Source organism: Chelonia mydas, chromosome 1 (genome assembly GCF_015237465.2).
Source record: "Chelonia mydas isolate rCheMyd1 chromosome 1, rCheMyd1.pri.v2, whole genome shotgun sequence".
NCBI lineage: Eukaryota > Metazoa > Chordata > Testudines > Cheloniidae > Chelonia > Chelonia mydas.
In genome coordinates, this window is record NC_057849.1 from 12,040,709 (window position 1) to 12,296,564 (window position 255,856).

The following is a 255,856-nucleotide window of genomic DNA, read 5'->3' on the forward strand; positions in this document are numbered from 1 at the left end:
GAACCAGAAAGTACCAAGTCACAACGTAGGTTTGTGCTGAATTTCTGCCGAGCACAGCACAATCATCTGGCTGGCCTGGAGACGGAAGCTGTCTAGTCCCCGAATGGATGTGGCATATGGAGTAATGAAAGCGCAAGTTTCCCCCCTGCCCTTGAGCTATCTTTAGGAGGCGAGAGGGTAGGTCATTCTGCAATGCCTCAGTTCAAGTCTTAGCCCAGTACTGACACATTATCAACAAGGGAGCCAACTTGATATGTGATACAGAGAAGTCTTCTAAGAACAGGTGCAAGACCACAAACGTTTCACAGCCAGCAGATAGGAACTTTGTCACCACTACCATTGGCTCCATTGGGCAACTGAGTAGGGTTTGTGCTCCCACCACTGAGCTATCCACTTCTTCCCCTGCTTTTTACCCAGCTGGCGTATTCTGATAAACACGACTAGCTTCAGGGATTCTACTCCTCAATTCTAATGACAGGTCACAACCTTAATGTAATGCTGTAGGGTTTGGGATTTTTACTGGAGGGATCTTATTATTCAGAACAGTTGCTTCCATTTAGGGTGGACAAAATATTTAGTTGGCTTTGGTCTAATCTCCAGCCCACTGTGGTTTTGAAAGTGTGTGAGACAAGGCCAGGTTGAGAGGAAAAGGAAAAGAGACAAGCCTTAAAAGAAAATCCAGCTCCAGACAGAAGCCCAAGTCAGCAAGCGTGTTAATGTAAAGAGACAGCCCTTTGATTTTCAGCTGCGCACACTCCTCCTCCAGACTACAGTGTTTCCAAACACCAGACTAGTGTAACTTCCATTAAGATAGAAGTATGTGTAAATGAGCAGCATGCAGCTCTATTCCCAGGAACAAAGCAGGGCTGCACATTCCTGGAATACCAGAGAGGTTTGGGTTTTTAACAAACAAACCTTCTGTGGTCCTCAAGGCTCCTATATTTGGTTCAGATAACCCTGGGCGTTTAGCAAGACTGAATTAAGTCTGATTTAAAAAAACCCCAACCTTAAATAAACCAGACTCTCAAACAAATTGTATCTTGTGTTAGTTAAGACACGAGATTTTTTCCAAAAAAGAAAAGGAGGACTTGTGGCACCTTAGAGACTAACCAATTTATTTGAGCATGAGCTTTCGTGAGCTACAGCTCACTTCATCGGATGCATGCTGATTTCCACAGCATGCATGGCGATTTCCACAGCATGCATCCGATGAAGTGAGCTGTAGCTCACGAAAGCTCATGCTCAAATAAATTGGTTCGTCTCTAAGGTGCCACAAGTCCTCCTTTTCTTTTTGCGAATACAGACTAACACGGCTGTTACTCTGAAACCTGAGATTTTTTCCATGGTTAAAGGCTCCATTGATCCTTAATCTAATGCAACCTGAACAGAGGCAAGAGAGATCTCTAAATAGTTAAGGATGCAATATAGAAATGGTACCCCTTTTCATTAATGTCCCCTTCCTCCCCCATATGTTTGCCTTTTACACAGGGGCATTAAAAAATGTCACTAAGAAAATGCTGCAGGTGTGTTAGACTCACAAAGGTTGATGTAGTTCAACCAAAGTAGTCACCCCTGCACACAATTTTCTCCCCTGCCCTTTGAATCTGCTTTCCACAAACCTAAAGCTAGTTGGATCCTCGCAAAGAACATCCATTCTCTGCTACAAGTCAGGACTTGGAGAGCTTGGCGTAAAACATAGCCACACCAGAAGAGGTTGTGAAATATTTATTTTTCATAAAACAAGGTCATAATTGCCAAGGTGTAACAATCAAAAAACATTTCCAGGGAGCCAATGGCACAGTGCATGGAAATGTAGCCCCTCACCCCCCTTGTGGTGTGATAGTAAAGGCTGAAATAGAAGGTATTTTACTCTTTGTGGGGCCATCTGATAAACCAGTTCCCTTCTCTAGAAAGGGAGAGGACAGCACAAGAGGTGAACACGGGGTGTTATCTAATGTAGTAACCCACAAGAGATTTAAGCACATGACAGAATTTGACTCTAAGGAGACTATTCACATGCTTGAAATTAAACAACGAGGGCCTTGGTTAACGCTGCAATACCACTGCTTTGGTTCCCACCCCTACAAACAGTTTGACAACCAGAGTAATCTGAAAAGGGTCAAGAACCTTGCAAGACTGCCAAGATATGCAGTGGGGGAAATGGAGTTTTTTGTTGGGTTTTCCAATTATAAACTGACTTTTCAATTATTGGAAGCCATGAAACTAATCAGCAGACAAACTGGAATGGACTTAGTCCAGGGTCCGTATTGGTCAGTGAGCAGAATCACATGGTGAAGCAATGCCAGGTTGTGACTGATAGGGAGGGCTATCAAGGAGCCAAAAATCGCTTGTTTAGTACCTCAGCATCAGTTGCCTAAGTGTTGCATTGGACGCAGAACTCACCTGGAATTGCAAATTCTCGTTTCTAATCCAGCGGTTTCAGGCTCTGGTGGTGGTGGGGGTGAAATACGCAGCCAGGCCACAGCTGAAAAGTCCACCACTGAGGGCTTGTCTACACAACCGCGCCGTGTCGATCTAAGATACACAACTTCAGCTACGGGAATAACGTCACTGAAGTTGACGCACTTAAATCTACTTCCTGCGATGTCTTCACTGCGGTAAGTGGATGGCTGACGCTCTCCCGTCAACTCCGCTTGCACTTTTCGTTCTGGTAGAGTACCAGAGTTGACGGGAGAGTGCTCAGCCGTTGATTTATCACGTCTAGACTAGACGCAATAAATCGACCCTCGCTGGATCGATCGCAGTCCGCCAATCCGGTGGGTAGCGTAGACAAGCCCTTAGTGCGTGTGTGAATCAGACAGAAGAGAACAATAGTTCTCCCTCATGGTAAACATTATGCTTGACTGGGCTTTACTTACTATTTGTGCCATTTCCCCCTCATCCCTACCAGCACAGCACAAACGTAAAGCATTGACCAGGACTGTCACAGGATACACCCGCCACCATTACATCTCCAAGACCAGGCGAGTAACAGAGCTATGCTTCAACTAGCAGAGTCACTTCATCACTTGGCATGAAACGGTCAAAGAATAAAGCCTCATTTTTATTAGTTCAAGAACATCAGGATATCGTTGCAAATAGCTCCAAGTGCAACTGTTCTATTGCTCCCGTGGGGGATTTCATAGGAGGTGAAAAGGATCTAACAAATTATCCCGGGCTGGCCTGTGCCCTGAAGAAACTCTCTCATAGTAACTGCATTAATAAAAGACCTGAACCTGATCAGTGCTAAACATCAAATACAGAACAGTGACTTTCCCACAATACACTGAGCAGGGCCTCACATGGCAAGCAACTGCTTGGGCCAGGGTCAGACTGCTGGTGGGATTTCCCCCCCCCAAGTCCCTATCTCTCCCTACTGCTGGCTAGCTCAGCATTCCATCCACTGCCCGGTCTGTCTACTTGCCTCCTAAAAACTGCCCGAGGTGCCAATCTCCACTCACTTGTGTGCGGTGACAAGAGGTGCAGAACCAGGTAGGCAGAAACTCCACAAGCAGAGAATGGCCACTGGCCTGTTTCTGACAGATCATGATGTTACTGGTGATACTGTGGCTTTCCCTTTAAATGTAGAGCCCCAGGCCACTGAATGCCTGCCATAGAGTGAAGTGCTGGGGCCGGAGACCCCAGGAGTGAACTTGTCAAGGAAGCAGCAGGACCCCTCAAAGGAGCTCATGGTCCCATTTTCCCAGTCCTGCCATTAGTGGAACTGGAAGGGAAGGTAATTCATAGTGCAGTCGGTTCTCTCCCCCACAATTTACAGGCCCTAAAAATCATGCAGCCGGCCCTGGGGAGATGAAAAACTCAAAAGACGCCGGTTCCTCAGGCTTAAAAAAAAAAAAAAAAAAAAGCAAAAGCAAAAGCTCTTGAGGGGCCTTTCCCATATAGTTCCACGAAGAAATCCTGACGCCTTCAGATTTGCTGCAATGCCCCTCGGGAAATCCGATCTGCCTGAAGTCCCTTAGTGATTGTGTCCAACAAAGCCTGAGGATTCGCAGAGATAAGAGAGATGTTCTACTACTCGGGGTTTCAGGTTGTCTTTCCTTGTGGCAGCGGAGAGGAGCCCATGTCCAAGAGACCGACGAGCTTCACAAGGACTCCGATACGAGCTGCCTGCCGGCAAGGGAATTCCTAGAAACCAGCTCTATGGGACTGATCTCCTGCCAATTTCTTGTCATTGCTGAACTGGATAGATGAGAAGGATATGGATACATCACAGTGGCCTCTGGTGCAGTTTATTTACAATGGAACTCAGTGCTGGAGAACATCAGGATATTAACAAGCAGGAAACACACTGGCAGGGGAGAGAAGAATATCACTGCGCATTAAATCTCAATGATCCTCTGTAAAATTCAAATCCACACCACCCAAGGTAACTCGCTAATGCTAATAAAGCTGAAACTTAAAGGATCTAAAATGTAGGTTAAGTCTTCATGGGCAATATCCCAGTTAGGTGCATGCAGGCAGAACAGCAATTATAGATACACAGCTCTCACTATTACTAGTTTTATCCTGCTCTCTATGGCTTAAAGCAGCAGACCGCAGTAGGTATAACAAACTGCCCGTCCCTCAGATGCACCTCTCTCGAAGCTGCTGTCAAGTACAACCATGACAGCAGCAGCAGCAAGCTAATGCCTTATAATCCTCAGCAATAACTTGCCAAAGCCTGCTACAGACTTAGACGCAGCATAATGTTGCCCTGGCGACTTCTCCCGCTTCCATTGCTTTAAAACATATCCACATCCTGTACCCTTTCCTCAGGCTTCCGATTCATATTGTTAATCGTTCTACATTCCTCCCGCCTTTCACCCTGAAGAGCATGGGATGGGTTCACCCACTCATCGATACCACTTCCCCTAAAAACACAGTCACCTCAGGGGTGGAACACGATAACTTTTGTGGCCTAGTAACTCTGAACCAACGTTTTTCTTCCTTAAATCTTCAGGCGGAATTTTGGGACAGAGGAATTATTGCCCATGACATGTGGGTTAACCCGCCTTTTCTCACAGATCTGTAATGACAGGTGGCCAGAACAACACTGTTTCACACCTCATCTGAATGTTGTCCCTCCGGCAGCTCAATGCCCCCTCCCAACAGGTCAGTATTGCCTGTTGTAAATATGATTAGGAGATACTGGGAGTCGACATGCAGCAGCCTGCAGAGTTCATTCACCTTCAGTGTTTCTTCTACATTATCTCAGCTCATCCACCGCACTGCCAGGAGAGGAGCTTTGGCTCCTGAAGTTCATTATGATGGGAGACTACTTTAGACTATTGTGGGTGACACAGCCGTGAGATTTGAGAAGCAAAGGATGCAGCTTTAAGCTTTAAATGTATGTTCTTGCTAATGTTTCTTAGCAGGAGGAAACATGCTGGAAATTGCATTTTTCCATGACAGAGATCCAGATTACAAGAACAGCCATAGCGATGCTTAGAAATTGGAAGATCTTCTCCACCACATTACGCAGGTCATTCTTGGGTCCTAAACTATTTGCAGTGACTGGGTCTGTTTAACAAAATTCAATGCAATTGCTAGTTTTGCCCCATCAGGGATAAGGATTTCCATCACAAAGAAATAAATCAGCTAGGTCAGGCCCACATCTTCTCCTCCCTCCAAGTCTGAGTGTTTTATTATCACAATTAGTAAGTTCAAATATGAGACGTTTAGAGACGGTGACAGCTTTACACACTGAACATGAAACACAATACTGCCTGTGATCTAGGCTGCATACTGACATGCTGCTTTTAATGTTACATTAAAGCTCCAAGTTGATCCTTACTTCCCTTTCCACCCAACCACTTGTTATACTCATCTCTCCCCACCCTGGATGCACACAAGGAATGCAAGGCTTCCTGCAGGAGTCAGGAAGAGAATCATGCAACCTGAGGACTCAGAGATCCTTACCACTGAAATCCACCAATTGGTTCTGTAAACCGGTGACGGATCAAGAAAGTTGCAACAGCTTCAGCAACCTGAAGGGAGGTAGGGGGGAAGGAATCAGAGTTTAAAGGGACATAGTCAACTTGAAGCCTGGTCAGTTTCAAAATTTAAAGTAATTCAAAGTACTACATCTTCCTCCCATTATTTTAAACTGTTCCCCCGCCCCCCCACCTCTGTGTGAAACATCTCACAAAGGGGATAAATGTCTATATAATACCAAGGACCCAGTGAAACCGACCATGCATCAAGTGCACAATTGAAAAAAAAATGTTTTTTTCACCATCTTCTTCAGTTACAGTAATTTAGGCATGTACTATAGTAGGTAAAAAAAAGACAATTGTGATTTAAGTTGGTGTCGCTTTAAGGATTAGCTCAGAGCAGCAAATTACTTGTATCACGCTTTACAAATAACTTTTCTTCCAAACATCTCATGGAGATAGGTAAAAATATCTTCATTTTACAAGGGTGAGGCACAGAGTGGGTAAGTGACTCAAAGCCACACAAACAGTTAATAATAGAGCCGAGATAAGAACTCGGCCGTTCATTTCCAGACGTGCTCAGTCCACACCACCATTCTATTTACTGGCACACTAGCTTGAGTGAAATACTAAAGTGTCACTGTTTGTCAGTACATAAACTGCTACAATAATGTTTATACGACGTTTTCTAAATTTTAAACTTAGTTTTAATAAGACATTATCCCTCTACGAAAGCAGCCACCTGCACTGAAGGCTGGAGGGGGAAGGGAAAAGCTGAGGTAACCCAAGAGAAGTTAAGGATGGAAAATCCCATGCCACATTATAACTACTGTATCATTGAGTCAGTTATATACCACCACTGGCCCCCGACGCAGGTAAAGCTGTAACGCAGGTGGGACCTGTCTCCCCACAAGCAGACTAAAGTCTTGGCCAGTCCAGGCTCTCAAGGCAGCTTCAGGGATATGATTTAGTCCCATCTGCTCCATCAGTAACCAGGTCCCCTTATAGGTGTGGTGCACGTAAGGCCTATGAGGTTTGCCCTCGGTTTTGTATTAGTGATGGACCCGTTTTGCATGTAACTCGTAAACGGACTGCTACCAAAGCTTTGCGGCTCACCTTGTCTGGAGCATCTTCGTGGACTGCATGGCCACACTGAGGGAGGACTTGCATCTGGAACTTTCCTGCAGACCAAACAGTCACTGCAGCTACTTTTAGAGTGAACGTATCCCTCCCTGGCAATGACTCAGGCATGTGTTACATGCGACCGCAGAAGCCAACCCCTATAAACGCTAAAGGCAGGGACCGAACTTGTTAAGGTGCAAAAATATTCTGCACTTTTATGGGCATTTCTACTAGAGATCTCAAACTCTTTACAAGTTAGCCCCACTGTCGTATCTAGCAGATGAGGACTCAAGAAGCTATGTTTGACACCAGATGTCAAACAGCAGCATATGGAGAACACAAAGCTTCTGCAGGAGGCAAGAACTTGCCTTCTTACTTGTGCAGGAGTCTGAATTAACTACAGCCATGTTCACTCACTATCTTCCTAATCCTTAATTCCCGAGAGCTCTGTATTAAATGCCATCCCATCTTCCTGACGTGAATGTAGCTGTCAAACCTACCACACCAGGACCTTTATCCAATCATCCATTTTCCCTTCCAATATCCAACTACCAAAGAAAACAGTGATGGGGATAGGACGGGGAAAGATGCTAATGTAACTGTCAAGCATTATTAGAGGTGGTTGTTGTAGCCGTGCTGGTCCCAGGACATTATACAGACAAGGGGCGAGGGAATATTGTTTATTGGACCAACTTCTGTTGCAGAGAGACAAGCTTTTGTGCTTACACAGAACTCCTCTTCAGGTCATAAGCTCGAAAGCTGGTCCAGTAAAAGATATTACCTCCCCTGCCATGTCTCTCAAGCATTAGTAGAAGTCTGCCAGCACCAGAAAGAGAGATTGTTTCAGGTGGCACCAGGTGGTGCAACTAGGCACAGTGGGATGGAATTAAAAGAAAACAGACTGAAAATCAGGAAAAGCTTCCTAACGGCAAAACTGAAAATCACAGAATGATCCCCACGAGACATGACAAGGCCCCATCACTTGAATATTTAATACCAGACTGAACAAAAGCAATATGACAGCCCTGCATTAGCACCAGGGTGATTGGCAAGATCTAATAACTCCTCTAGCTTCCATTAGAGAGAATCACAGACAAGGGATCACACTGTTACGCCGGGGATTAACTACATTCTTTAATGCTGGTTTGTCTCAATACAGATTGCCCTGGCCAGGACCATTTCAGCCTTCTTCTCCAGCTCTCTTTCACTCTCTGCAACATAAACTATCCCCTGAAAGAGCATTATAGCTAGCAGTATTAAATATTTACCTTGCATCTGTCCAATTGTTAGATCTTTATCCAGCCTGTCAACACCTGGAATAAAGCAAACGGATGTGTTGGGGAGAAGCCAGGGAGAGAGCGTCTAGTCAGGTCCTGCTAAGACTTTGCAAAAGATGTTTGGTGTGAAAAAATGGAATAGAAACAGCATCTCGACACTCACTAGACTGTTTCCCTGCTGCACATCAGGAGCATACAGCGACAGGAGAGGATCGCTGCCAAAAACTTGAAGGAACATTCATCCATCCATCTTCCCAGACATCTTTAAATGGCACTCAACTATGGGAGACTCAGTGTTCCCTATCACAGGGGACTGGAGGGCAATAGGGATTGGTCTTGGAATACTGATCCTTTCACCTTCAGGTCACGAGTTCAAATCCAGCCCAGGTCTGCAGTAACTAAGTAATTACTCCCATGGGTTGGCTTGGGTCTCAGTCCTGTTCCTAGCAGAACATTAGCTCAATTCTACAACTGCAACACCTGCCAGACAGCTGAGGCATAGTATCACAATACGCATATCTAATCCCACAATTCCCATGTGCATGTTGCAGAGAGACAAAATGACTTGCCCAGTCTCTCAAAGTACATAGAAGGGCCAGGATAGAATCCAGACCAGTATCTTAGCACAGTTTTGCCCTTCCCTCCTCTAAAACACAGGCTGAATGTAATCAAAGTGAACGACAGCTCGAACTAAGGAGAAAAAGGAAACACCTACCCGCTAAAAGCAGCAGCTTTGGAGTAGAACAACTGAGGAAGAGGTTCGATAAGCCCCTGAACCACCCTTCCCAGTACTTTTCGGTTTTCGACAGTTCGATTCGCCATGTATACAGATGTTCTTTCTTTGTCTACAGGGGGGACAAAGAGCTCAGCATTAGTATTCAACCGAAATGAGCGTAGAATAAACTCAGCAAAGCGCCACTTGGAAGACAAAGTAAAAGCACAGAGTCAAATGCAGACGTGACTCTAACGTCAGTTTGCCCCCCATGTGTGGCCCTAACTAGGCAACCTTGCTCACAAAAACTGGATCACCCTCTTAACCCTGAACGTGCTTGCTCCATGTCACAGTAAGTTAACGGGGCTGCACATGCTGTATCTGGGGTGTTGAGCAAGAGAGGCCTTCCATTTCCAGACTGTCAGTCTGCCCTCTTTCACCGGAACTAAAAATTCACACAGAAAGACACCTGGACCTGTCCTTCCACGAAGCCTGGGCAAGACTCAGTTTTGCAGCACCATGCACGAATAGCTTTACATGTGGGAATAAGCCTGTTAGGTCACGTGGTCTACACCACCGAGCTGAAACTGATGAGCCTTTATAATACGATGAAATAGAGTCAGGACCCAGCACATAGTGACTTACTGGACAAGAGAGTAGTTCCTTTCTAGACCATGTACAATGGCCACGTTCATGAACATCTAGAAACACTTTCAAGTGGTAACTCACAATGTAGCCAGCAGTCCGAGACCAAGGCCCAAACTCAGACCTGGGGCAAGCAATGAGGTCGCAGGAGTTACTCCTGTTTACACTGAGGCCCTGAATGAGAGCTGAACAATTGCTCACTGTTCCTTCTTTGGAGAACTTTTACATGTCCCATAGGCACCTAGCTCCATGGAAGCATCTCCTTTGCTGGCTGCATGGTTGCCTTCTTGCTCCCTATAGATTGCCAGATACCCTAGAGAGGAAGAGGCTAGTGAAGACATTAGTTCCAGCAGAACACAGTGAAAACTCCCCACCTCTGTATCATCTTCCTTCTTCCTTTTGTTAACAGATCCTCTTCCTTCATAGTCTTCTTCCTCTTCCTCCTCCTCCTCCTCAATAATCCCTTCTACTATAGCTTTAGGGACCTCAGGACTAGCAGCATCTTCACACCTGGTAAAATAGGACTGGAAATTGATTCCTTTTCCATTGTGAAAAGCAACATCTTAACGATTCTAGGAGAGACCACCTGCACCTAAAGGATAGAATTGGCTCTCTCAGAGAGACTGGCTGATCTGAGGCTCTACCACATCAAGGAGAAAGAAAGGAAGTGTCCAGGTCAAATGAGCAAAATTAGGTTTTTTTATGACAATACTGGAATATAAACAATAGAAACACCTGATGCTGCTGGCAAGCATCATGTGTTGTATAGGATTACAGTGCAATACACAGATTACTTTCATCACCACTCAACTCCACCACCTTTGGAGTGCAATGGACAGCTATTTAACAATGCACAGCAGCAGGAGGACAGCAAGTGAAAAGTACTATATTCAGTTGAATTGTCAGGAGGAATTTTGGGGCCAAATTTCTGAAGGGGCATCCAGCTCGTCTACTGGTGTGAGCACATCTTTGCATGGGCCACTGCACACCCATTGTTTTGCGCTCTATCATTTGCATGTACAAATGGCTTTTGCACAGTAAAAAAAAAAAAAAAAGTATCCTTGATGGGTAATTACATTCTACCCTAGTGAAATTTTGACTGACATTCCTAACCATAGGAACGTGGATGGTTGTAAATGGTTTAGTACTACTTTCCTCACCCTCTGTGGTCAGTCTTGGCAGGTAAGTTCAAGGAGGACCGGATATCTGCTAGAAGATGGATTTGATTTTTTTTTTAAAGTACACTTATGCTCTGTTACCGATTTGGGATCTTAAAACATTTAAGAAGGTTTTAGAAAACAAAACCTACTGTTTGATTTGGCCAACCATAGAAACTCTGGCCGATTCGAGATTTCTTATCTGTCCACTTTTTACACTAGAAAAAGAAAAAGGGAAAAGGGGGAAACAAAATGGTCAAACATCAAGGGTCAATTGCATACGTTAATCTAGTATAATTCAATATTTAATAGGTCCAGTAATAATAGGAGCACTCCCAAGTTCACCCTGCGAGCACTCATCTCGAATACAGAGATGTGGCATACAAACACTGGAGTTCCCAGCATGCTATGATTATCAAGATCTTTATATGGCTCTCACATCACTGTGATCGAGCATCTCATAAACATTAATGACTATCTTCAGCAGTGAAGTATAATGCCCACTCTGAAGATGGGGGAATTGCATTGGTAGTCAGGAACAGAACTCAGGCCTCTGGTGCGCCAATCCAATGCCTTAACCACAAGACCACCCTTCTTCCAAGATCAACTGCAGAATTAACAATACAATGAAGATTTTTGAAGAGTATACAAACTTGCACATTACCTCCACTCAATTGCATTCTCAATTGACTTGAACGTTTTGGGACGACCTCGTAAGAAATTCTGCATGCTGTTCAACGCATCCATGGCTGTGCCTAAAAACAAACATTTTGACTTAAATGAACCCAACATCTGACAACATCCTTGCAACAGTTCTCAAAGATCTTGGCGTATGACAGTGTGAACTATGTGAGGGAGAGAACTGAGGAAAATTTCATGATTTAAGATAAGTTGATTAACAGAGTTATAGTCGTGAACTATACACAGCTGCTCCAAACCAGCTTTCACACAGTTTTTCCAAACAACTGGTTTCCAGGTCAGCAACTCTAAGTTCTTTGCTTCCCGCATCCACGTTAACAGCTCTTACAGGTATTCTATCATTACAATAAATCTATCAGCAAAACCTCCGTTAGCTGTAACAGTATCAGGGCTTGTATAGTTTTGTACACTGCTGCCATTAGAGGGTGAACAGGTCTGATATTTTAGGCAGAGAGCAGTGGTGACACTATATGGTTCAGTAAGACACTCCCCAGCAATCGTGGTCCTGGTTATAAGAATGGGTGTTGCACAGCAATCATGATAAACAAAATCAAATGGAAAAGTCCAGCTGGGAAAACCAAAACAAAAGGCTAAGGTGATGCTAACTATACCATACAATAGCTGGCATAAGAGAAGAGAAAGCTTCATACGGTTAACACAACTGAGAAAGACCTCCCAGGCCCAACAAAGTTAATAGGGAAGGAGAGAGGAAGACAGAACATAATAGATGATACTGTCCAAGGAGATAACAAAAAAAAAAAAAAAAAACACTTACCTTCCACGACATCAATCATGCAAAGACCCAATAAACTGGGTACCAAATTGGATGCTGCTGTGTGCACTGCAATGGCCCCACCCATACTGTGCCCAATCAGCATGATTGGAGGTGGGAGGTCCCCGTACATAGCTTCAACCACGTTTCCAACATCTCTGGCAAAGGAAGAGAGACAGAAGGTTGGCATTCTTTCCCAATGTGTTTCTGAAGCAGATTTGTAAAAACACACCAGCAGGGGAATTGAAAAATTCAATATGAAAGACTTACGCTGAACCCTCTGCTTTTATTTCCTACTCTTCCCTAATACGGAGTTTCTTTGCACATTTGCCTTTTAAGTTAGATCATCTGCCCCAATAGTAATAGATATGGAAGTCTAGTCTCTTATCAGTGGCCAGGGATTCATGAAAGCCCTCAAAGCACATGCTTAACATTAAACAAGTGCTTTCCTGAATCAGGGATATAAGGATGTAATTCCCATTTCTGTTAACAGGAGATGCTGTCTAAAGTGGGAGACTAGACCACCCTGCCCCAGGTCTGTGGAGCACAAAATAAACTACAGGTGAGGTGAGGGAACTAACCAATTCTCCTGCTTTCTCAGCCCTAATCATTGAGAACCTAAACAAACACCAGCCACCAGGATTGCAAGAGGTTGGGGATATATAACAGAAGCAAAACGTTCTCTCTCTCTCTCTCTGGAAGATAAGCTCTTTGGGGCAGGGACACTATGAACCAGTATGAAGCCAAAGAACCAAGCATATTGTTATATTCAGGTTCTTATAACACTTGTCACTGCAGTATCTGAGCACCTTTTGGAAAGAGTATAGTAAGTAGTTTAAGGGACACAAATAAAAAAATGCATACAGGCTTTCTTGGCTGTAACAAAAATTTTGAAGGAGAAGGTAGTTAAGGACATTGAGGTCAATGGTAAATGGGACAAAATACAACATGGTTTTACAAAAGGTAGATCGTGCCAAACCAACCTGATCTCCTTCTTTGAGAAAGTAACAGATTTTTTAGACAAAGGAAAAGCAGTGGATCTAATTTACCTAGATTTTAGTAAGGCATTTGATACCGTGCCACATGGGGAGTTATTAGTTAAATTAGATAAGATGGGGATCAATAGGAAAATTGAAAGGTGGATAAGGAATTGGTTAAACGGGAGACTACAACGGGTCCTACTGAAAGGTGAACTGTCAGGCTGGAGGGAGGTTACCAGTGGAGTTCCTCAAGGATCGGTTTTGAGACCAATTTTATTTAATCTTTTTATTACTGACCTTGGCACAAAAAGTGGGAGTGTGCTAATAAAGTCTGCGGATGATACAAAGCTGGGAGGTATTGCCAATTTAGAGAAGGACAGGGATACCCTACAGGAGGATCTGGATGACCTTGTAAACTGGAGTAATAGTAATAGGATGAAATTTAATAGTAAGGAGCGTAAGGTCATGCATTTAGGGATTAATAACAAGAATTTTAGTTATAAGCTAAGGACGTATCAATTAGAAGTAACGGAGGAGGAAAAGGACCTTGGAGTATTGGTTGATCATAGGATGACTATGAGCCGCCAATGTCATATGGCTGTGAAAAAAGCTAATGCAGTCTTGGGATGCATCAGGAGAGGTATTTCCAGTAGGGATAAGGAGGTTTTAGTACCGTTATACAAGGCACTGGTGAGACCTCACCTGGAATACTGTGTGCAGTTCTGGTCTCCCATGTTTAAGAAGGATGAATTCAAACTGGAACAGGTACAGAGAAGGGCTACTAGGATGATCCGAGGAATGGAAAACTTGTCTTATGAAAGGAGACTCAGGGAGCTTGGCTTGTTTAGCCTAACTAAAAGAAGGTTGAGGGGAGATATGATTGCTCTCTATAAATATATCAGAGGGATAAATACCAGAGAGGGAGAGGAATTATTTAAGCTCAGTACTAATGTGGACACAAGAACAAATGGATATAAACTGGCCACTAGGAAATTTAGATTAGAAATTAGACGAAGGTTTTTAACCATCAGAGGAGTGAAGTTTTGGAATAGCCATCCAAGGGAAGCAGTGGGGGCAAAAGATCTATCTGGCTTTAAGATTAAACTCGATAAGTTTATGGAGGAGATGGTATGATGGGATAACATGGTTTTGGTAATTAAATATTCATAAATAGGCCCAACGGCCTGTGATGGGCTTTTAGATGGGGTGAGATCCGAGTTACCCAGGAAAGAATTTTCTGTAGTACCTGGCTGATGAATCTTGCCCATATGCTCAGGGTTTAGCTGATTGCCATATTTGGGGTCAGGAAGGAATTTTCCTCCAGGGCAGATTGGAAGAGGCCCTGGAGGTTTTTCGCCTTCCTCTGTAGCATGGGGCACGGGTCACTTGCTGGAGGATTCTCTGCTCCTTGAAGTCTTTAAACTACGATTTGAAGACTTCAATAGCACAGATATAGGTGTGAGGTTTTTTTTGTAGGACTGGTGGGTGAAATTCTGTGGCCTGCGTTGTGCAGGAGGTCAGACTAGATGATCATAATGGTCCCTTCTGACCTAAATATCTATGAATTCAACATATGTATTGGGAATGGGTGACAGGGGATGATAATGATCTGTTCTGTTCATTTCCTTTGGGGCACCTGGGGGAAGACAGGATACTGGACTAGATGGACCTTTGGTCCGACCCAGTATGGCCATTCTTATGTTCTTATGTGTTAGGAACACAAAGAGCATTGTGCCTAGTGCATGACAGTCACAAAGCAAGTCTGACTAGCTTGTTTTCTCTGTCCAAGCTGAGAGATTAGAAAAGCAAGCACATATAGCATCAGTAATGAAGAATAATTTAAGGTATTAACAGGTAAAAAAATTACTTAAATATCTGATTTTTTTTTTAACCATTTCCTTTGAAAATGCAGGAGGATTTACAAATCTGAAAAGTTAGTGACAGTTTAAAACTCCAGTTTAAAGACAAATTGGAAATAGCTTTCAAATCTATCATTAGGAGGGTAGGAAGGTTTAAAATGAAGGCTGCCTATTTGTTTGGTCCCATATTAGAGCTGCTCGAGATCTGAAAAACGATCATTGCATATGGCAGCTCCTCAGGACACCAACACGCACATCAGGAGCTGACAGGATGTGAGAAACAGCAATAAGGTACACAGCAAGTCAAAATCTATTTCACAGATGGCCTCCCTGGAACAAACCAAGCAGGTCTGTTAGTATGAAGGACTGTAACCTTCAGGAGAATCTCTCTGCACTAAATGTGGGCATTATATAGTATTTCTAGTGGAAGGTAATTGCTTCTCTCACAGCTTGTCACAAAAGAAGGGTTTGCATTCAGAAGCAGGTCACCGCAATTTGATTAAGCAGCTCTCACCATGCCTGAAAGTCTCATTCTGTGCAGGACATGTTTTCTCGATGTAGTGGTTCCAAACTGGGCATGAGTCACACTTCACCTTCACCCAAGGGTGAAGGATAGGTATGGAAAAGGAATCTTTCAAGGGAAAGAAAGCTGACCCACATCAGGATGGATAAGAAGCGTTATTTGAAATACAGGCTGAAATAAAAATGGAAAGGGGTTTTCCCTGTATTTAAGCCATGCACGGTGCACCCAGATACTACAGTGAGTAGAGTAATACAAGAACCAGACCCTGAACTGGTGTAAATCAGTGTGGATTCAGTGGAACTACACCCATTTACACCAGTTTTCCATCTGACCCTAATGGTGTGTATTGTGACCTCTTCCAGGAACAATGAATAAAGGAGAATATGAATAACTGTCTCTTCCTGACAAAATTGGTAAGCTATTGGGCAGAGAGGAAAGTTGAGAAGACATGGTTGGAGGCAAAACAGAAGATCAGGAGAAGCAAGGGTGGAATGAAGAAAGTCTATATGCTTGCTGTTCTTTTCTCAGAGGCATTTAAAAGCAACGAAATGAGTCCACGGGAAGGTCAAGGCTGGGGGCTAGGGCTTAGAACAGACAGACAGTCATGGGAGTTGGAAGCACAGGCTGAAGTGCAGTGGAGAAGGTGGAGCTGGGGATGGAGACAGTCACAGGGGAGTAAGATTGGTGTGGGAGCTACTGTGCAAGTGGAGAAATCACGCTCACTTCTGTCTTTACAAACATCAAATACTAAGAAATAGTGTAAATGCCACATTTAGGATGAAAAATTAAATTATTCCCCCCCAAAAAACCATGACATTCCAGAAGATCAGTGCATTCCTGCAGTGTTAAATCTCTCACAGTGCAGAACATGACAGTACAGTAACAAATAGCTCTCCATCAAAATTTGCATTTAACAGAGAAAAATGTAAAGAATACCACACTACATGTAAACAAAAGTGGCTGAGTGAACACTGCAGTAAAAACTCAAATTCAACGGTTAGCTTTGATGTTACATTAATTTTTTTATGGAAAGAGTTGGAGAATTTTTTAAAAAGCTTAATTGCAGATGGCTTTTAACTGAGGGAGTTCTTTAAAAAAAAAAAAAAAGACTAAAAAGGGGAGAAAAATTCTGATGTGGGTCCACAGCATTACCAACTTTAAATGTTCATAACTTTTAAATCACAAAGGGGAATTTCCTCACCAGATTTACCTTTCACTGAGATCTACAGAACAAGTCAGGTCTGAAATATCTAGCATCGACTGTTGGAGTTATGATTTCAGCTTGCGCCTAACCTGGTGTTGCTCAAACTTTCCAAACAGGAAGGAAAGTTATGATGAACTAAGGGCAGGTCTTCAGTACCCGCCAGATAGTGATCGATCAATCGCGTCTAGACGAGACACGATAAATCGATCCCCGAACACGCTCCCCGTCAACTCCGGAACTCCAGCTCGCAAGAGGCGGAAGCGGAGTTGACGGGGGAGCGGCAGCGGTCGACTCGCCGCCATCTTCACAGCCAGGTAAGTCGACCTAAGATACACCAACTTCAACTACACTGAAAAGTGGAACTCAGCTTAAGTTCTAGTGCCCCCTTACATGACTGGCATGTATGATGTCTTCATAGAAGGAAAACTGAAGGTGGGTAAAAAGTTGATAAGAATGAAGGAACAAAGAATTGAGAAGATAAGGATTTGGGAAAGTCTGAAATGGCTAAAGAGATTGTAAACTTCCATACTTTGACATAGTTTCTGCGGACAGATCTTCAGGATTCCTAACTTTTGTTTCACCTGCGAAGCAAAAAACAGGACACATCAATTCAAAAAAGACACTATTAAAGCAGATGAAAAATCTTCAGAATCCTCAGGATTTAAATAGGAGCAACTATGAGCCCAGATAATAGTTTTTCTGTATATATTTACTCAGTAATCACAACTGTGTTTGCATCATCTCTTCACAGTCATCTTGGATAATTAAAACTACAAAGATTCATAAAAATGCTTGGCACTTTATTACGTTGTAGTTCAGAGGTGGGAAACTATGCCCAAATAAAAGTCATATATTGGCAATTTAAGACTGCGGATCATCCCTAGGTTCCTACGAAGTGGACTACCTACACAGTCATCTTTTACGTGGTCGTTGGGCTCACCAGGACTATTGATCCCAGTGTGTATGGGGAATCAAGGTGGAGCATCATATGCAGGCATGTGGAATCTCTACTTCTATATAACAGCAAACACTAGCTTTATTGTGGAATTACATGGGCCACATTCTTTTCATCCCTACCTTAGTTATAATGTAGCAATGCTTTGATTATTTCATAGGTAGTCTATAAACTCAGTTTTTTGATGGCGTAATTCAGTTAAATCTAATTTAAACACAAATGTAAAAAATAACTAGTAAATTGAAATATACTGGAACATGAATTTGATTGTAAGTCTAATTACTTACCATGACTTCTGAGATCTAAAGCCACAGTCCTACACTGAATCCTGTTAATGATTGCAGACTGCAAGAGGGGACAAAGATATACAGTTTGAAAACTGCCACACCTCATTTAAGAAAGGGGATCACAATATTAAATGAATCAATGCAACAGAAGCAAAAGCCAAGATGGTGTGTCAAAAAGAAACTCAATTGTCAGTGACCGTGCTGAAGCAAGATTGGACATGGGGCACAGAGTAGCCATGAAATCAAAGTTGAAGCAAGAATCTTTAGTATAAGTGATCTTTAAATTAGTAAATAAAAAAGCACCACCCTTTTCACCATCAGTCAACTGATTACCAAGGATATTCCCCCTACCCCCCACTACATTCCATATCTCAGACAAATGAGAAATCAAATTTCTTAGGATAAGAGTTTCAATCTCTACAACACCTCTGAAAACTGAAGTGCAGCAATACCATTATACACATGGAAGTGATACGTTCCCTTCCAAGCCCCCACATGTTCCAAAATTAGCACTGCCTCCACAGTAGGCAAGAAGATATAGCAGCTGCTTTACAGCACAGACTCGATTCGCTCTCAAAGAATGGAATTTTACAGTAACACTGAAATATACCAAACGGAGTGTTCTTGTCCTCCTCTGGGTTACTAACAAATTATGATGCTTTTTAAAGTAACACCAGGCTAGCAATAAGATCACGTCTCATTATTTGTTCCTGCCATCTAAATTTACATAAGTTATTTCACGCACCATGGTGATTAAGTGGCATTCTGTGCTGAATAAAAGGCTTCAAAAATAGGATTGTGTGTTGTGAAATCAATCGCTGAAATCGTGTCCCAGTGGTAGTGGTGAAATCTGTTAAAAGGCTCTTAAAAGAAGGAAGAGCAAGAGAGCACCATCTACCTGATAGGCACAGACTGACAGTTACACTGACCTGAAGTTTCAGAACTTACTATATTCAAGTCCAGGGAAAATACACTGCTGGACCAAGGGCCTAAAGACAGTATCTCATAACCAGTAGGGCTAGAAATGAATGCTTTATACCATTCAGATATGAGAATCCCTTTCTGTCATTGATGTAGAACATTCATTTCTGACCCAGCATGTCATGAGATATTGGCCATTAAAATGGTGTCTTTCCGATTACTTTTTCCAATGGGTTTCCTTTTCCCAATTCTAAAATAATTGTGGCAGCCACAATCTAGAGAACAACTACAGCCAGAAACGATTTTAGACCATTTAAAAATCAACTTTTAACCCCGGTTTGCCAATGGTAAAAAACGAAGCATTAATTTAACAAGCAGTTTGTAAGGTCATCTGCTAAAAAAATCACAATGTAAGAGAGTAATCTGAATGATGTGATAGTAAGGGAAGTTCTCTCATGACCTTGACTTACCAGAACAGAACTGCTTTGGTGAGACAAGAACAAATACATCCATGACCATTACATTTACCAATAAGTTGTTAGACCAATGAGCAGAGAGAGAAAGATAGGTAGATTCTGCTTGTAGTAATTTTATTTAGTCTTTACCCATACAATTATTTTTAAATCCCCCCCCCCGCCCCATCATCCTAAACAGTTAACATATGAGCAAACTTTCATTAAAAAAATATACACAGGGAACAAGTGGATACTGACAGCAGAATGGAATGGACTAACTGTCTTTGTAGTTTTCTCCAGGTACAGTTTTTGTGAGTCTAGGGCAAAGTCAAATGACATGCATGCTATACACTATTTAACTGCCAAGTCCAGAAACTGCATAGATAATTGTAATACTAGAAGTTACAATGGTATAACTCTGGAGTTTCTTCTACTGAATTTAGTGGGGTAACTCCAGATTTGCTGTGCATCATGGTGTAACAGATAGTATTTAAACCGATCAGAAGTAGAATTTTAGAAAGGATGGAAGGTTTCAGAGTAGCAGCCGTGTTAGTCTGTATTCGCAAAAAAAAAAAAAAAAAAAAAGTACTTGTGGCACCTTAGAGACTAACAAATTTATTTGGGCATAAGCTTTTGTGGGTAAAAACCCCCCATTTCTTCAGATGCATGGATTTCACTCCATGCACCTGAAGAAGTGGTGTTTTTTAATCCACGAAAGCTTATGCCCAAATAAATCTGTTAGTCTTTAAGGTGCCACCGGACTCCTCGTTGTTTTTATAAAATTCAATAAGAAAGTGCTGATTTGAAAAACACTTGCCCCACATTGGAGGTCAAACTTCAGTTGACAAGATGTGTGTCAACTCAGCCTATACATGCAAAAGAACTAACCTAGCCTGTCAAATCATCGTGAGGCACCTGACCCAATACCCCACATCTCTCAGAATTTTAACACCCCACCTCTTAGCTGATGACTATAACATGATTCATGGTGAGGTATACAACCTCTGTTTTATTCAGTGGTGATCATCTTGGGACTCCGAAATGCTTGCAAGCTGTTCATTCCCCTTAGTTGTGTGGACCTTTATTCATAGTGTCTAGAGTGTCACTTTGTACTGGCCTAACTGCACGAGGACCAATATCACAGTGAAAACTGCATGTGACTGGCGTGTACCTGATCTGTTTAAGGTTTTTATAAAGTTCACAGATACTTCACTAAAAGTTGCCCTAGAAAAACCTTAGACAGACTAGATCAAGAGATGGAGAGAGACCCACCTACCGGACCCAAGGTCTACAATTAGAGTTGCTGGGTTAAAGGTCAGGGTCCCAAGTACAGCCACACATGCTGCTATTGGTTGGGTTTATAACCTGTAGGCTTTATATATATATAAAAAATTTGTTGGAAGGGAAAGAGTTAAGCCATGAAACTTGCTCCCATTGACACAACATCAGGTTGGGTTTCAGTGTTTCTCAAGCATTGAGGCTTTCTGAATTACCATTCAACCTGGTCATAATGTGGCGTCATCAATGCCACACCAGTACTCTCAAGGTAAAAAGTCAGATAGCTTAAAACTTATTCCTCTCCATTAAAGGTTGTCAATATCATCTTCCGGTTATCTGTGGGAAGTCAATGTGGGGAAAAAAGGTTGGTATAATTGTGACGAGCAAGATCCTGGCATCTCAGATTAAAACAGGTCAGAGGCACGGAGACTGCTGTTGCTTTGATGAAGCTCCACATCCTAATTGTTGGCAGACGCTCGGCCTTTGATGCGTTTTGTTCATAAAATATATTTACTGCTTGTGATAAAGATTCCAAATGCATGAGTTAGGCAGATTAAAAGGACCTTTCTGAATGATCTATCCCATGCTTAGCAGGACTTCATATTTTCATGTCATTCATGGATGGAAGACGCAACATTTGTATATATCTACTTACATTGAACACAGCCCAGGAAAGAGCAGAATGGCCTCCACCATGCAACAGAAGTAAGACAGGGCCCTCCGATCCACTTTTATAAATTCGAAAAGTGTATGAACAGTTAAGGACAATGTTTCTTAATAAAATTACCTGAAACAAACTACTGAGTTAGACCGTTAACAGCACATACAAGGTTGCCACCACTTTATTATTACTCACGGACATAAGAAAGCCCCAATTCTGCCTTTGGTTCAACTTAAATAGGTTTGTACAGAATGATGGCCACTGATGAGGAGGAGGAAGGTGATGGTGATGAGGAAGATAATTGCTAACATTTCAGGTTGTTCAACAAGGGATGGTGTGAGTATATGGATGTTCAGATGTACATTCTGTGTTACTGTCATCTACCTGGCTGGGTTAGAATGTTTGCTAAATGTATTAATAAACTACTGTAAATACAGAAGGGTTCCTACAGTGCGAGTGTTGCAACTGTGCACATCAGGGTTCACAACTGAACAGTAATTTTAATACTGGGCCTGATCTTGGGACAAGAACCTGTCACATCTCAGAGTGATAACTGGGAATTCTTAAGTAATCATATTAATACATAATCTATAGATCAAGCTACAAGTAGGAGCAAAGTTTAGCCCATGCTATCCACCTACCTTCACTGCCTACCTCCCCATCATCCCATACTCTATTATATTCCTTACCTCCTCATCACACCCCCTCTTCTCCATGAAAATAGTAACTGTACGTAACGTGTATCAAAGAAAGCAAATCAACAGGAAAAAATGAAGTTAAAAGCTTGGAATGCTCAGGATACTGTTGGGGACCACAAACTGGCATTTTGTCTACTACACTCTCCCATCACTTGTCAGAGGAAACAGACAAACCTATACATGTCACTGTGGGCAATAAAATTACCCTTGTGAATCCATGAGTTAGTATAGTGCCTTCGTTAAGGTAGCTGATGTCTCCCTACAGCATATCTGCATATGCTGGAAAGCCAGCTAAAAAAGCAGCAATCACGAGAGCAGCGGTTTTCAACCTGTGGTCTGCGGATCCCAGAGGGTCCCACAGACTACGTCTAAGATTTCCAAAGGGATCCACACCTCCATTCAGAATTGTGTAGGGGTCCGCAAATGGAGAAAAAAAGATTAAAACCCACCGATCTCGAGGTAGTGTGCGCCAGGGATAGGACACTGGACTGGGAGTCAGGAGCTCTGGGCTCTAATACCCAGCTCTGCCCCAGATTGATTGGACAAGTCACTTCACTAGAGCTGGCTAAAATACAAAATTTCTGTTTCAAGAGAAATCCTGACATTTTGAAAAAGTTTTTTTTTTTTTTTTTGAGGGGGAGGGGAGAGGGGGCGGGGATTGGAACAAAAAGTAGAAATAAAAAATGAAATGGAGCAGCCAGCAGCACCTGACTCCCAGGGACCTGCCAGAGAGCAGGGAGCTAGAATCCGACAGCCCTGGCGCCTGGCTGCATGGCAGGGAGCCTGACAACCGTGAGAGTTCCAGTTTGAGAGGCTCCCAGACTCCCGGCTGCTGAGGAGCTGGGGAGATTACCACTGGAATGTTTCAATTTCAATGAATTGGCATATTCTGTCAAAAAATTTCCAGCCAGCTCTACATTTCACCTCTGCTCTTTTCCCTTCTACCCTTTGAATGTCTCATCTATTTAGAACGCCACCTGCAGGCCAGGGACTGCGTTTACTATGTTTTTGTGCACTGCCTAGCGTAACAGGGCTCCAATTTTGGTTAGAGGCTGTAGGTGCTACTGTAATACAAATAAGTCAGTAGGAACTCTGAAACCTGGGAGAGCTACCTAATCTATGCAGAACACGATTCAAGAGAAAACAATGGACAGTAGTGACAAGTGAAGTAAGTAAAGTCCTATGGAAGCAACCTGAGTAATATTCCTTAATCACCCTGGATTTGTGCTGGAGATGGCCCACCTTGATTATCATACACATTGTAAGGAGAGTGATCACTTTAGATAAGCTATTATCAGCAGGAGAGTGGGGTGGGGGGAAAGAAAACCTTTTGAAGTGATAAACACCCATTTTTTCATGATGTGTGTATAAAAACATCCTCACTGCATTTTCCACTTTTATGCACCCGATGAAGTGAGCTGTAGCTCACAAAAGCTTATGCTCAAATAAATTGGTTAGTCTCTAAGGTGCCACAAGTACTCCTTTTCTTTTAATCATCTAATGCACCACACACACTTCCGGACCTACAGAAATAATGGCTCTTGGCTTTGGATTGTAATTTGGTTTCCTATCAGCCTGGAAAGGATTTACTTTTCCTGTCTCACTTCGCAGTTGAGACCTGTTTAAGTTATACTAATTTGTACAAAGTTTAACCTATAGAAATGCTACTTTGCAGGTCTCCAGCACGTCTTATTCAAGGATCTCAAAGCACTTTATGAACAATAAGTAAGGTTCACAAGAACCCTGACCGGCAGGTGTTGTTCCCATTTTATAAATGGGGAACCTGAGGTAGAGAGAGAAATAGCTTGGCTAAGGTCATTCAGAGCATCTGTGGCAGAGCCAGGTAAAGAACTCAGAGCTCCTTATTCCTGTGCATTAGCCTTCTTTTTGTTCCCCTTGCTCCTGAAACTGAATGGTTCAAGGGATTTCCTTGGCAGTTGGACAGATTCATCACTTGGCTCCCAATGGACAACCAGAGTGGGCAGAGTAAGAGAAGGCACTCAGGAAATGTACTGTTTCAGAGCATCTCTCAGGCAGTCTCTACTGGCAAGGTTTTTCAGAATCCTGGGCAGAATTTAAAGGTGTCTTCGTTCCAGGAGAAGGATGAGGTAGCACCAGAGAAGCTCTCAACCTAGCTACGGATCTCCTCTCTCTATGGAAAGTGAGTTCCTCCCACATTCCCAATTAGCATGCAGCCAGTAGTACATTGCTAAAGGGCATCACTCATCCACAGGCTGAATGAACATGGTGAAGCGTAAGAGGAGTTAAGCGTCTTTTACGGAAGAGAGAGGTTTTCCCCTGGTGAATTTGGTGCTAGTGAAACAGTGTCTCCAGATGCCTGGCTCGCTCTCATCCCAGTACAGATACATAGTGTAAACCTCTCCCACACAGCTGTGCCAATGCACCTCAATCCTGACCTGCACCTAATCGTGTTATCCTTGTCATGGCCTGGACTCAACAGAATGATGATTGTACTAAAAACTGCAAGGTTCTTGTGCGATGTTGACAAACCCGCACTAGAAGAGTGGCCATCCTAGGAACTTGAACTAACCCGACAGTCAACTCATTGTGTGTGCGTGTATTAGAATTTGATCTCACATTTTCAGAGGAGAAAGGCTAGAGCATTAACACTATTACCTAGGTCCCATGGACACTGTTTTGAATGACCAAACATTAACTGAGGCGAGAAAGCAATACCAAGAAGCCAACTTTTCTAGATATTTTCCCTCTGCAACCTAATTGTTGGCACACAGATGTTGCCTGGGGCAGTAGCATTGATTAGCACAAAGGAAAAGATGGGTAATAGAGGGAACAATTAAAAAAAAAAAAAAGTAAAAGAATCCCTGAACCTCCAAGATACACAATCCCACCAGTCACTTGAGATCAGGAAGAATTCAGTCTGGGAACAAAATAAAAGGATATATCCTTGCCATTTTCGTTTTCAACCACAACATCTTCCATAGATTCAAAGTACTGGCTCCAAGGGACTGGGGAAAAGTCTCGTTTCCTTCCAGGACTGCAAAACAAAATTTTTTGCAAGAGTATAAGTATTTTATAATGCTTCACTTCGAAATTGCCATAAGCTGATGAAACAGCATGTTTTAACAATATACATGTCACAGCAACACTAGACAGAGGGTTAGGATAGAAAATGAAGGATACTTTGCCTGTAGTTCCCTCATACAGTATTAACAGTTTTATAGTCATTAGCCAATCACATTTACCTCCCATTAGGTTTCTTTGCGGCAAATCAGAGAGAAACAAAGGACAGAAATAGAGGAAGCTGTGAAGGTGAGAATGCTTTCCCACTAAGTGATACTGAACAAGACTTCTTAGGATAATGAAAAGGTTACTACAGACAGGTCAGAGTCTATCCTTAATCTTTGTGCAAAGTTCCACTAACATCAGGAGTTCCACTGTTGATCGAGAGTGGCATACAGTCCTAATTTTATGCTTCAGCCCAAGGACCATAATTAAAAATGGAATTTGGCCATCTACAAAAACCGTCTTGATGCTTTTGGCTTGAACAGTAAAGAGTCAGCCACTTAGCAAGGGTGATCTTTAATCTAGCATGGCATCTAAATCAGGGGTTCTCAAACTTTTGTACTGGTGACCCCTTTCAAATAACAAGCCTCTGAGTGCGACCCCCCCTTATAAATTAAAAACACTTTTTAATATATTTAACACCATTATAAATGCTGGATGCAAAGCAGGGTTTGGGGTGGTGGCTGACAGCTCGTGACCCTCCCATGTAATAACCTCTCAACCCCCTGAGGGGTCCCAACCCCCAACTTGAGAACCTCTGATCTAAATAAAAATATTCTACATCTGATAAATCAGCGTTTGTGATGGGATCAGAACTGTGCCAACAACAGTCTCCTCTTGTTATACAGTGTAGTTAGTACCAATGAAGATAATCTAGAAAGAGGATGCAAATTTCACTGTGACTGACAAGATAGTGCAGAAACTATGGAATGAAAAGTTAAATATAGTGAGGTATATGGGGATTTACCTATTTAATGCCTATTAACATTAATGGGAATAGAACAGCTAAATCCCAGGCTGGAAGTTTACACAAGACATAGGCGCTGACTCCGTGGGTGCTCTGGGGCTGAAGCACCCACAGGGAAAAATTTGTGGGTGCGCTGCATCCACTGGCAGCCAAGCTCCTCTTACCCCCCGGCTTGGCAGCATTAGCATGTTCGGGGGGGGGGGAGGGGAGGGGAAGGAGAGGGAACGTGGTGCGCTCAGGGGAGGAGGGCCGAGCGCTTACAAGAAAAAGAGGGAAAGTCGGGGCCTATGACACAAGAGAGAGTTTTAATAAAAAAAAGTTCTCTGGAATCTATTTTAATCACATAAAACAAACATGTACGTACACAGGTCGAATATCTAAATGCTGTATGTACTGCAGCATTACCAAAAGTTATACTGAAGTAAAATATGATTAACTCCACAAGAGCCAGCAAATTCAGAGTCTATGTTTCCACTTATATATTGTCCTGCTGAGCCTTTGGACTGTGAGAATTTGATCGGTGTGTTAGTAAGTACTCTCCCAACTGCTTCTTTGCCTGTTACTGGAGTGTTATCACAGGAGCAGCATAGATGAAACTAATAGTGAGATAAAAATCAAGCTGTCAACATCTTGCCTAGATTGTTTAGGCAAAGAGATATTACAGGGGCATTCTGTACTAATGGAAAATACCAAAACTTTATTTTTCAAATAATTGGTTTCCCCTGGTTGACAAATAGAACATTCCATAATACAACATACCATTAGGAAGGATATTACTCTAAAAGTGTTCCTCAACCTTTTCAGATTATTCGAAGTAAAAAAAAAAATCTTCTTGACTCACATAAAAGAATAAAAAAATATATGGAAGAGTATCAATGCTAAGCCAATATAATTAGTGTGTGTTTCGAGAGGCTGAAAGAATACTTGACATTGAAGGGCAAGGGAATGTCGAAGCAAGTTTTTGTTTTAGATTTTAATAGAGTTTTAAATGTCTTGCAAGCCCCTGGATTACCTTTTGTGAATCCCCTGGAGGTCAAGACCCACTGCTTGAGAAACACAGTTCTAGCTTCACCAAAAAATTCAATGGCCAATTGAGTGATCCAGTTGGCTGAATATTCCTAGGTATTTAATAGCACACATGGGAGAAATATAGCCCAGAAAACAGATGGTTTCACAATTAGATATCTGCAATCATTGTGAAAGTACTCCATGAAAGAGCATTGTACTGTGTAACCAGGACTACGTATACCTGAGAGATTCATAAGGGAGCGGTCATCGGTACAGAGAATAAGAAAGGGTCTCTTTTCATGCTAACACTACTGGCTTAGAAAGCTATTCTCTAACAGTGGACTAAGAACAGAAGCCCAGACATCAATGGCTGGATTGAACAGATTCAGATGATGTATACAGGAAATCGTCTGTTCCATCAGGTCCATAGAGACCTTACGTATTATTAAAGTGCCAGTGAACTTTGTATGTAAGTAACTGACTCCTTTGGTGGTTTTCTCTATGGTGAGGGAGATAAGGCATGTCAGCAAGGCAGTGTGTACTACTGATGCCTCTGTGGAATCCGCTCTGTCGCTAGAAAAGACTTGATCACTTGGGCTATTCAAAACATTAAATACGAAATGCTGCCATCTCTCTGGAGCATTCAGCACATAGCACTCAAGAGGCAAAGGTGTTGGGAGGCACTACAGCTCCCTTCTAATGTATGCATTTTCGTTCCTGTCCACCATGCACAGTCCCTTTTGCTGCCCACTCAATCATGGCTCTCAGTTGGTGCAACTTTATGTGGCCAGTTGGTGACTTCCTACCCAGCACTGAACAGCCCCAGAGACTGGAGCCTGAACACAGGCAATAAAGCAAAGCTTGCTCTTTTGCAGTACTGTACTTTTTCAAAATGTGAATATTGTCCTTTATTCCCTAGAGGGAATAACACAATATTAGAGCAAGCAGACTTACTTCCCCCCCTTATAACAAGGATCTAGCCTCCAGCCCTGCTTATTGACAGGTATATCACTAGGAATAGCAAGCAGCAAGAACTAGCAATTGCACTGAGTAAAACTACACTTTGTGACCTGAAATTGGTAACAATACACTCTGAGGTGCCGAGCTGCTACACAAAATGCAGCCTATTCTGAGTATGAAGCTGTAAAAGAGACACTGCGGGAATGTTACACAGCACAGTAATGCCCAGTTTACAAATCTGAAGAGGATTCCCCCCCCCCAACTGCCATAACAGAAAACTCAACCACGAAACTAGAAATCCAGCTGAGCTCAAGGTCTTTCTCGGTCTCTCTCACCCTTATATCACCACTACGAATAAGAGAACCTAGAAAGGAAACTTTGCTGACAATTCTGTTGATGATGCATAGGACAAAAATCTCTCTCTGTGTTAAACTCATTCAACAGGACCAACAAGGCTTTGCTTTTGCAAAGACAAAAGCAGCAGAGAGGATGAGTACCAGACGACCATTTTTAACTGTCTTTTTTCCCCCCCGCTTCTATTCTGGGAAGGGTAATCAGCAGAGAACATTAACAACAGGGCTCGAAACATCCACTTCCCACATTTAGAAGGAAATCTTCCCTGTTGAATGTGGGACATTTCTACAGAATTTTAACTTTTTGTTTTGTTTTGTTTTTTAAATGAAAAAGACCCGGAGAGGCAGCTTGAGGTTTTGTAAAAATAAAATCTATTTTCCATTCTATTTCTAGATGTATTTCTCTGGGTTTCCAGGCTTCAGTATTATTCGCTGTCAAGCGTCAATTAAGAGAGGATACAATCACACACCTATTTTTACGATAATGAGAAATCCTGTTATCTCAGCTTCCTCTCATTTTCTGAATGTGAAAAACGAGATTTGAACGCTGATGTTGAGGATCCAGCTGGCTGAATGAAGCAGAGAGGCGCACACCACACATCTGTGGATGACTGCTCAGCCCAACCTGTAAAAAAGTCAGGTGAGCCCATAAAGATCTCCATTCATCCAAGGAAGAAAGACTATCCTTTTTGGGGACTCTATGCCAAGGGCATGTCTAAATGATGAGTTAGTGCATGGCAAGGTGGGGTGCAAATCTACAGTTCATAGCATGTAGGAGCGCTAACTCAGCCTAGGTGTACCCTGCTGCTATGTGCTAACAGTTCCCTGGTGCTTTGAAAGAAAATTCTGCAAAAGCAATAAGCAGACAAGGACCCACTGGTCTCAGTGCATATCAGCACTAATGACATTGCTTTATGGGATACTTGACAGATGATAGATGACTTCAGGGAACTCTGAAGGAGAAGAATGGCTAAGTGATCGTCACAGAAACCCTTCTTGTCCCACAAGCGAAGATAACAGAAGGCAGAAGATTTTGGAAGTGAATTGCTGCCTAGGCAAGTGGCATAAGGTGGTGTGGATTTTGTGGAACATTGGTCTACTTTCTGTACAGTTTGTCTGGCTTCCATCTCAGTGGAAGGGGAACCAATCTTCTAGAGGGCTAGACCAGTCAGAGCTTTAAACCAAGAACAAAAGAGGGTGAAAAGAGGGAACAAATGAGCATTCATTTAACACAAAATCATTATGATGTGAACAAAAACAATCCAGATACAAAAGGATGTGAAGAAAATTAATTATTTACTTGCTTATACACCAATAATAGGAGCCTGGCTAACAAACAGAAGGAATTGGAAGTTCATAGTAAGGAGTATAAATCAAAAGCTAGGAACTGTAGAAAACTGATAAGGAAAGCAAAAAAGGACACAAGGAGAAATCTATGGTCACCAAGATTAAAGAGAATAAGAGTTTTTTTAAAGTATATTAGGAACAAAAGGAATCCTAACAATGATATTGGTCTGTTACTAGATGGAAATTACACCATTGTCAATAACGCAAAAAAGACAGAAGCGTTCAATAAAAGTGTCTGTTCTATATTTGGAAAAAAGTCCAATGATGTATTCATATGGTATGATTAGGAGGATGGAAAAACATTCAATTTCAACAGTAACTAAGAAAGACGTCAAACAGCAGCTACTAAAGCTAGTCATTTTTAAACCAGGAAGTCTGGATAACTTGCATTCAAGAGTTTTAAAAGAAATGGCCACGGAGCTCTCTGGACCATTAATGTTGATTTTCTGTAAGTCTTGGAACACTGGGGAAGTTCCAGAAGACTGGAAGAAAGGTAATGTTATGCCAATATTTCAAAAGGATAAACAAGGTGAGGTGGGTAATTATAAGTCTGCCAGCCAGCCATCAATCCAGGGCAAAATAATGGAACAGCCGTTATGGAACTCTTAATAAAGAATTACAGGAGGATAGTATAATGAATGTCAATCAACATGGGTTTATGGAAAATAAGTTAGCTTGACAAGATCTGATATCAAAGAGATGGTTAAGGGGTGATAGTCTATAAGTATCTACACAACATCAATTTGATAATAGAGGGTTCGGCTCGTCAATCTAGCAGACAATGGCATAAGAAGATTCAACGACTGGAAGTGGAAGCTAGATGAATTCAGACTAGAAACCTGGGGGGTTGTGAAATGTTACAGGGGGTTCTCAGGGAAAAATTCCCTAATGGTGGACAGAGCTGTCCCTAGGGTCCCCAGGCAGCACGGGGCCAGCAGCCTAGAGCCCCTGGACTTCCAAGAGCTACGCAGATCAAAGCAAGCATATCTATCATACTGGGGAGATTTAAACTTCAAGACTCCTCATAAGAAATGGAAAGGGAAGTGGATATTTTTTGCTGCTTTTAAAATTAAATAGGCAGCTAGTTTTGTTTTTAAAATTGTTACGAAGAACAAGTTTAAGCTTTGTTGTAACGTGCATTGTTTGCCTGGACTGTTCAAGACCTGAATGCTTGTGTAGGAGGAACTCTTGGAGCTGGCTTCTTAAATACCTATATGCTGTTTCACATCTGATACTCCTTGATGAAACATAAGAGCCTTGTCTTATAACAGGCTTATTCAAAGTGATACAAGCTACGAATGTGAGATCTTGGAAGAGTGTTGCTGTTTTCATAAGGTAATAAAAATACTGTAATGATCAAATTAGTAATAAATAGTATGTAATAAGCATGTCATAAAAACAAATTTTATATTTCCAAGATCACTGCTTTTATAATTTATACTCAGGTAAAGGAGAAACATCCCCAGAAATATTTATTTTTAGGAGGGGGTTTGCAAGACTTGACATTTTAGTGAAAGGGGTTCACAGGTTGCTAAAGTTTGGGAACCACTGGTCTAGCATTAAGGCACAAATGTTTAACAGTTCAGATAATTAACCACTGGAATAATTTACTAAAGGTTGTGGTGGATTCTCCATGACGGGAAATTTTTAACATCAGGACTGAATGTTTTTTCTAAAAGATCTGCTCTCGTTCAAATTAATTCACAGAAGTCCTCTGGTGTGCGTTATACTGCAGATCAGACTAGATGATCAGAATAGTCCCTTTTGGCCTTATATCTACAAATACATATTCCAGATAAATCACTGAATCTTGACTAGTAAGACGATTTTATGAAGTTGACTTTATATTTGTGGGGGTTTTTTACATGCCAAGAACTCCTAAATGGTTTTTGATAAATGTTAGTTAAAAAATGGTTGGTTGTTTTTTTTTTGCCCTGTCTCTATGGCATTTTCTACTGTGCACTTTCTTTGGCTGGATTGGATATTTTTGGTCAATAGAGAATCCTGTGTGTGACTGCTGCTATCAGTCCTTTTAAATAATATTTATAACTGTAGGATTTAATAAAATTTTAAAAAGAGACATCTCTAACAATTATGGTAGCAAAGAAAATCCTTCTGGAGTGACCTGATGCAATCCCATCTCCTGGAATCTGCAGATAAAAAGCACCACCCTCTGTCCAGCTACTATGAGCTTTCTCAAGCAGGGCCAGGTTGCAATTTACAAAAAACTCTAGTCAGTTTCATGCCTGCTATTTACAACCTATAAATAACACTGAAACAGCCCAATTTTCACAGTGTCTGCTTGGGAAAACTGGTGGTGGTGTCCCTAGCCTCTTCGCCAGAAGCTGAGAATGGGCGACAAGGGATGGATCACTTGATGATTATTACCCTGTTCTGTTCATTTCCTCTGAAGCACCTGGCATTGGCCACTGTTGGAGGACAGGATACTGGGCTAGATGGACCTTTGGTCTGACCCGATATGGCTGCTCTTATGTTCCGAACTATGAGCAGGGAGAACTGGAGCTTTTCATGAGGAAAAGAGGATCAAAGAAACCAAGGTCAGGAGGAAGGGATAGCAATACTTCCTTCCCGACCCCAAACCTGCTGTAGGCAGCGATCAGAAGACAGTGCAATTTAAGCTAGCAAAAGAGAAAGTTCCTTCTTCCTTCCTTCCAACAATCAAGGGAGGTGGGCCTTCAGATTTTTCCAGATGCCTATTAACCAGAGGCTAATATGAAAGACTGAACATCTGAGCAGGACCCAGGGAGAACAGTATGGTAGGAAACCTACTACTTTGACTTTAGTACTGGGCTCTTTGCCAGGAAGTTGCCCTGCATCTCACTGGAGGCGGACACTTCATCTTTTGCAACTGCCTCTGACTAGGTGAGCTTTTTAAAATGTTAACGTTTAGATAGAGAGTTTTCCAAGGGAAGTAGTGGAAGCCCCACCATTTGAGACATTTAAAATGTGATGGGACAACATATTCTAGCAATCCTCTATTAGCAGGGGGAATGGGACAGAAAAGAGTAGATGTCCTAGGAGTTAACAGGTCCTTCCATCTCTAACGAAGATATATATCTGCAGCTTACTTACTTTTATTAAAAAAAAAAGATTTGTTAAAACAATATTATAGCAGGATTAAGATCTGACACTGGGCTCTCTTACTAGGAGTGAGAAGTAGTATGAAATTTTTCACAAGATGGCTGGGGCCTGCAGAAGGCTGAAAAATATCTTATTTCAAGCGAACACTTGTGTATTACACAGGAGGAAGATGTATCGGCGAGATGGAGCAAACAAGCAAATATTTTACAAAATGGACTGCACAAAAGCAACGGAGAACATGAAGCAGAGAATTAATCTCCACAGGTCTCTGAAGGAATATACTAGATAGAATCCAATACATCTTTTCCTTCTCTATTTTCCTTGACATATCAAGCAGGCATCCAAAAATCAGATGCAAGCCCAACAACAGCTGTGATTTTGCACCTTTTCATGTTGAAACAGAATTTTTCTGGCCAAATAGTTAAACTGTGATGGAGAATAACTAATTACTGCTTTTTAACATGTCCAACAAACTAAAACAGTAAATAAAAATGGATCCAATGTAATAACATTTGTAGATTGATCTGAGAACTTAAACAATAAACCAAGCCAACTAACACACACTGTGAATTAAATCAGAATCAAAGAACTAGTTCTGGGCACTTTCGACAGCTAATTTTAACCTACTGTGTGGCTTATCCTCGCCATTGTATAATGAACATGTGCACGTACCACGAGTGAAGCAGCAGACATGACAGGAGTTACTTCTATTCCTATGCAATACTCCATTCCCCAGCAAGAAGCATCCACCTCCTTTTTGACAAATCCTAGGATACATGTTAAAAGGAACACACTGTGCTAGTCAAATATGCACCACCTACAGTCAAATCCTGTTGTGACAAAAGATGATAAAGGGTCCTGGAAATAGACTGATTCAGTTAATAAAAAGCATGTGACAAATCCTTGTTTTCAGTATTAAACTTGCTATCAAATAACGGATCTGAGTATTCAGTGAATACTTAAAATACAAATAGTGGGGGGGGAGGAGGTTAACTAGAACAAGGGGTCTGTCTCTGGAAGGAGCTAGTTAGCAGAAAGAGATGCAGCGCACTCTAAGATGTGAGAAAAATCAAATGTACATCTTGTAGCTCTGTTAAAGCCAGCCAGCACTATGCTGCAGCAGCCATTTTAACCTTTCAGTACTCATTTTAACCATTCATGCTTACACAGGGGGGTCAAACTTTTTGGCCTGAGTGCCACATTGGGTTTCAGAAATTGTATAGAGGGCCGGTTAGGGGAGGCTGTGCCCCTGCCCCTTATCCGCCACCCCCCCACCCCACTTCACGCCCCCCCCCCTCCCCGGGACTCCTGCCCCATCCAACCCCCCCTGTTCCCTGACAGTCCCCCCAGGACCCCTGCCCCATCCACCCCCCAGCTCCCTGTCCACTGACCGCCCCCACCACCCCATCCAAGTCCCCCTCCTTCCTGACTGCCCCCATACAACTCCCCCGCCCTCTGACAGCCCCGACCCCATCCACACCCCCACCCGCTGACCACCACCCCGAATGCCCCTGCCCTCTATCCAACCCCCACCCCCACCCCCTTACTGCGCAGCACAGAGGACCTGTGGCTGATGGCACTACAGCCTCGCTGCCCAGAGCATTGCGCCGGTGTAGTGTAGTAAATTGTTGCACATTCCTACACGGAGCAGTTTAATACACTACACCAGCAGCATGGCACAGAGGCTACGGGGGAGAGGGACAACGGGGGAGGGGATGGGGGCTAGCCTCCCGGGTCGGGCACTCAGGGGCCCGGCAGGAGGGTTCTGCGGGCCGGATGTGGCCCACGGGCCGTAGTTTGCCCACCTCTGTGCTAACATTTTAAGCTACTAAATCTAACCAGATTCCATTGGGCCTATTCCCAAATTTGAAAAAATTAAACCCAACTCTTCTCCAGGTGAACAGATGCATGAATATGATGGAAGAAGGTATCATATCAACTTAGAATTAAAAAAAAAAAAAAAAAAAAAAAAAATCACATTCCTGTCTATTTTTTGTTCCAAGTAATAGCTAAGATGATTATAAACAAAAGGTTAGAGAAAAATGTTTCTTTAGATTTACTTTGCACATCTGACAGCACTTTCTTTATGCAGTTTAGTTGTTGCCATGTCGGCCACAGGATATTAGAGAGACAAGATGGGTGAGGTAATATAACAGAATCATAGAAATATAGGGCTGGAAGGGACCTCAAGAGGTCATCAAATCCAGCCCCTTGCACTGACGCATATTTTTATTTATAGTCATTTTTACTATTTCCCTGTGTGGTCAGTCGTTTTCTCCTTGTTTGCGTGGGCCTTTCACACAGCAACAGGAGACAGAAAAACACAACAGCAAATTGTGACTGTGAAATCTTAAAAACTGGCAGGGGGTGTTGATAACTCTACACATTTTACAGCTTCAAAATGTTTACTGTTCCACTAGCCAGAGCATATACAGAGGAGATTTAAAAGCTCTTTGAAGATGGGAAGAAGTGCTAAGCAGTATTATTACTAAGAAGCACTCCATCTATATTATCTAACTGCAAAACTTAACCAGGAACAAACAGCAAGTATTTTCAATCCATGTGAAATTACTAGATATATTCATTGCAATTTTGATCTCTGTTAATCTGTGATGAATGAAGTGAAGCAAGAAACACTAACAAAGCCAACATGACATCAACTAGAGGATAAGAAGCGACCAGAACTTACTAGGCTTTCATTTTGTGTATTGTTCCAAGTCAAAAATTTTTAAAAAGGGTCAGTAAGTTGGGTATTTAGGAATCTGTTGTACTGATGTAAAAGATACATCACACAATGTACCAGTATTTTGCAAAAGAACTCAAGGAAATTGTTATCAAAAGAAATTGTAGCCACTTTAGTCTGTAGGCTGAAAGGTCCCATGACATCAAGCATATATCACTCCATGTATGAAGGAAAATGTTTCTGAATATTACGTTCATTAAAAAGAAACATTTTGGAGCCACCTATCTTCAGGAACCACATGACAGAAGTGAACACTGACAGCACAACAGACCAACATAGGATTGCAAATTGATTTCCATCCTGCTTTTAAGACAGGCTTAACTCCAGAAAAATATTGGTGTATAAATATTTTACTTAAATATTAAAGTAGGATAACAGCACTGACTACACACGTTTTTATGAGTATCTCAGAGCGACTACTTAACATTTGTTTATAGTGCCATAGGTGCGCACAGTGCTTTAACTGAAATAATTAAGACAGGTTCCCTGCCAAAGTGCTTACAGTACGTGGACCCAATACAAGGTCCTGTATAGGACGAGACTCCAAGTTATATTTAATGTAAATACAAGAAGAGATGATGGACAAGAAATGGGAAGGTTTACATAAAATAAGGCTGAAAGATCATTTTTGCAAATTGTGTATGTTAGGGTGGGTTTTTTTTAAAAAACAAATTACCATAATTAATCTAAATAAAAGGTTGATCGGGGAATGGGTTTAAGTGTATAAACATTAATCCTCAGAACATCCCTATGAAGTAGGTAAGCAGCTCTATTTGATACATGGGGAAATTGGTGGTTAAGGGACTTGCTCAAAAGTCTTACAACTCCGTGGAATGTCCGAGAATAGAACGCAGCAATCCTGACCACGAGCTAGGAGAGAGAGAGCTCTCAAAGCCAGGTGCACTCTCCAGACAGATATCCTCCTCTGATAAGTCACTCAGTTCTACTCATTTTATTAAAACCTCTTGTCAAAAAGATTTCACAGCAGATACATACAAACACTTCTCTAATAGGTTGACTGCATTTTCAGACTTTTGTTTAGTAAAGTTGTGGCAGTTTTTAATTTACTCCACAGTGTTTCTGTGCTGCAGTAGAACATTTGATACAAACACATATTGCTCAATGTCCTAAGACCTCCGCAGTAACTAAACAAAATGTACCACAGATTTTTTCATTATCTCATTTCTACTTCTGTGAAAAGTAGAAGGTAATTCTTAACTCTGATATTCCTTGCTTTAGGTCCAAAGCCATGTCATTAAACACTTCAACGCAATTCAGTTTTTAAAAGAATTATGAAAAAATATTAACAAGGAGTATAGCTTATTGTTTATTTGAAACTTTTAAAACAAAGTAATTAAGATCTAGAGTAAGTTTTATTGCACATCATTCATTTATATCGAATGGAATAAGTTGAAAGTTACTGAGCCATTTAGAACTATGTAAAAAGTTTCTGCAGAGGTAAAAATAAAAAAAAAAATACTAATTTTCAAGAAGTAACAAGCTATCCACTTAAACATTCCCTCCACCTGCAGATGCCAAAAGAATTTGGTTAATATCACAGAGGAGCAGCTTACAAAATTAAATTTTGTAAGTTATCTGATCTCATGCTTCAGGGTAAAGCTGATTTCCTGTACTCGTCTGATAAGATATTTCATCCAATAAATGGCATCGAACCTCACAGAATCAGGCCTTGGGCATTGTACCTGTGGCCTCAATGCACACTGAAGTCAACACAAGTTGATGATGCTAGCACAGAGGTGGGCAAACTATGGCGCGCAGGCCACATCCGGCCAGCGGCACTCTCCTGCCCGACCCCTGAACTTCTGGCCCAGGAGGCTAGCCCCCGGCCCCTCCCCTGCTGTTCCCCCTCCCCTGCAGCCTCAGCTCACTGTGCCGCCTGTGCCAGGAATGCCCCTTTGCCTTGTATATTGGTCAAACTGGACAGTCTCTACGTAAAAGAATAAATGGACACAAATCAGATGTCAAGAATTATAACATTCATAAACCAGTCGGAGAACACTTCAATCTCCCTGGTCACGCGATTACAGACATGAAAGTTGCGATATTACAACAGAAAAACTTGAGAAACAGACTCCAAAGAGAGATTGCTGAATTGGAATTAATTTACAAATTGGATACAATTAACTTGGGCTTGAATAGAGACTGGGAATGGTTGATTCATTATAAAAAGTAACCTATTTCCCCATGTTTATTCCTCCCCCCCACCACTGTTCCTCAGACATTCTTGTTAAACCCTGGATTTGTGCTGGAAATGGCCCACCTTGATCATCATACACATTGTAAGGAGAGTGATCACTTTAGATAAGCTATTACCAGCAGGAAAGTGGGGTGGGGGGAGAGAAAACCTTTTGTAGTGATAAACACCCATTTTTTCATGGTCTGTGTGTATAGAAACATCTTCTGTATTTTCCACAGTATGCATCCGATGAAGTGAGCTGTAGCTCACGAAAGCTTATGCTCAAATAAATTGGTTAGTCTCTAAGGTGCCACAAGTACTCCTGATCTCTTTCAGTGTGGCAAGTCTTACATTCCTAAAAACCAGTGGTTTGTTTTTCTCCAAATTTAACAATCTTGAGTTAGCAACAATTTTTTCCCCCTGAGATGATACATGCCAGCTCCTGCAGAGAGGACATTTTTATAGCATAATTTAAACTTCTAAAAATATACAAGACTTTGGCAGAACTTTATAGGAGTGGCAACAGACCTTCTAACAAGTTTCATTCAACAGTTATGCTGTTAAACTTTTTGAGACTAGTAAAAGTTGTTTCAATAGAAACAGCTAGTGCACATCAGGGTGAAGGATCTTTCTGTTCATCTGACTAGTGTATGAAAAGGGTAGAGAGTCTCACTATCTGTACTTTTGAACAGCCCATCACCACAATACCTAGGCTGCAGGATTAAGAATCACTACAAGTTACATCCAAAGTAGGATTAGATCCTTTGCACTCCCCTTGTCAACCACTATTTAACATCCTTTTAAAGGATGTAATGTTACCTTCAACATGGGACTAACAGCTAAATTCGAAAATATGGGTGCAGAAGCTGAAGTTATTGAGAGTGATCACTAAGAAACGGTTAGATCCAGGGTTGTCAGGACCTCTGTGTTATATTTATGACCGTCATTAACTCACTATAAGACTATGGGCCTACCATTTAACTACTCTCTGCTACGGTTTCCCCATATGCAAAACTTGGGATAATGGTACTTTCCATCTGCATAAAGCATTGCCAGTTTTTTTAGAGAAAAGATGGTAGAGAAGTACAAAACACTACTTCTCATACTCTGGGTTTCATTCTGTACCATCATTTTCTACCCGATTTTGTGCCATCATTTCAAATTCCAACTAAATTCATCCTTGGCCTAAGTGAAAGCAACATGCACCCTCTTTGGTTTGGAGGTGAATCTGAGCCAGTAATGTGCACACCCAAACATATTACCTTTCCATAAGCCCTCTACTTTTCCATTAGTCTGTCACTGTTACCAGCTCCGTCCTCCCCAGCGCCCAAACCTTGTCTCTGGCCCTTCATATCTGGGTCCTCACCAAATTCTGCTGCTTTACTTTACAACATCTCCACACACAGCCTGCGCAGTGGTGTGATTTCTGCTAACCTCCCCTTCTCTAAATCTGCACAGCTATAATCTCTCCCCTCCAGGTCATCTAGAACCCCGCTGCCAAGACCACGTTCCTCTGTGACCGCTATAATCATCTCCTTACCTTGGACGCCTCCTTTTCTACCATATAAAAATTCAAGCTGCTTCTCCTCATCTTCAAAACTGTCCTTAACTCCAGCCCATCGCCACCCCCTCTGTCACTATGCTCCTGCCAAGCTGCTTTCCTGGCCATTTCCTTTCTTTCATCCCTCCTCCTACACCTGGAACAGACTCACAATTAACATTGGCCAATCTTTCTCTCTCTCAGGGCACATCTACACTACAGCTGCATCTCCATAGTGTAGACACTTCTTGTGTCAACGGAAGGTTTTTCCATTGATGTAGGTAAACCACCTCCTTAAGGAGCAGCAGCTAAGTTGACAGAAGAATTCTTCTGTCAACCTAACTGTATCTACCCTGGGAATTAGGTCAGCTTAGCCATAGGGCTCAGGGGGTGAATTTTTCACACCCAGGAGTGAGGTAACCAGGATGCTCTAAATGTTAAGTGTTGACCAGGCCTTCGCTCTCAAATGATACACTTACACTGGTTTATAATGCTCACTACCTGTTTGCTCTGTGTTCTGCCATCCCAGACGGCACATTATCACTTCCCAGGAGCAAGGACTTACTCGCCTGGCAGAGTTCACCTACTGCTCAGTGTAGTAAGAGGAGGGCCTGAAACAAAAATTCTTGTATCAGAGGACCAGTCCAAGGCCTGAAGCCTGAACCAAAGTAAATCCTGAACCAAAGTACTTCCAGGTAGCGATAAGCAAAGCTGGGCTGTGAGCCAGAGGCAGGTCCCACTCACAGAAGTTGGCAAGAAAAGGTTGTTAGAGGCAAGTGCACACACACACATAAGTGCTAATGAGAGGAAATTGTGCCAGGACGGCGGCAAGACACTCCATAGACATAACAAGGAACAGGCAGGTGCATCTTAACGACAGGGTCAAAAGGACAACATGATGGATAGATTCGTTTGAACTATGATGAATTATCTGTCCTGCAACGGTATAAAAGTAGGTCCCGGAGCGTGTATCTTTGACCAGCCTAGGGGGCAGTGAAGTGTCCCGCCACTGACTGAGCTGTGTCCATTGCCAGGGAGCACAAATTCGTAGTATGCCCTGTCGAGTCTATAGGGAACTATTACTGTGCTTCGTTTGACAATAAACGTGGCTTGGGTTCCTTTGTACCTTACTAGAGTCTGTGGTTTTTGGGGGTTCTCTCGGGGTCTGCTGAGTTAGCTACCTGCGCAGAGCTGGGGCAGCACGCAGAGGGAACACGCATGCAGCCGACTGTTATCATCATCGAACAAGAGCAGAGCACCACACTGGTAGCTACCGACAACACCCAGCTTCACGTAGACTCCTGCTGGGTAATAATATTTTAAGCTAAACTTGCACAGAGTTTGCACCGGTTAAAAGAGCATTTCTTCATTCACAAATAAACACAGCTTCAGAGAAGAATCATAGTTGAAAATGAAGAGATGCCCTGAAATATTTATCTTCACCAGGCTCTGTCCATGAGAGAAGGATGTTGAGGGATCTTAATAATAAAGTCTATTCAATTAGACCAGTGAGTTAAAGGAAAAGGCAGCAGGTAGGCCCCAGTTTCAAACTATGACTATTTCAAGTCATCATTGTCAGTTGGGTAGAAGGAACACTACCTCCCACTTAGACAAGGTGCATTAATTAATAGAATCTCTTTGAGTAGGAGTCAAATCAGCTGTCTATGCCAAGCTAAGGAGATGCTCTTTACCGTAAATAGGCGTTCATCTGTCTAGTTCTCTTCATATAGACAGACAGATGGTCTGACAAGTTAAGTCCAGACACATCTCATAAGCATTTGTGAACGCCCTGGTTCGAAACTGAATTTGCAACAAAAACACACAAGAAAAACCAAAATTATTAGCGTAAAGTAACCCTCCAGAGAAACTATTCAATCTGCTGAAATACATCTCAAATTAACATGTTAGAATTCCCATCCCATGCCTGAGACCAGTGTCCCAGATGTCCCCTTGCCCACAACCGGCATCCTTGCCTCTCCTGCCAATCCCCACCCACCCTGCAATGGGCACCTTCACCTCCTCTGCCAATCCCTACCACCACCACACAACCAGCACCCACGCCTCCTCTGCCAATCCCCCCACAGGATAAGTATAAAATTAAAGAATTAAAGTTAGCTTCAGTTTGGTTAAGTGTTTGTGTGTTGTAAAGAAAGCCCCAGCCAGCAAATTAAAGAAGGCTGTGAGAATAATAAGTAGGATTACTTGTAGTGCAGGAAGGATGTATGGTTTCAAACCTAACTAATAAAATAAAGAGCTACAGTAACAAGACAAAGAAAAACTGTCTTAAAAGAAACAAGCTCAAACCTTCCCTCTGTTCTGCTGGGGAGGGGAGGGATGGCGGGGAAAGGAGAAGATAAGAAAGGCCTTGGGGAAAAAGGAGGCTGTAAATCTTAACTGGATTAAGATTGGAAATAAGGATGAATTGTCTTAAATTGGTTTTTAGCTGAAGTCAGTAATTGGTGATGATATCACTTGTTTGTTAAAGGGTATAAAAGTAAAGTCTTAAAAGGGTTCATTGGTCAGACAGGTTTTAGCACTTTGGAGCCGACCAATAGGTGTCTAAGCACCCCAGGGTTTAGCCCACTTGTAAATATCTCGATCAAATGCTTACAAATGTTTTGTTACTGTTTGGATGTAGTAACTTGCTTATTAGTTAGGCTTTTAAGGCATGTTTAGAGCAATGGTATAAATACCATTTGGCCTTTGGATTTAACAAAGAAATTTATGGTTAAATTAGCATTTCGTGTTTCCCATATCAATATTAATAATTTCAATTATTATTGCCACCACCAACACCCCCGCCCCGCAACGGGCGCCCTCGCCTCCCCTGTCGATCCCCGCCCCCCCCCCCCGCCCCGCCACGGGCGCCCTCGCCTCCCCTGTCGATCCCCCCCCCACCGGCCCCGCCACGGGCGCCCTCGCCTCCCCTGTCGATCCCCCCCCCACCGGCCCCGCCACGGGCGCCCTCGCCTCCCCTGTCGATCCCCCCCCCACCGGCCCCGCCACGGGCGCCCTCGCCTCCCCTGTCGATCCCCCCCCCACCGGCCCCGCCACGGGCGCCCTCGCCTCCCCTGTCGATCCACCCCCACCGGCCCCGCCACGGGCGCCCTCGCCTCCCCTGTCGATCCCCCCCCACCCCCCGGCCCCGCCACGGGCGCCCTCGCCTCCCCTGTCGATCCCCGCCCCCCCGGCCCCACCACGGGCGCCCTCGCCTCCCCTGTCGATCCCCCGCCCCCCCACGGGCGCCCTCGCCTCCCCTGTCGATCCCCCCCCCGCCCCGCAACGGGCGCCCTCGCCTCCCCTGTCGATCCCCCCCCCCCGCCCCGCCCCGCAACGGGCGCCCTCGCCTCCCCTGTCGATCCCCCGCCCCCCCCCCGGCCCCGCCACGGGCGCCCTCGCCTCCCCTGTCGATCCCCCGCCCCGCAACGGGCGCCCTCGCCTCCCCTGTCGATCCCCCGCCCCGCAACGGGCGCCCTCGCCTCCCCTGTCGATCCCCCGCCCCGCAACGGGCGCCCTCGCCTCCCCTGTCGATCCCCCGCCCCCCCCGCCCCGCAACGGGCGCCCTCGCCTCCCCTGTCGATCCCCCCCCCCCCGGCCCGCCACGGGCGCCCTCGCCTCCCCTGTCGATCCCCCCCCCCCGGCCCGCCACGGGCGCCCTCGCCTCCCCTGTCGATCCCCGCCCCCCCCCCCCCCCGCCCCGGGCGCCCTCCCCTCCCCTCTCGATCCCCGCCCCCCCCCCCCGCCCCGCCACGGGCGCCCTCGCCTCCCCTGTCGATCCCCGCCCCCCCCCCCGCCCCGCAACGGGCGCCCTCGCCTCCCCTGTCGATCCCCCCCCACCCCCCGGCCCCGCCACGGGCGCCCTCGCCTCCCTTGTCGATCCCCCCCCCCTCGGCCCCGCCACGGGCGCCCTCGCCTCCCCTGTCGATCCCCGCCCCCCCCGGCCCCACCACGGGCGCCCTCGCCTCCCCTGTCGATCCCCCGCACCCCCACGGGCGCCCTCGCCTCCCTTGTCGATCCCCCCCCCCCCCCCCCACGGCCCCGCCACGGGCGCCCTCGCCTCCCCTGTCGATCCCCCGCCCCGCCCCGCAACGGGCGCCCTCGCCTCCCCTGTCGATCCCCCCCCCCCGCCCCGCCCCGCAACGGGCGCCCTCGCCTCCCCTGTCGATCCCTTGCCCCCCCTCGGCCCCGCCACGGGCGCCCTCGCCTCCCCTGTCGATCCCCCGCCCCCCCCCGGCCCCGCCACGGGCGCCCTCGCCTCCCCTGTCGATCCCCCCCCACCCCCCGGCCCCGCCACGGGCGCCCTCGCCTCCCCTGTCGATCCCCCCCCCGCCCCGCCCCGCAACGGGCGCCCTCGCCTCCCCTGTCGATCCCCGCCCCCCCACGGGCGCCCTCGCCTCCCCTGTCGATCCCCCCCCCCGCCCCGCCCCGCCCCGCCCCGCAACGGGCGCCCTCGCCTCCCCTGTCGATCCCCCGCCCCCCCCCGGCCCCGCCACGGGCGCCCTGGCCCCCTCGGCCGATCCCCAACGTCCCCGCGGTAAAATGCCCGGCTCCCCTCCCCCACCTACCCCATGCGCATCTTGGAGCCGGACTGGCCGCCCCCGCCGGGCACGGCGGGCCTGGGGGGCAGGCGGCCCAGGTGCAGGTGCTTCTCCAGGGTCGACATGACGGGGAGAGGCCGAGACAGAACGGCAGGTACCGCCCCCGCCGAGCCAGCAGAACTGCACCCACCCCCCGCCGGAAGTACCCCCTGCCGCGCCGCGCTGCACCACGGGAAATAGAGTCCACCCCCACTCCGACTCACGGGCAGGGGAGCGCCTCCTCTGCCGGAAGCGTCTGCCCTCGCGCAGCCTCCCCTCGCCGGAAGCGGGGCCGCAGCGCCCCCTGGGAATTGTAGTTCATCTCGGCGGGCTGTGCGCGGCTCTCCCGGGGCTGGCTGACTCTCCCGCCGTGTCCCAGGGGGCCCCGCGGCGAGCTGAGGCGGCGGCGGCGGTTGCCGGGCAGCGGCGGTGGCTGAGAGCCGGGCCCGGCGCGGGGGAGCGGCGGAGGGATGAAACAGAAGAGGCCGAAAGGCCCCGCTCCCAAGGTGGGCGGCGGCGCCCGCAAAAGGCGAGGTGAGAGCCCCGGGGACCGCCCAGCGGTACCCCGGGGGACGGGGCAGATACCCTGGCTGCGGGCGGGGGCGGGAGTACCCGGGGGACGGGGCAGATACCCTGGCTGCGGGGGGGGGCGGGAGTACCGGGGGAGGGGGCAGATACCTTGGCTGCGGGGGGGAGGGCAGATACCCTGGCTGCGGGGGAGGGCAGGGCTTGGTACCCCGTAGATACCCGGGGCAGGGATCTGGTAGCAGTTGGTGGCAGTAGGGCGTGCAGTGGTGGGTGCTCTGGGGCCCAGAAGAGGCAGCAGATCCTGTGATGGGCATCTGAAGGGGTGGGGTGGTAGCACCCTCCATAGCATGATTCGCACCCTAAGCACTGTGTGGGATTGGGATAATGGGGTGGCAGTACCTTGGGCACCCTGTCGGGAGGTGGTAGTTGCCTGTGTTGGTGCTGTAGGTGTATGGTGGCTTTGGGGATTATAATGTGGTGTGTCGTGCCCTTGAGGTGCAACAGGGGGCTGGGAGCCCCGTATGGGTCTTGGTGATTACTTAAAGACACTTAGGGTATGTCTACACTACGATATTAGGTCAAATTTATAGAAGTCATTTTTTTAGAAATCGTTTTTATATATTCGAGTGTGTGTCCCCCCACAGAAAATGCTCTAAGTGCATTAAGTGCATTAACTCGGCGGAGTGCTTCCACAGTACCGAGGCAAGCGTCGACTTCTGGAGTGTTGCACTGTGGGTAGCTATCCCACAGTTCCCGCAGTCTCCGCCGCCCATTGGAATTCTGGGTTGAGATCCCAATGCCTGATGGGGCTAAAACATTGTCGCGGGTGGTTCTGGGTACGTATCGTCAGGCCCCCGTTCCCTCCCTCCCTCCGTGAAAGCAGCAGCAGACAATCGTTTCGTGCCTTTTTTCTTGAGTTACCTGTGGAGACGCCATACCACGGCAAGCATGGAGCCTGCTCAGGTAACCATCACCGTATGTCTCCTGGGTGCTGGCAGACATGGTACTGCATTGCTACACAGCAGCAGCAACCCCTTGCCTTGTGGCAGCAGACGGTACAATAGGACTGGCAGCCGTCATCGTCGTGTCCGAGGTGCTCCTGGCCGCGTCGGCCAGGAGTGCCTGGCCAGACATGGGTGCAGGGACTACATTAGAAGTGACTTGACCAGGTCATTCTCTTTAGTCCTGCAGTCAGTCCTATTGAACCATCTTATGGTGAGCAGGCAGGCAATGCGGATTGCTAGCAGTCCTATTGTACCATCTTCTGCCGAGCAGCCATGAGATGTGGATGGCTTGCAGTCCTTCTGCACCGTCTGCTGCCAGCCAAAGATGTAAAAGATAGAAGAAGTGGATCAAAACAAGAAATAGACCAGATTTGTTTTGTACTCATTTCTTCTTCTCCCCCCCCCCCCCCCGTCTAGAGGACTCATTCCTCTAAGTCACACTGCAGTCACTCACAGAGAAGGTGCAGCGAGGTAAATCTAGCCATCTATCAATCAGAGGCCAGACCAACCTGCTTGTTCCGATAAGAACAATTACTTAGGTGCACCTTTTCTTATTGGAACCCTCCGGGAAGTCCTGCCTGAAATACTCCTCAATGTAAAGCCACCCCCTTTGTTGATTTTAATTCCCTGTAAGCCAACCCTGTAAGCCATGTTGTCAGTCGCCCCTCCCTCCGTCAGAGCAACGGCAGACAATCGTTCCGCGCCTTTTTTCTGTGCAGACGCCATACCAAGGCAAGCATGGAGGCTGCTCAGCTCACTTTGGCAATTAGGAGCACATTAAACACCACACGCATTATCCAGCAGTATATCCAGCACCAGAACCTGGCAGAGCGATACCGGGCAAGGAGGCAACGTCAGCGCGGTCACGTGAGTGATCAGGACATGGACACAGATTTCTCTGAAAACATGGGCCCTGCCAATGCATGCATCATGGTGCTAATGGGGCAGGTTCATGCGGTGGAATGCTGATTCTGGGCTCGGGAAACAAGCACAGACTGGTGGGACCGCATAGTGTTGCAGGTCTGGGACGATTCCCAGTGGCTGCGAAACTTTTGCACGCGTAAGGGCACTTTCATGGAACTTTGTGACTTGCTTTCCCCTGCCCTGAAGCACATGAATACCAAGATGAGAGCAGCCCTCACAGTTGAGAAGCGAGTGGCGTTAGCCCTGTGGAAGCTTGCAACGCCAGACAGCTACCGGTCAGTTGGGAATCAATTTGGAGTGGGCAAATCTACTGTGGGGGCTGCTGTGATGCAAGTAGCCCACGCAATCAAAGATCTGCTGATACCAAGGGTAGTGACCCTGGGAAATGTGCAGGTCATAGTGGATGGCTTTGCTGCAATGGGATTCCCTAACTGCGGTGGGGCCATAGACGGAACCCATATCCCTGTCTTGGCACCGGAGCACCAAGCCGGCGAGTACATAAACCGCAAGGGGTACTTTTCAATAGTGCTGCAAGCTCTGGTGGATCACAAGGGACGTTTCACCGACATCAACGTGGGATGGCCGGGAAAGGTACATGACGCTCGCATCTTCAGGAATTCTGGTCTGTTTCAAAAGCTGCAGGAAGGGACTTTATTCCCAGACCAGAAAATAACTGTTGGGGATGTTGAAATGCCTATAGTTATCCTTGGGGACCCAGCCTACCCCTTAATGCCCTGGCTCATGAAGCCGTACACAGACAGCCTGGACGGTAGTCAGGAGCTCTTCAACTACAGGCTGAGCAAGTGCAGAATGGTGGTAGAATGTGCATTTGGATGTTTAAAGGCGCGCTGGTGCAGTTTACTGACTCGCTTAGACCTCAGCGAAACCAATATTCCCACTGTTATTACTGCTTGCTGTGCACTCCGCAATATCTGTGAGAGTAAGGGGGAGACGTTTATGGCGGGGTGGGAGGTTGAGGCAAATCGCCTGGCTGCTGGTTACGCGCAGCCAGACACCAGGGCAATTAGAAGAGCACAGGAGGGCACGATACACATCAGAGAAGCTTTGAAAACCAGTTTCATGACTGGACAAGCTACGGTGTGAAAGTTCTGTTTGTTTCTCCTTGATGAAACCTGCCACCCCTTGGTTCACTCTACTTCCCTGTAAGCTAACCACCCTCCCCTCTTCCCTTCGATCACCGCTTGCAGGGGCAATAAAGTCATTGTTGCTTCACATTCATGCATTCTTTATTTATTCATCACACAAATAGGGGGATGACTACCAAGGTAGCCCAGGAGGGGTGGTGGAGGAGGGAAGGAAAATGCCACACAGCACTTTAAAAGTTTACAACTTTAAAATTTATTGAATGCCAGCCTTCTGTTTTTTGGGCAATCCTCCGGGGTGGAGTGGCTGGTTGGCCGGAGGCCCCCCTACTGCGTTCTTCGGCGTCTGGGTGAGGAGGCTATGGAACTTGGGGAGGAAGGTGGTTGGTTACACGGGGGCTGTAGCGGCAGTCTGTGCTCCAGCTGCCTTTGCTGCAGCTCAACCATACACTGGAGCATATTGGTTTGATCCTCCAGCAGCCTGAGCATTGAATCCTGCCTCCTCTCATCACACTGCTGCCACATTTGAGCTTCAGCCCTATCTTCAGCCCGCCACTTACTCTCTTCAGCCCGCCACCTCTCTTCCCGGTCATTTTGTGCTTTCCTGCACTCTGACATTATTTGCCTCCACGCATTCGTCTGTGCTCTGTCAGTGTAGGAGGACAGCATGAGCTCAGAGAACATTTCATCACGAGTGCGTTTTTTTTTTCTTTCTAATCTTCACTGGCCTCTGGGAAGGAGAAAATCCTGTGATCATTGAAACACATGCAGCTGGTGGAGGAAAAAAAAGGGACAGCGGTATTTAAAAAGACACATTTTATAAAACAATGGTTACACTCTTTCAGGGTAAACCTTGCTCTTAACATTACATACATAGCACATGTGCTTTCGTTCCAAGGTCGCATTTTGCCTCCCCCCACCGCGTGGCTACCCCCTCAGCTCTCCCCGTGGCTAACAGCGGGGAACATTTCTGTTCAGCCACAGGCAAACAGCCCAGCAGGAACGGGCACCTCTGAGTGTCCCCTGAAGAAAAGCACCTATTTCAACCAGGTGACCATGAATGATATCTCACTCTCCTGAGGATAACAGAGAGATAAAGAACGGATGTTGTTTGAACGCCAGCAAACATACACTGCAATGCTTTGTTGTACAATGATTCCCGAGTACGTGCTACTGGCCTGGAGTGGTAAAGTGTCCTACCATGGAGGACGCAATAAGGCTGTCCTCCCCAGAAGCCTTTTGTAAAGGCTTTGGGTGTACATCCAGGAGAGCCACAAATGCCAGGGCAAATTAATCCTTTCACGTGCTTGCTTTTAAACCATGTATAGTATTTTAAAAGGTACACTCACCGGAGGTCCCTTCTCCGCCTGCCGGGTCCAGGAGGCAGCCTTGGGTGGGTTCGGGGGGTACTGGCTCCAGGTCCAGGGTGAGAAACAGTTCCTGGCTGTCGGGAAAACCGGTTTCTCCACTTGCTTGCTGTGAGCTATCTACAACCTCATCATCATCATCATCTTCTTCGTCCCTAAAACCTGTTTCCATGTTGCCTCCATCTCCATTGAAGGAGTCAAACAACACGGCTGGGGTAGTGGTGGCTGAACCCCCTAAAATGGCATGCAGCTCATCATAGAAGCGGCATGTTTGGGGCTCTGACCTGGAGCGGCCATTCGCCTCTCTGGTTTTCTGGTAGGCTTGCCTCAGCTCCTTAAGTTTCATGCGGCACTGCTTCAGGTCCCTGTTATGGCCTCTGTCCTTCATGCCGTGGGAGATTTTGACAAAGGTTTTGGCATTTCGAAAACTGGAACGGAGTTCTGATAGCATGGATTCCTCTCCCGATACAGCGATCAGATCCCATACCTCCCGTTCGGTCCATGCTGGAGCTCTTTTGCGATTCTGGGACTCCATCATGGTCACCTCTGCTGATGAGCTCAGCATGGTCACCTGCAGCTTGCCACGCTGGCCAAACAGGAAATGAGATTCAGAAGTTCACAGTTCTTTTCCAGTCTACCTGGCCAGTGCATCTTAGTTGAGAGTGCTGTCCAGAGCGGTCACAATGGAGCACTCTGGGATAGCTCCCGGAGGCCAGTGCCGTCGAATTGTGTCCACAGTACCCCAAATTCGACCCAGCAAGGCCGATTTAAGAGCTAATCCACTTGTCGGGGTGGAGTAAGGAAATCGATTTTAAGAGCCCTTTAAGTCGAAAAAAGGGCTTCATCGTGTGGACGGGTGCAGGTTTACATCGATTTAACGCTGCTAAATTTGACCTAAAGTCCTAGTGTAGACCAGGGCTTAGGTAATAGGGAGTACCTTTATTGGAGCAACAGGTACCCTAAGGGCACGCTTGGGTCAAGACAGTCTCCATGCATACGGTGGGCACCCTGGAGATGCGGAAGGGATCTGGAGGATGTCATGCTATCATCCAGGGAGGTCATTCACTGAAGGATGGTGGGGGGCATTGCAGGGCAGTATTGAACAGACCAGTTGCAACAGCAGCACTTTCCGGCTTCATTGGCACTAATGGATGGCTTTGCACGGAACAATCATAGTGTCAGTGGTGGTGTGAATGTTAATTGTTGCAACAAATTTTGTATGTGAACACCAGGTGTGTTACAGTCATGCCAAGAATCTGCAATGCACAAATGTTGTAGGCTATAATGTTCTAAATATCTATAGGGTAACCCTAAGTATAACATAGAATGTTAGACATATCTGCAGAATAAACACCAAGTATTTTTTTAACTCTGTAAAGTGATCTGCATCTCAAATATACTACTTGCATTTATATTTTGGAGAAATAATAGTGTGTTATATCTCCACAGGTGTCAGTGATATCTCCCCTTCTACAAGTTTACCACCTCTTGTTGAAGGCCAGTTGCGTTGTTTTCTCAAGTTAACAGTCAGTAAAATCTTATGGATGGTCTCTAAACCGCCTACTTCTGTTCTCATCCGGGTGAGGTGGTGGGGGGAGACATCAGATGGTACGCTGTTTAATCCCAGGAATACTTCACAGACTGAGCAAAAAGCAGTGAAAACCACCACCCGCTATGCAATTCGCTGTGGGCCAAAACAGTTTGCCTCCTACCTGACAGGTACAATAGCTGTATCCTCTGTATTAATTTTGCAGTTGAAATTGTTTGTATTATGGCAACTATTCAGTAGACTTTAGCAGGAATTGGGAAGTGCATTAATAAGTAATAAAACATAATTTTATTTTTACTGAATCTAAAAGATGGTTTTATGTAGTGTCTTATGTTTGATATTTCAAAGGGCATTGCATGTTTATAACCCTCAGGAGAATCATCAAAATAAAAATCTATCCCATACTACTAGATGTTCTTAAATATACTTTGTAGACTGATCATGGCAAAAGTGTTCAAGAGACAGAGTGAGAGCTCTGTGTCTTCTAGCCAAAGAATTGTCACAATAAGCATCCTGTGTTTCTGCAGCTGAAATGTCATGAAGACAAAAAGATCCCATCAAGTGCCTTTTAAAAAAAACAAAAACTTTAAGGCCCCAATCCTCCAGCAAGCTCTGTATCACCTTACACTTGTATGAACCTTTATTGGAGGATTGGGGTCTTAAGTAGTTTTAAGTGCTTCTGTGTGATATTATTACTTGTAAGTATGTAAAGCATATTTATAGTAATTTCTTAGCAGTATAACATTTCTCTACCTGTTACATGTCCTAGTAATAATACTCTTTATCTAGTGCTTTTCATCCCTAGAGCTCAGTGCTTTACAAAGGAGGCCAAGTATCATCTCTATTTTACAGATGGGGAAACTGAGGCATACAGGGGAAAGTGACTTGCCTGTTGTCACCCATCAAACCAGAGCCAAGGATTGAACCCAGGTCCCCAGAATCCTTATCAAGTGCTCCATCCACTAGACCTCATTGTCTCGCATATAGTCCCCCTCTCCCTATTTTAATTATGCTTTTTTGTTTTGTTTTTTCGCATTTCATTCTGGTTTTTAATTTTGAAGTTTTAATTATATTTTAACTAGGGCTATCAAGTAATTAAAACAATCACAATTGTGTGATTAAATAAATGAATTGCCATTAATCATGTGATTAATCGTGCAGTTAATAATAGAATACCATTTATTTAAATATATTTGGATGCTTTCTACATTTTCACATATATTTAAATTACAACATAGAATACAGAGTGTACAGTGATCACTTTATATTTATTTTTTATTACAAATATTTTCACGGTAAAAAACAAAAGAAATAGTATTTTTCAATTCACCTCAGACGCATATTGTAGTGCAATCTCTTTATCATGAAAGTTGAACTTAGAAATGCAGAATTATGTACAAAAAAAACCTGCATTCAAAAATAAAACAATGTAAAACTTTAGAGCTGCAAGTCCACTCAGTCCTACATGTTCAGCCAATCACTCAGACAAACAAGTTTGTTTACATTTGCAGAAGATAATGCTGATTACAAGGTCATCTGAAAGTGAGAGCAGGCATTCACAATACACTGTTGTAGCTGGTGTCGCAAGATATTTACGTGCTAGATGCACTAAAGATTCATATGTGCTTTCATGATTCCACAGGACATGCATGCACCCTGATGATGGTTCTGCTCGATAATGATCCAAAGCAGTGCAGACCGATGTGTGTTCATCTTCATCATCTGAGACAAATGCCACCAGCAGACGGCTGATTTTCTTTTTTGATGGTTCAGGTTCTGTAGTTTCTGCATCGGAGTGTTGCTCTTTTAAGACTTCTGAAAGCATGCTCTGCCCCTTGACCCTCTCTGATTTTGGAAGGCACTTCAGATTCTTAAACCTTGGGTCGAGTGCTGTAACTATCTTTAGAAATCTCACATTGGTACCTTCTTTGCGTTTTGTCAGATCTGCAGTGAAAGTGTTCTTAAAACGAACAACATGTGCTCGGTCATCATCCGAGACTGCTACAACGTGAAATATATGGCAGAACGCGGGTAAAACAGAGTAGGAGACATACAATTATCCCCTAAGGAATTCAGTCGCAAATTTAATTAACGCATTATTTTTTTAACAAGCGTCATCAGCATGGAAGCATGTCCTCTGGAATGGTGGCCAAAGCATGAAGGGGCACACAAATATTTAGCATATCTGGCATATAAATACCTTGCAATGCCAGGTGCAAAAGTGCCATGGGAATGCCTGTTCTCGCTTTCAGGTGACGTAAATAAGAAGCAGGCAGCATTATCTCCCGTAAATGTAAACAAACTTGTTTGTCTGAGCGATTGGCTGAACAAGAAGTAGGACTGAGTGAACTTGTAGACTCTAAAGTTTTATATTGTTTTGTTTTTGAGTGCAGTTATGTAACAAAAAATCTATATTTGTAAATTGCACTTTCATGATAAAGAGATTGCACTACTACGCTACTTGTAAAATACTATTTTTGTTTATCATTTTTACAGTGCAAATATTTGTAATCAACGTAATAATATAAAGTGAGCACTGTACACTTTGTATTCTGTGTTGTAATTTAAATCAATATATTTGAAAATGTAGAAAAACATCCAAAAATATTTAATAAATTTCAATTGGTATTCTGTTGTTTAGCCTTGCGATTAAAACTGCAATTAATTTTTTTAATCACGATTAATTTTTTTGAGTTAATCTCATGAGGTAAATGCGATTAATTGACAGCCCTAATTTTAACTGCAATATTATTGTTGTTCACAAAGGGTTTTTTAATATGTTGTCTTATGCCAGATCTAAGTTTAGCTGTTCCTGTCTCCTATAGATATGGGTGTTCTTGTGTTGGAGGTAATGACCAAACCTGACCATCTTCCAATTGGTAGAGCTCAAATCAATGGACTATCACAACTATCTCCAAGCCACCCAATCAGTGGATTTTTCACTGTTATTTCACCAACATCTGAGAAACTAGGAGAACTGCAGGTAGTACTGAAATCTCTTTCTCCACAACTCACCTGAGCCAGCCAAGATTTTAAGAAATTGGTGCCTAGAATTAGACTTGTAAACCTATATTTAACCTTAAGTATTTGTTTTTGAAAATCCTGCTTCTGGGCTATATTCCCTTGAAGAAACTGATTCCTTTGATTGAAAATGTGTAATGTGAACTAACTGCTTGTAAATATTCCAGAGATTAAGCTAGTATCTAACATAACTGTATCAAATACATAGCCTCTTGTATGGGAAATGCAGCATGCTATGTAATACGGAAAGAAAAACAACTGTAGAATGTTTGGCACATTTAATTAAAAAGCACATTCTTCTTACATTGTGTCTTTCAGGTATCTCTAGTCTTAGAGCCCTTGTCTGAAACCTATGACAGTAGCAGCTCCATCCCAGCCACAGATGTGAGTTTAGACATTGCTGCTTCTGCTCAGGGAACCAGAGGAATGACTGAATCCAGCAAGACTCTGTTTCTTGCTCCTGCACAACTGCATGGACCACCTGGTATGGCTGGAAGAGAGTCTGTTAACAGTAGCAGGGCCGCTACTCCAAGGTAGCTTTTTTTTTTCCAGATAAAATAAAGGAATGTCTTTTCATTTCAAATATTTTATTAAGCATCAGCAATGTGTTTATGACTAAGGCTGTAAGAAAATCATGGGCCGCAATTTTGTTGTGGAAACAGCAACTTTATAAAGCTTCCACAAATTCGAGTGGTGGTGTGACCCCGTGCTCCAGGTCACACCGCCGCTCACTCAGATTTGGACCAACTGACCCTCCATCACACTTACCTTCAAGAGCGAAGCGGGAACACACGGCGTGTCTTTTGTGCTGACCACCCCACAACCACAACTCTAACAAACCAGCTGCTATTTTTGAACCAAACAATCAAAACTTTTTTTACAGCCTTATATATGACTCATGGATTAAGAAGTACATCCATGTGTAGTCTAAATCATGTTGTAATTAGGCATGTAAGAAAAGAATAAAGGGCCAGATCCTCAGCTGGTATAAATCTGCAAAGCCCCATTGACTTCACTGGAGCTATGTGGTTTACATAAGCTGAAGATGTGGCCCATCATGTTTTAATTATAATTTGAGTCAGCATATTTCATAGTTCGAATGTAAGAACGGAAGTCAGGATTTCCTCTGTGCAGCCAAATACAAATATGTCATGTTTTTCTTTGAGGTGGGGGATACAGTACTCTGATTAAGGAATGTGCACAAGAATTTGAGAAGCACTATATTTACAAATCAACTTTGGGTTTTACTAAACTTTATCTTTTTAAATAGAGGAATAGACCACTTGCTCTTTCAAGAGAATTCTGAGAACATAAAGAACAGTTTCTCTGGGTCTCAGCATCGTCTGATTTTACCAGATGAAAATTTAAAAGTGAATCCTCCAAAGAAACAGGCATCATTTCCCAACAGTTCTGATCTTGAATTGCAAGCAGGAACACCTGTGGGGAGCCACAGTAATGCACATGTGCTGTCTTTGCACAACCCAACTACAAAAGACCTCCTTTCAGGTTTGTAAATATTTGCCATCAGGGTTTAGGTTTCATTTGAAACTGTACAAGCTCATTAATATTTCAGCTAGCTGGCATGTGATACAAGTTGGTGCTCTTGTAAGACTCAAGGCTTCAGGATAAGTGTTTCTTGTAATGTTCTAGAGACAGTATTTGGAACTTAAAATGACAGTCAAAACACTTTTTGTATTTAATATATAAAGATTTAATTTAGTGCTGGTCCTATTGGGATCCAGGAAATGGGCGGGCGGAAGCCCACCCACTGCTAAAGGACCCCCCTCAGCTTAAGGGGAGGATCCACAGGACCTGGAAGCCAAGTGATTCTGGGGAACAACTAATGAAATAACAAGGACAGGAGTGTGGTCAAAGGGTAAAACGAAGGGAACCTGACGGGGACATCGAGCAGAGAACCCCGGACAGCGCCCACTGCTCCTCGAAGGCGTCAAGGGAGCCAGTGGACACCGCCCAGAGGAACTCTGCCCAGATGCGTGAACGGACAGAGGGTCGGAAATAGGCCCCACAGTCACAGGAGGCCCCGTTGGCCAACTTCCTCTCCCTGGTTTTATAGATGGCCACTTTAGCCAAGGCCAGGAGGAGGTTGACCAGATGGTCCCTTGACTGTGGGGCCATGGATAGGGAGTGCGTAGATAAGGAGGTGAGGGGAAAAGTGCAACCAGAAACGTAACAGGATATCTGTGAGGAGCTGGAATAGAGGCTGCAGCCTGGCGCACTCCAGGTAAACATGCGCCAGGGTCTCCCTCACGCTGCAGAAAGGGGCAGGTGTCTGGGACGGGGTAAACCGCGCCAAGTACACACCCGTGCTCATGGCCCTGTGAAAGAGCAGCCAACTGATATCCCCGGCAGGCTTCGGGACTGGTGGCAGGTGGCCTGATTATCCATAGAACAGGTATAGTATGGGCAGCAGCTGTACAAACTACCTCATCCTGCCCTATCTCATACTGCCTCATCTCTGACCTGGAGGAACAAGAAGGGAATAACCGTCTCCTAGCCTATTTAATCCTTGATCTTATCTGCTGAGATGGCTATCAAGAGTGCAAACTGTGTTAGTGGAATTTTGTTTTTTCTATGCGATCAGCACTTGTTTGATAAGAATTGGACTTAGATCACTAACTTAGTTGCTATAGGCCACCAAATTAGCTGTCAGGCTTTAGTATTATTAGCTCACTGTCATCCTGAGCTGGATTTAGATGAGTAAACTAGCAATGGAAGCTTCCCATATCCTATTGCCAATTTTCTGAGCCGTCCATTTTATTTACTGAGAAATCTTGAAATTGGACTGCTAGTGAGGAACCTTTGGATGTCAAGCCAACCTTCCATGGGTTAATCTGGCTACCATACCTACCATACCCTCTCCCCACCATCTGGTTCAGTCTATCTAGCACAAGTGAGTTGTGCCTCATACTGCCCTGTGCTCAAGACTGAAGTAGGCTCCCTCTTACTCCCCGTTGTGTTATATGTTTTATGGTATATAGCAAGTTTAATCTCCAATATGTCAAGGGCTCTTTATAATGACAGACATAGATATAAAATTTACATCTGGCATATTTACTTTGTGTGCTCATGGCTTTTCTGTTTTAAATTGCATTTTAATTTTGAGTTTTTATTCTTTATTTTCCAGCTCTTCTGGATCAAGGCAATAAACTCCGCAATGCCATGGCTGTTTCTGCATTGAAATCCAGCCCAGATACTGACGTTGAGTTGAATGAAGCGCTTCCTTCTGTAAAGAGAGACACTTTTAAAGCAACAGCAAAGTGAGCTTGAAGGAGGGAGTGTGTTTTACTTCCAAGCCATAAATTTCAAGGCATTATCATATTTTCCTATAATGCTGTGATTTGTCTCACATCTTTCAGAATTCTTATTCAAACAGTTGTAAATAAGTGCCTATATTTCACCTCACCAGTTCCAGTCCATATTGGTAATGACTTAACGTCAGTGCCATCTGAAGGTCATTCAGTGATCTGTCTGATATGAGTGAGTAGGTCTCTTCGTGATGTACAGGTATCCACAATTGGCAACCTTGCTGGTAGTTTAAGCAGAGTCAAAAGGTTACCTGAGTTTAGAGGCTGAGATACCCAGTCAGACCTAACAGAGATACCACAGTTTGAGGCATGTTTGGTAGGGAGACAGTTTCAGCGCTGCTGCCTATGCTATATTTGATTTATAAATAAGTAGAGGATTTCAGTCTCCCCAGGAATGTTGATCAGGCACCTTTCATGAGCACTTTAAAAAAATAAAAAGAGAAAGAATGAGAAAAAGCATAGAGAGCCTGCAGTGCTATGTTTATATTGCAGGATTGGGCTGCACTTTTGGCACATTATAAACTATACTTACAATTTTTGATCCAAACTTGTAACTTTAAGTCAAATCTACCTAGTGTTGTATAACAGAATTTGTCCTTTTTGTACTTAGGGAGTTAAAATGCAAATAGAAACACACTGTATATAGGTTTTTATTTGTGCTAAATGAGAGAAAATCTGTTTATTTGATAGCTGAAAAGAATAAAATCTAGACCAAACCAGAAACACTTATTATCCTTATTCCTCCTCCTGATCCCTCTTCACTGGAATAACTGTCATCCAGGAGCCTTAAAACCTTGGACCCTGATGTTATATCTACTGCTGAAGATCCACTTCTCCTAGCATCTGAATACACAGTTCAAGAATTTGACTCCCATGCTGAAAAAAGAGCAATACAACTGCTACTGGGCAGGTGAGTGCCATGGCATGCATTGAGATGTTATCGTAAATATTCCCAAAATGACCCAGTTATCTATTTCTTGTATTATATGGGATACTTGTTGAGTCAGTGCATCCTCTCCCTCATTTCTGGAAATATTTTGGAGTACTGGGTTATCGGGTGGTGGTAAGAGAAAATATTTTACACTTCAAGTTTGTGCCCACTTTTGTGAGGGTTTTTTGTTCAAGCAATATAGCTGATGTTGTTGGAAGACTAAGCACTGTTTCTAGTGCAAATTGATTTGTAGTTACTTATTACTTATGTTTTGCCTGCAGAGATACTAGGCAAATGTTAGGCAAAAAATATACAATCTAGACCTTAAGCAAAATAGAGAGTGGCACTAGTTATATTTACCCTTTGCCCAATTATTAATTTGCCTCTTCTCCACTCTTAATCCAAAGAGTTGCTTACATTTTTATGTGGCTTTTAAGTGGCTTTTCAAGATAGTATATACACATGTACACAATATATATATATTTTTAAAACACCATCCTTAACTGTTGTTGATACCTAAATTAACTTTTTTTTTAATTACTTTTCCCCATTTATAATTGCTTCCTTTTTGCATTTCACTCAGTTAAATAGTGAAGCCAAGTTAGGCCCTCATCCTGCAAAGATTTATATATTTTAGTACATTTAATAACTTAGAAGTTAAATTAAGTAAAAACTTAATAGACATGAGTGGTGCCATTGACTTCACTGGAGCTACTTGCACACACAAAGTTAAGAATGTGCGTAAATCTTTGCAGATTCAGAATCCTAATCAGTTTCCCTTTCTGGTTTTCTTGCCATTGTGTTCTTGTATTTTCCTGCTTTGAGGGAAAGTTAATTTTTTTTTTCTTTTTCTTTTTTTTTTTGGTGCCAGCAAAATCAGTGAAAATCTGTCTTTTCACTTTTTTTGTAAACTCCCCTTCTTTTTATTTAACAGTCTAACGTATTGGAGGAATATCCGGATTTTAGATTGACTCTTGTGAATGGTACCATATTGACAGCCTTGGAAAATGCAGTTGTTGCTCTGTTCCAAAGCTAGGAGCTCAAGAAGTGTTCCACTAATGTACCTTTACCCCGTTCCCAGTGAACAATGTGAGAGTTGGCTCTCCATGCCCATCCAAATCTGGGTGTCTGAGTGCTATCCTGACGTTCAGATGTGGTGGTGAAGTTGTGTGCTGAAATTGAGAACTTCCTAATGGGAATTGGACTGACATTCACCAGCTCATCTCAGAAAAGGGGCAGGTTTAAAATACCACTTTGTGAAAACTTTTTAAAAAGTAGGTTATTAATAATGTTTTTGGGGAAAAGGGATGCTTTTTAATTCAGGGCATTGGTAATGGGGTATGAAGCCTTTCACTTCTACAGTAGGTCACTAGCAGATATCCAGCCAGGTTGGTAGTAACTGAAAGTTGTTGTTATCTGGTAGCTATTCAGTGACTTATTCAACTTGCCACTCCTAAGTCCTGCCCCCTTTTGACAGTTTTAGAAGCAAGGCCAAAGACTCAAGGGCCAATGGAAAGCAGGCTACCCATTAATCCCTTTAGGACAGTGATACTCAGACCTCAATGGATCAAATTAGCGATCAACATTATCCAAAAGAGCCACAGTAGTGTCGATTCATTCTTTCATTTACAATTATTATATCTCACAGCAAAATTACTGACCAACTATTCTGTAATTGGTTAATAACATAGCAAATGCATCCTGATTAGTTAATAAGTTAGATTAGTTAATAATTAAATCACGCAGTGTTTTAATATCATGTGCTGCCAAAAGCTGCAGGAGACACATTAAAGAGACACTTGTGGCTCCCAAGCCTCAGCCTGCTTTAGGAGGCTTTAGGAGTTCTATTCAGATCAGGTCTGAGACACATTGTGAGGGAAGCTTGTTTTGTTTCTGCCTGTGCCATATCTCTTACCTGGACCCTTCATTACTGTCAAGCACTATCTTCACTGTTGCTAGTTTGAACATCACAACTAAGTTCAAATCTGGATATAAAGGTGGCTGTTCTATAAACAATGCCATTAGAATTTATATGAAACTGCTATATTAAGAGGGATATTTTTTCCTCCTCTTGTGTCCACAGTGCTGATTTATCCCCTGTGCATATCTGGGATGGGACAGGTTCCCCTCCAGAATCTCTCTCTGCAGGAAGTGAGGTGTATGACAGTGAGCTGAATGATCCTCACTATGATCAGAGTCTCCTGGAGAATTTGTTTTACACAGCTCATGTAAGTGGGGGACAAGGGGAAGATGCTTAGGCCACAGTGCTATAGTAAAAGAAAATCAAGACATCCGATGAGAAGGAAGATAGATGTCGTAGTAGCTATAAGGCATTTTTGTAATGTAGCCTATAGAAGTTTGCCAATATATTAAAAATTACATTAAAAACTGATAAAAGAACATTATTAAGATGACAGTCAAGCACTCACGTCGGGAAATGCCAGAACAAAGAATGCCCATGCAGCGTTAATTCTGTCCCCTTGTGAGTATGCTTTTTGATAGTCTGATTACGTGATCACATGCTATTTTTCCCACCCTCATTTATTGTGGCTGTTGTGTACCTTTTGTTGGCGTTGATAATAATAATTTTTTATTTTTTCTGATATCTCTTTTTAGAAGTCTGATACCAGTTTAAGTGACTTCCTCAGTGATGATGAGGATGTTATATCATCTAAAAAAGTAATCAGGACAAAAAAGCTTGTGAAAGGTGACCAAGAAAACCATCAGAGGTCACAAAAAACTTTGGATTCTAGCATCTGTGATCAGAAAGAAAAGGCAACAGAAATGAAACCCAGGTGAACAGTTCAGTTACAGACTCCTTTGTGCAGTAGCCACCAATCATAAGTTGCCATTAGCAATAGTCATGCAGTGGTTCTCAACCCACGGCTTGTTGCAGAGCTCAGTTGGGAGGGTATCCTGTCTTATGCAGTTAGAATTGCATGGAAAGAAAACATCTGCACTTTTCCTTCTTTATTGTAAGTAAATAACACATTTTAATTAAGCCACCTTCATTATCTGCAACTTACATACTTTGACTGTAAAGGGTGAGTAAAAAACTTTTGTGATGAAAAGTGCAGTACAGTGAAAAAACAAATGTGCGTATTCACGTATTGTGAACCATTTAAAAAAAATAAAACAACCACCCCCCTGCCAGCCTACAGTTTTCCCTTAGGGTTTTGCTACAATGAATGTTTGTCTAAACTGGATTCTCTGCTTTAACCCTTCTCAGCTGTTCTCCTGCTAGACCGCTACCACTTTCTGACGCTCCCACAGAATACACAGAGGAAGGTCAAGCTATAACCTTGAATGTGGATAGGCTGGCTTTGCTGGGTCGAATACACTTAGCCAGAGTCATAATTGAAAGCTTGAGAATTCCTCCTGAAAGCACCCAGACTACACCAGGCAAGAAAAGCTTTACAGGGAAACCACCAAGACCAGCATTAGCTAAAAAGCGGTAAGAATTATTTTTAGGATTTTTTTTTTTTTCAAAGTAGCAGCCGTGTTAGTCTGTATCAGCAAAAAGAACAGGAGTACTTGTGGCACCTTAGAGACTAACAAATTTATTTGAGCATAAGCTTTCGTAAGCTACAGCTCACTTCATTGGATGCCATCTTGATTATCACTACAAAAGTTTTTTTTTTTCTTCTGCTAATAATAGCTCATCTTAACTAATTAGCCTCTCACAGTTTGTATGGTAACTTCTAACTTATCTGTGTGTGTGTGTGTGTATACATAGTATGATTGTGTGTGTGTGTATATATATATATATATATATGTATGTAATCACACTATATGTTCCATTCTATGCATCCGATGAAGTGAGCTGTAGCTCATGAAAGCTTATGCTCTAAGAAATTTTTAATCTCTAAGGTGCCACAAGTACTCCTGTAATTTTTTTTTTTTTTGATGCCTTTGTTTGATTTTGGAACCAGGGTTCTCTGAATGCTGATGCTTTGTTCAATTGACCTTATCTCAACAGGGTCCTGAGGTTCTTTCCTTCTCCTCTCCTTGTCTTAAAAAATAACACATCATAGACTTTAAACAAAATACAATGATAAAATATGCAGCGTGGTGGCCGTGTTGGTCCCAGGATATTAGAGAGACAAGGTGGTTGAGGAGTGCTGGGTACGATCAAAATAGCGTCTCTCTCACCAACAGAAGTTGGTCAAATAAAAGGTGTTACTGTGGCGGGATCCCCCCAGGGTGCAGCCTGAGACTGTGGGACCGCTGTGCCCCCTTAACTCTCTCCAGCCTGGGCTGTCTCTCACAATGCCTTGCTAGTGACCAGCAGCAAGCCCCTCCAGGCGCTGTGATCACTCAGCACAACAGCATGTGGAGCCCCACATCCGGCTATATTGCATGAATGCTCCCAGAGCCACTCAGGAATCACACAGAAAGGCACCAGCCCAACCCCTCCTAGCTCCCGGCACTGTACTTCAGGAATGTGCCGTCTAATTTATTAATTGGTTTACCACTTCAACAACAGAAAGGGGATATACACCAGCCTTTGTCAAACCTGAGCAGATTTGCCCTCACACTTCATACCAACTCACTGGTAAAGATAAACAGTTAAATTAATTTATGGACTATAAAAGATAGATTTTAAGTCATAAGCGAAAAGTCAGAGTTAGTTACCAAAAGAAATAAAATCTAAGCACGCAGTCTAAACTCTCCACCCTATTAGACTGGGCAGCAACTAGAAGCAGTTTTTCCTCACCCCACTGGATATTGCAGTCCATAGTATACAGATTTCACCTTTGAAATCTGGACCAGTCCCCCCAGTTGGAGTTTCAAGTCTTCAGCATCCTTGTTGCTTGCAGTGTAGGTGGGTGAAGGAGAAAGGCTGAGTATGTGTCCACTCTGTTTTATACCCTCAGTTCATGTGCTTGGAAAACACAAGTCCAGGCATGTCTGGGGGTATTGCTGAGTCTCTCCAAACAAGGTTGAGCAATTCCCCTGGTGTGGCCTCATGCAGGTGAGTCATTGAATTGTAGCTCCCTTGCTGGACAATACACTGTCGATGGGTTGTTTCACACCCCGCCCGAGCATTGGTTACTTTCCTAGCTGTTGCCTCTGGGAAGCTAATAGCTGGCTGATACCCAAAAACATGCTGTAAGTTGAGGAATGTCTACACTGGCAGAGTTACAGCACTGGCAGTTACAGTGCCACTCAGAGAGCGCTGAAGGGAAACCGCTGTTGTGTGTTCACACTGTCAGCTGCCTGTGCAATAGCGTGTTCACACTTGCGACACTTGCAGCGGTATTTGGAGTGGTGCACTCTGGACAGCTGTCCCACAGAGCATCTATTCCTCTTCTGCCGCTAAGAGTTGTGGGAAGGTGGAGGGGGTCACAGGGCATCCTGAGTCCTGTCTCAATGCCCCATAATGCATTGGTTCGCATCCCAGCAATCCCTGTGCTTCCGTCCACATTTGGCGCCATCTTTCAATGGTTTGTGTGCTGTGTGCTCTGCCTCTTCCATCTGCAGGGATGGATCTTGCACTGTTGACCATTATGCTGCTTGCTCTCACTAACACGTGGTAGTGGAGTTATTCCTTAAACTACAAAGGCAAGAGGAGTGCGGCATAGATCTCGCCATGTGTACTAGCTACTACACAAGATTGCTTGTGGCATTCACTGAGGTGCTGACCTCAGTGGAATACCACTTTTGGGCTCGGGAAACAAGCACTGAGTGGTGGGATCACATCCTCGTGCACGTCTGGGATGTCAAGGAGTGGCTGCAGAACTTTCGGATGAGGAAAGCCACATTCATGGAACTGTGTGAGGAGCTCACCCCAGCCATGCGGCGCAAGGACACAAGAATGAGAGCTGCCCTGTTGTTGCAGAAGCTTGTGGCTATTGCATTGTGGAAGCTGGCTACTCCAGACTGCTACCAATCGGTTGCTAACCAGTTCGGAGTGGGAAAGTTGACCGCTGGACTCATGTTGACAGAAGTGTGCAGGGCCATTAATCGCATCCTGCTCTGAAAGACTGTGACTCTGGGCAACGTGCGTGACAGTTTAGATGGCTTTGCACAAATGGTCTTCCCTAACTGCCGAGGGGCGATAGATGGCATGCATATTCCAATTCTGGCACCAGACCATCTAGCCACCGAGTACATTAATCGGAAGGGGTATTTCTCAATGGTTCTTCAGGAGCTTATGGATCACCGTGAGTGTTTCATGGACATTAAGGCAAGCTGGTTCGGAAAGGTGCATGACGCATGCATCTTTCAGAACACTGACCTGTTCAGGAAGCTGCAAGCAGGGACTTTCTTCCCGGACCAGAAGATCACCGTAGGGGAAGTCAAAATGCTCATTGTGTATTGAGTGCAGTGGGTACTGGGAGTCTGCAGGGCTGGATTGTGACAGGGCAGGAGTGGAATGCTGCGGGTACAGACTGGAGTCAGGAGGTTGATAAGAGTGTGTTGGTGGTGTCTGGGGAGTGCATGGGAAAGAGTTTTGTGATAGTGGCTGCAGGGGAGGGCAGGCATGGAGCTGCTTGGTTTGCAGTGCTAGTAGCGCCTGGACCATGTCCGCTTGGCGCTCCATAAGATTTAAGAGCCGCTCTGTGGCTTCGTTCTGGTGTGCTGCATTCTCCTTTCGGTCCTTCTTCTCACTGTCCCGTCACTCCCTCAATTCTTGTTTTTCAGCTGCGGAGTGCATCATGCAGAAAGTCCTCTAATTCTTTGTGGCCGCTTTCTAAGTCTGTGCCGCCGTTCAGCCGGCGATAACAAAGAGGGAGGCTGGGCTCCCAAGGTCATATATGTGAAGCCAAAATGCAACATTTTACAGAAGCAGCATTGTTTGCAACACACAGACCACTGATTCAGTGATTAAAAACACAGCCACTTTTCACATACCTGTCACTAACTGGCTGATCCTAGGCAAGCACACATGAGCTAGAAGACCCCCAAAATGGTGAGTAATTGCAGTGGGAGGGGAAATCAGTGTTCCAGGACCATACTGTACACTGGGCACGTGGCTCTTGCGAAGAGCCAGTGCTGTAGAGGGGGCCTTATAATCATTCCTGTCCCAACATTTTCCACAGACTGTGCTCATTATGGAAGATATTTTGCTGCTGAGGGTGAGCAGGGAATCAAGGGAGGGTCTTCTCCAAGACTGCGGCTTTTGCCCTGCGGCTTCTGCGGCTCGTCTGTGTGCAGCAATGGTGTCCTTCCCGTCCTCCCCCCCCAGTGATGGCAGAGTGGCATGGAGAAGTTACCCTTAATGGGGCAAGAAACAAAGCAGGTCTGCCAAAGAATCTGCGGCAGCGGATTGCCCAGTATCTCCATGAGAGTTTCCTGGAGATCTCTAAAGCAGATTCCTGTGAAGTGAGGGAGTCAATCAACACCCTGTTCCGTTGCTCAGACTAGGCATGTGGTGTATGCGCGTCATACAGATACAAGCCTGGTTTCTGCAACCCTCCTGTCCCCAATAACTCGCTTCAGCGATTCCCAAAATCAAAGCCACTTACCAGAGGCCTCCTCTCCTGTTTGTGCTTCGCCAAGATCCGACAGCTGTGACTGGCTAGCCTCCTCCGGGGTAGAGAAGAGCTCCTGGCTGCATGCATCTCTGACCTCCGAGTCATCCTCTGCCTCTGCTCCCCCTCACATCCTCGTCCAAGATTTCCTCCTCCTGGCTCGGTCCACTCTCGATTGGCATCGCAAGCCAACAAAGTATCCACAGTGGCTTTTGCAGTGAAGGTGGAGTCACCACCGAATATCGTGTCCGGCTCTTTGTAGAACCAGCAGCTTGTGGTCGCAGCACCGGAGCAGTGGTTTCCCTCCCGCCCCTTGTGTTAGGCGTTCCACAGCTCATTCCCTTTGACCCTGCACTGCAGCGTATCCTGGTCATGGCCCCTTTCTGTCATGCATCGTGAAATCTGTCCATAGGTATCCTCATTCTTACGGCTGGAGCGCAGTTGGGAATGGACAGCCTCCTCTCCCCAAATGCTGATGAGGTCCAGCAGCTTGGCATTGCTCCAAGCAGGGAATCGCCTGGTGCATAGAGCAGGCATGGCACCTGGAAAGATGCACCGAGACCACTGCATGCATCACTGAGCAAACAGTAAGGGGACTTTCAAAATTCCGAGGGAATTTAAGGGGTGGGGCTCGCGGTTGCTCATCTGAGGGCAGGGAAGTAGAGTTAAAACCGATGACCAGAGAGGTGAGAACAGGCATTGTGGGACACCTCCCAGAGGCCAATCGCAGCGCTGTAATCGACCAGGGTGTTTACACGGCCAGTGCAGAAAACTCTATGGCTCTTGTCAGGGTGGTTGATTGTTTGTTTTTTTTACAGCACTGCAACTGCGCAGTTTCTGTGCATTAAGTGGCTTGGCAGTGTGTACACCTCGGGAGTTACAACGCAGAAACTTGCCAGTGTAGACAAGGCCTTAATAACAACCATACAACACAATTCTTATAACTTCACATACATTAATGATCTATATATATACAGGTAAATGACTTTCAGCAGATCATAACATTTTCCCTGATACTTTACAAGGCATGCTTTATATGTAATATCACAAATATGTACAAATGAGGAATATGGGGTGTTACAGGGTGCTCCCCCAAGGTACAAAATGTCTCAGTTACCTTACCCACCTTGTCTCATTGATAGACTTCAACAAGATCAAGATATTTTAAGGTCAGGTTGTGTATTTCTCTATGGTTTTGAGGAACTGTATGTGTGTATTGTGGGTGTTTGCGTCCTGGAAATGAAAGCAAGTTTGTGGAGAAGAAGAATCTCTGAGGGCATTTGGATAATCTGATGTTTGCAGGGTAAAGCATATGAATTGAGATTAGTCTGGGTAATAAAGTTGTCTTAACTGGTTATTTCCTTGATAGAAAATGCATTTAAGCAATCTTAACTCTAATTTAACAAATGTTGTTCTTGGATATTGTGTAAGTAACAATATTGCATTACATTGAAGAATAAATTCTTTTTCATCTCTTTAGTTCTTTAACCGAGTCACAGTAGCAACAGCGCTCGGATAAAACATGCAATAAAAAAAAACGGTGGTCCCCTAATATTGAAGGACCTGTGAGCCCAATAACGTGGGCTTGTGGACACTGTGGCTGCAAAGTTTACTCCTGTTGTGTATGGCCTTATTAGGGGCACTACACCACTGTTAGCCTAGGATCTTTAATTCACTTTTTCATTTGTAGCACTTTCTTTGTTGAGTACCACTTTCCAGTGGGAGTCTCCAAAAATGGAACAGGACAGATTTCCCTAACAACAGAAGTGATTCGCATAGCTTCAAGTAAAATCACAGGTGAAGGTAAGAGTTTTATTTTTTCTTAATCTTAATTGTATTGAATTCTACACTTTTTAGAAATTTATTAGCTCTTTCTGATATTTTATTATGCTTTGTGGAAGGAAGACCCAAAACATTCACTTGTGAACCTGCACAGGTTGCATCTGACCCAGGATAGGTGGTAGGTGCATAGGACCACAGGGGCTTTGGAGATGAAATGCTCTCCTGCAGGGAGAAGGGATCTAAACATAATTGAGTTTAATATTAAAAATGAATGAATGAATAAATGAGATGGCAATAGCAGACTTGCCCCCAACGGAAAACTTTCTTAACGCACAGGTATGGCTGAGCATTTGTTACTCCTCCTAAAAGATAAGGTAAGTTTCCATTATAACAGAATTGAGTAGCTAAAAACTCAAGATAGTCTATTTTAAGGTTCCAGCAAGAACCCTTGACTCTGATCCTCATACTCCATCCATCATAGCTGTCAAAAACAACAAGGAGTCTGATGGCACCTTAAAGACTAACAGATTTATTTTGGCATAAGCTTTCGTGGGTAAAAGACCACTTCTTCAGATGCAAAAGAAGTGTTGTTTTTTTTTCCCCACAAAAGCTTATGCCCAAATAAATCTGTTAGTCTTTAAGATGCCACCGGATTCCTTGTTGTTGTTGTGGATACAGACTAACACGGCTACCCCCTCATACTTGACTCATAGCTGTCAATCTTCCTTACAGTGGTGAAATTTCAACAGCGGTTTGTGTTCCCTGTTCACTTTGGTGGAATGATGATAGAGCACTGGTGGAACTCTGATCTTGCTTTCAAAATCTACATGAGAAAAAGCACACAGAAAAAGGTACTTGCCACAAGTTAATCTGTGTAAGCAAAACTTTGTGTTTGGGCACCCAAATACTTTTGTACAATCTGATGTCCTTTGTACATTATCTACAGTGCTGTATTGGAATTGCTCTAATCTCAATCACAAGAGAAAGACAGACAGAATTGATGGCATCCAAATGGGCTGCTGCTTTAAAATATCTCAGTACTTATTACTTAAAAGGGGTTGAGGTATGTGCAGCTGCTTTTAGGGGAATAATATGGTGTTCATCTTGCTATCTCAGTTCAAGACTGAAAAGCCCAAATATGTTTCTCCTTCACCCTTCTCTAAAATCACAGTATTGCCGTTTAAGGAGTAGAGGGTGGATTTAAGCATTAACCATCAAACAGACATGAGTAATCCAGCATAACCCAGTGCTGCTGCATGGAAGATGTATACATTAAGTTGAGTAGGCCTTTAAGAACACAGCAAGGTTGAAAGGGGACATGGTTGGTTTCATTTTCCTGAAGGAGGGGCTCAGCTGCCAAAAGCTTGGAAAACACTAGAGTAACCTGTGCATTTGAAAAAAAATAAAATGTATATTCCTTTTGGATAAATGAGTACACGTAAGTAATCACATTCACGTAATCTGCTGCCTACAGAAAGTCAGGGAGTGGGTTTAACTCAGTTCAGATATTGTTATAATCGGCAATAACATTAAACATATCATTCTCCATTTGCCCTAATAATCATTTTCTAATGGAAAATGATGAATAATTTGTCTCCTTGGTAAGTTTAAAATCATATTCTATCCCTGGAATCTGGGACGCTCATCTTGCAGTGATCCAAAATTCTCACAGAAATTGAGATCTCCCCTTTACCATCATCCCATGCTGATGCCTGGATGAGGAACTAATAGAAACCTTAGTTCTATACAAGCTGGGTTTGTATTAATATAACATTGAGACTTTGTGCTGAAAAGGAGAACAGTGGTGTAAAGGCTCCTTCAGAAGTTGTCACTTCACAGTAACTCCTGGGTTTCTTCCTGATGAGAAAATCTTTCAGAAATCTTAGAATTAATTTATTTTTTTTCTGTCCTCAGCCAGTGCTTATTGGCTCAGCAACTCTTACACTGCGGAAGGTTATTCAGTCTGAATTGCTCACTGTCAGCTGTGAACTACCTGTGGAGGAAGAGGGAGGTCAGATGCAGCTTGGACCTATTAAGGTAAATAAATTCCCATACAATGTCTGAGTTAAATCATCTTTTACGGTTATATTTTGGTGGCTGAATATCTTTTCTTTTCTTTTTTTTTTTCTTAACTTTGATGCCACATCTTAAAGCTGGAGGTTTGTGGCTACAGTAGAGTAGAACCCTGATATATATATTTTACAAAGGCTTTGGGGAGACACCTGTAACTGTCTTAAAATCAGGAGTTCTAATTGTAGTTCCGCTGAGTACAGTGTAGAACCATCCAGTTCAGGTGAAGGGGAGGGGGAGGAGGAGGAGGAGGAGTCTACCTGGGAATTTCAGCCTTGTAGAGTTGGGGAATCCCTGGGGAATGTAAGCAAAGGTTGGTTCAGTTACTTTTGTAGTCCACCAGAATGGCAAGTCTTCTATTATAACACTTGAAAAACCCACTGACCAGGGTGAGTGGGCAGATTCCCTTCTCCCAAGAGCAGGGGAAGCTATGGAGCAGAGTGGCCAGGGAACTGATCTACTTGCCACTCAGTAGCAGTGTAGAGATTGAGACCATTGTGTATGGGCTGAGTTAGTGAATGGAAGGATAAGCATGACTGTGTTGGTTACAGGGGAGAATGGAATGGGATAGTGTGAGAAAGGAGAAGAATGGAGGGATGGATGAGAGAGGAGGAATAGCATGGCGGGGGGAGGAATGCAGTGGATTGTGCAAATGACGAGAAAGAGAGGGAATGGAGCCTGAGGAGGGAGAGATTTGGAGACAAGTAAAATGAATGGGGAAATCAGTGGTGAAAGAGGAAGAGACCGAGAACAGGAGGAAAGGAAGGAGTGTAGAGGTGGCTTAAATGAAGGGGGAAAGAAATAAAGGGAAGGAAATATTACAAAACAGAAAAATTAAACTGGAATAGTCATTGAAAGATGAAGGAAAAGACAAAGAATACCGCAGCAGGAGAGGAAAAATGAAGGGAAGAGATAGGAAGAGAGAAGGAAGTACAAATGAAAGGGAGGAATTCAATGCCAAAGTATTGTGATCAAATAATGCTATATAATGTGGACAAAAATAATATAAAGACATGTCCAGAAAAAGTGCCCAATGAGAGGTAATCTTTTTTCCCTTGGCTAGTTGGTATCAAGTACATTTTTCAAGCTGTATTATTGCATAAGTTTGAAATTGTACAGGTTTTCTTCATGGCTGGGCGGGGGGGCGTATTAGAGAGGCATCGCTTTATTTAGCAAATCTTTCTATAGGATTTCTTGCAGTAAGGTTGAGATTCATGATCAACACATATCCATAAATGAGCTTTTAGGGTTCTGGAAGGAAAATTAATGCAGTTGTTAAACCAAGTATGCTATATATTTCTGACTTGATATTTCTGGGCCTGTTCTTCATAGAGGGCAGATATTCTGATTAAATATTTTCTTGTTATATAATGCAGGTATCATTGGAGCTAGCAGCTGATAACAAAGACTTTAGCAGTGCCAATGCCAGGTCAGCTAGTACTGTCCAGCAAGCCCCAGTTTATGCCATCAGAAGTCCAGGGATTAAGTTACAAGAAGCTGACAGAAATGTTATACATGCAAAAAGCCCTCGACTTTTGAAAGAAAGCAACCAGGAAGCCTCAAAGAGAACAGAAGTACCCAGCACAGGGGCGCTGCAGTCACCACCATCCATTCCATTGTCTGCATCCTGTAACTTGATGACACAAATCAATGCATCGGAAGAGGATGGATTATTATTGCATGTATTGTTAATGGTGCCTGATGGAAAGGATTTTATTGCTGGAAACTCTGGAATCCATGGTTCCTGTAATGTGTATTTAAACTGCAAACTGTTCAGCACAGAGGAGGCAACAAGATCTGCTGTCATGTGGGGCACAACACAACCTGCCTTTAGCTTTTCTCAGGCAAGTCACACACGTCTCCTGTTATGCTGTCTAAATTGCATATTCCTGTGAGGGCAAACTTTTTCCCAAGCCCAAGTTTTTATCTTAATACAAGCCATAAGGACTTCTCTGTCTGTTCTTTTTTGATGTATTAAAGTGCTCTTATTACTACTTTGATCATACCACAAACCATGAAAAATGCAGGTCAGTGGGTCCTGGAATTGCCCAAACAAGACCTTTAAAATTCCAGAGGAAAGTAGGCAGGGAAGCCCGTATATAATAAAGCAAGGAAAAGAAGGCAACTACTCTTTGCGGGAAGGGAAAGAGGTGCTTAGAATGTTGTGTCCAATGCTGTATGGTTGGAGGGATGACTTTATTTCTTTATAATCCTGTATTTTTTTATCTTCACATTAGTCATTAGTCAGCACAAAAGCTAGTCAATGCAATGTTAAGGGGAAGAATACTCAGCCAGGAAATTCCAAAAGTTTTGACTTCTGTTGTTACACAAACTCATTCATGTTTCACATACTGTTGTATTTACATCATTTTGACCAAATTGTTATAGCAGAAATCCCTTTTTTGTTGTTGTTGTTGTTGTTTTTTGTTTTGTTTTTCTTGGGTTTTTTTCTTTAAAAATATCAAGAATGTCAAATCTGTTTTCCCCAGTTTTATGCAGGATTCATTGGGAGTCTTAGAGATGTGAATTGTGGGGGTCCTCAGGCCTTAACTGAAGGTGTTGTTCCACTGAAAGATGTATCAAAGACATATTTTTATCCCAAGTCACTTCACTGGTATTTATGATAAATAGGTGTTACTCCCCCCTGCCCCCCCCCAAATAAAAAAGTTTAAAACAATCTAAATAAAAATCACTTGCCATCTCAATCACACTTTTTTTTGTATGGTACGTTTTCCAAATCTACCAAAACCGGGTAGACAAGCCTGAACTGAATTTTTTATTTGGGTCTCCAACTAACAGTACTCGGACCACTAGGCAAATCTTCCTCTGTTAAAACAGAATACTCTGTATTTGACAAACAGCTTCCCCTTCTGTTTTAATGCAGTTTGCTTCATTTACTAGTTGTGCAGTAAACTCTCTCCCATACTAGGTGATACCTATTTCATTGACTCCCAAACATCTGGAGAGACTCAAGAACAATGTAATGGTTATTGAAGCTTGGAACAAGATGCGAACCCCTGGATGCGACAGACTACTAGGACTGGTGAAGCTTCCTCTGCATCAGTTTTACATGTCATTCAAGTAAACAGGCTCTTGAACTTTTTGTTCTGTTTTTGACCAGAGTGTGGAGTATGTGCTGACCAGTGGCAGGGGAAAGAAAGGGAATGTATGTCCTTACAGCAGCTTACAGCAAGAATCTGCTCTGCATTGTAGGATGCAAGAATTGAGGGCCAGACTCTAAAACACGTGTCCTTGGTCAGACTGGAAAGGCTTTGTCAACAGTGCAAAATGTCTGATCCAAATTATTGTTAACCTATATTCTCCATTGGAACTTTGCTAAAAAGTAGCATTGGCATTAAGTCCCTGATCCTGCAATCAGATCCTTGGAGGTGGATTCAGAAGTCTGTGCAGAGCCCACTTTAAAGGGGCCATACATGAGTGCAGGAGTCTGCCATAGCTGATGATTGCAAGGTCAGGCCCTAGATTTGTAACAAGAAAATCTACAAGACAAGCAACTGTGGTCCCACTGATGTTCACTAACGTGAAGTGTGTGACTTTCACTACTTTAAATCCACCATTTGCACAGCACTGTTGTGGTGCAGAAACGAGCCCATAGAAATGAAGACCGCTGCAGTGCTGTCCAACTGAACCAACTTAACTTATCTTGTTTGTAAGAAAATATATCTGTAGCAGATCAACCTGACCATTCTCAAATAGCAAGCCATGGCTTTCATAGTTATCATTAGTTACATTGGATTAGCATAGAAATTGGTATGTGCATTATAAACAGTATTCGGTGCCTTCCACTTGTTTCAATCTGTCCTTTCCCAAACCGTGACTTAAATAAGCAGGTGATCTTATCCGTAAGACTACCATGGAACTGTCAGTTTACATAGCGCAGGTTAGTGCTTCTTACATAAAAATATTGTCTGAATAGCTCAACTTTTAGTTGTAATTGTCTCATTATCAGGTGGTCTTTCCTGAACGTTTCTTTTTTCCTCTTTTGTTCAGGATTTTGATTCCTTCTTTCCTTCCTTAATTTAATGGTAGCTTTTTTCAATCAATGCCTGCCTAAAGTGATTTAAAATTGATCAAAATAAAGGCTACAAAATATATTATTTTTAATTCAAGTTACTGGTTCATGACATTTCGGTCAAATTAAACAGAGGAGCAAATCCAGTTAGTGCCTCAGTTAGGTGGAAGGTGCTTTATTATTCAATTCAGTGCACATTAGACACTGGGATTTATCAAGAAGTAAATACATGTTGCTATGTCTTCCGACTACTACCACTAAAGACCTTGGTGTTTCTGTGGAACGCTCCATTGTCACCCATCTTTTTGTTCTTTTTCAGTGGTTTTTAACTAGTAAAATCATACACTCAATGGCTGTTTTTGTAGTCTAGTGGCAGTATGTTGTGCTCCCAAATGGGGATCTTTGGACAGGTCCCTAGCTCTCATCGTTCATTTGCTGGGCTGGCAGTAGCTGAGAGCATTTACCTCATTTCCCAGAGACCACTGCTCACTAGCTGGTGAAGGTAGTTTCTCCTATCCACCAGAAGGGGTATCAGTATGATGTGAAGTCCAAAGGTTGGGGGGGGGGGGGGGGGGGAAGCAGGGTCTCCTTATCTGTGATGGGTAATTGTAAGACCAAAGTTTTTTTATTTTTGTTGTTTGTTTTTTTTTAAAGGGTAATAGATTGGCTTGTCTCGTTGCATTGAGGGCTTCAGGTGAAATGAGTTGTCTAAACATGTGATACCCTAGTGGCTTGTTCTGATACCTGTTTTTTCATCTCCAGAGACCCCAAGATTTCTCGCCTGCTACTTCAAGCTCAGTATCCAGTGGTTGCAGTGGACAGCTGTATGTCTGTGATAGATGTTTTTACAGGCAATAAAAACGGGAGCCTGAGGGTCATTCTGGCAATGGGTTCAGCTGATCAAATAGTGGCCCTGCAGAGACTAAAAAATGAAGAAGGAACTGTACCTCCCCTCATGCTGCGGCCTCCCCACTCTCTGGATCCTCCCTCTGTGAGTCACTCACCGGTATGCTCCCATAACTGCTGTTTCAGCTTTTAGAGACTCATTACATAAGAACGGCCATACTGGGTCAGACCAAAGGTCCATCTAGCCCTGTCTTCCGACAGGGGCCAATCTCACCTTGTTCAGTTTATCTTTGATAAACCAGGCGTCCCTCATCTTTCTTTTTTGTCGGAGCCCATCTTACAGTAGATTGTCACGTTGTCACCCCTCATTCCAAACAATGGCACAATTGCTGTATCTATACTCTACTTTTTTTTCCCTATCCTTTCCCTCCTCCCCTTTTTGTCTCCATTCCCTTTTATCCCATTCTCTTGTTTTTTCCCTCTTTTTTTTCTTTGTTTTAGTTTATTGTTACATAGATACATACATAGATATTAAGGTCAGAAGGAACCATTATGATCATCTAGTCTGACCTCCTGCACAATGCAGGCCACAGAATCTCACCCACCCACTCCTGCAATAAACCTCTCACCTATGTCTGTGCTTTATTGAAGTCCTCAAACCATGGTTTAAAAACTTCAAGGAGCAGAGAATCCTCCAGCTAGCGACCCATGCCCCATGCTACAGAGGAAGGTGAAAAACCTCCAGGGCCTCTTCCAATTTGCCCTGGAGGAAAATTCCTTCCCGACCCCAAATATGGCGATCAGCTGAACCCTGAGCATATGGGCAAGATTCACCAGCCAGATACCCAGGAAAGAATTCTCTGTAGTAACTCAGATCCCACCCCATCTAACATCCCATCACAGGCCATTGGGCCTATTTCCCATGAATATTTAAAGGTCAATTAATTGCCAAAATCATGTTATTCCATCGTACCTTCTCCTCCATAAACTTATTGAGTTTAATCTTGAAGCCAGCTAGGTCATTTGCCCCCACTGCTTCCCTTGGAATGCTATTCAAAAACTTCACTCCTCTGATGGTTAGAAACCTTTGTCTAATTTCAAGTCTAAACTTCCCGATTATATATTTTTATCCATTTGTTCTTGTGTCCACATTGGTACTAAGCTTAAATAATTCCTCTCCCTCTCCGGTATTTACCCCTCTGATATATTTATAGAGAGCAATCATATGACGAGATAACTGGCTCTGTGGATGAAGGGAAAGCAGTGGACATGTTGTTCCTTGACTTTAGCAAAGCTTTTGACACGGTCTCCCACAGTATTCTTGCCAGCAAGTTAAAGAAGTATGGGCTGGATGAATGGACTATAACATGAATAGAAAGCTGGCTAGATTGTCTGGCACAAAGGGTAGTGATCAATGGCTCCATGTCTAGTTGGCAGCCGGTATCAAGTGGAGTGCCACAGGGGTCGGTCCTGGGGCCGGTTTTGTTCAATATCTTCATAAATGATCTGGAGGATGGTGTGGATTGCACCTTCAGCAAGTTTGCAGATGTCACTAAACTGGGAGGAGTGGTAGGTACACTGGAGGGTAGGGCTAGGATACAGAGGGACCTAGACAAATTAGAGGACTGGGCCAAAAGAAATCTGATGAGGTTCAACAAGGACAAGTGCAGAGTCCTGCACTTAGGACGGAAGAATCCAATGCACCGCTACAGACTAGGGACCGAATGGCTCGGCAGCAGTTCTGCAGAAAAGGACCAAGGGGTTACAGTGGACGAGAAGCTGGATATGAGTCAACAGTGTGCCCTTGTTGCCAAGAAGGCCAATGGCATTTTCGGATGTATAAGTAGGGGCATTGCCAGCAGATGGAGGGACGTGATCGTTCCCCTCTATTTGACATTGGTGAGGCCTCATCTGGAGTACTGTGTCCAGTTTTGGGCCCCACACTACGAGAAGGATGTGGAAAAATTGGAAAGAGTCCAGCGGAGGGCAACAAAAATGATTAGGGGACTGGAACACATGACTTATGAGGAGAGGCTGAGGGAACTAGGGATGTTTAGTCTTCAGAAGAGAAGAATGAGGGGGGTTTGATAGCTGCTTTCAACTACCTGAAAGGGGGTTCCAAAGAGGACGGATCTAGACTGTTCTCAGTGGTAGCAGATGACAGAACAAGGAGTAATGGTCTCAAGTTGCAGTGGGGGAGATTTAGGTTGGATATTAGGAAAAACTTTTTCACTATGAGGGTGGTGAAACACTGGAATGCGTTACCTAGGGAGGTGGTGGTGGAATCTCCTTCCCTAGAAGTTTTTAAGGTCAGGCTTGACAAAGCCCTGGCTGGGATGATTTAGTCGGGGATCGGTCCTGCTTTGAGCAGGGGGTTGGACTAGATGACCTCCTGAGGTCCCTTCCAACCCTGATATTCTATGATTCTATGATCCATATCTCCCCTCAACCTTCTTTTAGTTAGGCTAAACAAGCCAAGCACGGTCACTACCAGAAAACCATATTTTTGTGTCCATTGGTGGTTCTCTAAGGCCTGGTCATGGACTCTTGCAGCTGAATTGTGTTCTGAGAGGAGACACATGCAACCTGGACTGGTGAACTGCTATTTTGAGCCTGTAGCCCTCTGTGTATGATGCTTTGTCCAGCTGTCTTATGGACCATGTGCCTCAGGAGCAGGGAGGGAAGGAAAACTTAAAGAAGCTGCCCACAACAGCATGAAATCAGAGCAGATCCAGGGTCATATAGCTTCCCCCCACACCAGTGCTGACTCTCTCCTACATCATCACTGCTTCCATCTAGATTAGAATTGTCTATATTGTCCATCATTATAATGTCTAAGCCCTGACCCTCTGCACCATGTGCACCTAACGCAAGTCTGGTATTCTCCCAGGGGACTCGCCCCGAGTTTGGGAAAGACTTGTATGAACAGTTAGAATTGGGGGGGGAGGGGTGTTTCTCATTTTCTAAACAAAAGTTGCTACCATGTTTTAAATGTTTATATAAATTATAGAGGAAATGACTTAATGCAATTTCAGTGTCAGGGTGATGAACCTCATCTTCTCATTCCTTTAGGAGTGTAGCTCTTGTACACTGTCGCCAGAGGTGCTGCTCTTGTTCACAAAAATTCCCTTTGTCTTATTTAGCAGTTGGAGAGAGAAGTGGAAGGACTGATGGAGCATGTTTTTGAGATTCATGTGGAGAATGTTAAAGGGCTCACTCCCCTACAGTCCACAGTCTGGGGAGAGGCTGACTGTTATGTGCAGTACTATTTTCCAGTTCAGGAGCCTGACTCCAGTGTGTTACAAGGGACTGAATTATATGAAAACGGTAAGTTTGCTTTGTGATAGGACATTGTTTAAAGCATTGCTTTAGCTAAGTGTTGTTCATTTCTGTTCTAGCTCCCTAGGTACAGTGTCTGTATCTCTGTGCTTCCCTGATATGACTAGTGCTTTCTTTACATGGCAGAAAGCCAATGTACAGCTAGCTTTGGGTCAGCTCAACAAACTAAAAGCTGCACCCTTTGAGGTAGATGGTAAGACTCCCATTGATTTTCAGTAAAAGGTATCGGGTCCTATGTCCGTTGATTTTAGCACCTTTCACCTAAAGATCCGAAAGCACTTTACAAACTTTGACCTCAATCCTGCAAAGATATAAGCATATGCTTAACTTTACACGCTGTGAGTAATCCAGACTTCATGTGCATAAGACTTTGTAGGAAACAGTTCATAAGCTGACTTACTTACAGACTATATAGGTTTCAGAGTAACAGCCGTGTTAGTCTGTATTCGCAAAAAGAAAAGGAGTACTTGTGGCACCTTAGAGACTAACCAATTTATTTGAGCATAAGCTTTCGTGAGCTACAGCTCACTTCATCGGATGCATACGATGAATGAGGGGGGATTTGATAGCTGCATACGCATCCGATGAAGTGAGCTGTAGCTCACGAAAGCTTATGCTCAAATAAATTGGTTAGTCTCTAAGGTGCCACAAGTACTCCTTTTCTTTAGACTATATAGGGCTTATTTCAGCTGCTGCAGAAGTGAAATATGGCACTTGCTTTAACTGGAACACTATACAAAGTCTTAGGACTGAATGATATATGCATTTGAAACTGCAGGGGAATTTTAAGTATAGATAATTCCTGAAGGGGAAATCGGGACAGGATACCTGGGTTAATCTCTCTTTTTCTTGCTAAAAGAGCCATGGGCTAATGCTTCTGGCAGTCAGAGGTTTAGGGTTATTAGTGCTTTGTACCTCTGATTTCTGTCTCATCCAAAAGACAGCACTTCCTGCAGCACACTGAAGAACAATTGCTGTGGAATTAGTTCAGTCCTACTTTTGAATCACCAGCACTACATTCTGTAGCATCCAGGTGTTTCTTTTGAGAGTTCTATGGGGAGAGAGTTTGGACAATGAGCTTTTAAGCAAAGTCACTTGAGGTTGTTTTCAGATTACAATCTGAGTGCTTGCCATCTCGTTCCTTGGATATATAAAGTTGGGATCAAATATTTAACTGGCTTTGTTTGTTTGACTTTGTAGGAATTAGGTTAAAGCCTTTCCGCTCAGCGACTACTTTGTGCATCCCTGATCCCATTTTTAATGATGAGCATCATCATTCCCTGTTGTTACCTGCTGATGTCCCAGTACAGAGGCTCCTGCTCAGTGCATTCTCTTCACAAGGATTAGCAGGAGGAGGAGGAATCCAGTTTGAAATCTGGTGCAGGTACTGAATAAAGATCCATTTCCTCACAGCTCAGAAAACAAACTAGAGGAGTGACTAACAGTGAAATTCTCTTGTCAAGCAGTAAGTTAGTGATGTCTCTATGGCGTATGCATTTTATTCCTCTGAAACCTGTTTACAGAGATTTTTTTGATCTGATTTTTTTTCCAGAGACACAGATCACCTGACTCTCTTTGACATCACTGGGAAATTTTACTGTCGCTTTATAACTAGTTTAATGATCTGTTCGTTGGGTTTAAATAATCCGTGTGTCCTTAGGTTCCATTTCTTAATAAAGTGGCAGTATGTGTTGTTTTATGCTGCTATTTTATTGTTTCTTTCCACTATGAGCCACTGGTTTTTAGGAGAATATGGTGTGAATGTTTGCATATGGTGAGTTTTGTCTTCTGTATATCTCACATGCTGTATGACCCTCTACTGCTCATCACAGTCTGAAGAAAATGCTTGGCTAATACATAAGCTTTGCTGCAGCAAACTCAGGTCTCTTGTGAGCCAAAGGAGTGTGTGTTAGAGCCAAGGACCCTTCACTGCAAGCATCCTGTGGCCTTTCTCCAAGTTTCAAATCTAGAAACTGTCAAGAAGAACCTATCAGCAGATCTCCACTGTTGGCGCAGTGTTCAGGCACAGAGACTGCTAGGCAGCTAGGTGCCAGACAGAATAGGTCTTTCTGTAATAAAATCAGCACCTCAAGAATACATCCAGAAGCAGATGGGAAGCCAGCACAGAAGAACAGATATAATATCCCTGTGAGAGTGTGGATTGCTAACCACACCAAGATTGTTATTTTCTCCTTCAGCTGAATTTTCAGTTGACAGGACCGAGCACAAATGTAAAGGGAAGCACAAATTTATAATAATTACCACTTCATCCAGCCTCATTCAGACACTCATACTTAGGGCCCTGCCAAATTCGCGGCCATGAAAAACGCATCACGGACAGTGAAATCTGGTCTTTTGTGTGCTTTTACCCTATACTATACAGATTTCACAGGGGAGACCAGCATTTCTCAAATTGGTGGGCCTGACCCAAAACGGAGTTGCAGGGGGATCACAAGGTTATTTTAAGGGGGTCACAGTATTGCCAGCCTTACTTCTGCACTGCCTTCAGAGTTTAGGCAGCCGGAGAGCGGTGGCTCTTTGCTGGGTGCCCAGCCAGCAGCAGCGCAGAAGTAAGGGTGGCAATACCGTACCGTGGCATCCTTACATCTGCGCTGCTGCTGGTGGTGGCTCTGCCTTCAGAGCTGGGCTCCTGGCCAGCAGCCGCCACTCTCCAGCCGCCCAGCTCTGACGGCAGTGCCGCTGCCAGCAGCAGCGCAGAAGTCAGAGTAGCAGTACCGCAACCCCCCGCTAAAATAACCTTGCACCCCTCCTCCCCCACCCCTCCCACACCTCCTTTTTTGGTAAGGACCCCTACAATTACAACACCATGAAATTTCAGATTTAAATAGCTGAAATCCATGAAATTTATAATTTTTAAAATCCTATGACAGTGAAATTGACCAAAGTGGACCATGAATTTGGTAGGCCCTACTCATACTGAAAGCACAGTTACGTGTGTGTATGTGGTTACCTTTCTCCTGATTTAATCATTATTCACTAAATGGAATGCATTGGCTTTAAAACTGTAATTCATAGCTGTAGAGCACAGTTAAAAACTGTCTAGTCATTATTTTCAAATCTTCTTTATTGTTGGTAAACCGGTGCTCCGAGAATAAACTTCATGGTATTGTTAGTGATTTTTAAATCCTTTTTCATTGTCCTGCTTCAGGCTCTCTTAGTAATTTATATACATTGTATTGTTTGGTCTATTTTGTTCTAGTCCCTTCTCTTGTTTTCTTTTAGATGCCAGTTTTTAGTTGCAGTATTGATAGGTGACCTTCTGTGCCTGTCACATCAATACAGCTGAGGAACTATCATCTCTGGAGTATTCAGACTATTCACCTTCTTGTAAAATTGCCGTTGTGTTGGTTTCTATAAATGTAGGAAAGTATCTGAAGATGTGTGAATTAAAGCTGACCAGTATTCAATCTTGAGAGCCAGTAATCACTACAGCTTGTCCAAAACGTCATGGTTGATGTGTCTGTGTGTCTTCCGCAGGTACTATTATCCTAATGTTAGAGATCAGATGGTTGCAAAAGGGACCTTGCCGTTGTCACGCCTGTGTGCCATGGTAACAATGCAACACCGCGAAGAAGTAGGGGTACAGACCTTTACTCTTCCTTTAGTCCCAAGAACCGAAGGCTCAGAAGAACTTCATCCACGATCCTCAGGTAAGTGAAGACAGTCTTTTCTTTTAAAAAGTGAAGTGTGTGTATCCACTGCCAAGGAGAACAAGAGAAACTCACCTTGATTGAAGCCTAATAATAATCCAGCATGTTGGTCCTACCAGTCCAAGATGTCAAAACTCACTGTTGGAAATCAATGGTAAAACTTCCACTGACTTCAGTGGGTGTAGGGTTGGGCTTATATTATATTTACTTACTAGAAAACTGTTTGAATGAGCCAGCCCTGGGCCTACCACGTCTCACTGCCACATGAGAGTCTCCAGTTTGGTCTCCCACTTCTCAGACCAGAAGGGAGGAGAGAATTGAAGCAACATGCTTAGCCTGCGGAGCAGGAAGGAGCCTGTCTACCCTGCAGAGGTTCTTCCAGATGATGCAAAAGTAGCACTGAAGAGACTTTTAGGGAAATCCTTTTAGGAATCTTCAGTCAGAACAAAAGTGGTTGTTGTGATGGGTTGCCCCCCCTTAGGATTCCACCTGATGTTCTGAGATACCACTGAGCCTGTCTATTATGCCAGCCTGGGTACCCTTTTTACCTGTCTTGCTGAGCCAAGCAATTCTATTAAGCCTCCTCCAGCACACAGGCAGGGCCACACCAAATTGCAGAATGAAACACTGAGATAAGTTCTGTGAAGGCTCAGCTTAAGGGTCTTGCCCCCACACTCAGCTGTCCATCTCCCTTGGGGTGCAGACCCAAAGATTTATTGTGAAATCCGCCTCCTCCCTCATCGTGGAGGAAGGTATGCACAACCTCTTATCCCCCCCTTCAGTTATGAATTATACACACAGGGTTATATTATAAACAAGAAATAAGCTTATTAACTATTAAAGGTGAATTTTAAGTGAATATAAGAGATAACAGACTGAACAAAAACAATGTGGAGTCCGGTGGCACCTTAAAGGCTAACAGATTTATTTGGGCAAAAGATTTCGTGGGTAAAAATGGGCTTTTTACCCATGAAAGCTTATGCCCAAATAAATCTGTTAGTCTTGAAGGTGCCACCAGACTCCTCATTGTTTTTGTGGATACAGACTAACACAGCTACCCCTCTGATACTAGACAGAACAAAGCAGATTACTGAGCAAATAAAACAGAATACTCAAGCTAAGCTCAATATACTTAAGAAACAGGTTACAAAATGTAATCTCTTATCCTAAATGTTATTTTAGGCAAGTTGCAAAGTTTCTGTCGTTCAGAGTTCCAGTTATATTTCTCTTCAGACTGGACCCCTGTCTCAGTATGGACCCCTCACCTTTAGCAGTCTTTCTTCTTGGGCAGACAGGCCATGGAGAGGAGGAGTCCTGTTTGCCTTCTTCCCCACCCTTAAATAGGATTTACGTAAGGCGGGAATCCTTTGTTTCCCAAACTTTTTTTTTCCTCTCTCTGTCTCTCCTCTCCTCCTCCCCCCCCCCCCCCCCCCCCCCCCCCCCGGGAAGTTACAAGAAGTCCCAGATAATGTTTAGTATCCGGTGACAAGACCACCTGACCTACTAGTGTCACAGTTACATCCCCGGACACTTCCCAGGAGGGAGAGAGATCTTCATGGTTTTGTTGTCCCTTCCTGATGGCTCATCAAATTTGATGGCCTGTCGTCTGGTGGGTGTCTTCCCAATATACACCCAGTTGTGATTGTTACACAGTCCGTATTCCTAGCATAGGCGTGCGCAGCACATTTCATTAGGGTGTGCACCCAGGGAATTTTTTTTTTTTAAAGGCGAACATTTATTGAATATTCAATCATAAAGGACATTATTTTTTTTCATCAAACAAACTAAAGAAACTAAAACTTAACTAAACTTAATTTTTTTTTAAATTAACAACTAAACTTTACTTAAAAAATGAGACACAAAATACCAAATTTTTGCTGTAGCGATAACCAGGCGTATACAAAGATACAGTCAATTTTCATGATCTTTATCTTTAACCAGATAATAAGCTAACCCAAATTGACCAAAACAGATTAAGGTTTCTTCATCTTCCTGTCCTAGAGAATGAGATGTCGCTCACCAGGTGTTATGGACTTAAATTCCTCAATCACATCATTGTAATTAACTGACGAAGCCAATTCTCGTTCAATGTACAAAATCATGAGTGAGTCGAGGAGCTGTTGGGACATTGTACTTCTTAGTTTGTTTTTTACATATGCTAGTTTCGAAAAGGCTCTTTCACATGAACAGCTTGTCTGCTCCTTTTCTTATCTTAACAACGAACCGATCCATATTTTAAAAGGGGGTATCATACGCTTGAATTAAAACGTAAAGCCACGGGCTTGTTATGCTATTTCAGTAGAGTACACGCGACAAAGATTACAAACCCTGTAGACGCTGCGCTGGGCACACGTGATGCGGTCGCTTATATAGGTCAAAGAATTTTCCAGAATAGTAGTCAGAAGGGAGGGGAGGGGAGGACCAATGGTAATGCGGCGCCGCAGTAGTGGGGATGCATGCGGCGAGCGAGCGCGGGCTTTCTATGTAGAGCGTATCATGTGATTAAATTAAAACGCAAAGCCACCTTTTTTTTTTTTTTTTTGAGGCATTAGGGCAGGCATGGGCAAACTTTTTGGCCTGAGGGCCACATCGAGGTTCCAAAATTGTATGAAGGGCCAGGTAGGGAAGGCTGTGCTTCCCCAAACAGTTTGGCCCTGCCCCCATCTGATCCCCACCCACTTCCTGCCCCCCAACTGCCCCCCTCAGAATCCCTGACCCATCCGGCTCCTTGTCCCCTGACGCCACCCCACCCCCGAGGTCCCCCCAACCACCACCCCGGGATGCCACCCCCCCCAACCCCCTCCATCCCCGTGCCTCCTGACAGACCCCTGGAACTCCCACGATCCAACCCCCCATTCCCCGTCCCCTGACCGTTCCCCCCCCAACCTCTGCCCCATCCACCCCCGCTCCCTGTCCCCTGACTGTCCCCGGGGCTCCCTGCCCCTTATCCAACCCCCCCAGCCCAAGCCCCCGTTACCATGCCGCTTACCCCCGCCTCCCCCTCTCCTGGAGCCTCGGCACGCCGCGTCCAGGAGCAGCCCTGGACAGCGCTGCAGCGGCATGGCTCCGGCGGGACCTGAGCTCCTGCCGCTCAGCCCGCCAGAGCTCGCAGCCCCACCCCCTTACCACACGGCCCCAAGCGGCCGGAGCTCAGGTCCCGCCGGAGCCGTGCCGCTGCAGCGCTGTCCAGGGCCACTCCTGGACGTGGCACACTGAGGCGGCGGACGATGGGGGAAGGCGGGGCCAAGGGTGGGAGCCTCCCTGGCCAGGAGCTCAGGCAGGAAGAGCTTGCCAACCCCTGCATTAGGGTGTGCCGGGGCACACCCCGTACACACGCCTATGATTCCTAGCTTTAGATACAGAAATGATACATGCATACAAATTGGATAATCACATTCAGTAAATTGTAACCTTTCCAATGATATCTTACAAGACCCATCTTGCATAAAGTACATCTCAGTTATGTCATACCCACATCATAAGAATATTTCCATAAAGAATATGGAATGCAATGTCATAGTTGTGACATGGAGTCTGAGAGGAGTAAACCACAAGAATAAAGGAGAGGGATTCTTGAAGGGAGTGACCAAGGAGAAAAAAAACAGAGGTTTGCTGGTATGGCGGAGTGAGCTTCTTGCAGAACATATACTTGCATTGGCAAAAGGGAATCTGATAACTTTGAGAGTATTGTAGATGTTAAAATCTTCAGAGGATTTTATATGTCATTTTACTCCCATCCCCCTGTTTGTAAGCAACTGTCTGATATAATCACAACATCTTGGTATTATATAAGTAGTGGGGGAGGGATAGCTCAGTGGTTTGAGCATTGCCTTGCTAAACCCAGGGTTACGAGTTCAACCCTTGAGGGGACCATTTAGGGATCTGGGGCAAAAATTGGGGATTGGTCCTGTTTTGAGCAGGGGTTGGACTAGATGATCTCCTGAGGTCCCTTCCAACCCTGATATTCTGTGATTCTAAGTGAGGACTGAATCATAACGAATTCACACAAAAGGGCAGAGTTAAGGTTGTGCAGCTGCAACCTTAACTTTCATTTTATAGATTCATACATTTGAAGGTCAGAAGGAGCCATTAGGATTTTCTAGATGGACCTCCTGCATAACACAGGCCGTAGAATTTCATGCGGTAACTCCTGTATCAAGGCAATAACTGGTGCTTGAACTAAAGTGCATCTAGACATTCAATCCTGGCTTATTTTAATTCTTAACTATGCAACGATAATGCTGCCTTTTCATAGATTTTTTTTTTTTTGGTATGAAATTATTTACGTTAATAGAATAAATCTTGGTTAACCTTGGCTGTAATTTAAAAAAAAAAATAGATGGATGTATTTCTTTCTTTTCTTTTTTTTTTTTTTTTAAATCCAGGCTTGCTTGATGTGAGTGTGAGGTACAGACATTCACTAAAAACAGCAGGGGGAGTAATAGCTGCTCGAGCCATTTCTATTTCTGTACAAATACACAGAGCAGCTGGTTTGCAAGCAGCAGCCAGGTAATATCTAATTCTAAGACAAGATTTTCTCTTAACATAACTTTTGGGGGTGGGGGGGATAGCGTGCCATGGTGGTGGAACAAATTGTCACTTGTGAACCTTTCATCTGTGGAGATCTAGATTCAAATCTTGTTCAGTTCAGAAGTGAAGATAACTATGAAAAGAACATCGGTGGCTATTTTTGTCCACCGAACCACTGGAGAGTTTAGTACAGTTTGCTCAAGAGAGGCCTGGAACTGAAATAACAGGCAGTGGTGTAGTTCAAGACTGTGGTGCATTAGCAAAGCTGGGCTAGGGAGGAAGCTTGTACAATACCTGCCTATAACAGATGTGGCTCTAGCCATTCCTTTTGGCCCCTCATTTTACTGAGCAGAGCTAAATTCAGCCACGGTTTTTCCAGTATAAAAGACTTTGTATTAAAGGGAAAAGAGGTTGTGCCAACCTTTGTGCTTTGGATCCTCTTCTCATTGATTGGGATTTTGCACTACAGCACATAAACTAAATTAATTAGTAAACTGAACATTCCTTTTTAAAGGAATGCTACTTTAAGAGAACTAAATTGCTTGAAGGTTAGTCTCAGCAGTCTTAGTGCATTATATAAGGAAGGGTTAAAACAGAGTAGTCAGCTCTTTAAGGACAAGAGTGGTTCCCAGCATTCCTGAGCAATGTCCTTTGGCCTGTTCTCTGAGCAGCACTGATGGGCTCCTCAATCAGGCCCTGATTCAAAGCCATTGGACAGACTCCCTTTGACTTCAGTGAGCTTTGGATCAGCTAATCAAAGTCTAAAAAGAGTTTTGGTCTTGCTCTTTGCTTCCTTCTGGAGCAGCTGCTCCGAGGAGTGTTCCTGCTGCCCCCTTTACAAAAGGGGATGTTCTGGTAGCACTCGTGGACCTGATTTTCAGAGGCACTGAGTACCCACATTCCTGCTGTAGTCACTGGTGTGAGCAATGGTAGGGGCACTAGTATAGACAGGCCACAGCAGTTTTGGCCGCCATTTCATTACTGATCATAGTAGGTCTAGATAAAAAAGAGCTGAAAATTATCAGCAGCCAGTCTACACTAGAATTCCTGCCTTTACTCGCACTGATGGAGCTGCTACAGTGCTAGATCAAGGATGGGAGATTCCCAAAAAGTCTCTGTGTAAACAAGACCTGAGAGCACAGATTGAATCCACTGTTTTGTTCTTATCGTTGTTCAGCTAGGGGTTAAAAACCCCTTCGTTTTGGTGGCATACGTATGTACTTCTAACTAGATTACCTGGTGCGTCTCCCTCTCTTTTTTTTTCCTTATTACTTGAAGAGCTGTGGCAGAAAAGAACCCTTCACTTCAATCCAGTGCAGAAGTGGGAGTTAATGCCTATGTGTCTGTGCACCTCTCCTTCCTACCTGAGGGGGAGAAGCGCACCACCCGAGCTGTGGCTCGGACTTTCTGTCCGGAGTTTGATCACCACACTGAGTTCCCTTGTAACCTCGTCGTCCAGAGAAGCAGCGGAGAAGCATGTTGTCTGGGGGAGCTCTTGCAATCTGCACAGATAGTCTTCTGCATCTACCACCAGAGCATCAAGTCAGGTAAACAAAACACAAATGAGTAGGAATCCTAGGTGGCTATTGGTAATGGTGTTATTGACATTAGTTTCTCAGGTATAGGACACACAGTGAATATTCACTGTGTAACTGAAATTTAGGTAAATGTATTTATTCCACTTATACTTTGGCCAAGCCCTTGGGGCTACAGCTGGTTTTCAAGGGGATTTTCAGTGACCACAAGTGGTTGGGATGTCAATTTTACATCTCATCCAAAAGAAGGTAATACAGTAGTGATGCTGCCTGCACTTACATAGCACCTTTCATATGAGGATTTCAGGACCCATTACAAAGGCACGTTAGCCTTGTTACCCGCATTTTATAGATGAGGAAACAAGAGAAGGAAATTAAGTGACTTGCTTAAAGTCCTGCAATGATATTACCTTCCCCACCTTGTCTCTCTAATATCCTGGGATCAACACAGCTACAACAACACCGCATTCTTCCTGAAACATCAGTATTATTTCCTGCAGCCCCCTGGGTTTCCCCTGGAGGTCTTCCACTGAACTAATGACATTGCCTGACCTTGCTTAGATTGAAATGTGATGAGATCACAGTCTGAAATGGTAACTTTTTGTAAAGAAGGTTACAGATTATTTCTAAAAGTGGAAGATATGTTTCGAAAGTGGTATTAAGTGTCATTGTTTACATCTTACTTAAACGGATTAATTGATTGTTTTCCTCCGGCTGCATTAAGGCACTAGTATCTCAAAAATAGCATGCAATTTTATGATGGCAACTTTTCCTGTTGTCTCCATAGACAGCGGAGACCTCTTCAAGCTTTTTATAGCATTATGTTGTAGAATATTCTAATAATACAATTTAATTAAAGATATCAGTCTTCAGTGATAGGCAAAAAAACTCAACTGTTGGCATGAGTAAGCTACTCAGTTACTCTGTGGACAGTACAATAGCTCTTTGATGCTTATTTTAGAGCACGTTGGTAGTGGAAGTACTCCCTAGAATGCTCCCAAAACGCGACAGTGCTGGAGCACACATCCTATAAGTAGAGTGCACTACTTGTGGATTTCCAACAACTGTGGTTATTTACTCCACCGTTTTTCACTCTGAGTTTGACCAAATATGTGTTGTGCCTCCTCGGTGGACTTTCACATTTCTTTTTTTCATGGAGGGAAGTATATGCCAATGTTATGACCTTAGATCTCTTCTAACAAAATGATATAGCTCTCACTAGAAGACTAACACTTTATGAATGACTTGTGCATGTTTTAAATCAACCCCAGCTTGATGTGTCTGGATATCTTTGATTTTGATTCTACAGCCACTGGTTCAATGAAAACTCAAACATCAGGAGACTACCTGCTTGGAACAGTCAGGGTGCCAACCAAAGACCTGTTGATCAAAAGATCAGGTAAAGTGGAAATGCCATATTACTGACATTATCAATATAAACAGTACTTCAGTAGTAACATACTGTATTGCTTATGTGGGTTACATGTTTTGCTTCCTATTTTCTGAAGCCAAAGTTCTCTCATAAGCATTAGGGTTTTTTTAATTAGATTCCTTATTAAAATCACATTTAACTGAAGTTCATTGAAAATCATCTGCTGGGATATGCTATGATCTGCTGATCTGCTAGGTAGCCCATGTGAAAATGAGATTCATTCTTGAAGTTGGGAATAGCTATTATATTAGACTATGAATATGTGTTGCACAGCTCTTTGGCTTCTCTCTCATCAGACGTGCACTATCAGCCCTTATTATCTAGAAGTATGTGCAGGACATAAGAAGAAAATGGAAAAATACACACCCACAGTGAACTGACCCAGTAAATATTAATTGCCTGAATTTTTTGGTGCAAGTGCTATGTATTAGCCACTCTAGGGACTGAAAACTACACTGGCCTGAAATCTAGAACTTGCAATATTCAGTCAGGGATGTGTGATATGCAACAGCTATAAACAAACGCTCATACAATGAGAAAACAACAGGTTGGATTCCCAGATTTCCATCGTGTAAAATGACCACTTCTGGCACTGACAGGTTGGAAACTATCAGGCCTTGAAATCAAGGGATTCTGATTATAATCTTGTTTATTTCCACTTCAGTCTGAATATGATTTTAGCAACCACTTTCTCAAACCTTAAGAGTTTAAAAAACAATTGGTTTGTATATTCCATCTGGAAGTTAAGAATTCCAGCTTTATTGACTAGAGCTTCATGAGATATCATTAATTAAGTGGAAAATAAAGTAAAATGGTAATCCGGGTCATGTGATTTTTTTATTTTATTTTATTATTATTATTATTTTTAAGGCCGGATAATTTTTAACCTTGGCAGGTGGCAAATACTTATATGAACCAAACGCTTTCAAGAGGAATAAACTTTTCCAAGTATTGGTTCTGGAACAGTGATCCGGGAGGGAGAAAAATCCCTTTTTCTATTTGCATTTCTCAAAAATGGAATGATTGAGTCTGATTACTCTCTGTTGTTCTGTTGAAGGTATTACAGGATGGTACTCAGTAACCCTACCTGAGGATTTGGTGCTTTCTCATTGCACAAACATCATGGAAAACATAGTAGGAGGGCTGGAGCTTTCTATTACTTTTGCTCATCATGGTGACAGAGAACGAGTTGTGGAGGCTGCTAAGCTTTTAGGCTGGAATCATGAGGAAAGCCATGAAGATAGTATGGATGATGATGACGAATGGCATCTGAGCAAAAATCCCGCCACTGTAACCATTTCTACCCCCAGAGTGTGGTTACCGATGCATTGCATGCTACTTGCAGGCCAGACGCACATAAATAAAAGCACTTACTGCTATCTCCGATATAAATTATACAATCAGGAAGCCATTTTGACTTTACTTCAGAGGCCAAAATTAACTGAAGATGAAAAACATGTTACAGTGATGTTTAAGAAAACAAAAGAGATGGAACTTACAAGGAGCCAAGCACTGTTGTGGTACTTCAGAGAGGAGAAGCTAGAAATCCAAGTGTGGCGGGCTTATGGGAAAGAAAACAACGTTGAAAGACCACTTGATACAGATCGCCTTATTGGCTCTGCTTTTGTGGACCTTGCAGCACTTGGACAGAGGTCAAGGAGAACACTCACAGTCAGTGGTCAGTCTATAAAGAAAATTCTTACACTTCATTCCTTCTTTTATTCCATTTCCTTATGTACTTTTTAGCTGGTTTAACCTCATCCATATGTAGTTGTCTGAAGCAAACCAGTTGCAGCCTTGTTTTGTCCTTTCTATGTTGTTGGCTCATGTTGTTTTCTTGAAAAGATGAGCAAGGTTAAAACACTTACGTCAAAGTTCAAAGCTTAGTGAGTTATACTGGTGAAGAATTTGGTAATGGTGATCAATAAATGGGTGAAGAATTAGTGTTAGTGACTTGAGGAAGGATTCCTCATTAGAATCTGAATCACTGAACTAGTATTAATGATGATCAGGCACAATAGCACAGCAAAGGAGCCACTGGTTAGAGTTCACACAAGAAACCTGTATTGTCTGCTAGTAGTTAAAGTAAAGGACTAGAAAATTGGAAAAACCGTTGGAGTTTTCTATTCTATTCTTTTCTGGTTCTATATTTCATACATCACTATGATATCAATTCCAGGTCACCCACCAACTTGCAGTCTGATCTTCTAAACCAATGGTTCTCAACCAGGGTCCAGGGCCCGCCGTGAGCAGGTTTCAGGGGGTCCTCCAAGCAGGGCCAGCGTTAGACTTGCTAGGGCCCAGGGCAGAAAGCCGAAGCCCCGCTGCATGAGGCTGAAACCTGGGGCCCTGAGCCCCACCACCTGGGGCTGAAGCCAAAGCCTGAGCAACTTAGATTCGCAGGGACCCCTGTGGCATGGGCCCCAGGCAATTGCCCTGCTTGCTACCTCCTAATGTCAGCCCTGGCTTTCATATGCAGAAAACCAGTTGTTGTGGCACAGGTGGGCCGGGGAGTTTTTTTATCATGTTGCGGGGGGGGGGGGGCTGAGGCTGAGAAAGAAAGAGGTTGAGAACCCCTGTTCTAGACAAGTCATTTGATCCTCATTTGGCCAGGCTTGAACCTGGTGCGGTTAAAACTAGAAACTGCAGGTAAAAAACCCTCAGAATAAAAACTCTGCACAGGCTGTATCTGAATTTTGTTTCCTGGATACGGTCACAAAATCATGCCAAAGGCAGTGTTTCCAATTCACATATGAAGTTGAGAGAAAAGTGCAGTATATCTTAATTTCAGCTGTCCATGGGAAAATGAAAAATTAACTTTTCTAGAGTTGCCCATTGCTTTTTTCCTTTACAGACTGATGTTACTAACAACTCCTGGGGGATCTGTTTGTGTAGAGATGACATTACCAGATTTGAGATCCACCCCACAGATCTGAAAACAGACTTTTGTCTTCATGAAATATAACCGCTCTTTCCAAGATACTAAATTTTGTCGTTTGTTTGTTTGTAAATACCCTGTTACAGGTATCTATCCAGTGTTCAGGCGCAATGCTTCAAACCTGTCAGGAGCTGCTGTACGAGTTCACCTTACACTTGCTTCTACTCATGCTCATATTAATTCTGCTCATGGATTTGACTGTGCTGAAGATGTCAGTAACAGTGAAGATGAAGGTGCAGAGAAGGTTCCTGACACAGGCCAGCAAGTCTTGAAGAGCCACAATCACAAACTGAATTCCTCAAGCTCAGAAATCCCTGTTGTGAAACCATCTGAGGAGACTAATGCAAAGGATCTGGAAAACACATTTGCTGTCACTATCCTTGTGGAAAGAGCAATGCACTTAAGTTTAAAAGGTAAGAAATTTTCTTGCAAAATATATGTTCTTTTAAAAGATATTGTCAGCTATTTTACAGCAATTTAAAAAAAAGCAATTCCCAAGAGATTTTACAAAACTTAATATTAACAGGAATGTTTTCATTATGTTTTGAATTTCAATCAGAACAATTTTCATTTGGATTTAAATATTCCCCTGCAGAGTTGCAGCCCCATTCCACTACATCATCATGTTAGTTCATGAGCATCAGAAAGTGAACCTGCCCATTCTATTTCTATTCTCCATGCAAAATGGACATGGGCAAAGTGTAAACAAGCAGCGTAATGTTAAAAAAATACACTTGTTGAAATGACTACTGAATTCTGGAGTCAGAGGCTCATCCGAATAGCAGCCTATTTGACCATCCTTAATTCTAGGCAATGTTAATAGAAGACATTCTTTCAGACTAGCAATTTTCAGCTTATTCATTTCTGGAACTAAGCTAGTGACACAAAACTAGAAATCTGGGAACTGCCAGAATCTGTGGTGATAAGGGGTGATGTAAGAATCTATAAAGATTAGAATGAACTCACGGTAACCTTGAGGAAGTCATTTTGTGTCAGTTTTCCACTTTGTTAAATGAGAATGATATTTAGATGCCCAGTTACCGTGATGATGAGCACCAATAATTACTTTTTAATATATCTTCCAATCTGTTAATTCTGAACATATTTTAAAATATTCCATTTTAGTGAGATTATACTTAGCACTTGGTGTGCTCCTAAGGTGACACGCTTGCTGGCTTTTTAATTTTTTTTAAGCTGTCTGCTATTCCTGCCTCCTGCAGTCAGTACTAAATGAAGGTCTTTTTGTTGAAAAAGAAGTGAATCAATCCCTTGAGATTTCCACATACATCCCAGTGCACCTTCACTCCTCCACATCTTGGCCCCTGTGTGTGTGCGCGCATGCACACGCGCATGTGTGTGTTTAGCACTTAGCACAGTGGGCCCTTAATCCTGATTGGAGCCTTTAGGGTCTAGGCAATACCTGAATGCAAACAATAAATATTAATAATAAAAGCAATACTGCCAGGAAGGACTGTGCAGGAAGGCCCAGATTAGCTAAAGCTTTGAAGTTTTTCCTAGAAATGGTCCAGTTACAATCTGCTGTGTAACAATGTAGATGAATAAATTTAAATGATTGCCCACCAGAGTTTACTGGCATGAGGTATTGCAAAAGCAAGAATAAAATGATCATCGACCAACCGTGCTTTAAGCACAAGTGCTGCTGGTACACTCGGAGTCCAACTTGTTTTTTTGAACGAACAATGATTCTATAATCTTCTGAAGGTCGTAGTCTGTGTGTGTGTTCAGGAACTTGATGCAATACTATTTGCTACTAAAAGGATTTTGGAACACAATAAACAATGTTTCTTTTGTGTGAGTTTTAAGATGGAATTGTTTGTGAATACCGAGGGAGATGCTCGCAAACGGAAAAGAGTTGGAGAAACTATTTTATGCCTGTTTCAGCAACAATATTTATCTTAATAAGGAAAAGTTCATTGTGATACTATAGATAACAAGGGTAGAATGAATGTTACTGTCTAGTACATTAAGGATGACATTTTTTTCTGGAACTTTAATGAAACATTGTCAACTTAATAGCTAGTCAGTTTCAAAAAATTAGCTAAACCTAGCTGCAGGTAGTAACCCTGTCTCTGAGCCTCCTGCCAATTTTTGTGGTTTTACAATCAGATTTTCCCATTTTAATGGGGGAACCAGTTAAACTGACTATACATAAAGTGCTACCAAACACAAAGTAAACTGGAAAAAATAGGTTTTTTTTCTCTAACATCATTTTAGTTACAATAATATTGGGTGTCACTTGTAACAATAATAGCTCCTTGCAAGTTCAGCAGGAAAAATACATTCAACTTTTCTTCCAGTGGACTGAACTGAAACCCTTACCACAGGATTTCCAATGAAGGATCAGAAAGAGGGTTGTGTGAGAAGCATCTCATTAGGATCCACTGACTATCATGGTAACAACAAGGTAAGCAGCTACTGCACTATGCCCCTGATGTTATTAAAGTGAAGAAAGTGATTTAAAATCAGGGGCATAGTGCAGTAGCTGCTTACCTTTTTGTTACCATGATAGTCAGTGGATCCTAATGAGATGCTTCTCACACAGCCCTCTTTCTGATCCTTCATTGGAAATCCTGTGGTAAGGGTTTCAGTTCAGTCCACTGGAAGAAAAGTTGAATGTATTTTTCCTGCTGAACTTGCCAGGAGCCCAAGTGCTGCATCTAATTTTGTGTAAAATGCAGCAGGTTGCTTAAACCACCCTTATTTTTTTTATATGGAGTGCAGCCCACAGAGGCACTCCAATAGCATACTGGAGGAAGTGATCAATAGCAACCTCTCTGGCTGATAGAGGAGTGGTATTTGGTTCCAAAGAGAGTCCTATCCATCCCACCTCCTTGATTAAAGCCTCACCTACCAGAAAATCGCGTAGCTGTAATTCATCACCGGAACAGCTCCGCTGGCAATTAAACAGCACAGTCGTAAAAATACCAAAATTCTCTTTCTACTACAGCTGCTACCGCTGTTAGAACTATAGCATAGTGAATTATGGCTGCAAAGCTTGCTAGTGTTGACACCACCTAAGAAGAAGAATTGCAAAGCAGAGAGAAAATTGGGGGGTGGGAATCCTCTGTTGAGGGACCCTCCCAAAGGGCACAAAACAGGCCAGACTCATAGCTCCTCATTTTTCCAATATAATTCAGTGCAGATGGCCACAGAATATATAGCACCCAATGCTTTCTGAGGTACTTTATATTCCGTGTCTTCCAGTTTTTGGAAAGTGTCCAGATTCCTAGATATGACCTTGTGTTACTGTGAATGCACATTGTCTGCCAGGGGAGCCAAACTAGATCAAGCCAATTAACTGATTACTTTATCTTTTTTCTCACAAGACTTCTCCCAGGTTTTTAGAAAACAAAAAATTGGGGGGAAGTGTTTGTGTTTCCAGTCCCGAACTATTTTTATACAAGTCATAATAATCGGCTTGTAACAAAAGCCTTGCAAAGCTTTCTCCTCTACGTTGCAAAATGTATGGCGTCTGTGGTAGATCAGCTTTGTTATTAAGCCTCTGTCTGCACTTGTATTAAAAACAGTGTTTCCTAAAGCTTTTAGAATACGATTTTACAACCACTGTAGGGAAGACCAGTCAGAGTCCATTATCTGTGGCCTTGTGGTTAAGAAAAGGGACTGGGCCATAGGAGATCAGTTGTTCTTTGCTGTGGGGTGGACTGTTTCCGCGAGCAAATCACTTAGCTCAGGGGTTCTCAAGCTGCGGGACGTGACCCCAAGGGGTCATGAGGTTATTACATGTGGGGTCATGAGCTGTCAGCCTCCACCCCCGAGCCTCGCTTTGCCTCCAGCATTTATAATAGTGTTAAATATAAAAAAATGTGTTTTCAATTTATGAGGGGGTCGCGCTCAGAGGCTTGCTGTGTGAAAGGAGTCACCAATACAAAGGTTTGAGAGCCAATGACTTAAGCCTTTTATGCACTACTTTTTTCCCCCTAAAATTTCCCACTGGTGCTGCTCCACCAGTGATAGGACCCGTGGGAGAACAAGTGCAGGTGAGGTGCCGGTGGCCACCAGTGCTCTAACCACCATATTCATCCCTGCTCAGAGAATGTCTAGATGACACTATGGCAAAAACCCCAGAGGCTGCCAGCACCTTAGTAGGTCAAGAAGTCCCACATATTGCTGCCATGGGAGCTGACTGGTGGTAGAAGTGGGGGGGAAGGTTTCTTTTGGGGGGGCGAGTGTAGTGTAGACAGAGCTTATTTCTCTCTCTGCCTCAATTCTTTATCTATACGTGGGGTTAATACCTTACCGGGATGTTCTGAGCCTAAATCCCTGTTATGTAATGTTTGTGAGACATTACATTAAAAAAACTTACTAACCCTTGGACATCTTTGGCACCTTGCATTTGTCTGTAAGTTAGTGCACATTTCCTTATTTCAAGCCTGACAGGAGATGGGTTCCTGTGTTGTAATCGTTCTGAATAGCTGTGCTTGGTACAGGAACGTATTCGGTCACCGATCAGTATCAAGGCCCTGCAGAGCCAACACAAATCTCATAGAATTTAAGGCCAGAAGATACCATCATGATCATCTAGTCTGACCTCCCGATACACTGCAGGCCACAGAACCTCGCCCACCCACTCCTGCAATAGGCCCCCACAACTTCTGGTTGAGTTACTGAAGTCCTCAGATCTTGATTTAAAGACTTCAAGTTACAGAGAATCCACCATTTACTCTAGTTCAAACCAGCAAGTGACTCATGCAACACGCTGCAGAGGAAGGCGGAAAAACCACCAGGGTCTCTGCCAGTCTGACCTGGGGGAAAATTTCTTCCTGAACCCAAATATGGTGATCAGTTACACCCTGAGCATGTGCAAGACCCACCAGTCAGACACCTGGGAAAGAGTTCTCTGTAGTCACAACCCTCCCCCTCAGTCCATTGGAGATATTTGCAGACAGCAGTCATGAATGGGCCAAATGCAGTTGTAGTCAATCTCATTGTGCCATCTTCTCCATAAACTTACCCAGCTCAGTCTTAAAACAAGTTAGGTTTTTTGCCCCCACTACTCCCTTGGAAGGCTGTTCCAATCTTCACTCCTCTAATGGGTAGAAAACTTTGTCTAATTTCAAGCCTAAACTTATCGATGGACAGTTTATACATTTGTTCTTCTGCCAACATTGGCCCTTAACTTAATTTAAATAACTCCTCTCCCTCTCTGGTATTTATCCCTCTGATGTATTTATAGAAAGCAATCATATCTCCTCTCAGCCTTCATTTAGTCAGGCTAAACAAGAGAAGCTCCTTAAGTCTCCTCTCGTACGGTAGGTTCTCCATTCCTCTGATCATCCTGGCAGCCTTTCTCTGGACCTATTCCAGATCTGGGAGAGTGAGTTAGGTTCTATTTTGGGTTGTGCATTATCCACAAAATTGCTGTATAATTTCTAACTATGTGACCAGTTCTGCCCCTAGTTATACCTACAAAACCCTATTGATGAGAATGGTGTTGCTCAGGTGTAACTGAAAGCAAAATTTGTCAGGAGGAATTTTTAATACTGGTTACTGGTGAGATGAGCCAGAAATAACCCAGTTTGACTTTTGGATCCTGAGATACGTTTGCAAGGCTGATAATATTTATTTAAAAAAAAAAAAAAAAACACCCTTAACTGGGCAAATTTTTATATGTAATCAACAATCACAGAACCCCAATGTCATTTTTAGAGTTACTTTCATAGTAAAGGTACACGTTAGTATTTTGCACTCCACTCATATCCTGACTGGAGCTAGTGAATGTCAGCAGCTTCCTGGGCTCGCTCTGCTACCCTAAGGAAACCAACAGCTGTCAGGCTGAGCTAGCCTTTGCCATGATGCACAGGTTTTATCTTTGTCTCAAGGTGAAACCATTATTATCTGTAGCTAATAGGTTTGTTTTGTTGTAACACAATACTTAATTTTTTTATGAAATAATTAATCATCTGCCTTATTCTAACCACAATTCATTATATTTTAGGGAGTCCTCTCACTGAACGTGGAGTGACAGCACCCAGTAGCTATGTGACGTTTGCGGTTGCTGATGCAGATGCTCCAATAGCCACTGCAATAATAGAAAACGCTGACTCACCAGTTTGGGACTTTCAGCAGCAAACAAGGTATGTAATGCCTTTCAGAGGCAGACACTTTCATAGCCATGGTGTCTGGCAGCCAGGGGCCAGACATTGAATGAATAGATGCACTTAGCAAAGTGGTCCTCCAGTAATTGGACCTGTTCTGTTATGATTCCTCTGTGTTATTTTATCACCACTCACAGTTTTATGCAAGTCCCCTTGTGGTTCAGAAGCAGCAGCTTTAACCAAGTAAACAGAGAGAGGCTTTCTCCGGCCAAAGCAGTAGGAGCCTTGCTAAGCTTGTCACAGCTGAAAATCCGTGTTTGCATATCTTGCAGTAGCTCTAGTGCCTATAATGTCTGGATTGAGTTGTAAGAGGGAAGGTATGGTCTGGGCTAAAACACAGGACCAGGAGTCAGACCTCTATTGTATTTCTGGCTGTACCATAGAATTCTCAGGTGATATTAGGTAAGACATTTAACATCTCTGTGCTTCAGTTTCCCCACCTGTAAAATGGAGCTGATAACATTTTCTACCTCACAGGGCTGTCGTGAGGATTAATTCATTAATGTTAGCGAAGTTCTTTGCACTTTCATGTCTTTTTATTAAGTTTGTATGGTGTCCAGAACAATGGGGTCCTGGTCCATGGCTGGGGTTCTTGGTCCACAATACAATAAATAAATAACTTACACTAGTATGTCTGTGGTGGGGATCTCCTGGTTTCTGCAAAGTTTTGCAGTCAGGTGTTTGAATTAAATCTGAAGCAGTTGCCATTAGGATTTTCTAAACTAAAAGAGACTGACCACTGTGAATCAGTAAATAAAATATCTTCCATTGTTGTACACAGTGTTGTTGTAACTGAGTTGGTCCCAAAATATTAGAGAGAGAAGGTAGGTGAGGTAATATCTTGTATTGGACCAACTTCTGTTAGTGTGAGAGACAAGCTTTGGTGCTTACACAGAGCTCTCTGGATAAACTCATCTCTCTCTCCAACAGAAGTTGGTCCAATAAAAGACGTTATTTCTCCCACATTGTCTCTCAATAAATAAACTGTATTTAGCATGTTCGGCACCAACTTGTCAGTCACAGACTGCTTGGAAATTATACCAGTAACTGCACAGAAACAGGTTTGCCGGCTAGACAGTTGTTTTTATAATGCAGAGACCAATCATTCAGACACTGATAGCTGCAGTTACAAGTTTTTTTCTCTAAGGTTATTTGTGCTCAGAGCCAATCTTGAATACTAGAAATATGCCAAGTGACTTGAAAATGCTTTGGGGGAAGTAAAGGATTTTGTCTCATCACTATTTTGGAGAGGTGTTTTTTCAGAAATTAGGTTACAGTGTTTCGGGTGGCCATCTTAATCTTTATTAAAAGTTTGTTACTATAGTGCTTGATAGTATTTTCACAGTTATCTCTCTCTCCTTTTTTCCCTGCTGTTTTCACTACCCTAATTTAAAAATATTTTAGAATAAGAAAGAAAAAAAAAAAAAGCAGAAAACAAACCTATGTAGTGGTAATTATGTACATTGCACTTTTAAGGACCTACACTGTTGTTTTTCCCCATTACTCAGATAATACTTTTCATAAGGTAGACAAAATGTTATTGAAATTCCAGAGACACTTTGCCTTGCTAGCTTCTGACAAATATTATTGTTCTGCATAACAGATTATGATGATTTTATTCTTAATAGGCTATCCAAAGAACTTCTGTTGGATCCACAACAAACCCTGGTCTTCAAAGTGTGGCATAAAGCAGGTAAACCACCATGATGCAATGCAGAGAAGCCCCTGGTTCAGTGTATACAGTGGGTAATTTGGCTCCTTCCAACAGATGGAGATAGGAATTTCAACGACATTAGTGGCCTGTCCCTAGGAGAGGGCTATACTAGCTAAGCAGTCCCCTTCATTTCCTGTCTTGCCAAAATCCCTCCAACTGTGAGACGCTTTTAGCTAGTTTTAGTTAAGTTTAGGTTTAAAACCTTGCTTCTCACCAAGTTTAAATTGACAGGATTTTAGAAGTCAGATTTTCCTGGGGCGGGGAGATGGATTATTATTTCTCTTTTTCCTTCTATTTGTTCCTTCCAGAGTTAGCTGAAGAGTGTTCTGCAATGGCTTACAAACTCCAGTGTCTCCTGCTATCAGCAGAGGCAGGTATCATCCTGCTAATTTATGGCCTCAGTCCCATTTCTGTCCAGAGCCTCATTTTAGGCTTTTTCGTGGGCCTTCCCCTAATCCTTCGGAAAGCATGTAAGGCCAGGTTCTTACCAGCTCCCATATGTGCCAGGCTCATCTCATCAGCCTGAGAGCCTTTAACCCAGCAGCCCACAAATCCTTACAAGTCTAAGCAATTCTAACAGGAGATGTTTCTGTGATTCCCCTGGTTTACTTCTTACAGACATTATTTAAAATCGAATCTGATTTACAGATAAAGATTTCAGCTCTGTCAGAAGGTAAACTACTTTGATCCTCTGCCACAGCTACTCAGGGCTGGACTCCTTTGCCCATTATTACCAAAATGTAACCAAATACTTTTATAGCAGCATGAACATACTTTAAAAAATGACGTTATAGCCAATATTCTCATTTATTGGGACAGTTGGAAGCATTTGGCCATAGGCCTTATGCCTAGCAACGTACCTATCCACACTTCCTGTTTGTTGTTACAATGGTAAAGGTACTCATTCGCCATATTACTGTTTGCTCATGTCATTGTTAAACTAGATCCTCCAATGTTTAATTGCTATAAAACAAATTTAAGTTAACAAAATATGCTGTGATGTTGGGGAGATAGCTGTATTTTATTATTTTTCTCTCCAGTGCTGATTCAAAGTACTAATTTTTAAAAATGTATTAAAGTTTAGCTGGCTGATTTTTGCCAGAGAAACTTTTATTTTGAGTCTACAATAAGTGTATAAGTCTGATAGACTTTTGTCTTATTGTTAAAAAAAATCTCCATTAGCCATTGACACAATTTCTGCTAAAAGTTTTTTTCAAAAAAAAAAAAAAAAAAACACTTGAACTGCTGGAGTAACCCAAACAATGTTCTCTTTTGTGTTTGCTGGTAGGATTGTTTGTCTCTGTACCTGCTGACGTGCAGGAGAGAACAGACAAGTTATTGCAATCAACATAACAGTGTAACAATAATCACACACAGGCATTTTAAAAGGTCTTTGAAAAGGGAATATGAGTTGGTAAATAGAAACAAAAGAAATCCTAGAGGGAGGTCATGGAGCTACACAAATTGGCCTTAAGGTTTTTTTTTTTTCCCAACTCTCTCATTTTCCTTTACTCCCCTGTTTTTTTCAAAATGTGTTTACTTTTCCCTCCAACTGTTCAAGCTATCCATGTCTCTTGTATCACTAGCCTTTCTGGTGTCTCAGTTCATAAGTGTATAACCCTTCATGTAATAACAGAGGTGAAGTGAAGGCATTGTACCTGCCAAAGCGTGAGTTCGGGCCTTCAAGTTACTTTAAATTCTTACACTGATCTAAGTGCTGGTAATATCAACAACTGCAATAGCAACAATGAGTTTTGGCAGCTAAGGAAAAGAGGGAAGAACTGGTTTTAAAATGCATTTGGGATTTTTCAAGTCTAAACATGTCTCTAACTAATGATTAGAGATCTTGAATGGCTTCTGGTACATCTGTTTTAAAAATAATTTCAATGGGGCTCAAGTTAATGGGTATAGTTATTTGGTATTTCAAACCTATGCCTGCACCACTGCTCATTTCCTTATGTTTTTGGCTTCTGATTCCTTGGTAGCCTGCTGAGGTGTCCCACAGCATCATTCCAACTGTTCCTACCTGAAGTGAAGTAGAAATGCACAGGCCTATGTCATAAATATAAAGGGAAGGGTAAACCTCTTTAAAATCCCTCCTGGCCAGAGGAAAAATCCTCTCACCTGTAAAGGGTTAAGAAGCTAAAGGTAACCTCGCTGGCACCTGACCAAAATGACCAATGAGGAGACAAGATACTTTCAAAAGCTGGGAGGAGGGAGAGAAACAAAGGGTCTGTGTCTGTCTGTATGCTGCTTTTGCCAGGGACAGAACAGGAATGGAGTCTTAGAACTTTTAGTAAGTAATCTAGCTAGGTATGTGTTAGATTATGATTTCTTTAAATGGCTGAGAAAAGAACTGTGCTGAATAGAATGACTATCCCTGTCTGTGTGTCTTTTTTGTAACTTAAGGTTTTGCTTAGAGGGATTCTCTATGTTTTGAATCTAATTACCCTGTAAGGTATCTACCATCCTGATTTTACAGAGGTGATTCCTTTACTTCTATTAAGAGTCTACTTGTAAGAAAACTGAATGCTTTTTCATTGTTCTAAGATCCAAGGGTTTGGGTCTGTGGACACCTATGCAAATTGGTGAGGATTTTTACCAAACCTTTCCCAGGAAGTGGGGTGCAAGGGTTGGGAGGATTTGGGGGGGAAAGACGTGTCCAAACTACGTTTCCCAGTAAACCCAGTTAAAGTTTGGTGGTGGCAGTGGAAATTCCAAGGGCAAAGGGTAAAATTAATTTGTACCTTGGGGAAGTTTTAACCTAAGCTGGTGAAAGTAAGCTTAGGAGGTTTTCATGCAGATCCCCACATCTGTACCCTAGAGTTCAGAGTGGGGGAGGAACCTTGACAGCCTACGACTCTCATATCACTAACCATCTATGTTACTTGCAGCCTTAATACACTTCTGTGTAAACAAATCATTTATAGGTGTTTTGGAACTGTGGCATGCTGTGTGACACTGTTAGCCCACCACAGAGTGAAACCTGGGATGGAGTAGGAAAGCTGGACTTTCTTTTGGACTAAATCTGCAAGACCCTAGAGCCTCACCTAGACTTTCTGCCAGGCAGGGAAAGGGTTTGTGAGTGCGATAGCATTTATTACGTAATCCTTAATGCATTGGGTCCTTCACCGTGTCTGTTTTAATTTAACACTGCTGCTATTTTGAACAAGGGAAATATTTAATAGAATAATTAACGTGATGTTAAACTAGACAGAGGGAGAGAATTATTATAGTCTCCAGATGCCTCTCTGACTATTCCTCTTGGATGTGCCCCCTTCAACCCAAACTCAATCTCTCCAGAACTGAATCCCTGATTTTTGCCTCCCTTCTCTATCACTGTCACCAGCTCCACAGCTTTGGTTTAATCTTGGCATCTCTCTTCTCCTCCCCCTTTATAACTGATTTCTTGCTAGGTCCCATTACTCCTCATCACCATAGTCTGCCCTTTCCTCACTGTCCCCACCACTAAAACCACTTGTCTGGGCCTGGGTCACTTTCTTCTTGATTACTGTAACCTGCTTTCTGACCACCCTGCTTATTTGCTCATTCTTGCGTTCTATCCAAAAGTCTACTTCTTTCCCTGACCACTCCAGTCACATCATTGCTTCCTCACACACCTTCCTTGTCCTTCTGTTTTTAAGAACATCGTATTCAGGCTCCTTGTCCTCAACTTTAAGGCTTTATGTAATCTTGCTACCACATATCTCTCTGACATTTCTCCCTCCATTCATCCCTATATTGTTGCTTTACAGCTTCCGTCTTTTCCTCCTTCACCATCTTGATTTTATGTCAACACTCCTATTCTCTCCTACATTTGAAACCTTTTTCCTCTTCTTGTCCTGTCTCCTCCTTCAATCCCTCCTAAAAAACCCATTTCTTCCAGGTGCCATTTCTATTTTGTTCTCAGACTCCATAGTCCCCACTTCCTTTTTACCTGAACTTGTCCTTTGCCTTTTAGGTGTTCTCTGCTTACCAAATGCTTTTTGAGGTTTGCTCTGTAAAGCTGTGTAAAGTTTCAGGGCTGTGTAACTGATTGTTTTAAAACGTGCAGATGTTACGCTTGCACACCTTAGTTTTAACTGCATGATTTACACTCTTCTTTCCCCACAGATGTTGAACGAGTGATAGGATTTGCATCTGTGGATCTCTCGCCCCTTCTTTCTGGCTTCCAGTTAGTCTGTGGGTGGTACAATATTACAGATTTCAGTGGACAATGCAGAGGGCAGATTAAAGTAGCTATTTCCCCTCTGGAAAGTATAATTCATCTCAAAGAAGTAAGACAGGCAAGGATTCGGACCAGAGCACCAGGTTCTTCAGTATGTATTCCAGTTTCTTTCTATTCACAAGTCTGATTTAGTTCCTAATAACCAACAGTGAATTTTCTGGATTCACACAGTGAAAAGTTAACTGTACATACAGCAGATTGGCAGCATTGTGTAGTGGATTGAGCATGGCTTTACAAATGCTGGAAAGTCCTGAATTCTCAATTTTAAAAATTTATTTATATTACAATAAATTTACCTAGAGGCCAGAGACCCATTATTGTAGGTGTTGTACAAACATATATCAGAGAAAATCCCTGCCCCACAGAGCTTGAAATTTAAGTGAAAAGACACACCTGTATGAAATTATTACATGTAACATATAAGATGACTATAAATTAAAAACATCATTTTTCTCTATTTTCAGTTTCTTTACCGGTATATTTGATAGCACTCTGCATGTAGTCAGTTTCACAGTTTCCCCTGCATAGTCGGTTAGTAAGTTTCTCCTATTGTTTGTGTGGAACTTTTCACACAGCAGCAGGGGAGAGAGACATTTTTTTTAACTCTGAAGGTATGATTGTAAAACCATAAAAAATGGCCGCAGGACTTGTTGGTGCTAGAACCTGCCTCACTTTTAACTAAAGTCTATAAAACAATCCAGATTTTAAGTTGGTTTGTCCCGTTGGTCAGTCTTTGTAAAGTGCTTTGAAAATGTAAATCAGTATATAAAGTTAAGTTTATGCTATTGGTTAGCTCAGTGAAGTCTCACGTTTTATTTCTCCTTAATCTTGCCGTTGCAGATTCCTGCACACAGTCCTTTTTCATTCCAGGCAAGGGCCTTGTATACTGCATTCCCCAGCTATGTTACAAGACATTCTGGACAATTGTTTAATACTTCATCAAAGGATGTTGATTTTACTACTCAGGAGCGGTAAGAAAACTGATAAAAGAATATCTTTGGAATAAAATAATAGTAAAAGTAAATATTTATTGTTTCCAGAGTTTGAAAATTTTACCTGACACCTACCAGCCCAAATACTAAGTCTACTGACCAGGGTGAAATAGACCTGTGCCACGCCTCTCGCTCCAGATCCACGGCCCTGCAATTTAAAGGACTAAAACAGTTGTGTGCGGTACTTGCATTTAATTGTCAGACTGTCAATCAATTTTCTACGAAATATACTTTTGAGTGAATGTCCCAAGAGATGCCAATCTCCTAATGTTCTGATACCGATTCCTTACCACAACATCATGGTCTCTCCCCAAAGAGGCACCCAGCTGCTTCTTTCACTCCCTGTACCCTAGATATAATGTAGTACCACTGTCAATACTCGCTGTTGTTTTCCTCTGCCCTGCTTAGTGGGAAGTGGGGTAGGGATGTGTGTCTGTGACATCTCTATGTATTTTGTCATACTTCTTTTCGTTGTCATCAAATAAGGGATGAAGAGGCATGCCCATATTGCACATCCCTGAGACCAGCTTTTATAGAAACCCTGCAGTAATTTCTGCTTACTCTTGCTAAAAACAGATGCTATGGGGACATCCCTTTTGTTCATAGCTGTTACTGGCAGTAACGGCAGCTCACAGTGGGCGACATGTAAGAAAGAGGATTAATTCATGGCTTGCTTGTTTAAAGTATGTGGAAGGCAATCCTGCTACATAGACCCTAGAAGCAGCCTGCCAGGCAAGGTTTTATTAGCTCTGTCTGTTGAAGTTTGCAAAGAGTACCAGCACCAGCATATAGTGCTCCATCTTCAACTGAACAACCGCTGGCACCTATATCTGTGGGCACTTCTGTGTTAAAAAGGAGGATGCCTGCAATCCACTCTATCATGATGCAAATTAGGTGCAGTTCTCAGGCTTTTTGTGAATTACTAATGTCATTCTTGCCAAATTTTGCATGCTTTGGGCTTAATGCATTAATGCTTCTTTAATGATGCAGGAGGAGTATTTTTAACAGATGTTGGCAGATCTTTTCATAGATATGCTGGTGCATAAATATATACCCATTTTTAGCAGAATTAGTCCCACAGAAACATGGACACCTCGTCATGAAGAGCACATGCAAAATGTCCGCAGATTTCATGAGTCCTTGCAGCAGGTGGAAGGGAATGCACAAAGGGCTGGAAGAGTAGATTCCCTGTCACATTCATCACGTACTTCACTTCTAACTGCTCTCAGGTAAAGCAAACCCATGGCTACCAGTGTGGTATATGGCTTTAGGTTCACAAAGTAAATCTTGAAATTTTGCAATTCTTGCATCCTCTTTTTTCAAATAAACTAAAATTAATATAGTAATCTTATGAAACTGGGTGTTAGTGGTATAGTAGTGTAACTTAACAGCAGTATTAAAACAAGATTGGAATAGTGAGGGTGGCTACAGGTTAGATTTGTCCCGCTTTGGCAGAGCTGTGAGAAGCCCCAGGACTGGATAGCAGCAGTGATTGCAAATTAATACTGAATACTTAGCACTACCCATCTCTGTCATCCTGTAACTTAACTTACTCTATGTTACCAAAAGACCTCTCTGAGCTAAGACAGGAAAATGAACAAACCCCTGTAAGCATTTTGATCTCTCACAAAATTCAAAGCATTAACTGATTTACATGAGGTTCCCTTTATTTTTTCCTGTTTGGCTCAGAAAGAATCATTTCTAGGCTGGGATCTTATGGATTAAATTTTTGGCTGGATAATAGTTTTTTAGCCTAGTTCTAAACCTTAGGAAAACCAAGGTTAATTAGTCAGGTATTTATACATTATGAATCTTTATGTTCTCTTACATGGCTTACAGAAGCAACTTGACTGAGCTGGATGAGATTCAGAGATACTTCAGTCAGAAATTAACCAGCTCATTCCCCAACAATGGCTATGGCAGCACATTAAAGAGAAATCTGGAACAGCAGGATGGGGATTGCCAAGAGTTTGGGACCAGAATGGTAGATCCTGATGGACACCATCTTTTGGAAAAATCTAGTCACTTGATCTCTCAAGTCAGCACTCTGATCAATGGTAAGAAGTTACCTTGTTTGGATTACTTTACCAAGAGCCACGGGCACTAGGTAATCCCTTGTTTTAAATCCCCTCTTTAAAGTAGCCCCAAAACTCCTGACACAGTTTTTCCCAATCTTTAATTTTAAGAAGACCAGCCTCTAACAGACAACTAATTTGTGCTGGTCCCTGAGGCGATTGCTCCAGTTCTGTAGTGGTAGTGTTGGAATCTTACCTGACACGCCCATTAAGTAACATATATTTAAATATAACATTAGGAAGATGAGATTAAATAGTAGTTAGTGATTGGTTTCTGTCCTGTTAATTATATGCTAGCCTACCTAAATTTCCCTACATAATTTCACGTGCATCTGTTCTTCACTAGTAGTGCTGATAAATTTTGTGCCACATTTATCTACAGAAGTGGATATGTAGCAGTAGTGAATCAAGTGAAATATCTTTGCTTCCCATGGTGATTTTAAAGTCTCCATCTCCTCATTCCACCCTGCCCCTTAAACCACCTATCAATTTACTGCCCTTCCTTGGCACTAGCCTGTTTGCAGTTAATTTCATATTAGCCTAGTCGTCTGTGACCATTCTGATCCAGCTCCAGTACATTGTGATTAGCAAGTTGGCTGGGAATCCCAAGTGTCTGTTGTGCCTTTTCATAATAAAGTAGTGGGTAGAAGAGAGACTGTCATCAGTATGAAGCAGGCTGTCTGCAGTATCTACCTCTGTCTACCCTCTAGGATTCGTACTGTGCCACCATCTCCCGTGGTACAGGGCCATTCCTTCTGGTATACAGTATTAGCATCTTGATTCTGATGCCACTTATTCCTGTTCTCTAGACTTTGCCATCTTTGTCCTGCTCACCTCAGTATACTATTTTCTTTGCTTCTCTTGCCCCCTCTCCTCCACATATCTATCTGAAACTCTCTTCTTATCCTTTTTCCCAGTGCCGCCACCCCTGCCACTTATTGCATCCTCTTTAAATCTTATTTTAAACCTGTTGTTTGTCTCCAAGAGCACTAATTTGACATTTACCTTGATGGTGAGTTCAGCTAAATACCAATGGCCTAATTCCTGAAAGATTTTGATGAAATAAGGTACATCTGACTGGAAACTAGAAACTAAAAATAGATTTCCTTATTATTAATATAAATTGTAAATGGCCAAGACATGGCTGTATCACAGGAGGCTATTTATATTTAGACTCCTAGGGCAATCAACCTTTCCTTTCCCCTGCTTCCTACATTATATAGAGGACACATGCAACTCTTCATTTTTAATATTGAAATATATATATTTTGCAACTTTTGCACTGTAACAAATCAGTGTTCTCTAGTAACAGCCGTGTTAGTCTGTATTCGTAAAAAGAAAAGGAGTACTTGTGGCACCAGTTGGTATAAATATTTGACAATCATGTAAGTGGGTTCTCATATGATTTTTAATATAGAAATAGATAGAAGCATGCAGATTACCATCAGATATGCAAAACTAAAGAGTGTCAGTGAGAGCTATGTCCTCTAGCCCTGTTCCATAGGATTGTCGAAGCTACTGATAGAAAAAGTATCTAGTTCCCATCTCCTGTTTCTGTCCAATGTAGGATTGTTCCCTTGTTGCTGGTGGTTTTTGTCCAGACTGGTTTTAAATGTCCCAGCAATGGAGGCTGTTCAGTTTCTCTTGGGGGACTGTTCCACTAAAAGGTCTCGAAGTCAGTGAGTAAAAAAGTGTAGAAACTTTTCCTCATAGTCAACTTTTCTCTTCCTCAATTTCATCACAGTACTTTTCATTATTCTGCCTTACACCACCCTAAACAAATTCCTTCCCCTTCTCAGTGTTTGCGCCCTTCTGACATTTGTGAACTGTTATCAAGCACCATCCCCTTCCAGTTGTCCCCATTTTTATTTGACCCAAGTTTTACATATTTAGCTCCTTTAATCATTCATTGCATATGTGGTTATTCACAAGTAGTGCAGCTATAGCACTACTATAGTTATAAAGAGTAACAATCAGAGTTGAAGCCTTCATCTCTTGTATGTACTGATGCTGTTTACCATCAATCAGATTTGCAGACTATAACGAAAAATACCAAAGAATCTTCAAATGTGCTTCAAGACAATATCAGAAATTCAGACACTAAACATGCCCTTCATGTTGCATCGGATCAAAAGGATGGAGCAGTGAGAACTGAGATGCACCAAGACCAATCAAGAATGGAATCGCCAAATGTCCACACAGATACATCACCTGTATTCTCTCTTGGAAGGTCTGCATTTAGGAGAGGTATGCTCTATGAATTTCTAGACCAAGCAGTCATTGAAAATGAGCATCCGGTATCATTGGACCACATCCAGACAGAGGAGGATACACACGTCATCCGGTCCAACAGCGATGAAGAGTATGAAGAGGATGTCATAGAACCAAGGACTCTGAATGAAATAACTACTGTAACTGACAAAACCAGTCCCTGGTCCAGCATTGTATCTGAAGGGGAGCAGGGCCCCGACAGACAGCCAATAGACTTGAGAAATGAGAACCAATACTCAGTGGCTACTGAATATTTACAAAAAGGAGAGAGTATAAGAAGTAGCTCTTTGTCCAGTATACCAGAGAACAACCACCCAAGTATGCCCAGCACTGCTAGATCCTATGCTAGTCCCTATATTGAAGAGAATGCTGCATGTGTAATGAAAAAAGGTGTTGAAGGTCCAAATAGCGATACTGAAGCAACTGATTCAGAGAGGTTTCAGCCTGCACATTTACCCAAAATGCATCAAGCAAATGTTGGGTCATTAGAAAAAGAGAATGTCAATCACAATGGAGCAATTGAAGCCCAAGAAGCAGAACAAGACAAAGAGTTTCATGCAATATCTGGAGAACCACTGGATTTACCAGGCAGTGGAGATTTTGGTGTGGTCAAGACCATTGCCAGAGAAAGAAAGGAGGAAAGTAGTGAGTATTTAGATGCAGACTATCAAGGTGAGGAAGGAAATGAGTCTGATGAAGGGACGCATATTCAGAATTTATCTGCCCAGTCAGAGTCTACAAGAAATAGCGGGAGCTGCTCTGATGAGAGCCATGAGGACCTGCCTGAAGAGTCAGAAAAGTCTGTGAAATCTAGTATTGTGTTGTATCCTTTTTTGTCTTTTTCATCAAGTGCAGTTTGCATGCTAAGAAATAGTGAGTGGCTCTATTAGAACGTAATTGGTGATCACCACTATGACTGGGTTACATTTTCCTTTTAAATCTCTCTTTTTGGGGGGTGGGGGAGGGATTGTAAAAGTATCTGCTGGTGTAAAACTTAACAGGCAAGGATTCAACCTAACCAGAATTGTGTATTTTACCAATTTTTATGTGTGAACTTTCAAGCTCTTGTTTCAGCCATTGTCTGGCAAAATGCTTCTTGTTTAAACTGTTCCATTTTTTCTGATTGATTTAAACTAATGTTAAAGCTGGATGGAAACTGATGGATCCCCGAACACTGAGATCCCATGTTGGTCTGTCACTTGTAAGCACATTAGTGTTAATTAACCAGAGGGTTAGTCCATTTTAATCAAAAACTTAATTTTCAATTACAGTTGGCAATTAATACATGATCAATTCCACCCCTTCCTGCCCCCTCCCACCGGTATCTTCCCAAACACTACATGGAGCAAACTGGATGCAGCTTTCTTTAACTGGAAAATTGTGTCTTGAACAACTCTGTTGTGCATAGGTTTAGCAATAGTCCCCCAATTAAGGGTCATCTTACAAACTGCATGTGTTGTAATACTTGGGCACAATTGAATGGATTAAGGTCACAGTTTTAGTCCTAACTTGTATTACTTTTGGAAGTGTCAAAATTATCAAATTTAGTTTTATTGCAGCCAGTACCACCTTGTGTTGTGATCCCAGGAGACTTCACAATTTGGACCTGGCCATTATTTGAATGGGAATACGTAGGGGCTGTAGGAAGTGGGGATTCAGTATGTAGCATTCTTCCCTCTTAAACCAGAATTGATGGCCCAGCAGCGTATTAGGAAGCATTGTTCTGCTATCAGTCAAGTGATCTGTAATTGGGTTCCTGACCATTTGTGGGGTCCATTAATTCCCATGACACTTTGTGCAGGGATTAGGCGTATTAATCACAGTGTCTCGATCACATTTCAGTCTGGCTAATTACATGCTGCCTACGTGCATTTTTCTGAACAGCTTGAACTGAAAGCTATTTTTCACTTCTTGCCAACAAAACAATTGTGTAATGTTGGTGTGCACTATTGCAGCTTGCCATGTTTCCTTTCTGCAGTTCTTCAGAAAAGGCAGCAGTTCTGCAGAAAAGGACCTAGGGGTTACGGTGGATGAGAAGCTGGATATGAGTCAACAGTGTGCCCTTGTTGCCAAGAAGGCTAACAACATTTTGGGCTGTATATGTAGGGGCACTGCCAGCAGATCTAGGGATGCGATCATTCCCCTCTATTCGGCATTGGTGAGGCCTCATCTGGAGTACTCTGTCCAGTTTTGGGCCCCACATTACAAAAAGGATGTGGAAAAATTGGAAAATGTCCAGTGGAGGGCAACAAAAATGATTAGAGGGCTGGAGCACATGACTTATGAGGAGAGGCTGAGGGAACTGGGATTATTTAGTCTGCAGAAGAGAAGAATGAGGGGGGGGATTTGATAGCTGTTTTCAACTACCTAAAAGGGGGTTCCAAAGAGGATGGATCTAAACTGTTCTCAGTGGTATCAGATGACAGAACGAGGAGTAATGGTCTCAAGTTGAAGTGTGGGAGGTTTAGGTTGGATATTAGGAAAAACTTTTTTATTAGGAGGGTGGTGAAGCAGTGGAATGGGTTACCTCAGGGGGTGGTGGAATCTCCTTCCTTAGAGGTTTTTAAGGCCCGGCTTGACAAATCCCTGGCTGGGATGATTTAGTTGGGGATTGGTCCTGCTTTGAGCAGGGGGTTGGACTAGATGACCTCCTGAGGTCCCCACCAACCCTGATTCTATGATTCCATTTTAAAAGAGACTTAGATAACTTTATTGTTTTAATTAATTAAAGAGAATTGCCACATTTCAGTAATCGTCAAAGTAATACCTATATTTCACATATCACCTTTTGTAAAGCATGTTGGATTTTTCAGAATAAGGATCTACAGGAGTGTCATATTACGTTAATGTTCTGTACTCTGTGGAACTATGCAGCAGAGCTGAGTGATCTGAATTATCTAACGTTCAGAGATTAAAAATAAATAGGATTATTTAGAAAATCATGGATCCATTAAGAACAGCTTTTGTGATAATGCTGAATCTAAATGCATAACTACAGAGTTTTCTATCATTGTAAAACACTGCAAAATGTTATTGCTTAACAGCTCTGTTCAGACCAGATCCTATTGTCCTTCCTAACTTTTTTCTTCCACCCCAACATTTGGAAGTCTCCATGAGAATGCTCAATATTTCTTCTTCTTGCCCATTTGCCACAGCTAATAAAGTAAGTATGGTGAACTCTTAATCTTTTACAGTCCTATCTAAATGACTGCCCTCCTCCCAGAGAAGATATTAAATGGAAGTTCCTTCCGCCTTCTTTGGCTTTCAGGTTTTACATAAGAGATCCCATAACAGTTTTCAAAAAGGGTAGGTGCGAACCTTGTTGTTCATGATGAACATTTCCCCTCTCAGTGAAACCAGTTTCCAGTGTTCAAGGCTGTGTTAGTTATGGTATTCTAGCATATATCATAGCTGCTGTATTTGCCTATGTAGTCACTGGATCTGATTCTCCTGTCCCCTGGGGGCAAACCAGAAATAACTCCATTGAAGTTTGAGATCTGCAGGTGCTCAGCACTTCTTAAAATCAGACCATTCCTACTTATGTGTCTTAGTATGAATTTAGGTGCCTAACTTTAAATACCCAGCTCTGAAAATTGGGTGCTTTTGCTGTGTTTTCAAAATTCTATGCACAAAAACGTATTTGCTTGCGATGTTTTGCTTTGTTAGGGAATAGGGGCATTATAATTTTCAGAAATTTTTAGGGTGTCAGTTTTTATGGGGACTAAATATTGTTTGCATCTCGCAGTGAACACAAGAAATCAGTGTTAGTTTCACTGGTGCAGATCTTGGTATTGCAGCAGATGGGCTATTTGCTACCACTTCCAGCAGAAGTAATGTGTTCATTCCTCTCCCTTTGAAACCAATGCGGAACAGAACGTTTACGTAACAAGGAACATCTTGCTTAGTTAAACAGAACAAAAACAGGCAGAACCTAATGGCCCTGAAGTAATAAACTACCTGAAATTGGCAAACATGTTTACAGTATTGTCACTACACCTGCGACTGCTGATTTGAGTATTTATTTTTTCTGAATTTTGCTCTCTATGTATTAGCCTATTTTTAGGAGTAAAATTTTATTTCCCAGTGTTACAAACAGTGTTTCCCTGAAGTAATTAAAAATTCTCCTTCTCTGGAGCTTTCAGAAGTTTTTAGGGTCAGGTATCCTTTGATTTGACTTTCTATTTCTGTAATTAATGAATGACTTGAACGCAAGCTGTTTGCATTCAGCTAAGCACTCTTTTTACTCTCCAGAGTAACTCATTCCTGATCGTAATATAAATAAATATCAAAGAAGCCTCTCAGTTATAGGATGCTTCAAGGACTCAAACTTAGAGTTTGATTGTAATGAGCGGGCATGAATTTCCCCTTATTGTTTAACAAGATTACTTTTTGTGTTGTTTATGTATATTCTGGATGAAATCTGGAAGAATCTTAATGATATTCTGCTCAGAATCCATCCCCAAAACTCTTTCACTTAGCTTTCTGTTGCTAATCTCTGATTCAGTTTTCAGAGTAGCAGCCATGTTAATCTGTATCCGCAAAAAGAAAAGGAGTACTTGTGGCACCTTAGAGACTAACAAATTTATTTGAGCATAAGCTTTCATGAGCTACAGCTCACTTTATCGGATGCATTCAGTGGAAAATACATTGGGGAGATTTATATACATAGAGAACATGAAACAATGAGTGTTACGATACACACTGTAATGAGAGTGATCCAGTAAGGTGAGCTATTACCAGCAGGAGAGCGGGGGCGGGGAACCTTTTGTAGTGATAATCAAGGTGGGTCATTTCCAGCAGTTGACAAGAACATCTGAGGAACAGTCGGGGTTGGGGGAGGGGGGGGGAGAATAAACATGGGGAAATAGTTTTACTTTGTGTAATGACACATCCACTCCCAGTCTCTATTCAAGCCTAAGTTAATTGTATCCAATTTGCAAATTAATTCCAATTCAGCAGTCTCTCATTGGAGTCTGTTTTTGAACTTTTTTTGTTGAAGAATTGCAACTTTTAGGTCTGTAGTCAAGTGACCAAAGAGATTGAAATGTTCTCCGACTGGTTTTTGAATTCTTGACATCTGATTTGTGTCCATTTATTCTTTTATGTAGAGACTGTCCAGTTTGACCAATGTACATGGCAGAGGGGCATTGCTGGCACATGATGGCATATATCACATTGGTAGACGTGCAGGTGAATGAGCCTCTGATAGTGTGGCTGATGTGATTAGGCCCTATGATGGTGTCCCCTGAATAGATATGTGGACACAGTTGGCAACGGGCTTTGTTGCAAGGATAGGTTCCTGGGTTAGTGGTTCTGTTGTGTGGTGTGTGGTTGCTAGAGAGTATTTGCTTCAGGTTGGGGGCTGTCTGTAAGCAAGGACGGGCCTGTCTCCCAAGATCTGTGAGAGTGATGGGTCATCCTTCAGGATAGGTTGTAGATCTTTGATGATGCGTTGGAGAGGTTTTAGTTGGGGGCTGAAGGTGATGGCTAGTGGCGTTCTGTTATTTTCTTTGCTGGGCCTGTCCTGTAGTAGGTAACTTCTGGGTAATCTTCTGGCTCTGTCAATCTGTTTCTTCACTTCAGCAGGTGGGTATTGTAATTGTAAGAATGCTTGATAGAGATCTTGTAGGTGTTTGTCTCTGTCTGAGGGGTTAGAGCAAATGCGGTTGTACCGAAGAGCTTGGCTGTGGACAATGGATTGTGTGGTGTGGTCTGGATGAAAGCTGGAGGCATGTAGGTAGGCATAGCGGTCGGTAGGTTTCCGGTATAGGGTGGTGTTTATGTGATCATCGCTTATTAGCACCGTAGTGTCCAGGAAGTGGATCTTTTCTGTGGACTGGTCAAGGCTGAGGTTGATGGTGGGATGGAAATTGAAGAACTGCTCTCTACTCAGCTGTTGCCCCTAACCCACCTCCTGTCCACATACATGATTTCTCATCCCAGTTTGATGTTGCTTTAAACTCAGGCTGGCTGGCTCGGCTGGGGATACAGCTTTCACTCCTGTTGGTAACCCATCATTTTGCAGTAAGGACGCCGGCTAAATCATTTGAGTGCTGGTGGTTCTCCAGTGCCTTCCCACAAATCCCACTATGTGCCCAGATGGACAAACAAATTCTCCCACAATTCACTGGTAAAGAATCAGTGGTTAATGCTGAGCACCCCTGGGAAGTGCTGAATACCTGCAACACCAGTGCAAATCAGTGAGGGCTTAGGGGATTCCTGTCTTCACAGGATCAGACCCTTAGGCAGTAAATTCCTCAGGGGAACGCCCTTGGTGATTTACAAATACATAGAGAGAGATCCACAACTTTGGCTTCATAAATAATAAAATACTGTTTGAATCTCCTCTTTATCCAGCTACAAAATGAGTAGTTAAAGTTAGAACATAAAAACTCAAGCCTGAATGAGTCCTTTCAGCCACTACAGTTCTAGAAATGACTAAGAATAATAAGGAAGGGTGTTAACCAAATAGTGTTGAATTAGTCATTTTTCTCACTTTAAACAAGGTTAATTCCAGGGGTATTTTATTGTTGGCATTAACAGTAGTATTTCTATATTACAGTAAGCATGCAGGCCTCACCCGATTGTGCTCTATACTATCTAAGCACTTAGTAACAGAAAATCCCTGCCCCAGAGAGCTTACAATCTAAATAGAAAAGGAGTACTTGTGGCACCTTAGAGACTAACCAATTTATTTGAGCATAAGCTTTCATGAGCTACAGCTCACTTCATCGGATGCAGCTGTAGCTCACGGAAGCTTATGCTCAAATAAATTGGTTAGTCTCTAAGGTGCCACAAGTACTCCTTTTCTTTTTGCGAATACAGACTAACACGGCTGTTACTCTGAAACCAATCTAAATAGACAAGACAGACAAAAGGGTTGCAGAAAAGAAGCATTGTACCCATTTTATAGATTGGGGATGGAGCCCAAGAGAAAGTGACTTGCAAAGGGGTCACACAGAAAGTCTGTGGCGGAGCTGGGAATTGAACCCAGTTATCCCGAGTCCAGTGCCTTAACCACAAGATCATCCCTCTCCTTCCTCCACTGGAATTTAGCAAGAGTGAAAACATAACTATAGGGTATGTAAACCAATGACAAAATTAGCTTCTGTAACAAGGGAGGATGTCAGTTTTACACCATAGAATATTGGCTGAAGTTTGTAAATAAAGAGGGAAAAAAGATTAGTATTTTTTTCAGATTTTCAAAGTTCTGACCCAGTCCTTCTCCCTAATGTTTACAAAAGCTTTGCCATTTACTACAGTGGGAGCAAATTTGGGCCCTTAAACATAAAGGTCCTTTCAGTTAACAGTATAGGAATTACAGTGCAAGTTCAGAACCTGTGACCAGTATGGGTAAAACCAAACTTTTCTAAATGTAGGTTGAATTCATATAAAGGTGAACTGCAGAGCTTGAAACAATGGGGTTTCTGCATTTTTGTGTGGTCTTGATTAGGATATTCGGAATGTCAGTTTTGAACTCTAGCTTTGTTTTAGGTTTTTTTCAGAATTCATCAAACTTCAGAGACACAAATATAAGCTGCAGGTGTGGCTTTCTACTGAAGATCAACACCACCCCCCTTCCCCCCCCCCCCCCGCTTCTCTCACATGGCAGCTGGCAAACACCCCCTACCCAGCCTCTTACGTGCCTCTGCCGCCATCCGTTCCCCTGATTGAGCTGCTTTTTGCCTTCCTGCCCAAAGTGGTGATGATATAAGAGAGTAGATGAGCAGGTAGAGGGACTTGACTGTCAATATGGAAGGAGGCGAAGGCACTATAGGAGGAGTCTGTCCAAGGACAGGTTGGTGATCTTTACTGAGTGGAGGCTGCAGCTCAGATTTCAGCCTGAAGCCTGGCATCACGGGCCAGGTGTCTGAATTTTGCTGAGCCATATAAAAAAATTTAAAAAACACTGAATTCAGATTTTCACCACATCAGGCTCCAGCTTCCAGTCTTCAAGGCCCTTCCCAAGTCTTCTCCTCCATGCTTCTCTGGTCTTCTCTTACCAGTTCATCCTCTGCCCCTCTGATCTACCAACAATGCCAGCTTTGACCCCCCCATTTGTCAACTTCTGCATCTCCATGCCTTCTTCCACTCTGCCTCAACATAGTATGAACTGATCTATGTCATATGCTCTCCTTCAAATCCTTTCTCAAGACCATTTCTGATGACCTGCAAGTTGAGCAACAGCCAGTGTTGCCTGATATTTGTTTACTTTAAACATTTAACTACTTTTTAAATGACTCAGAACCATTAAGTTTTGCACATATCCAGTCTGCATAACCACATAAACATTTATTCTTGACTTCCCTTCCCTCCTTTTCTTTCTTGCATTCGCTTGCTCCATCTTCTCTTAAGTTGGATCGGAAACTCTTCCAGACAGGAATCATGCATTCCTATAAGCTTGGGCAGCATCTACCACACTGCAGCTTTTTTGACGCTGTTGTGATAGAATAATAAAAAATAAGGAGATTCCAGAATAGGATCTGAGCTATGAAATGCAAACTGAAGTTCTCTTCCTTTCATAGTTAACTGATCACCCCATCAGTATGAGGCCTTATTGAAAACATATTTTAAAAGCCGGACAGTTAAATAAGCTTTGTTATTTTTAAACTATCAAGATTTGTTGTTTTTGCCTCCAAGAATGTCCCAACGGGGTAGGTAATTTATACTGAAAGCAGAATTCTACCCAGGATATATCTTTTCCATTCATATTCTAAACCCATTTACCATCAAAGCAACACAGCCTCTTGTGTCTCTTGCCAGACCTTCAAGATATTATATTCCTATTCATGACGAGGATGGAACTCCTTAGCAATAATATAATCAGCCTTTCTTGCCTCTTATGATTATTCCTAGTTTAATGCTTCCATACCAATTACCACTTCCTGCCCCCACTTCTCTACAACTAGGGACTTATTTTCCTATGCTCAAGATATTTAGAGAGTCTGGGCTAGGGGACTTATACTTGTCAAAGTTGTCATCATAGTGTATTGGAGACAAATGTTGACATTCTTTCCCTTGTTGCCAAGGAAAGGATGCCCAGAAAGAAAGAGTAGAAAGGGTTGCTCTACGGTCCATGCAGATGATTGTAATCAATCTGAATTCAGAAGGCATAACACACACCAAGACTCATGGCTTCACGCAAACCTTCTACTGCACAGGCACCAAAAGTGCATGCAATGTCACTTTTCTGAACATGTAATTGTGCAGTCTAGAACTGTTTTCACACTTTTACTAATGCAAGAATAAAATCAGCTGCCAAACAAACACAGCACCAAGGTACATAATGTTTTCAAAGTTCTCTCTGTTATCCAGACTTCTTTGACATTTAAACAGCCTGAGCCTCAAGATTTGAATAAAATATTCATAAGAGTGTTCACTTTACTTGTATCCCTGGCACACCGTCATTACATAATCGTGAGTTCTCCTGCAGTGTCCTGGAAAATCATGGTCATTTCTATAAAAGGAAAATCAAAGCATGATCTTTTTATACATGAGCCTCTTTCCTCTTACTGTTTTGCGGATTAAAGATGTACACTAATAAGGCTGTGCATCAGGTATTCACAGATCATGTGTGATTTTATTGGCTCAGAGACCTAGAAAGAGGAAACCAGAGCAGGTGTCAACCAACATTCAGGCCATGAACTGAACTGGCACAGGCAGTTTCTCTGGACAGGAATGGAGTAAACATAGCATGGTTTCAAGTGTGTGCTCTGGAAACTATGCAGGAGGTTAAAATTGTTTTTATAGGGGAGTCACAATTTTTGATGTCAAAGGTGCATCATAAAAATGCCACATTGGTTCAGTATGCTTCACTAAGTTGCGTACTCGTTGCAAGGCACTAACATATTTTAAACAGTAAATATTTTTGTGCAGAGCTAGCTATAAAAGTAGATACCTTGTCTATATGCTTATCCCCAAAAGTACAATGAAGCTAAACCACCTTCCTTAACCTAATACTCAAACTTCTAGTATGTTATGTGAGTTGAGAACATCTTTACTGTGCCCTTCATTTCTCAGGGTTTGAGTCAGATCTGCACATGTATAGCAACAAATATGGAACTTCATCTCAGAAGATGCCATCTCTGCACCACAACTGTACCTATGGCAGGATGTGTGCCCTCCAAAAGGTGCATTAATTCAGATACATGTATCTGACACATCTCAAAAGGGGCATAGTATGACCTACCCAGCAGTAATTTATGTACAGCTCTCTGAAATTCACATATCAGTGGCATGTTTTACAAGCATAATATAGTCCATATACTCTCAGAAACACACAAGTTAATCTCACCACATAACCCAGTAGGGAATGGTCAGCCTACATATGATTTCTATCATTCTTCAGCTCTGAGTTGTGTTCTCTTTTGGGCAATTTTAGTCTATTAATGACTTGTCCTAAATGCGACCAAGAATATTAGTCTTTTGTGATGTGTAACAGCAGACCTGCAGCATCTTGTACTGTATTTTTCTGCTGAGGCAGCTACCTCTCCTAGGTGATGACATGTCAGTTGAAACGGCTGTTTGTGACATGTCTTTCACTTCAGGACACACAGATGTTGCAAACCTAACAGTTACATGTTGGGCTACATGTTGGATGCATGTGTCGGGCTGTCTGGAATGATTTGTGCGCTGATATGTAACAGTCTGCCCTGAGGTTGGCACTCACATTCATGAGTGGTCTGCCAGCATAACAGGGTAACTTTTAAGGTCTATTTGCATGCAGAATAAGGTTTTTCCAGTGGTCTTTGGGTTACTTTTAAGCAAAAAAAAAAAAAAGTCTTTAAATAATTTTCTCTACACTCTTTAATAATTTAACAAAGAATTTAAAAAACTTGCTTCACTTTCTAAAAAGAAATTACTTCGGGGCTAAGCTCTAACATGGAAAACTTCAGCCCCAAAGGAGAGTTTTTCAGAATGATTACAATCCTGTTTTCAGATACTCAACAAAGTCCCCCTGTAATTGTAACAATTGTCACTATCATAAAAGCTATAATAATGGAATGACTTTAGAATTTTGGGCACAGCTAGTGATTTCTGAGTCAGCCATTTCTGTCATGTCCAAGAAATGAACAGGTCTAAAAAGTATAAAGTCCATTGCATAATAGCAATGAGGCATTCCAGATAACGATTTCAAGATAATCATATCCTTTTATGCCTTTATAACATCACCTAAGGTTTACTATCCTGCCTTAGGGTGAGATCCTGCTCTTAGCAGAGTCAGTGGCAAAATTCCTTTTGGCTTCAGTGGGAGCAGGCTGTAGTTGTTGCTTAAGTACAAGATGAGAGTTCGTATGTTTGAGATCACTAAACTGACCTGCGTCAGTTGTAATGTACTCACAAAAATGGCAAACGCAGCAGAAAGCTAAAAATCCTTTAAAACCAAGTGGATGAAATTCTGTAGCCAGTCTCGATATATATTTTTTTAAGACCGAGCCTATATACCTGATGTTCTCTTTCAGCTACAGAACAGGTTCTAAAGCTGAGTAAGGGAATGCATTTCTGAAGGCCTTGCCATTTAGATCGACAGAGAATATGGACAAGAGTTAACATTTGTAGGGAGAACTATCATGAAAATCGTTGTTTTTACACAGTAATACTGTTTCATTGGAACTTGACATGGGGATGGGTTGATGGCTCACTGGGAATGCCACAGATGCTAAGAAGCAGGCTCAGCTCTGGGAGCAAATTGGAGTTAGCCTCACAGTGTCCTACATTGGCCTCTGTTGATAAAGAGCTATTTACCTGGAGACAAAGGTGTTAGAAGCACAGATTTTAAAAAGGAATTTTTTTTTTCCTTTGGGCTGCTGGAAAGCAGGTTTTCGGCTGAAAGCAGTTAGTTTTTTTTGTCTCTGCTTTGGGGCCAGAGCAGAGACAAAAGGGAATTGCCTTTTGTGAGCTGGAGTTTTCTCTACCTAAAGGCAGGGTAGTTAACCTCCTGCAGGGAAATTCACAAGTCTTCACAGACCTGAAGAAGTTTTTTTTTTTCCTAAGAGCAACTAGAGGGGTTTTCTGTCTATTTGCCTGGAGACAAAGGTGTTAGGTTTTGTGTTGTTTTTTTTTAAGGATTTTTCTGTAGGATAACAATCACTATCAGAGAACATAGGTATCCGGTTACAGCACAGCAAAATTTTACAAGCCAAGTTTTTTGTTTGTTTTATTTCTAACTCTCGGGTGTAAAGTTAGTTAAAAACAGAGAGGCAAACATGACAGAAACCAAGACACAACACAAATTGGAGTTAACCAGACTGGAGGCAGTGAAAGAGGCAGAAAAAGCCCTAGAAGCTGCCCACAGGAGAGCTATGGAGGCAAAGGACAAAGAAATAGAGGCAGCGAAAGAGGCAGAAAAAAAACAAGAGGCTGTCCACTGGAGAGCTATGGAGGTAGAAAAGAACCAAGAGGCTGCTCACAGGAGAGCTATGGAGGCAAGGGAAAAAGAACTGGAGGAAAAGGAAAAAGAGAGGAAGCATGCACTGGAGATGGAGAAGGCAAAGGCTCAGCAGAATAGCAATCCTTCTCCAGGTACCGCTTCACATCCCAGGCAATGATACCAAGGCCTTCTTAGAAAACTTCGAAAGGACCTGCCTTGGCTACAGCATCTCTACAGACCAAGACATGGTAGAGCTGAGGCCGCAGCTCAGTGGACCCTTAGCTGAGGTGGCGGCTGAAATGCCTAAGGAACACATGAACAAGTATGAACTGTTTAAAACCAAGGCGAGAGTCAAAATGGAGCTAGCACCCGAGCATTCCCTTCGGCGGTTCAGAGCCCTAAAGTGGAAATCAGACATGTCATTTACCCGACATGCCTACCACATTGTGAAACATTGGGATGCCTGGATATCAGGAGTGAGTGTTAAATCTCCGGAAGATTTGCCCTTTCTAATGCAAATGGAGCAGTTCTTAGAGGGTGTTCCTGAGGAAATAGAAAGATACATCCTAGATGGGAAGCCTAAAACTGTAATCAAGGCGGGGGAGATTGGAGCCAAATGGGTGGAGGTGGCAGAAAAGAAAAAAACTGGTCGCAGTTGGAGCGGATACCAGAAGGGACAACCTCAGACCACACCCTACTACCAGGGGCAGCCCAAGGCCCTAAGGAACCCTCCAGACAGATTATCGTTCCACCACACCGTTCTCCAGCAACCCACCTCACCCCAGTGACTCGTCAGCTGGACGATGTTTTAAATGTAACGAGACGGGGCATGTGAAGGCCAGCTGCCCCAAGAACCCCAACAGATTACAGTTCATTGCACCAGAATCACACCAGAGGTCCTCAGGCCCAGATACCCTCGGAGCGAAGGGAAACTGTGAGTGTGGGCGGGAAGAAGATCACCGCTTGGAGGGACACTGGAGCACAAGTGTCGGCTATCCATGCTTCCTTAGTGGACCCCAATTTAATGAACCCAGAGATCCAAGTGACGATTCAACCCTTCAAGTCAAACTCTTTCAGTTTGCCTACAGCCAAGTTGCCTGTCCAGTACAAGGGCTGGTCAGGAACGTGGACTTTTGCAGTCTATGATGATTATCCCATGCCCATGCTGTTGGGGGAAGACTTGGCCAATCAGGTGAAGGTAGCCAAGAGGGTGGGAATGATCACCCGCAGCCAGGCTAAACAAGCCGTCACGCCTAGCTCTGTTCCGGAAACTTCTACTAGGACCCGGTCAGAGGTGATGGACCCGGACCCCAGGCCAATGTCTGCAACAGCAGTAGTGGATTCAGTCCCAAAGACCCAGACAGAGCCAGTTCCAGAACCGGAGGAACAACTAGCACCAGAACCATTGCCAGCACTGAATCCAGTACTTGCAACCCCAACACCAGAGAGCCCCACCGAACCTGAACCGGCAGCAGCCGATAACCCTACACAAGAGGCTCAGCTGGAGCCTGAACCCCGACATAGTGCCCCAGCGGAGAGCGGTTCACAGTCAATGGAAACAGCCCCATCCCCTACATCGCTTCCAGAGGGACCAAGCATAGGTCCACAATCCAGTGAGGAACTGATGTCTCCAGCATCAAGGGAACAGTTCGAAACCGAACAGGAAGCAGATGAAAGCCTCCAGAGAGCTTGGACGGCGGCACAGAGCAACCCACCATCTCTCAGCTCTTCTAATTGATCCAGGTTTGTTGTCGAAAGAGGACTTTTATACAAGGAAACTCTTTCTGGTTGAGACCAGAAAGACTGGCATCCTCAGAGACAGTTGGTAGTTCCAACTAAGTACCAGGTCCAGCTCTTGAGCTTAGCCCATGATCATCCTAGTCGCCATGCTGGGGTGAACAGGACCAAAACCATTTGGGGAGGTCATTCCACTGGGAGGGAATGGGCAAGGATGTTTCTACCTATGTCCAGTCTTGTGAGATATGCCAAAAAGTGGGAAAATCCCAAGACCAGGTCAAAGTCCCTCTTCAGCCACTCCCCATCATTGAAGTTCCACCAGTATTAACTGAGTTTTGCAGGGAGCTCAGCTGATTCCTCGTACTTGGGCACAGTGAGATGAGGTCTTTGTGCAGGGAGGAGAAATGTTCCATTAAGTGGGGATGCAAGGACTTCTTGAACAGGCAGATTTTCACAGCCCCTTGCTGCCAGATCCCAGGTTACATGAAGGGAACATAGGATTTTTTGCCTTCTTCTACAACCTGGGGCACGAGTCACTTGCTGGGAACATCTGCATAGATCTCATTTAATCCATTCCCTGCCACTGCAGGGTCTTCGGATATTAGTGTCCCTTGGTTCCTCCTGTTCTCTGCCTATGGCACACAATAGTTTAGTCTCCTGAGGGCTGCAATACTTGGGTATAATTCTGGTTGTCAGTTTTGGTGCAGAGATGCTGGGTGGTGTTTAGTGGCCTGTGATATGCAGGAGGTCAGACTAGATGATCTGGTAGTCCCTTCTGACATTAAACTTTATGACTCTGAGTTTCTGTACTGGATCAGAAATTCACAATTCAGCTAGTCCAGTATCTTGTCTCCAATGATGGCCAACACCAGATACTTCAGAAGAAGACTCCAGAAACCCTACAGCAGGGAAATGTAGGATAACATGTTCCCCATGAAGGTCTCTTCCTGTTCCCTAATAATTAGATTGGCTTAAGTGCTGAAGCATGAGGTTTGACATCCCTTCCAAAATTTTTGTTAGCACTATTATAGCTCTGGATATTCTTGTTATCGATATAAATGTCCAGACCTTCTTTGAATCTTGCTACATTCTTGGCCTCAACATCTAGTGGCAATGAGTTCCACAGTCTAATCACACATCATTTGAAACATCAGTTTTGAATTTGCCATCTTTCAGTTTCATTGAATGCAGCTTTTTTTTCTTTTTGTTTGAGAGAACAGAAGCTCCCAATCTACCTTCTCTATACTATTCATTATTCTGTAAACTCTGATCATATCCCCTCTTAATCTGGTTGCGTTATTACCAGCCTTTTTGCAGCTTTGGAGTTAATAAAAGGAATACATTGGGAAGCAGGCATGCTGGCTGAGGAGTTGCAGCATTTTAAGGGAGGGGAGATACCAAAGTAGAAAGGTAAATGCAATAGAAATAGAAGTTGTGTACATACCAGATCCACAGACGGCGCATGTTGAATTCATTATAAGAAGTGGAATGACAGAGTATTAAATGGGACTGTTATCATTCTGACACTTCTTAAAATAAATATAAATTAGAGACGATATAGGAACAAATGGGGAAAGATTTGAGAAGGTTTAAAGAGAAATATTCTCATGAAGCCTGTACTCAAATCTTACTTATTTGTTACCTATATCTCCGACCACACAACGTATTCAGTAATGTGGAATCATAGCCTTGGCTTGAGAATTCACTAGAAAAACCCATTGCCATTATTATAGTGTAAATCCACTTCTTCAGTATTCTTACATTTAGTTCCTTTCATTCTTAAGGTTCCATAAGCACTTCAAAATGTAAAGTGATGTACAAACTATATATAAAAGATGATGGAACCCACCCCTGAAATGCAGGCACCTCTAGGTTAGAAACAGGCCAATTGTCAAACAGCCCACAGTAACATTACAATTTAGAACAGGAAGTGAACAATACTGCATCCACTTGAAGCTACAGAAGAAATTTAGGGAAGCACAGTATAGTTATCCAAGGTGGAATTTGGCCAGAACAGTAGGGTTAATACCCCAGATTGCCATGGGTTCTTTAATAATAGCTGAAGGACCTGCGTGAACTGATCAAACTAATTTACATAGAAGTGGAGTAGGGTGACATCCTGACAAGCTATTTTTGAGAAAGATACTTAACACTTTTCAAATATGTAACTTTTGTGGTAAGACATTAATCTGGAGTCAGAGCAACAGCACCACTCATGCTTTCCGTTTTACATTTTCAGGATAACTTGCTTACTAATTGTGTGCATAGGTCAAAAGAGTTAGCGCAGAGCCAGTTTGAACTGGTTACGGTTTCTCCAGCCAGTGTTAATGTTTCAGCTGTTTCACAGACACTTGGCAGGGGGAGGAGAGCGAGGCGAATAAGCTGCTGATTTGGTCTTTGAGCAACCTTGAGAGGGACATAGAGCAGACAGGAAGCTGTATATGGGTGGTATTAGCAGAAATAATCTATCACCCCTTTGAATATTTGTTCTTCAGAATGTTTAAAGAGGACATCATTTGAAGGTTTTGCAGAGCTGTAGCATTATTACCTGACACTGGTCCCCTTCAGAGTAAATGTTCTGATCTGGTGCAACACAGTTGGGAAGCTGCAGTGTTATAACAAAGGCCCTGTATAAAGCACAATTTTCTTTCAGAAAATTAATGACAGTGTAAATGGCAAAGTATTGAATTTCATTGAGTTTGCATAGAATTAATTTTACAAGTAACAGTCAAAACAGAATGAAAATTCATTCTGTTCTTTAATAGAAAATACCTACTCAATTTCAAGACTTTGTAGACATTTTTCTTTTTTTTTTTTTTTTTTAAAGTGTTTAAAAGATCACAGATTGGGGGCATTTTGACAATTTCCATGTCCTCCATGACATAGTGATTGGCACAAGGGTCTAGTATAACTTGGTAAATGTCTAATCTTTAAGTGCAATCATGTTATAATTGAGTCTTGACACTTATCTTCAATAACACAAGAACTAAGGGGTCACCCAATGAAATTAATTGGCAGCAGGTTTAAAAGAAACATAAGGAAGTACTTCTTCAGAGAATGCACTGTCAGCCTTTGGAACTTGTTGCTAGGGGATATTATGAAAGCCAAAAGTATAACTGTGTCAAAAAAGAATTAAATAAATTCCTGGAGGATAGGTCCATCAATGACTATTAGCCAAGATGGTCAGGGACACAACCCCATGTTCCGGGTGTTTCTAAAGCTTCTGCTTTCAGAAGCTGGAACTGGATGACAGAGGATGCATCACTCAATATTGCCCTGTTCTGTTAATTCCCTCCGAATCATCCGGCACGAGCCACTCTTGGAAGACAGGATACTGGGCTAGATGGAGCATTGGTCTGACCCAGCATGGCCATTCTTATGTTCACTGGTTGCAGTAAAAGAATTCAGTTTGCGTTCACATAACAGCTTTTTTCTTTTTTCTTTTTTTTTTTTTTTTTTACCATACAACTAAAGAATGCGTGAATGTGAAGCAACAATTACTTTATTGCCTCTGCAATCGGTGATTGAAGCAGGGAGGGGAGGGTGCTTAGCTTACAGGAAAATAGAGTGAACTGGGCAGGGGCGGGGGGGGGGGCGCCGTTCCATCAAGGAGAAACAAACAGAACTTTCACACCGTAGCCTGGCCATTCCTGAAACTGGTTTTCAAAGCTTCTCTGATGCGCACCGCGCCCTCCTGTACTCTTCTAACAGCCCTGGTGTCTGGCGGCGCATAATCAGCGGCCAAGCTATTTGCCTAAACCTGCCACCCCGTCATAAACGTCTCCTCTTTACTCTCACAGATATTATGGAGCGCACAGCAAGCAGTAATAACAATGGGAATATTGGTTTAGCTGAGTTTACCAAGTCAGTAAACTGTGCTAGCACGCTTTTAAACGTCCAAATGTACATTCTACCACCATTCTGCACTTGCTCAGCCTAGTTGAACAGCTCCTGACTACTGTCCAGGGTGCCTGAGTATGGCTTCATGAGCACGGCATTAAGGGGTAGGCTGGGTCCCCAAGGATAGCTATAGGCATTTCAACATCCCCAACGGTTATTTTCTGGTCTGGAAAGTGAGTCCCTTGCTGCAGCTGTTGAAACAGACCAGAGTTCCTGAAGATGTGAGCGTCATGTACCTTTCCTGGCCATCTCACGTGGATGTTGGTGAAACGTCCCTCGTGATCCACCAGTGCTTGCAGCACCATTGAAAGGTATCCCTTTCAGTTTATGTACTCGCTGCCTTGGTGCTCCGGTGCCAAGATAGGGATATGGGTTCTGTCTAAGGCCCCACCACAGTTAGGGAATCCCATTGCAGCAAAGCCATCCACCATGATCTGCACATTTTCCAGAGTCACTACCCTTGATATCAGCAGCTCCGTGATAGCATTGCCTACTTGCATCACAGCAGCCCCCACAGTAGATTTGCCCACTCCAAATTGATTCCCGACTGACCGGTAGCTGTCTGACGTTGCAAGCTTCCACAGGGCTATTGCCACTCGCCTCTCAACTGTGAGGGCTGCTCTTATCTTGGTATTCTTGCACTTCAGGGCAGGGGAAAGCAAGTCACAAAGTTCCATGAAAGTGCCCTTACGCATGCGAAAGTTTCACAGTCACTAGGAATCGTCCCAGACCTGCAACACTATGCGGTCCCACCAGTCTGTGCTTGTTTCCCTGGCCCAGAATCGGCGTTCCACACCATGAACCTGCCCAACTGACACCATGATGTGCACATTGCAGGGGCCTGTACTTTGTGAGAAGTCTATGTCCATGTCCTCATCACTCTCATCACCACACTGCAGTCGCCGCCTCCTCGCCTGGTTTCGCTTTTCTTGCAGGTTATGGTTCTGCATATCCTGCTGGATAACACACATGGTCTTTATAATGCTCATAAATGCCGCGGTGATCTGAGCGGGCTCCATGTTCCCAGTGCTTTGGCGTCTGCGCTGGAAAAAGATGCAAAATGATTGTCTGCCGTTGCTCTGACGGAGGGAGGGGCGACTGACAGCATGGCTTACAGGGTTGGCTTACAGGGAATTAAAATCAACGAAGGGGGTGGCTTTGCATCAAGGAGAAACAGAATGGCCGCCTCAAGGATAGAACTCAAAACTCTGGGTTTAGCAGGCTGTTAATTTCACAGAGGGACGGAGGAGAAAATGAATACAAAACAAATCTGGTCTATTTCTTGTTTTGATCCACTTCATCTATCTTTATACATCTTGCTGGCAGCAGACGGTGCAGTACGACTGCTGGCCATCGTCATCTCCTGGGTGCTCATTAGAAGACGGTGCAGTAGGACTGCCGGCAGGACTGAATTGCCATGAGACGAAACTTAAAAGGGAAATGACCTGGCTGAGTCACTCCCATGTTTGCCCAGGCGCCCCGACCGACCTCACCGAGGTCGGCTAAAAGAGCATCCTGGAGTACGGCGACGATGGCTACCAGTCATACTGCACTGTCCGCTGCCAAAAGGCAATGAGCTGCTGCTGTGTAGCAATGCAGTACCGCGTCTGCCAGCACCCAGTAGACATACGGTGAGTTGAGCGGGCTCCATGCTTGCCGTGGTATGGTGTCTGCACGGGTAACCCAGGAAAAAAGGCGCGAAACGATTGTCTGCCGTTGCTTTCATGGAGGGAGGGAGGGAAGGGGGTTCCTGACGATATGTATCCAGAACCACCCGCAACAATGTTTTTGTCCCATCAGGAATTGGGATTTCTACCCAGAATTCAAATGGGCGGCGGAGACTGCGGGAACTGTGGGATAGCTACCCAAAGTGCAATGCTCTCGAAGTCGGCAGTTGCCTCGGTACTGTGGACCACTCCACCAACTAAATGCACTTAGAGCATTTGTGTGGAGACACACACAATCAACTGTATAAAAACGCTTTCTACAAAACCGACTTCTATAAATTTGACTTAATTTCGTAGCGTAGACAAAGCCTAAGTCTGCAAAACCTTCCTCAAGAGAGACAGCTCAGCTATGTGGGTGAAAGGTCACAGGCTGGTCTGTGCTTAGAGTATGATAAGTCTATCTTCAACCAGTGTTAAGAGAAGTGCAGTTTATGCCAAGCTATGTGCTCCTAAAGCACTCAGTTTTACTTCCAATTCTTAATGTTCAATAGTGGACAAACTCTGATCTCTTAATATCTCAGTGGTTGCCAGAATTGGCCTAGTTCTGAACTTATTGGAGAGAGAAAGTTTTCCTAAGTCCCTCTGCTAGTGTTCAGCTTTTCGGTGTGTATGATGGGGCTGAGTGAAGGAGGAAGGCCCCAGAGGGGTCAATGTTAACCATGTGTTTTAATGTATGCTGCTTTTTAAAATAATTTAAATGAATATGCATTTTATGGCTAAAGGGTTTCTTCAAACTTCGAGGGTCTCTGTTACTAGACTAATTTCTGTGTGGAGAGGTCTGACTACAGGAAAGGAAGTATAGCAGGTGTGTCTGGGGATTATAATGCTAGTTTTTACAGTCTGGACCATCTGTCCTCACTCCACTGACTTCAGTAGCAGAGGGTTTTGCATAGAGAGAGACCGGAACCCACAGATGTGCCATCCACAAACTTCTGAGAGTTAAAATCCATATCTGAATTTTGTAGCTCAGACTCTTATCTAGTTCTCGGCCCAAGCTTTGAGCTCCTGAAATATTTTGTTGGGGGAAATACTGCAGACCCTGAATCATTTTGGGCAGGAAGAAATAGGCTCTTCCATTGTGAAGTAATTTTCAAAAACTGGGTTAAGAAACAAATATGCCTTTGGCGGAGGGTCCTCCCTAACCACACAGCAGTTAATTGCCAGATACAGTTACCCTATGCTGACCTAAATGAACAGTTGCTGATGCACAGAGATAAGCGGACATTTGGCAAGTGGAGATGCTGTATAAGCTGAAGATGTTTACAAAAAAACTATCCATTTGAGTTTTAACTATTTAAAACATGGGGGGACCATTGCTTCCCAAGTGAGAAAAGAATAAGATGGGTAAGGAGTTTTATTAGAGTGTATTACTCATAATGGAGAGGACCAAGCGTAGCGCTTGGAGACCAACTATTGTTAAGTGTAACATTCAGAGAGCAAATACTTTGAGAAGGGCTCAAGATCTGGAGAGGACACTTGTTCTTAGGATCCATGAGTGGACAGCTTGAATGCAGCTCACAGGTGGCTTTAGTTCCAAAGGAGACATAGATGCTGGAACTAGGGGTGCTCCCGCACCCCCTGTCTTGAAGTGGTTTCCATTATATACAGAATTTATAGTTTGGTTCAATGGCTCTCAGCACCCCCACTATACGAATTGTTCCAGCAACCCTGAAAGGAGAACAAGTGGATTTTTGAGAATCCTAGAAATTAGAGATGGGAAAGACCTAATAAACCCCCATATAGTGGATCCTCCACCCACTTACAGGGTTGCTGTCCACCGTAAAATCCTTGGTGTTTTGTCTTCTGAGCAGTCGTCCACCACTACCTGGATGTGATACTAACACACACTAGAGCTAAGCCATCTTCCTAAAGAATCTAATAACTCAAGCCACTGAAGGGGGCCACTGACAGCTCACATTTGGCCCCCTATTGAGAAATCGTAGAAATGTTTCCATTTCTTTTTAATCCCAATGTCTATAGCATTTTTAAAACAAATACATTCCCTTATCCACTCCTCAGATATGGTTTCCAACCCAGATAGTGCAGCACTGTGTTAATATGTGAGACCCGTAAAGTGACATTGACTAAACTGTGCAACATCGAGAAATGCAGAAAGTAAGCAAGCAACAGCAATAGAGAAAATATGACTATAATTTTCAAAAATTTTCAGATTTTGTAATCTAAGATGTTAGTAACAAAGGTTAGGAAATGTCTTTAAAATATATTTTTAACCTGGCAGTGTCCCTTTAAAGTTAATCGTTTTTGTGGGGGAGGGGAAAAGGGAGGTGTTAAAAGCTTTTTTAGAAGCTACAGGAAGATGGATAACTTGGGGCTCCTGTCTGCCATACTGAGTCATTATGCTTGTTGGTGTGTGGAATGTGAGGAAAATCATTTAAAGGAGAATGAGAGATCAATGGAAAATACAGCACGTCCAGTAGGTTATATCCTCCATGGAAGCAAGAAGAGCAGGAAAGGTAATCTCTTTGGATTCCCAAGTATCAGCCATGCACTTCCCAGACGCATTGCTGTGCTTCCTCATGATCAGTAAAGCATTTCAGTGTAAGTTCTAAGTGGTGTCTAATATTATGTCACTGTCTTTTCCTTAGACAGGAGATGGTGCCGCAGCCGGGGGAATTCCCTATCGAAGACAGAACCGTCACAAACCAAACCTGACATCAACTGATCTGCCAGAAGAAGAAACAAAAAGAATCGCCAGGATATTTTCTGCACAATTGTCCAAAAAAGAATAGTAGAAGTAACCAGAGTAGCTGTGTAGAGAGGAACTGCTTTAGTGCTCATGCTCTACATTTTGGGGAAACTATGACACTTTCAATAGGAAGGGGAGAGGAAATTACTTTAACTCTCCTGACTTCAGAAGAAAAATGTCATCATACCCGCCCCCACCATGTCAGCACAGAACCACTCTCCTAAAAGAGAAGTAGATTTTACTCTCATTGATTTAATGTGTGTAATTGCCCCTCATTTAAATGGGAGTTAACTACCCATGTCAAACAGGGAATCTTAGATGCAGAATATCCTCTGTTCCCCTGGGTCTGTTGGAAGTTGAGGGTGCTGTGCATCTTGCAAGATCAGATCACTGGAGTAAGGCACTGGTAGACTTTAGTAACCTGACCAGTGTCATCTCATCTGTGGGAAATTCGTCTAATTACCCTTTTTTGCCTGCTAGGTAATGGAACATCCAGTTGTTTGGGGACACTACTTTTTTCTTGACACACGGAGGGAAAGTTAGAAGCTGTTTCAGTTTTAAGAAAAATGAAATATCCATTAATTTTTTTTCCCTGAGAGAAACTGCATTAGAATCCTTTGCAACAAGACACACAATTGCAGTCTCCATGCAAATGTGCACAGACAACCCAGACTTGGGAAGCTACAGTCACTGTTTTGTATGCTAATGACCTTTTTAAAAAACATGTTGATTTGTAAGACAAATCTGTTGCCTTGAATGCTGAAGTAAGGCTTATTTTTATATGGGTTGGGTAGATTGTAAGTAAAATGTACAGATACTGTAAAATAAATTATCTACGCAAGACTGTTTTGCTAGTAAGTATGGAATTTTGTGGACAAATTATTTTTCTTATTTTTATTAATTTATGTAGTCATTTCTAATTTTAAAAAAATCACAAGTTTCAAGTGTCTCTGGATAACTGACCTAAACACAAACCATGCTAACTTATTTTGAATGACAAAGTTTGTTTCAATAAAATAAAACTTGTATTTTTATGCCTTCCTGCTGTTTAAGATGTTGTTTTAGAAATGTTATTGTTCACATGTTAAAAAGTTAGAGCCTGATCCTGCTCCCAGTGGAGTCAGTGATAAAACGCCCATTGACTTCAGTGGTGCAGGATTGTGCCTTTAAGCCCAGAACCTTAAAGACACCTAAGTCCCATGGGCATTGAAATCAATGGAAGTTAGGTGCCTGAATACCTTTGAGGGTCTGGGCCTTAGTAACTTTGCTGGGAGAGGATTTTGTAAAAGTCATCTGTCTGTGGGAGCCTTTCCCTGAAAATGTTTAGCCCCAGGGAACTGGTTAGCTTGGAAACAAGCAATGACGACTCCTTTGAAATCTAATTTAGGCCCATAGTATTCAAAAGCTACTATATGATGAAGTTTGGGTGTCTACAAGGAATGAGTCTGTGACCCTCAGAGTTCCCAGTGGACACATGTCCAGGTCTCCAAACTAATCTGAACTGCCACGAAGGACCCCCTTGTTGGCAGTCTCAGTAAGGAGGCCAAGGACTGAATGGGCCAAAAAGGCAGGAATCCCCTCTCCTCACCTCTAGCACTTTGTCTACACCAGGAAAAATCAGCTGTGTAATTCATCACTGTTTCAGGTCTCCAGGTTAGATAATAGGCCACGGCTCTATTGGGACTTAGTCCCTATTTCTGCAATCGCCAGCTAGCAACCAGTGGCACTGCACTACTGCAAACCTGCCGTGTTTTGCACTGGTGACACTTACCCACGTTACACACAGGGACAAGCTTTCCCCAGTCAGATGGTGTTTTTTCTTGTCTACAGCTGAGGTTTGCTCTGGTTTAGCCCAAGCGGTCATAGGTGCTGGAACTAGGGGCGCTGCCAAACCCCTTGGCTTGAAGTGGTTTCCGTTACATACAGGGTTTACAGTTTGGTTCAATGGCTCTCAGCACCCCCATTATAAAAATTGTTCCAGCGCCCCTGTAAGCGGTCACTAGTGACCTGTGGCCTGTTTGCATTACTTCTTCCACTGGGGGATGGTTACAGGTGTAATATGATTTTGGCCCGTGTGGAGGCACCCTAGCAGGATGTGGTTTAGGCACAATGTGCAAGGGAGCGTGTAGGGAGCTGGCATTGCTGCTGCCCACATAGTACCTGTTCCGATGGAGAAATGTCAGGACATTTAATCTTCAAGGCTAGCGCTTCTTATCAGCACTGAGTTCAATGAATAGAACAAGCACAGAGAGGAATCTAAATGCCTATTTCACAGTGCATGAGGTTCGCTACTCTGAGCCAACCTTGCCCTCGTCCTTTGTAAAATGAATTCCAAGTCCCAACCATTCCAATCCCCTGTCCTACACACACTTCCGTTTTCCAGATGACCAGCCACAATGAATGGGTAGGAGGTCAAGAGGGAGCATAGCTGTGTAAATATCTGATACGCACAACCCTCTCCTCCTCCTTCTCCTCCATGAGAGCAACAGCCATGCAACAGCTTCTTGCTCAGCTCCTATAACACTGGGCAGCACCAGGAAAACCTGGCTACGTTGTGCACAGAGATCTGAGCCTCTGCATCCCATTCATGCAACATGCTTGGTGCAATTGTGTTTACATTTTTGGATGTCTTTGGTGCTGTTGTGGACACAGGTGAATAATCCAGATGGGTTTCAGAGTAACAGCCGTGTTAGTCTGTATTCGCAAAAAGAAAAGGAGTACTTGTGGCACCTTAGAGACTAACCAATTTATTTGAGCATAAGCTTTTGTGAGCTACAGCTCACTTCATCGGATGCATACTGTGGAAACTGCAGAAGACATTATATACACAGAGACAATCCAGATGGAGCATTGTGGAGTTCTGTAAACCGGTGACGTTCCTTACCCTGAACTAAATGTCCTGAACCTAGCAACTCAATAGCTGCTGGCTGGACAAATGTTGGCTGTGTGTGTCCTGAGAGGCTGCTAAATACCAGTTGGAACAGGAGCACCATCACTGAGCAAAGGACCAGAGGAAGGTTGACAGTGTGTGCAAGGACGGCTGTGTTGCCGTAGCCACTGTTACAAACGTTCCTCCTCTTTATATCATCAGCTGTAACCTGTAGAGCAAGCAGTTCCTGTTGCTTGCCTGAGCTAAATTCGCGGAAATACATGCAGCAGGACCGAGCGCAGGAGGCAGCCGGTAATTGCTTGAAGGCAGGTGCATGCGCTACTCTTGGAGAGGCCGAGGGCTGCAGTGTGTGCAGCGTTTGTGAGGAAAAGCTCTGCGTGTGCTCAGCAGGCTGAGACGGGGGCGTCAGGCACAAATGCGATCCAGGCTCTCTGCACTACAAAAGTAGACTAACCCCTATTAAATGTGAGCTGCAAAGGGGAATAAATGGGTTAATGCCCCTTGAGGGGTATAAAAAGAGCCAGAAAGTCCATTTCCCACCATACACACACAAGTGGGGGGGTTTTCCCCTGCTAGGTTTTTTGGGGTGTTGAATCTTTAACAATGACATCTTTTCTCCCTAATGCTTCTCCTGCATGTGAGAGGTAGGTGTTAACAGCATCGTTGTGTAAACGTTAAGCTGTCTGAATAAAAAGCGCTCCTCTCAATCAGGTTCCACTTGTGTGACATCTCTCTGGTTTCCTTGATGATTCTCCAGGGCTTGTCATTGTACTAAATCAGTGTGCATTGCTGAGGTGATACATGGCAGTGAGCTGTCTGCAGCAAAGCCATAGGAAGAGGCTGCCGCTCTCATTCACCTGAATGGAAGCCTGGGGCCAGTCTCCAGTGGCATGACCTTCTGACCCAACTGGATTCTTGTTCTAACCCGCTCTGTTTGAATGGGCAGAGGGAGAGGAGTGTTGTTTTTCCTGGCCTAAATCCTCCCAGCAGCAAGCCCTTGGCAGGTCAGAGACTAGCGAGGGTTCTCTTGTCCCTCCATCTTCTGCACTTGAATAGAGATTGGGCAGCGGGGACTTCTCACAGCCTGCCACCCTGCCCCCAGCAGCGAAGAGGGCTCCCTCTCAAACCAGCTTCCTCCCCTCAGTAGTGACCAACAGAGCCCCAACCAGCTGAGCCCTTGGACAGACTTTCATTTTTCCCAAACAGAAGCTCGAGGGAGAATACACCACCAGGGCTGGAAATCAGCAGAGGAGCATGCTCTTATAGCCTGAGAAACCCTCCCACCCTCCACCCCTTCTGATTGGCACAGCTGGCCACACATGGGGTCAGAGAGAACATTACATCATAGTGGTTCTTCCCCTGGAGTGAACCCAGGAGCTGAAATCTGGACATGCCCATGTGGGAAATAGCTCTCAAAGCAGCCTCCCATAAATAAACAGCAGGGTTAACCTAGGACTGGGACAGGTGGCCAGACTTTGACATGTGGGTTTCATGCTGAATGTCTGCATCATCACAGGCACAAGACTGCTAGTGCCCTTTCGCTGCCCTGGCCCACTGACAGTTTGGTCTTGCCATCTATTTCCTTTGCTGTCCCTGCCCTGCTCCCCACTGGGGGGCAAAGTGGTCTGTCATGTCTGCTTTCTCTGGGGTTTGGCTCTTAGCTCCATCCTGTGATGGGTTGGGTCAGAGAAACCCCCTTGGGACTGCTACCTGATGTGCTGGGACTACCTCTGAGTCCATTTTCCCTGGCAGCTTGGGACTTCAGTACCTTACCTTGTTAAGCCAGACACACTAGCCTGCTACAAACACAGACCCAGGTCCGAACCGCATTCCCCCTAAAGCTGCAGGCTTAACTGAAAACAGCTTAAGAAGTGTTCCTGTCTCCACCACCCAGATGCCCAGCTCCCAATGGGATCCAAACCCAAATAAATCCATTTTATTCTATATAAAGTTTATACAGGGTAAACTCATAAATTGTTCGCCTTCTATAACACTGATAGAGAGATATACACAGCTGTTTGCTCCCCCAGGAATTAATTAATTGCTCTGGGTTAATTAATAAGTAAAGAGTGATTTTATTAAATATTAAAAAGTAGGGTTTAAGTGGTTCCAAGTAATAACAGACAGAATTAAGTTACCATGCAAAATAAAATAAAATATGCAAGTCTAAGCCTAATACAGTAGGAAACTAAATGCAGGTAAATCTCACCCTCAGAGATGTTCCAATAAGCTTCTTTTACAGACTAGACTTCCTCCTAGTCTGGGTCCAGCAATCACTCACACCCATGTAGTTACTGTCCTTTGTTCCAGTTTCTTTCAGGCATCTCTTTGGGGTGGAGATGTTACCTTTTGAGCCAGCTAAAGACAAAATGGAGGAATTTCCCAGGGCCTTATATAGTCTTTCTCTGGTGCAACATCACAGCCACAAGCAGGAGTCTCTAGCCACCTGGGCAAGTCACATTCTATGAATGATTCAATTTTTTGCAGGCCAACGCCATTGTTTACATGTTAGTTTGAATGTTCCCAGGAAAGCTCAGATGTGGATTGGAGTCTCTCAATGTCCATTGTTAGTTAAGTACTCCCAATTACTTGAATACCCCTTCGTGCTGTGTTGACCAAATTAGCCTTATGTGCTTCCTACAGCAAACACTTTTAATATAAGTATAGAGCCAATGCTCATAACTTCAAATATTAAAATGATACATGCATACAAATAGGATGAATATATTCAGTAGATCATAACCTTTGCAAAGATATGTTACATGGCATATCTAGCATAAAACGTATTCCAGTTATGTCATATTTACACTCATAAGCATATTTTTATAAAGCATTATGGAGTGCAACATCACATATCCCTCAACCTCTTGCACCAATGAAAGGAGCAAACAGGTGCGTGACTGCCTGGTTAGCTGCTAACAACATCCTAAGAAATTAATTGTCACCTATGAGCTTCATCATTGTCCTTAAGCTACACCCCCAATTGGTGTGTTGCAGTGACAGCAGGGATGGAACCCAGTTCCTCCTCCTAAAGCTTAGGCCCCTACCACTTGACATAAAGGAGAATCTCCATTAGCAGTATATGGGCATTGACTCACAGTTATGCAATTCTGATTCTCTCCAGTAATCACAGGTGGTGAATTTATTACCATTTCAGGAAAGAGGGAGAAATCAAACTCCACGTTATCTTCACCCTTGGATTTCCCAGTAAAATATCTGTTACTTTAGTATTTGTTATTAATAGTGCCCAGAGAGTGCTAGGTGCTGTACAAACATAAAAGCACTGTCCCTGCCCCAGAGCATAGAGGCCATTTTTCTATTTAGAATACTATGTGTCTGTCTTCTGGACTGTAAGTTCTTGGGGCAGAGAGTGACTTTCCTTCTCATATTGTAGTGATGAGCAACATATAATAAATCCATCTGAGGGCAGTGGTACAGATGTACCCTAGCCCATTCGTCTAGAGCAACTTCCATCAAAGTGCTTTACAAACATCAGTGAATTTAGTCTCACACTGTGAGGTGGGCAAGTATTATTCTCCCGAATTTAAAAATGGGGAAACTGAGGCACAGATGGACAACCACAACTCACCCAACATCACATAGCAAGTCAGCAGCAGAGTCAGGATTAGAACTCAGCTCTCCTGATCCTCTCCTCTGTGCTTTAGGCACAAGACCACCTTTCCCCTGTACTGTGTGCTCGCATGCCACATCAGCATCCACATGTGCTTCGGTTAATTTCACAGCACCCATAGGGTAATAATAACAACACCTAGCTCTCATATAGCACTTTTCAGCAGCAGACCTCAAAGCATGTTCCCATTTTACAGATGTGGAAACTGAGGCAGGGGCAGCTGAGCTGCATTAGCATTACATGGAACGCTGGCTGGCCCCTGGGATGCAGTATTTATGTTCCTTTAAGTTACCTGCAGTGTTTTAGTTGGAAGCTCAAGTGTCCCCAGCTGTCCCCTCCCCAGGCCAGGAGAGCAGGTGACTGGTGTGAATGTTCACACATGGCCCTGTTGACACTTGTAGCCCTTTGCAGTTTCTCCCCCCTCCCTTGTGAGTTGGGGTCACTTGATCCATTTTGAATAGTACATCATCCGTAGGCTTCTTAGCTCACTTTACAGAAACAGCTTCTGCAAATAGCTGAAACAGTTGCTGGGGTGAGTCCTTGCTTAACTCCAGGCTCACTTGCTATGAAAGTATCTATTTTCATACAACTAGAGGCTACCCCAGCCCAGTCAGGCCGCTCTGGTTTCAAGCTGCAGACGAAGAGATGCAACGTAGACGTTCCAACTCAGGCTCCGAGCCAGCTGTCGTCACCAGAGAGTTAAATTCACAAGGGTTCACGTAAACCCAAACCCACCAAGGTTTGCAAAGTCGAAACAGCTGCATTGTACGCTAATTCCACCAGAGACTATGTACTACCCTGCTTTACGTAGGGACCTACGACTGGAAGGGGCCACTTGGGTCACTGAGTCCAGTCTCAGCTATTGCGGGCAATCCCATCATATCATCCAATTCATATACTGATCAAGTTCCATCTTAAAACTAGTTTGGTTGTTTGCCCCCTCCCCCTACCCCCCGCTACTTTCGGAGGGGAATGGGGGGCTGTTCCAGACCCTGATTCCTCTGATGATTAGAAACCTTCTAATTGACAACCTCATTTATTTGTGGCCAGTTTATCCACATTTGTTCTTGTGCTAACATTATCCTTTAGCCTCAATAGCTCTTCTCCCTCCCTGGTGTTGCCTCCCTGCCCATGTATTTATAGAGAGCAATCAGTTCCCTGCTGACTCTTCAGGTTTGTCAGCATCAGAAGCTGTGCTGTTTGTCTACCTTGTGTGTTTCATTGACCTCAGGCAGAGAAATGAGGCAGGTCAGTTTCCCTTTGGTTGTTAGTTTCCCTTCCTGGGTTTCATGCACTACCACAAGGCTGCAATGTTTCTGCTGCAAAGTTAGCAGCAGAAAGTTTAAACCAAAACAAAAATGTTTTATTGTTGTTTTTTTAATGGTATCAGATGTCTAATAATTTTAGGTTTGGCTAAAAACCTCACTTTTGGGGGCAAGAAGGGGTGGTTGGGCATTATACACAAAACCAGAATTTGTATCCTAAAGAGTGTTGCTAACTCATGATTTTATCATGAATCTCACTCTATTTAGTGTTTTCTTTAAAGCCCCAACTCCTGGAATCATGTGATTGTATGAAAACCTCAGCCATCATTTAAAAGAAAAGGCAATGTTCTAGCCCTGATGCTTGCAGAGAGAACTTGGAAATGTGACACAAATGCATCCTAAAGGGTTGAAAACCAGAGGGAAAATAAAAACCACACCACATTATTTTAGGTTTAAAAATCCTGAGATTTAAAACAATCTCATGATTTCTGGGGCCTTACTCGTGATTTTTGAATGCTTGAGGTTAACTGTGCTGCCGGACAGCAGGCACTTGTCACTCACTTTGGGCCCCAAATCTAGAGGTCCAAAACCTAAAGTTGTGGAAACGTTTTCCTGATATTTTTAGATGGCAGTGACATTGTATTCTGCTTAGCACAACTAGCTCGTGAGGTGCTCCTGGCCAGGAAAAGACAAGGGGCCAAATTCAGTACTGATGCATAAGGGGGTATAAATTAGATCCATACACCCTGCCTATTCCGCTAACTCAGCTTCCCAATGGAGCTAATTACACTGAGTTGCTTGGATGTGTTCTTATATAGCCCGCACCTTAGTGCCTGAGCACCTCACAGACAGTGACAAACTTGTCTTCACAATACCGTTGCAAGGTGCGGTTACAGTAGACTGACACAGGCAGGGGAGCTGTGACTGCACCAGCCCAGCAGCAGGGCGAGTGCTGCTTACCCACCCCTGAGAGCGAGGCGGAGCCATGCTTCGCTGCAAGGAAAGGGAAGTTATTATCCCCATTATACAGATAGGGGAAGTGAGGCACAGAGAGGCTAACGCCAAGATCTACAAAGGTATTTAGGCTCCCAGTTCCCCTAATTTCAATGGAAAGAAGCCTAAATACCTTTGTGGGTCTGGACTGCAGTGACTTGCCCAAGGTCTCACACACACACAGGCTGTGATGAAGCAGAATTGAATGCCAATTTTCTGAGGCCCAGCCCAGGATCTTCACCACAAAATCATCCTTGGGAAAGACCGTGTAAGCTAGGCAGCCCACCTTAACACAACACGAGATGGCTGGGCAGCAAGTGAGTACATGAGCTTTTAAAAATATACCGTATATCTCTAATGTGCTGCTCTCGTCACTTGCTTGTGGCCCCTCCAGATCACTTTCCCCATCACGTCTCTCACTTTAGCCCTGCGCTCGCACACCAGGGCTACCACCGTTGCTGCCTCCCAGCCGTGGAGCGGCACTGTCCAGAACTAGTGTGACAGCCTGAGGCTTTCTGAAAAACACCAGGGTCTCATGACTTTTCTTCTCTGATCTATTTTAAACCTCAGGAGGGAGGCTGGTACTTGTGAACTTGCTGATGGTAAATGATCTCTGTCCTTATCCTTTGCCATTCAGCGAAGAGTGCAGCCCCCGAGGGATATATAAATCAGGAGCCAAGACACTCGGCTCACAGAGGATGGCAAGAAGCGGCATGCACTCAGCCTGCTGCATCTCTAAGGTAAGGCTAAGCGTTCACAGTTGCTGTGGGTTATTAGGAGTGGGCCGAACCCTGCAGGTCTTGCTCTGCGTCCTCATTCCTCACCCATTGCCACCAGGATCTATCTACCTAGGTGCGGGTGCTGCTCTCAGTCCCATGAGAGCGTTGCCTATGTGAAGGCTGACTAAATAAGTGCCCCCATTTACATCTCAGCAGCCCCACTGCAGAAAGGGCCGGCTCCAAAGCCCCCTGAAGGCAATGGAGATTTGAAGGAGCCCATTGATTTGAAGGAGCTTTTGACCAGGTCCTAAGAGTGACCGTGCAGGGCAGAGGCTGGCTTAGTGTTTGTGCTGCATGCAGCTCCCTTTCTGTCATCCCCAAACACGGCACCTCGTCCCTCCGAGCACCCAGGTGTGAGAAGCCTCATGCTGTCTGTCCCGTTTGGAGTGAGTGCATCACTGGCTTTGGCCGCATTAGTCTTCACATCTCACTGCTCCGGCCTGCCGCCGAGAGTCACCAAGGCTGCATCTGCTTCCACCAGTGGGGAATCTGGAGCAGGATTTCTCTGGCTCTCCAGAGGGCTAAGAGCAAGAGTAGTTGCAGTAACCAGGTCAGATAACAGGTTTCAGAGTAACAGCCGTGTTAGTCTGTATTCGCAAAAAGAGAAGGAGGACTTGGGGTTAGTCTCTAAGGTGCCACAAGTACTCCAGGTCAGATGAGGGTCTCATAGCCTGGGTGGTTATAAAAACAAGCTGGTACTGCTAGTGTGGATGGGGATCTGTTCTCACGAGCAGTCCCGTTGGCTTCGTAAGAACATAAGAGCAGCCACACTGGATCAGACCAATGGTCCATCTAGCTCAGCATCCAGTCTTCCAATTGTGGCCAATACCAGGTGCTTTAGCGGGAATGAACAGAACAGAGAAATTGTTGAGTGATTCATCCTCCGCTGTCTAGTCCCAGCCTCTGGCAGTCAGAGGCTTAGGGATACCCAAAGCATGGGATTACATCCCTGACCATCTTGGCTTATAGCCATTGACGGACCTATCCTCCAGGAACTTCTCTAATTCTTTTTAAAATCCCGTTGTACTTCTGGCCTTCACATCATCCCCGGGCAACAAGTGCCATAGGTTGACTGGGCATTGTGTGAAGTATTTCCTTATGTTTGTTTTAACCTGCTGCCTATTCATTTCATTGGGTGACCCCTGGTTCTTGTAATACATGAAGGGGTAAATAACACTCCTTATTTACTTTCTTCACGCCATTCTTCAATGAGCACCATAGGAAGGGAAAAGGATGGTCCAGAGCTTAGGACACTAGCTGTGGTTTGGAGAGACGTGGGTGCAATCCCCTGCTCTGCAACAGACTTCTTGTCTGATCTTGGGTATGTCACCTAGCCTCTCTGTGCCTCAGTTCCCTGTTAGCACGCCGTGGTTAATAGCCCGGCCCTGCCTTGCCTCACAGGTATGTTGGGCTGTGAGGATAAATACAATCAAGATTGTGAGGTGCTCAGATACCATAGTGATGGGGGCCACAGACGTCCCTAAGCTCAATAGTATCTGGGACAGTAGTAACTTGTCCAAATCCATCCAGTGTGTAGGTAGCTGAGATAGAAAACTCCAAAGGATGCTCCCCCTAAATGCAGAGTTAAGCAACGATCAGTCATTGTTGTTAAATAAATAAATGGGTGTAAAATATTTTCTCTCCTTATCCATCTATTATTATCCATTTGACTGAGATCCAGAGAGGCATTATATATATTTTGGGGCTGTAAATTAACTGCAGTTAACTCAAGCAATTAACTCAAAAGAAATTAACTTGATTAAAAAAATTAATGATGATTAAAAACATTCATCATGATTAATCAGTTTTAATCCCACTGTTAAATAATAATAGAATACCAACTTAAATTTTTGATAAATATTTTTGGTTGTTTTTCTACATTTTCAAATATATTGATTTCCGTTACAACACAGAATACAAAGGGTACAGTGCTCACTTTATATTATTTTTAATTACAAATATTTACACTGTAAAAAAGATAAACAAAAGAAATAATATTTTTCAGTTCACCTCATACCAGTACTGTAGTACAATCTCTGTATTGTGGAAGTGCAACTTACAAATGTAGGAATTTTCTTTGTTATATAACTGCACTCAAAAAAAAAATGTCAAACTTCAGAGCCTACAAGTCCACCCAGTCCTACTTCTTGTTCAGCCAATTGCTAAGACACACAGGTTTGTTTACATTTGCAGGAGATAATGCTGCCCATGTCTTATTTACAATGTCACCTAAAAGTGAAAACAGATGTTCACATGGCACTTTTGTAGCTGGCATTGCAAAATATTTACGTGCCAGATATGCTAAACATTCGTACGCCTCTCAAGCTTCGGCCACCATGCCATTCTGTACATTTTGTATTCTGCGTTGTAATTGAAATCAAGATATTTGAAAATGTAGAAAACATCCAAAAATATTTAAATAAATGGTATCCTATTATTGTTTAACAGGGCGATTAAAACTGCAATTAATCGTTTGACAGCCCTAATATATTTACAGCTTCATTCATATCTTCCAAGGAGAATATCACTGCTGGTCCATCGCTTGCTGATTGAACGCTGCTTCCAGAGGAGCATCTATTTGCTGAACTGTGATTCCTGCTAACCGAGGGAAGCAATGGTCGGACTGAAGCCCACAGAAATCCCTCCAACTGCTACTGTTAAGTTCCTGGGTGCTGGGACAGCAGCATGCATAGCAGATCTCTGCACCTTCCCTCTGGACACTGCAAAAGTCAGACTGCAGGTAAACGTTCTTGTTGGTATTACTATAGTACAAGGATACTGGGACTCAGCTGTGTCAGGCGCAATGTATAGATGCGTAGTGGGAGACAGTTCCTGCTCCAAAGAGACAACAGTCCAAATAGTCAAGACAAAGAGATTTGTTCTGAGTCATATAGCAGGTCAGCAGCAGAGCTGGGCACAGAATCAAGCGCTCCCAAGTCCCAATCCAAGTCCCAATCCTCTGACCCATGTGGTCTCTCAAATTGAGTGAAAGGCATTTTATATTAAATCATTGGACAAATCCAGTGCTTGCTGAGAAACAGACTAGGTCTTTTTTCCTCCCATCTGTTACCTTTAAGGGTCAATCCAATTCCCATTAAAAGTTAACGTAAAGACATCAGCGGGAGTTGGATCAGGCTCTAACATATCTGGTTTGATTTCAGATGATGTTTGTTGTGTACCCTGCAGATCTGTGGGTGCCTAGAGACATCTCAGTAGTATTTTTCTCAGCAAGTCCAGGTTGTTTTTCTGCTGTAATGTGATTAACAGAAACCAGGGATAACTTTTTTTACAGACACGACTTGATTATAGTTCTGAGTGAAATCCACCCCATGCAGAGGCCCCAGCACAAGAGCTAGGGACCACTTAAGAGAGCAGAACCTCGGCCGGGGTAGACTGTCACTTGGAAGTCAATGAGCCTGTGAGAGTTTACCCCAGCTGAGGATCTGCCCCGAGCCCTCAAAGTGGATCTGAAATGGTACCTAGGCCTTGTGTTGTCCCCCTGCACCAGGGTGAATTTCACCCTCTTTGCATTGATACTGGAGAACATTTTCTATCTGATCTCAAAGCACTTTACGAACATGAATTAATTTAGCCTCCCACCATCACTCTGGCATTCTGGCCAAATTCCATCATTGATAATTACATCTAGGCTACTTATGTGCTCCACCATTTTCAGCTGGATACGGTAGGCCTCTTCAGTTCCTGACTTGATTTGGCCTGTAACGTTGCTGTAGACTGATAAACAGCTGCCACACTCTACCCCAGAGGTGGCTGCATTTCAGTGGTGAGCAAAGAGAGGATGACGGTATATCGCTTGCACAGTCCTTTTGCAAAGTGCTTTGGTATCCAGCTGGATGGAATCTGATGTGTAAATGTATGACAATTATAGCCTTGCAACTAGTTCACTGATCAAAAACGCAACTGCAGGTTGAATGCATATATAAATGACAATTTAATACCTTCCTAGCTCAGTACATGCCCCAAACTACCATGAACTGAGCTTACAGCTTATGAACTCTCCTAGCTAATGGGCCCATCTCTGCAAACCTTTACTCATGGTTGACTTTACTTGAACTACTCACATGAGTAAAGGTTTCAGGAGCAGGATCTAGCTGGCTGCACTAGAGGTGATTTGCCATCTGCTAATAATGATGTCTGTCTGTCCGTCTTGAAGATCCAGGGAGAGTCCAAGCCTACCAAGAGCATGAAGACCATCCACTATAAGGGTGTCTTTGGCACAATCACCACCATGGTGAAGACGGAAGGTCCCAAGAGCCTTTACAATGGCCTGGTGGCTGGGCTCCAGCGTCAGATGAGCTTTGCTTCCATTCGTATCGGGCTGTACGACTCCGTGAAACAATTCTACACCTCCACGGGATCGGAGAGTGAGTGTCGGCACCACATGCTTCCAGGGGCGGTGTTCTCGGCCTCTATTTCAGAACGTCGAGCCGCATCCTCAGCTGGCGTGAATCAGCTCATGGAAGTCGATGAACTACACGAATGGAGCTACGCTGATTCACGCCAGCTGAGGCTCTGGCCCATTGTCCTAGATGTTGCCACTTAAAAAAAAAAATTACAGGCAACCAGTCTTTAGAGTGAGCTGAATAAACTGAGATCCCAAATGAATAGGGTAAACATGCTACACGTAGGATCCCAGTCTCATCCAGGTCCTGCAGTGCCCTGAGCACAGCTAAAGTAGATGTTTGAGCACTTGCTTTGGGGCATGATCAGACACCTCAATGTCTTGTTGACAGCCACTGCCCCGTCAAACAATGGCAGGCCCAAAAATCCAGGCCAGGTTTAAAGAGCATGGTCCTTCCAATTTAAAAACTACATATTAGAACCAAATGTGTGACAAGCAGTTCCCTCCCTTTGGAGCCAGAGTCTGCAGCTGGATCAGCGCGGGGGCGGGAGGCCTAGGTCAGTGTTGTCAGGGTGCAAAGGGAGGGTGTAGTGGGACAAGGTGAGCAGGGCCTTCTCTTACCCTACTCACAACCTCCTGATGGTTGCTATTTCCAGTGCTGCTCAGCACCTCTAAAAACCAGACCAGGAGAGTTTAAAGTTGGGCATCCAGAAAACTGAGGCCAACCCCCAAATTGGAGGCCACCTGAAAAGTTAGGCTAAGTGACTTCCCCGAGGCCATCCAGGGAGTCGGCCTTCGCCTATGGCCTCAGTGCTGGATAGAGGGGACGTGCTCGCGCCCAGTCCTAGCAAGGCGGATGAAAGGCACTCTGGTTTAGTGGGGAGGCTGAGAAAAACTCAGCTCTGTGCGTTGCTACTTAGCTGTCAATCCTAGAGACAAACCAGAGATTGCTACCCAGTTTATTCGCTCCCATTCAGATGCTGGTATTCTCACCCGGTTGCTGGCTGGCTGCACCACCGGAGCCATGGCAGTCACATGTGCCCAGCCGACCGACGTGGTCAAGGTGCGATTCCAAGCCCAAGTGAGGCTGACGGAGGGAACCAAGAAATACAGCGGGACTGTGGATGCCTACAAAACCATCGCCAAGGAGGAAGGGGTCAGAGGCCTCTGGAAAGGTACAGGATTTATCTGTGTGGAGCGAGAGAGCCTCCCAGACCAATTGCCCGCTGGTGTAAAGCGGGGTGGCTCCACTGAGGTCAGTCTCTGGAAGTCAATGGAGCTGCGCCAAATTACACCAGTTAAGAATCTGGGCCCAGCGCCTCAAAAGTGTTTAGGCCCCTAATTCCCATGGCCCTTAGTGAACAGAGCAAGCCCAGCTAACAGAATTCAGCTCTGGCCCCTCGGGTTCTGCAGATATCCCTGGAGGACAGGGCCAGCTGGTTTTAAAGTGGCCATGCGACAGCTCTGGCAGCAGGTCCATGTGACCAGACAGCATTCCCTTCCCTGCTTCCCAGATCTTCATTTCTGCTCCAGCACAGTGGGAAGGAGGCCTGCTCCTCTATCCTGGGGCTGGCTGCCCCTGTGCAGGTTAGGGCAGCCCTAAAAGGGCTTAAAATAGGACCTGAGTGGTACCTAACCCTCATCCTGGCTCGGCACAGGCTGGGACTTTCATGTATAATCCACTGTGTAGTATTTTTAAGGTGAGACAAGAGAAAGGGATGCATTTCCCAGACTGGCTCATCCCAGCATAAGCCACAACAAATACACTGACTGTTACACCCAAAAGGGCAGATCACAACCAATCAGGGACCAGAGCAAACCAAACCAAAATGCCACCCCCCTCCCAAATGTGGGGGCTGGTTGGTCAGAAAAAGGAAATTGAGGTGCTCTATTCAGGCCCTGCTCACAACCCCCGACTCCACCCTGACCCCAGAATAGTGGGATGCTTCTGCCCAAATGATCAGAGATTAAATCATTAACAATGTTGACATAAAATCATCATTAGCATCACCACTCACCTGCGATGGATGGGGGACACACCCCATCCAGGGCAAGGGCGAATGTCCTTTTTCCTCTTGCATCACAGAAGTAAGGTTCGTGGCGAGCCCACAGACCTGCAATAAACAGGTTTGCCTCGTCACTTACACTCTCCCCATTTCCTTGTGTGCTGGAGATGGAATGGTGATCCAACTATCCGAGCCCAGCACTGAGTCAAGGGCTCTCAGGTTCCATTGTTTGCTCTGCCATTGAATTGCTGTGCAACTCTGGACTTCTCTCTCCCCAGCTGTATAATGGGGATAATGAGTCTTGGCCACTTTTGTAAAGTGCTTTGACCGCTGTGGATAAATAATGCCATGTAATGGCAAGTATTATTCTTATTATCCCTTAAAATCCTGGTATCATAGAACTCCTGTTACCTAGCAGAGCTCCTTTAGGCACAGGTGTAATAAACACGATTAATAATAATACAGACATGGTCATCACCTGCCCTACTCTGCTTTCAGAAGAGCAGTGTGATCTCATATGGTCAGAGTCACTCTCTAAACCATTCATCCTTTGCGTCTTCTGCCTCAGGGACGTTACCCAACATCACCCGCAACGCCATCGTGAACTGCGGAGAGATGGTTACCTATGACCTCCTCAAGGAGATGCTGCTGAAATATCATCTAATGACAGGTGAGGAGGGGACCAAGGCCTTGAGTGAGTGAGGGTGTCGTTCCTTCGTCCTTTCCGTCTGGGGAGTCTGGTGGTTAGAGCTCTGTCTCACTGAGCCCTCTCCATTGCTTCTCCTTCCCTGATGGCCTTCCACAATGGGTCATGCTCACTCTGGCAAAGAGGACTGGAGCCAGCTACCAATGCTGCTTCAGACATCAGGTGGAGGTTTCAGCAGCATGGTGGTAAGGATGGTCTAGTACAGAGCACTAGACCTCAGAAGACCTAAGACCTATTCGCAGCTCTGCCACAGACTCCCTGCATGACCTTGGGCAAATCACTTAGGGCCAGATTTTCAAAGGGATTCAGGCACCTAGGGGTGCAGATGGGCACCTAGTTGGATTTCCAAAAACCCCCACTGGGAGTTAGGTGCCTACACGCTTTAGGCAATCCCACTACATTCCTAAATCCCTTTGGGAACCTGGCACTTAGGCCCATATTTTCAGAAGTGCTCATTGATTTTACGTACTTCAGTTTGGGGGCATCCAGCTTGGGGCATTTTGGGCCTGATTTTCAGGGGTGCGGAGACCTCGCAGCTCTCATGGACTTCAGCTGGCATTGCAGCTGGCTCTGTAGCTTCGAAAGTCAAGCCCAAAGCGTCTCAAGGTATGTGTCCCAAAGTTAGTAGCAAACCTCCCATGGCTCAGTTTCCCCATGTGGGGAATGGAGATACTTACCACTCTCTCAGGGAGAGGATCAGTTTATTGATGTCTGTAAATTGAACTGAGGTCCTTGGGTGGCATGCACTCTAGCTGGGCATGGCACTGATGACTAATTGCAAGTGGCTCGTAAAGGTGAAATCATCCCGTTGGTAATGGAAAATTCCACTACCCCAAAACCCATTACCCATATTCCACCCCCAGACACTTTTCCTTGCCATTTCGTCGCTGCTTTCGGAGCTGGGTTCTGCGCCACTGTGGTGGCTTCTCCCGTCGACGTCGTGAAGACGAGATACATGAATTCCACCCCCGGCCAATACAGAAATGCCTTGAACTGTATGCTCACCATGGTGATTCTGGAAGGACCCACAGCATTTTACAAGGGGTAAGCAGCGCTTAAGCACTGAGACAGCTACAAATCTGTATCCAGGCCTGTACCATGCCCATAGCCTACTCAAGGAGCAGCGCAGGTGTTCCTGTAACAAGTCTACAGAGGAGACTGACAGTGACAGAGCACTGGGCTGAGAGTCAGGAGACCTGGGTTCTCGTCCTCGCTCTAATACCAGCTCGTGTGACCGTGGGCAAGTCACTTTGGGCCAGTTTTTCCAAAGCAGCCTCTAATGGGTGGCTTGGTCTGTGGCCCCTCAGCCTGCGATTTTCAAAGGTGATAAGCAGCACAGGGCAGGCAACTCCACCTCTAGTTCCCCTCAGTGATCCCGCAAGGACCCGCTCACAGGCTTCCGGCTCCCCTGGCTGTCCCCTCTCTTGGGTGGAGATGCATCTCTTTCCCTTCTGCCAGGCGGAGCTGTTCCCTGCCTTCACTGTGTTATTCCCAGCCTGCCCAAACAGGCCTGCTTGCTTTCTCTTCAGAGATGCTTAACAGTGTGACGGCCCCGGTTATAGATATCCCACTGCTCTTTCTGTGCATGCCTATTTTATTCTTAAGGTAAAGGCACTACAGAGAAAACACATTAAAAACAAGGGAAGAACCTGCACACATGCTAAGAAGCTCATCAGAGATCACCCCAGCCCTTGCATGGGCTCGGGCAGGAGCAGTCCCGCAACACCCCACCCATGGGGTTTCCTTGGGGTTTCAAGTTCATCACAGCTTTACCTCAGAACAAGCGCCCAGTAGGCCCAACCCTCTCCAAAGGACTGGGGCCTCCGCTTGCTGGATCAGGAAGACGGCCCTGAGCCAGTTTGTAACAGGCTATTTATCCCCAAACCCTTCCTTTGTCTGTGGGTCCCTGGGGAATCCCGTCTGAACTCCACTTCCCCGGGGTAGCTCCAAACACCCAGCTGGAGGAATGACGTTAGCATCCTCCTCCTCCTCGAGGAGCACCACACAGTGCCACAGACACCATTGCCTTTTTAACACAATGCCCCCAAAGGCATTAACCCTCATCCAGTCTGCTATACACTTATCTTCATTCCACAAGGTTGGTCCAGGACATTGTCACTCTGTCCCATAAGCACCTGTTGGCTTCATCTGGCTTGTGGTGGATGCTTAGTACCTTTGCAGAGCAGGCGTGAGGCTCTCACCACGGGCATCTGAAACACAAGACGCCCAGAAGCCTTTACAACATGGAAGCCTGGAGCTCTCTGCGCCTCCACTTCCATGTGTGTAAAATGGGGAGAATTATACCTACCCACCTCCGTAAAGTGCTTTATGATCTGCAGCTGATGAGCGCAAGGGCCCAGATGCTCACAGGTATAGAGAGGCGCCTGACTTCCATTGACATCAGTGGGAGTTTGGTGCCTTTCCGAATCTGGGCCTAGACCAGGGCTAAGTATTACAGGTTAGTCTGGTTTCATATTCTGCTGTGCTTGCGAAACACGGGAAAGAGTCGAGCCCACCTGACTCGGTCTCATTATTTACGGAGCACCATATGTGCGCAGAGCAACTGGTAAGGTGTCTCTAGCCAGGGGTGGGTGCAATGTCAGATCAGGCAGGAATCAAGGATAGGAGTGGCAGGGGGAGCTGTCTGAGGGTGTGTGATGCCAGGCAGGAGAGAACAGAGGGGAACCCATGGATAGCAGGGATCATGAGGGAGCTAGTGGATGGGGGATCCACCAGCCAAGGGCAGGAAGAGATACAGCTTGTTGTTGGTTGCCAGGGGCATGGAGTACCCTGGCTGGGGATGAAGGGGAAATTCCTTAGCCTCTATGCTATTGGATCTCCTAATATCTATTGTCCCCTCCCTCAGGTTCATGCCCTCGTTCCTGCGGCTGGGATCCTGGAACGTGGTGATGTTTGTGACCTACGAGCAGCTGAAACGCGCCATGATGCTGGCCCAGGAGACGTGGGCGTCTCCATCCTAAGCCCCAGGGAGGTCTCTGGGATGAGACGACAGAGGACAGCATGGGGGCTCCCATGGACTCTCCTCTCCCAGGCAAAGCTTGCAGAGCGGCTCTTGCAGCTGAACTGTGACTGGGACATACGCTCCCAGCCACTGAGGGGGGGGCATGCAGCGTTGGAGGGACTGTCCGGAGACAGCTGGCTTTTCAGAACCCACTTGTCACAACTGGTGAGATGCCAACGTAAATCACGTTATTTAAACATGCCCAAGGGACGCACGATATTGAAGTGACGAAAAAGGACTCGAAAAAACAAAACCATCAGTGAAGCCAAACTTTAGTAAAGCTTTCGATACGGCCTCTGAGCTCTTCGAACCAGCTTGGATCCAGGTGCTGCCATGTGGACAGGAAACTGGAGCATAATCCAAGGGTGATGATAGAGGGCCAGGTACACTCTGAGGGATGGGAGAGCAGTTTGATGGGGAAGCACAGGGGTCAGGATTAGGTTTAGTCTTATTAACTGTCTTCAGAAGGAGTAAACAGCCTTCATGAGTGATAGCAAATAGGGAGGAAATTGCCAATGTAGTTAAAGAAAGTGATCTGGGGCTTAGCTTTTTACAGATTGGTGGGTTCTTTACCCAAGTGGGTTTTTCTGCTTAACTCTAGGCGCCACTTTTTCTCTGGGCTTTTTATTTTCATGGCGCACGCGGCATGGTCCATGCTCTGCCCCCTGCCCAGCCTGATGACACAAACCCTGCCCCATGCTGCTCTCTTGCCCTGGCCCCCCACCAGTTGGGCTGGTTTTTAGAACATTTTATGCTTATTTCTTTTAAGTTTTCTGGCAAGCCACAAGGTCAGAGCAATAACTCAAAGGAACTTAGAGACACTTGGGACATGGGAAGAAATAAATAGTCAAAAAATATTCATCCAAACTTTTTGAAGAAATGGAAATTTTTGCAAAAAAACCAATTGTTTTTGTCAAAAAAAATTGTGGGTTTTATCAAAACAATAGTTTTTTTGGGGAAAAAACCTTAAAAATCTTCTAGTGGAAAAAAGTCATTTCCTGACAGCTCTAGAAAGAAATACCCCAATGAGATTCAAGGTGGGTTCAATTCCCTGGTCTGCTGCGGATGCGGGGATAATTCTTCCTGAGCCTCACAGGGGTGTGGTGAGGTGCTCAGATGTTACTGTGCTGGGGGCCGGGAGCTGGATAACACCATCGAGGGGATGATTTGGTAAGGGTGGTCTGAGAGGAGTAGGTAACTGTGAGTGAGGGGATGAAATTAAACCAAGGAAAACGTAGGAGGAAAATCAGGAAAGGTTTCCTAACAGTGAGGGTCAAGATTGGCTCCCAAGTGGTGGAAGCCCCGTCCTTCAAGTTGTTTAAAGGCTTGGTCTACACGTAGAAATAGTGCTAGCCTAATTATATTGAATAGAGCCAAGTTGTCAAGGTTCCTTCCCCACTCTGAACTCTAAGGTACAGATGTGGGGACCTGCATGAAAGACCCCCTCAGCTTATTCTTACTAGCTTAGGTTAAAAACTTCCCCAAGGTACAAACTTTGCCTTGTCCTTGAACAGTATGCTGCCACCACCAAGCATTTTAAACAAAGAACAGGGGAAGAGCCCACTTGGAGACTTCTTCCCCCCAAAATACCCCCCCAAGCCCTACACCCCCTTTCCTGGGGAAGGCTTGATAATAATCCTCATCAGTTGGTACACGTGAACACAGACCCAAACCCTTGGATCTTAAGAACAATGAAAAATCAATCAGGTTCTTAAAAGATGAATTTTAATTAAAGAAAAGGTAAAAGAATCACCTCTGTAAAATCAGGATGGTAAATACCTTACAGGGTAATCAGATTCAAAACATAGAGAATCCCTCTAGGCAAAACCTAAAGTTACAAAAAGACACAAAAACAGGAATATACATTCCCTCCAGCACAGCTTATTTTACCAGCCATTAAACAAAAGGAAATCTAACACATTTTCTAGCTAGATTACTTACTAACTTAACAGGAGTTGGAAGGCTTGCATTTCTGATCTGTTCCCGGCAAAAGCATCACACAGACAGACAGACAGACCCTTTGTCCCCCCCGCTTTCAAAGTAACTTGTCTCCTCATTGGTCATTTTGGTCAGGTGCCAGCGAGGTTATCCTAGCTTCTTAACCCTTTACAGGTGAAGGGGTTTTGCCTCTGGCCAGGAGGGATTTTATAGCCCTGTGGACAGAAAGGTGGTTACCCTTCCCTTTATAGTTATGACACAGGTCAACGCCTGGAAGGCTTTACCGGCACAGGTATACCAGCGTACTAGATCAGCAAAGCGCTCTTAGTGTGGAGGCAGCAAAATTATGCCTTGGCAGCGTAGCTTATTCCAGTGCCCCCAGCTCTCCTCCCAGCTAAATCACTGGCCAGCAAAAGCCCCGGCTCAGATACAGTTTTACCAGCAAAAAAAGTCCTGTTGCTCGTATAGTTGATTTTCTTTGGAGAACAGGTATCAGGTGTACTGGGAAAAGAACTCTCTTGCTGGTCTCCCGGCATAGTTCTGCTGGCAAACCCTTTGCAGTGTAGCCAAGGCCTTAGACTGGATTATTCACTGATGAATAGACTTTAGGGAACAAGCCCAGTGAAAGGACCAACCAGCTGGGACCTGCCAGGTCTTTTCCATCTCTGGTCTCTGTATGATTCAGCCAGCCCAGCTGATATGCCGGGAAGCAGAAGTGGGATAAATAATGCAAAAGAAACGCCTACCAAGACACAGGTAACTTTAGATCCTCTCTCCCTCCCACAGAGCCGACCGCCCACAGATGGATCTGCAGCAGGACACCGGCCCGAGCTGCCTGCGGTGCATACTAGTCAGTGTTCTGGAGCTGCACTGAGAGGGAATTATTGGAGGAGCATTGCCCACCTCACCTGGATCACTTGTGTCACAGGGGACGAGTGGCCATTAAACTGTGTCATGGTTATTGCTGCCTTGCAGCCACTGATAATAAAAGGACTCAGACAGCCCCCAGGGGATCTCGTTGCAGGTCTCCTGTCTTTTCCTTGGCAGATTTAGTTCTTTCTCTCTTTTTCCGATCTGGCCCATGCTGAAAGGTCTGTGGTGCAAACCCAGAGGGGACGGCTGAAGGATCTAAGCATCGGGTTAGAAATACCTAGAATGATCCCAGTGCTTGAATCCAAGTGGGATCAGCTCACCCTGCATCTTTCTGAGCTGGACGAATGAGCCCCCGTGCTTCACCGAAAGCACTAATCTGAGACCAAAGCAACAGCATCGCTCTGGTCAATGAACGACAATGGCAACTACAGCAGGCAGGCCCCCACCCGAGCAGTGGAGTGGAATTCACCCCGGTCCAGGTGCAGAAACCTTGTGCTGAATTTCCCCTTCAGTGCTGAGCTCACAGGAGTGATTTGGGGAAGTCTCATCCAGCAGCACCGGCCCCTTTCCAGTTTCCTTGGTTCACATCCTAAAGGATCAACAAGGGACACACGGTCTGTCTTTTAAAAACACTCTTCACAGGTCACCTTTAACTGTCTCGGTGGAGCAGTTAATGGCATCCCAAATGATGCAGGGCTTTGCAGAGCAGAATCACCAGCTTGAGCTACACCTAATAGCAACGCTATCTCAGAGCTTGCAGCCAGAGCAGGCCATCCCTGTGCAGTCAGTACAAGGTTATGCAGCACTCATTTGGGATGGATGCACCCTCCAGGCTAAGTGGGATACGTGCTGCGTACCCTGCGGTGATTTGCTGCGCAGAGGTGAATTTCGCCCTCCGTGCACAGCTGCTCTGTAGCCACAGCCCCATGCTCTTTGCAAGCACTGAAATTCATAACACATAAAGATTAGCCCAGCACAGCCCACTGGTGCAGACGCAGCCTAACCAATGGATGGAGTTTTTCTGTCGGTGCAGGAACACCACCTCCCACCATGACATTAGCTATGTCAACAGAAGCATTCTTCCATTGACATAGCTGCATCGACCCTGGGGGTTAGGTGGGCATCAGTCGGGGTGTTTTCTTCATACCCCTGACTATGTAACTCTGCTGATATAACTTTCAAGGGCAGACCATGCCTTAGATCAGTGGCTCTCAACCTTTCCAGACTACTGTACCCCTTTCAAGAGTCTGATTTGTCTTGCGTACCCCCAAGTTTCACCTCACTTAAAAACTACTTGCTTACAAAATCAGACATAAAAATACAGAAGCGTCACAGCCACACTGTTACTGAACGATTGCCGACTTTCGCATCTTTACCATATAATTATAAACTAAATCAATTGGAATATAAATATTGTGCTTACATTTCAGTGTATCGTATATAAGTCATTGTCTGTATGAAATTTTACTTGGTACTGACTTCGCTAGTGCTTTTTATGTAGCATGTTCTAAAACTAGGCAAATACGTAGATGAATTGATGTACCTCCTGGAAGACCTCTGAGTACCCCTGGTTGAGAACCACTACCTTAGATACTACAGTGACGGGCACAATAGAAAACTCTAAGACAGATACATCAACATTCAATTCTACTTCTAACTGGACTATGATTATAGCATTAAAGAATTAAGCCACACCAGAGTGTGTCTTTTATTGGTGCCCCCTTCTGCAGCGGTGGGAAGCAGTATAACAGATAGCATCAAACCATTCAAAGAAGCATTGAGGAGTTAACAGATGTGATGGGATCTGGTCCCTTTTCCTTGTGAAGCAAAGTGATGCTTTTTAGAAGGTTTCTTCAAAATGTAGCAGTGGGGGGATATTTTGGCTGAAGCTAAGCAAAGCACTAGTGAGTCCCAGCTCATTTGTGGCCCTTTTCAGGGATCAGTCCCCAGATGTGAGCCTCTGGGTGTTGGAGCCACCCAGCCAATCAGAACACTAATTCTGAGGCAGAGGTTGGGTCAGAGACTGGAACCAGAGTCTGGTCAGCAAGGGTTAAAGTCCCAAGTGTGCTATGCTATTACTTTGGACAAATCACCTGCTCTGTGCCTCAGTTTCTCCATTTGTGGAATTCAAGTGGAATGAGATTCCCTCGTTTTTTAAAGTGTCGCCTGTTTTTTGAAATCCCTCACTCCGCTGCACTCTGCTGGGTGTGTTTCAATGCACATTCTTTAATTCACCCTTTTTAAAACACAAAGCTCCTTTGTGCAATTTATCCCAGCTCTGCTTAGGCCCAACTTTCACAGAACCAGAGAAATGCGGGGCTGGAAAGGATGTCAAGAGGTCAGCTAGTCCTTTGCCTGCGCTGAGACACGATGAAGTAACCTTCCAATCCAATATTCCTCAACGAATCCCAGCAGAGAGGATACTAAAGTCCTGAGTTCAAAGGAAGAGGCAAAAGAAGCCAGAATACTCAAGAGGGGTTCCAATCTCCTGGTTTCTATGGCATCAAACCTTATACATTGTCCAGCCCTTCTGGTTGTAAAGGGAACCTTCAAATGCAACCACTGCCTTTTAGGGGATCAGGAAAGAGAATGAAACAGCACAAAGAAATGAGAACACTCCTTATTCAACCCAAAGGGCTGTTCATTGTCAAGCCTCAGACTTCATGAGCCCTTGTTCACCTTGACAATGCTGATCCATGGACCAGGAAACTCCAGCTCATTTTATCCCATTATCGTGTCCTGATGGTGCAGTCGTTTGACAGGCTATTTCATAGGACTAGATTGGAATATGCAAATGATTGAATATTCCTTTGAGGATTCAGGTAATTAAAACAATTGCTACTGTTCTTAACGACTGGGTGGAAAGGCCAATAGTCTCAAATTTGTGAATGCAGCTAAGGCACTCGAACTGATTAAAGAGTGTCCACACTGGCATGGATTTAACTGAATGAATGTAGAAACCAATTTAGTTAAACTGGTGCCATTTCTGGATGTAGAGCAGGGCGAGGCATCTAAAGTGAGGCACCCAAATCCATACTTAGGCATCTAAAAAAGGAACCAGGTGCTGAACGCATGCAGTTCGTATTGTCTTCCACCTTCATGTCAGGGCTGATTTTGGTCCAAGCTCAACGAAAAGGTTCACAGATGTCTCAAAATCATTTTGTTTTTCAGGGACTGGTCTTAGCAGGGGTTGTTTCTGGTGATTAGAAAGATGCAGTTAGTTGAACATAAGCTTCCACTTCTTGCCTGTGTCTCATGTAGCATGAGACAAATCATTTTAAATGGCTAATGGAATCTTACCTCCATTTTCAGGCAATTCTGTAACAGCAATCCCCTGGAAACCGATCTTTCCCAGATCTCTTAAACAGGGAAAGTGTGTGAGCAAATAAATCCTCTCCACTTGGAAGATACCCGATTAGGACTGTGTTTTGACCAAGGGTTATTTGAGCCACAGAAACTCAGCTAAAAGCACAGTCTAGAAATAAGAACAGCGTGGGTGCGTTTTATAATTGAAGAGACTGACGGAAAACAGAGAGATCTTATCCCGTAAGGATGAATTGTATAGAAAGGAGGGTACATTTGGGAAGTCTCCATAGCATAGACTATTAGTCATTTTTAGTCTTTTTGCCTCTGGTGCCCGTTTTACACACAGAACTCTAGCTGACATTGGTTTATGGGGCCACATTCGTATCAAGGAGACAATCCACAAGGAAACAGAAGTGTACTCTGAGGATCTGGAATAACAGCAGAAATAAGAATTTAGAGGCTGCCGGCTACACAGTCCCTTATCTCCATTCTGTCCCCTCCCTTTTCATTTTGTTTGGGGTTTCAAGTGAATTTCATGTTCCTGAAAAGTGCTGGGTCCCCTACTGAACAATAGACCAAGGGAAGCAGCAGTGCAGGCTTCATCTGCAGAAGCATCACCTCCCACCTCCACAGCTGACTTTGAAAGGACCATTTCCAGGGTTCAAAGGAGCATCTATCCCCCATGTCTGTTCAGCCTTTTGGTTAGTATCACCATCTCGCTGGGGCCTCCAGCTGAAGTTGTATAGTCCGGATCACTGGGGGGTTTTAAGAATAGCTTAGACAAACACCTGTGAGGTCTAGGTTTACTTGGGCCTGTCTCATTACAAGGGACTGGACTAGTTGACCTCTCATGGTCCCTTGGGTTCTTTGTCCACTGCATAGGCCACTGAGTAGCCATCAGATGGTGGCAACTTTGGGGGCCTACCAATCTACACCAAATCTGCACCAGTGCTGTAGAGCAAAAGACTTATTGTCCCACTAGCAGCCCCCTGAGCCAGCCAAGCCCCAGGGCAAAAAGTTCCTGACCATTGTTTTGTTGTTCTTTGTGGGATGTTTCCATTTTTGCTTGGTTGGTTGAACTCTCCCGCTGACTATGAGGAACCGAGAAAGAGAGAGAGGCCACACTCCGTGTCAGGGTCAGTTAGTTTCTGACTTCAGCCGCAGCACTGGGGGGCCCAGGGGAGCAGCTGAGCAGGGCCTTTCCCTGCCAGGGACTTACTGCTTCCAGCTGGTTCACCTGTTCGCCTCACGGACCGGTCGCCCTCTGCAACCTTTGATCGCCAACTCAGCTGTGCTGACAGATAACACTCGCCCCACCTCGCACCAGGGAGGGGCCATCAGCCTCCTAACCTTCATCAGAGCCCCTGCTGCTCCCAGCAAGGGGGCGGGGGGTGAATCCCTTCCTAGCACTGCTCCCCCATTGGCTAGGGCAGTGGGTGGGGGTAACGCGAGGGCAGGGAACGGGGCGATCAGTGGGGTGGGGGTAACTCGAGGGCAGGGAGAGGGGCGATCGGTGGGGTGGGGGTAACGCGAGGGCAGGGAACGGGGCGATTGGTGGGGTGGGGGTAACGCGAGGGCAGGGAACGGGGCGATCGGTGGGGTGGGGGTAACGCGAGGGCAGGGAGAGGGGCGATCGGTGGGGTGGGGGTAACGCGAGGGCAGGGAGTGGGGCGACCGGTGGGGTGGAGGTAACGCGAGGACAGGGAGTGGGGCGACCGGTGGGGTGGAGGTATCGCGAAGGCCGGCAGAGGGGCGATCGGTGGGGTGGGGGTAACGCGAGGGCAGGGAGAGGGGCGATCGGTGGGGTGGGGGTAACGCGAGGGCAGGGAGTGGGGCGATCGGTGGGGTGGGGGTGACGCGAGGGCAGGGAGAGGGGCGATCGGTGGGGTGGGGGTAACGCGAGGGCAGGGAACGGGGCGATCGGGGGGGTGGGGGTGACGCGAGGGCAGGGAACGGGGCGATCGGGGGGGTGGGGGTAACGCGAGGGCAGGGAGAGGGGCGATCGGTGGGGTGAGGGTAACGCGAGGGCAGGGAACGGGGCGATCGGGGGGGGGGGTAACGCGAGGGCAGGGAGAGGGGCGATCGGTGGGGTGAGGGTAACGCGAGGGCAGGGAGTGGGGTGCTGGGGGTCAGACGGCCTCTTGCGGCGCACGTGGGGGATTTGCAGCCCTGGGGCGGGGCACCCCGCTCCCCCCGCACACTCCCCGCGTGGAAGGGGGTCTCTCACCGGCCCCTTCGCCGCCTCTTGGGGGGGGGGTTAGTCCCTGAGGCCCCGCCCACGGGGACCAGGCTCATGGGGGGATCCCCTGTCATGGGGGGGGGGGGTTGCGCCAGCTCGGTCGGGACGGGGCGGCCGCCGGGGCGGGGCGGGGCGGGGCGGCTGATGCCGGCTCCCGGGCGCTATAAAGCCGCAGCGACCGGCGTCTTCCTCCTCCTGCGACCGGTGCCGCTGCCCCCGCGTCTCTTCCTCGGACTCAGGTCAGTCCCCGCTCGGGGCGCCCCCCAGCCCGCCCGGGGCGCCGCAGACAGAGGCTCGGGCGCCTGGGCGGAGCGGATCCCCCCTGGGAGCCGGCACCGCTGGGGGGGCTCCGGCCCCTGCAGCGCTTCGCTGCCTCTGCCCTGGTGCCCCGAGACCCGGGGGGCGGCGAGTTGCCCCCGGGCCCCATTCGCTGTCGTGTCTTGCTGCGGGGGGGGCTCCCCGCGGGGCGTTTCCCGGGGCGCAGCTGAACATCTGCAGCGCGCCGCCCCCGTCCGGAACCGGAGCGCCCCGCGGGTAGGTGCTGGGGGGAGAGAGACTTCCCCGCGCCGAGAGGGTTTAGGAGCATCCATCCCCCTCGACCCCAAATCTCCCCGCACGCCTCCAGGGGACTAGCCCAAGTCCCGGCTCTCAAAGCAGGGCCGTCTGCGGGAGACGACGCCCCCCCCCCCCCCCCGCGTGCCCAGGGATGGCCGGCTGTGGCTCGAAGCGACTGGCCTTGCGCTCGAAACCCCCGCTCCCACGGGAGAGACGGGCCGGGGCTGAGCCGCTAGCCCTGGTCCACACTGGGCACGAGACACGGGGCGGGGGGGCCCTTTCCTTGCTCTTGGCTCGGCTGCCCGGAAAGCGCTTTCGGATTCCCGGCCGGGCTCCGACCCGGGGGCCGCCCGAGCTGTAAACGCAGGTCGGTGTCTCCGCGCAGATCCGCGCGCAGCGGTTCCGCAGAGCGGCTGGATGCGCTGCCTTTGCGCGTGGGCCGCAGTGCGGCTCCCGCTCCTGCGTCGCCAGCCCACCTTGGCTACGGGCAAAAACTCCGCCTGTAACACGTACTTTGCTCCCATGTGTGCCCCCCCCTCTCCCCGCAGGCTAGGGAGTATGATTATCAGGTGTCTCGCTTCTAAACGACCGTCTATGGAAAACCAGGGGCATCAGATAGTCCTTGCAGTAAGCAAATTTGACGAGCGGGATACCTTCAGAGAACCCTGATCCAAGCGCAGTCGCCCTGAAATACTTGACTAAGGTAACGCTTCAATGTACCGTCCTCCCTAATGCTCTTCGGTTCCACCGATCGGGTTTGGCGGCCTCTTGCCTCTGGGACTGAAGCCTGAGCATTGGTTTCCTAAAACGAATGGGGCCAAGACCTAATTCTGGCTTGGTAGATCGGTGCCAGGTGCTGATCTGTTAAAGGGATCCTCTTCCAGGTGGGATGGTTAAATGGAGTCACCTGCTGAAATTAACTCCCCAAAGAGCAGCCTGACCGGGTTTGAGGTTGGTGTCTGATTGCCCTTGCTGGTCACAAAATGAGGGCTGCATTACTGGTCTCTAAGTTGTTACACTGTAAATCTCTTTAATACCTGAAGTCCATAAATCCAAAGTCTAATCTCCAGCGACTAGGTGGCCGTATATGTGTCTGTAACTCTGAGAAATGGTCCTTCTGCAAGATCTTGGACCCCATGGTCTATCCTAGCTTGACCAGCAGCCCTGTTTCTAGAGCGACTTCAGAAGGCCGTAAAGCAGTGCCCTGCTCTCACCCTTCTAACTGGTGGAAATATTCATTTAGGGCGGTAGTTACCCTGTTTAGGAGAGATCTCTCCTAAGGAAACCCCTGCTGCATGGAGGGTGACTGGGTAACAGTTCTCCTTTCCTGTCGACACCTCTCCAGCCGTGACAGGGTTACAATTGGGAACCCCACCCATGTAGGAAAATCTTAGTGAAGGCCAATGCAGATCCTGTCCACACTGGGACCAGAAATGGCCTACCCTAGCTATGACTGTGCTCAAGCGTGGTCGCTACTAGCAGGCCGTTACTGCAGCTTTCTCCACTGGACTGGCTTGTCTGAGAACCTCCTTCGAAACCATTTTATAAAATTACACGTGTGGCTGTGATTTCTTCTTTTTTAAAGAAAGCATTCACTGTTGGCCTAGCTCTGCTCCCATTAGTCCCGGGAGCCTTGCTACAGGAGCAGAGCGAGGCCTGTGCTGAGGGATTTGGAAAACTGCCACTCGTAGGTTTCAGAGTAACAGCCGTGTTAGTCTGTATTCGCAAAAAGAAAAGGAGGACACTAAAATTCCTCCCATGCCATGAACTGTCACCTGGCAGCTTGATCTTCCAGAGTGCATGGGACCAAACTTACTGCAATCTTGTCCCAGCTCTGCCAAAGTCCCTTCGGAAACACTGTTGAGATGCAGTTTGTTGCTATCTGCTCAGATAAAGACAGGTTTTACCCATCATGGGGGATTCCTATATCTGTTGCTGGCCTCCCAGCTGTGTAGCCACTGATCCCATCTACATCGGTTTCTGTCTAGGGGAGAGAGTCTACAGCTTGGTTCTGGGACAGAAAGTGCATTAGTCATGGAAACGCAGCCAGCAGAAACTATACTCAAATACAGATGTTATCCTGATGTCAGTGTGTATTGGACTACAGAGCCCTACAGCCAGAAATGCCTATGTGTGTATGCAACATTGGAGGGTTTTCTTTTAGGGACACAGAATTGCCATAGCAGGGTGGGCCAGTATTGGGTCCACTTACTGGACCCAGACACTTGTTTATAGATCAGCATCCAGTGCTCTGGAGCAAGATACAAGAAACCTGATAATGGACAATAACTGTGACATTCCTGTGAGGATTAACAAACTGTAACATTTTCCATCTAATGACAGGTTTCAGAGTAGCAGCCGTGTTAGTCTGTATTCGCAAAAAGAGAAGGAGGACGTGTGGCACCTTAGAGACTAACCAATTTATTTGAGCATGAGCTTTCGTGAGCTACAGCTCACTTGCATCCGATGAAGTGAGCTGTAGCTTACGAAAGCTTATGCTCAAATAAATTGGTTAGTCTCTAAGGTGCCACAAGTCCTCCTTCTCTTTTTCCATCTAAGGCTCTCAAAGCACTTCACAGGCCACAACGTTCAAATCTGTGTCTAAATACTACAGCTCTACCTAGGTGCCTCAGTCTGGATCTGTTTCGATGCCTGTTTAGGGGCACTTTACACTGAACTGTTCTTTACAGCACCCATGAGAAGTTCTGCACCTTGGTTTCCCCACCCGCAGGGTGGCTGGGGGTACATCTACACTGCAGCTGCAAGCCTGCTTCCCAGTGCAGGCGCTAGCTCCATTGGTGCCAGCGTGCTAAAAATAGCAGCGAGGGTGGCTAGCATCGGATGGGGCCAGGCTATTTTCAATGCGCTAGGTTGAGCAGCATGGTGCTGCCCTTGAGCACTGCACCAGCTATAGTGTAGACACCTCCCAAGGGACCTGTCTGGCAGAACTGAGACTAGAGCCCAAACTGTGAGATTTCTGGCCCTAACTTTAACCCCAAGATCATCCTTCCCTTGCTGGATAGGAATCTTCTACCACCTCTTGTAGCAGGCTGCTTTGCGAGCAGACTCCCTGCAGTCAAACTTTAATGACGGGATCACCCCATCATGGAGTAGGGCTGCTTTCTCCTCCAGATCCCTGTGGGGAGCCGTTAATCCAGTCTCTATCTCTGAATGTATTCGGTGCTCCTGGATTTTTATGAAGGCTCACATTGGTGTATGCTTGTTTTGTGGGAGTTCTCCCTACACCCCTCTGAAGTTTCCAGGCTCATTATGCATCTATCTGTGCTTCTTAAAATGACTTGGATCTGTGCAAAGTCAAGCTGTGGAATTTTGATTCCTTATATCGATTGCTGTCCCACCAGGGAGGGGCTGCGTGCTTTAAAGCTGTCTGTCCACCACGTGGCAACCACATCCTGGACAATGGCAGCTAGCTTTCTTTGCTGGTTACAGCCTAGCAACAGGTGCAGCCAGTCAGATCTGAGCTCCATGCTCGGCTGATGCATGTTGTATCTACCCCCGTCAGTCACTAGGACAACAGTCTTTCAGCTGAACAAAACAAGCCTTTAGAATCTAGCTGGGGATGGCGGGGTGGTGGTTAGTGACGTTACCCCCAACTGGTGAAACACATCGCCTTCATCTCCAGCTTTCAGCGTGTGGGGGTTACCGGGCTTGACTTACACCGAATCCTGAATGGTGCCCTCCCAGCACATCTGTCTCCTCCACAGCTGGCTTTGCGCTGAGGCTGTGCACCTCAGTCACGCATCCAGGGGCTTCATAAAAACAAAGTTGGAAGAACTCGCCTCCTGTTTTTTAAGGAACTAAAAATGTCATTACTGTTGAATGAAAACCTGACCAGACCGACCCAGAATGCAGGTTGGGTTAGTGATGAAATTGCCTGCTAATCCTCCTCAACTCCCTCAAACTTGTGGTGTTAAACACATGATGGTTGCCTAGTGACAACTTCCCTATTTGCAGCATTTCTAAAACTCCTGCTCCAAGTGGGGAAATGGACCACTCAGGGCAGGTTTTGCATGGCCCAGATAATAAACACAAATGTACCAAATGCTGAGTACTACCTACTTCAGTACTGCCTAACCTCTAAGGAACAGTATTTGGTGAGGGTCTGTGTGTCTCTCTCTCACCCCCACCCCAAGAGGTGGGAAATGCACACAGGATAGGTTAAATTTAACTAGCCGGCTAGTCACCTATTTAAGCAGCAATGCCTTAACGCTTCTCCATGCCAGATATTTAAATGTGTTTAATCCAAGTTTAGCACAGAAGCCGAATTGAGAAGGCAGTGTGCTCTAGTGGTTAGAGCAGGGAATGTGTAGCCAGGTTTCCTGTCTCTCCTAGCCTCAGCTCTGCCATAGATTCTAACTCAATTTGTCCATCTGAAAAATGGGTGTTATGAATGGCAAAAGCCCCCTGCCTGCGGATAGAAGCATCTCCTCTTGGAATACATGGGCATTGCTTGTATCCCGTGATGGAGAACCAGATGCCAGGGATGGAGCGTTGCTTAATGTGTGTGGTGATCCTTGCCTGATGTAATGTAGAAAGTGGTAGGGTGTGGCCCAGATTTTAGAGCTCTGTTTACCACTCTTGTTTCTGTCCCATCTAGACTGGGACCGAGTCCATTTGTCTTGCCCTTTGCTACATCGGAACGCAACTCGCTTCCTTTCCGCTCCTCGTGCGCACTTGGCTTCTCCAGAGCCGCTCAAAGCTTGCAAAATGGTTGGATTCAAGCCCACCGATGTCCCCCCGACAGCCATGGTGAAGTTCCTAGGGGCTGGGACGGCCGCGTGCATAGCCGATCTGATCACCTTCCCCCTGGACACGGCGAAAGTCAGACTGCAGGTGAGAACTTCTGCAGGCGCGTGGACAGGGGTCTCGGTGTCCATGCTGAGCTCAGCATCCTTGTGGCTTGAGCTGCTGTCGCTGCATGATGCTGAGCAATGGCAGACATGCCTTCGTATTTAATCTTCAGTGACATGTGTTCTCAGCCAGCCCCCGGCCGGTCCAGTGAGCGTGCTAGTGTGGGCCCAACCAATGATGCTGCCACCACTTTCCTTAGCTAGTACTTCCACAGTCAAATACACCAGTGTAGATCCCAGGCCTCTCCTGGATTTTCCTTTATTTCTTCCCATTGCTCCTACTTACACCCCTTTGTACCGCCCCCTCCTTGGTGTGTGTCCCTCTAACAATGGGTAGACTCACCCCGTCCACTCCCCACCCCTTAGCCATTGCATAGCTAAGCTGGGCATCTCTAGCCCTGCAGCTCTTCCCTCCAGCCATGGGGCTGATCCTGCAAGGGGCTGACCGCTTCTTGTGGAGCGCTGAGCACACTCATGAACCCCGCCGCCAGGGAGTGGGGGGAGCGCCGCGCCTCTCCAAACGCAGCTCTTGGATTGGCAGAGGGGGAAACAGAAGCAGCTGTGATGGATCGGAAGCCTGAGCCAGCTTTCATAGACATCCGAGAGCTCCATGCAGCCCTTCCCTCAGCAGCTCTTCATGCAAACCTGGCTTGGGTCAGTGTGGCTCTGAGACTGGCTTTTACACTTGGCCCAGATTTGGGGTGATGGGGTTTTGTTCATAATTTAAGGCCAGCAATGGGGGTGTTGCTCCCCCAGACTTTTCAGAGTTAATTTAAATTTAACCCTCAGCCCCTTTGTATGGGGCACTGGAAATTGGCCCAGACCCAGGGTGCTGGGACACAGCCCATTCTGGCTGTAAGCTTGTGCTACCATCTGATGCTTTAGGCAGCTGGTGCCACCCTGACTCACAGCTCTTTGTTGTTAAAACACAAATTGCAAACAAAGGACCCGAGGGGGCAGTAAAGCCCCCAGTCTCCAGAATGGGAATCCGGATCACACTTCAATGCAGGCCACTCGTGGGCTGGAGTAGTGAGTTGGGCCAGGGCCCCAAATCACTGTCAAGCCTCTGCATCCCATTCTCTCCTGTACAGATCCAAGGAGAGACCAAGTCGGCAGCTAACACAAAAGCTGCTCTGTACAAAGGTGTCTTTGGCACCATTGCCACCATGGTGAAGACGGAGGGTCCCACCAGCCTGTACAATGGCCTGGTGGCTGGGCTCCAGCGTCAGATGAGCTTCGCGTCCGTCCGCATCGGGCTGTACGACTCCGTGAAGCAGTTCTACACCAGGGGATCAGAGCGTGAGTGCCTGTTATGTGGGCCTTTGACTCCCTCTCGTGGCTGGAGTGGGTAAAGGTTTGCAGCTGCTATGGCTTCCAAGCTAATGGCCTGGGTCCTCCAGCTCACGCAATAAAGGCTCATGCTCTTCCATCCAAAGGTCGCGGGTTCAGTCCCCGTGATGTGCCCTGGAGGGTCTCCCATGCATCCATTGCAGTGGGTTTAGCTGGGCTGAAATTTAATTTCTGTTGGGGTCAGGTGGCAGTTGGGACCTGACGAGATCCCCGAGAGAGGCCTGCGTATTTCCAGGCCCTGTGCTAGACAGCAAAAAATGGAGCCTTTTAGAGGCTCCACTGTGCACCCGGCTGCTTGTGGTGGCGGCAGCGGTCGCAACCCGAGGGTTTGGTGTGGATCTGACATCCCCAGGGGAAGGCCAGCTTTGTGGGCAAGGCCCAGGGAAGTAGGAGGTTTGGGAGCCATTCTCTATGGCATTGGGGTGAGTCGGTTAATGGGGATAATACTCCATGGGCAAGAGGCTCCACTCCTGGGGGTAGAGCAGGCTAGCAAAGGCTGGAGAGGAAGCACTTCCCAGTGGTTAGAGGGCTAGTCTGGGCCGTGGGAGACCAGGGTTCAGTTCCTCCTTCTGCACCAGGCTCTGGGTGTAACATCTACCCACAGGGTAACTGCCCTGCCCTGCCCCACAGGGGTGCTGGGGGAGAGACCCTAGATTGCGAGGGGCTCAGATACTAAAGCACTGACTGGGGGCATGTGAGGACCCAGGACAGAGGCTAAAACCCTGTAGAGTCCACAGCTCCCTTGGGTGAACTGACTTTCCTCTTTCCGGCTCTCACTCTGTTCCCTGCTCTTTGCTAGGTGTCAGCATCAGTAGCCGACTCCTGGCTGGATGTACCACTGGAGCGATGGCTGTGGCCATTGCCCAGCCAACGGACGTGGTGAAAGTGAGGTTCCAGGCCCAGGCCCGAGTGGAGGGTGGCAGGCGATACCAGGGGACGCTGGATGCCTATAAGACCATTGCCAAGGAGGAGGGACTCAAAGGGCTGTGGAAAGGTTGGTGCGGTTCCAGAACCCTGCGTGGGAGGGGCCGGTTCTAAAGCAACACTCGATACGTCTACACTGCCAAAAACCTGGGGCAGCAACTCTCAGCCTGGGTCAACTGACAGGCTTGTGCTACGACGGGGCTAAAAATAGCAGTGTAGACATTCTCTGGGTTTCGGCACTTGAGCAGGAGCATTTACATGCCTGTTTTTAGCCTTGTTGCCAGTCAGGTGGCCTGGGCTCTGAGTCTCACTGTCATTAGCTTCCGCTGTGTAGACATACCCAAAGCGTCCATTTTGCTGACCACTTCTTCTTTTCCTTGTTCTACAGGAACTTCCCCCAACGTGGCCCGTAACGCGATTGTGACTTGCACCGAATTGGTGACCTATGACCTGATAAAGGACATGCTGCTCAAACACCACCTCATGACCGGTGGGTGTCTGGCTTGCTGGTGCAGGATGCTGACCTTGTGTCTGATTATTGCCAGGTGCTGAGTGCTTTCAGTTCAGACGCCCCAGGGCAGTGGGCGGGCTAACGGCCATCCAGGACTAGATACGTACAGACCCAATTCTGACCGAGAACGTAGGCTCCTACTCCCAAAGTGAGATTGCGACAGTCCTAAGCGAGAGGTGGGAAGTCACGCCAGAGTAACCCCTGCTAGCGCATTCCTGCCTGCACTGAGCAATCGCTGGAAGATCAGCCAGCTGTTCTTGGGCACTGTAAATACTGCACCGATGGAATGACCCACCCATCTCCTATTGCATTGGCCCAAAGAGGTGCCTGGCTTATTCTCCCCTGCCCAGCCAGAATAGAGGGACTGCTGCTGGCTCTCAGAGGGTGGAGTGAGAAGAAATATTCCCAGGCCTCTAGGGGCTAGTGGAGCCAGTCCTTGGCTGTCGTGCAGGGGGCAATGGCAGGCGGATTGGCTCTAGCCTGGCCTGTGTGACAGCCTGCTGGGAGATCTCAGAGGTTTGCGCCTGATATGTAGGGATGCTGTCTCCTGGACAGGCTCCCAGAAAGTCCTGCACCAGGAGGGAGGGAGTCAGGATTCACACCCCCCCCCCCCCCCCCCCCCAAGCATGGTTTGCTGCCTGGCCTGACGCTGCATGTTGTCCCCTCGTGAGCACTCTGGCAATAGCGGTGCTAGATTAGCCCCCAAGCAGCTGAGAATCCGGTTACTGACCTGCATGCTCAGGGACCCATCCCCTCTCCTGTCTGGCAGATAACCTCCCGTGTCACTTCACCTCTGCCTTCGGGGCCGGCTTCTGCACCACGCTCATTGCTTCCCCTGTCGATGTAGTGAAGACCAGATACATGAACTCTTCCCCTGGCCACTATGGAAGTGCCGTCAGCTGTGCCCTTACCATGCTGAGGAAGGAAGGGCCCAGGGCTTTCTACAAGGGGTGAGTAGAGCTCCTATTGCTAGGATTCTGTACACCAGTGACCTCGCATGGTATGCCCAGCCCAGTCCTAGCCACTGAAATGCAACCACCCCTGAGGTGGAGCCCCAGCAGCTGATCTGTGCATGGCAAAGCTCTGGACTGAGACAGCAAGCAAAAATACCCCGGGCTAAGGAAGCTGCAAGTGACGGGGAGGATTTTAAAACCTTGTGCTACAGAATGGCTCTGCTTGGAGGATCTGAAGCCCATGGCTTCAAGTGTGGGGCTCCCTGGCCCAGGCTAGCACATCAGGGCTGAACTGATACCCACAGGAGCACTGGGAGGGGGAAGGGAAGAGGATGGAGCCATCCTTGGATGGCTCCATTCCTAGCAGTGACCAGCCCTTCGGAGGTGGATCTGGATGCCAGTGACTGAGTTGATGGGGCAGTTGTATTTTCAAAGGAAGGGCCCCATCCTGATTGCGGATCTATTCCTGTGTGGTCCAGGGGCAGCTCTGCTGATTCTGTAATAAATGAGTAAACTAGCAGTGTGAGCCCTGCAGCGCTGGCTGCCCTGGTCTCCTCACACGTCATCAACAGAGCCCCAGGTTGGGCAACAAACACCTGGAGGCAAAGGGCTGCCACTGGTGTGACAGGGAATAACTCAGCCCTGCAGAGCCCTCCTTGCTGGTGAGGTATAAGGAGGGAAGGGTCCAGCTTGACTGATTCCAGGCTAGCTGTCAGCACGGCAAACTCAGACCATCTAGCTTCATAAACTGAACCTGTTTGACCTGAAAATTAAGATCTGTGGAGCCCCATCCCCTGTTCTAGTCTGTTTGCCGCTGAACTGCACACATAGGTTAGACTGATCTGGCTGAATCCAGCTGTCCAGTTCCCTGCTGAAGAAGCACTTTAATTCACATCTGCTTCACTCTCACTAGCTTATCTCCTCATGGGGCTGTCCCAGGTGCGGGGGAGTGAACCAAAGGCAAAGACATGGGAAGTCTCAACCCACAGACCTAGCTGTGACTCTTCTCCCCTCTTGCTGGCTCTAGGTTCATGCCCTCGTTCCTGCGGCTGGGATCCTGGAACGTGGTGATGTTTGTGACCTACGAACAGCTGAAACGTGCTATGATGGCTGCCCGCAGTTCCTGGGAGGCCCCTTTTTGAGCCTGCCATGGGTGCAGCTTACAGATGTGGTGTGAGCCCTTGCTAGCACTGACTGGCTCCAGACTCTTCCAAGCTGCCTCCAGCCACTAATGTGTCAGCCTCTAGTCTCTGATCTCTGCTCCTCTTCTGGAACAAAGCTGGGCCTGCAGGGAGGAGCTGTAGCTGTACTCCCCTGTGAGTGGGAGCAGGAGCCTCTGCCCTAGTAGGGAACGTGTTGACCCTTTAAATTGGGCTTTGTTTTTTAATGGCAAGTTTGCTTCTTCGAAATTAGAAGGGCAAATGTATATTTTCCCCCCTGGTTCCAAGATCTGATGGACCTAGGCTGATGAGACACTACAGCTCAGAGGGTAAGACAGGAATTGGAGTTAGCACCTGGGACGTGGCAAAGCCCTGTATCAGCAGTCTGGTAGCTGGCAGTAAAATCCCTCGATCAGGGAATGAGATCCTTCCCTGATGGCAAGACAGGGAAACAACCTTCAGCTGGATCATTCCAAGGGCTAATCACTAGAGTGTTCAGACTGGCGGGCCTGGCCTGAACATTGGGCTGCCTTACTCTGTATTTCAGTGACTTGACTTTTCCAGCTGCAGAGCTCTGAACTGCCCTCAGCTCAGCAGAAGGGGCAGATTCTTGGTGCCTTTTTGAAGACCAAGCCACTTATTTACATGCCTTAATATGGATTAGGGGACCTGACTTCTAGGCACCCAACACTTTAAACGGCTGGCCTAGAGCTTTATACAGCAGCTGTTCCAAGGTCTAGTCAAGGAGTAAGGATTCTGGTGCAGTGATGCTGTAAGTTTGAGGAGGGTGGGTCAGGCAGGTTGATGGGGATTTTTTTTTAAAGTCCTAGTAACTATTTGTTTTTTAATTTTAAGTGGAAAGAATGTTGTTGGCCCCCAAGTTTCCTGCTGTTAACACGGTTTTGATGAGACAGCAGGTGTGTGGAGGAGCAACAATGACCTTGTGGTAGGGGTGAGTTCAGGTCTTAAAATAAAGCTGGAGTCAAACTCCTAGCCTGCTCCTTGTGTGAACTTGCTTTGTGGGGGGGAGATCGATCTGCTGCTTTTTGCTCATAATGCCTTGAACTGAATGGGCCTTCACGCCTTGGCACTGGTTTGTGGCTGCAATGAGCTCTGGCTTTGGGTGCCTGATCAAAGCACTTCCTGAAATGGGGGCCCCTTGAAGGTGGGTGTCTATCTGGGCACCTTAAAATCACCAACTGGTCTACTGAGCCCTTTTCACTACCAACCAGCCTAGCTCTCTGGGCACAAAGGGAGGGTTACAATTTGAAAGGAGAGGATACTGGGTTTTTTTTTTCTTGCTGGCACTTCTCCTTCAGTCCTTAAGGACGATCCAACAGTAACAGGAGCTGAAGTCAGGAACTAGATCCGAGCTAAGGCCCAGCTAGCTCTGTATCCTAGCTCCAACAGTGGCTAACATCAGATGGTTCAGAGGAAGGTTTAAAAACCACATGGTAGCAGAAGTGCAATTCCACCCAACATCCTGCTCTCTATCAGTTAGAAACTGGCTTAAACATGAAGCATGAGGTTACATTTGGGAAGGGAGATTATGTTGCTATCATTGGTTATAGCATCTGCTATATCAAGCAATCTGACCAAGTTCTTGGTCTCAGTGAGTGCCAGTTTAACTATGTCTGTGGAAACCTTTATTTCTTCTGATCAGTTTTGACTTTGCCCCCTTTTGACTGTCTCCTTCTGAGAGAGGCAGGAAGGTCCTGTGTCTATTCTGTTAGTAACCATCCCTTTAGCCCTACCCCTTTACCTGGCAGGGCCCAGGGCAAAGGAAGTAGAGTGGGAGCTGTGTAGGGTAGGGAGGGGGGAGAGCAGCCTTCTGTTGCCACTAAGCAGAATTCCCACTGACTCAAAGGCCCCTGAGTATATGTCCCTTCCTGCCCCTGCCCCCCCCTCCAACTTTTGGCCTGTGACCTAGCAAAACATTATTGCCTCCATTAAGCAGTATTACTTTCCCCTTCCAGCAGCAGTAACTGCTATTAAGTAGCTGTGAGGAAGTGGAAACTCTCCCCTAACCATGTCTGCTTCATCTTCACCCCTATGAACAAGACCCCTAGCAGATCCCTGCTGATGCCCAAGAGCCACACGGGGAGGTGGGACAGAATGGAAACTAAGCAATGAGAAATCAGCCCATTGCTTGGTGCTGGATAGAGGGAGGCAGTTGGTGAGGAGGATTTCCAGTGCTCAGGCCAGCACTAGGCACAGGGATGGGCAGTAGGGCTCCTGCCCCTTAGGTCAGAAGTCTCCCAGCCAGGGGAATGAAAGGCATTTCTTTCTCTACAGGTGGCTGCATTTTGCACAAGGCTGGTCAATTACATTTTTCTAGCCTCTTTCATCCCCACAGGCTTTCCCCATTGCCTCTGGCACTGCAGCCACCTGGAGGGTGGAACAGGGCAGCTCTGTGGCAGAGCACAGTGTTGCTACAAACTGCTGGAAATGAGGAACATCAGCCTCCAGCTGAACTGCAGGGAGGAATGTAATGGGGCCAGGACAGCAGGGTTCCATGCTGAGCTTTAACCAGTACAGATCTCAGGTCAGTCAATAATCCCAGCTGATTCTTTCATTGCCCTTCACTGCAGTCATTACAGAGACTGTTTCAAAGACACCATGCAGTGGGGGAGCCATCTCTAACACCAATAACATACACCCAGTGACACAATCTGTACAAATAGCTAGAAAGCTTTATTCCCCTGGGTCCCATGGAGCTGAAGTCACAGCATGCTTAAGTCAGGAGTGCTTGTCTCAGGAGCTGCTTCTTGGCCGGTGTGAGCCTTTCGGGGAAGCGGACATCAAAATACATGACGAGATCCCCTTTGCGCGTGGGGTCACTAGGCAGAGGCATCCCTTCCCCTGGCACGATTTTGAAGTACTTGGGGCTGGAAGAGCAAAGGCCAGCATTATGCAGGAGGGTGCAGGGAGTAACCTTCCTAAGGCTGCAGCGAGAACACACCCGGCAGTGCTGCCTGGAGTGCACGGGAGGGATAATCTCATTAAGGAGCAAATTGTGTCTCTGTGCAGCTCCCTCCGAGGGCAGGAGCTGGCCCTAATGAGCTTGCTGGGAGGGATGTACGGAGCTTGGAAAAACACAGGTAACAATTTCTGTAAAGTGCTGTTCTCTGAAAAATGATGCTAAAAATGGGCTTTGGGGCTGTCTCTTCCCTTTGTCTCAGTGACTCCTGATTGGATTTCCTCAGCTGGTTTTTCTAACGGCCGCCCTGGGATCTGAAAGGCCAGCTGGGTTCATTCTGGCTCAGGCATTGCAGTTGGTCAGAGAGAGTCTGCAAAGCTGAAGTCTGCCCTGAGTGACCTCAGTGCAAGGGGTTTGTACGGGTGCAGCGAGCTGCCTCCAGTGGAGGGGTCTGTGTGGGCAGAATTCAGCTCTGCAATCGGAACTGAGCAACAGTCCTGTTAATGAGCCGGGTCTCCCTCCTGGAGCTGTGTGGGCGCCGCAGGGCTGGCAGGACTAAAAAACAGTAAGCCCCTGGGGGTGTCTGTGATGTAACTAGATCTTACTCTGCAGACACAGGAGAAGCAGAGCTGGTTAGTATGAAGAGGCCATTTTTACAGTCAGGCCAAGACTTTCAAAAGCGACTAGTGATTTGGGGTGCCCAATCTAAGACCTCTAAGACCCCCTCTCACCTAAGAGGCCTGATTCCCAGAGAGCACTGAGCCCCCACCCTCGGATGGTCTCGAGGTGCTTCCCTTTGAGCATCCCAAATCACTGTTGAAAAGCTCGCCTTCCCTTGTGAGAGCAGACCCACGCTTAACTAAAAGCGCCACAAAACAGCCTTTCCAAACACTAGGCGAGCAGGGTAGTTTGCCTTGCTGATTGCATACGGGGCTATTTCTGCTCCGGCACTTACTGGACTATGTCATTGATGGGAATATTAAGCAGTCTGTCATCTAGGGTTCTCACATCCACTGTACAGCCAATCAAAGCCTGCAAAAGACAGAGCGAGGCACTGAGCGAAGATGTTCGTTGATTCTGTTATTCCAAATAACAGGCACAGGCTGAAGCAAATTGTGATCCATGGGAGCCTGGGTAAGGCTACTACAAAGGGGCCTTTACACCCTGAGCGTTCCTCCAGGCACAAGAGGATCATCCCAGTGTAGAGGGATCTTCTGAGCTCTGACAGTGCAGAGCCAGCGTACGGGCTCCTCTGCCACATGCACCCACATGTCCAACTGCCAACTAGGGGGTGTGCCTAGAGAAAAGTGCGGTGTGGCTGAGGCGCTGCTGTAACCCTGGGTGGCCTCCAGCTATTTGTGCAGCCCCCCAAGCTGATCTACATTATGCTGGGGGGGATCAGATCGAGCCACAACCCACCTAAAACTGAGGGGCTTAACACCACCTTTGCACACCCCGTCCCTCGAGTTGCACTGTGACGCCTCTGGGCCAAATCAGAGGATCTGGTGTGAAGAGTGGCAAAGTACCCATGAGCTCATTCGTGTGAGCAATGGGGAGAGAAGCTGAAGGAATTTCGAAATCACTTGCCTTTGCTGAGGAAGGAGCTGAGAGTAGTGAGGCCATTGCTCACCAGGCCTTTTAAGGACAAAGAGAAATGCAATGCACGAAGGGACAAGCTTGTCCCAAAGGGTGCAGGGGCCAGAGCAAGTGTGGAACCCTTAAGAACAGAGCATTGTGACTTAACAATAATCCCTAGCTCTTCCACAGTGCTTTTCATCTCTAGCTCTCGAAGCGCTCGACAAAGGGCAGTGTCATTCTCCCCATTTTACAGATGGAAAACTGAGGCAGAGAGACGTGAAGTGACTTGCTCAAGATCACCCAACAAACCAGTGGCAGGGCTGGGAACAGAACCCAAAGCTCCTGAGTCCTGGTCCAGTGTTCTAGCCACTAGGCAACATTGCCACCCGTGTCATTAATGAACACCACATTCAAGACTACCTGGCAGTGGATATTTTAAATAAGGAACTTTTTGGAAAAATTATAGTTAATGTCTGAGCTAACTCTAGCACCTGACACCCTGAGTGGAATTCTAGCTGTAAGGACCTGTTTCCTTATACAAACTGGATACTGGTTGGCAGCGCAGTAGAATTACAGTTGCTCCTTGTGTTGTTATTCTGGCTTGTTGCAGACTGACCAATCCATAGGACGTTGTAACTGGAGTTTTAAGAGCACTGGGTAACATTATGACCAATAACACCACCAGTAATCATACTTTCAGCTGAGATCAGGGTCACCTAAGACCATGCTTCAGGGCATGAACGGACAATGGAAAGGGTCAGGAAGGAATTCTCCCTCCACCTACCACGTATGACATTGCAAAACTGGTGAGGTGCCCTGTTTCGGGTTGGTGTGGGCAGTGCCAATTCAGAAGCAAAAGGCATTAGCCATACATAGATAATCAATTTGATGGTTAGCTCTTAGGACAGGGGTGGGCAAACTTTTTGGCCAGAAGGCCACATCAGGGTTGCAAAACTGTAGGGAAGGCTGTGCCTCCCCGAACAGCCTGGCCCCCACCCCCTATCCGCGCCCTCCCACTTCCCGCCCCCTGACTGCTCCCCTCTGAACCGCCGACCCATCCAACCCCCCCTGCTCCTTGTCCCCTGACCACCCCCTCCTGGGACCCCACCCCCCTATCCAACCCCCCCACTCCCTGTCCCCTGACTGCCCCGACCCCTATCCACACCCCCACCCCCTGACAGCTCCCCTCCCGGGACTCCCACGCCTATCCAACCCCCCTGCTCCCCGTCCCCTGATCGCCCCCTGAAGAACCTCCGCTCCATCCAACCGCCCCCTGCTACCTGTCCCCTGACTGCCCCCAAGACCCCCTGCCCGTTATACAACCCCCCACCCCTTACCGTGCCGCTCAGAGCAGCAGGAGCTCGCAGCCTCGCCGGCCGGCTGGAACCAGCCACACCGCCGCGCTGCCCGGAAGGAGCAGCGGGCCAGAGCGCTGGCGGCGCAGCGAGTTGAAGCTGTGGGGGAGGGGGGACAACAGGGGAGGGGCCGGGGGCTAGCCTCCCTGGCCGGGAGCTCAAGGGCCGGGCAGGATGGTCCCGTGGGCCGGATATGGTTTGCCCACCTGTCTTAGGACAAGGACCAAGTCTTTGTTCTGAAAAGAGCCGAGCACACTTTGGGGCACTAAATAAATAAAAAATACTGGAGATGTTGAATTCTTGGAGCCTGGTTTTTATACAGTTGAGACATGTGATTGCACATCTAACTGGCATGCACAGTTACCATGACGGGTGTGTGCGTTCACACAGACACACACCAGGTAACTGCGTGCACAGAGGGATAAGTAGGTGCATTTGCAGGCATGATGGTCATATCTACAGATGCAAAATTCCATACCTCAAACGCATTAAAATCAGGCCCACAGCTCTTCTGTTTTCAGCGGAATGAAGTCAGCCAATTCAAGAGCGGCTAATCCATAAATACTGAGGATTAAGATGATAAATAATAGGCAGCCTCCCAGCAGTCTGACTGGCTGGCCCAGACTCTGTTTGGTTCAATTATAAACTGACAATTCCTTTCATCCCCAGTGCAATTCGTTGTCATGCTGCAAAACCTCGCTGCCTTATGGGAAGGTAAGAAAGGAGAAGACACCGTCCAACTCCACTGAAGTCAATGTGCATCTCTTCCTTTTCCTGCATGCAAGTTGGATCAGGCCCCAAGTGCACTAATCATAGAATATCAGGCTTGGTGGGGACCTCAGGAGGTCATCTAGTCCAAACCCCTGCTCAAAGCAGGACCAATCCCCAACTAAATCATCCCAGCCAGGGCTTTGCCAAGCTGGGCCTTAAAAATCTCTAAGGATGGAGATTCCACCACCTCCCTAGGGAACCCATTCCAGTGCTTCAACACCGTCCTAGTGAAATAATCAACATCCTTACCTTCCCTAGGGGGATGGTGGCTACATAGAGCAGGTCATCATCCTCCCTTTTAAACCTTGGGTGGAGTTTCTCTCGTACAATGAAGATAATATCAGCTGGGATAATGTTCGGGCCCTAAAGTACAAGAAATAAACCAGGGAATGAGCCAGTATCTAGCAGAGACAGCACTGTTTACAGGGAAAGATAATCAGGTCTTTGCCCTTTTTTTTTGCTTCTTTCTGATATCTCCAGAAGGCCTGGGAAGTGTGTTTTTTAACAAAATATTTTTTCCCTGATTGTCTTTACACTGGATGCTCAGGTTCTTAGCATGCTGTATTTCCTGGAAGATAGAAGTAGTAAGGTCATGACATCACAACTCCCAAGGAAGTGAAACCTCAGCAACTGAGAATGGGAAAGGATTTTAATCAGATTGTTTAAAATGCTTTTTCTTTGTTTATATTTATGCCTTTTAAACTCAAACATCAGACACACATTTGGGACAAAAGCTGTCTTTGTTAAAGCCCCGGGTTCTTGGCTGGCTGGTTCTTGCTCACATGCTCAGGGTCTGATTGGCATATGTGGGATCGGGAAATAATTTTCCCCCAGGTCAGATTGGCAATGACCTTGGGGGTTTTTCACCTTTCCCTGCAATGTGGTAGGTGGGTCACTTGCTGGGATTATTTCATTTAATCAATTCCCTGCCATTGCAGGAGCCTTGGGCACTGGTGCACCTCGGTCCCTCCTATTCTTTGCCTGTGGCACATCATAGTTTAGTCCAGTGGGCTGGCGTACTTTGGTCTCATTTCAGTTGTTGGGTTAGCGTGTGGGTATTGGGGGATATTGGTGGCCTGTGCGATACAGGAGGTCAGACTAGATGATCTGGTGGTCCCTGCTTGCCTTAAGCTCTATGACTAATACTCCCCCCTCCATTAAAGGCTAAGAAAGTCCCCACTGAGCCCTTCTGCAAGTCCTCCTGCTAGACCAGATTTGACATTCCTGGGATTCTTGCGGTAAAAACAAATAGAAAAAAAACTAGGGCTGTCAAGCGATTAAAAAAATTACTTGCGATTAATCGCACTGTTAAACAATAATAGAATACCCTTTATTTAAATATTTTCAAATATGTTGATTTCAATTACAACACAGAATACAAAGTCTACAGTGCTCACTTTATATTTATTTTTTTATTACAAATATTTGCACTGTAAAAAAACAGAAGAAATAGTATTTTTCAGTTCACCTAATACACATACTGTAGTGCAATCTCTTTATCATTAAAGTTGAACTTACAAATGTAGATTTATGTACAAAAAAATAACTGCATTCAAAAATAAAACAATGGAAAACTTTAGAGCCTACAAGTCCACTCAGTCCTATTTCAGCCAATCGCTCAGACAAACAAGTTTGTTTACATTTGTGCCCTCTTCTTGTTTACAGTGTCACCTGAACATGAGAACAGGCGTTTGCATGGCACTATTGCAGCTGGCGTCGCAAGGTATTTACATGCCAGATGCGCTAAAGATTCATATGTCCCTTCAAGCTTCAACCACCATTCTAGTGGACATGTGTCCATGCTCATGACAGATTCTGCTTGATAATGATCCAAAGTGGAGCGGTCCGACGCATGTTGATTTTCATCATCTGAGTCAGATGCCACCAGCAGAAAGTTAATTTTCTTTTTTGGTGGTTCGGGTTCTGTAGTTTTCGCATCTGAGTGTTGTTCTTTTAAGACTTCTGAAACCATGCTCCACACCTCATCTCTCTCAGATTTTTGAAGGCACTTCAGATTCTTAAACCTTGGGTCGAGTGCTGTAGCTATTTTTAGAAATCTCACATTGGTACCTTCTTTGCGTGAAAGTGTTCTTAAAATGAACATGTGCTGGGTCATCATCCGAGACTGCTATGACATGAAATATACGGCAGAATGCAGGTAAAACAGAGCAGGAGACATTCAATTCTCTCCACCAAGGAGTCACAAATTTAATTAACTCATTATTTTTTTAAACGAGCGTCATCACAAGGAAGCATGTCCTCTGGATTGGTGGCCAAAGCATGAAGGGGTACACAAATGTTTAACATATCTGGCACGTAAATACCTTGCAACGCCAGCTACAAAAGTGCCCTGCAAACGCCTGTTCTCACTTTCAGGTGACATAAACAAGAAGCAGGCAGCATTATCTCCCGTAAATGTAAACAAACTTGTTTGTCTTAGCTGAACAAGAAGTAGGACTGAGTGGACTTGTAGACTCTAAAGTTTTGCTTTTGTTTTGTTTTTGAGTGCAGTTATGTAACAAAGAAAATCTATATTTGTAAACTGCACTTTCACGATAAAGAGATTGCACTACAGTATTTGTATGAGATTAATTGAAAAATAGTTTCTTTTGTTTACATATATTTGCACTGTAAAAATGATAATCAAAAATAATATAAAGTGAGCAGTGTGCATTTTGTATTCTGTGTTGTAATTGAAATCAATATATTTGAAAATGTATAAAAACATCCACAAATATTTAATAAATTTCAGTTGGTATTCTGTTGTTTAACAGCGTGATTAAAACTGCGATGAACTGTGATTAATTTTTTTAATCGTGATTAATTTTTTTGATCTAGTCGCATGAGTTAACTGCGATTAATTGACAGCCCTATTGCAAAGTCATGTCTTGCCATCTGTTCCAACAGTATACCCCCTGAAGGCAGCGTAGGCCAGCATACCCAAGGGCAGAGTTTGGCTCTAAAGTTTTACATTGTTGTGATTTTTTGAGTGCAGTTACATAACAAAAAAAAAAAATCTACATTCATAAATTGCACTTTCACAATAAAGAGATTGCACTACACTACTTGTATGAGGTGAGTTGAAAAATACTATTTCTTTTGTTTATCATTTTTACAGTGCAAATATTTGAAATCAAAAATAATAATTTAAAGTGAGCACTGTGCACTTTGTATTCTGTATTGTAATAGAAATCGATATATTTGAAAATGTATAAAAACATCCAAAATATTTAATAAATTTCAATTGGTGTACTATTGTTTAATAGTGCGATTAATCGCAATTCATATTTTTGAGTTAATCGCCTGAGTTAACTGCAATTAACTGACAGCCCTAAAAAAACCCTCCCAAACCTCCATTGTGCATCCCAAAGAAGCAAAGTGAGACAAGAACCCTTTTGTTTTCCCTTGTTGCAGGACTCTTTCAAATATTTCTAAATATCATAAAGTAAGACGACCGCTTCAGCTATAGGAGAACTGGGCACTTCCCCGGTACTAGGTACATGAGAGATCACAGAAAGCAAAAAGCCAATTACTCGAGCCGCCAAAAGAACATTCTTGCACAGGCAACTTTAACTGTGGAACTGCCGAGTTACTGAGTGCTTAACATGAGAACGGCCATCCTGGGTCAGACCAACGGTCCATCTGGCCCAGTCTCCTGTCTTCCCACAGTGGCCAATGCCAGGTGCCCCAGAGGGAATGAACAGAACAGGTCATCATCAAGTGATCCATCCCCTGTTATCCACGCCCAGCTTCTGGCAATCAGAGGCTAGGGACACTCAGAGCATGCAGTTGCATCCTTGATCATCTTGGCTAAGAGCTTGATTTTGCAACCTTAAGAATGTTCTTTTAATGGAGCTTTTTGGGTGTAACTTTGGTACTGAGCACTGCCGCGTGCGCTCCCTCGGGGGTAAAATTCACCCCTGTGCTGAGGGCCAGCACAAGGCACATGCTCTAGCTAAGTCCCACTTAAGCCCTCAAATAGGGTGTAAAGCAATGCCTCGGCCTGGTACTCACCCTGTGCACAGGAGTGAATTTCACCTGACAATATTAACATTCTGCATATCTGGGGCCTGATTCTCAGTTACGGCTCTCTGATCCTGAGGGCTGATCTGCGCCGGCCCCAACCCCAGTGGGAGTGACAGCAGCCAAGAGACTGCTCTAATCTGTCCCACCGGCATGGCTCCCCTATCTCCTGTGCTGGGGGCAGGGGATGCAGGGGCCACCTCCGTCACCTGTTTGCCAGCGGTTTTAGTTCTGTGATTCTCCACTGCCAGGGGAGCCTGGCTGGCTACGTACGATTGGATTCTGGGCCCTCGATACTGCCTGAGCAGAGCCCCGAGCTGGATCGCAGTGGAGAATCAGGCCCCTCATCTTCAAAGCACTCTACAAACATTAACTAGTTAATCCTCACAATGCCCTGCAGAGGAAGTGGAGGGTTATCAGATGGGGAAACTGAGACAGGGAAGTTATGTGATTTGCTCAATGCCATGGCAGGAGTCCCTGTCAGAGCTAAGACTTGTGCTCCTAAATCCCTTAGGCAATGTAGAAAATCTCCCCCTTAGCCTCTCTGTGCCTTATCTTAAAATATGCATCATTACTCAGGCACATTTTGTGTGGCTTGTTGATTAGTGTCTGTCAAGCACTTTGAGATCTTCAGATGGAAGGCGCAACAGAAACACAAGATCCCATTACAGCAAACAATGAATGAGCCAGTCAGTACTGGTGAAATCTTGCCGGGCGACAGTCACTACAAGCCCAGCCTGGAGCGACTGTTCTGTCCCATGTGTGTGGTTTAAAGCACTGCCCAGCAACACTCCCATGGAGACATGGGGTGGGGTGACAGGTCAGGTAAACCAAAGCCAATTGCAGGAGAAACTTACCTGGTCGCCTTCTTTTTGAAAGGTAATCCTGGTGCCCTGCTTCCACCCGGGCTGCACGTCGATTGTTAAGATCTTATCTCTGATGGTGGACGTGTGACCGTCTTCATTCATCACCTGGGGTTTGAAACAGCTGAGTGGGGTAGTCGGGTTTGGTCTGTATTTAGGAGAGACACCTGGGCCTTTGATTGGCTAGGATGCCAGTGATACTGCACCAGCCTTGTGGGCAACTGCCTTTAGGAAACAAAATCAGTTCTGGCTTGAATTGCAGAGCTTCTGTGCCCAGGCAGCTCTGCAAACCATGGTTATTACAGGAGTGCCTAGGGACCAACCAAGATTGGGCCCCAAGACAAACAAAGGGTGAGGGAAAGGGGCAAAACACACAGAGGGAACAATGGGATGGAAAAATCAGGCCACCTGGAGACAAATGCGGCTCCCAGTTACCCCTGTTCTACCTCACTGGAGTCTGCCAGGGAGATTAATATTTGCATTTAATTTCCGTCTGACTTTAGTGGGATAGCCATGGGGTCACTGGCCCTATATATTTGGCTTAATGTTTGAGGATTGTATTTTGTTCATTTCAAGACAGTCTGATTGCCAGCACAACCCCCCAACCCCCCAGAGCCCTGTTGATGGCAGAGGCCACATAGCTAAGATCAAGGCAGGCAAAGAGACCCGAGCCTGTTACGTTAACACTACAGAAGGCCAAGCTTTTCCTGCACCCTGCTCAAATGCTGTGTAAGACAGTGTCAACTTCCAGCAGGGCCTCCTGTGCTCTGGCAGCAGGGCTGGGTCCCATGGCACCAGAGAGAGCACGGAAACTTTGGCTGTTGGGGTCCTGCCCGAACTTGTTGCTCTGTCCAGCACACGTGAGCTGCTGCTGTGGCTGGCTGTGAAAGAGAGGCCACCGCAGGAGCAAGAATGGATCCCTGGCTGCTCTCTGCACAGCCACAGGAGCACAGTTGCCATGGAGATGGAGTGGGGTTGGGGCCATGCACTTTCACCCCACCCTACTCTTCTCAACTGCCCTGCCCCGCTGCCTGGAGCAGGTTACTCCCCACCTGTCCATTCCCCTATCGGCTGGGACTCGGGAGATGCTATCACAGAATATAGTGATCAGTCACATCCACTAATTTCAGTGAAACTTCCAGTGCCCCCCTAGTGAAACATACAACCCAGCCCAACCCAACAGCACTTCCACGACAGGCTCCCTTCGGGCAGCTGTCCCGCTCCAAACGCCACCGATTCGGGCTCACGTCTCACCACTCCTAATTCAGTCCCCCTCTTTCCTTACCCTGCGAGAAATCTTAATTTTCTTGGTGCATCCGTAGAACAGGTCCTCCAGTGACAGGTAGAGATCTCGCTCAATTGGCGGGTCCTGCTTCGCCACCCCTTTTCCCCGCAGCCCCCCGAATGCCATGTTCACCTCAGACCCATCTGGGGCAAAGAACTCTGTGCATAACAAAAAACAGAATCCCAGCTGTGCATATAAAATGATGGGGTCTAAATTAGCTGTTACCGCTCAAGAGAGAGCTCTAGGGGTCATCAGGCATAGCTCTTTCACAACGTGCACTCAATGTGCAGCAGCAGTCAAAAGAGCGAACAGAACATTCGGAACAATTAGGAAAGGGATAGATAATAAAACAGTAAATATCGTAATGACACTATATAAATCCATGGTGCGCCCGCATCTTGACTTCTGCATGCAGTTCTGGTCGCCCCACCTCAAAAAAGATATATTCGAAAAGGAAAAGGGACAGAGAAGGGCAACAAAAATGATTAGGGGTATGGAACAGCTTTTATACAATGACAGATTAAACAGGCTGGGACTGGTCAGCTTGGAAAAGAGATGATTAAAGGGGAATATGATAGAGGTCTATAAAATCATGACTGGTGTAGAGAAAGTGAATAAGGAAGTGTTATTTACCCCTTCTCATAACACCAGAACCATGGGTCACCCAATGAAATTAATAGGCAGCAGGTTTAAAACAAACTAAAGGAAGTATTTCTTCACACAACGCACAGTCAACCTGTGGAACTCTTTGCCAGAGGATGTTGTGAAGGCCAAGACTATAACTGGGTTCAAAAAAGAATTAGAGACGTTCTTGGAGGATAAGTCCATCAGTGTCTATTAGCCAAGATGGTCACAGATGCAACTCCATGCTCTGGGTATCCCTAAGCCTCTGACTGCCAGAGGCTGGGACTGCATGACAGGGAATGGTGTCTTGATGATTGCCCTGTTCTGTTCATCCCCTTGGAAGCTCTGGCATTGGCCACTGTCAGACGACAGGATACTGGGCTAAATGGACCACTGGTCTGACTCAGTATGGCCATTCTTATGTTCAATGACCCAGAAAAAGGTTAGATGCAATCACACCATCAGCTGAGAGTGGCATGAACTAGTGGCCTGAGCACAGGTCTGGGAGCCAGGCATTCCTAGTTCTAGTCCCAGCTCTGACACTGACTCCCCTCTCTGTCCTTGGCAAGTCACTCAGGTCAGAAGTGTGTCAGTTTTTCAATGCCCAGCTTGAGACATGCTGGGCTGAACATGGGCACTCACAAACCTTCCCCCTGCCCAGTTCTTGCTGATTTCAACAGCTGTTGTGGGTGCTCGGTGCCTCTGAAAATCAGGATCAAGATGGCTCACATCAGCCACCCAGCAAGTGAGACATTCCAAGACACTGACAGCTTTTGGCAATTTCCAAAAAGGCCTCCTTGTGCCTCAGTTTCCCCATTTGTAAAATGGGGGTGATCTCACCACTCTACCAGCTGGGATAACTTTGTGAATGTTTGCAAAATGTTCTGACCATGAAAAGCATGAATTATTATTTATTTATTAAGTGTTTATTACCATGCTAAAGGAATTCCTGCTTTCTTCCAGGAATCCCTGAAGTTGTTGTCACTATCTTTGTTTGAAGGAGTTTTTTACTCCCCCTTTTTTTAACCAACATAAATGTAAAAAGTTTCCATTCTACCTCCTAAACTCTAAAATCAATAATTGGACTTTGCTCTCCTCTGGTGCCTTCCATCCAAGGACCGAAGACATTTATGAAGTAAGTCTCCCAACCCTGCTATGAGGTGGCACACTAATAATTATTAACCCCATTTTACAGACAGAGAAACTGAGCCATAAAGAAGTTAAGTAACTTGTCCAAGGCTGTCAAGTGAGTCAGTGGCAGATTAGGAAATAGAGCCTAGGTCACCTGACTGCCAGACATGTGCCGTGCCCCTAAGACCACCCTTCTTGTTTCCAACATGGTAGTTTGTTGCAAGTTCTTTGGGACCTGATCCTGTGATCTCCCCAAACAGAATGTAAATTCACTCCTGCAGTACAATATTAAGCCTTTAATTAGTTTGAAAACTTCACCAAGCGTCCAGATTGGGAAGAAACCTTTCAATCAGATTTTGTGAGCGTCCTGAGCTCCACTCAGAGCACAATGTGCTCCCAGATATCCAGGGACACGGGTCCAGAGTAACCTGGTGCTAGGAATGTCTCAGTGCTGATGGTCCCAGTCTCTGGAGAAATAGACGAGGCAGGTTGTATCACTCTTCACCACCACCTAATGGCTGACTGCAGCATGGCATTAAAATCTTAGTGAAGGCTGCCTGCTCTTTGGGTCTCCAGGTTCTGGTGCAGTTGCCATTATTTGAGCCAGGGGATTTTCAAGAGGAGAAAGTGACGGGCTCAGGGGAAGACACTACAAGCCCAGCCTGGAGCGACTGTTCTGTCCCATGTGTGTGGTTTAAAGCACTGTCCAGCAACGCTCCCATGGAGACATGGGGTGGGGTGACAGGTCAGGTAAACCAAAGCCAATTGCAGGAGAAACAAGCCTCAAACTGGGGTTCCGAAGGCTGATGGTGGCAAAGGCACAAAGGCAGGGTCTGGTTTTCAGGTGACTGTACAAAACTTTAACCTACTTCCTGCCAACCACAGGGTTGGTTCTGTTGAAGAGACTATGCTTGGGGCAATCACCATAAAAACAGAACAAGAAGCATCACAGGAAGGAATTATACCTACCAGCAAAGGGATTATCGCCTCCAAAGAACTCCTTGAAGACTTTATCAGCATTGCCGTGAAACACATAGCCAACAGACCAGGGGTTTTCACTCCCAAATTCCAGGGGGATCCCGCCTTTGAGACCCTCTTCTCCAAATTTATCATAGATGCCCTTCTTCACAGCTAAGGGAGAAAGAGGCATCAGTAGATGTGCATATGCTTCGATCATTTGTGTGTCAGATGAAAGTATATAGTTCTAAACCCAGGTCTTTGCTTGATCCTGGGATGTGTCACCCAAAGCTGTCATTAAGCATTCTCCTTGCCATAAGAAAATCTGAAGTAGCAGAAAGGATGCTACTGCATCAGTCTGGTAGCAACTATCTATAGGAGTCTCATACTTAGAAGCAATCTCAAAGGCTCACCCTTCCAGCTGGGGAAGGTGATACACTGACTGATCCAGGGGAAGGTGGCTGATCCCCTCCTGTCCCTACCCAGCCAGTCATCCAATACACAGAATGGAAACCACAGAGAAGACTGTTACAAATCATTTTCCTAATAAGCTCGTTAAGGTTTCCCACGACTCAGTTTCCACACAAGGATTCCTTTATTAGTCCCAAAAGCCACCTGGTGTTAGTTACATCCAAAATACAAACTTAAGCATATACATGCCTATATTCTATATCCCAGTGCCAATAGTTACAAGCACTGGTCAAAATGCTCACAACAAGATCAAGTACCTGGGAGGTACCTTGCCATCATAGCGTGACTCCAGAGGAAAAGCTCTGACAAAGAACCCCTCGAAAACTTTGCTTTTTTATACACTGTAATAAACAGGTAGTGTGGGACCTGAGCTAAGGACAGATAAAGCAGCTAGGGCTGAACAATGTCTTCTGCCCCAGTCAAGACAAGATTAATGACTGGGCCTCTTTCTTCAAGGTTTTCTTCTTATCTCATTTGGCCATATTTGTTTCTAACTACTAAACTACACATTTTTTAAATAATAAACTAAACAAACCAAATATATACAGCACCTGGTACCCAATTATCCAAGTTGTCTTTATTTCTGTGATCTCAACCCAAACTTTACATAAGATGACACTGATATTTAAGTGTCACCACGAGTTTAACACAAACAACTTTTGTTTCTCTTCAACCCATCCTTTTACATGCTTCAGGCCCATCACTCACGCTAAAATCCAAACTCAATTTAACACCATAGTTTGCTTAGGCCTGATGTGGGCCTATATTCCCACAAAGACTACGATCTTCTCTATCTCCAGTCTTTACAGTCTAGAGAGATCCCAGAGAGACTACAAACATACAGCAACCCACAAGGAAGATGGGGGGGGCGGGGTCATGGAAGGTCTGATTTAGATGTCTATAGGTGCAATCTGCCAACAAAAGCAGAGAGAAAGAGAACTACAACTTTCAACCATTAGATTTTCTTGTGCCTGTGCATTGTGGTGGATTCTCCTTCATTGTAAATTTTTAAATCAAGATTGGGTGTTGTTCTGAAACCTATGTCCAATTCAAACAGGAATTAATTCAAAGGAGTCCAAGGACTTGTGTTCTACAGAGGGTCTGGCTAGACGACCACAGTGGTCCCATCTGGTTTTTATAATCTAAGAATCTTATGCTATATTAAAGAGAAATATTTTCTTCACATGTAAGTACTTATAGATCAGTGGTTCTCAACCAGGGGTACATGTCCCCCTGGGGTACGCAGAGGTATTCCAAGGGGTACATCAACTCATCTAGATGTTTGCCTAGTTTTACCACAGGCTACATAAAAAGCACAGCAAAGTCAGTATAAACTAAAATTTCATATAGACAATGACTTGTTTATACTGCTCTATATACTATACACTGAAATGTAAGTACAATATTTATATTCCAGTTGGTTTATTTTATAATTATATGGTAAAAATGAGAAAGTCGGCAATTTTTCAGTAATAGTGTGCTGTGACACTTCTTTATTTTTATGTCTGATGTTGAGTACTATACTAAGCAAGTGGTTGTTAAGTGAGGTGAACCTTGGGGTACGCAAGACAAATCAGACTCTTGAAAGGGGTACAGTAGTCTGGAAAGGTTGAGAGACACTGTTATACACCATGATCAAGTTACCTCTTAACCCTCTCTTTGATAAATCTAAACCGATTAAAATATATTTACTCTCACCGTAAGGCATATTTTTCAGACCTTAAATTGTTCTTATAGTTCTTTTCTGCACTCTCTCCAATTTTTCAACATGCTTTTTGAAGTGTGGACACCAGAACTGGAGGTGGTTTTCCAGGAATGGTCTCTCCGATGCTATAAACAGAGGTAATATAACCTCCCTACTTCTATTTAATATTCCCCTCCTTATATATCCAAGGATCATGCTAGTTCTCTTGGCCACAGCATTGCATTGGCTCCCTGCTCCTGCAATCTGACCGGCACAAGTCACCGTGACCCTTACACCATGCTAGCAATGTCAGTGGGGCTCCAAACACACACAGACCTTCACCAGCCTGGATCAGACTGCAGGAGCAGGGATCAGTGCTGCATGCAATAGATAAACGATTAATTAACTGGTTTCAGAGTAGCAGCCGTGTTAGCCTGTATCTGCAAAAAGAAAAGGAGTACGTGTGGCATCTAAGAGACTAACCCATTTATTTGAGCATAAGCTTTCGTGAGCTACAGCTCACTTCATCGGATGCATCCGATGAAGTGAGCTGTAGCTCACGAAAGCTCATGCTCAAATTAATGGGTTAGTCTCGAAGGTGCCACAAGTACTCCTTTTGTAATTAAGTAACTGACGTTAATAGCCAGACAGAGGATACACCAGCTAACCAGCATGGCAGCAAAGCAGACGATATGATGCACCTAATGAAATCCCCCTGCAGAAAGTACACTCTGTACTTGGATATGACTTTCCAGACCTTATCCCTGAACTGCACAGTTTATCTGTGGGAAGAGAAACTTGTTCCTACTTACGATCACTTAACACTTCATACGCTTCTGCGAGCTGCCTGAATTTATCCAGCGCCCAAGGTTCTTTATTTTTTAAAGGATGGTTCTTCAAGGCTAGTTTCCGGTAGCTGCAAAAGAGAAGCCAGGGAGGTCCAGCCCCACGGTGGGCGCAGTTAGATCCTGTTCTGACATGCAATCTGAAGCGCTTTTCAACTAAGTGCATTTGTCTGATGTTTAAGATCCCAAAACACCAGGGGAGTGGATGTGTGGGATTGGCGCCCGACCCTGCCCTCCTGAGTTCCTCTCTGGCACATTGCAAGGTCTGGTTCCAAGGCTGGGTGTCTGCCCTGCTGTGGCTGAGGAAATCAGTAGCACCTAAACACAACTGGTAATGGCTCACTCTGGTTACAGGGTGTATGGTAACGCCCATTGCGGCATGTTCTCTGTGTATATAAATCTCCCCACTGTATTTTCCACTGCAGGCATCCGATGAAGCGAGCTGTCGCTCAGGAAAGCTTATGCTCAGATAAACTGGTTAGTCTGGAGGGTGCCACAAGTCCTCCTGCTCTGTTTGCATTGCTTTGCGGCCTGCCCCCCAAAGCGCTGGACATTCAGAGGGAGGGGAGGGTGTGTCCGCACGCTCGCCGCGCCACTCGAGGCGCAGAGCCTACAAGGTCTGTGGGCATCTAATTCCCATTGGTTTCTAAGAGAGTTAGGCACCCCCCGAGGCCGACGGGCCCCCGGGGGAGCTGCGGCCGGGGCGGGGCACCCGGGACCCGGCGGGGCGCACCCCCCGACCCCCGCTCACGCTTGTTTGATGTCGGCGTCCCTGGCGCTGCGGCGGAGCTCCAGCACCGCGTAGTAATCCTGCCCCATGGCGCCCGGCCCGCTCGCCCGTTGCTATGGACGCCGCCGCGCGGGGCAGCGTGGGAGTTGTAGTTCTTTTCACCCACACACCACTTCCGGACTACAAGCCCCTCCCCCCCTCCGGGGCCTGGCCGTTCCCTGCCCCACGGTGTGGGTGTGTTTAGGGGAGGGGGTAAGAGACGCCGCCCTCACCCACGGCAGGCCTCTGCGCACCCCCCCCAGCTCCTGGGGCAGTGGCCCAGCTGGCTCAGTATGGTTTGGGAGCCCCCTCGGGGAGACACTGCAGCCCCAGGGCCCCCATCCCCCCACCAGCTCGACCCCGCTCCTTTCCCCACCCAGGGGTGCCACGGGTGGTTGGAGGGATTCCTGGAGGTTTCATCACATGACAATTTTTAATTTAAAATTTATCTTGAATTCCTGGAGACGCCAGGCCAATCCTGGAGGGTTGGCAACCCTACCTCCGCCCTGCCCCACCTAGGTGGGGCCTGCTTCTCTTGTCTCACTTCCCCTCTCCATTTCTTCTGCAGAGCCTTCACCCATGAGCCCTGCCAAACGCCTGGCCTACTGAAGCGGATGTGTGAATGTCTGCGCTGTGGGGTATTCCTTGCATTAGGGAGTGCCGAGCGCACTTCCCGGTGCGCATTCATTTACCAACAATGCACAGCTCAGCACCCACTGTGCCATCATCCCCATTAGCAGTATTGGGGCATGATGGTATTTCATTTTCACAAATATCGGGAGGGAGGGAGGACAAAAGTCTTACAGGTGAACAGGAAACTGGTATGGATGGAGCCTTGTTGCATTCTGATAAGCCAGTCCTATATTCCTAAATGCTCCCTGACGCTATGGCATACACTGTGATAGTTATTGAAGAGTAGATGGTCACTTGTCTTCAGAGTACTTTACACATGTTAACTCAGCCATCACAAATTCTGCTGGGGCTGGTGGGTTTTATTAGCAGATTTTCAGGAGTAAAAGGTGGAAAAGTAGATTTTGTACATGGGCTAAATTCTTATGACAATTTTGATTGGCTATAAGGTAGTTATGGATCACTCCCTTTTTACAGATGGGGAAACCAGGCATAGAGAGATTAAGTGATTTGCTCAAGGTCACATAGTGAGTCAGTGGCAGAGCTGAATTAGATCTCTGGAGTTCCTAAATCTTAGCCCACTGTTCACTCTAATACCATGTGACAGCACAGGAATTTACAAACACATGCACACAAATTGTGGGGGTAGATCAGAGTCCACAGGACTGAACATTTGTCCCTTAGACTTAACATTTAGATGAAAATGACTGTCTGCCGTTATTATTCGAATCCTATGGCAAAAAGATGCTTTTCACCATACCATAAGAGCTATATAATTACTGATTTAACAAAAACTGATGGAATTTTAATGTGGCCTTCACTACAATGGCTATAACTACAACTGGATATATTTTTAAACTGCACAAGAACATATGTATTTCATTCAAGTGGAGATCAAACTGAAATCTCAAATTTAGTCTGAGATCAAATCATGGCTGCTCACTAAATTCACAAAATAGTCACACTTTGTTGTAGAATAGTCACAAGAAAGATTATGAGGCATTGAATGTGACATGGACATATCAGAGTCGTTTTGCTTTTAAATTAACTGTCTTGAAAATACACAAACTTCTCTACACAGAGGTGATCAAAAGTCAATCCCTTTATTTCAATCAATTCTGCAGTATGATCACCTCCCCGTCTTGTCTCTCCAGCCCCAAGATCATAGTCTTGTTAGAAATACCAAAAATGTCCACTGAATGCTGAAAACAGTTCTGTAAATATATTGCAGATACAAAGGGTCTTGCATTAACATCTTCTATAAGCTGCTTACTGGAAGAGAATGGTCTAAACTTTGGTTGTAATAAGCAGCACAAGATCAAGAATTCTATGTACAGCCTTGTTCTTAGACTTTATCACAACAATGTTCTCAAAGCTTATATATACACACTTCATACATACTGTACAGTCCTAGAAAGGTAGCTTTGCTTTTATTGGGAAGTGCTACATAGCCTAGGTTCCAAACCTAGCTAGACTTTAGCCTTGGTTCTTAGTTCATCTGTTTTCCACACACCACAAGTGGTCAGAGGTCAGAAAGCTGGTATCTCCTCACCATCCCATCTCTGCAACATGTATAGACTTGTTTCTCCCATGTCGCTACCTAGAAGAGGGAAATGAAAATATTATTTAAAAATAAAACCTCTTACATGAACATCGTCCTCATCTGCTTTTCCCACAAGCGCCTTAGTGCTTTCTCCTATGCAACCCCATATGAGTAGGGAAAAACTCCCATCCTCTTAAATCCACCCTTAAAACACACCTCTCCCATGAGGCCGACAAATCACAATAACTGGACACTGGCAAGGTGAAAGACCAGCTGCGGCTGCTTGACAACTCACAATAGAAACATATCCATATTAAGTTAGCTCATCTTAATTAATTAGCCTCTTACAGAGAAAATGAAAAAGTGGAGTATCTTCTTACTATATGTTCCATTCTATGCATCCGATGAAGTGGGCTGTAGCCCACGAAAGCTTATGCTCAAATAAATCTGGTATCTCTGTGTTAACAATTGGAAATCCTACTGGTACCGCAATGGATAGGGCAGTTTGCTACTGACAGAAGCTCACGTACTTCCCCAAATGCTATATTATAGTGGATTCTGAACTCAGCAAAAGCCTGAAGAGAAATGGGAACATTTGAAAATGCAGCAGTTTCCCTGAAGGAAAACTGGAGGAAGAGGGAAGAAGACACATTAGTAAATGGTGAGCGGTCCTGTTGAACAGCACTGTTGGGCATGTTTCCTGGTCCACTAGGTATGTCCATTTTTCTTCAGATTTGCCATTATAAAGATGACTTTGTAACAGCGCCTGGGGTCTATAACGTGACAGCTAAATGCTTTATAGTTATTCAGCAACGACTCTTAGAAACAAGTTTTTTGGGGGGGTTTTGAATTGTTTCAAAGATGACCGATCAAATGAACTCCGTTTACAAGATGGGCTTTTCTGTCAGATGTGAGAGAGAAGATGGATTTCTTTTGCTCACGGATCACCACCAGTTAAAAGTCTGCAGGCCAAACTCTGCCCTTGGGTATGCTGGCCTATGCTGCCTTCAGGGGGTATACTGTTGGAACAGATGGCAAGATATGACTTTGCAATAGGGCTGTCAATTAATCGCAGTTAACTCATGTGACTAGATCAAAAAAATTAATCGCAATTAAAAAAATTAATCACAATTCATCGCAGTTTTAATCGCACTGTTAAACAGAATACCAACTGAAATTTATTAAATATTTTTGGATGTTTTTATACATTTTCAAATATATTGATTTCAATTACAACACAGAATACAAAATGTACACTGCTCACTTTATATTATTTTTGATTATCATTTTTACAGTGCAAATATATGTAAACAAAAGAAACAATATTTTTCAATTCACCTCATACAAATACTGTAGTGCAATCTCTTTATCGTGAAAGTGCAATTTACAAATATAGATTTTCTTTGTTACATAACTGCACTCAAAAACAAAACAAAAGCAAAACTTTAGAGTCTACAAGTCCACTCAGTCCTACTTCTCGTTCAGCCAATCACTAAGACAAACTAGTTTGTTTACATTTACAGGAGATAATGCTCCCCTCTTCTTATTTACAACGTCACCAGAAAGTGAGAACAGGTTTTCGCATGGGACTTCTGTAGCCGGCAATGCAAGGTATTTATGTGCTACATATGCTAAACATTCATATGCCCCTTCATGCTTTGGCCGCCATTCCAGAGGACATGCTTCCATGCTGATAACGCTCGCTAAAAAAATAATGCGTTAATTAAATTTGTGACTGAACTCCTTGCGGAAGAATTGTATGTCTCCGGCTCTATTTTACCTGCATTCTGCCATATATTTCATGTTGTAGCAGTCTCAGATGACGACTCAGCACATGTTGTTCATTTTAAGAACACTTTCGCTGCAGATTTCACAAAACGCAAAGAAGGTACCAATGTGAGATTTCTAAAGATGGCTACAGCACGCAACCCAAGATTAAAGAATCTGAAGTGCCTTCCAAAATCTGAGAGGGATGAGGTGTGGAGTATGCTTTCAAAAATCTTAAAAGAGCAACACTGTGATGCGGAAAATACAGAACCCAAACGACCAAAAAAGAAAATCAACCTTCTGCTGGTAGCATCTGACTCAGATGATGAAAATGAAAATGCATCGGTCTGCACTGCTTTGGATTGTTATCGAGCAGAACCCGTCATCAGCATGAACATGTCCTCTGGCATGGTGGTTGAAGTATGAAGGACATATGAATCTTTAGCGCATCTGGCATGTAAATATCTTGCGACGATGGCTACAACAATGCCATGCGAACACCTGTTCTCACTTTCAGGTGACACTCTGAACAAGAAGCAGGTAGCATTATCTCCTGAAAATGTAAACAAATTGTTTTTTCTCTGAGCGTTTGGCTGAACAAGAAAAAAGGACTGAGTGGACTTGTAGGCTCTAAAGTTTTACATTGTTTTATTTTTGAATGCAGTTATTTTTTTGTACATAATTCTACATTTGTAAGTTCAACTTTCATGATAAAGAGATTGCACTACAGTACTTGTATGAGGTGAACTGAAAAATACTATTTCTTTTTTTCTTACAGTGCAAATATTTGTGGTCAAAAATAAATATAAAGTGAGCACTTTACACTTTGTATTCTGTGTTGTAATTGAAATCTACATTTTCAAATATATTGAAAAACAACCAAAAATATTTAAATAAATGGTATTCTATTATTAACACTGCGATTAATCGAGCAATTAATTTTTTTAATCGCTTGACAGCCATACTTTGCAACTGGAACCTGGTTACAAGGAGAGCTAAGCATCATCATCAACACTGTGGCTGTACGGAGCTGGATCCTAATCCAGTGCTCTCCCCCAGTGCTGTGTTGACTCAGCAGGGTTTATGGGAATAAAGAGTAGCAAAAACTTACTCTGATTTCTGAAATCAACAGATGTGATTCGGAATATGCGCAGTGGGCAGCTCAGCTGGGTAAGAACGATGCCATTTTTACAGTCACTTTTCTAAATAGAATTGTCCTTTAAAATAAACAGGCTTGAATGCAGAGGCAGGAGCCCCTAAGTTCTAATCAGAGCTCTCTCTGACAATGGACAAGTTACTTAACCTCTCTGCCTCAGTTTCCCCATCTGAGAGAAGAGAAATTACGCTATTGTTCCTCAGACACATGACAGGAGGAATTGTTTTTGTAAAGTGTTAAAACTATTCAAATAAAAAAGTAAATTTAAAAATTCACTTCTCAAAAAGGTGCCAGCTCTGCCGGTTGCCAAATCACCAGACAATGGCAGCCATTGCAGAGTGGCACCTTCATTCCCCCTTGCTGTTACTCAGGGCAATAGTGAGCAGACTTAGCCATTACCTTGTATACAGGGTCACAGTCTGCTTCTGTGAGGTCAATTACGTGATCAAGATCTTGCTGAATAATAAAGCAGGTTCCATCACCTAGAAAAAAAACAAAACAGGTAAGGAACACAGAACTGCTTGCAAGATAAGACAGTCTCACAACTACAAACGGACGCAGATTGGCATAATACAGGTACCATTTTGTATCAGAGCCCAATCATTGCTTTAAATCATAAGACTGCAGAAGAACTGCACTTGTTACACAAAGCCAACAGAGTCCTTTGAATAGGGGTTGTGGGCTACCAGTTTGGCCAGACAGACGCTCAGAAGATTGGGGTACTTCATGGAAGAGTCAGTTGTTTTGGGAGACCACTGCGGAATGACGACAGAAGAACATGAGATGTTAGGAAGTTAATGAAACACTGATTAACACTGTTGTGTCCCACTGTGTCACTTGTCATCCTTTTGCAGTGGATATGTTTTCAAAGGGTATGTCTACTCTTGAGCTGGAAGATGTAATTTCCAGCTCGAGCAGATATGTCCACGCTAGCTCTGATCGAGCTAGTGCGCTAAAAACAGAAGCATAGCCATGGGGATGTGAACAGCAGTAGGGATTAGCCACCTGGTTATGATCCCACCGCTTGCACCCCTGCAGCTACACTCCTATTTCTAGTAAGCTAGTGCAGGTATATCTCCTTGAGCTGGAAACTACATCTCCAGCTCCTGCGTAGACCAAAATGTCACTTGGACAGCCAGCTATCACCTTGCACCACAACCCAGGAATTCATAGAGAAAGCAGAGCTGCATGATCGCAGTGAGATGTTGGCTGATCATATGGAGGGATGTGAACATAACCAAGAGGAGAGCCAAGAGCAACTCCAGCTAGCCCTTTGGAAGCTCCCCTCCAGCACCAGACTGGAAATAGGTCAAGAGGTAAAAAAAAAAAAAAAAAATAGATACGATCTAAAAGCTCTGGTCTTTGGTCAGAACATACTCATCACATCCTCTTAATTCACTGGAAGCCTGCTTCTGAACAGCCTGGTATAGTGATTTATACCTCTGCAAAGTGGGTGGGAAACGCTTCCAACTCAGAACAGTAGCATTACACACCCATTTTGCAGAGCCGTAAGAGACTTCATGAGGAGCAAGGAAATGGAGAATCAGGTCCTTGTTTTATAAAGTGCCTTTAACAGTTCTTCTCTGCTTCAGAGGACCGCAAGCAGAAGCTGACGTGTCCACACACTGCAGAGAAATGTGCAGAAGTGTCTTACGAGGATGACGATTAAGGTAGCCACATTGCAAAGTAAACACTGTTGCCTCAGGAACTCTTATACTACCTTGGCTGGCAATAAATCCGTCTCTATAAGGGAGTAGACAAAGCACTGGTGCTCCTGATCTATGAATGATCTGAACTGGAGCCCTAGAAAAACCAGCAGAAACAAGGTCAAAGTATTATAATCAAAGACCACACTGTTGTACTAATTTAGATGGAATATATGGGCCAAAGGTGTTAACATAACCCGGTCACTGTTTAACATTAAATAGTGTTAAACAAGGCTCGGTATAGACCTCAGCCTTCTTAGTACCAGGGCAAACACACCATTAAATATCCTTTTAACCTCTTATTAAAGATAAAGAAAAGAAGGAAACACAGTCAACGCATTTGAAAGGTAAAATATTAAATAAGACGTTCATTTTAACAACATCCCTTGTTCCCTTTCTCTTTAGCTGAAGAGAGTTTGTAAAAGGAAAACTCCTTGTGTTTGACAGTCTCTTAGATTATATGAAAGACGGCAACAACTGTCCTTTGGGGAAAAGAGACGTTAGCTGAGATGGGCTAGAGGTGTTGTTGTTAAGCTCTGATCCCGTTTCATCCCACGTGATGATTGCGATTCAGCTGGAGCTGATGGTGATAGTGATGTCATCTGGGTCCCTCTCTCTGCCTTGGTCTGGTCAGGACAGGACCTCTCTCGAGGTTAGCATAACAAAGACCCAGGGCCCCAGGAGATGGTGAGGGTGGCAGCCATGATGGTGAAGCTTGCTTCAGTACCTGTTCTCTCATTTCCCCCAAAAAGTTTCTTTCTTCAAGGATCCAAAAAGGGAGTGGTGGGTAGAACAAACCAACCCCTCATTTTGTCTACCAATTAGGCCTAGTTTCTGACACACCAATTTTGGTTCATTAATTTGCAGACCCACATTTTCTTGTTTACAAACCCTGACTTCAACACAGTCCTTGAGTTATATCAGTAGGCATTTTTGTTGAACTAATTCAGTTTTTGTGTCTGGTTTTCTTGCACCTGTTTATAACATTCTTTACTAAAAATAAACTTGATCTATTTTTCACAGTTAATTCCCAAGCAGGCAAAAAGGTATAGGCCCAACTGTCAGAACAATGCCCATATGCAATATAATAAAGAACAAGCAAACAGAACAGAGCAAGAAAGTTATTTAAAGATTAAAGTCATTACAGTCACATGAATTATACAGAGTTAGATTGGAAAGCTGGTGGTTAGTCACCATGGACAAGGGATAAAACTGGAAAGATAGAGATGCATCCAGTCTGCAAAGCTCAATATTTTATCCTTCAGTGGATAGATCAGGGCAATGATTTCTCCAAAGGCAATTCCAGAAGATATAAAGGGATCTAAATGCTAGTTAGTTTGTGGGCATGCACCATGATTCCCTCCGTACAGAATTTAAAGAGATTATCCTTAATGAAATAGATGAAAGCTTGGAGATTTTCCAATAACAGAAAAGGAATTTTCAGAAATTGAATGCTAAATTCTCGTGTCATCATCTGAAAGTACCATCTTGACAACCTCCCAAGTGGAATGTGCATTTGGCACGAATATAAACAAAGTTAATCATTGCATTGTACGTATGAGCTTGATGAAGAGCTTTCAGAAAAAGGAAACACTTGGCAGCGGGCAGATCAATTCAAAAATACTAAATTGGAACGGAGAATCATATTGCAAGCGGAATTCACCACTTATAAGGCATGTTATATCGAAGGCCTAAAGAATTAAGCTCATTGTCAGAGGCAGTGGGGGATGGGATTTCCGTCTGGTGGAAGGTGTTTTAAGCTGTACTGGTTGTAGAACAGCTGATAAAATGACGTGGTAGGAAAAAGTGCTGGTGCTTTGAACAGGTTTATATTTAACTCCTACATTATTGTGATTTTCAGTGCATGTCCAGAGCATCCAAAGCTCTGGATGGGCGCGCACACAGCATACAACCAAAAGCTATATAAAGCAAGACAAATTCCATTCTTCAGCATCTCAGCAGTCTATAGAAAATGAATCCGTGTTGTAGTCTCAGTCCAGTTCCTAGTGGAAGAGAGTCTACAACAAAACCACCACAAACACAAGTGGCATCCTCATTGGTCATCTCTGTAGAGATGCCAAGGACTGAATAGGCCAAAGAGACCAAGTTATTCTCTCACTTCTAGCAGGAGTCCCTTCAGATCAGGCCTGAAGCACAGAGGTAGGGCACTAAGAAAAAGACTGAACTGTAACTGACTCTGATACATCTGTTCTGTGGCTAAATATAGGAGCCAGCATCCCCCTGCACTACTGGCGCTTGTGTTGTACCTGCTCTCCAGTCACCATGGCTGTCAATTTAGCTCCTTTCACCAACGCTGAATTCACTGCTTTAAACACTTCACCACACTTGCCACTCACTTTGTATTTCTCACATCCAGCTGATATATATTTCCATCCTGAGTCCCTGCTAGGAGATAGATGCTTGAGAGGAAGGTACAGCAGTTAAATGCATCCGATCCAATGAAGAGAAACACCTGGGAATGAAAGGAGAGAAGACTTTAAATATCAGTTTATTCACAGGTAGCGTGAAAGACAAAACCCACCAGCTTTATTCTTAATAGGAGTCCCAGGGAAAAGGGAATGAGTGATTTATTTAGGAAGTCATGGATACGATCACTTCTGTGAGTTATCACAGACAATTATACACAACCTGTCAGAGGCAACATGGGGCTAACAGCTCTTTGCTCCATCCCAAGACATCCAGAGGCAATAATGCAAAGAAAGCCTCCAGGAATGAGCCTGTCACACTAGCATTGGCAATATATGTAGTTAACACTGCTGGGATTCCCCTGGAGAGATAAGGTAGCACATCATACAGAGACAGCAGGGACAATACTGGGCATAGAATACCCTCCATGGTCTTCCTCCAGCCTTCATTGCAGGGCCTAGAAATCTCACTTCTCTCCCTGCTAATCTTGCAGCAACCTCCCTCTGTTTCAGGCACAACTGTGTTACAGTTGGTGGAAGAGTCTTCTCCAATGCAGCATTTGCCATCTCTCCATTACTTTTCCAAACTCAGACGTTCTCCCATGTCTCTACCTCTTCAGTCTCTTTCCTCTATTTAAACTCTATAAGAGGATTTAAATCTGGCCCATGTTTTGGAAGTGTGTGTACAGGAAATACTATACAAGAAAGGAACCTGTACTGTGTAAAGCAAACATCTGTCCCAATACCAGAGACTGTACTTGTATAAGATCATTGCTACCAGTCTTAACATTTTGTGCAGAGGATCCACTGCCTCAATTTAGTCACTGGCGTGTAAGAGAACAAATATTTAAAGCCAAGTAAGATCATCAGACCTTATAAACCCATTCTTGATGCTTTATGGAGTACAGTGGTATTTTAGCCCTTTGCTGCTTACATTCATCACTCTCTAGACAGAACTAGAGGAGTTCTCAAGGCAGCGTTTGCTCTGTGGGAGCAGTACTTGGTTTATGGATATATTCTGACCACTGTTTAAACCCTTGGAAAGAAGAGTTAAAATCTGGATTATAACTACTGAGTTCATTAAGGGAGATGCGGTCTGAGATTTGTTCACTCCATAGATGGAGCTATTATGAAGAAGTCTTGCACAGCTACTCCCAGTTACTTCTCCACATGTCATTACTGGTATGTCTGGCTTTTGGCACAAGCATATTCTAGGCCCCCACCTTCTTGAGGCTCTATCATAGGCCCTGCTATGCCATTACTACACACTTCCCATTCCTATTCCAGTTTGGGCTGCTCCAAGCCTGTCTCGCAAGTGAGAGAGAATCCCAGGCTCCCAGCTGGTTAGACCAGACCACCCACAGTTGACAGGAAGGCAGAAGGTACTGGTTGGTAGACCACAGGTCTCCATCTGGTAAGATGGCACAAGTGCTCGATAAGGCAGCTCTAGTAAGGACATTTTGGGGAAGGCGGCGTTATTGTAAAAATGAGACCTACTACAAATTCATTGTTGCTGACCAGAGAAGAAGCCATCGCTTGGAATGATCTCATATAGATTGTATGGAGGGTGAGTCAGATCGAATACATTTTTCCAATGAATTTTTGAAAATAATGTAATCCTTTTATGAAGGATTTTTTTTTTTTTTATGAAATGTAAGAGATGGTTGCAAATTAACACGATTATGCTAGGCTGATTTTACACTGGGCTTTCAAACGGAACAACAGTTTTTAGAGAGATTGTACCCATGTTTTTCTTTTTCTAATATTACAACATAAAACCAAACATCACCATGCAGTTGAAAGGGGAGGCCTTAAAATCCAAGGGAAAATGTGTGTGGACATTAAGAATTCCAGGGTGCTTTTCGTAAAACTAGGGTTTGCCGTGGTGTCCTTGGCCAAAATTCCACCGCCGCTCCCCCCACCTCCCCTACTTATATACTGTGTTAGTGACACCCCCCCAGAGAAGGCTGTATTTCAGTGGTGCTGTCTGCATAATTTGCAAAGCATTTTGGGATTAGACACATGATAAAAAGACCATTTTGAACCTCTGCATTAAAATCTGGAACACAACATATGAAAGGGAGAAAATGCAAAGTTATAGCTCCTACCACATCTCTGCCCCTTTAGTGTTAAATTTATGTCTTAATTTACAGGTGTAATAGCCACATTTTCTGAATTTTGTAGTTAAAAATTGCAAACTTCTACTAGCAGTCTTTGCATTTAATTTCCTTTAGAAAAAGAAAGGATTATACACTGAATGGAATTTGCTACATATCCTCATTTCAATGTGTAATCGCTGCATTGATTTCAACGCATCACACTCTCAATATGCATGCTCCAATACTGAACTGGTGCATTGCACACCTGTATGTTATGAAGTCAGGAGAAAAAGTGTATTGCAAACAGACATTAAATGAGTTCCAGATGCTTGTTAACATTTCATCTTATAGGTCAAAAGGTGCTAAGAGGTTTTGAATGGACAGTAGTGAACACGTCTCATGAGATCCTTACCGGCTGCCGGCTCTGTAATCCCACACCTTGGAGCTTTTTGTCTTCCCGAGCCAACAGCAGGATTTTCCCTTCTGTCCCAATTTCACGTTCACCTGTTAAAATTCTAATTGTTATCATCATTGGCAGTGATGCAAGGCATCTTGGCAACAGAATTGGGGATGCTTATGCTGATGGTACCAAAATCTCTACCAGATGCTCATAGGACATACCTCTTTCTACATGGAAATCCAGCAGGTCCCTTTGAGGTTCAGACCAGGACTTGGTGTGGCAAAATGTCTGATGCTTTTGGGGTGGGAAAGGGGAAGAAAACACCCTTTTAACTAGGGAGGGAAAGGCAAGGAGATTCATGTACCAGCAGACAATATACTCATTTCCAAAGGCCTCAATTATATAGGGCCTAATCTTACTCCTGCTGAAACCCACGACAAAGCTCCCTGTGGAGCAGAAGCATACCCCTAAACACCAAGAATGGCAGGGTGGACCAATAATCACACAGATCCTAGAGCCAATGGAACCTCCTGCTAATTTTAGCCAATACATACATGTTAGATGTAATATACACCACATTAAATGAGTATTATGCACATGGTATGAATATAATACCCGTTATAGATATATAGATATTATGATGAAGTTCCTCCTCTACCTTGGTGGGTCTTGCGCTTATTGGCAGATTTGCTCACCCTAGAGATTCATGGCAGCCCTCAGTTTGGCCATTTTCGTGAACCCACAGTCCAGGTCAACTCCTCCTGTGTCTGACCAGGAGTTGGGAGGTTTGGGGGGAACCCGGGCCCTCCCTCTACTCCGGGTTCCAGCCCAAGGCCCTGTGGAATGCAGCTGTCTATAGAGTGCCTCCTGGAACAATTGTGCGACAGCTACAACTGCCTGGGCTACTTCCCCATGGCCTCCTCCCAACACTTTCTTTATCCTCACCATAGGACCTTCCTCCTGGTGTCTGATAATGCTTGTACTCCTCAGTCCTCCAGCAGTACGCGTTCTCATTCTCAGCTACTAGTGCCTCTAGCTCCCAGCTCGTCACACACACGCCACAAACTGAAGTGAGGTCCTTTTTAAACTCAGGTGCCCTGATTAGCCAGCCTTAATTGATTCTAACAGCTTCTTGATTGGCTGCAGGTGTTCTAATCAGCCTGTCTGTCTTAATTGTTTTCAGAAAGTTCCTGATTGGTCTGGAATCTTCCCTGTTGCCTTACCCAGGGAAAAGGGACCTACTCAACCTGGGGCTAATATATCTGCCTTTTATCACTCTCCTGTAGCCAAGGAAACATCTATACACGCTCGTGCTCCACACTCTTCGCGTCCTCACCCTTGCGTCCTGCCCCGATACAAAATGGTGGGACCTCCTGCCACTTCTGGAGGGTGAGGAGCCCCGGTGAGCCAGCCTATACTCCACCTTGGTCCCGAGGCCCGCCGGGGATATCAGTTGGTGACTCCTTCATGGAGCGGTGAGCACGGGCGTGTACTTGGCGCGGTTCACCCCATTCCAGACACCTACCCTTTTTGCGGCGTGAGGGAAACCCTGGCACACATATACTTGGAGTGTGCCAGGCTGCAGCCCCTATTCCAGCTCCTAACGAATATTTTGTTGCGCTTTTGGTTACACTTCTCACCTTTTTATTTATGCACTCCCTATCCGCAGCCCCACAAAGTCACGGGACCTCCTGGTCAACCTCCTCCTGGCCCTGGCTAAAATGGCCATCTATAAAACCAGGGTGAGGAGGTTGGCCGATGGAGTCTCCTGTGACTGTGGGGCCTATTTCCGATCCTCCGTCCGTTCACGTATCCGGGCAGAGTTCCTCTGGGCAGCGTCCACTGACTCCCTTGATGCCTTTGAGGAGCAGTGGGCGCGGTCCGGGGTTCTCTGCTCGGTGTCCCCGTCCGGTTCCCTTCGTTTGACCCTTTGACCACACTCCTGTCCCTGTTATTTCATTAGTTGTCCCCCGTAATCTTTTGTGTCCAGGTCCTGTGGATCCCCCTCTTAAGCTTGGGGGGGGGGAGGGGGGAGATCCTTTAGCAGTGGGCAAGCGAAGCACTTCCCGGATCCCAATAGGATCACTCTCCTGTAGCCATCTGGCCCGACCCTGTCACAATATGCACACACAAATAAATAAGTGTTGGGAAATTATGTTAACTAAATGTACTACGCTCTCCCTATAGTTCCGTTCATCCATGTCAAAAATCCCACTGCACTTTGCAAAGCTGAAGTCAGCTCTGGCATTAAAAAATGGGAAGCCTGTCAAAGCTAAGAGACATGAATGTTGTGTCCTAGCATAGGCTGGGATGCCGCTCTACACCCAACTGATTTGGAGTGTAGTATCTAGAACAGCGATAAGAAAAGTACAGAACAAAACAACAACTGTTGTGAACTGATGGGCTGGATTTTAGTACAGACTTTTGTAACTTGTAAAATCATACTAGAAATACGACTAGTTGAAATGCCTGTCTTTGAAGCACAACTTCTGTGTAAACATAAAGGTCATACTGCGAGATAAGAATTCCTTCCCAGAAGGAGGATATGTATGTTTGTTTTTCATACTGTACTGCTTTGTCTTTAGACAATAAATTTGGCTAAGTTCAGTTATTTGGTTTCAGACACTTTTAATAATGAACTAGGAATGTAGTCAAATAATTGGCCACACCTTTTAGTCTATATCATCCTCTGAAAAGGAACTGTATTCTTCAGCTTCTCTCAGGACTCCAGTGAGCAACCCTGATGGCCCGCTTCCCTTCCTCTTGAGAGTTTACGCTGTCAGAAGAGACCACTGAGGATGGAACTGCTGCCCTAGCGATGAAGGATTCCCCTCTCATAACAGCAGTTACGTATTTTCCCTAGAGTCTGCACATGGTACATCTTTTTAAGGGAAAAAGAAAACCTCTCTATATTACTTACTAGGTGCTTTTTCAGGTGAGCCCAGATTTATTGTATTGTCAGCAACGCCCAGAGCAATGCCATTCACAGGAGAACCACAATCTGCAACAACGCCTAGGCACGCAGATTTCCCACAATCCCAGAGGCGGGCAGTGCCATCTCTAGAACTGGAAATGACATTTCTTCCCCGATCCACAATGGCTGTGTCCAGGATACCTACACCAAAGCAAAGAAACTTCTCAGAAGGGTAGAAGCGAGGAAGTTACAGAAAGCCTGGAAAAAGCACCTATCTTGCTTTAAAAAGCTGGAAGGCAAGCACCAGAATCTCACAGGCAGTAGGCCAGTTGGGTGAAATCCCACTGGAGTTACATCTGCTTACACCAGAACTGAATCTGGCCCCTGAGCTAGATAACCCCATCATGAATTTGGACAGGTCAATGATACTTGTGTATTCCAGATACAGCAACATGGAAAGCATGTTTCTTACCAGCTGTTAACATTCCCTTACAATTTTATAAAAAGAAAAGGAGTACTTGTGGCACCTTAAAGACTAACCAATTTATTTGAGCATAAGCTTCCGGGAGCTACAGCTCACTTCATCGGATGCATAAAGTGGAAAATACAGTGAGGAGATTTATATACACACAGACCATGAAAAAATGGGTGTTTATCATACACATTGTAAGGAGAGTGATCACTTAAGATGAGCTATTACCAGCAGGAGAGTGGGGTGGGGGGAGAGAAAACCTACTCTGAAACCTTACAATTTTATATCACTGTTGTTTCTAACATTTAAAGAGGTATATTTGAATAGTTACAAGGTTTAATTAACAGTCTGCATACAGAAGCAAAGTTCAAATGCCAGGGCTGTTTTTCAAACAAAAGTCAACTGCAACCAGACAAAACCAAATTTAATTATTCTAGCTGACTGCAGCTACTGAGACTCCTTGCGATCCAATTATGTACACAACGGATTAAGTCAATTTTGGAGACAACAGAAATCTGCTAGATTTCCTCTCACTGAAGCTCTGCTACATTTCCTGTCAGATTAATTTACAACATTGTTGCAATATATCCACAAAGCCTCTTACACGTTTTAAAAATCCAAAAAAAGGTCAAGTGAAAATTACGGTAGGTTCACTGCAGGAGTCCAGAAAGATACTGCATTAATATTTTGCTCAACTATTTCGACAGATGCCACTTAAGTTATGTCTACACTACAGCTTGAGTCAGCCTAACTTAAGTCACTCAGAGGCGTGAATAAACCAGCCCTCCGAGTGACATAAGCACTAGTGTGCACAGCGCCATGTTGGAGGGAGAGCTTCTCCCACCCACATAGCTACCATGGCTCACGGAGGTGGTTTTATTTTGCTATTCCTGTCCCCTGCCCTTTGTCAGGTAATCACCCTCCCCTAAATTCAGCACGACCCAACAGACTTTGTGCTCTGAGGCACGAACAGTGTCTTTACTTGTTTTATGAGGCACCTACAACATTGCTGGACATTTGAAAAAACAACAAATCATCTGAAGCAACAACGGTACAACCTTTATTATCTGAATGTCTTGATTAATGCTGAACAACCATTTATACTGAAAATTCCTTCCATTGTAATCCATATAACCAGGGGATATCAGCCTATTTAGGACAGCAAGGAGTTCGACAGTCAACTGTACAGAGAAGGAATAAAATGCTACCCGACAGAACAACTTCAGGTGTTTAGAATAGCAGCTGTTTTTGTCTGTGTTTTATATACAAATGCTGGGAGTCTGAAGAAGAGATTTGAAGCATCTAATGTTAACGCACAGCACAAAAACGTAATAGGTTGATGCTTGAACTTTAGCCCTCTGCTGTGATGTAATTTATATAGGCAGCGGATTAAGCATTTTAAAGGCTAGTTTGTGTACCTCCTTTGTGTCCTTTAAACGTTACTACACAGCTGGCATCTTCTGCTGACCAGATCTTTAGCTGGGCATCCATTCCCCCACTCAGAACCACAAGGCCCGACGGGAAAAACCTGCAACAATTCACATCATACACATGGCCTTCCAATAGTCTCTGGAAAAACAAAGAACTGCATGCTAGTTCCACTGTTATCACCCCGATGCCATCCTGTATGAAGTTATTCAGTACTAGGAAAGCACACAGTGTTTCTACCTAAATCGTGGACATGGTCAAATCCCCCACGAACACAGCCAATCTTCTACAGTGGGATAAGTTCAAAAGCAGACAGTGAACAACTGCGCCGTAGCTACCATCACTTTTAACTATCCCTCCATGTTTTAATATTGGCACTCATCACCATAGCCTCTGAGCATCACTTCCCTTGGGAGATTATGCCACAGTCTATTAGATCTTTGACCTCAGAAGTGAAATTTATGCTAATGTCACTCAAAGAAGAACACCGTAACCACACTGGACCTCAGTGCACAGTCACTATTAGTTAGGAGCCAAAGCTAGGGCCGGGACACTATAATCTATGAACTTGAGACAAAGAAACATATAAGAACCCAAAGATAGAGCCAAAGTTCTTACTCTTATTTCTCCATTAGCCGCCTGCCAGACTTTCATGGTTCCATCGGTGCTGGAAGAGACGCCAAGGCCCCCGCCACTGGAAATATCAATGCAGAGTATCTGTTTGGAAAGACAGCACCAAATAGTTTGAGCATTTTACGTGACCCTACGAACACATGCTTATTTTGCTCACTCCTGCAAGGGAATTTTGCATTGAAGGAGACCTGCTAACCAAAGCATTCAGTAATAACACCTATATAGAGATAGATATTGCAGATTTCACCATAGCACCTGAACAATCATAGTCAATCACTTCACAGGCATAACTGAACAATTTTGGTCTGATAATACTCTCCACATACAAAGCACCTTTCATCTGAGGACCTCAAGACCTTTTACAGACATTGGTCTCAGAGAGGTTAGGAGGCACTCATCGAGAAATGTTAAGAATATGTTTAACAAGGTCTTGGCTTTCTCATTTAGTTTAACCAGAAAAAAGGGTTGTCTCCCTTTTGGGAGGGAAGGGGGCTTGACAGAAGGGAGTAGGTAGCTTAAATGAGTGTTTTCTGATTAAGTTGTATTATACAGACAGACATTCTGTGTCTCTCCCTCAAGGACAAGCTGCTGGTATGATCTGACCTGAACCCAGGATTCAGACATGTTGACTGACTGGATTATCTGACTTGAATCACCTCGATTTCTTACAATTTGGTGGCATTTACAAGCAGAGACTTTGCTAAATTTTTCCTCTGGCTCAGCTCAGAATTCTGCATGAGCAAGGAGATGGAGTGGATTTTGAAGGGCAGGTCAGCAGCATGTATAGATAGCAATAATTACATTTCAATTGGCCAGACCAAGTTTTTGGTTGCCCTGGGTTGAACAGGGGCCAGGATTTTTCTAGACTGTAGGCATAAGCCCCTTTTTGCAAATAAGAAACTGAAGTAATGAGGTTACACAACTGGCCCAAAATAACAGTCAGTAGCAGAGCTTAGACTAGAACCCTGACGCAGACCTTTGCTCTAATTACTAGACAATATTCCCTTCCTTACACTATACGGTACCTAAGTGTAGCCTCTTCTGCTTAACTCCCCGTGCCACGAAAGGGCATTGTGTTTGCGAGCATAGGAAAACAGATCCAAACCTGCAAAACATCAGGTTTGAAATACTCAGACACCCAGCAGCCACAGCCTTAAATTCCAGTAGGGCTGACTTCATCCTCATTAAGTAGATAAACTGACTCCCACACAATTTACCACTTTTTGTGACAGCAAACATTTGCCTTATATCCTTTCACAAATTTCTCTTTCCCCAAAATATTGTGCATCACTGCTGTGATCTGGTAAATAGATTTCTTCTACTCTGAAGGGGGCTGTATTTTAGTTGTGGATGAAGTAATTTTGTAAGGCATTGTGTAATCATATCACTTCACTCACTGATAAAGTACAGCTACTCCTGGGGTGGAATATGACAGCTGGGTAACAGATTGTATCAACAGTGAACAGTTAAGGACAAAACTGTAAGAACAGTCTTCAGCTGAAGGAAAACAGAACATAATTACTCAACCTGGAACTCTGATAGAGTAAGACCTTCGCTCTAGCATCCCAGTAGAAAAGGATATGGGATCCTTACTACTCACAAGTGGTCAGCACTCAGGTTTTATGTCTTATCTAAAATAAAAGCTCATCTAGTGGCATCATACTGAGTCACCAGTTCGATACCAACTCAGAATGAAGAATGCCACCTAATGATTTGCCACCATGTTTTCCCTGGTTTCCTAGCCAAGCAATGACCAGGTCAAACTCTGTTTAGCTCATGAGCTCTGACAAGCAAGACCACAGCTAGGGGTGACATGGCTGCACACCAACAGTACTCCCATTATTACCCATTTTAAAGAAAAAAGTGAATTTGTGGATTGCTTTTGTGTTTAAACCTATTTAAAACTCATATAAGAGCTCTGCTGGCTGGGGCTATTCACTGAAAGCACAAGTCAAATCAGACAATAATTTAGCACGATTTGATCACAGAAATGTAAGACGACAACAGAATAACTTCACAGATAATTCCAATCCTCTCAGCAGTAATACAGTGCCTCACAATGAAAGGATTAGAAATTGCAAAGCACTCTCAGCAGACACTAAAAGGCACAGTGTTAATGTTTTACTAATTCAGAAACTAACAAGGGATCAATAAGCAGGCTGAGGTAATGTGTGTTAAATCAGACCCAGATGCAGAGGTAGAAGTGATAACTGTAGCTTATAGTGTATCTGCTTGAAACTCATCTACCTAATAATAGACATTTACCTCAGTCTGTTTTCCAGAGCCAGCAATCTGCAGCCCATCACCCTCATTCAGTAACATTCAAAGCACAGTGGAACAAAACATCAGGCAATCCCATTTACACTGCGAAAGGATGAAGGGCTTCTGGAGATACTTATGTATTCATGGAAATCAGGAAAAGCAATTCCCCTCTGCTTATGTAGCTGACATTACTAATCTGACTCTCTCTCAACACAACCTCACTTTCTTTTAATACACTGTTGTAGAGATGTGAAAATGCTACTTTACCCAAACATACTGTGCATCAAGATGTATTTTCACAAAGAGATGGAGAACATTTATTTTTCAGCTTCTACTATAGCATTTTCTATAGCACCCATTATCATAGTATCTAAGCACCTCACAAGTAAGTTAGATCTGTATAGCCAAGTCCCTCGCAGACTGTACAGGTTTCTGCTCTTCTCCCTTCTGTGGCAGAACAGGTTTCATTTGGGATACACATGTTTTTTAGTTTCTTTGGGTAAGCTTTATGTAGAGTTAGAAAGTTAGCCAAATCAAAGGCTGATGTTCGCAGCCATGTGCTCCTTTCCAATGCCAAAATGAAAGTCCCAGATGAAATTCAGCTTTGCCATGTCACTTAAGAATGTGAGCAGCTCCCCAAAATAGAGACTGCAGAACAGGGAGGTGCAGTTACTATATGGGAGTAGAGGAGGGGGAGGAGAAAATTAAAAAGCAGAAATATCCCACAAAAATAAGAATTATGTTTAAATAAAGAACAAAGCTGGGGCAAGGAGATGGACTGGAAGCCCAGGAAAGTGAGGAGTCCTCTGTTTATCCACAGAGCAGACACAGGCAGAGCAGGCAGCAGTAGTGTGACCTTACCCAAACTGCCCTGCCCTCACGCCTCGCCCCGGAACTGGAGGGTACACTTTAAGGGGTGAAAGTAACTCATTATTCATAAACCATTCAACCCTAGCCTCTCTGCTGAGTCTGCCAACAAGGGGATTAGGTACAGCTGTTACACCATGGGCACTAGAAAGGCCAAGTTCATTTTCTCTAGGACAAACAGCCACCAATTCAGCAGCTTTGCCACGACAAGCTTGGTCTGGCCTTGAATTAGAGACCTAGAGTTGAAGAGCTCCATACCATTACTAGCCCCCTAGCCCAGCCTGTCATGCTCTCTAGTGTTGTAATGATTTCTGCTGTAATTCACCCATCTTTTCCCTTTATGATGGAACCTGCTGGGGGACTGGAGTGAGCAGAGACTGGAGTTAAAGTGCAGGATAGAGGAAAACAGAGAAAACAAGAGCCAGCCAGAGGAGACTGTGGGAGAAGGGCATCCTTCCCACATTTTGGGCAGGTACCATGTCACCCCGTATGTTTGTACAGGACCTGTCACATTGGTCCCCTGTTCTCACTGGGGTCTCTGAGTGCTACTAGAACAAATAAAGCATCTCAATCTCCCCTTTTACTGACACACAAAACAAGGCACCGAGGTGAAGTGACTTTCCCCATGGTCACACAGGAACTGTGGCCCAGTCAAAAACCAAATGCTTATTGCCTGATTCAGTCTTGTCCTTTAACCACTAGACCATGCTGCCTCCATGGGAAAGTAGGCCAAAAGTGATATTTTTGGAGCCCAGTTATTGAAGGAAGGGATATGGAGTAGCATGGGCACTGTGTAGTATGGCGAATGTAGTGCCATTGTTGTAGTTACTTCAGGAATCATTGCAGTAAATCCAGTGGCACTCTGCTGATCCACAGAACTGCTCCTGTCAAAGAGGTGAAGTATCCAGTTGTCAAAGAGCAATGCTTTCCTATTATTTATGACAGGTACTGTAGTTGTACTCAGAGGCCGCTGTTAGGACCAGAGTCCCTTTGTGCGAAGCACTGTACAAACAAGCATACAGGAAGACATGGCCCCTGCCCTGATGACATTATTTGAGTTTTGTTGCATATTAATGTAATGTAACAATAGGGAAAGTGAAAATCTGATGGTTCTACGAAAGCGGCAAAGAGTCCCTTAGCACCTTATAGACTAACAGACGTATTGGAGTATAAGCTTTTCTTCAGATGCATGTAGTGGAAATTTCCAGAGGAAGGCATAAATAAATAAATATATGTATGCCTGCCTCTGGAAATTTCCACTACACGCATCTGAAGAAGTGGGTATTCACCCACGAAAGCTTATGCTCCAATATGTCTGTTAGTCTATAAGGTGCCACAGCACTCTTTGCAGCTTTCACAGATCCAGACTAACACAGCTACCCCTCTGATACTTGACGGTTCTACGTCACTGGAAAGTTTGTTTTTTCCTTCTTCATTATAACTGGCCAGTTCCTTGTAGCTGTCACAGTAGAATTGGATCTCGAGAAGGATTCCAGGGACCAAAGTTTCCAGAGATTTTTACCAAGAAGACCAAATGCCTCTCTGTATCATATGTGACTGCTTCATGTATTTTTTAGGGGTGTTGGATGGAATTTAACCACAATTAGATTAGATTTACAGGTGACCCAAAAACAGCAAAATGCAACAGCACCTTATTCTTCCATGTAACTAAAGGGAATCTCTATTTTAAGCTGCCCAAAGGATAGCAGAATTTACTTTGGATTGTTTTCATACACCACCCCTTTAATGAACTGGAGAGACCAAGTTTAAAGCTAGAAAGTGGAAATACTAACTTAATTCCAACCTGATTAGAATAGTTTGTTGCTAAGTTTCTATGCAAAGGCATGTTTTACTCCATTTGCTTAACTGGTCTGCAACAATTACAGACAGACAAAGAATGTTATTAACATTCAGCTCCGTGTATCTCTAATCACTCAGCAAGATTACTTACGCTTTTTTGATGAACTCTGCAAAAGCTTGTGTATGGTGCCAAAAATTTTGTGGAAACATTTTCATGAGGGCAAGAAACAAGTATGCTTTTCTAAAGGAGGGGACGGAAAAAGATTACAATATTGTTAGAATTAATTGTACAGAACTATAACATTTACAGTCGTCTTATGTTCATGTACAGATGGAAAACAATCTTTACTATCCCTTTACCGCCTATCTGCTCATTTTACCGACTCAAAAACGTGCTTGTTCCCATTAGTATTGCAGAGGCAAGTCAGTTATAGGAGAACACGCCTGATGTGATCAATTTACCTCATCACTGCCTACTGCAGGGTTTCTTGCACCTTCCTCTGAAACAGCCAATACTGGCTACTGTTGGAGACAAAATATGGGGCTAGATGGACCACTGGCCCGAGCCAGTCTGGCAACCACTATGACTTTTTGTTCTGCTTTATGCACCAGAAACATCAGCTGACTTCCAGTTGGAGGACTTTTGTCATCAATGACATAAAAAGCAGAAAAAACATCTGGATTTTCAGATTCCTAGCTTAATCTGTGGAACTGGCGGACAAAAATATTTCTTGATTAGTAAAACCTAGTACATTTAGAATCTTGATCATGAAAGGTGTTGAGTATCCTCAGCTAGCACCTCTCAATATCGGACATTGGATCTGGAACAGTGAAATAAGAGAAAGCCTCCAGATTTTGTTTTTATGCAGTTATGTATCTAACCAATCCATATTTACAGTAAAATTGCAGATAAAGCCATGTAGGTGGCTTTGCAAAGCAATTGCTGACATATGAAGATACAAAAGGCTCTGATTTAAGGACAGTCATGATTTGTGCATAAAGTGCAAGTGACTTCAGTCTATAGGAAAATCTGAAGAATGACTCTTACTAAAGCTTGAAGTTGCATTTTCATCAAACGGTTTTCTTTCCATGTATGCTTCAAATACAGATTAATCTGACTGGAGGATAGCAGCAAGCACAGCCAGGGATCAAGATCCATCAAGCCACAGAAGATATATAATCCACAGCCTGGTCACACACCACCAAACTTCAGTATATTTAGAGAGCATTCCTCATAGTAGTAGCTAAGTGCCAGTACACCTCAGTGGACAAAGTACTTGGCCTTTCACTTTTAAGATCATATTTTAAGATTAAAGATTTTAAATGAAAAAAGCCTCTTTTCATGTCTAGAAGATATTGGTCCAAAACCCACCACGTGCAACTAAATTCAACTGGTGCAGTTACTATGTCTAATCAGGACAAATTGTTAAGCACTTTCTATGCGAAGGTTCAGATCATAAGGCAGTACATGGAACAGCACACTGTATTGCTGGCATCACACTAGTGAATGACTGTAGCGTTTTAATTTTCAGTAGTAGCTACTTGCTGACCCTTCAAACATACAAATACACTGAAATAAGAGTACCTTGGTTATTTCATTTACAACAAATCCTTCAGAGGCTGAGATCTCTGGAATCCCATCTGAGCCTACTCCCTGGCACGTCAGGCTGCCATACAAAGTAGGTTTCCCTGCAGTACAAAGACATATTAAAGATCAGACAAAATGATGATTTAGCATTTTACACACTTCACATGTAACTATAACCCTGTATTTATTTTTGGCCTTCAGCAATTTCAGTGACACACAGGCAGCCTATTCAGATCCAAAATCTAATCTTCCTTTATGAGGTTTTTTTTTTTTTTTAATTAAACATTCAATCACCAAGTGAGATTCAATTTGGACAAAGGCACTGAATATATCTGGGAGAAAATTCATGAACATGATTGATATGCCCTGTCTATCAGGCAGAGAGGAAGGTTTAGAATTCACAGATCATAACAGGCGAACAAGGAGGGTAAGAATGGGAGCTTCTGCTTAACTCAAATGGTCTGACGGGTTAGTAAAGAATAAATTTGACCAGACAAGCTTAAATGCTTTTTTGAATCACAAAGTTAGTAGATTAAAAGAATGCAGTAGATATATTTTAATTTAACTAAAGCAGTTAATAGTATGTCAGTAACACTTACTTGAAAAATTAATTCACTTTAGCTTAGATAGGAACCATGTCATATGGTCTGAAGTTTGCAGATGTTATTAAACTAGGAGGAGCTGAACACAAGAGTAAACACTGACCTAACAAAAAGGGCCTGGACACAGGCAAAAAATAAAACAGGATTCTGCTTGGAAAACTGCGGAAAACCCCACAAAACAGATAATGATCAGAGATGCAAGAGTGAAGCCTGACAGCAAATAAGACAAGTGTGGCAACAAGGAGAAGGTTATGAGTTCAGGCTGCATATAAAGCAGCATCACATCATATCACAAAAGGAAATAGCTGTTCTCTATAAAGACACAATGTGACCACACCTGGAACACCATGATCAGTTCTGGGTATGTTCCACCTAAGATATTGACAAATTGGAGGGTGCTATGGAAGAGCAATATGAACATGGGGTGGGAGGGAAAAACATTCTTAAGGGTCCCATTCTAAAGTAAGTTCTTCTATTACCCTCTCTCACCGTCATAGCTGAGCACTCTCCAGACTGCACGAAGTGACGTAACTAACACCTATTACATGTGATTCATTCTCTCTCACTTCCTTTCACCAGGAAAACAAGCATGTGCAGTACAGGGCTGTGGTTTATTAGGACTTTTTACTTATAAATCATACATGCTGCTGTGTGTTTATGTTAGAGATGGCAGATCAAAGCAGCATACACGACACTTGAAATAGAAGGTGGGCAGGTTTGTAATAGTCCTTAGTTTCTGGGGGAGTTTATTCCACAATCTGAGACCAGCCCCTGGGAAAGCACAGTCCCGTACACAGATGAGCTTCACTCTTATGGTAGAAAGTTCCATTGTGTCAGAAAAGCAGAGTTGTTGACTACTCTCTTCATCCCTGAACTTTAGGCTTTTAGATATCCAAGGCCTAGACCTTGAAGATATGGACCAAGATCTTGTACTTGATCCCATATTCTATAGACAGAAAATGCAAAGAGTGGAGGACAGATGCAATGGGCTTGCAGTTGCCCGTGTTGATGAGGAAGTGTCCTGAAGCCTTCTGTACTACCTGAAGTTTTCTAAGGGTTGATGGCTTCATGTCCAGGTATATTGCACTACTGTAGACCAGATGAGAGATGACAAAGGCATATATAATGGAGGTCAAGTTATTGCCGCTAGATAGCATTACTTGCGGATGCCGCTATGTGAGGTAAGCAATGAAGAGAAATCCAGGTACACACCTAAACTACAGACTCAACTGACCAATTGTAAGTTTGTACCTTGAACGAACCAAAAGGACTACACTATGGCTGCAAACTCTGATGTAACAGGGCTTTTCCCTCTCTAAGATTTATTCTTAAGAGCTCAGCAGAAACATGCTGTGGTTCACCCCAGCTCCAACTCCCTTGAAGGAGAGCAGGAGGGCTTCATGTGTGCATCCAGACACCCAGCTCTGAATTTCTTGGGTCAGGATAGGACTCCCGGTGTTTATACAGTCTTCCTTTGGGGCCACTCTCCCGGAACACAGAACAAAGGGCAGGGCAAGAGGTGAAATCTGGCTGCAGAGAGCTTGGTGGGGGTGTCATTCCAGGATGGAGATCTCACCACCCACACATTCCCATTTTCCAGGTCAGGTGAAGTGCTTCACGGAGAGAAGACACACCCCTATGTGGCCCCCCAGCTCCATGTATGATGCATTATGTTACGGGTATCACCCAGCTCAGAGCCAGGAAGTCTCTTCCAGTGGCAGGAGAGGGCTGCTGAAGCCGGGGAGTCGCCACTCACCTGGGCTCCTGCAGCTCAGCCAGGCTTCACCTTCGTTCCTCCTGCAGAGAGGCACAAAGGGCCTGTTAGCTACGGACAGGACCAGCAGCACCGGGGGGGGACAGGGCAGCCAGGAAGCACAGAGGGAGGATAAGGAGAGGGGGGCGGCTGTAGGGCGGCGGAACGGGGTGCCGCCCCCAGGACAGAAGGGCTCCGGCGTAGGAAGTGTCGCTGCCGGGGGGGGGGTCACTCCCCAGGAGGGGTCTCTGGGGAGGGTACCGCGGGAGTCATTCCGGGGAGAGTTACCGGCTCCCACCTCAGCACCTGGTTCCAGTCGCTCTGGATCCGCATCGTCGCCGCCATCTTCCCTCGGCACCGGAAACGCCGCCTCCTGACCCGGAAGCGCTGGGGGAGGCTCACCCAATAGGAACGCGCCTCCCCCCCTTCCCTCCCCACCGAATCCTTAAAGGGGCCGCGAGGTGGCGGCGGCGGCGAAGGTGCCTGGTCCTGAGGCTGCTGCCGGGCTCAGGTCAGAGGTGGCTGCTCGCACCCCTCCCCCGCCCGGTGCGTGTCCGGGGCCCGTCTCGGGGGCTGCTGTGGGGGGCGCCGCTCTGGGCTGGCGCAGGGGGCTCGGGCCTGTGCTGGGCGGGGCCGCCCCCGGGGGAGGGGAGCGGTGCCGGGGGGAGCCCTCAGTGCTGGCCGCGGGGGGCTGTGCTGGGGGCCCCTGGGTGCCGGGCCCGCCCCGGGGGTGTGGAGGGGAGCTGTCCTGAGGCCCCCTTGGGGGGTGCGGGGGGGGGGGTTTAAGCCCGGCTCTCCTGGCTCACTTTCCACCTCGGCCAGCTGGGCTCTGGCTTCCCAAATCTCTCTCCCCTGGGATTTCAATCAGGCAGCAAATGAATCCTCCCTTTCGGTCCTAAGCTGCTGTGAGATGCCACCGTGCGCTGTTAACCAGTGGCCACGTCTCACCCCAGCGCCTGGGGTTCGGTGAGCCTGACGTCAGGACCGGGCAAACTGGTTGAAACTATAGTAAAGAACTAAATTGTCAGACACACAGGGGAGCATAATTTGTTGGGGAAGAGTCAACGTGGTTTTTGTAAAGGGAAATCATGTCTCACCAATCTACTCGAATTCTTTGAGGGGGTCAACAAGCATGCGGGCAAGGGGGATCCAGTGGACACCGTGTACTTAGATTTTCAGAAAGCCTGTGACAATGTTCCTCACCAAGGCTCTGAAGCAAAGTAAGCTGTCATGGGATAAGAGGGAAAGTGCTCTCATGGATTGGTAACTGATTAAAAGATCGGAAACATAACCTCAGAGTGTAGACCAGCCCAAAGGGTAGGAATAAAGGGTCAGTTTTCAGAATGGAGAGAGGTAAATAGTGGTGTCCCCCCCCGCAGGTCTGTACTGGTCCAGTCCTATTCAACATATTCATAAATGATCTGGGAAAAGGGGTAAACAGTGAAGGGGCAACATTTGCAGATGATACAAAACTACTCAAGATAGTTAGTTCCAGGCAGATTGCGAAGAGCTACAAAAGGATCTCTCAAAGCTGGGTGACTGGGCAACAAAAATGGCAGATGAAATTCAGTGTTGATAAATGCAAAGTAATGCACATTGGAAAACATAATCCCAACTATACATATAAAATGATGGGGTCTAAATTAGCTTTTACGGCTCAGGAAAGAGATCTTGGAGTCATTGTGGATAGTTCTCTGAAAACATCCACTCAGTGTGCAGCGGCAGTCAAAAAAGTGAACAGAATGTTGGGAATCATTAAGAAAGGGATAGATAAGACAAAATATCATACTGCCTCTATATAAATCCATGGTACACCCACATCTTGAATGCTGCGTGCAGATGTGGTTGCCCCATCTCAAAAAGGATATATTGGAATTGAAAAAGGTTCAGAAAAGGGCAACAAAAATAATTAGGGGTATGGAATGTCTTCCGTATGAGGAGAGATTAATAAGACTGGGACTTTTCAGCTTGGAAAAGAGATGACTAAGGGGGGGGATGTTATTGAAGGTCTATAAAATCATAACTGGTGTGGAGAAAGTAAATAAGGAAGTGTTATTTACTACTTCACAAAACACAAGAAGTAAGGGGTCACCAAATGAAATGAATAGGCAGCAGGTTTAAAACAAACAAAAGGAAGTATTTCTTCACACAATTCACAGTCAACCTGTGGAACTCTTTGCCGGAGGATGTTGTGAAGGCCAAGACTCTAAGAGGGTTCGAAAAAGAACTTGATAGTTCATGGAGGATAGGTCCATCAACGGATGCATCCGATGAAGTGAGCTGTAGCTCACGAAAGCTTATGCTCAAATAAATTTGTTAGTCTCTGAGGTGCCACAAGTCCTCCTTTTCTTTTTGCGGATACAGACTAACACGGCTGCTATTCTGAAACCTGTCATTAAATCTTTAATGTTTGTAAAATTCTTTGAGTTCCCTAGAAGATGCTATAGAAGGGCAAAATATTCACAAGGAGTATGGGAGGTCCCGCCAAGGTTGGGGTGGCAGTAGGGAATGCTGGGAACATGGATATGCAGAGTGAAGGCTGGGAGTACAGTATCTCCACTGGCTCTTCTCCCCTCCTACCCTATCATTTCTTGTTTGTGATTCCCCAGTGGCACAAGCCCTGTGATTGAGTTTTTGTGACAGAGTTTTCTAATGACATTTTCCTCCCCCCTCTGCTACTCTCCTCTGATCGGTTACTCCTTAGATCCAACAAGATGTCTGGTCCCAGCCCTCAAGGTCACAACTGGAGCCAGAAGTCCGAAGACGAGGAGGATCCCTTGGATCAAATGATCTTGCGCACTGGCTGCGCCACTTTCCATTATGCAGTGCAGGAGTGCATGGCCGAACACCAGGACTGGAGGAAGTGTCAGCAGCAGGTTCAGGCCTTCAAGGACTGCATGAAGGAACATCAGAAGCAACGAACAGAGGAACTGCAGAAGAGGCAAAGGTTAGCCCAGGCCAAGAGCTGACAGAAAAGACTCAAGCTTGAAGCTCAAAGGATCCAAGAGTCCAACTCAGCCAGAGCATGGAGAATTTAACTCCTGAGAAATATCCTGCTGAATCAGAGGGATAAAACCTTCTCTCTCGGGACCTGGCACGTGTATTAAGGGGACTGATCACAGTAATTAGGATGGGGGTGGCTTCGCTGATGATGTGTCACTGAATATTTTTTTACAGTACAAATATCAGGTAAAAATTTATTTTAAATTTTCAGGTGAAAAAATAAATGGATTTATTGTTCCTACTTTGGGCAATCCTGTCATTCCTGTTCTGTCTCATGTTGTTCTATAGCGCCCATCGCTGTAATACAGGAGCTGAGGATGATTTAACATTGTACCCAGGGCAGCCACGGGTACATTCTCCGTTCAATGCACTCATGCTATGTAAGAAATAAAAAAGGATTATTTGGGTGGCACTGCTTGTATAGGTTTAGTTCAACTAACCCCATGTTGACAGGCTGGGTAATTGCTGGGACATCAAATTTATACCAAACCTTTCAGGCTGACAGGTCCAAAGCATTTCACAAACTGTATACCTACAGAAAGAAAAGGAGGACTTGTGGCGCCTTAGAGACTAACAAATTTATTTGAGCATGTTAGTCTCTAAGGTGCCACAAGTCCTCCTTTTCTTTTTGCGGATACAGACTAACACGGCTGCTACTCTGAAACCTGTATACCTACGGGACTCCCTTCACCCAGTCACCTCTAGGGTGGAGGATCAGCAAACGGACACACCCACTGCTGCACACCCTTGCTAAGGCGGAATTTTGCCTAAGGCCTGGTCTATCCTAAAAAGTTAGGTTGACCCAGCTACGTTGCTCAGGAGTGTGAAAAATCCACACCCGTGAGCAATGTGGTAGAGCTGACCTACCCCCCAGCGTAGACAGTGTTGGTTGATGGAAGAATTCTTCCATCCACCTCGCTACTGCCTCTTGGTGAGGTGGATCGGGGGGCGGGGGAGGGATAGCTCAATGGGTTGAGCATTGGCCTGGGTTGTTAGTTCAATCCTTGAGGGGGCCATTTAGGGATCTGGGGCAAAAATTGGGGATTGGTCCTGCTTTGAGCAGGGAGTTGGACTAGATCTCCTGAGGTCACTTCCAAGCCTGATATTCTATGATTAACTACAAGAATGGGAGAACCCCTCCTGTCAGCACTTATAGCTGTGCTGCTGTAGGGTTTAAAGTATAAACAATCCCCGAGGCCATACACAATGTCCTGCTCTTGAAGATCCAATGGTACTTTCTATAGCATCTGTGCAGAGTGCACACAGCTTTGGTTTGTAAACTGTCATCTGAAAAAAGAAAAGGAGTACTTGTGGCACCTTAGAGACTAAAAAATTTATTTGAGCATAAGCTTTCGTGAGCTACAGCTCACTTCATCGGATGCATCCGATGAAGTGAGCTGTAGCTCACAAAAGCTTATGCTCAAATAAATTGGTTAGTCTCTAAGGTGCCACAAGTACTCCTTTTCTTTTTGCAAATACAGACTAACACGGCTGCTACTCTGAAACCAGTCATCTGAAAGGCTCTGCATAAACAAAGTGAGTTCTATGCATTTTACTGAGGATGAAGGGTAGAATCAAATGCACTGAGGTTTGAATCTGCTATTCCAAGGAGTTTGTGTACTGTGTACTACAAACGTTAATTACATTTGAAGAACATGATTCAGGTTGCAAAGTCAAGCACTCAAAACGTTAGGAGACACCAGAATTAAGGTTGTCTGTGAAATCTTAATTCAGCCTCCTTGTGCATTGAATAACAGGGTGGCCTGTGCCTTGAAGGGCCTGGGGCCTGCCAACTCTGTTCCCTATTTCAGACCCAGCTGAGAAGGGGTCAGGTATCTTCTATAAAGGGCTGAAGGGGTGAGTGAAAGGGAAACTCGGCAACTCTAGAGCCTGCAGAATGGAAGCTGGAAGGGCCTGGTGACAGCAGAGGATCGGTGGGGAGCCGTGTGCGTGCACGGGGGGCAGGTGGGACAGAGACTAAGGCTTTAGAAAGCTTCTCTGGCTAGAAGGGGAGAGGATGGGGGGGCTGCTGGGATCAGGCACTAAACTCCTACGAGCAGACTGGCCAGCCTTTGTGGACAGTGGGAAAGGAGGAAATTGAAGGGAGCAGCTGTCCCTAACCTCACTCCTGCTGGAAGAGGCTGGCCAAGAGGGTTTAAATGCCTCACCCCTTTCCAGCCCAGTTGGGCTATAGGGGAGAGCTCTCCCGCCCCTGAGGAGGAATGGGGCTGGGGCATTGGGCACCTTCTCAGCCCCCTACATGAGGGGGGACTCAGGCTTCCTAATCCTCCTCTGGAGGCTCCATCCCTCACAAGGCCCAAACAGTCACGGCCAGTGAGAAGTGTGTGCACATGCGTGGTGGGAGCGCTGAAAATAAATGTCCCCTAAGATGCCTTTGCTGACGGAGAAGGGACAAAGGCACTTGTTCAGAGGGGGGTCCCTGGCAGCCTCCTCCAGGCCAGTCTTCTAATGTCATTGTACAGGGGCACATTTAGTGCTCAGGGCAGTCTGGAGCGAGCCAGGCCCCTGACAGCCCTGCAGACCCATCTGCTCTCTCTGTTGTCAGGTGCAATAGGAACAGCAGAAGCCTCCCCACCGGCCCCGCAACGTTCCTGCCGGTGAGCCTCAGTTCAGAGTGGCCAGGGGCCTCACTCGGATAGAGTCTGAACCGCTGATCTGGCCCCCTTTGTACCTTGAGGTGCAAACCCTGAGGCTGAGGTGCCACTGGCTGACCTACTCTTGCACGAGCGCTGCCCTCTGCTGGCACTACTGTGCACTGACACAGATTCAAAAGCTCCATGTCTGGGCCTGGTTTGTACTGACAATGGCGGTTGCTGTGGGGCAGGAATTGGCTTGGAGCCCTGTGGGCGGTGGGCAGCGACAGACCCTGGGAGAGGCCTGGCAGACCCAGCCACACTGGAGCTGTTGGGGGAAGTGTACGCCGCAGCAGGAAGAGCCCTTACAAGGCTGCAGCGTGCCCCCTCCCATAGCCCCAGGAGGGATTCAGCCAGGAGTGCCCCGTGCATTCAGCACAGTCAGCAGGGGGTGGAGGAACCATGGTGTCACTTGCTTTATGTGCCCCGTTCTAGGTAACAACAGGGGAGGACTCCATGCTTGTTAAACTAAATGGCTCTTTATTACAGCAACTATTTACCAAGCTATTCCAGCCACACGCACACAGACTGACTTCTTACAGCCTCCTAGGGTGGCCGCTCATGCATCCCCAGACTACTGGACATTGCAGTGCTTCTGGGAATGGTGTGGGCCTACAGGCATGGGCTGCCCCGCCCGACTGCATGACCCCACTCCTGCTGACATGACCTGCGCTGCCCAGAGGACATCAATTTGAAAAGCAGTGAGGTCACGCCAGCAAGGGTGGAGTCTGGAGTGGCGCACTCTTCAACATGGCGTCCCCCATCCAATGCCAGACAAAACCACATCTATGACAGGGGGACAACTTAGAAAAGCAGAACTGTCCCAGCTTAAAACTGGACGAATGGCCTGCCTAGTGCCTCCTCCAAACACCTCCGTCCTGCAGCATATGCTCTTCCTGCCACACTCCATGATATCTGCTCCATCTTTCCAGTATTGCCAACTTCAAGAGATCACAAATCATGAGTCAGACCCCCCCAAAATCATGAGATTGGCCCAAACATCAAGACTTTCTTTTTTAAAAAAAGATTAGATTGTGTTTTTTAGGTCCGTCTCTTGATGTTTGAACTCTCCTTGCCAGTCCCCAGGGTGTGTGGATGTGACAATAGAGTTGCCCACTCTTCCACAGGTATTGTCTAAGGTGATTTCTGGCCCCTGCTGCAGGAGCTCTCACCCCCACATCTGCCCATCTCCTGCCCAGCGATTAATTCTGTCCCCCAATCCCCCACCAGTTCTCTCCCCACCCCACTCCCCTCAGTTCAGCCCCCCTACCCCATTGACCTCCGCTGGCCTCAGTTCACCCTCCCATCACTCACCCCATCAGCCCCCACCCGACTCACTTCAGCCTCACCTCTGTTCCTCTTAAGGTTCTTCACCCTCCCCAAGCCAGAGGTGGGGGGAGGGGGGGGCGCTCAGCAGTAGGGTCCCTTCTCCCATTTCCCAGGCTGGCAGCTAAAGCCCTGGGGCAGATGACAGGATTTCTAAGTAAAATTAAGCCACACTTTTAGAATTCTCAAATGTCTGGGTTTTTTGTTTTTTTCCTTTTCTTTTCAGTTTATTCAACTGCTCATTTGAGGGTAGCCCCTCCTCCTTCTCTCTCAGATGAAGTTTCTCTTCCCTGCTGGGTTGTAGCCACACGGTCTCTTGCCCCCACACTGGTTAGCTGGAGAGCCTTGTTTCTAATATGTAAATGAATTTTCATTGTCTTTCAAGTTTCAGAGTGCTACTTTGGAATTACCTGCCTGGTGGAGAAACCACATTCCTTTGTTTAGGGTGGGGTAATTCCTGTCTGACTGGAAACACATTTGTGCCAGGGCTGGAAAAAAATTTAAAAATCCTGACATTTGAGAGTTGAATCGCAAGATCATGAGCGAGGCTTCATTTTCCTCACAAATCGTGTCTTTCGTGATCAATTTGTCAGTTGGCATGTCTGTCTTTCCTTTAAATAAACCAGAGGTTTGGGCTAGAGGCCACTAGCACACAGAGCCTGTGCAGGAACAGGTCCTTTTCCACCAGCTCACTGCAGGCTCATAAATATGCTGGTCTTTGAACGCAGGTGCCATTGCCTCGTTGTGTTCCTGCTAGGTGTATTGCTGCCTTCTTTCTGCTGGGTGGCTTCCTGGTGGTCTTCTGTATTGATGATACACCCCATAGCTTCTGATTCCCCTGCATCCAGCCTGCTAATCAGCATAGAGGGCCCCAGTTACAAAGGTGTGAAAAAGCAGGCTAATGAGGACAGAAGGTAGAAAGTTGGGGCCCAGATATAAACAATTATTTCATTCCCCTGCCCCATCTCTGTATAGCTCCCCCTGGTGGGGCACAGCATGGTAGCTATATGGGTGCTCTGTATAAAGCACTACTTCTTGGCCCACCTTCATTCATCCCTGAGCGCATCACCTCCATGCTAAATCTACTGCTACGCTCCTGAACTGATTAAACCAGGGCTCGGATTTTAAAACCGAGGGGACTGACTCTCTTTATAAAGTAAGTGCTGGAGAATGGGGGTCATTTGCAACGAGACAAGACGTTTCCAGCCCCAGGTTGGCTCCAACACAGCAGAATGGTGGGGCCCAGTTGTAGACTGGTGAAAAACCAGGGTATAATCAGGAATGACGCATGATAGTCTAGCCCCAACACACACAACAGGTTATGGCCCAGTTCTAAACCGTTCTGGGTGAAATCTTTGCCCTGCTAAGTCAATAGGGGTTTTGCTGTTACTTTCAACGGAGCCAGAATTTCACCCTATTACTCCACTAACCCCTAAAATGCTATTGTGTGGATCCACAGGTAGGGCTTAGACTTGAAAGACATGGATGCAGGGAAGCAAACAGCACCTCTTTCCCAACCCCTCCTCACAAGAGCCATCCCTGAGAGGGTCAACTCTATCCTCTCTACTTAATCTACATCTAACATAGTGTTCGGATCCTTCCCCCATGAAAGCAGCACTCAGATTTTAAAACTGGGACATTGGCTTTTCTCCTAATAGAACTAAAAGTGGGGTAATTAAGCAGCAGGTGGGATGGTTCCAACTCAGAGTCAGCTCAAACTCAAAAGCAAATGCTCACCTGGTAGAATATGGGGACTCAAGTCACAGAGCTGGAAAAACCAAGATAATGAGGAATAAAAAAGGACAGTCAGTGCCACTGTCAGTTCAATCCAAAATGTGTGTCAAATCACACAAGCCAAACGCTCTGCTGTTGGACCAATGCCCTCTGTATTCCCCAGGCCCAAACTAGGAACAGATCGAGCATCTGGAACTTAACAGAAATGCATTTTCCAGGCGGTGCTATCTACCTCCCTTTACTGATGTGGTTGGGGGGAGCGAGGGAGGGAATTGGTTAAATAGAACAACAGATGAATGGAGTCTCTTGTTCTTCATCCCCTCTGCGAATACATGCATACTGGAGATACAGGGTTTCTCATAGGCCAAGGAAGAAAACATCTGTGGGAGCCCCCTGTTAAGATACTGGCAGCTTGTCACAGCTCCTCAGTATTCCTGGGTGAGTGCAGAGCTGTGAGATTCCAACCTCCTGTCATAGCTTTTGTGTAATGCAGGCATCAGGGCTTTTTGGACACAACTAGCTTGTTGGCTGCTGTATTACTTTAGTAATTGAGGGCAGCAAGAGAGCGATCTGCCTGGTGCGAGGCCCAGACAAATGCACCAGAACAAATCCCCCACTTTTCTAGTGGGTTTTAAGTCCAGATGTTCAAAAACAGGTGCCTAAATAAGGACTGAGGAACCTAAATACGCGGCCTGATTTTTCGGAGGGTGCAGCTGGAAGCAGGTTGGAGCTAGCGAGCTAAAAATAGCAGCATGCATGCTGCGGCTCCGGCAACGGCTGGGGTAGCTGCCCGAGTCCAAGGCCGCCCGACCCCCGGGGTCTGAGCTCAGGTGGCTACTCTGAGCCTCTGCCTGCGCTGCCCCGACCGCACGGCTATTTTTAGCCTGCTCGCTTGAGCAGCGGGAGCGGGAGCCCATCTAGCCAGGCTGGGACACCGCTGCAGTGCGGACACTCTAACCCGCCGAGCGCCCCAGCCGCTTCCGCGGCAGTTAATTGGTGCTACTGGCTGCTCAGCCCGTTTGAAAATCTGGCCACATATCAAGGGGTCTAAATAAGAGCACAGGAGCCGGACTCCAGGCATCTGATTTTGAAAATCTCAGCCTAAAAACCTGCAGATAAATCAGAAAAACAACCTGGATTTAACAAGAGCTTAACAGAACGGCACAGCAAGGGACAACGTTCTGAACTATTCCACCAGACTCACTCCCTCATCCCCCAAACTCCTCAGCAGGCTGTCAGGAGACAACACATGCAGCCAACGAAACAGCAAGAAGCATTCTATCCGAATCATTGGCCGATTGTACACTGAGGAGATTGGGAAAGTTACTTTTTCCACAGTCAACCTTTCTGTGGCTACTATACCCCATTTACAATTAAAGTCAAAAGGACAACCAGCAGGGACCTTAAAAACGGTCTTGCCAACAACTGCCATGTGAGAAAGCCCAGTTATATTTCTTATTGCTGGTTAAGAGGAGTATCAATATTCACCTCCAAGATCAACAGAGACCTGATTCTCCTCTCTTTTAACCAGTGTAAATATGGAGTAACTCCATCCGATGAAGTGAGTTGTAGCTCACGAAAGCTCATGCTCAAATAAATTGGTTAGTCTCTAAGGTGCCACAAGTACTCCTTTTCTTTTTCCACTGTAGTAAGAGATTTACATTCTGCTAACCACTGAAACAGGAAGTCAGTGGGCCAAATTCTTTTGTCACTTACCTAGTCTGTAACACATGTGCAGCCCCTGTGTAAAATGTTATGTGGTAAACCCAGGACAAACAGCTACAAAAAAGGGAGGGGTAGTAATTAGTCCCAGAAGATTAAAAGGCCCCTCCACTGAGGATATAACAAGGGGGAAATAAGGTTCAGCTGGAAAAAGGGTTGCTAGGGAGCTAATTAGGTTCAGTTGGCTCCAACTGGTGGAGACCTTTTTAAACCCTCCCTGGCTGGAAGGAGAGAGGGAGGAGAGAAGCTGCCAGTAAGCTAAGGGCAGGAAGACACTGAACCCTTCAAGGAAGGGAGGCTACACTCCCCTGCCCCAGAGGGAAGGGAAAGAAAAACACAAGGGACTAATCAGGGAAAGGAATAACTGGACCCTGTGCTACCTGTAAGGATTTGCCTTGCCTAAGCCAGTGACTCCAAGGCAAAAAGGACTGAGTCAGCTGAGGAGAACAAGGTACTTTGCCACAGTTACCAATCAGAATTCTCCACTCTCACCTCTAGTTTTACACTGACTTTGCACAAGTGAAAGTGACTACAATGCTCCAAGGCAGTGGAGAACCAGGTCCCAGCTATGTATTGTTACGTAGGTTCTGAATGTTTTTGGAAACTACAAAAAAAATCATATATGCCTGTTGTCAAGGGCAGATCCAGGGGAAAATTATTCTTCACCAGAGATGGAGAATAAGAGTCAGAAACAAGCCCAGTCGAGTAATTTTCCTGTGTAATCTGATTGGTTGACAGTGGTCCAACCGTCACTGTTATTGGCCTTTGACGAGGTCATTTTCTGTTGCTGACTCATCTCATGATTATTCAGCCACTTGTGAATCAGCATCTCTCATTTGTGATTAGTACTTTCCACCCCTCACAGGGATGTGGAGGCTCCATCCAGGTTGGCAAAATGCTTTGAGAACCTCCCATGAAAGGGGCTATACAAGTGCAAGAAATTATTATAGCCTTCGCTGTAGGAAATTAACTAGACAACTGCGTTAAAACCAGTAGCATTTGGGGGTATATTCTGGATCAAATGTTACCTATAGTGTTTCTGGAACAGGATTAAATTGAGCATCACATCTGAAGTTTGGACGGGATTTTTCCCTGCCGCCTGACAGTGACATTCACCTTTATCCGGCTCATTGAGAATAGACAGACACCTCCTCCACAGTGAGGGCAGCTGGTAACAACCGAGGTCCATCACTGCCTCCCATCTTAGCTCTGTCTATCTTCCCTCGATCTGGGCCTGACTCAGCTCCCGCAGCAGTGTATGGAAAGAATCCTATTTCCTCCAGCAAGAACTAGAGCAGGACCTTTGGGCACAAGCCTGCAATTCTAGACCGCGGTGGGAATTTTGACTGAGAAAAGACTGCAGATTGGGCCCTCTATTTCTAAACCAATGTGTAGAAAAGGCACCCAAGGCAGAACAAACAGGAACGAGGGTGAAGGAATGAGACATGCGATCCAACCTTTTCATCACCACACGGCTGCAAATCTCTCTACGAAAAAGCACCAGTTGGTCAGATACACAATGGGTACATTTGATTTCATTAAAATAAGCTCCTGAACAGGGCAGTAGAAACATCTTCCAAGCAACAAACATATCAATAAGACCGTATTAAGAGTTGCCTTTGAAGGCTACCGGGAGCCAATTAAGGGACGCTATGGCTTCACAAAGATGGCTTTGAAATGGATTGGATAGTTTTAGCTGGACACTGGCTCAGCTCATTTGCGCCATCAGCTCTTCAAGTTCTGGTCGAGCCTTTAATCGAACCTTGAAGTCTGCCTCTGTATGCTGTGGGAGGAGAAATGGAGGAAATAGGAATTAGTCTTGATCGTGTTCCAAGGTAATAGCAAGACAATTATCTCCTCATATCGGCCATGCCAAAGTTCTGTACTATACCAAGGGCTTGGTGGTAAGTAAGTGTTCACAGTTCTACTGAGCCAAGCAGTGCTGGAACATTGTCATAAGAACAGCCATACTGGGTCAGACCAAAGGTCCATCTAGCCCAGTATTCTATCTTCCGTCAGTGGCCAATGCCAGGTGCCCCAGAGGGAATCAACAGAACAAGTGATCAGTCCCCTGTCGCCCATTTCCTGCTTCTGGCAAACAGAGGCTAGGGACACCATCCCTGCCCTTCCTGGCTAATAGCCATTGATGGACCTATCCTCCATGAAAACAGAGCTTGACATGCGGCACTATCATAACTCAGGAACTCAGTATGTTTTAATTTCTAAAATAATATTTTGAACTTGGGCTGTCAAGTGGTTAAAAAAATTAATTGCACGATTAATTGTACTGTTAAAAATAACAGAATGCTATTTAAATATTTTTGGATGTTTTCTACATTTTCAAATATATTTCAATTACAACACAGAATACAAAGTGTACAGTGTTCACTTTATATGTTTATTATAAATATTTGCACTGTAAAAGCAAAAGAAATAGTATTTTTCAGTTCACCTCACACAAGTACTGTAGTGCAATCTCTTTATCATGAAAGTGCAACTTATAAATGTAGAATTATGTACAAAAATATCTGCACTCAAAACCAAAACAAGGTAAAACTTTAGAGCCTACAAGTCCACTCAGTCCTACTTCAGCCAATCGCTCAAACAAGTTTATATTTACAGGAGATAATGCTGCCCGCTTCTTGTTTACAATGTCACCTGAAAGTGAAAACAGGCATTCGCATGGCACTGTTGTAGCTGGGGTCGCAAGATATTTACATGCCAGATGCACTAAAGATTCGTAAGCCCCTTCATGCGTCAACCACCATTCCAGAGGACATGTGTCCATGCTGACGACGGGTTCTGCTCAACAACGATCTAAAGCAGTGCGGACGCACAACTGAGTGGACTTGTAGGCTCTAAAGTTTTACATGGTTTTGTTTTTGTGTTGCAGTTATGTAACAAAAAATAAATCTACATTTGTAAATTGCACTTTCAGGATAAAGAGTTTGCACTACAGTATTTGTATAAGGTGAATTAAAAAATACTATTTCTTTTATCACTTTTACAGAGCAAATATTTGTAATCAAAACAATATAAAGTGAGCACTATATACTTTGTATTCTGTGTTGTAACTGAAATCACTATATTTGAAAATATAGAAAAACATCCAAAAATATTTAATAAATTTCAATTGGTATTCTATATTTTAGCAGTGTGATTAAAACTTATTAATCATGATTAATTTTTTAAATTGTGATTAACTTTTTGAGTTAAACACCGTTAACTCACGTGATTAATCGACAGCTCTATTTTGAACTAATCTGTAGTATCTTTCATCCAAGGATTCCAAAGCACTTTACATCCATTCACAAATCAAGCATTACATCACTCCTCTAAGGCAGGCTCAGAATCAGTGTTTTACAGATGGGGATATGAAGTCAGAGAGAGATTAAGAGACTCACCCAAGGACATAGTGATCAGTGGCAGAGCCAGGAATAGAATTCAAGGGCTCTAATTCTCAGTACCTTGCCCTGAACCACACACTCTTCAGAATCCATTGCATAGTTGGGTATCAGTATTTGTTTGCGCAGCAAGTGACTCATACAGAACTGTGAGGAGAAGTCTTTCCGAGAGCCAAGAATTTATTTCTTCAACAAAATGTGTTATAAAAGGAATCTTAACAGGGACTTAACTGAAGCTCGTGACTGACTGTCTGATTCTCTGCCCCCTGAAGATGGTCTAAATCAGGAGTAACTCCACTGAAGTCAATGGAGTCGCATGGGTGTAAGTGAAGAGAATCAGTACACAAGTGCAGAAGTCTTGACTCAGTGAACAAGCAATACAGACACATACATTCACCCTAAATAGCACACACAGACTGGGGCAGCTTACACACTGCCCTGTGAAATGTATCCCTTCCCTAGGTTTCCACACCAACTACCTGTAGCTGTCCTGCTTGGTGAGTTACCTTCTGAGGTTTACAGATCATGAGCTAATGTGGATGCATAAGTTAAGAGTAAACAAAACTGGGCAAACCATTAAACATATGGAGATGGTTAAGTGCAGCTATCAATGCAAATTGTAGAAGTTCATTTTCAGAGGCAGATACAGTTTATTTTATTGGAAGGAGGGGGAAATGGAAGATCTACCTATCTTAGGGCCTGATCCAAAGCTCACCAAAGCCCTTTGATTCAGTCCTTTACTTATTACTATAGTTCTCATCCTCTTAGTATCTAGGCACTATTGTAGAGCTGCCATCTCTTCAGAACTTCACAAGACCATCCGGAGTTCCACACCTCTCTTGTGGGTTACCAAAGGCTAATGTAGTCCACAGATGCAGAAAGCATCACTGACATTGCATATTTTTTGGTCCACAAAAACTACCTTGAGGAAACAGGGCCCCCCAGAGCTGATTTGCTTTTGTAATACAAGGACATACAATGTATAGTGGCTTGAGGGCTTAAATTTTCCTCACCCCACCCCGGTGCAGCAAAGTTTCTCTCTACCCAGAGCCCAGCCAAGGAGTGTGAACTCTGGCTCGCCTCAGTGCTCTGGTGAAACAGAATATAAGAATGAGCTTCTGCAGAAAGCAAACAAACCCCCTTCCCAGGAGAAAGTGTGATCTAATAGTTACAGGAGGGCACTTGGCTTCTGGGTTCCATTCCTAGTCTACCACCGACTCAACTCATTAATCTTGCATAAGTCAATTATCAATCTGTTTCTTCACCTGTAAAAGAGGGACGGTATTTCCCTGCTCCATAAAGGGCTTTGTGATCCTTGGATGAAAGATGCAGTATAAGCACTGCGTAGTACTGAAAGGAAAGTATCCTACTCTGAACCCTGGGGATTTTCTACAGGTGCAAAGCCATTTACAATCCACGCTCCTCATGGGTGGTAATGGGAGTTGGTTGGAAAGGTGTTGGTGGCAGGGAAGGCATGTCACAGGATACAGAAGTCCAAATGCTATCCAGGGCATTGGTCAACGAGCAGAGGTGACAGTCTCACGTAGGCCAACTGACCGGGGGTCTGAGTCTGAGGCGTGTTGGGCACCCACACGTCAATGGGAGAGGCGGGTCTTCTCAGGATCAAGACCTTGTTCTGTGCTGTTGTGAGGCAGATTTCACCACATACATAGTACACACTTTCTAAATGTGAACACGTCAGTAAACTTAAAGGTACCTCTTTCACCAACAGATGGACCCCTTCGGGCTGGTTACTCTGAATAACCTCCAAGAGTACAGGAGCAAACATTGAACTCAAACCACTGATCTGAAAGAAGAAAGGAAATGCTGCATGAGAAAAGCCAAACACCGAGCGGATCTGTTACATTAATAGCATGGCAAAGGAGTTGATTTCAATGCAAGCCCAAGGTGGAGCCCAAACAAGACCCTTGCAGTCCAATCACTCCAGGCCAATGTACGTAACTTTAGTTTGCAGGGCATCTTCCATGCACATTGTAAACTAACATGCCCAGTTTTGACATGAACCACCCCACATTCTGCCCACAGTATCCCCACCCTCTGTGCGAGAACCTCCACTGCAGCTGCTGCTATCTGGAGCATGCATTTTGTATCTCTCCAGCTCACTATTTTTCTGACTCAGTTGAAAATACATCTCCTGGCCCTTTCCTATACCACTTAACTTCTTTAACTCTGCTACTGAGAAGCAGAAAGATTGACATACAGATGTATGTGTTGGCGTGTGCACGCACTGTAGGTACAGAGACACATTCATGCACAGCATAGTTTTTTTAATTCACGTTAAATTGTTGCTAATGTCTGGATCCCTACCACAGAACCTGCCATGGAAAACTTGGGACATCAGTGTCAACTCTGAAAGTTCTCAGCATCAGCTCTGTGCCGTGGAAAACTTCTACCTTTTAAAGCTTCGAAAGTTTAACCCAGAAAAGGTTTAACCACAAGTCTGAGTGTATGTAGCTATAAGATGAGGGGGAAAGCATCACTGAGGAAACAGACTCTACTTTAAAAACTGCTAAGGGTCAATATAACCAGTGAGCTTAAAAAAATTATTACAAATCACTTCACGGTGATGGAGCCAGTAAAGAGGCGTTTGGACAAATACCTCGTTATGACTTTTCCATCCGTACTGTCGACCATTTAGTGTAAAAGAGATAGTACCTCTAATAATTAGAGCTGGGAGACAAGCCTTCTGGGCTCTCCACTCTGCAAGCAGCTCATTGTGTGACTTTTAGTTAATTAATTTCTTCGTGCCTCAGTTTCCACATACAAGTGGTTAGAGAGTTAGTTCGGTGCTTTGAGATCTTCAGGTGTAAAGTGCTATGCAAGAGCAGAGCTTCATTATAGGCAAACAAAATTTCATACCTGTACAACTCGCTGGTGGGTTGTAAGAACAGCATCTAGGTACAGCCTGGACCCTTGCTCCTGCACAAGCATTACCTCCGTGGTTTTAGTGGGCATCGCATAGCTGTAGAAACAACAATTCAGCTATCAGCAATCGGGGAAATGCTGACAGCCCTTGGCAGGCATGAGTGAACTTTCAGCAGAAGACAACATGGGATGAGATGAAGCATTCATGAGAAATTAACTATGCAAACAAGGTAGACTGCATTAGGGGCTGACACAAGCAGGGCTGTATAATCACTTGTGTGACAGGACAGAGATAAGTCTACAGCATTCCTGCTGCCCAGAAGCTCTTTTGGGCACAAATGCTAACACAAGAGGAGATAACTTTATTCAGTGCCTTCGTTGTTGAAAGAGAGATTTAAAGCAAACATCTAGTACATAGCTAAAGTACCTGGTTTAATTTTCATTCGCAGTAACTGACTTGTGTCTTTCACAATGGTTATTAACAAGAGTAAGAAACGGCTGGTGTAACATGCCAGTTAGAGAGACTTTATTTTCACCAAAATGGGCCTAGTATGTACAAAGGAGAGATACTTGGCCAAATTCTGTTCACATTTATATCAGTGTAAATCTACAGATTTCAGTGGTGTTACTCTGGATTTACAATGGTGCAAATGAGAACAGAATTTGGCCCACTGTGCAAACCGCTTGTACTGCAATTCAATTAGCGAGGAGGGATGATCTGGCGGCTAAAGGCACTGGACTCTCACACAGGAGGTCTGGGTTCAATGGTCAGGTCAGCCACAGACTTCCTGTGTGACCCTGGCCAAATCATTTAATATCTCTGGCCTCAGTCAAAGGTTGCTAATACTTCTTTTCTCCCCTACTTTGTCTGTACTATATGTACAGCCCCTAGCACAATGGGGTCTTGCCCTCAGTTGAGGCATGCAGGCATTACTGCAATACAAGTAACAATCTATGTAAGATCCACAGCCTAGGGTATGAAGCAGTCATCTTGGTTGTGGGCTCTTCCTGTAACTATTCACAGGCACCGAGCAGAAGGCATATTAATTTCCAAGCATCTGTGGGTCTTGTTCTTAAATGTTTAACAGGGGATTGGAAGACTCGAGGGATTGGTGATCCATAGAGTTTGAGGGCAGACGGGACCATAAGATCATCTAGTCTGATCTCAGTGGGATATCCAGATCGGATCCAAGAGCCTTTTAATTTAAGTCTCTGCCATTTGACAGCTGTTCACTGAATTATATGACATTTGTGAGTGGTCCCAGTTTGTCTAGAGCATCCACATTGCAGAGAGAGACCATCACAACTGGTCTATGCATGCAGGACTTTCAACTCCACGGCTGTTGATGCAGCACCCCATACAAGAGTAGGGGTTCTCAAACTGGGGGTTGGGACCCCTCCAGGGGTCACGAGGTTATTACATGGGGGGTCATGAGCTATCAGCCCCCACCCCAGATCCCGCTTTGCCTCCAGCATTTATAATGGTGTTAAATATATTAAAAAGTGTTTTTAATTTATAAAGGGGAGCGGGGGTCGCACTGAGAGGCTTGCTACGTGAAAGGGGTCACTGGTACAAAAGTTTGAGAACCACTGTACAAGAGTCTAAAAAAGTCAATTCACCTTCTTTACATTTTTAAATAGGGTTTAAACAGTGAGCATTACGCACCATGCATATGGGCACAGATTCCCGTATGTGCTAACATCCTTTCACAGTAGTTATGACAGGTCCCTTGGACAACATCATGAAGGCCCCAAAGGAATCAGCACTTATCACAAGGGATGGTCACGGCTGCACACTTTTACAGATAAGCTTTGTGCATAACCCTCACTGAAGTGAAACAGATGGCATGGTTTCGTCCCACAATTATTGCTCTGCAAAGACACTGCAGGAGTCACACGCCCTGCCACATTATCCACAGAACCATTCAGAACAGCACAATTCGCTTCTCAGATCTAATATTGGAACCATGGTTATAAGAGACCCCCCCACTCTACCTCGAGGAGAGCACCACGACTCTAACCTAGAAGAGAGGGGTGGGGTTAGTATGGATCTGACAAGAAAATACATTCAAAGAACATTTCCTTAATGAAACCCTCTCTGCAGATGCCCACTGCAGGACAGCAGGGAAATGGTTAAGGTTGACATGTTAAATGTCATCATTAGCATCCAGAGTTAATATCGTATCGAGATGAACAGGAATAATTCACACATCATGGAGCTGTTGTTACAAGTGATCTGCAGACTCAGGCAGACAATGGTGCAGCAGGTCAGATCCTTCACATCTCCAATGTGAAACAAAGTGAAAGCATAAATCCTGGCAACAATATTGGGGTCCCTGGAGAAGAGCTATTCCAACTCTCCCCCCACAACTAGTTCAATCTCGTCTCTGCTATTTATAAACTGAAAAAGTGCAGTCCAGCCCCTTCACGAAAGCTGCCTTGTGACAAGCCTTTCCATGTCTTTGGAAAGCAAATTAAAATACAGACTTTGAAGGGTCTCTTGTCCTATTTTTAGGGAAATTAGAGCTGTGGTGGAACAAAGAATTTGTAGGACAAAGCCCACAAGTCACTGTTCTGCCTGAACCAAGCTCCATGGTGCTACTGTAATTATCAGAGCTTTTAGAGGAGAAAAAGATCAAGACAGAGTGGGTGAAAAGCGACCTTGTATCTAAATGTGGGGCAGTGAGGAGAGATCCATCCACGCAACAGATGTACGGGAACAAAATCTGACTCAAATCAGCAGAAGCTCTGTCTGCATTACATGCCCCATTTCTTTTCTGAGACACAGACAAAAGTGAAATGTGTCAAGAGGAAAAGAATCCAGCGCAACTGACAGGGCATTTTAACACCTCACAACATGTGGAAAAGACACATGGAGTGCTAGGACTCTAATTAGATTTGTGGCACTTTTCATCTTCAAAGAACTCTACCCACGTCCAGCCATCCTCAAGACGTGTGAGGTAAGCAGGCATTAGTCAACACATTTTGCAGATGGAAAAGCTTGGGCAGAGAGGTGGCAAGTCCATGGAGTAGCCAGGACTGAGAACTCAGAAATTCCCCTTTCCCATTCCTGTGCTCAGACCACTGGCTAATGCCCCTTTCTCCACTGACTGAAAACTGAGAGCTAAATTCTTCCCTGTGATCTGCACAGCCAGTCTATTGACACCCATCCTGTGGCTTTTCCTACTTGAACAGAGCTCTCAGTGGGGTCAGTCAAGAGCCCATGGAGACTGAAAGAACAGAATAAATTCAAGAGAATCATTATACAGATCAGAGAGGAAAATTCAGACACACACAAATGTCACAGGGGTGGGAAAACTATGGCCCGTCAGACATTTTAATCCTGCCCCCAAGCTCCCACCGGGGAGTGGGGTCTGGGGCTTGCCCCGTTCCGCACGTGCCATGACTCTGCGTGGCTCCCAGAAGCAGCAGCATGTCCCCCGCTCCAGCTCCTATCTGTAGCGGCAGCCAGGGGGCTCCGCACACTGCCCCCGCCCCAAGCGCCACCCCTGCAGCTCCCATCGGCCGGGAACCGCGGCCAATGGGAGCTGCAAGGGCAGCGTCTGCAGATGGTGCAGTACGCAGAGGTAAGCGCTGCCCGGAGCCTGCACCCCTGACCTCCTCCCACGCCCCAACCCCCTGGCTCAGCCCTGATCCCTCTCCCGCCATCCGAACCCCTTGGTCCCAGCCCGGAGCACCTTCCTGCACACCAAACCCCTCACCCCCAGCCCCACCCCAGAGCCTGCACCCCCAGCCAGAGCCTTCACCCCACCCCCCTTCCCCAGGGGGGAGCCCCCTCGTGCACCCTGAACTCATTTCTGGCCTCACCCCGGAGCCCACACCCCCAGCCAGAGCCCTCACTCCCTCCCACACCCCAACCCCAATTTCATGAGCATTCATGGCCCGCCATATAATTTCCATATCCAGATGTGGCCCTCAGGCCAAAAAGTTTGCCCATCCCTGGTGTAACACCTTCACCTCCAAGGCTCTCATTTTTGTACTGTATCCCAGCAAGACCAAAGTACATATGGCATGTCATTTAAACACACAGAGATCACATGCAGGGGTGGCCTTTATACCTTTCGATCACTCTAATGGAGAATCGGTTGCAGAGTTTATGTACATATTGAGCAAAATGCTCCACCAGGCACATGTCGTACGCAGTCATCTGTATGTTCAGGTCTCCATATGCATGATCTGATCCAGCACTAATCTCCTTCATCCGTATCCTGTCCCTTTTCCTCTTTGAAAGCTATAAGAAAGTGAAATACCCTTCAGCATTCTTGGAAATGTCTAACTATACAAGATTTATGCCCAGTAGTGGTTAGAGCAGAGGACTGGTAGCCTGGAGTCTATACCCACCTCTAACGCTGATTTGCTGAATAATCTTAGGCAAGTCAAGGCTTCTCTGTGTTCATTTTCCCAGTTGTAAAATCAGGATAACACCTAATTTACAGAAGTGTTCTGAGGCTTAATTGGTTGAGGTCCTGGGACAACAGGCCCTCTAGAAGCACCACACTCACCTGGACAATGTATGCTTAGCATGAAAAACTACTTCTTCCAGAAGGAACTAAAGAGTTGGAACAAACTGCTCCTATTTCAGCCTCTGCCTTCAAGGCACCTGTCTAGACGAATTATTGTTTCATTTTTCCAGAAATGTCTCTTTTCCAAATTCCAGGTAAAGTAAAAAGTTCAAAATGGACCAAGACTTTACTCGCTAATATTCAGCAATGGCTTGTGATTGGTTTGGTTAAGTTCAACATAATTAATAGTTTCCATTAGCCGAACCATTTAGAGACTTAAATAAGGAAGTAATGAATGCAAGAAAATATTTGTGCAGTGCTTTGAATAGGATATTTCTCATTGTACAACAATCTCTGCTGGGAGAGGAGGCAGAAAAGCAGCATAATCTTCACTTGGATACTCAGAAGCTCGCAGAATTAGCAGCAACAACATTTTAATTAGTCTGTAAATGTATCCGAATCGATTGAAAGTCAACAGTGTCAGAGCACTGAAATGCCTACCTCCAGTGGAAGCAGGTGTCTGAACCTCCCAATGCCATGCGTAGGCTGGGACCTGTAGTGTCTGTTGCAGCTCAGCAACGTGCTGCCTTTAAAGAGGAAGACAGAACACATTCGTTTCAAGTTAAAGGTCAGACAACTCCTCTCCTGACAAAACAGTAACAGTATGGAAACTAGGAGTTCTCCAGGAATCTACTGAGGAGAGGTGGGGCTGGCAGGGGCAGAAACCTGGAAGAAGAGTCTTTCTGTCTGTAATGAGGTGTTTTAGAGCAGTGGTTCTCAACCTTTCCAGACTACTGTACCCCTTTCAGGAGTCTGATTTGTCTTACGTACCCCAAGTTTCACCTCACTTAAAAACTACATGCTTACAAAATCAGACCTGAAGACATAAAAGTGTCACAGCCACACTGTTACTGAACAATTGCTTACTCTCATTTTTATCATATAATTATAAAATAAATCAATTGGAATATAAATATTGTACTTACATTTCAGTGTATAGTATATAGAGCAGTATAAACCAGTCATTGTATGAAATTTTACTTTCCACTTGCTTTTTATGTAGCCTGTTGTAAAACTAGGTAAATACCTAGATGAGTTGCTGTAAACGCAATATTGCTATTTATATTATATAACAAATATATATTATATATTATATAAATAATATTTCAAGCATATGCATACCCTTGGTTGAGAACCACTGCTTTAGAGTGGCCAGAGGTGGGCAAGATGCTTCACACAGAAGACATGTCCCTGCCCTAGTCTACACTGTAGGTTACTCAGGGTTAGTCATGTACCCAACACACCACAGCGGTTCAGTTAAGTATTGGGGGAGAAGTAAATATTTGTTGCACATAAGGAGGGTTGGGGGGCATGTCCCATTGTCTCTTGTCAAGTTCTCAGGTGAGATATAAATGAGGCAAGGGTAGTGACTTGGCAGACCACAATAGACTGGGAGAAAGGGAAGGGATCCCTAAAAGGAGGACATTCAAGGAGTTCAGCATGGAAAGGGCTGGAGCATGATGGTAGCAGTGAAACTGTGATGGATCCAGGATCCCAGTTTTCCTTAAATCCAGTCCCGCTTCAAATATTCATGTATCCAAAGAAAAGACAAGCCCTTGTTTCTTCTCATTACTCTGGGGCAAAGTGCTGTCCCTACAGCCTTAACTTTAATAAGTGCACCGCAGAGTCAGGCGATTTTTTAGACTGAAACACAATACCTTGAACCAGCAGGGTTCAAGAACACACTAGATCCTGTCTACACTTCAAGACCAAACTGTGTTTTAATCACGTCAGAGGACTACTGTGTTGTAACAGAATCCACCAGCACAGTAGATACTGAAGTGTAGATGGAAACTTAAATTGGGTTTAAAACTGGTTCCATTAAGAGTTCCTGACCCAGTGTAGACAGGGAGTATTGGGCTAGACCAGAGGTCTCAAACACGCGGCTCACCAGCTCCCTGCGGAGCTTTGGGGGAGGTACCTGGAGGCGCAGCCAGGCAACACACAGACCCCTGTGCCCCCCCAGGTCCCGGCCGCTTCCTGGAGCAGCGCAGGGGTAAGGCAAGCAGACAGGGAGGGAGCCTGCCCTGCCCCCAGTGCGTGCCGGGCTGGACCCACCCCCCTGAACTCCTCCTGCAGCCAAACCCCTTGCCCTGAGCCCCCTGCTGCACCCCGACTGCAGCCCAACCCCCTGCCCTGAGCCCCCTGACACACCCTGCCCCCCTCCTGCCCCCCCGGGGACAGGGAGGGGGCGGAGTTGGGGTGGGGATTTTGGGGAAGGGGTTGGAATGGCGGCGGGGAAGGGCGGGGCCTCATGGAAGGGGTGGAGTGGGGGCGGGGCCGGGGTACTAGTCCTCATGTGGCCCTCATGGTCATTTGAGTTTCAGACCCCTGGGCTAGATTCACAAAAGGACTTAGGGGACTGACTGCCACGTTAGGCACCTAAATCTCAGAATCAGGCCCCACTGGGATTCACAAAAAAACCTTCAGCTGCTGACAAACACTGTGGGGTAAATTCGCCTGGCACCTACATTTTTGCAGTAAAAGTTCTGTGGGCATCTACAGTTCAGCTTCTGAGCATGTGCACTGCAGCCCCACTCCAGGCATCCAGACACCTAAGCCCCAAAGCGATGCACAATCTGGAGGAAGGACCGGTGTTCCTCCCCCTAACTACTCGCCTGTGGGACCCAATCAGGTAATGTCCAGAGCTTACCTACTGGATCAGGTGCCTGTAGGCAAGCTTACATCAAATGGCTGCCAGGAGAAGGCAGGAAAGGGGAGAACAGGAGGAAGAAGATTCCTTCATAACTTTTAGCCCAGTGGTTAGGATACTCACCTGGGATGTAGGAGACCCCCCATTCAACTTCCCCCTCCACCTGATGAGGAAAAGGGATCTGAACAGGGATCTGCCACCTCTCAGGTGAGTGCCTTAGCCACTGGTCTATTGGATATTCTGATATAGGGCTCCCTCACCCTCTTTGTTTGAAGTTGTTCCTCTGGCAATAAATAATGAAAAAATCATTGGGACAGAAAGAGAGAGCAAGCACAAGCGTGAGAATGACTTCCTAGCCTGGTGGCTGGAACACTCACTTGGGAAGTGGGAGACAAAAAGTCCAGTCCCCCTGCTCCAATAAAATTTTAAATTATTTACCCACAGTGGGACAGCTTCAACAGGAGAGCCCCATATCAGAACATCCCATAGCCCAATGGCGAGGGCACTCAGCTAAGTAGCAGATTCCTGTTCAAATCCCTTCTCATCAGGCAGAATTGAACCAGGAGTCTCCCACATCCCAGGTGATAACCTAACCACTGGGCTAAAAGTTATGAGGGAGGTCCTCCTCCTCTCCCCTCCTCCATCCAGCTTTTTCCAAAAATGGGGCAGACACCTAACCCCAAGAGAAGGTTTGCAGATAAGAATCCCAAGCAGAGGACAGTACCTCCCTGCAGTCTGGATTTAGGTTCAGGAAGAGGGGCAGGGCTTAGAACACATCCCTCTCCTTGGCATCTCCCATTTGGCTATCTTAGGCAGAGAGCGACCTAGTGTGCTGGCTTCTGTGAATCCCATTCTGAGGCACCTTCCCCCATATTCATTGTACAACAAGCTGAGATGCCACAATAAACTCTGTGAATCCCAGGAATTTTCTAGGCACCTAAAAGTTAAGTGTGGTGACACTACATTTCTTTGTAAATACAGCCCATAGTCTCTAGCAGATGTTTCTCCACAACATAAAGTCAGTCTGACTAGGACTCTCTGCTTAGCAGAGTCCTAGGAATGGAACAAGAGGAGGATTTTCAGTCAGATCAAAGGTGTGACTGAATGCTGGCCCAGTGCCCATCTGAATTATTTATTATAACACCATCAATCAGCTCAAATTTGGTTTAAAGAATTAAACAGCAAGGTGACATGAGGGCTCAAGTGTGAATATTTGTTTCAGGTACAAGAAGGTTTTTAGTGTATTGTATTCAAAATCTACAGTGAGTTCTTACCTACAGCACAGATGGGGCTCTCTCTGGCTGCTGTTACTCTAAAGGAAAAGCCAGGATGAAAGTTAAAAGCTATTGTTGTTTCATTTATAAAAGTACTATATAGATTTTCAGTCTCTAAATGGAGAGTCATTATTCTTGAGTGACAGGTATTACAGGCAGAGAGTGTGGAAAATGGATTATATCTTTACAGAACTGCAGCCCTCGTTCCTGCATTATCTGCGCACCTCACACCCATTAATGGATGTTACCCTCACACCACCGCTGTTGGGTAGGGTAGCATTATCCCCACAGGACAGATTAATTGGCACAGGACAGATTAAATGACTTGCCCAAGGTCACACGGACCTAGGGCAAGTCTGGGGTTGAGCTGGGAATCAACCCCAGGTATCCCAAGTCACAATTCACTAGACCCAGAGTGTCAAACTCATTTGAGGGAAAGAGAGCCAGATTCCATGTTTCATTATGTTGGGAGCTAGGGTGGGAATTCAGGATGGCATACTCTGCTTGATCCCCATTGGAGACTCCACTGATGTCAGTAGGAGGAGCACACAAAGATAGAGGAGACATAGCTTTTACATAGTAACTAAAACGTTTATCTATCCTTGTATTTCTTTCTCTGCAGCAACTCCCAATTCCCACCCCTTGAGGACTTCACTCCCACCCCTCCAACCTTTCCATCTGCTACAGTGATCCATTAATGCTGACATTACAACACCATTAGTGGGTTTTAGAGATGATACACTGATCAAATTAATAAGGAGTAGGTCACCCCGACTCATTTTTTCAGTTCTCTGCAAATTCAGACAGACATCATGACATTGGTTTACACACACCCCCCCCCATCCATTACATTTGGAAGATTATGGCTGCAGCCATGATGTCTAGAACTTTCATTTTAAAAACAAAGTTTAAATTCCGCACAGTCTGAGTATGGCATGTGAGCCACAAATACATCATGCACACTTGATCTGGTCCATGGGTTTTGAGTTTTGACACCCATGCACTAGATCATTCTTCCTACACTGATGGTGCAAGGAACCATCTCTTCTACAGATCCTGCTATTCCATCAGCTTCCAGATGTCATATGAAACATTCCTTTCACTATATCTCAATGTTTTACCTGTCTCTGATATCATTTTTCAACTGTATAGTGATTTTTTTTTTTTAAATATATATACAAGTTTTCCGGGCCAGTTTGCAAAAGAGACAGGATTTTAAAATGTTATCTTGAATCTTACATTTACTCGGTCAGATTTCAGAATCCTTACCTGCTAAGAGCAAATGCCTGTTTTAGAAACATTTCCTTCCCCAGGCATAGAACCTGCAACAAACCAACATTGTTAGAACACAAACAAACATGTAAGAAAAGCATGAAGAAGATTTTCAAAGCAGTCAGTTGTTAGCTTATTCATCTTGGAATGCATCTTCCCTAACAAAATTCGATAAGTTCATAATGTACCAATAAACTTCCCAACCAGTTGCCACGTGCCTAAAGCAAAGCATCACTTCTCAGTACACTGCCACAACACAAAAGGGCACAGAATAACAGGAAGATAGATTACTGTAATTTCTCTTTCATACACTCTATCACTTGTACATGTGTATTCCAGTAACTTGATATTAAGGGACCCACTACTGACCAAATTCATCCCTGGTGTCACTCCACTGACTTCAACTTAAACTAACTATATTAATTATCTTCCCATTTACTCCAGCTGTATCTGGTTTGGTAAAGATACAATTCCTCTTCTCTGTGACAATATCTAGCGTCCACCCAAAATATCTGACATAATTTATGATAGGAGGAAAAATATCAAAAGAAAGATAAGACAGACTAAAGTGCTCTAAATATCCATCAAGAGCTCAGTATTTAAGCCTCGTCTACACTAGACATTTTCGGAATATCTCCAAACGGCTCCTCTGGTTATAGCCACATTTGGAGTGGTAGCATAGACAAGGCACTAACTTTTACCATACCTTCTCTAGTGTAGGGGAAGACCACACGGTGGTAAGGCTGGTGACCAGCTCACCCTACTGCTCACACTGTTTGCCATTGCTAACACTGGGGGATTTGCACTGGTTTTAGTGCACCACTTGGGATATTTCCATAAAGTTGTCAATGTAGACACATCTTCAGACCCCTCCATTTTACAGATGAAGAAACTGAGGCACAGAGAGAATAAGTGACTTGCTGAGGTCACACAGAACAGAACCAAGTTCTCCTGACTCCCACTATCCTGCTCTAAATAGTGAACAATAGTGCTTTCTGATACAAAATGCACTATTGGAAATAATCTCCCACTGGCCTTTGAGGAAAGAAGGGGTGGCCAAAGCATGACCCACAGAGTTCAACAGTGCAGCCCAAAGGTCCTTGCATGGTCTCTCCTGATGCAAGCAGAGGATTTGTAATTGGCACAGGAACATGGGACTTTCCATATGAAGGAGAAGGGTGACTATATTCAACTCCTTTTCATAATAAATAAGGCCTGGCCTACACCCAAAACTTAGGTTGACTTTATGGTGCTCAGGGGTGTGAAAATTTCACAGCCAAGAGACATAGTTAAGTCAATCTAAGCCCTGGTATAGACACTGCTATGTCAATGGAAATACTGTATCGTCAACTTAGCTACCACCTCTCAGAGAGGTGGATTTATTATAGCAATGGAAAAAGCTCTTTCATCACCATAACAAGTGCCTATGCTACTGTGCCACACTAGCACTTGTTGTGTAGACATCGGCTAAGAGTCTCCCATGTTAAGAAAGATTAATTCAGTCTGGAAGAGCTGCAGAGAAGGGCTACTAGGATGATCAGAGAAATGGAGAACCTACCTTATGAGAAAAAAGAAAAGGAGTACTTGTGGCACCTTAGAGACTAACAAATTTACGAAAGCTTATGCTCAAATAAATTTGTTAGTCTCTAAGGTGCCACAAGTACTCCTTTTCTTTTTGCGAATACAGACTAACATGGCTGCTACTCTGAAACCTACCTTATGAGAGGAGACTTAAGGAGTTTGTCTCATTTAGCCTAACCAAACGAAGGAGGAGAGAAGATATGATTGCTCTTTATAAATACATCACAAAGATAAACACCAGGGAGGGAGAGGAATTATTTAAGTTAAGTGCCGGTGTTGACAAAAGAACAATGGATTTTAACTGGCTCTCAATAAGTTTAGGCTTGAAATTAGGCAAAGGTTTCCAACCATCAGAGGAGTGAAAAATCTGGAACAGCCTTGCAAGGGAAGCAGTGGGAAAAAAAACCCAACCGGCTTCAAGACTGAGCTTGATCAGTTTATGGAGGGGATGGTATGATGAGACTGCCTACCCTGGCATACGGCCCATCTGCAACTGCTATCAGCAAACATCTCTAACAGCTAGAGATGGGACACTGGAGTGGGAGGGCTCTGAGTCACGACAGAGAATTATTTCCCAGGTGTCTGGCCGGCAGGTCTCGTTCACATGCTCAGGGTCTCACTGACCGCACACCATTCGGGGCTGGGAAGGAATTTTCTTCCAGCTCAGCGGGGCGGAGACCCCGGGGGCGGGTTCCCTCTGCGCCGTGGGGCACGGGTCACTGGCTAGACTGAATTTGAGCAAGTGGGGGGTTTTCCGTCCTTTGAATCACGATTTGAGGCTGTCTTAGTAACTCAGTCAGAGGCTGGGGGTCTCTTACGGGGGGGGGGGGGGTGTTCTGTGGAGGCAGACGAACACGGCTACCCCTCCGCTACAGGGCTGGGCTAGCGAGGCCCCGGGAGCTCCCAGGTGCAGGAGGCCGGACCAGGCGATCCCGGAGGACTCGCTGGCCGTACCTCCAGGAGCGCCGCGCTAGGGCCCCCAATCACTTACCAGCAAACCCGGCAGCGGGGCGGCTCCTGGCGGAGTGGCCAGGACCGGGGCTAATGACCCCTCATGGCCCGCCGCCGCCGCCAATACCTCCCCCGCCCCTGGGAAACGCCCGCCCCGGCGCCCTCCTGCCCCGCGCCCGACCCCCGGCGCCAATACCTTCCCCAGCGCCGCGCGCATCCCGGCCCGCCGCCCGGCCGGAAGAGCGGGGCGCGCCCGGCAGGCAAACGCTTCCCCCGCGCTCCAGGTCCGGCAGCGCGGGCATCCCCCTAGCTTCCTGAGTCTCACACCTGCAGTTCCGCAGCAACTCGGTTCCCCCGTCTCCGCCCCGGGCCGCAGGGAGGATACCGACCCCCGACCTCCAGGTGCCCTGAGCCAGGCAGGGCTTGGTCAGGCCGGCCTGGACCCCGCGTGGCTCTTGCTCTGGGCCGGAGGCTGGTTCCCTTGCAGGAGGCATGCAGGGAGGTGGTGTGCCACAGCAGCCTGCAGTGCCCGGGGTGCAGAGCTGCCTCAGTGTTGGAGCGTGACCAATTATTTCCTCTGCACAATACTAAGTGGAGGAAAAATTCCATCACTGAGGTATTAGCCGGGGGCTTCAGAGAAGCAGGAGCAGGTTCAGGTCCCTGCTTCCCCTCCCTCCCCCCGCCCGACTTCCTGTGCGGAGGGGTGTTTTGAGGATAAATGCATTACCCATGGGGAAGTGCTCACATACTGAGGTGTCAGGGTCCACATGGCTACCTAAGACAGGGGGGGCAACCTGGGGCTCCGGAGCCACGTGCGGCTCTTCAGAAGTTAATATGCGGCTCCTTGTACAGGCACCGACTCCGGGGCTGGAGCTACAGGTGCCAACTTTCCAGTGTGCTGGGGGGTGCTCACTGCTCAACCCTTGGCTCCACCACAGGCCCTGGCCCCACTCCACCCCTTCCCACTCCCTCCCCTAAGCCTGCCGTGCCCTCGCTCCTCCCCCTCCCCGAGCTTCCTGCACGCCACAAAACAGTTGATCAGGAGGTGCGGCAAGGTGCTGATCAGTAAGGCTGCTGGTGGGCGGGAGGTGCCGGGGCGGGGGGATCTGACGGGGGGCTGCTGACATATTACTGTGGCTCTTTGGCAATGTACATTGGTAAATTCTGGCTCCTTCTCAGGTTCAGGTTGCCACCCCTGACCTAAGAGATGCATATATGTCCATGTTTCCCTATATCCATGTATCTATGTCTGCATGTGTCCACACTCATGTGCATGTGTTGTGTTGGCAAGTCCTTTAAACAATATGTGGGTTTTCTATACCCACTCATATATGTTCTGGTCTTTTAAGGTGTTCTTAACATCTGTTTTGTTAATTTATTATTGTGATCATTAGAACTGCTGATGCAGCTCCCACAGTCCTTTATCATAATTATTATTTTTTGTCTCTCCCTCCCCTGCTTTTTGAAAGGTCGCCAGCAGCCAAGGAATAGCGCTAAGCTCAAGCATAAAAGTGCTAAATAAGCAGAATCAGTTGCGGAGGAAAACTGATTAAAATCATGCAATTCCTCTGCAGTCAGCCTTGCTTGTAAAGCACATCATCAACTGTGTTGCATTTTCAGTTTCATGTTTTTTCCTCCTGCAGCACTGGTACCCCTAATGCAACAGCCTTATCCTAGTCTAGTGCATAAGAACCAGGAAGTGACCTCTTGAATTCTGACAATCTTCTAATGTTGTTAATTGAAAGATGAACAGGGTATAGATGAGGTGATGTAACAAATCCATCCAACTTCAATGGTTCTATGAATAATGTGTTATATTAGTAACACATATAGAAGGAAATTAATACCAGCCCTGCCAAGTAGCTCACATTTGGTACATAGTAGATGGGAGAAAGCAGTAGACGTGATATATCTTGATTTTAATAAGGCTTTTGACACAGTCCCACATGACATCTCATAAGCAAACTAGGAAAAGGTGGGTGTGACTTGCTTCCCCTGGGGTGCCACCTGGAACTGGGGTACCACTGAGCCCTCTGACCCACCAGCCTGGGCTCCCTCTCACACTGTGCTGCTGTGACAAGTTGCAAAGTCCTCCAAGCTTGCACTTTCATCAGCATTCACACAGGTATGGACACACCCAGCTGGCAGTCACATGCAATCTCTCTAACCACCAACCTAGGATCTCAAAGCAGTACCGTTCCGCCCTAGTCAAACCTGCCCTAGTTTAACACCCGGGGTCTGCCTCTCCCACAATGTGAAGAGGGCCATGCACACTTGTGGTAATCAAGCTGAGATTTTCCCCAGATACCTTAGTCCAGTGTTTCTCAAACTTTTGTATTGGTGACCCCTTTCACACATACTAGCTGCCAACTAGACATGGAGCCATTGATCACTACCCGTTGGGCCCGACGATCTAGCCAGCTTTCTGTCCACCTTATAGTCCATTCATCTAGCCCATACTTCTTTAACTTGCTGGCAAGGATACTGTGGGAGACAGTATGAGTCTCCCACAGTATCCAGTATCCAAACCTATGAGTGCGACCCCCCCCCACCCCACCCTTATAAATTAAAAATACTTTTTTTGTATTTAACACTATTATAAATGCTGGAGGCAAAGCGGGGCTTGGGGGTGGAGGCTGACAGCTCACGATCCCCCATGTAATAATCTTGTGAGCCCCCCGAGGAGTCACGACCCCCAGTTTGAGAACCCCTGCCTTCTCAATGCACACTGGTTTGGATTAAAACATAAAATAAGTGTATTAACTACAAAAGGATAGATTTTAAATGATTATAAGTGATAGCAAACGGATCAAAGCAGATTACCTAGTAAATAAACAAAACACACAAGCTAAGCTTAATACACTAGATAGGTAGGATATGAATTAGCAAATTCTCACCCTGAGTGATAAACAGGCTGGCAGATTCTTAAGGTATAAGCTACCTTTGCTTTGCAGTTTGGGTTTCCCAGGTTTTCATACACAGGCTAGCAATCTCTTAGCCTGGGACCATCACGTCCCCCGGTTCAGTCTTTATTCCTCAGGTGTTTCCAGGTGTGTTGTTGTAGGGAGAGTGAGGTACCATCATGATGTCATTTTCCCCCTTTTATATATTCTTCCCACTTGCTGGAAAGCTCTTTTACTGTGACCTGGGTCAGACAGTTCCCAGGGTGTAGTGCTATCTCTGAGAGGTTTCTATTATACACAGTTCCTGGGGTAATCCTTGTTCTTGTGTGCATTTCCTCAATAAGCCATTCACATTGTTTGGCCTTTTTATTGTTGTACCTGAAAGGCTGCTTGCGGGGGTTTTCACAACATGTTTCAGTAACACATACATAGCCAAACTTCATAACTTCACATACAGTGATAGCACATACAATCCAACAAGATATTAATGTCTTAACAGATCAAGACTTTTAGAATGATACTTCCCAAAGCATACTTTGTGCAAAACATATCCTAATTACATGACAGTGGTGAACATTGAGTTGCCAGGGTGTCACAGTGGGTCCAAGACTGGTTAAAAGATCATTCTGAAAAAGTCGTTATCAATGGTCCACTATCAACCTAGGAGACCATATCTAGTGGGGTCCTGCTGGGTTCTGTTCTGCATTCTGGCTATGCAGCAGTACTGCAGAAAAGATTTTGGGGGTTAGAGCGGATCATAAATTGCATATGAGCCACCAATGTGATGCAGCTGTGATGCAGCTGTGGAAAAGGCTAATGTTATGGGTGTATTAACAAGAGTGTTATATGTAAGACATGGGAGGTAATTGTCCCACCGTAATCGGCCCTGGGGAGGTCTTATCTGAGTACTGTGTCCAGTTCTGGCCACCACACTTTAGGAAAGACATGGCTAAATTGGAGAGAGTCCAGAGGAGAGCACCAAAAATTATCAAAGATTTAGAAAACTTGACCTATGAAGAAAGCATAAGCAACTGGATATCTTTAGTCTGGAGAAAAGAGGACTGAGAGGGGACCTGATAGTTTTCAAATATGTTAAGGGTTGTTATGAAGAGGATGCTAACCAATTGTTCTCCATGTCCACTGAAGGTAGGAGAAGTAGTAATGGGCTCAATCTGCAGCAAGGGAGATTTGACTTAGATATTAGAAAAAACTTTCTAAACTATAAGGGTAGCTAAGCACTGGAACAGACTTCCAAAGGAGGTTGTAGAAACCCCGTCATTGGAGGTTTTTAAGAACAAGTTGGACAAACACCTGTCAGGGATTGTCTAAGTTTATCTGGTCCTGCCTCAGCACAGGGAGGTGGACTAGATGACCCCTCAAGACCCTTCCAGTCCTACATTCTATAATTTCTTCAAAAACTATACATCACTTGCATGCTAAGAAGAAGAACTTGTACATCTATATGTAACAGCACTATTGGGTGACTACTGCCTTAACAATACTTTGTATACCCCGGTTATCCGAGGATATCAAAGCCCTTTACAGGCATTCATGAATTAGCCCTCCCAGCCCCCATGAGGTATGTAAGTAATGAAACTCCCACTTTATGGGTAAGGAAACTGAAGCACCGAGGGTCTGATTCTATCCTTGCATAGTCATTTACATGGTCCAAGGGGAATGCAATATGGCTGCAAAATGTTACCATTTTGAGCTACAAGCATTCTACACCCACTTTGCCCAGAGGTAAATGACTATGCAGGGTATTAAGGCAGTGGACAGTCAGGCTATTCACACAGAAAGTTCGCTTGGGCATAGAACCCCAATCTTGCACCTGATTCTGGTATAAATCAGGAGTTACTCCACCGAGAGCAATGGATTTATACCAGTGTGATATAAGTGAGAGGAGAATCAGACCCTTTTGTTTATCTACCTGTATCTATAACCTATTATCTAGATCTGTAACCGTAATCTATAACCACACTAAGAACCCCCGCAGTTGCTTCCCCCCTCCTTCCTTTCCTCCGTATGTCGGGAGGAGTGTTATGGGCCACTTCACTTTGAATGGTCCCTTGAAATGTGTGTTAACTACTTATGCTAGACAATCTGTTCCACCTTGTATTTAGCTGTGACACTCAGAGGGCAGGTCTATACTTGAAATGCTGCATTGGCACAGGTGCGTCACTGTAGCGCTTAGTGAAGATGCTCCTAAGCTGATGGGAGAACCCGTCGACATAGTGCTGTCCACCCAAGGGGTTGGGTCGGTAAAACCAAACAGAGGTTGGTCCACGAAAAGATATTACCTCACCCACTTTGTCTCTCTATCTACCTACCTATCAGTCTTAGTCTTTCTAAGGGGCCTGCTACCTGTATCTTGCCACAGCCTCAAGTCAACCCATCCTCTCTTTTCAGATGATTAACCTGTCTCTTGTTAGGAGAAAGTCATCAGCAACAGCATCTGGAGCTCGTGGCTATTCTGAGCCAGCACTTTATAGTAATTATTTTTCCCAAGTAACTTTACCAGCCTTGGGCACTTGCTGTCATATTTAATGGGATTTCTCTTTGTTCCCTAGGGAGAGTGGGGTCAGCCTGCAGACTGTCTCGGTCTCCTGGCCGTGTGTGGATGCTCCCACCTATGGCTGGACTAGATTGTCACACCACCAACCACTGTAAGTTATGAAACAGCCATCATGTGTACATGGTCATAGAGAACTGCAGTATGGTGCAGGGATAGGGCACTGGACTGGAGGTCAGGGGCCCAACCAGTTCTGCTGCTGACCTGCAGTGTGATAGTGGGCAAGTCACTTCGCTTCCTGATACCCCCCACCCTTGGTCTGTCTTGTCTATTTAGACTAATCTCTTCAGGGCAGGGACTGCCTCTCGTGGTCTTTGTACAGCACCCAGCCCCATGGGATCCTGATCTCTGTCAGAGCCTACTGAGTGTAGATACTACAGTAATACAACTAAGTAATAGTAACATGCCCCACTGAGCTCAGCTTTCTTTATGCTCTCCAATGAAAAGCAGGGTCCGGGCACATTGGCTAGCCTTGTGAACATCTGGATTGGGTTCATGAGGTTCTAGAGAATGGCTGAGATGGATATGCCTCCTCCCCTGGTTCAGGAATTGAGGGAGGAATTGATCTGCAGATAGCTTTGTCCTCACTGAGCCTCAAGATTTGGTAGAAAGTTTGCAAAGCAGTTACTCCCCCATGGCATGAATGTGTGGGTGCCTTTTCCTGCCGCTGGAATGAACTGACTGTAGTCAGAAGGGCCACCAACATCTGGATTTCTCTTCTTCATTATCAGATTAATTGATTTGTATAGGTACTTTTAAAAAACTTTGTTCTCCACTGTGCTGGTCTGGCCTTGGATATAAGCAGCCACCGGGAACAGTGTGGTCCTGGCGTGATTCAGGAACTCACCACCAGGCCCCATTTCTCCTATCCAACAGCAGATTTTGAGAGGTAAGAAACTCGTGGTCCAATCCCTTTTACTGGGACCAAAGGGGGAGAGAAAGTTTATCACTCACAGTCCCATACTCTAACCACTAGGTATATTCTAAAGAAGAGAACATTGTCTAATGGTTACAGCCCAGGACTGGGAAGCTGAGGAGCTGGGTTTCATTCTTGGCTCTGCCAGTGATGTACTGTGTGGCCTTAAGCAAGTCACTTAAGTCCAGATCCTCAAAGGTGTTTAGGCTCCTACTGTCCATTGATTTCAATGGGACCAGGCACCTAAATACCTGTGAGGATGTGGCCCTGAATCTCTCTTCATGTCAGCTGAGCTATCCACAAGATCCATATAATATTGTCCTACTGACAGGGCAATTGCTAAGCTTGTCCATTAATGACTGTAAGAAGCTTTGAGATGCTCAGTGAGGTATTGCTACAGAAGTGCCAAGGATTATCCTAAAAGTTTCTAGTCTGTTTTGTTTTATAGGAAAAAAGGGGGTAGGGGAGAATCTAGGAAGGCCAATACCTCTGAGGACGTTGCTCAGATTTTCTGTGGAAAGGTTTCTTTACAAAAGCAGGTTATTGGATCCGGCTTGTAGCTACAATCTGAAGTTTCTCCACATTGTTTCCATACTTTATTTTGAAGCCTCAGTTCCCATTAGGAAAAAAAATCACCCTGGAACAATTCTGTGAAACAGAACCAGCGTTTAACATGAAATTGTTTGGCAGGGACCCCAAAGTGTCTTCTATCTGTCTGGCCTGCTGAATCCACCGACTTGGGAGTCTAGCACAGGACTAGGACACAGGAGAACTGGGCTCTATGCCCTGCTCAGTCACTAACTCTGGGCCTCAGTTTCCCCATCTGTAAAATGGGGATAATGATACTGAACCACCTTTGTAAATTGCTTTGAGATCGAGGGATGAAAAGCCCAAGGTATGTATTATTTCCTTTCAGGAAGATGACTTTCCATACTTAACCTCATGGAGCCAACCATACCATCTTAGTCATTCCACTTCTGCAATTCCCCCCAAAAGTAACTAGAAAGCTAAAATTCTTTAGACTGAAAGGAAAATCTCTGAATGATTTTCTTCACTGTACCAACGTGAAACCAGCCAGGGGGCCAGTGATACTTAATACTTCTGAAATGTGGTGGCAAGTCATTTATAACATTAACTAATCCACAGCGTCCCAGGCTGTTCTCCCAATAGGCAGGTGGGGAAATGGCGACAGAACTGTTAAGTGACTTAACAAAAGCTACAGAGCAAGTAAGTGTCAAAACCGGGATTAGATCTCAGGAATCCCAGCCTGCTACTCACATCAGGCTAGTACATCACATCCTGCTCTCTTTCTGCATTGCTAGCGAACTGACTCCCAACTCCCCAGCATTGTGCTGGGAGCACCAGCCTGCTGGAGGTGTCCTTTGTCAAATGAGACAAACTCGAGGCCCTGACCTATTGTGATTAACGAAGATTTTTGCCAGAATGAGGTTATGAGCCCTGGTGTCCTGGCCAGATTCCAATTAGAATCATTACAGTCCGCCTCCAGCCTGCAGTTTCATTTGGAGGCTGTATTTTTTCACTTCCTATTTAAAACTTTTGGGCAGTGTTGCTGTTAAGCAGATGCTGCGTTCCACCTCAGAGGTGGCCGCATTACAGTGTTCGGCAAAGTGATTCCTCCACCCTCTGAATAGTTTGGGCAGTCAGTAAAGTTTGTAAGGCGTTTTCACATCCAGGTGGAGGAAGCTCATCGAATTGGGAAGAAGAAGATTTTCAAAACGTGCACTGGAACTGATGTTTGGTAGCATTAGAATTGCCATGAGTTTTGTGTAATGTACTGGATGTGTTGTACAGGCAGGACTGGGATCTGGGTAAAAAAATTCCACCCCAGAGATTCGGGGGAGCAGATGAGTCTGTTCAGAAGATGACCAGCAAGGCTAGTCCGAGGAGCCCAACTGGCCCTTTGGCTAACAACTACAGCAATGAAGTACATTTGGATAACCCATACCCACTCAGTGTAGCGGTCTGTGTAGGGTGACCAGACAGCAGGTGTGAAAAATCGGGACGGGGTGGGAGGTAATAGGAGGCTATATAAGAAAAAGACCCCAAAATCAGGACTGTCCCTTTAAAATCGGGACACCTGGTCACCCTAGGTCTGTCCTCCTCAAGTGGTGGCCGGGCCTATTGCAGCTTTGGCTATCAGAGATGGGTCTTTTAAATTCAGGCAGTAGTGCCTTCTTATGCTTTGTGATCCAAAGGTCCCTGGTTGAGCCTCACTGCCGGTGACCCACCCAGGGGCCATAGCATTACGTTGACGTGGCGGCTTTCATCTCACAGGATCCCCAGTTGTTTTAAAGGACTATAGAGCTTGACCCAGAAGGCTGCTGAGAGCCTCTTGCAAGTCCCGAGGCCCTCAACTCCCTTGTCTTAAAGTCAGTGGGAGCTGAGGGCTTGCAGGCCCTCTTAGATACTAAAGTGATAGGCACCTCGGAAATGCCACAGAGACACAGACTCAAGATGCTTAGTGCCTTGCAGGACTGGGCCTTACATACACACAGGAATCACTTTGTCAGCCGGTGAAATGCAGCGGCCTCTGGGATGGATTTTAGCTGGGATGTTCTCTGACAGCACACAGCAATGCTACACCCCAGTAAACAAAGAACATTTTCCAATTGAAGCTGCCCTAGGAGTGTAAGGATATAGAATGTAATTTACTCCTTTGGAATGTGGGCAGGATACTTGGACTAACTATTAGGACATGGGCAAGCATGCCTAGTGGTTGGAGCAGGAATCAGTAGCCAGGAATCAGAGTCAGAGCCAAGGGTCAGAGTCCAGGATTGGAACCAGGTTACTCAGAGTGAGGCGAGGCGAGGCGAGGCGAGGCGAGGCAAGTGGGTCCAAGGCTAGGATGAGCAGGTGCAAATGCTCTGAGCAGCCAGCAGGCTGCTTCTGCTGCTGGTCTTAAGCACAGGTCTGCTGATCCCCAGCCAATCAGGCAGCTCAATTTAGGCCCAGCTGTGTTCATCAGGCGGTTAAGCTAGCAGCAGGTAAGCAGGCTAGCTGTGGGTCCTTCCCTTACTCCTGACACTAACACCCCTCTCCTGTGTGATGTTTGATGCATGATTTGTCCAGCGACAGACCCATTATTCAATAAAAACCCTGTAGTTCAGCGTTTCCCAAACTGTGTTCTGCACGATGTGACTAGGTGTTCCATGAACAAATCGTAATTAAAAAAAAGGGTCTTGCACTTGATTTTTGTATTACTTTATACGCACTTTCCAGTTAGAAATTGTTAGTTCGAGTTATTTTAAATTTTGTTTTATAAAATAAAATATATTTGAGCATAAATAACACAATTTTTTATTTGAAAACCAAACGACTACCAAATAATATTATAAGTGTTCCATAAATATATACCAGGTGTACCGTAGCCAAAAAAGTTTGGGAAACACTGCTGTAGTTTATTGCTTGGCTAGCATCAAAGGAGATGAACAAACTCGCTCTTCTTTATGGCTTGTCTGGGATGACTTTGGCAGCAACAATTGTTAGTCCACCTTTTCATGTTCTCTGTATGTGTGTATATATAATCTTCTTACTATATGTTCCATTCTATGCACATGAAAGCTTATGCTCAAATAAATTTGTTAGTCTCTAAGGTGCCACAAGTACTCCTGTTCTTTTAATGTAGCTAACAGGAAATACTGTAAAAAATCTAGGATTTCATGGCTGCCTGTCGCAGAGCTACAGCTTGTGAATATTTGGAATTTCACAGCAACAGCAAGAGAACCCAGATCCTCAGCCTCCAGAAAGCGGACTCCTACAATGTTAGCTAAAGGAGACTCTCTAGTAGCTGTTTGCAGTATAGGGGCTATGACAAACAATTCTGATTCCATCCAGTGGAGCGTAATGACACACACACAGTTTATATCTCTGGGGGCAGGGAGAGAGACAATGCTTCTCTGCACAACACCAATTCTGCCATGGAGACAGACTGAACTAACAATATTTTCAAAAGTCTATTCTATATCTGCAACAGTCACTCAAGCCTTGACAGCACAGAGCTGCTCATCATCTACAATTCCCATTAAAGTCACCTTTGAACGTCAGGCCCTGAACCAATGACATCTTTAAAGCCACAGAGGATTTGGACAAGAATATGAAATGATTTTAATGATTTACCATTAAGCAAGTCATAATACAGGGATGCTGATCTCCAGGCTCTTTCTATAATCTAAACCACAATGACATTTTCCAAGCTATCTTTGTAACTGGCAGAAACCTTCTGTTATGCAGGGTCCCATTTCTAGGCAGAAAGATGAGCCAGTTCTATTTAAGCACTTTTGAAAAATCCTTATTTTACAGAATGCCCAGAAATTATTTTGTCAGGAGTTGGATGCTGTTGCTTTCCTATCTGCAGCCTGCATTTGCAATATTAAGGCATTAGATCACTTCATATAAAAATAATGTGGAAAGAGATCTTGGAGTCATTGTGGATAGTTCTCTGAAAACATCCACTCACACTGCAGCGGCAGTCAAAAAAACGAACAGAATGTTGGGAAGCATTAAGAAAGGGATAGATAATAAGACAAAGAATATCATATTGCTTCTCTATAAATCCATGGTACGCCCACATTTTGAACGTGCAGATGTGGTTGCCCCATCTCAAAAAAGATATACTGGACTTGGAAAAGGTTCAGAAAAGGGCAACAGAAATTATTAGGGGTATGGAACAGCTACCGTATGAGGTGAGATTAATAAGACTTTTCAGCTTGGAAAAGAGACGACTAAGGGGGGATATGATAGAGGTCTATAAAATCATGACTGATGTGGAGAAAGTAAATAAGTAAGTGTTATTTACTCCTTCTCATAACACAAGAACTAGGGGTCACCAAATGAAATTAATAGGCAGCAGGTTTACAACAAACAAAAGGAAGTATTTTTTCACACAGCACACAGTCAACTTGTGGAACTCCTTGCCAGAGGATGTTGTGAAGGCCAAGACTATAACAGGGTTCAAAAAAGAACGAGATAAATTCATGGAGGATAGGTCTATCAATGGCTATTAGCCAGGATGGGCAGGGATGGTGTCCCTAGCCTCTGTTTGCCAGAAGCTGGGAATGGGCAACAGGGGATGGATCACTTGATGATGACCTGTTCTGTTCATTCCCTCTGGGGCACCTGGCATTGGCCATGCTCAGAAGATTGGATACTAGGCTAGATGGACCCTTGGTCTGATCCAGTCTGGCCGTTCTTATGTGATGCAGCACCAGGATTAAGTTGCTGTGACATGAAGTTACACGGACTGCTTCATTTCTTCCAACCCAGTGTTGGTCCAAAAGCAGCCTGCAGGTCAAAGGCAGCCCTGACACAGAGATGCAGCCTGCGGAGACGACAAATCCCTTCATTCAAAGCTCCCTCTGGATTCAGTGGAGGCTGCTGGGACGGAGCTGGACTAACTGCGCAGCACCGACCTGTTGTCTCTCTGCACCGTCAGGACCAAGCCAGACCACTGCCGTTTGCAAGGGGTTGTCTTGGGGTGCGGGGAGGGGTCCTGTTCACATGGAA

General features: G+C 44.9%; 8 protein-coding genes across 17 annotated transcripts; 4 read left to right on the forward strand and 4 right to left on the reverse strand.

Annotated features, from left to right (window-relative positions):
• Positions 1-1,710: 1,710 nt before the first annotated feature.
• Positions 1,711-44,153, reverse strand: PPME1 (protein phosphatase methylesterase 1). The gene is made up of 14 exons (XM_037878989.1): positions 43,966-44,153; positions 25,061-25,154; positions 21,435-21,527; positions 18,126-18,183; positions 17,413-17,464; positions 12,321-12,475; positions 11,511-11,601; positions 10,999-11,064; positions 10,064-10,199; positions 9,048-9,177; positions 8,324-8,368; positions 7,050-7,114; positions 5,920-5,987; positions 1,711-4,309 (listed from the first exon to the last, which is right to left on the reverse strand). The coding sequence occupies exons 1-14, from the start codon at positions 44,061-44,063 to the stop codon at positions 4,291-4,293; spliced, it is 1,170 nt and encodes a 389-aa protein (XP_037734917.1). The 5' UTR covers positions 44,064-44,153; the 3' UTR covers positions 1,711-4,290.
• Positions 44,154-44,260: 107 nt separating this feature from the next.
• Positions 44,261-132,294, forward strand: C2CD3 (C2 domain containing 3 centriole elongation regulator). 6 transcript variants are annotated; one of them, XM_037878699.2, is made up of 33 exons: positions 44,266-44,511; positions 50,353-50,622; positions 53,278-53,435; positions 53,792-54,006; positions 54,744-54,979; positions 56,619-56,751; positions 57,581-57,709; positions 59,814-59,958; positions 60,347-60,525; positions 60,960-61,184; positions 66,899-67,011; positions 67,723-67,841; positions 68,905-69,027; positions 70,437-70,904; positions 71,990-72,141; positions 73,856-74,099; positions 77,083-77,266; positions 78,479-78,662; positions 80,777-80,949; positions 85,335-85,458; positions 86,758-87,026; positions 88,324-88,413; positions 89,504-90,124; positions 91,471-91,797; positions 97,362-97,500; positions 99,150-99,214; positions 103,349-103,554; positions 104,304-104,434; positions 105,523-105,684; positions 106,295-106,512; positions 108,559-109,624; positions 111,856-111,964; positions 131,142-132,294. In XM_037878699.2, the coding sequence occupies exons 1-33, from the start codon at positions 44,448-44,450 to the stop codon at positions 131,283-131,285; spliced, it is 7,185 nt and encodes a 2,394-aa protein (XP_037734627.1). In that variant the 5' UTR covers positions 44,266-44,447; the 3' UTR covers positions 131,286-132,294. The 6 variants fall into 6 exon arrangements, with proteins under 6 accessions (XP_037734812.1, XP_037734627.1, XP_043383371.1 ...); XM_043527436.1 differs by having other exon boundaries at positions 73,856-74,084; XM_037878627.2 differs by having other exon boundaries at positions 44,267-44,511; positions 105,520-105,684.
• Positions 132,295-140,658: 8,364 nt separating this feature from the next.
• On the forward strand, positions 140,659-155,181 carry UCP3 (uncoupling protein 3). 2 transcript variants are annotated; one of them, XM_037879227.1, is made up of 8 exons: positions 140,659-140,761; positions 143,318-143,540; positions 144,975-145,185; positions 146,141-146,338; positions 147,738-147,839; positions 148,739-148,919; positions 150,742-151,280; positions 153,622-155,181. In XM_037879227.1, the coding sequence occupies exons 2-7, from the start codon at positions 143,415-143,417 to the stop codon at positions 150,854-150,856; spliced, it is 933 nt and encodes a 310-aa protein (XP_037735155.1). In that variant the 5' UTR covers positions 140,659-140,761; positions 143,318-143,414; the 3' UTR covers positions 150,857-151,280; positions 153,622-155,181. The 2 variants fall into 2 exon arrangements, with proteins under 2 accessions (XP_037735155.1, XP_037735082.1); XM_037879154.1 differs by having other exon boundaries at positions 150,742-151,062.
• A 4,190-nt stretch (positions 155,182-159,371) lies between these two features.
• LOC102936219 (mitochondrial uncoupling protein 2) lies at positions 159,372-170,575 on the forward strand. The gene is made up of 8 exons (XM_037879560.2): positions 159,372-159,492; positions 160,357-160,511; positions 164,427-164,662; positions 165,771-165,978; positions 166,829-167,023; positions 167,342-167,443; positions 168,234-168,414; positions 169,445-170,575. The coding sequence occupies exons 3-8, from the start codon at positions 164,537-164,539 to the stop codon at positions 169,557-169,559; spliced, it is 927 nt and encodes a 308-aa protein (XP_037735488.1). The 5' UTR covers positions 159,372-159,492; positions 160,357-160,511; positions 164,427-164,536; the 3' UTR covers positions 169,560-170,575.
• Positions 170,576-171,919: 1,344 nt separating this feature from the next.
• On the reverse strand, positions 171,920-189,060 carry DNAJB13 (DnaJ heat shock protein family (Hsp40) member B13). 2 transcript variants are annotated; one of them, XM_007062299.3, is made up of 8 exons: positions 188,836-189,029; positions 188,052-188,155; positions 185,097-185,258; positions 182,373-182,530; positions 181,082-181,195; positions 176,451-176,564; positions 173,453-173,529; positions 171,920-172,465 (listed from the first exon to the last, which is right to left on the reverse strand). In XM_007062299.3, the coding sequence occupies exons 1-8, from the start codon at positions 188,901-188,903 to the stop codon at positions 172,312-172,314; spliced, it is 951 nt and encodes a 316-aa protein (XP_007062361.1). In that variant the 5' UTR covers positions 188,904-189,029; the 3' UTR covers positions 171,920-172,311. The 2 variants fall into 2 exon arrangements, with proteins under 2 accessions (XP_007062361.1, XP_043383403.1); XM_043527468.1 differs by lacking the exon at positions 173,453-173,529 and having other exon boundaries at positions 188,836-189,060.
• Positions 189,061-190,567: 1,507 nt separating this feature from the next.
• Positions 190,568-215,408, reverse strand: PAAF1 (proteasomal ATPase associated factor 1). The gene is made up of 12 exons (XM_037879673.2): positions 215,198-215,408; positions 214,903-214,943; positions 212,542-212,645; positions 211,108-211,197; positions 206,013-206,111; positions 205,385-205,535; positions 203,501-203,695; positions 200,593-200,684; positions 198,013-198,128; positions 195,670-195,752; positions 194,349-194,431; positions 190,568-191,083 (listed from the first exon to the last, which is right to left on the reverse strand). The coding sequence occupies exons 1-12, from the start codon at positions 215,242-215,244 to the stop codon at positions 191,006-191,008; spliced, it is 1,179 nt and encodes a 392-aa protein (XP_037735601.1). The 5' UTR covers positions 215,245-215,408; the 3' UTR covers positions 190,568-191,005.
• Positions 215,279-218,143, forward strand: LOC102935385 (cytochrome c oxidase assembly factor 4 homolog, mitochondrial). 2 transcript variants are annotated; one of them, XM_037879827.2, is made up of 2 exons: positions 215,279-215,410; positions 217,604-218,143. In XM_037879827.2, the coding sequence occupies exon 2, from the start codon at positions 217,614-217,616 to the stop codon at positions 217,866-217,868; it is 255 nt and encodes an 84-aa protein (XP_037735755.1). In that variant the 5' UTR covers positions 215,279-215,410; positions 217,604-217,613; the 3' UTR covers positions 217,869-218,143. The 2 variants fall into 2 exon arrangements, with proteins under 2 accessions (XP_037735755.1, XP_037735695.1); XM_037879767.1 differs by having other exon boundaries at positions 215,306-215,445.
• Positions 218,144-226,853: 8,710 nt separating this feature from the next.
• Positions 226,854-244,238, reverse strand: MRPL48 (mitochondrial ribosomal protein L48). 2 transcript variants are annotated; one of them, XM_037879922.2, is made up of 8 exons: positions 244,139-244,238; positions 241,408-241,460; positions 240,139-240,176; positions 236,653-236,738; positions 235,708-235,880; positions 231,623-231,725; positions 230,460-230,549; positions 226,854-227,121 (listed from the first exon to the last, which is right to left on the reverse strand). In XM_037879922.2, exons 1-8 carry the CDS (start codon positions 244,157-244,159, stop codon positions 227,047-227,049), a joined length of 639 nt encoding a protein of 212 aa, XP_037735850.1. In that variant the 5' UTR covers positions 244,160-244,238; the 3' UTR covers positions 226,854-227,046. The 2 variants fall into 2 exon arrangements, with proteins under 2 accessions (XP_037735850.1, XP_037735903.2); XM_037879975.2 differs by having other exon boundaries at positions 243,983-244,174.
• Positions 244,239-255,856: the final 11,618 nt, after the last annotated feature.

Bases quoted from the DNA above. Each gene is read 5' to 3' on its own strand.
- PPME1 (XM_037878989.1), bottom strand. From the start codon at position 44,063: ATGTCGACCCTGGAGAAGCACCTGCACCTGGGCCGCCTGCCCCCCAGG. The intron at 9,178-10,063 runs GTGGGGAGTTTT...TCCCCCCTGTAG, and splicing joins AGAAGGAAGATGATACAGAG to ACAAAGAAAGAACATCTGTA. The intron at 8,369-9,047 runs GTAGGTGTTTCC...GCTTTATTCCAG, and splicing joins AAAGCTGCTGCTTTTAGCGG to GTGTTGACAGGCTGGATAAA.
- C2CD3 (XM_037878627.2), top strand. From the start codon at position 44,448: ATGAAACAGAAGAGGCCGAAAGGCCCCGCTCCCAAGGTGGGCGGCGGC. The intron at 54,007-54,743 runs GTAGCTTTTTTT...CTTTTTAAATAG, and splicing joins AGCAGGGCCGCTACTCCAAG to AGGAATAGACCACTTGCTCT. The intron at 72,142-73,855 runs GTAAACAGGCTC...TTTCATCTCCAG, and splicing joins CAGTTTTACATGTCATTCAA to AGACCCCAAGATTTCTCGCC.
- UCP3 (XM_037879227.1), top strand. From the start codon at position 143,415: ATGGTCGGACTGAAGCCCACAGAAATCCCTCCAACTGCTACTGTTAAG. The intron at 146,339-147,737 runs GTACAGGATTTA...CTTCTGCCTCAG, and splicing joins GGTCAGAGGCCTCTGGAAAG to GGACGTTACCCAACATCACC. The intron at 148,920-150,741 runs GTAAGCAGCGCT...CCCCTCCCTCAG, and splicing joins CCCACAGCATTTTACAAGGG to GTTCATGCCCTCGTTCCTGC.
- LOC102936219 (XM_037879560.2), top strand. From the start codon at position 164,537: ATGGTTGGATTCAAGCCCACCGATGTCCCCCCGACAGCCATGGTGAAG. The intron at 164,663-165,770 runs GTGAGAACTTCT...TCTCCTGTACAG, and splicing joins CGGCGAAAGTCAGACTGCAG to ATCCAAGGAGAGACCAAGTC. The intron at 168,415-169,444 runs GTGAGTAGAGCT...TGCTGGCTCTAG, and splicing joins CCCAGGGCTTTCTACAAGGG to GTTCATGCCCTCGTTCCTGC.
- DNAJB13 (XM_007062299.3), bottom strand. From the start codon at position 188,903: ATGGGGCAGGATTACTACGCGGTGCTGGAGCTCCGCCGCAGCGCCAGG. The intron at 185,259-188,051 runs GTAAGTAGGAAC...TTTCTCCCTTAG, and splicing joins GTATGAAGTGTTAAGTGATC to CTGTGAAGAAGGGCATCTAT. The intron at 182,531-185,096 runs GTAGGTATAATT...TGTTATGCACAG, and splicing joins AGGCGATAATCCCTTTGCTG to AGTTCTTTGCCCCAGATGGG.
- PAAF1 (XM_037879673.2), bottom strand. From the start codon at position 215,244: ATGGCGGCGACGATGCGGATCCAGAGCGACTGGAACCAGGTGCTGAG. The intron at 206,112-211,107 runs GTAAGTAATCTT...CTTTCCAAACAG, and splicing joins GCAGAGTTCATCAAAAAAGC to ATACTCTGCATTGATATTTC. The intron at 203,696-205,384 runs GTACACAAACTA...GCTTTGGTGTAG, and splicing joins GTTTAAAGGACACAAAGGAG to GTATCCTGGACACAGCCATT.
- LOC102935385 (XM_037879827.2), top strand. From the start codon at position 217,614: ATGTCTGGTCCCAGCCCTCAAGGTCACAACTGGAGCCAGAAGTCCGAA.
- MRPL48 (XM_037879975.2), bottom strand. From the start codon at position 244,159: ATGCGCGCGGCGCTGGGGAAGGTATTGGCGCCGGGGGTCGGGCGCGGG. The intron at 231,726-235,707 runs GTATAAAGGCCA...TTGTTTCTACAG, and splicing joins TCCATTAGAGTGATCGAAAG to CTATGCGATGCCCACTAAAA. The intron at 227,122-230,459 runs GTACCTTTAAGT...CTCCTCCCACAG, and splicing joins TCCATCTGTTGGTGAAAGAG to CATACAGAGGCAGACTTCAA.